This window comes from Pygocentrus nattereri, chromosome 21 (assembly GCF_015220715.1).
Source record: "Pygocentrus nattereri isolate fPygNat1 chromosome 21, fPygNat1.pri, whole genome shotgun sequence".
NCBI lineage: Eukaryota > Metazoa > Chordata > Actinopteri > Characiformes > Serrasalmidae > Pygocentrus > Pygocentrus nattereri.
Window position 1 is genome coordinate 26,855,076 of NC_051231.1, and position 288,358 is coordinate 27,143,433.

At 38.2% G+C, this 288,358-nt stretch overlaps 7 protein-coding genes, 1 long non-coding RNA gene, 1 other non-coding gene and 1 pseudogene across 16 annotated transcripts; 4 read left to right on the plus strand and 6 right to left on the minus strand.

Moving 5' to 3' along the window:
- The first annotated feature begins 8,797 nt into the window (after window positions 1-8,797).
- itih3a.2 (inter-alpha-trypsin inhibitor heavy chain 3a, tandem duplicate 2) lies at window positions 8,798-29,918 on the plus strand. Of its 2 annotated transcripts, XM_017711992.2 has the most exons (21): window positions 8,799-8,995; window positions 13,698-13,721; window positions 13,841-13,995; window positions 14,890-14,994; window positions 15,072-15,234; window positions 15,320-15,430; window positions 16,811-16,939; window positions 17,027-17,143; window positions 17,225-17,393; window positions 18,958-19,083; window positions 19,355-19,536; window positions 19,672-19,857; window positions 19,975-20,114; window positions 21,147-21,307; window positions 22,974-23,000; window positions 23,100-23,168; window positions 23,253-23,366; window positions 24,844-25,045; window positions 25,418-25,590; window positions 26,812-26,923; window positions 28,784-29,918. In XM_017711992.2, exons 1-21 carry the CDS (start codon window positions 8,867-8,869, stop codon window positions 28,920-28,922), a joined length of 2,733 nt encoding a protein of 910 aa, XP_017567481.1. In that variant the 5' UTR covers window positions 8,799-8,866; the 3' UTR covers window positions 28,923-29,918. The 2 variants fall into 2 exon arrangements, with proteins under 2 accessions (XP_017567490.1, XP_017567481.1); XM_017712001.2 differs by lacking the exon at window positions 13,698-13,721 and having other exon boundaries at window positions 8,798-8,995.
- On the minus strand, window positions 18,984-27,730 carry LOC108435882. The gene is made up of 5 exons (XR_001858481.2): window positions 27,693-27,730; window positions 23,435-23,478; window positions 23,237-23,344; window positions 21,435-21,585; window positions 18,984-19,089 (listed from the first exon to the last, which is right to left on the minus strand). It is a non-coding gene; the product is annotated as an uncharacterized LOC108435882 (long non-coding RNA).
- A 4,488-nt stretch (window positions 29,919-34,406) lies between the features above and the next one.
- On the plus strand, window positions 34,407-51,972 carry LOC108435863 (inter-alpha-trypsin inhibitor heavy chain H3-like). The gene is made up of 22 exons (XM_017711981.2): window positions 34,407-34,554; window positions 34,721-34,753; window positions 34,853-34,876; window positions 36,435-36,589; window positions 36,681-36,785; window positions 37,895-38,057; window positions 38,160-38,270; window positions 39,108-39,236; window positions 39,339-39,455; window positions 39,559-39,727; window positions 40,729-40,854; window positions 42,161-42,342; window positions 42,978-43,163; window positions 43,440-43,579; window positions 47,060-47,220; window positions 47,825-47,857; window positions 47,989-48,060; window positions 48,137-48,250; window positions 48,335-48,536; window positions 49,348-49,520; window positions 50,567-50,678; window positions 51,619-51,972. Exons 1-22 carry the CDS (start codon window positions 34,453-34,455, stop codon window positions 51,755-51,757), a joined length of 2,748 nt encoding a protein of 915 aa, XP_017567470.2. The 5' UTR covers window positions 34,407-34,452; the 3' UTR covers window positions 51,758-51,972.
- Window positions 51,973-55,871: 3,899 nt separating this feature from the next.
- Window positions 55,872-73,082, plus strand: LOC108434894 (annotated as a pseudogene).
- A 558-nt stretch (window positions 73,083-73,640) lies between these two features.
- mustn1b (musculoskeletal, embryonic nuclear protein 1b) lies at window positions 73,641-75,373 on the minus strand. The gene is made up of 3 exons (XM_017711969.2): window positions 75,218-75,373; window positions 74,933-75,056; window positions 73,641-74,107 (listed from the first exon to the last, which is right to left on the minus strand). The coding sequence occupies exons 1-3, from the start codon at window positions 75,224-75,226 to the stop codon at window positions 74,001-74,003; spliced, it is 240 nt and encodes a 79-aa protein (XP_017567458.1). The 5' UTR covers window positions 75,227-75,373; the 3' UTR covers window positions 73,641-74,000.
- A 2,275-nt stretch (window positions 75,374-77,648) lies between these two features.
- Window positions 77,649-77,720, plus strand: trnae-cuc. The gene has a single exon. It is a non-coding gene; the product is annotated as a tRNA-Glu (tRNA).
- A 1,128-nt stretch (window positions 77,721-78,848) lies between these two features.
- stimate (STIM activating enhance) lies at window positions 78,849-95,452 on the minus strand. 2 transcript variants are annotated; one of them, XR_005129286.1, is made up of 9 exons: window positions 94,294-95,452; window positions 89,404-89,452; window positions 88,124-88,219; window positions 87,857-87,978; window positions 86,022-86,134; window positions 85,286-85,363; window positions 84,765-84,914; window positions 80,043-82,290; window positions 78,849-79,537 (listed from the first exon to the last, which is right to left on the minus strand). XR_005129286.1 is itself a non-coding variant. In XM_037532306.1 (8 exons), exons 1-8 carry the CDS (start codon window positions 94,487-94,489, stop codon window positions 82,174-82,176), a joined length of 921 nt encoding a protein of 306 aa, XP_037388203.1. In that variant the 5' UTR covers window positions 94,490-95,452; the 3' UTR covers window positions 78,849-82,173. The 2 variants fall into 2 exon arrangements, 1 of the variants encoding a protein (XP_037388203.1); XM_037532306.1 differs by having other exon boundaries at window positions 78,849-82,290.
- Window positions 95,453-95,921: 469 nt separating this feature from the next.
- Window positions 95,922-139,838, minus strand: sfmbt1 (Scm like with four mbt domains 1). 3 transcript variants are annotated; one of them, XM_017711946.2, is made up of 21 exons: window positions 139,687-139,838; window positions 130,359-130,409; window positions 127,475-127,569; window positions 124,105-124,348; window positions 120,141-120,235; window positions 118,880-119,132; window positions 116,312-116,409; window positions 114,902-115,003; window positions 112,606-112,765; window positions 110,447-110,529; window positions 110,116-110,242; window positions 108,717-108,830; window positions 107,732-107,774; window positions 107,585-107,649; window positions 103,971-104,110; window positions 103,665-103,774; window positions 103,208-103,383; window positions 101,603-101,781; window positions 100,819-101,043; window positions 100,388-100,516; window positions 95,922-97,311 (listed from the first exon to the last, which is right to left on the minus strand). In XM_017711946.2, the coding sequence occupies exons 2-21, from the start codon at window positions 130,384-130,386 to the stop codon at window positions 97,171-97,173; spliced, it is 2,607 nt and encodes an 868-aa protein (XP_017567435.1). In that variant the 5' UTR covers window positions 130,387-130,409; window positions 139,687-139,838; the 3' UTR covers window positions 95,922-97,170. The 3 variants fall into 3 exon arrangements, with proteins under 3 accessions (XP_017567435.1, XP_017567427.1, XP_017567430.1); XM_017711938.2 differs by having other exon boundaries at window positions 107,585-107,652; XM_017711941.2 differs by having other exon boundaries at window positions 97,171-97,311; window positions 107,585-107,652; window positions 130,359-130,406; window positions 139,687-139,776.
- Window positions 139,839-143,134: 3,296 nt separating this feature from the next.
- Window positions 143,135-188,752, minus strand: prkcdb (protein kinase C, delta b). 2 transcript variants are annotated; one of them, XM_017711925.2, is made up of 17 exons: window positions 188,612-188,752; window positions 166,612-166,733; window positions 165,372-165,638; window positions 162,588-162,747; window positions 160,864-160,895; window positions 158,547-158,632; window positions 157,149-157,278; window positions 156,182-156,282; window positions 155,831-155,918; window positions 154,993-155,126; window positions 154,558-154,731; window positions 151,160-151,251; window positions 149,887-149,949; window positions 149,304-149,442; window positions 148,564-148,752; window positions 147,787-147,915; window positions 143,135-146,141 (listed from the first exon to the last, which is right to left on the minus strand). In XM_017711925.2, exons 2-17 carry the CDS (start codon window positions 166,718-166,720, stop codon window positions 145,983-145,985), a joined length of 2,052 nt encoding a protein of 683 aa, XP_017567414.1. In that variant the 5' UTR covers window positions 166,721-166,733; window positions 188,612-188,752; the 3' UTR covers window positions 143,135-145,982. The 2 variants fall into 2 exon arrangements, with proteins under 2 accessions (XP_017567414.1, XP_017567404.1); XM_017711915.2 differs by having other exon boundaries at window positions 154,993-155,129.
- Window positions 188,753-203,365: 14,613 nt separating this feature from the next.
- On the minus strand, window positions 203,366-275,155 carry fgd5a (FYVE, RhoGEF and PH domain containing 5a). Of its 3 annotated transcripts, none has more exons than XM_017711894.2 (21): window positions 274,880-275,155; window positions 269,494-272,359; window positions 249,105-249,222; window positions 245,280-245,338; window positions 243,782-243,812; window positions 235,667-235,818; window positions 234,502-234,658; window positions 226,157-226,244; window positions 225,863-225,913; window positions 224,327-224,385; window positions 223,331-223,402; window positions 221,845-221,913; window positions 216,926-217,009; window positions 216,473-216,552; window positions 215,121-215,214; window positions 214,395-214,532; window positions 213,590-213,692; window positions 211,445-211,581; window positions 210,467-210,595; window positions 209,849-210,003; window positions 203,366-208,447 (listed from the first exon to the last, which is right to left on the minus strand). In XM_017711894.2, exons 1-21 carry the CDS (start codon window positions 274,887-274,889, stop codon window positions 208,411-208,413), a joined length of 4,689 nt encoding a protein of 1,562 aa, XP_017567383.1. In that variant the 5' UTR covers window positions 274,890-275,155; the 3' UTR covers window positions 203,366-208,410. The 3 variants fall into 3 exon arrangements, with proteins under 3 accessions (XP_017567383.1, XP_017567392.1, XP_017567373.1); XM_017711903.2 differs by having other exon boundaries at window positions 210,494-210,595; window positions 226,157-226,247; XM_017711884.2 differs by having other exon boundaries at window positions 226,157-226,247.
- Between the last annotated feature and the right edge of the window lie 13,203 nt (window positions 275,156-288,358).

The following is a 288,358-nucleotide window of genomic DNA, read 5'->3' on the forward strand; positions in this document are numbered from 1 at the left end:
TTTACAGCCACAACTATCACTAAGCAGTTACTGCACTTTATCAACATCTTAAGCTGTGCTGCGGCCAAAGCATCTCTTAAGTTGCAGATAAAAAGCAATGTCTTTTTCAAGATAGCGACTGAACAGCACAGCTGAATTTCTTGTATCTTTATGCATTCTTACAAGGTCTGTTTGCTCATATCATCGTGCCATCTAAGGTCTATGTGTTAAGATCAGCATCAAATTGAGCACAGCGCAAACAGGCAGCATTCACAAACAGCACTGAGATGCCACAGCTCCCAAAAACTGACATAACAACTACACCAACAATCAAGGTCTATCTAGGGACAGGTTCTAGCAGAAACTTGAGATTGCTTGCTAAGTTTAATAATGCTTTAGAAATTATTAAATTAATTTGTGTGTACATGTGAGTGTGAGTTAGACAATTTAGCAAGTGACAATTTAGTGGATGTTTTCCTAAAATAGTTAAATAAAAACTTGATTGTTAAATTAATAAGAACATACTTGTATCTCTGTTTATTTATATAGGCAAATATAATGCCCAATTTTTACCCTATGCATTATAGGTTTTATAGAATTATGTGACATATGCATTAACTGAATTATTTAATTCGACACAAAAGAAGCACAAGATGTTACTGCAAAAGTCTTTGGCTACATGAAGAAGTGATATCCAAAGCCATTCATCTTGGAAGTAAGAATTTATATAGTCAAAAAAACACTAACACAGGACAATTCCAAACAAACTAAGAGATTATACATGATGAGCTGATGTGTGTCAGTATGTTAGCTAACTATTTCCAAATCTCTCTTCAAGGAAGCCCAGTATTTACAGTTACCACCCACCATCTACTTCAATTCTTCATTAAATTAAGTCATTTGTGCTCCTGATGGAATTTAACCTTAAATCTATGCAACGGCTGGAAACAAAGTCAGGAACCAAACCTGAGTTCTTCTAACTGTATTCTTCTAATCACCATAATAAATTCTTAAAAATCATTAAAATTTAAGTTAATTTGCATTTATTCTAATGTTACGTAGAGTTTGTACTCATGAAAGTAGACTTACAGCCAAAATAAATAGATTTATACAACATTCTTAGCTGCCTTACACTTTTGCACAGTACTGTACTTTATTTATTCATCTGCTTCTGCAATAATTAAGCTATTTGCGGTTCTAACTTGACAATGCTTTCTTTCTCTCAGAAAATCTGAAAAATATATTGGCAAGGACAAACCAACCTTTTGTTGTCTTCTGATATAACATGCACTTTTTCCTGCACAGCACTAGTTCACTACAACACTGAAATCAGCTTCTCTCTCGTCATGATTATACATATCCACATTTCCATGTAAAAACGGCCACAAACTAAGTACATTAGAATGTTTTCATTTTATTATGTTCAAATTAAATGTAAATTTGAAATCAAACTTGATTTGTGATGAAATGCGCCACTGAATTAAGTACCTAACATAAATGTTAAAAATACTTAGTTTTTTGTTTGCTTGCTTTTTTTTTTTTTTTACTTTTTTAGAAAACATATTCACATATATTACTTTACTATCTTTATACATGTTTTTTTATGTAAAATTTGACATGAAGTTGAAATGGTTAAATAGCAGTGTTTTTTTTCTATGGTAAAATATTTAAAATTTCTCAATGACAAATGAGAATCACCTCTCAGAGTAAAATGGGTCTGTATTTTTTTTAATGGCGAGAAATATAGGATGATATAAAGTTTTTTTTGTGGAAAAAAAAACTCTTTTATTTTTATTCTTTATTTTACTTTAAAGATGATACAATATTGAATTTGGCCACAAACATACAATGTCTAATGACCACATACATTGACTCCCACTAAATTCATTGCAGGATGTGAATGCTAATGTTTTAACTTACTTTGCTAGCTAAGATTATTTATTTGTTTATTTATTTTCTTTATGGTGTATGGAAAGTAATGCAAAACTTAATTTTCAAATATATACATTACATTTTCTTGTTAGCATTATTGTAAGGCATTGTAACAAAAAGTAAAGTACATACCAGAGAGTACCAGACTTTATATGGGTATGAAATCATTAGGCATTTAACAATGTCAAAGAAAGCATGGCAATATTTTATAAACCATTGCTGCCATCTAGTGGAGCACCATTCTAAACGGTGATTATGACTTTGCTGCCATCTAGTGATCAAAATTGTTACCTACACTAGGCTTCTCTGAACCTAACTATGAATTGGGCTTTATGTGTTAAAACAAACTTGTTCTGGGAAACATTGAATTTTGTTCTGGGCCCAACAAATCCTTATTTACAATCACTATACATAAATTATTATTTGCTGAATTAGCTGAATCTAAGGCAATAGTGCTGCTGACTGAGAACTAGTGGGAAGAGCTAAACAACAAATAAAATGGACAAGGACACGGACGCACACACACATCCATGCACACACATTATCTAGCTTATCATATCCATGTCTCCACACTGAGGAGCACATCTGTTATGAGTTATTAGGCTTCAGCAAAGCCCTGTGGGTCCCTCTGACGCCCCGACTCAAATCTAGCTCAACTCCTGAACTTCCGACACGATCCGGGTCAACGCTGCTGCCCCCAGCCCACGGGGAACACATCACAGCTGTTTAATTAGGGCTAAAGAGGCCACGCACACCATAACGATCTCACACATAACTCATGCTAAACACAGACAAGAAAATGACTGACGGCGTTTAACTGATACTCAACTTTAACCAAAATTTTTATTGGGGGGTGGGTGGGTAGAGGCTACTTCTAGTTCAAATGTAGTTAAATATCAAGGCAATACTGTCACTAACAAATCAAAGCTACCCTCACAGTATTTTCTTCTTATAACAGCTTGATATTTAAAGTAACACCAACCTAATTATTTCAAGAAGAAATCCTCTAATTTTTAATTAATTCAGTATTTGTCATACAAAAATAAGAATTTAGAGTAGTCTGATGTGAAACGGTTGATATAGAGAAATGTACCGACTCTGGCTTCTTTACAGTGGTGACCCAGGGGCTGTGATGTCTAAAACAAAAACAGAGTCATTTTATTTACTATCCAAAACCACCAGTGAGCCTATAAGTTTTCTGTGCATTTATATGTAAAGCTGATAATGGTAAAAAAGCAGTAAATCTAAAAAAAATTATTTGGGGACTGTTTTCCCTTACAACACCCTCTACATATTTCTCTACAATGAACAGGCCCAAATTTTACCCTGAAACTATTGTAAAACAATGTCTCAGGCAATATATTTATAACCTTTTCAGCCATTTAACTTCTTGAGAGGGGAATTTAGAGGCATTAAACTCTGAACAATTCTGACTGTGTTTCTCTAAAAGAGAGCATTTCATATCAAACTACTCTGAATGACTTGGCATATTAACCATTTAATTATACAGGAAGTTTGAAAAATAGGTGGAATTGCCCTTTAGCTTGACCTTTGCAAGGGCAATTTCCGTATACTACAGACACTACTCACTCAGAACAAGGTGGAGGTGAGGGTAAGCCACATGAAATGTAAATGGAGTACACAAAAAATTCTGAAAATGAGCCATGTTAGTCATGCATGTTTTTTGTATTTTCATGCACTCCAACAATAGAATAAGAGCTTATTTTATAACCACTTTCACTGGTTTTATGTGCAACTGAGAGTCTCAGCCCAAAGTAGCTAAAGTGGCTAAAAGATGGTATTCATTAACTCCACATGAGTCCAAAATATTTTTGACAGATATTTGAGTATATACACTCACACAAAAGGCAATTTTACACATCCGTACAGAGTCACTGAAGCTCTCTCTCATTTTTTTTTACTAAATTCCCTTTCACACTTACATGAAATATGTTAATTTAATGTAAAAGTACTAACTGGGACACCAACTTAACCATAAAAATAATGCACTGTTACAGTGACACATTAAGTGGTCCAACTCCAATCACTGGAGGTTTGATTCTGCATTGCGGGGTTAAGGAGGTCATTTACACCTTCAGAGGAGCCGAGTTCAAAACCTGGTAAGTTTTATTTTAATTCACCATTGATAGCTGTGTTTTCTCCATTCCCGACAGCGTCCATCAAACACAACATGGCCACCAGGTCACACAAAATAGACATTAAAGGCAGTTCATGTGTTTGTTACTGCAATATTCACCAAGAAATCATGCAACTGTTGAAAACACACAAACAGACATACACACACACACACACACACACACACACACACACGTCCAGTGTGGCGGACTTCTCTGTGTCACATGGCACAAAACAATAAAAATATTTAACCAAGGTGAGAAAATCTGTTTCTGGTCATAGACTATGAAGGACAAAAACTGGTGTTTCTTAATATGACAAATTCAAATTAGCATGCCACTTAAGACTGGAACCATATAACCCATCCATCCATCCATTTTCTAAGCCGCTTCTCCGTCAGGGTCGCGGGGGGTGCTGGAGCCTATCCCAGCAGTTGGAACCATATAACAACGCACTTAAATGCAGTAAGTTAGTTAACCTATATGGGTTAAAACCACAGTTCATAAGCGTATGTCGACAGTAAAAATAACATAGCTAAACATTTAGCAGTAAACAGCAGCAAACTCAGCAGTAAAAGCAGTAAACACTCACAACTGATAACGTTACAACCCAAACCAACAGGCGACGCTAGCAGGCTAGCAAGTTAACTTGGGTTATCTAATATCGAGAAAAGATGGAAGGAAGTTGTCGAATGACTTACCACCCGTATTTTCTTGGTTTCTAGCAGTGATACCAGTCTGCTTCATACACCTAACACAAAGTAAGCGTCAGTTTCCATGTTAGTTTACCTCATTGTTGAGCTAGGACAGTAGGTTAGCTTGACAGTTGCATGGCTGGCCAAATTTAGAAGGACGTAAATTATAAGGATTTATATTTGTTAATGAAAGTATTCAAAGAGGTTAATTAACATGTCTCATGATATTCATGTGTAGGAGTAACAGCGATATGAACTTACTATTTTCCTCATCTGTATTAGTTCAAATGGCCGCTGGATCCGCTAAAGATCCGTTGAGTTTTGAATTGAAAGCGACCGTTGGTTCTGGCTCGCGATGACCCGCTGATGTTCCGTTAATTTTTAAATTTGAAACGAGAGCGTGACTGTGCGCGCGGGCTGCAGCAGAATGTAGTAGCTCCTGAGGTGCCATAATAAGCAGTGATTCAGTCACACGAAATCACCTTAGCCATCGAAAGGATCAAGCCTCATATTGTAGATATTAACTGAAACGGCTAAAACAACAAATGTTATAATTGTTTACTAAGACAAATAGTATGGAAGTACTATTACAAGGGTGACTTGAGTGTCATAGAGTACACCACCTGGGGTCTGGGGCTGTTTGTCAGCATGTGAGCTCCTTAGTTCCAGTGAAGGGTAATGTGAATGCTGCAGCATGCAAAGTCATTTTAGTTAATTATATGCTTCCAATATTGTGACAACAGTTTGAGGAAAGCTGACTAAATGGGCACAAATTCCGACAGACACACTCCAAAATCATGTGGAAAGCCTTCCTAGAAGAGTGGAGGCTGTTACAGCCACAAAGGAGGGGCCAACTCCATATTATTGCCCATATATATATATATTGTGAAGTGCTCCATTTGGTCCCTGAAACATTCAGAAATGTTTTATGAAAGTGTAGTTTGTCGAAATTGTTCTGAAACTAGAAACAGCTCTATAACTGACATGTTTGTGTGGTTTCTGACCCCAGATGGCAAGTATACATATTGGTCCGCTGGTTCAATAAGGTTGGCACCCCACTGTCTGTATGCCGTTGCTGGTCCACCATCGGACCACCCAGATTATTAGGTCTAACTAGTTTTTTTTATCTCTTCAGAGTTTTTAAATGCACATAGCCTTTTATTTTATAACAATTATAAAACAAACATTACTAACAACTGAGAAAAAATCATTAGGCCTCATTTAAAACGATTTAGCTGAAACTGTTGTTGCTGATAGATTAGTTACAGCGGTCTGTGGCTTATGAGGGGAGAACCACTAAGCTATCTGGGACGTTCTCCATAAAAAGAACATAAGCAGCCTCATCCCTAATAACAGCCATGTCTGTATTTTTTCCATTTTTATTCATAAACGGGTGTCATGTACTGTTAATAAATACACATGTGTGTATAAGCTTTCTAGTTAGTTATCCTAGCATCATAGCTCCACTAATGAAGTACTCTTGTACGCCAAAACCATGTCAGTGAAAATAGTGTAAAGTGTCATTTTTCCTCAAACTATCCCATTAATTAGCGAATATATTGCCAAATTATCCCATGAATGCATGGGGAAATGGAGCTACCCTCACATATTGAGGTTTAGATATAGGAGAGATAGTGTAGTTCAGCAGCTCTACAACTAGTCCATTTCTACCATCTATTAATGCAAGATTACATCATGTATGACTTCAGTTCTGTTAAAGAGGGAGGGGTGTGCAAACGCAAACATAAACACACAAATCTCTCCCTCTCACACACACACACACACACACACACACACACACACACCCTGGGTGATGCCAGCCAGGCGTAGATCAAGTCTGAAGGCCAATGCTGTACAAGACAAACATACAGACCTGTTTATTTTCAGCCTCCCCTTCTTGGAAGTGTTCTCTCTACATTCATCCAGGAACTCTACCAGGAAATTAAGCATTTTTGATAAATGAGTGAATTTGAAGCTACCCAACCAAAACCAAAACACTCATTCTGTTGAATGTGGTTCTGTGTGATGTGTATACATACTTGCGAATCAGTGAAAACAGAACAAAACAGCCTCTGTGCTAGAGCAGGTCATAGGTATGTCTAGTCAAAAGGCCCAAATCATGGAAAAAGAAATAAAATAAAATAAAATAAACTTTTTTTTGCAATGAAAGAGTTTGATGTAATATGTAAACAAAAAGTTTCAAAACATACCATTCACCCTTCAGTCCACACACTCCATATATGGAATTTAAGCTAAAAAAAAAAAAAAAACGCTGCCGGTTTTTACAGATCATCTATATGAATTACCTGTTTTCGTGATGTCACAGAAATCCCGGCGCATACCTTCATATATATCCATCCACTTAATTTAATGCAATTGAGCCAGTGCCACATTTACAAGTATCAAACTAAGACTCTGTAACAAAAATAGTCTGTTTAATTATTGTCACGAATCCACAGAGCCCTAGCAAGGATTCGGAATCCTCTGGGAGATCACATGACCACACTTCCTTCGACCTCAGAAACTCAAATGGACTCCATCTCCCAGAATCCTCTGAGAGATCAGCTGACACCTGAAATCTCCACACGCACCTATCAGCGCTCTAGATCACCGGAGTACTAATTATTGTCACCTGTGTAGTTGATCATATGATCTTCCTAGTATAGTTTATAAGCTCAGGCTTTTGCCTTAGACAGTTGCAAGGTATTGTTTCCATTTGTGAACTAATGAGCGTTTTATCTTTTGTGTATTCCTATGTGTGACCTGTACTTTATGTTTCTCCGGCTCTGCCTTTTGCTGTGCCCTCTGGATTGTTTGCCCTAGATTTCTGATTACTGTTTATGACCTTTTGCTTGTTTTTTGACTACGCTTTCTGCCTTCTCCCTTCTCCCTTTTTGCCTGTTTTTGACTCTGATTTTTCTAGTAAAGCCTTCCTTTTGTCTTTTAACCGCAAGCATCTGAATTCTGTTGAAACATTACAATTATAAAGCATAAGGAGAGATGGGAAACCGGTTATGTCAAATTAATTAGGACTAGTGCATAAAATTACACAAATGTCATAAGTGGACAAATTTGAGAAAATGATAATATATGGGTGACTCTTATAGTACGTGAAAGTATGTTACACCCCATGTCAAAGCAGTCATGCTCTCATGGTTGACTATTGCACTCTGCTGAGGCCTGTTTGTCCAGTGGATGGGGAACATATTTTCCCTCATAAGTCTAGAATTATTACTGTTGTTTTACTATACAACACAAATTAACAAAAGTTTTGGAAAAATTGAAATATGGGAGGAGGACCACACCTGAAACCCCTCCTCCGTCCAATCCAATGCCCTATAAATTCCATCCTTACCTTCTGTTTACTGTGATGAAGTTTTTGCAATCCCCATCACCACCTGATCTCCTCCCTGTTTCTCAGTCCTATCAGTCCTACAACAGTTAAAAGTGGAGTCCAACCTTCTAGCTCCAGGCAGCCCCAGACAACTCCACCCCAGGATCTCAGAGTTATTTCCTCTCCCTTAATAGTCCTTTCCTCATACTGCCACTGTATCTTGAAGGCATGGTCCAAACTTACAAACAATCATATGCAAAGGCCCAAACTTTACATTTGACTGTACTCTGTACTTTGTTTAGAATCCACATTTTGCTTTAATGGGTTAGGACAAATTAAAATAAAATTACACCATGTTGTTGCCAATAACTGCATCTTCTAAGGGCTAATTCCATGTTACAGCAGTAAATACATTATGGCTCTTCCATCCGTGTCATATTTATCCCATTTATAGTTTAAGGAGACAGTTCAGTGAGGAAAGAGCAAAGCTGCTAACAATAAATAAAAGCTAATTAGCATTGCACCACTCACATAATAGCTTCAACTCACTGTTAGCCATGTTACCACATTAAAACTATTGCTCGAAGGAATGAGTGGCTTAGGGACCATACTCACTTGAGATACAGGGCCATGAGTACACAAGTTCCACTGGCAACAGTCCTGTAAGAAACACACTGACTCATTCATTGCTTTCTTTCACCCTCCTGCTTTCACTCACCCACACTCACACACACACGCATTTAAGGACTGCAGAAGCAAGCGCTGAAGTCAGACTGATCTCAGGATTCATCATGTCTGGAGTTTGGACTGGGCTGTTGCTTGGTGTGTGTGTCTACGTGTGTGTTACAGCTCAGCGAAATGGACCTCCAGGTTTCCTTTACCATCATCATCATCGGCAGCATGATCAAACAGAGGAGCCGGTAAGACTGCATTGACATGGTGGAATATCTAAATTGTGAAGATTTAACCTCCTTTTTACCAAGACTCAATCTAGTAGGCCTTGCTCAGACGCTTATGAATGCTCCTATGATTTTCGCCAGCCGTGTCATAGAAGAACCATTTTTGGTTCCCAAAAGATGGTTCCTTAAAGAAATATCTTTGTCAATGAGATGTGTGAGAGGAAGCTCTACGTAATGGAAAAGTTCTGCACTTATAAAATGTATCTCCTACAACCATACATTTGGTTTGCAAAAGTTTGTGTGTCTATAGTCAAATGACCCACTTTGTTGAATTTCTGAGTGAAAATAAGTACATATACTTTACAGAGAGCCCTCTTCTGCATATTTATAAAACAGAAAAGGCTTGTGTAAAAGTTAGAGCATGTTTTAAATTTACAATTTACTTTCATTTTTTAGGCCTAATTAAAAACCCTATTTAAATGTTTATCTTTTTCTAATACAGTATTTTGGAGATTTTTGAAAGGCTATGCATTTTTTGTCATTGTTCAATTAAGTTTATTTTTATAGCTTAACCTTTTAAAACCTCTGATTATTTTAGTTAAAGGACTTATATCTTGCAATATTTTTGCATTTTATTATTATTACTTTTATTACTATGGGGTCCACTCATAACATTTGTGAGGTTTTAGGTGATTAAACAGAATTTTTTTGTTACAGGACTCAGAGCTGAAATACTCCTAATAACTTCAGCATCAATGGGAGGGGCTACACTGCTGTAGGCCAAAATGGGTGGACAAATGTGCATTATTTTATGTGACTTCACAAAAGCAGTGTAACTGTTTTTTCATGTATATAGACTGAATGGAGAGTAAATGGCATCCTTTGAAGCTTTCACAATGTTTGCTTGTTACATTAAACTAGAAAATTCAGTTGTCCATGATATGGTAATAAAAGATTTAGTAGTCAAAACACTAACTCTAGCTTATAGCTTATATTTATATTATAACTCTAGCTTATATTTCAATAAACACTGCAGGACAGTGAGTGTCTTGTCTCATGTGGTTGAAGGCATGAGTATGTTGTATTTTGTTGAGATACTGGTGAGTGGAGTGTACCACTTTTTAATTTAGATCTAAAGCAAGACTCACTTTTGTGTCTCTCAAGCCTGAGAGGATTGTGGTTTTCAGGACGGTTCTACTAATCTTGGTCAATCGGCTATTTGAAAAAGTCCCTATGGACCTTATGTTGTGTTATGCCTTTTTCTACTTCACTGTGACATTTTTGCTTTCCTACTGCAAAAGGCACCACATATTCCAACAATAACAGGAATAGCAGTAATACTAGCACTGGAGAACAACAACAACAGATAACACTGAGGAGAGCTTGCAAGAGATCTAAGGATAAGTCAACAAACAGCCACCTAAAAAGAAATGTCAAAGTGGAAAGTTTCAGTACTCCTTGAAACAAGACATAACATAGCAGCATGAGAGCAGGAGGCCACAATCATGGAGGAACATGCAGCCACTGATGCTCTCACTGGACTACAGCATTTGGTCTATTTTCAACAAAATCTGCAGGCAGGATTGGGATATAACAAAATACAAGTATTTGGAATACACATTCGGATCTAAATTCAGTCCAAGTTACATTTTGTAAAGGCAATTTTAATAAAATAGTTACTTTTTACATTTTCAGAAGAATACCTTTAAAACACCCACTAAACTTTAAAATGTATATACCGTATATAGCATATTTAAAGGAAACACCACCAATGTTTGTTACTATTAACTATTTGAGAGTCAATGCATGTCATGTAGCAATGTTAATGCTAGTTAAACAAACTCTAAAAAGGACTTTAACAGTTTCATTACAAACTGAAGTTCCTATTAAAGCTAAGTAGACTGATAAATTAATGTGATGATCAGTTGTTAATCATACTGCTACTGAGCTCTGCTAAAGCCAGAGTAGCTTGATAATGTGATGGAGTCATTAATCTCAGTGTTACTGAGCTCTGCTAAAGCCTGCGTAGACTGATAAATCAATGTGATGATCAGTTATTAATGTCAGTGTTACTGAGCTCTGCTAAAGCCTGAGTAGACTGATAAATCAATGTGATGGTCAGTTATTAATCTCAGTGTTACTGAGCTCTGCTAAAGCCTGCGTAGACTGATAAATCAATGTGATGATCAGTTATTAATGTCAGTGTTACTGAGCTCTGCTAAAGCCTGAGTAGACTGATAAATCAATGTGATGGTCAGTTATTAATGTCAGTGTTACTGAGCTCTGCTAAAGCCTGAGTAGACTGATAAATCAATGTGATGGTCAGTTATTAATGTCAGTGTTACTGAGCTCTGCTAAAGCCTGAGTAGACTGATAAATCAATGTAATGATCAGTTATTAGAGTTCTTGAAAAATCGCTCTATTGTTATCTCTCATACTAATTGTTCTTCTTCCACACTATTCTGCAATTAATACAGCCTGACCCGCTTAATGTACAGACTCCGTTTAAACTGTGTTTCGAGGGTCTCGGCGCTGTGACTTGTGCTATGTAATTTTGGAGTCGATCAGATTGGTACTTTTTAATAAAATTACGTTTAAAAATGAAAAACCTCCCATAAGAATGAATGGCAGAATGTTCAGAACTTCAAATTCTGACATTTATGATGTCACAGCAGGCTACTCAGTCTCACAGACACAGCTGTTACACAGGGAATCTGCTTTAAAATCATTGAACTTTCACCTAGAAACTCCATTTCAGTTTTGAATGGTAGAGAAACTTGTCTATTCTGAAACCTCAAAATATCTCATCATTTTATCAATTAGCTTTAGAGTTATGAGCATTTGTTTGGCACTAGGCTAAGAAAACTGCCCCAATTAATCCCATGTAAACTTCTTAAAATCAGAATCTGCTTATTTCAAGATTTTCTCTGTGTTTAACTCATCATAACTCAGACATTTTCTTCTCAATAAACACAACATTACACCAAAATAATCCTCAAGGGGGCTCATCTCATACCATCTATCCGGTTAAGCGATAGAGTAAGTAAACATTTCCCGAGTTATGACTGTTTGTTCAGAGGGTGCAAATCAGACTCAAACAAGGCTTCTCCACTAAGAGCTGCAATAACAGAGTGACAGTTCATTTGAATGACTCTCCCCCCTCCCCCCTCAAACACATACATCTCTCCCTCTCACACACACACACACACACACACACACACACACACACACACACACACACACACACAGACACATACCTAAGGAGGTGTTGTTCACCTACACGGAAACACACACAAACACACTTGCAGCTCTTTTCAAGTTCAGGAAATGCACATCTAGTTAATCTCAGTTACTCTGCTAAAGAATGAGTAAATGAATAAAACAATGTGATCAGTTGTTAATCTCAGTATTACTGAGTTCTGCTAGAGCCTGAGTAGACTGATAAATCAAACAAACAATCTCAGTAGTGGACATGTTTGAGAGTGATAAGTTTAGTATCTGTGTTGTACTGGACTCCTGCCTAGGGGATTGTGGGAGCAGCAGTGGACTGATGAGATGATGAAGGTGAGAGAAAAAAAGTTTTAAGAATTTTTGGAAATACATTTAAATGATAAGTGAAATTTTCCTGAAATGTATTTCAAGAAACAGAATAAGTACATGAAGAAAACTAACAATGAGTAACAACAAGGAGGAGTGTGAATTAATGTCCAATGTGCCTGTCCAAGATTTTTTGTAAACATGTTCTAAATGCATTCTGATTCTGTTACTTTTTATGTATTGTAATGGCATACATTGCTGAATATATTTAGTACAGTGTATTCAGTATTATGTGCAACCCTGTCTGCAGGACAGTCAGTGTGATTCAAGGCATGAATATGCCAAAAATGTTGCATTTGTTGATACACTGTTGAGTACAGTGCATCATTGTTCATTTAGATATAAAGCAACTTTCACTTTTGTATGCCTTGAACCTGAGGGGACTTTGGTGTTCTACTAAGCTTGGCCAATTTTCACTATGACGTTTTAACTTTACTACATTTTTTTAATCTATTTTGAGCCTTTGTAACCTTTCCAGTTTACCTGTCCAGTAAATATAGGGTATATTTCTAGTCTACACGTCCAGTAAATGTAGGTTATATTTAGCCAAACCAAACAGTTGATTCTGTTAGATGTGGTTATATGCATACATTATCATGAGTCAGTGATTCCCTGAGCATAAGAAAACAGCCTCTGTACTAATTCAACTAATAGTTATTCTTCTCTAGAATTAAATGCTTAAAGCTCCAACAACTCTCAGCTACGCATTTGAGTGTAGCCTAGAGCAAACAATAAAATGTTAATTAAAACAAAACATTCATTTAAATGATGTGCTGAAAATGATATTAGAAAAGTACATTATAGGTCAAAATTTTACTGAAAAAACTATTGTAAAACAATATTTCAGACATCTGACAATATTTGTAACCTTTTCATATTATGATAACTTTCTGTGAGGGAGCTTTTAGAGGTGGATATCTGGTTCCTATAACCACCACTGTGAACAATTCTGACCCAGTAAGTATATCACATCAATCAACCTGAAAACCTTTATGTAGATCTTAACAATGTAGTTATGTAGAAATTTTGAAAAATAAGTAAAATTCCCCTTTTAAAACAAACACAAAGATATTCCTTCCTAAATAACCTGATATTGATACTTTGACTGCTTGATTTTTTTTTACAGAAACAAAACATAAGCAACAGCAAGGTAAGAAAATGTATATAATGCGTATACACTTCTTCACCAGAATATTTAATGCTGCTAAACACATTTGCTACTTGCTACTAAATGACTTAACATTCAGTATTTCCTACTCCCTCTTTCAGATAGAGGTCCAGAGTGTGAAGATAGACTGCAAGGTGGCGTCTCGTTTCGCCCACACTGTCATGACCTCCACAGCTCTGAACAAGGCCAACGTCTCACAGGAAGTGTTCTTTGAAGTAGAATTACCAAAGACGGCCTTCATCACCAACTTCAGCATGTCAGTCATGTTCAGTTTATACTGGCTACCCATACTAAATGACAAATGATTTCCTAATGAATTAAACAATGACTCATAATGAATCACAGTTCATTTTCTTAATTATAGTCATTGTTAGGGACCACCCTGTATTTATTTTCCAGTCAGTCATTTCACACTAAATTAAACAGAAGCCTGAACTAAACACAATATCAATTTTTAAGTATTTAATGTGTCCACTCTTTACCTTTACCTTTAAACTTCTATTCTTTTCAGGAGATTTGCTTTTAGTTTTCAAAGAAAACTGCAGGGATATTTTTCCACACCTCCAAAGTTCAATCCCAGAAGTTGGTTTCTTTTTCTATTTGTCACTACCGAAGTTATTCCAAACACATTGAGGTCTGGGCTCTGGGATGATCAGTACACCATTCTGACAACACCAGGAGTGTTTGATTAGCAAATGTAGATTAGCAAATACTTTCTCAGTAACAGTTTCTTCACAGTTACACATCCTTTCAGCCTCACAGTGTTGAGTTGCATTGTCACAGTAGAGGGATGGACAGAAACGCCTGTGGATTTTTTCAGATCTTTGGCAACAGTTGAGTTACTCTTCTCTCAAAGATAAAAGCTTTTTAAGATAAAAGATAAATGCCTGCTTTTCTCCCTTACTTCCTTTCGACTTTCTCCTTACTTATGCAAGTAGATTATCTTTTATCTAATCTCCCTAAAATATCTCCAGGAAAATAAACAATTTTCACTTAATGGTCCTTTTGATTAGAAAATATACAAATGAAGGGTGGTCACTGACATGCTCACAGGTATACTTAAAGGTGAATTATGGCTGAAGAAAGGCATTTTCAGCCATATTACAAGTATGTCTGTCCTAACGTCCTTGACCATTTTCTCCTATTTTAGGGAAATTGATGGTCAGACATATTTGGGAGAAGTGAAAGAAAAGGAGACAGCTAAGGAACAGTATGAAAAGGCTGTGTCCGCTGGGCAGACTGCTGGCCTGGTCAAGTGAGTGAGCACTAAAGCAGAGGAACAAACTTAGAAATATGGCATATTTCACTGTAAATTGATTTTGATCTTTTCAGGGCCTCAGGCAGAAAGATGGAGAAGTTCTCTGTGTCTGTGAACATTGCCGCCAACAGCAACATTACATTCACACTTACTTATGAGGAGCTCCTTCAGCGTCGCTTTGGCAAATATGAGATCATGATTAGAGTCAAACCCAAACAACTAGTCCAACACTTTGAGGTGCAGTAGGTTATGGCTGTTTCTTCTCTGTTTCATCAATTCTTTATATGCATTGGTTCGTTTCATTTACACATTCTAACTACAGATTGTTGCTGATGTCTATGAGCCACAAGGCATTGCATTCCTGGACACCAATGCCACATTCCTCACCAATGAACTGCTCCCCCTGGTGGAGAAAATGGTCACAAACAAAATGGTAAGGCCCTTACTTTGAATATGAGGCTGTGAATAGTTTAAAGGAACATCCTAGCAAATATGAATAATGTAACCATTACTACATCTGTTGAAAACATGACAACTTGACTAGAACAGTGCCTAGAATATTTTCTGGCTTAATGACTAGGAAAAACCTTTCTGATGTATCTTGAAGGTGGGAGAAATGTTTGAAAAAATGCAATTACTTCGGGGCAGGTAATTAAGTGCAGTCTATTTGAAATGTGTGGCCAGCTGGCTAATCCAGAATGATACAGTAGCAGTTAGGATAACTTTCCTGCTGTCCAGGGATTCCCAGTGATTGTCTAATGAGATGGTTGCATTCCTATTGGTTGTTTCTGTATAATGCAAGCTGGGTTTTTTACTTAAACAATATTGTTGGATGAAAATGCAAAAAGGATACAAAATTGAATCGTTTGTCAAATGAGTTAGTCTGAAGAATGCAATGCTTTGCTACAGAAATTGCATTACATGGCAAATAACATAAAATGCTAGTTTTAGGTTGATTTCCTAGGTCAATATAAGTACACACCCTCTACAGAGAAGCCTACTACATTTTTAACACCCACTGTTTATTTGCTGAATTCAACATACTGGAAAAAGTCAAAGACATAAATTGTGGCCTAATACAATCATTATAGTAAAATATATAATTGTTCAATAATGTGCGATAAATTAAATATAATTTCTATTTTTAATTTTTTCTAATATGTTAAAAAGAAAGTTTTCCACATAACTGTATTTTGTAATACTTGGTGTTTATCTCATAACATGCAGCCAGAGGTGGGTGACTAGTTACATTTACTCATTTGTATTAAAGTAAATTTTCTTGGATTGGTATTTGCTTATACTTATATTTGTGAGGAAAGTGATCTGCAGTTTTACATTAGAATTCTCCACATTTAGTTACTAACTCCTTTTTTGGATTTAACTTCATTGTATTATATTGGTGACAATATCTTTACTGCTTTACAACTGGTCACATCTATGATGTTTGAGGTTTGCTTTTCATTAAGATTGCTTAAAAAAGAGAACAATAGTGCCTAACAATCTTCAGTTCCTATGCTGATAGATGTGGCATGTGCTACGAGGTTCTGATCTAGCTCTATAAGTACTTAAGTACTTGCTTTTTGGAAAAGTACTTTGACTTTGGACTCGAGTTGTTACTTCATCAAAGAAACATGTTGCAACTGAGTAGATAACAAATCACTGGAGTCTGTGGTAATATACTTGATATAGTGCATTAGAGGCATTCAGCATTGACCCTGAGGTCATCTGAGCCACATAGTCAGCAAAATACAACAACGCTGCACAGTATTGGAAATTGTACATATCCATGATCTCACATGATTCTCTTTTTCAGGCCCACCTGTCCTTCTCTCCTACTCTGGATCAGCAGAGGAAATGCCCAGACTGTGACAGTACATTGGTAGATGGAGATTTCATCATCACTTATGACGTCAACCGTGCAAAGGATATCGGTGACATTCAGGTCCATTTTGAAAAGAGCTGCTTTTAAGCACAGATTTACATTAAAGGGAAATTTTTTTAACTTCTTTTCTTTTCTTCTGTGTTTTAGATAGTGAATGGGTACTTTGTACATTTCTTTGCTCCAGCTGATTTGCCACGATTGCCAAAAAACGTAGTGTTTGTGATTGACAGGAGTGGATCCATGCATGGAAAAAAGATGGAACAGGTATTCAGATGTACTGGGGTTAACATCATGATTTGTATTATGAATTGTGGACAACTCGACATTTCGTTTTTCTTTTTGCAGACTCTAGAAGCTCTAGTGACCATTCTAGGTGACTTATATGAAGAAGACCACTTTGGTCTGGTCACATTCGACGACAAAATCGAATTGTGGAGACCATCACTGAGCAAAGCATCCCAGGACAATGTAAAAGAAGCTAAAGAATTTGTCAAAACCATTACAGCAAGGCACAGTAAGTAACCGGATGATAGATATGACCGTTGAACTCTCGTCCAAGACATGTTACTGTATCAAAGGTATATTGTATCGAACCTGAACAAAAGGTTTAAAAGCATTTTGCATCTCTCAGAGATCTAGGTGAAAAAAAAAAACGTAATTATTAAATTAAAAATAAGTCATGAAATTTAAATTTACATTTAGTTATTTATTATTTTTTAAACTTTTACTGATTACAAAGTATTTAATTAAAGCAACACAAAATATAGCATAAAATATTCCTGAATTTATTTTGATGCAGAGAATTATCCCTGAGCCTTTTGTGTAAATATAGTTTATCATCACTGTCGCACAAAAATCTTTCACTCTGTGTTAATATCTCATGATACTTGGAAACAGTAAGAGTCTTTTTATTAGAAACGTGTGTCTTGTAATTTTACTCACTGACCACTTTATTAGAAACACATCTTGTACTTTCACTCACTGGCCACTTCAATAGAAACACCTGTATAATACTTCCACCTACTATTGTTTCATACGTGTGCGCTGTTACACCATAAATCCTGCATTAATAGGTCCAGTATCTTCTAGTGACTGGAATGGCGCCTCCATTCCTTTTGGTTTTATCAGTTTTTGTTATTTTGCTTTTATCTTCTACAGTTAATTTCACAAAGATGCGTTTTTCATGTTTTGTTCCAACCATAATGATGTTTTGTGTTTCAGTTAACTAGCTCATCCTGTAATAACATAATAATAGATATTTGGTTACTCTCATCCTAGTGACCAGTATAAGTGCATACAGCTGCTGTGATGTTCAGTTCATGGCATGATTGATAAACTTCCTCTTACTCTGTTGTGAAATGTAGCATGCTCATTCTCTTAACTATGTAACAGTATGCATGAACTTTCAAGAACTTGCTATCGAAAAGCTAGATAGACAGATTTGCAATGTTTGTATATCTTTGCATGTTGTACAACATAATGGAGGGTCCTTAGACAGCTAACACAGTTAGAGCACATATGAACTGTATATTAGAAACACAGGGAAGTGGGGAAAACTGTAAAATACAGTAATTAGAAATACAGTATTGTAATTGTGGCCACTTTATTAGAAACACCTGTCTTGTACTTGTACAGCAGTCTACTCACTGACCACTTCATAAGATCTGACAAAGAGACCCATAATATAGATGTACAGTTACAGACTGTGAACAATATTTCAGGCACCCTCTACTCCATTCTCAGTCATTTGCTGTCTACAGGACTGCTGTTGTCCAGATATTATTTGTAAAAGGGACCATTCTAAGTGGTCCACCACCCAAAAATATCAGGCCAAGAGCAGCTCTGGGGTAAGAAACTGACCACAGATGAAAAACTAAAAAGCTAACACAGACTCCAACAACTGTTCACTAGCAAGCTGGACCTACAAGGCAGGCGATTCTAGTAAAGTTGCTGCCAGTGAGTACAAAAATGATCCATAAAATAATCCAGTAAAAAAAAGTAAAATCTCACAGCTCAGCCTTAAGGTAAAATATTTTAATCTGTTAAGATACATTAACAAATGTTTTTATTTGTGTTAGTGACGGATATCAATGGAGCCGTTTTGCACGCTGTGGACATGCTAACTGCAGCCAAGAAAAACAGCTCCCTCCCGGACCACAGCGCATCCATGATCATCCTTCTGACAGATGGAGATCCCACGTCGGGTAAGTCTGAGGCAAAAACAAAGGCATTAAGCTCTTCATACGTGTGGTTCCTATCGGTATCACTGTGATCAATTCTGAGTCGATAAGTTGGATGGAGCACCTCACATCAAACCATTCTGAATGTATATACATCTTAGCAAGTTAAATATGCAGAACATGCAGACACCATTTTGCCATCAACTTTATATTGATAAGGTCATTATAGCTAAAATATCAAATCATTGGTCATGTTAATGTTACACACTTCAATAGTGTGCTTAAATTATTTCAGGGGAGCAACATCTACCCCAGATCCAAGAGAATGTCCGAAATGCCATTGGAGGAAACATGAGCCTGTTCTGCTTGGGCTTTGGTTATGATGTAGACTACACATTCCTGGATGTGATGGCCAAGCAGAATGATGGACTGGCTCGCAGGATCTATGAGGCATCAGATGCTGCACTTCAGCTACAGGTACTGTGAGTTTTGTGCATAAAGAAAAAAAACTACAATTGATCAAAATTATAATGCTATGTGTGTGTCAGTTTCAGTAAATGAATTGAAAAGCCACTCCATAGCAAAAGGCTAACTTTTCTGTTTTCCCCAAAGGGTTTCTATGAAGAGGTGGCTAGTCCACTCCTATTAGAAGTGAATCTGCATTATCCAGACAGTCTAGTGAATTCCTTGACAAACAGCCACTTCAGGCAGCTTTTTGATGGCAACGAGATTGTAGTTGCTGGCCAACTGAATGACCTTGCTGTGGACAACCTCCTAATTGAGGTGTCAGCCCAAGGGGTGAGAAACATTCAAATTACATTACAAACAATTGTTCAAGACATGCAGTCATGTTGCATCCTACATAAATCAGCCTCAATAAGATTCTCAGTGAATTTGATTTCCTTTTCAATTTAGCTAGAGGAGCAGTTTCTTGTCCAGGACCAGGTCAGTGTTGAGGAGTGGGACGTCATGTTTCCTGAACAAGAGTACATCTTTGGGGACTTCACTGAACGTCTCTGGGCATATTTGACCATTCAACAGCTCCTAGACAAGCGGTCAGCCTCCCAGCACAAAGAGTACCATATCATATGAAACAGAAAGTTTCAATGTGATTATGACAGTGCTTTCAGGATAGAATGCTACAATTCATTCATTGTCCCTTGCAGCAGAAAGCCTATCTTGTACTTCCACTCACTGGCCAGTTTACCTTATACATCCACTACATAGGTGGACTTCACACCAATAACAAACTCTAGCCCTGTCTGTTGTAATTTGCTAAATGTAAACCTCTACCCTGTTAGATTGCAATGTTAACATGCATAATTCATTTAGATTCTGTGCTCAATTAAGGGTTATGCACAAAAAACTTTTTACTTCTTAAAATTCTTCTTTACTTCTTATAGTTCTTCTTTACATGTTAACTAGATAATTTGGTCAATTTGTTTTCATTTAGCACTAACTGGTAATTTATTGTTGAGTTATTGAAGAATAAAAAAATTTAAGCACATTGTAGAGGCAAAGCTTAGGTTGTACACAAAATTATGATGTGCAGTACATCATACAATACTCTGTTTACAGTTGTTACTGCTTAATGAAGTAGTAATAGTCAGACAGTAGTCATTGGCTTGATAATTTACCAGCTATTGGCTTGATAATTTACCAGCTATGTTGTGCAAAAGACTGATGTATAAGGTATAATACAAGAAGAAATGTTTGATTTCCTCGTTATTGCAAAATAAAGAGGTAATTAGCAGTTACTGTCTTGATAAGGCTTAATAAATGAGTAGCCAGTTTTGTAGCCAATGTTGCCATCATTGCTTAAAGTCTCTGTTATTTTGGTAGTCCACAAGCCAGACTACACACATAGTGTAACCAAGAACCATCTACCTTTACAGGAATCATAACCCTTTATTCTGGCATGGCACATAGAGGGAGGACATTGTACAAATCCATCAGATAAAACTGGCTCTGAAAGACTCAATAGCCAGCACAGGCAGCTGTTCGCTATTTTTGACTATTTAGTATACAGAACAGTTTTTATGTTAAATTTGGAGTAACTGCTAATAACGAATTGCCTCTTCTAACAGGGACAAGTGTAAACCTGAAGAAAGTGAGAACATCACAGCTGAAGCCTTGGACCTCTCTCTGAGGTACAACTTTGTCACCCCACTCACTTCCATGGTGGTCACTAAGCCACAAAATGATGAAAATCCAGAGGATGCGCTCATTGCTGACAAGCTGTCTGAGGGTATGAAAGAAGTGCAGTTATACAATGCAGAACAGACATAGAGTATAAAATATGTCTCTGAGCTTAACACAGAGGTCTCAAACTACTAAGACAACTTCATATGGCCAGTCACATATTTTCAATTTACCTTTCTAATGGGTGTTGTCACAAAGTAGCTTTGCAGAAAATCCGTGTCCAAGCCCCAAGCGCAGGGTGACAGTGGCAAGTAAAAACTCCCTCAGAGCAAGAGGATGAAACCTTGAGAGGAGCCAAGACTCAAAAGGGGAAACCAACCTCCTCTAGTCATCACCAGATAGCAAAACAATAACACAACAAGAGCAAAACAAATAAAGAATAAGATTTGACAAACAATACACAGTAGTGAACATAGAGAAAAGAAAAGAAATAAGCATGTCATTGGAGAAATATTAGGATTAACCAAGGATAACCAACTGAGAAATAGATCTATGAAAACCAGTGGCTGTTGTTAGAAGGCTGGGCAGATTTGCCTCAGCTACTAGACATATAGCTGGTTATTTAACATAAGTTATACAAAGTAAGCTTAATCTGAAGCTGACATTGTTAAAAACAAAAACACTGCACTGCACACTAGAAGAAACAATTCAAACCAAAGCGTATGAACGCTGCATACGGAGCACGGCTATAATTACACTATAACTTAGTTTAGGCCGATAGTTAGTTCAATCTGCCTCTGTGGATTCTTTCATTCAAAGCTGTAGATACAGCGTGTCAGAATGAAATTAATCCACTGAGAACATAGAATTAACTGCTCATTTTGACAACACTTCACTTCACTCATGTTCAGCAAGAATGCTAAAGCTATCACAATAAGAATCCCATATAATTCTACTATTATCAATTTGCTTGATTTAAGTAAGCTCTAAAATATTTATTAAACACTATGAATTTACACTATTATTATTATTATTATTATTATTACTAATAGCAACAGTAAGAGTGGTGGTGGAGACAGAACTAATGTACTAATAAAATTGACTAAGATGCACTTACATGATATGCAGTTGTTTGCAAAAGTTTGGGCTCCCCTGGTCAAATTACTTGTTTTACAAATTACTAGTTTTCTAAGTAAGAATAAGTTAACCCATCCTCTACAGAGAACACACATCTGCACATTGTATTGCACCATTACTGATTATTTGTTGAATTTAACATATTGGAAAAAGAAAAGCATAAAATTTGGACTGTGCAAAGTTTTGACACGTTTTATGTTAAATGTTTTATTTTTTACATTAGTGTTGAAGTAAATAGACAGACATGATACTTACAAATTTGTGGGAAAATGACATTTTTAAGTTTGTTCTCTGTAGAGAATTTGTTAAACCATTTTCATATAGAAAATCAACAAAACATGTCCTTTGACCAGTGATGCTGCGTATTACGTAGTTTCCTCGCATTCTGGTTTCCAATATTAGGTAAAATGTTAGATTAAAAATTTGTAATTAAAATTTACACTTTGGAAAAAAGGGACGCTTTTTTCCCCTGCATTTTATTTAACCCCAATTGTAGAAGACCACCTGGCCCCCAGGTCATTTGAGTTTGAGACCCCTGGTTTAAACCCTTAGCTATAGTGTTTTTGTATGAAGAAAAGGTTGACAAATAGACAAGCTAACAGTGATGCTAGTGTTTCTCCTCGTTTCGTTCACAGATCAACGGCAGGACATAATTCCACAGGGTAACAACTTATTTTATTGATGGATTACTGATGAGGATGTAGTCACAATACTTTTGTTTTTTCTGCACACTGACAAAAGCTACACATCTATCTATCTAGATTTCGACTATGATATAACTGTAATGCCCATTGCATTGAAAGGCAGCGCCCAGGCACTTAGGTACTTAGGTAAGGTCATTTTCAGATTATAACCTATGAAGATTGATTGATTAATTTATATAACAATTTAGTCTCACTTTTTACACTTTGCAGTTGATGGAGATCCACACTTCATCATTGAGATTCCAGAGGTGAATGATGCTCTGTGCTTCAATACTGATGACAAACCAGGCACCATCTTCAATCTAGTGAGAGAGCCACTCACAGGTAAATATGTGTAAACAAAGTAATTCAGAGTGGTTTGATGTGAGATGGTGTACTGTAGAAAAACTTACAGATTCTGATTTCTGAGTGTAACAGGAACCAGCAATCACGTTGTCTGCAACACAAATATAGCCATTTTATTTACTATCCAAAACATCAGTGGACCTGAATGTCTTCTATGTTTTTTTATATCTTGATAAAATAGTGGTAAAAAAAAAAAAAGGCTTGCAAACTGGATTTTTAAAAATACATTTTAGGCCAAAGCATTATCTCAAGGCTATATGAAAACAATGTCTCAGCAACATATTTACCATTTCACACAACAGCTTTCTGTGAGGCAGCTTTTAGAAGAATTAAACGCTTCAGATGTCTAGTTCCTATCACTCTGAAAGGTACAGTGGCCAAGAAGACCCAACAAACTGTGAATTAAAATGAGCTGCAAAATGCACATTCATCAAAATGACAACATAGGTTCTTCATGTTGCAAACACACTGTAAATTCGTAGACAGTCAGCTAACTCAGAAAGTACTTTCATCGAAATGACAAAACCAATATAACGCTGCTAACACCGAAAACACTTTGATCAGCATGACTACATAGGAGCTACATTTTACAAATACAGCGCAAATTAAGAAATCACATGCAACTTCAGAAACGCTGCAAAGCCAGTCACAACACGACGGATGTGAGCCACAACACAAGGGAAATGTTTCTGGAAGTCTCAAGGGTGATGGAATATCCATGATGGAAAATCACAGGAAGAATTGGATAAGACCGTAGACACTCACATCCCAAGTTCATGGTTTACCTGGCTGACTAGTTTGCTATCTGACATGCCGTAGCTGTAATGTGGTAGTTATCTGGTTTTACTAGTTTAACTTATGGTTACACTCTACAGCTAATTTCCATTACGATACAATAATAGCAGCTAATCTGCGCAAATAAAAGTTAACTTACTTTTATCAGTCAGTGTTTGTGCTTTGTAGAATTTAAAAGTCTGAATGGCTCCATCCTCTCTGAGTGTTCTCCAGAAACATATCAGTTGTGTCATGACTAGGTTATTAGCGTTTCTGAAGTTGCATGTGTTTTCTGTATTTGCAGCATGTTTATGAAATGAAGCATGTACAAAGTACTTTCTGAGTTTGCAGAGTGTCTACGAATTTTGAGCACGTTTGTAAGATGCAGCGTTCATGTTGTCATTTCGATTAAAGTGTTTTCTGCATTTTGCAGCTTGTTGTTTATTTGCAGTTTATTGGGTCTTCTTGGCCACCGCAGAATGACCATGCTTACATCTAAACAGTTTAATAGTGTTAAAATTATGAACAATAAGCAGAATTTCCCTTTAAACAAGGGCTCAACACAGGTATAAGATGCAAGACCGTTCTCAGAGTTTATTGAGTTTCTGTAATTAATTCTGTATTCTGAATTCTGAATTCTGTAATTATCTTCTCCAGGCCTAAATGAATTTTAATTTCACAGGTTTTGTAGTAAATGGGCAGACCATAGGAGACAAGAAAGTGGAACCTGGGAGCAAGGGGCACACCTATTTTGGTCGCTTTGGGATCATTCATGAGAAGTTCAACATCAGATTGATGGTGACCACACGAGAGATCCTTGTGTCTGAACAGGGCAAGCATGAAGAACTTCTTTGGTCAAAAACATCTACAGTTAAGCACCTAAAGTGAGTTTCTCTGCTATCCAGTTCCATTTAAGTGGCTACATGTCCATATGATACTATCAAATGGACAAATACGGCTGGGCTTTTGACTAGAGATTCTTAATCAAGTCCCCAGTCATCTCAAACCAGTCTATTTCTTTGTCCTATACCAGCTCCCAATTGGCCTAAGTCAGGTGGTCAGAATTTTAAAGTCCTCAGTTACCATGTTCACATGTAATTGGAGCTGGAAAAGCACAGAAATGAGGACTGTTTAGTAAGGCTGGCTGAGGTAACACTTGGAAAACATGGAACACCTGGACAGCCAACTATAAAAACACAGTGTATGTTTACTGACCTTGTGCAATCTCTGCTTTCATGATTTTGTGCTTTTCCCAGCATGGAGCTACAAGTAGCCAAAGACCACAGTTTAACAGTGACCCTGAGGAACACGGTGAAATGTGTAATCATTCTGCACAAAGTGTGGGAGAAGCACCCCTACCACCAGGACTACTTGGGCTTTTACACAGTGGACAGCCACCTCCTCTCACAGAGTGTCCATGGCTTGATTGGTAAGGCCAGTAAATGTATTAGCTGGAAATATGTTACATGATCCAAAGTATGTGGACACCCTCACACATCCATTGCTAACAGGTGTATAAAATCAAGCACATAGTCTCCATAGACAAAAACAGGCAGTATAATGGGTTGTACTGATGGGTGACTTTAAACATTGCCTTGTCATAGGATCCCTCCTTTGCCACAAGCCAATTTGTGATATTTCTGCCCAGTCAGATCTGCCTGGTCAATTGTAGGTTCTATCATTATGAAATGAAAGTATCTAGAAGCAATAACAGCTCAGCCATGAAACATCAAAGTTTGCTGGAGGAGGAATAATAAACCTTAATAAATAAATAATAAACCTTACCCACTCAAAGAGAGCAAGGCCAATTGTGCTCTCTTGGATTCCCGGCTACGGATGGCTGTAGCATCACCAGGGATCGAAAGTCATGGTTTGACAAAGTTTGTTGTGGAGGAACTTTATTGTCTTGGACAGAGCCCTGCCCTCAACCCCACTGAACACCTTTGGGATGAACTGGAATGTCAAATGCGAGCCAGGCCTTCACACTCCAAAATCTTGTGGAAAGCCCTTTCAGATGAGTAGAGGCAGTTATAGCTACAGTGATGGGGCAACTCCATGTTAATGCTCATGGTTTTTGAAAAGAGATGTCCACAAGCTCATATAGGTGTAACAGTCAGGTGTCCACATACATTATCATTTTAAAGCAAATATATAAACTAACATGATCATTCTAAAATCAAGCAAACTTAAATGTTCGTTTGCCCATTCGTACATTTGCACGCAATTGTGGATGAAACCAAACAAATATACAAAAAAACAAACACACACACACACACACACACCTTCTAAGCCGCTTCTCCTTCTGGCTCGTGGGTGGTAAAAAAACAAACATTTATAAAATAAAAAAAATAATAATTAAAAAAAAAACAACCATAAACATTTAAACGTCCTGCTCTTCAGTTTCCTTTTACTGGCTTCATTGAAATGACTCACCAGTCAGAGAACTTGGCCATAAACCAAGAGGTTATAGGTTGTTTCAACTGTTATTGTGCCTTATGAGTAAAATAACTTAATTTTGCAGATTCTATTAGCAAGTTACATTGAAGAACTGGATAAAAGAAACCAGCAGTAATTAAAAGAGTAACTGTGTTCAGCTTTTCATTCTTCAGTTTTCAGGGCCAATACAAATTAACACTGTTTACCCCTACAGGCCAATTTTTCCATGGAGTGAAATTTGAGGTCAGCGAACCCTTTCAAGGGAAGGACCAAGACAAACCTGATGCAACCATGTTTGTGAAGGGACACAAGCTTACAGTGACCAGGTAAATAAAAGGGCAAAAACACTCAACCAGCAAGACATAGTGTTCTCACCTGAATGTACAAAATCCTTGAAAACTACTAAAATTCACAGCAGATGTCTTGGCAAAAAACTTTCATTTTAAAAAACTGTCATTTTAAAGGATAATTCAGTAAAAAATCTCATTTATAGGCTAGACCGACAAAGACAGTGTTTCGTTCTCATGCAAGAGTTTGCTTCAATAGTTTTTGCGCAGGAGCAGTGAGCCTAATGTATCTAACAAGTAATGAAAGTTTACAACCGCTAAGGCTATTTATTTTAGCAATAGGGCTACAAAGCTAACATTGCTAGCAAACACTAGCAGTCAACAAACACCTAAATCTTTCCTGTAAATACTTAAATAACAAATAATTAAACTGCAGGTTTACACAACTTGAACAAAGTCCTGGATGCAGTAAAATAGGCTTTGTGACTATGTGGTTTCTGACGCTGTATGAACATGTGAACATGTTATTTGTATGGACAAAAGTATGTCACGGGCCCCCCAAGTTCTTCAGGCATGTACCCCAGTAAAATGTTGCCATGTCCCTGTATAATCAAGAAAAAAGTAAAGTCGTAAGCTGTAACATTTCTCTTTTTAACCTTTACTACTCATCAAAACTACACGACACAAACATTTGGCGCATGTCACCCCACTGCTCATTGAGCTCCACTGGTTACCGGTTGCTGCTCGTATCAAATTTAAATCTCTTACGATTGCCTACAAGGTGTTAACAGAGCAGGCTCCTTCCTACCTGCACTCGCTCCTAAAGGCTTACAGCACCGCTCGGCCGCTGCGATCCTCCAATGAACGTCGCTTAGCTTTGCCAAACATTCACACAAAGCAATCGAGACTGTTCTCATACTTGATTCCCCAATGGTGGAACAAGCTACCTTCCGCTGTCAGAGCAGGGGCGTCCCTCGCTATTTTTAAGAAACTTCTGAAGACAGAGCTCTTCAGGGAGCACTCACTCTGATCGCCTCTTGCAAATCTAACCACTACCAACATCATCTCCTTCTTGCCCTCCTTCCCTTCTCTACCCCGCTATTACCCTTTGGCCTCCTTTAAGGCCTGATTATGTTTGTTCTATGTACCTCATTATTTGTAAGTCGCTTTGGATAAAAGCATCTGCTAAATGTAATGTAATGTAATGTAATGTAATTTTGATGGCACAAATTCACTACAGATGCTTATTTCATACAAACACTTGTATGTATACGTCTAACAGCACATCAGTGGAGCAGCCAGAGTAATGCTAATGTTCCTAATAAAGCTGACCCCTTCGTGTGTGTAAAAATATAAAGGACATTGTGCAGTTCACATTTTGCAAGCCTAACTGGCGTGAACTGATGATGCAATACAAAATAACACAGGCATGTATTTTTTTGGCTTCAAATATTTTTTTTTTCACTTTTCATTTTAATAAAAAGCCTAAATAGAAAAGTGTGAAGACTTGCAAGACAAAGGCAAATGTCCAGAGCAAATAAAGAAATTTGGCACAAAAGAGAGTTTTTAATTGTACCTGTTCTGACAACTTCTACTATTCGGTCACAAAGATGCAGCTTTCTGGTTCTAATATAGACTGTTCTGCGCCTTTTACTGACAAGCAGAGAGGTTGGGTGGTGATCCTCTTAATATGGGACTTCCAGCCCACAATGCTGGGCTAAAAGACTAAAGAAACTTATTTTGAACACCAAACATGTCTTGGCTAATCATCTACATTTTGTGTAAAAGGGAAATGGTGTAAATTAAATGAATTGCTTTTATTATTATTATTTTATACGATAATTTCTTTACCTATTTTGTATAAGTTCATTAAGTGTAATGTGCTTTTTGTGTTACCAGGGGCTGGCAGAGAGATTTCAGAAAGGATGTAAAGAATGGAGAAAATGTGCCTTGCTGGTTCATTCATAAAAATGGCACTGGGCTCATTGATGGGAAGCTTAGAGATTACATTGTCTCTGACCTCTTCAAGACATTCTGAGGAAGATCTATAAGTGAAAACACAAACTGTCTGCCTTTTTCTTAACCCTTACTGGTCACAAATATACGAGTAAACCATTTATGTTTGGTTTAAAAAGTACCTGACGGCAGCACAGCAGGATTTCTATTGACAAAAATTAAGACAACGTTGTTAGGGAGGTTTGTACATGCTTCACATTAAACGCAGTTGCCTGTTGTCCAAACATACTGGTTTTATATCTGTTTTTTTGTTGTCAGTGTGAATTACCTTTCAAAAATTCACCTGTTCAAAATCAGCCAGTACAGTTTCCTAGCAGTGACAAAGCTAGGGGGTGGCTGGGGTGGCACTGGCTACCCCTAAAATCTGCCTGGCCACCCTTGGTGCCGCTTTAAAACTTTCTTCTCCCCAAATGGGAGAAAAAAAAAAAAACAGAAGTTGATACACAAGCCTTACCACAGTAATCCATCTGTAACAGTGCATACACCATCAGTAGAGATGTTACATCTATTGTTAATGTGCAACATTATAATATTGTCACACATACCAGGAGAAATTAATCCTGTGCAAATAGAAAAAAGATTATAGTCACACTCATGCGACTGACCTTTGTGTGCATGTCTGTACATTTTCATTCAAATATTTTGCTGAGTTGAAACGCTCATGGAAAAGCTAATTATTCTTGAGTTGTTCTAGCTATATGATGCATGCGATATACTACATTTCCATCAGTCCTCTGCTGAGTGTTGTCATACAACTTGTGACAGAGGTGAAATTCTTGTGTTAATGGTAATTGTAGTCCATCAGGTAATACAAACAGTATCGAACAAATCTAGATGTTTGTAAACAAAGGACCTCGCAATGTACTGCTGGTGTGGGTTTAATCTCACACTAAGATGCAGAAAAATACAACTTAAGTGCTTAAGCACCTCCTTGTGGGAAATCTGAAGTATTGTGGAGAAAGTGAATTATCTGTACATCTCACAAAATGAGCATTAAAATACCTAAAAAAAACTTTTACACACTGCTTCTGTTTTTCAGTCTAAATGCCCACTTATTGAGATTGTTGACGTTTTTACCTCAGTGCTAAAACATTTTGTGCTACAACATTTGCAACTTTTATAGCACCAGTGCTACATGCTCAAAATGTTTTAACCACTGCCCTGTCAAAGTTATGAGAAACACATAATATAAAAGTGTTTACCCAGCCATCCAATATAAATGTTATGATTTGTGGTTGCATAAAAAAGGCAGAACTAGAATACGCCATAATCTTGTTTTTTATTATTCTTGATGTAGACATATATACAATTATTTGGTGTTTCTGGACTTTGACACCCTAAAAGTCGCCTTATTTCTATAGTCCTAAAATCACTACTGTTTCCTGGCATAAACTTTTTTGTGTGTTGCCCTAGGTGGCTTGATGGTACAATTCTTCTTTCGATGTGGAGTTTGCATGTTCTCCCTGTATCTGTGTAGGGTTTCCTCCCACAGTCCAAAGAATTGGAGATGCATGTATATGTGTTTGTCTGTCATGTGATGGACTGGTGACCTGTCCAAGGTTTTTCCTGCCTTCTGCCCAAAGACTGCTGAGATAGGCTCCAGTATCCTCCTGTGACCCAGGAGGATAGGTAGCTCCAGATATTACCATGTCTTGGGATGTCTTAAGACATGTCTAAAGACACATTATGAAGATTAGGACATCTTGAGGCATGTCTTAATGAATGAAGACATGTCTATAGACACAGATCTTAAGATGTCTTGGCCATAATAACATCTCAAGATGTAGATGCATAATATTTATTTTAAAATTTTATTTAAATTTTTTTTAAATAAATCTTTTACTTTTAAATATTTTGAAGGGAATATTAAAATGTAACATTATTTATAGCAAAAACTAGTAAAGATCTTTTTATTGTTTTAATTTTTATTCTATGTAGAATGCATAATAGTATTATTCATTGTCATATATTATTTTATAAACATACAAACATATATACATTAGTACATACTACAGTGATGCATTTCAGAATACTTCATTTCTTAAATACTTCAAGAAATATATTTGTTTGAAATACCAGCCAAATCTAAACTCCTGTCTGACATTCATATAGTTTTATTTATAAAAATTAGATGTGCATTTCCTGAAGGAACTGCAACAGTGCTTGAAAAGAGCTGCAAGTGTGTGTGTGTTTGTGTGTGTTTCTGTGTAGGTGAACAACACCTCCTTAGGTATGTGTCTGTTTGTGTGTGTCTGTGTGGTATGTGTGAGAGGGAGTGATGTATGTGTTTGAGGGGGGAGTGGGGGAGAGCCATTCAAATGAACTGTCACTCTGTTATTATGCAGCTCTTAGTGGAGAAGCCTTGTTTGAGTCTGATTTGCACCCTCTGAACAAACAGTCATAACTCGGGAAATGTTTACTCTATCGCTTAACTGGATAGATGATGTGAGATACGACCCCTTGAGGATTATTTTTGTGTAATGTTGTGTGTATTGAGAAGAAAATGTACGAGTTATGACGAGTTAAACACAGAGAAAATCTTGAAATAAGCAGATTCTGATAGGGGCAGTTTTCTGTGCCTAGTGCCAAACAAATGCTCATAACTCTAAAGCTAATTGATAAAATGATGAGATATTTTGAGGTTTCAGAACGGACAGGTTTCTCTACCATTTAAAACTGAAATGGAGTTTCTAGGTGAAATGTTCAATTATTTTAAAGCAGATTCCCTGTGTGACAGCTGTGTCTGTGAGACTGGGTGGCCTGCTGTGACATCATCGATGTCAGTTAGAATTTGAAGTTCTGAACATTCTGCCATTCATTCTCATGGGAGGTTTTTCATTTTAAACTTAATTATATTAAAAACTACCAATCCGATCGACTCCAAAAATACATAGCACAAGTCACAGCGCCGAGACCTTCGAAACGCAGTTTGAACGGAGTCTGTACGTTAAGCGGTTCGGGCTGTATTAATCACAGAATAGTGTGGAAGAAGAATAAGAAGTATGAGAGATAACTACCCCTCTCTGAACTACACAAACTGATGGACTATGCTCAGTTTCCTTGTTGTCCTTTTCAGTGTGCTAACTTTACTGCACTGTGATTTAATTCTCAGGCAGCCTTTCATTTGTTCCAGCTACCTAAAAGCCTCAACTGACCGAATCTGCTGCACACTAGCATGTAGTATCTCACCTGTCCTACTACTAGTACCTAGAATTAATAAAGCTACATCAGAGGGGAGGGCCTTCTCATTCAAAGCCCCCCAGCTTTGGAATAATCTTCCTGTTAATGTTCGGGACTCAGACACAGCCTCAGTTTGTAAGTCTAGGCTAAAAACTTACGTGCATAGTCAAGCCTTTGGTAATTAGTCTTCCCTATCAGATCTAGACTTGCCGGAGTCTCTGTTGCTCTGTTAATACTTTAATCTGTGATCAGTCACTCATTATAGAACTGACTCTGTGTTTTTCTTTACTTTCTTTGCCGAGTTGAACAGCTGCCCATCCTGTGCATCTTGTGCTGCTGCCTCTTCTGCCTTGATCAGGTGCCCACTGCTCGCCAGCCTTCTGGACTGGCTTGACCGCCATTGAGCTTCTTGCTGTATAACGCTGTGCAATCCTCACCCTCAGATGCTGCTGCCGCTGCATAATCATAAACTAATCAAATTAACCACTGCCCACCTGTTTTTCCCACTTTGTACTATAAAACTTTATACTAATAATGTTTGCTATCCGGTGTCGACCAGAGGAGGATGGGTTCCTCTTCTGAGTCTTGGTTCCTCTCAAGGTTTCTTCCTCTTGCCCTTAGGCAGTTTTTCCTTGCCACTGTCGCCACTGGCTTGCTCATGGGGGTTCGACCCGGATTTTCTCTTTTCTTTTTCTTTCTGTAATACTGATTGTTCTGTAAAGCTGCTTAGTTACAACACCTGTTGTAAAAAGTGCTGTATAAATAAACTTTGTTTGCTTGCTTGCTGTCTATCCTCCAAACCTTATGCACTTCCATGGCTGTACTGCTGGGCTGAGACAGCTGTACAGATGTGAAGCTGGACGGTCACTATGGTTACAGTGCGCTGCTAGCCACTAGCTAGCTAACTACATACGCTAACCTTACCTAGCTAGCTAATGTTGGTGCCTTCGCTCAGCAGATCGACCCAGAACTATATAAAAAGTATACTCCAACTAACTGTTAGTGGTGGAGCTTATCTCATTTTATCACCACTCACCTTTTAAAAGCTTTTTCTGACTCTTGCAGTCGTAACTTCAGTCGCCATTCCACTCGATCCGGTCAGTCAGCCAGATGCAGCTCAAAAATCCTCGTTTTTTGGGAGCTGAAAATGTCACCAGGCAGGCAGAGCTGTCTTAATAAGGAATGTAAAAGAGCATCTTATCTTATCACTAAATAAACACGATAAAGCTGCCTGCATTGGCGACGTGAGGCACTTAGGTTACTGTGAACGGCTCATAATGGTCGCGTTCGGCTTTAAACGAAAGAACGGCGGACAGCGCTCGTGCTTCAAAACTGAACATCCCGTGCTCTAATTGGTCTGAAATCCCCGCCAGTCATTTGTTTGTCCTGCCATAGATCTTTCAAGATTAAAGTCAGAGATATAGATTATAGATAGATTAAAGTCAAAGTATGAAGTTGGACATTTAAACAAAGATCTGTTTATTATGTAATTTTACGTGGTGAACCAGTACAGATCGACATACTGCTACTCATACATTTGTTTATTATTGTTTGTGTTTTCCAAATACCTGGAGATCATTTTGATAGTTATACATAGTATATAAAAGAGTTTGTTCTCTTTCTGTTGGGCCATATTAAAAGTCCTAATGGTCTAACTCTGGGCAGCCCTGATCTACTTAAGGAAATAAATTGAAATATAGATGTTGAAGAGAGTAAAGCAAGTGCTTATTTTACATGAAGTTTTGGTTGTATGTGATCTCTAAAGTACCCAGGTTAGCTGTTGAGCACATTCACTTCCTATTAGTTCAAAGTTGTTTTATCTTGGTTCCTAGCTTGTTGTCTCTGGTTACAGCTGTACATTTGACAATAGATCAGTGTTAATCATGGCATGTTTTCTGCAAATGAGCAAAAGGTTGTGACTGACTGTGATTGTACCTTTTACCGATGGAGATAAATGAAAAGTTATTCTGCCATGAATTTCAATGATATAAGGAAACAAGTTTAAACATATTAAGGTAAGGTAAATGGTTTAAGAATTGATTTTTTTTCGTTACTTATACGTCTTAAGATGTTCTTGAGATGTCTTGACTTAAGAAAATGTCTCAAGACATCTTATAAATACTGTCAAGACATCTTAAGACACAGTGATGGCTGGGTATGTTAGACAGTGTGTGTATGTTGCCCTGTACACTTGGATCAGCTAATGAATGGCTTTGCATAAGCTTTGGGTAGATGTAGGGTTAAAAAACTTACATTGATGCTGCAACCTCTTTTTTATTGGCTGAACAGAATAAACACAGTTTACTGATTTACCGGAATGCTGATTATCTGTAAGCTCCTGCACAGAGTCGGTGCTCTTCTCGAGATTCATCATGAGCACAATGTGGACTGTGCTGCTGCTTTGTGTTTCTGTTTATTTGTGCGTTCCATCAAGGTCTTATGGTGCATTCATAATCTCAAGGGATGTCCAACAGGTAATACAACATAATTCAAACTTCTTTAGGGGCTAAATGAATGACACTCATGTTACTGTGTATTTAGTGCCTACTGCTGATGTAAGTAATGCATGTTGAACAACATCACAACAACAACTTTGTTTTATTTAATTAAATATGGAGCATTACCTATAATCTCTTTTAGGATAGTGATGGCACCGTCCTCAAGCTTTTAAAGGTATGGAGGAAAAACAATATAGTGCACATTGTGCCACACATACTTTTCACACATTCTAAAACACCAAATGAATTAATTTTTTACAATTATCTCCAACAGAAACGAAGTGTGGACAGTGCTCTGGTAAGAAGTGTTTAACTGCTCCTAAAAGCAAGCATTTGTGTAAAGCTTTTTCTTAATTATTCACCTCAGTGGGCTTCAAAAGTATTGGTCAATAGTAAACAAAACCCTGGCTTTCACCCACATTAGCAATCAATATGGTCAAAGTTTAAAAAAACAGAAAGCATAAAAAAATTGGAGTAAAAGGTTAAATGAAATGCTTGTACCATAAATTACACTGTAAAGCAATTGTACAGCAAAGCCTTAATTAGGAATTTCATTAATTGTTAAAAAAATCTGCATAGTTAAATCACTGAGATGTAAACAAAGTCAGAAAGGTTTGATATGAAATGCTTTACAGAAATCTAAATTGTTCACAGTGGTGGTGATAGGAACCAGGCGTCCACCTCTAAAAGCTCCTTTACAGAAAGTTACTAGATGAAATGGTCACAAATATGTTGTCTGATGATTGACACCTTGTTGTAGGATAGTGTTGCAATAAGAGTTTTGGCCTCAAACGTACTTTTTAAAATCCATTAATGGCAGAGAGGTATGTGCAGGGTGTTGTAATGTAAAATAGAACCCACAGAAAACATTTTTTCAGATTTTCCATTACTTTCCCATCATCAACATTACATATAAAAACCCAGAAGACACATGCAGATTCACTGGAGCTTTTGGATATTGAATAAAATGGCTATATTTGTGTTACACACATCACAACCCCTGGTTCCTATCAGCACCACTGTAAAGTAGATACAAGTTAGTAAGTTAATTTCACATCAAACCACACTGGGCGATTTTGTTCGTCTCAATAACTGAATTACGCAGAATCTTTTTTTTTCTTTTTTAATAAGTTTGCTATAGCTAAATCTAACATTAATAGCAATATAGCAAAAATATAACAACACAACAGACATTTTCACAATATGCAGTATCTATAATTATATTTTTCTTTTTTTGCTGGAAAACAAAACAAACAAAAAAAGCAGCAGCAGAGCTACATTTTAAGAATATCAGCGGCGTCGCCTAGCCTAGGCTTCTGGAGATATAGCCCTGAATATTTTTAACCAGCTCTGAATGTGAGAGCCACATGTAGTTGGTCAGTAATTGGTCAGAGTTTTTCAAGTACCAAAGATATCAGTAAAATATTTTGTGATGCAATATAATCTCCCTAGATAACAATAAATACTTAAATACAATAAATAAATACATAAAATAAAAACAATAAAATAATAAAAATAATTTAAAAATGCATAAAATAAAAACAATAAATACAATAAATCATGTTCCCCACCCAAATCCAACAGTACAACTGAGAGCTTATTAAAATGTTTACCTGACAAAATTTTGGCTCTTCCATGACGTTGAATGCTTGTGCTTCAAGAGGCAGAAGCCGTGCCTGTTCTTCATTGTGTCTCGGTTAAACTGACAGACAGCAAGACACTTCACTGTATTTGTTTACTGTGCATAGTCTGCATTGTCTGTTTACATCAGCACCAATTTTAACAAGACAAATTCCTCATGCATACTATAATTCCAAATGATCGCATTAAAAAATGGCTCCATCTCTCTCTTTCAGATAGAGGTCCAGAGTGTGAAGATAGACTGCAAGGTGGCGTCTCGTTTCGCCCACACTGTCATGACCTCCACAGTTCTGAACAAGGCCAACTTCTCACAGGAAGTGTTCTTTGAAGTGGAATTACCAAAGACGGCCTTCATCACCAACTTCAGCATGTCAGCCATCGAACATTTATACTGATATTTCATGTTTATTTATGAATTTGTTAAGTCCGTTTGCATGTTCTCATATGTAACATAATTTCAGGGAGATTGACAGCAAGATGTATGTGGGAGAGGTTAAAGAAAAGGAGAAAGCCAAGAAACAGTATGAGAAGGCTGTGTCCTCTGGACAGACTGCTGGTCTGGTCAAGTGAGTGACAACAGAACACCCCTGGTCAAATAACTTGTTTTGTTGAAAATAAGTTAATACATCCTAAACAAAGCATAAAATGTTCCATAATTTTAGCACAGACCACATTTTATGTTTCTTTTTTCCGTTCATATATTAAATTCAGCACATAAACAGTAACTGTGCATTAAAGAAGTGAATTCTCACTTATTTTCACTTAGAAAAAGAACAAAAAACGGAAGAAGTGCCAAGCCTTTTGCATACTACTATATAAACACACTGAAAAATACCTAGTTGAGTATGAAAGTGTGAATAAAATTCAACAAATGTGAACTTAATATATAATGTATGTTATTAATAAATCATTATATCAACTTGAAAACTCAATAATAGCAAAGAGAAATAAAATAAATGTGCAATCAATTAGACTCGACACAAAAAGTAATAAATATTGAAAGTCATTTCAAATTTTGAGCCAGGTTCAACATTGTAGATATTCAAATTGAAAAAGTAAAAGGCCATTAAAACGACTGAAGAAATAAAATTTAATGTGTAAATAATTTATTCATAACATGTTATTTTACTAGTACGACTTTTATTTGAGATGTAATTTAGTTCTACATCTTAAGAATTCATGACATTTCCCCTTTGAAATTGATGATATCAACATTATTTTTCTAGTATGAATACAATTTTAATATAGTTTTCACAAACATGTATTTCTGACACATTGAAATTCACATTAGTACAGTCTGGAACTGATTTCTTACTAATGCAAAATGAATTGTTATTTGTGCTAAATCAACGTGTACCAATTAGATAATGTGATAATTGGTCAAATGAACACTTTACTAACAAAAACTGAATTTATACTATTTAAAAAACTCCACTATAATGTAAGTTAAATTGGGAAATAAGTTATTTTTGGTGATAACTGAATTCTTACGTGCTTGGGGGTCCTAATCGACTAGGTGTGCTTATACAACTTATAGGTTGAAACAGCCCCCATCATGGCTGTGGTCGGGTCACACATACAAGCTGAAGGCAAAAACACCCATTTCCTCTTGCGTTCTACAGCTTGAGTGACTGTTTTACACTGTCAGTTGTGAAATTAACGTTGGTCTTTTCAGGGCCTCAGGTAGAAAGATGGAGAAGTTCTCTGTGTCTGTGAACATCGCCGCCAACAGCAACGTTACATTCACACTTACTTATGAGGAGCTCCTTCAGCGTCGCTTTGGCAAATATGAGATCGTGATTAGAGTCAAACCCAAACAACTGGTCCAACACTTTGAGGTGCAGTAGGTTACTACCTGCTGAATCTGTTTTTATTTATCTCTCTGTTAGTCTCAGACACTCACAGGAACACACATCTCATTTGCACAATCTCACCTACAGATTGCAGCTGATATTTATGAGCCGCAAGGCATTGCGTTTCTGGACTATTCTGCAGCTTTCCTCACCAATGAACTGCTGCCCCTGGTGGAGAAAACTGTTACTGACAAAAAGGTGAATTATTTTTTATGTAATATTTATTTCTTCAACAATGCTGGCAAATAAGGTGCTTATAAATAATTGCAATCTCTACTGAGTGTAATATTTATAGACCTCACTGATGACATCCTTTCTTAAAAAAATAATGTGTAGCGACAAGTTACTAAGACATTATAATAACATATATATATTATTATATATATTAACGCGTGGCCACAACTTAGTAAGGTGTGAGAACAAGATAATTAAGCCAGGGCCACAACTTAGGAAGGCATGGGAATAACTTGTCTCGTTCCCACACCTTACTTAAGTAACACCTTACTTACCTAAGTTGTGGCCATGACTTAATCGACTTGTTCACAGTCCTTACTAAGTTGTGGCCACATATTAAGATTCTGTTCCCATACCTTAGTAGGTTCTGCCCAAAAACTTTTCATTAAACATGAATCAGTTAGGCTTCAGTTAAACATGAATCAGTAAGAAGAAAATTATTAAGCTGTGGCCACAACAATGTAAGGCAGAGGAATGAGAAAATTCGTTGATGATTGTCATGTCCAGATCTTAGTAAGTTGTGATAATTAAATTGTGACTATAACTTAATAAGCTGTGGTAATTACTAAATCATCTTGTTCACATGCCTCACCAGGTTTTGGCCCTATCTTTATCACCTCAAATTGTGGCCTTATTTTAATTTTCTCATTCCCACACCTTACTAAGTTGTGGTCACAACTTAAGCAGCTTCTTTCTGTGCCTTACTAAGTTGTGACCTCAACTTAATTATCTTGTTCCTACGGCTTACCAAGTTGTGGCTTTACAGTCATTACCCTGAATTTCCCAAATCCTTGTTTTTAGGCCCACTTGTCCTTCTCTCCAACTCTGGATCAGCAGAGGAAATGCCCAGACTGTGACGGTACACTAATAGATGGATATTTCTACATTAACTACGATGTCAACCGTGTACAGGATCTTGGTGACATTCAGGTTCAGTTCAGAATAGTGTCCCTTCAAGCAGATGTTTGTGAACACAATCATTTATCAAGCACAACTCTTCTATTTTCATTAATCACTGTCTCTGTGTTTCAGATAGTGAACGGGTACTTTGTACATTTCTTTGCTCCAGCTGATTTACAGCGATTGCCAAAAAATGTAGTGTTTGTGATTGACAGGAGTGGATCCATGAGAGGAAAAAAGATGGAACAGGTAAGATGTTATAGTGGAAAGTCCCATTGAAAATATCCATTAACATCACTATCACAGTGCCCACTTAGGCTTTGTTTTTTAATTGTTTCCCAAACTCTGACAGACTCGAGAAGCTCTACTGACCATTCTGGATGACTTGTATGTGGAAGACCATTTTGGGCTGATCTCATTTGATGATAAGATTGTGAAATGGAGACCATCACTGAGCAAAGCAACAAAGGAAAATGTGAATGCAGCAAAAGAGTTTGTAAAAGCCATTACAGCAGTGGGCTGTAAGTATCGCTACACAGGGTAAAATGAATGGCATCATTTTTTTTTAAACTTGAGAATAAATGAGCTTTCATTTCGGAAAATCTCATATATCAGTGCATTTGCAAAATAAATGACGTTTGGACCACATTTGGATGCAAAGAGAGTGCTTGTGAGAATCCATTTGAAGACTGACAGCCCAGAGAACACCTCAAACCTGGAACACAGTTCTACAGAGTGCAAAATCATGCACTGTACCCTCAGTTTGAGCTTTGGGGGAAAATGCCTGAAGACACCCTGCCTAAATCCTACCTAAAACCAGTTCTGTAGTTTGTAGATTAGCTATCTAAGACTAGGTGCGCAAGATGGCTCTGATAGCATACGATGGCACTTACATTCTATATGGCCATTAAACCTATATGAGCTTGTTGGACATCTCATTCCAAAATTATGGGCATTAATATGGAGTTGCAGTGCAGATTCGGCCATCAGACTGCCAGACAGTGAAATGTGAAAACACTGTTCTACTGTCTCAGTGTCCAGTGGTAGCGTACTTTACATAGCTGTGCTTGATTATTATTATTATTTTTTTTTTTGCACCTGTTAGCCATAGGGGTGGCCTTAAATAAAGAGGGGGTCCACATGTTGTAGGCCATGTAATCTACGTCTGATAATGTCTAAAACAATATCAATGCAATTTCATGTGAATCAATGTGAATTCATGCAATTGTAGCGTAGTTAGAATGAAATGAATGAAAGATTCATGAAAGATTCCTAATGGTTAGATCTGTTCACAAAATGATTACAATGGCTGTAAGTTACAGAATTAAGTTTCATTCAGCTCTGAGATGATGTACCTGTACAGACCTAGAACAAGAACAGATAGGTGACGTGTTAATGTGTTGTCTTTTAAATAAAGTATCTCTCTGAACACCCAGCATCAAAAACATTTAACAGCTGGAAAGTGACTGAAAAAACAAAAACGCAATCATTTAATCTTTTCTTTTTTCCCTTTTCTCTTTAGGGACCAATATCAATGATGCTGTTTTACATGCTGTTAATATACTAACTGCAGCCAAGAAAAACAAAACTGTCCCAGAAAATAGTGCCTCCATGATCATCCTGCTGACAGATGGAGATCCTACCTATGGTATTTTTTTTTTTTTGCAATGTGTACATGCTTATATACAGCTTTTTGATCAGACATAGATTTTTCGTACAGAAAAAGATCATGTAAATGATTCCTTTCTCATGGGAATGAATGGGGCAAAAGTTTGAGCACTTGACTTTTATTATGATGATACAAGTATAGCAATGCAACCACCTGGGATACCACAGCAACCACTTAGCAACATCTTACCAAACATCTGGAATACTATAGCAACCATTTAGCAACACCTTAGCAAGCACCTGGGATAGCATAGCAACACCTTAGCAAGCACCTGGGATACCATGGCAACTAGCTACCTCCGGGAAATTGCTTAAAATGCATAAATCACTGTACATTTTGTTCAGGAAATGTACGTTTCTACTACTAAAACTGACACCTTAAAAATCATAATGAAGCATGGAAGGTTTTGAGGTGTTTAACATTAATTCATACATTGGCAGGCTTTTATAGAAAACAGGAAAGTTTTGTCATTTTAATAGTTTCCTATGCTATAATAGTTTTATTAGCTTAAACATTTTGAGCCAATTTTTCAAAGGAACAGTAACAACCATAGCTAAAGTGTTACTTAAATTTACAAAGAGTGAATTTAAAGCTCAGTAGACTGTTACTGGTTATGAACACTTGTTCATAATTTACAATTCAAGAGTTGTGGGGAGAATGGGCCTTAAATAGCCTACAATGACCTACAACGACCTGTATTGTGCGTAAAAAAAGTTAAAACTTAACACAGAAAACAGACAAATTACCTGATCAAACATGACAGTAAAAGACAGGCAAGCAGGTCTAGTAAACTGTAAGCAATTAGCTTTCCAGCTTACAGTTGAGGAATACTCCAGTTAAAATGAAAAAACACTGCTACTTCTGTGGTGAACAAACTCACATCCTACAGTGATGCCATTTCAGTTTTTAGAATGAGATTTTCTGGTAAGAAAACACTCTTCTGATGATCTATTGTGAAGGTGAAGAGAATTTTGGAAAAAAGGTGCTTTGTGGTGGATTTTTGGGGGCAAGATGTTTTGAAATATTCTTTTTTGTTAGCTGATGAAAGACAAGAAAGAATACAGCAAGACACATTACTGATAGAGAGCCAAATATTCTTAGCTGTAATGTTTTTAAAACTTTTACAGCCAAATAACTACAACTCAGCTCAAATCAATGTTTAATATGTTGATAAAAGCCACATTAGGTCTTTTATCCACTATACATATAAATACCTGCTCAGATGAACAGTTTCTTTAGAAAGAACAACAAAGATCTTTTAAGAATGTTACATCCTTTTCTTTAGGTGAGAAAAACCTAGACACAATAAAACACAATGTCCAGACTGCCATTGGTGGAAACATGAGCCTCTTCTGTTTGGGCTTTGGCTTTGATGTGGACTATAGTTTTCTGGATGTGATGGCGAAGCAGAACGATGGTCTAGCTCGCAGGATCTATGAGGCATCAGATGCCATTCTTCAGCTGCAGGTACAAACCAGAGACTGCTTTCATTTGCTGTTCCACCAGCAGGACAGTTAAGGAGGTTAACTGGGCCTTAATAATAGCACTTAGATAGCAAATAGATACATAATAATAGCACCTTATAATAGATAGATAATAATAGCACCTTAAATAACGGCACTGCTGCACTTTAATTGCATTGAAATCTTACAAATGTCTAGTTACTTAGGTCTCCAACAAATGATTGCCAACAGTGATCATTAGAACAGAAAGAACTGTAGAAAATGTATAACTGCACCTTTTCAGACTAATATCGTTTTCTTTACATTAAGGTCTATCCTGTTATTTTGACCAAAAACACCAAAATGTCCATTTGTATGTTTAGGGCTTGATTTTGCTTAAGGCTTGAATACAGAATATACTGCGCCAGACTAAGTCATCCACAAGAAGTGTACAAACTCTGTGTTATTACGTTAAAACTGCCTTCTTATGTTGATTATATAGACTATACATTAAAATCGAACTGCTTGCTATTTGAAAACTGCACTCAAATTGAGATTTCTATTTAAAAACAATCATCTTTCTGATTTAGTGAGCACCTGAATTATGTTACAAGCATGATGGCACAATCTTAAGGCTGCAAATGCATTCTTTATTCAAAGGGATTCTATGACGAAGTGGCAAGTCCTCTCCTATCAGAAGTACATTTTAATTATCCAGAAGACAAAGTGAACTCCCTGACTGGCAGTTATTTCAAGCAGCTCTTCAATGGTTCTGAGATTGTGATCGCAGGCCAACTGAACGACATCCAGATGAATGATTTTGCAGTTGAGGTTTCTGCTCAGGGGGTGAGAAACTAACTTCATTCTTAAAAAACAATTCTTAATGGTTTGAAGCTCTGGATGCATGTTTCTAGGAAATCCTTTTTGATTGGAATAGAAGTTCTTCGTGACACGGAGGTTCTTCAAACTTTACAAAGGGTCTTCACATTGATAAGTTGTGAAAGGTGGATTAGACCCTTATTAAGACTATACAGCAGAGAATGCATGGAAATGTAAAATAACACAGTATAAGGCTGGATGCAAGCTGCTTCTAATGGCCTTAATCGCTTTCTTGTTCTCCAGGCAGGGAATGACTTTGTGGTGAAAGGTCAGGCCAGTGCTCAGAAGTGGGATACCATTTTTCCTGATCAAGAGTACATTTTTGGAGACTTCACAGAGCGTCTCTGGGCATATCTTACCATCCAACAGCTCCTGGATAAAAAGTGAGTGTTACAATGGGCTATATTTGAAGCCTACCTACATAAGGTCTTTGAAACATACATATAGGCATTGAATAAGATATTTCTAAAGCAAGACAACATAAGTGTTAACACTTATGCTGTCTTGCTTTAGAAATATCTTACCAAAGTGACAGACAACCAAAGTGACAGACGTTAGTTCCATATATAAGAATATTATGAAGTATCTTTGCCAAGTAATGGAACTTAAAGCAGAGGCCAATTTAAGAACCCTGCATATTAGTATTTGTATGTGAGTTAAAGTGCAAAGATTAAATTTTTTTTAGGGCAACCGTATTGGCTACAGACGTGAACAGCTAACCCTGCTTTTCATGTCTGTAGTACCACAGGCATCCTATATACACTCACCGGCCATTTTAATAAGTACTAGTAAAAGGTTGGACCAGCTTTTGCCTTCAGAGCTGCCTTAATTCTTCATGGTATACTTTCAACAAGGTGTTGGAAACATTCCTCAGAGATTTTGGTTGGTTATTTGAGGTACTGTTGCTTTTCTATCATCTTGAACCAGTCTGCCCATCTCCTCTGACCTCTCACATCAACAAGGCATTTTTGTCCACACAACTGCCGCTCACTGGATATTTTCTCTTTTTCGGACCATTCTCTGTAAACCCTAGAGAGGCTTGTGCATGAAAATCCCAGTAGATCAGCAGTTTCTGAAATACTCACCCAAGCCCGTCTGGCACCAACAACCATGCCATGTTCAAAGTCACTTAAATCACCTTTGTTCTCCAATTCTACTCTTGGTTTGCACTTCAGCAAGTTGTCTTGACCACCTCTACATGCCTAAATGAATTGAGTTGCAGCCATGTGATTGGCCGATTAGCTATTTGTGTTAACAAGCAATTGAACAGATGTACCTAATAAAGTGTCTGGTGAGTGTAGAAACTGTTCAGTTAATATAACATGTAAACTGTAGTAACCACGACCAGTTTTGAGACAACTAACACCTCACCTGTTGAGAAACTCCCAGTAGCTGAGGAGAGCTGCGCTCTAGCCATTCCCCTGTCTGAGGTGGTAAGATCCTTCAGGGCAGTTAACCCATGCAAGTCACCCGATCCCAATGGCATCCACAGCCCGGTACTTAAAGCATGTGCCAATCAGCTGGCTGAGGTTTTCACTGACATCTTTAACCTCTCCTTAAGACTGTCAGTGATTCCCAAGTGCTTTAAGGAAACCACATTTGTTCCAGTCCTGTCACCTGCCTGAATGACTACCGCCCCGTTGCACTGACATCTACAGTTATGAAGTGCTTTGAGCAGCTGGTCAAACAACGTCTGCTCAACACTTCCAGCCACCATGGACCACCCTCACCAATTTGCATACCACTCCAACAGATCCACAGACGACGCCATTGCACTAACGATACACACTGCTCTCACACACCTGGACAGAAAGAACACATATGTAAGAATGCTGTTCATAGATTACAGCTCAGCATTCAACACATCCCTACCGAACTCATTCCTAAGCTCACAGACTTGGGTTTGAACTCTCATCTGTGCAACTGGATACTGGACTTCCTGATGAGCAAAGTTGGGAAAGCTGGGAACAGCTTCTCTTCCACACTGACTCCGAGCACAGGGGCTCAGCCCCCTCCTGTACTCCCTGTATACACGACTGTGTAGCCAAACACACGTCTAACATCATCTTCAAGTTTGCTGATGACACCACCATCCTAGGCCTCATCACTGATGGAGATGAAACGATGAGACGAGGTCAGCGCTCTGTCAGAGTGGTGCCACGACAACAATCTCTGTCTCAACATCAGCCAAACAAAGGAGATGATTGTGGACTACAGGAAACAGCAGAGGGGTGATCAATCTCCCCCATTCATCAATGGAGCCGAAGTGGAGAGAGTCAGCAGTGAGAAGTTTCTCGGCCTACAGCGTCTTTTCTTCCTGCGTAGGCTCAGGAAGTTTGGTCTGCCTCCTCAGATCCTCACCAACTTCTACAGGTGCTCTCCATAGAGTGTATCCTCACAGGCTGCATCATATATATATATATATATATATATATGTATGTGTGTGTGTGTGTGTGTGTGTGTGTTTGTGTGTGTGTGTATGTGTGTGTGTGTGTCACGCCTGCTACCAAGCCACATATGCTTCAGGACTAGAATTCCCAAGATCCATTCCAGGGTCACATGACCCAGGACACAACACCATCGACCTATCAGAGATCCAGATCACCTGAATTCCTCACAGCTGTGTAGTATGGTCATGTGATAGTTTTGGATAGATATAAGCCCAGGCTTTAGTTTAGTTTTTTTTTTCCTGTCTTTATTGTCTTCGTGTATGACTGGATTTTGCCTTGCCTTGCCTTGCCCTATCTTGTGATGTTTGCCTTGGTTATTGTATGGATTATCCTGGATATGACTGGATTGACTCTTCTCGGCCTGTCCCCAAGTACAACTTCACCTTTGTTTTTGAACCGCGAGCATCTGCTTTCTGATCACACGTCACAATATATTACTTATTTTCTGTAGAGTGATTACCTGAGCCTCACCACAAGCCACATTAATGTCTTGACATGTTGTGCAAATGACAAATAAATTTGAAACATGAAACTATCAAGTTATCTGTCCCTTGGCACAAATATTTGAAGGGCTCCTACCTGGCTAACATTTTTTTTCCTGCTCTTTTTATTGAGGAATAAAAGCAAAACAGACATATCCAGTAGTTCCACACATTCAAAAACTTCCTCAATTTCTGGCTAACATTTTTGAGTGGACAGTGAATTTTTATGATCTCGCAGCAGCCTATGCAGCACCACAATGGCATATTAACTGTAGTATTAGGCATGTAACTGCTTGTAAGTGCTTTTTTTTTCCAACTGAGACAAAACACTAGCAAGATTACACACATTTTAATGTGATCACAGGATAAAATAGAACTAACAAAGAATGCAACACTTTCTGGCTTTGGAAAATGGCATCTTCTACTATACTGAAGTTTCAGGTCTTGCTCTTACAGAACCCCCCAGGAACATCTTTTGAATGTCTGGAGCTTCAAATTCAAAATACATTCACAGGAACACTAGCTTGCTGCAAAAAAAAAAAGAAAGCTTGATCGAGGTTAAGGCAGATAGTGAAACATTTGGTAAGAAGTGATTGGAGGGAAGAATTTAAATGTCTGCTTTTGTCTATTTTTATTTTTCAACTTCACTTTAATACAGGTGCTGTCTTTTATACTGTGTGGATATTTTATCATGAATTCACCAACATACATGCTCCAAAATAACTTGTAATCAATGCTTTTTACATTAACTTTAAAAAAAAAGTTAGTGAAAAGATGATCTACCATTTTGGAGATACTTGTTTTTCTTTGGACAGCAATGATATAAGTAGGTGTAATATGGCCTATGAACAACACTCCTAGTATCCTAGTGAGTATGTTCTCATTCATACATTACAAAATCAGACTCACAATGGTTGGCATTTACTCACAGAGACAAGGGTACTCCTGAGGAAAAGGCGAACGCCACAGCTGAAGCACTGGAACTCTCCCTGAAATATAACTTTGTCACCCCGCTGACCTCCATGGTTGTCACTAAGCCTGAAAATGAGGACAAGCCAGAAGATGCATTCATTGCTGACAAGCTAACTGAAGGTATGAATAAAATGTAGGCTGATCTAACTGTTTAAAATTTTATAATAATTAATACTTGCTTTGAACCCTTTTTGTTTCACTAAAGATAATAAAAATCCTACCTTCAAGCTACATCATACAGGGGAATACTGGACAAAAACTTTGCTATAAACATAAAAAAAAACTTCATTAAGGGAATCCTCTGGATTGTCAAAGGCAATTTATAAAAATGGGCACTAAGTAATAGGTAACTAAGGTACTATAGTTATGTTAGGGAGCAGAGCTGGGATGCAATGGACTGCAAGCACTCAGAATATGTATTCAGAATACAGAAGTATCTTGATTTAGTCCATGTTACGAAATTTTTAAATGTATTCAGAATAGAGGTTTTCAGGTTTAGGAAAATATGTTTAGAATACTTATCCACTAAATTAAAAGGAAAAAAACATACAATCTTTAAAACAACCTCATCATTCAAAGATAATTTGGAATGTTAGTATATCATGCCATGTTTTACCTGTGGTATATTTTTATGTAGCAGTTTTCTACTGGCTCTAAAGTAATACAATGCAGCTACATCATTAAGCGCTGTATCACTAACAATCTGTTTTGCACTGATTTACAGATCAGCGTAAATTTACAGGCACTTCAATTCCAAGTAAGAACTGAACCCATTCAACAGACTTTAAAGACTACACTGTTATTCTGAGCTTCAGTTTCATATCTGTTGCATAGCAAATGTGAATTGCAATATAAATAATTTTGTTTTTCTACTTCATCTGATTCTAGGTCAAACTGTTCCTCAGACCGGAACTGTTCCTCAGACTTCCTATAGTTATGCTTCATCACCTGTAAATTTCGGTAAGCATGTTTATTAAACCTTCTACATAATAACCAAACACCCAAACATAAGGTAACTAGACTATTTTGTTGACAGTTGATGGAGATCCACATTTCATCATTGAGTTACCAGATAAAAATGATGCACTGTGCTTCAACATCAATGACAAACCAGGTACCATCTTCAACCTGGTTAAAGACCCTCTGACAGGTGAGCATGTGGTGGTATGCAAAGATATTTAGACTGTAGGAGTCCTTTGTGAGAGTTCTCTAACATCCAACCTTTTCTTAACAGGGACTGTAGTAAATGGACAAACCATTGGAGACAAGAAGGTGGACCCTGCTAACAAAAACAACACCTACTTTGGGTGCTTTGGGATCATTCATGAGAAGTTTGGTATCAGATTAATGGTGTCCACACAGGAGATCTTAGTGTCTGAACATGGCAAACAGACAAAACTCTTCTGGTCTGACAATACCTCTGTCAAAGGCCTCAAGTAAGTATGATACTGGAATTTCGCTGATGGCAGTGTATGCCTATCAAGAAGACTAGCCAGCATGCCCTGGAATCACATTGCTATACAATTTAAAAAAGAACTCCTGCTAAATCTTGTTAAGTAAAATAATTTGGTATAGAACCATGAAAACACACAGAACCATTTGCATCATTTAAGAGTTCTTTGTAGTAGGAAATGGTTCTTCAGATTCATGGAAATTATGCTGTAGAAGCTTCTGTAGATTCTTTTTGAAAAAAAGTTCTTTAAGCTTGTCAAGCTTGTAACAACTGAAGAACCCTTTGTGGTGCTATACAGAACCACTTACAGCGAATTCTCCATCTGTACAAATGACCCATTCACACTACAAAGAACCCTTTAATCATGCAAAGGGATCTTTGACTGTTCCTGATTCTATACTATCTTTACTTAAAAAACCCTCTGAAGAAGCATCTTTGTTAAGAATCTAGAAAACAGTTCAATATCAGTTCAATAAAAGGGAATGTGCAAGATAAATAATACAATGGTATAAATTTAAAAACATCAATATAATTTAAGTTCATTACGCAAGACATCCAGACATTCAGAGCTGCTATTTCCCAACCTGTATAGTCCAAACTCTAACCTTAAATGGGAACCTTAGAGCGTTTCTTTTGCATTCTGATCACTTTGTTTAGGCTGGTAACATGCAGAATAGCTTACTGCTAATTCAACATCACAGTGAAACATCACTTCATGCCATCAGTGTACAAATTCATCATTTAGTGAAGTGTTAACCATGGTTACAATGTTGATTATTTTCCCTTTCCTCCAGCATGGACCTGCAAGTAACCAAAGATCGCAGTCTAACAGTGACCCTGAGGAACTCTGTGAAATTTGTTATTATGCTGCACAAAGTGTGGAAGAAGCACCCCTACCACCAGGACTACCTGGGCTTCTACACCCTGGACAGCCATCTTTTCTCCCAAAGAGTCCATGGCCTGCTTGGTAAGACATTACAATCCTCATTGCTTATCCTTTTTTTCTCACATACAATCATCTGAATGTGATGTAATGTGAACTTAATGGTTAACATTAGCATGGGTTAGTGACTCATATCTGTCATCAGTGTAAATGAGCTTGCTCCATGAATCATGAATTCAGAACAAGCCTTATATAAAACTGTAATGAAACAGTCCACATTACCAGGTTGAAGTGGCACTATTTCATTTTTTTTCGTTAACATGGGATTTTTTTTTTCTGAGCTGGACACCCAAATCAAATGTTTTCAAATCAGACCAGAGCCACTTTGGCTACATTCATATTACAAGCCTCAATTCTTATTTTCTTCCAATCTATTTAAATTGAAGGTCCACATTTGTGTAGGTAAAGGAATCAGATCTGTAATTAATGTGAATGACTGCATAGTGAAGCAACCCTTATGTGCACATCCTAATGAATAATGTGTCATAATTTAACTACATGCATCACAAACAACTAAGGCTATGTTTGACATCTATTAATATAAGGCAACATTCAGGGAGCTGATGGGCAGTTGAACTGTCACTAAAAATTATTAATATTATTATTGTAACACTACAGTATCAGTAATGTTACATAACCCTTTAAATGGCCACAGATTTAAGCTCAGCCAGTTTTCATTGAAGTCCCTGTAGTTTCTGAATAATAATCCTTAGTATTTAATAAGCCTAAAATTTTGTGGTTAAGTAGGGATTTTATCTTTCCTCTCCTAGGTAACAGTACAATATTTATAAACAAATTCATCACATAATTTATTTTTAAGAAACAGTTATTCAGATACATTTCTCATATAAATTCCTCTTATAATAAACATCGCAAGAGCAATGAATTATAGTATCCTTCCAAAAATGTTATTTCAGCGTATAATTGGCTAATATAGGTGCCACTCATGCATTTCTCACCTTAAACAGAGTGGTTTCTCATCTTAAGGATCATTTTATTTGTTTATTTATTTGACAATTCAAGCACATCCGTATGCTCCAGACCTAAATATGTTCTCCTTCCCTCTATAGGACAGTTCTATAATGGTGTACAGTTTGAGGTGAGCGAGCTCTTTGCTGGTAAAGATGTGGACAAACTTGATGCCTTCATGTTGGTGAAGGGACACAGGATTTTAGTCACAAGGTAAACGCAAACCACCAAATACATACATGCATACTTCCAACATTTATATATTATAATAGAATATTATATAATATTAAATAATATAATATAAATATATATAATATATTAAATGTAAATGAAAAATATTTACATATAGGGACAGTGAAGGTGGAGCAGTTTGGAGATAAAGCCAGAGAGGCCAGGTTGAGATGGTTTGGACATGTGTTGAGGAGGAATAGTGGATATATTGGCCAAAGAATGTTGGAGATGGAGCTGCCGGGTAGAAGGAGAAGAGGTAGACCTCAGAGAAGGTTCCTGGATGTAGTGAAGGTGGACATGGAGATGGTTGATGTAAAAGTAGAGGAGGCAATGGATAGGGCAAGATGGAGGCAGATGATCCGCTGTGGCGACCCCTAAAGGGAGCAACCGAAAGAAGAAGAAGAAGATTTGAAGTGTTCTATGTTGTGTATGAATATATAGCAGCAGATTGTTTAATTTCATTGGAAACTTGTTTTTCTCACAACTCACATTGTGAAACATGACAAATCTGGTTTCCAACAGCTCAAAGGTTTTACTGGTAATGAACTGAAAATAGGAGCTTGCATGCTACTCAAGACAGAAGCTGAATGCAAACCATGTTGACTCTTGCATAGCAGGCTCCAATGTTTTAATTCTAAATGTACAGCATCTGTATTATTTGCATATATCTTGTAGTTGTTCTTGCACAACAAAAGATTTTCATGTCATAACAAAACTCCATATCTGAAATGATAACCTTATACTAAAAATGTTACTGCACTTTAATGTAAAGAGGTTTTATTCTTCTATTGGTCTATTCATCACGAAATGTTCACACAGTGTAAAGAAGAAGTATAAATAAAAAAAAAATCTTTTAATCAAAAACAACTATAGTAGACTACTACTTATGCTAACTCTGTACCTCATGACTCTGTGTTAACAGGGGCTGGCAGAAAGACTTCAGAAATGATGTGAAGAACGGAGAAAATGTGCCCTGCTGGTTCATTCATAATAACGGAACTGGGCTCATAGATGGAGACCTCACAGACTACATTGTCTCTGGCCTCTTCAAGACCAACTGAGAGAGTACTCATGTACATTAAAGCATTAATACAAGATATAACCAGTTATGTCCATTTAAGCAACAAAGAAAACACTGGCCTGTCAAAATGCTAATCAAACATGCTTCTCAACTGTCAAGAGTAGTTCTGTGATTGATGCATATTAACAGCAGGCTCCTTCTATCCTCTTTTCGTGCTTTATCCTTGGAATTATCAATAAACCCTTGAAGAGCTGCCATGTTTTTGTTTTGTTTTTTGGCCGTTTTTAATTTTTAGTATTACTTAATATAACTGAAATTCAGGTATTTGGTTAAAATCTAAAGGCAACATCAGAGCTTTGAACAGTCTTCACTGTAAAAGCCACTTCAGAGGAAAAAGCAAGGAAAGACGCATGTTTCTGTATGACCCAGAAAGGACTCCAAAGAATCACCACTACAGCATGACCTGTCTGGTTTATCCACTCCCATCCCGTTCAAATTCGCACTTACCCACACGAACAACAGTCTATCCACAACCAGCCATCAAACTCCCAACAGAAAAGACAGTCCTACCAACTGTGAATACAGGATTAGCCACAGTAGTGGCTGGAGCAGACTAACCACATTTTCAATATGGTAGACTCTAGGGCTCTAGCCAAGGCCATCTTTGTCGAGTCTAAGACAAGTCCCAAGACCACAACTAGCCATTAGCAAGTCATGACCAAGGCCAAATGAAAGAGAGACAGAGTCAAGACTGTGTCCAAATGAAAACAAGACTGAGTGACTGCAAATTTACAATACTTTGCTTTCCACGTAACAAAACAGGATACAAATATAATTTTCTCAAATTCAAATCATAATGAAATACCTCCTGTCTTACTTGTAAATACAAATGTGATACGGTATGAACTGCATTCAACGTCTGCTCTGAAAGAATCCAACCAGTACCCATACTGAATTCTCTGAATGAATGCAATCTGAACTCTGAATGAATTCAGTCAATTCCTGTATCAGGGAATAACATGAAAACGTGGCCAGAAACAACAGCCTGTCTGTTTTTGTCTTAATGGTTTAATTAAGTCAGTTCATTTACTTGGCTGTTCTGAGTAATACTTGTTTGACAGTGCTGGCATCAAAATTATAGCATGATATATTCTGATTCCCTTCTGACAGAAAGTCAAACTAAAGCCTTTTCTTGGGTAAAATGAAATGTTCCGATCAACACTGTCATTCATGATATCAACAACCCTTCTTGTCCTTTTATCTGCTCTGATTATCTGCCCCTTGTTTTGAGAGAATACAATACAGAAAAGTAGAGTTTGAAAATTTCAGAAAACTGAAATTAACCACTTCTGTGCAACACCTTCACGCTGTAAACCAGCCTTCCCACCAAACATCACTAACCAGCTTAACTCTGCTCTCAATATTAAACCTATACTGTTAGCTAACTAGCTAGGTGCAGATGTGCACCTTTGACTACATTTAACAACAGTTAGTTAGCAGAACCGTGCAAGGCTGTCAAATTCAGTAAACACCAGTAAAACATAGCAAACAAAACAAATCCAGTAAAAACATAGACAAGATGTGCATAGGCAAGTGTTATAGGTGTATTGGACGTATAGTGCATAGTCAGATATTCAAGTGTATCATGTATATAGACAGAAATGTGCATGGTGAATTGCAGTACAGTACAGTATTGGTAAAAAAAGATGTAAACAGTGATCTGTATATAAAGTGTACAGAGTACAGAGCATCGCAAACTAACCATTATCATAAATTCTGTACTTAACCCAAGATATATTAACATTAATATAACTGTAAACAGTGTGAGAATTACAGATGAAGCCTTTTTGTTGGTTTCAAGACAAAGGATTAAGAGGATTGCTGAGGAATACTGAGATGCTGTCTCTATGAGTCCATGAAGGAAAATTCCCATTCTGTACTGAACATGACATGGAGCATAACATGACTGAATAACATGACTGAAAATACATCAGTATTTGTAAAGATGCTACCAATACTAAATTAATATTGTTTCTACACATTTACATAATGAGCATTTGGCATTTAAAAACAAATATGCTGATTTGTTGAGTTCTGTCTGCGGCTTTGTGGTCCCCGACTTGAGCTGGCGGTCTGAAGGCTGTCATAACGGTAGCAGTCAGCAGGGTTTTCAGCAGTACTCCGCAGTCTGCTCCATACCAGCCATTATTTACATTACCGTGTGGTAATGGATTATAAGGTTAACATCCCGAATGAGAGCACAGAAACCATTAAGAGTTTCTGTTGGTTCTCAGGGGTTTGTATTGTGTTTTGGCTTTTACTTGATAATGTAAATGAATGATTTAGCAGGTGACCTAGTGACTGATTCGTGACTGATTCGTGTTAAATGAGGGGTGTTGAGTTGGTGGAGTTATACTTTCATATCGATTTCACCCATAAAGAAACACTCAGTCTCCCTGTCTCTCCTGCACCTCATTACCAGCCTGTTATTAGCAGAAAAAAAAAACATTTTCAGTTCTACTTGGAAACTAATGGTCTCTAATGGTAACCATTAGGAGGCAAAAAAAAAAACATTTTTAAAATCCTAATGGTCTTTATTCAGGAGGGGTTACCGTGTTGCTGCCAGCTTGCACAATATCACTCTGGCAAGGTTGACTGTTGCTGACTATCAAGCAACCGTGTGCTTATTATTTTATTATTAAGTTTTAAGGTCGCAATTAAATGTTAATGTAACAGTAAAACTTACTGACATCATAATCTATGATGAACGCGCTCGCACAACGTTTTAGGGCCACTAATAAAAATAAAATTAGGAGACTTTGAGAATAAAATCGTAATATTTTGAGAAGTTTTTATTATTTTAATATTTTTATTTCGATGATAATATATTACGATAATAATGACGACATTAACGTGGCATATTACCAGAAAAGGTCGCAGTATTGTGGCCAAAGGCTTTGCAAAGGGAAGGCCGCACCTCCTCGTGTCAATCGAGGGGCTGTGAGGAGTTGGTGGAGTTATACTTCCATATCGATTTCACCCACAAAGAAATACTCGGTCTCCCTGTCTCTCCTGCACCTCAGCACCAGCCTGTTATAGAAGAAACAGCTGAGCAGGAAACTGTGTTTATCTAGAATAAAGATCCAGACGGACTCGGAGAAACGCAGACAGGGTCGTCTACGTCACAAGAGGGGGCGTTGCTGGGGGCGTGTCTGCACCACAGAAACGCCCTCATATGGTGCTCCTCCCAGAAAATGTGCCTTGCTCATTCATTTATAGAAGTCAGCCTGGTTTGCATTCAGCTTCTGTCTTGCACAGCAAGCAAGCTCCTATTTTTAATAATTACAATACAAAAAAGGCCAGAATTTTCTTGAAAAAGAATGAGTTATTTGTGTGGCTTTGTTTACCCTACGACCCAGAAAGATAAGCAGTTCAGAAACCTTAAAACATATGTTTGAATCCTGGCAATGCTACAGCACCCTAAAAAAGTCACTGATCAGCACGTCATCATTGCTTAGAGGAATACTTAGAATGTAAGAACACTTGGCCTCCTATGTGCATAAAATGTGATCAGTTGTGGTGAGACAGTGAGTAACAATGACAAAGTTCATTTAAATACTCAAGACACATGGTGTGACCAGGTGGGTCTTAGGCTCTGTTCACATTGCAGGGCAAATCAGTTTCATGTGTCCAGTGTTGGGATGTAATGGAATACAAGTATTGGGAATACATATTCAGAATACAGGAATTAAGTTATCTGTATTCAATCCAAGACACACTTTGTAACCTGGTGGCGGTACAGCAAGATTTCAATAGACAAAGACTGAGGGAATGTTTGTTTATACTTGCTAAACATAATGCCCAAGCATTTTATTATTTTATGTCTTATTAGTAAAACTTTCATTTGTATTCAGTATGAATTATGTTGTTCAAAATGAGACGGTGCAGTTCTCTGGACTGAACGGTTACAGTTTCACCTGGGTCAGCTGATGGGCTTGGTAAGGTAAACAGTTGCATAAGGTGGATGTAGATTTAATCAAATTGGGACAGAGTTTTTACTGGCTGAACAGAGTAAACACAGTTTACTGATTCACCAGCATGCTGATTTATTTATGAGCTCCTGTGCAGAGTCAGAGCTGATCTCCAGATTCATCATGACCACAATGAGGACCACATTGTTGCTTTGTATTTCTGTTTACTTGTGTGTTCCATCAGGGTCTTATGGTGCATTAATCATTTCACGAGAGGTAATATTCCATGATTCAAAATTAACAAAATGCATATTATTGTGTGTTTAGTATCTACTGTTGATCCTTTTTTGTCATATGTTAATAGAAAGCACTGTCTGTCATCTCTTTCAGGACACTGATGGCAGCATCAGCAGGCTTTTAAAGGTATTGCCATATGTTTGAGTTTTCAGTGTTACGAAAAGTAAATGATGTATTGCACATTGTGCCACACACTGTTGTAAAACAGCACATATATAAATGAATATTTTATTGTAATTATCTTCCTGCAGAAACGAAGTGTGAACAGCGCTGAGGTAAGAAGAGTTTAATTGCATCTAAAAGCAAGTATTTGTGTGAAACGATTACAAGGCTTACAGTCAAGAAGTCTCTGACCTCCACCCATGTTAGCAATCAGTATGTTCAAATGTCATGAAATGTTCTAATTTTAAACTCATATATGTAAAGCAAATTACTGCAGTGGAAAAACATGCAAATTCTACATTTGTATGGTTTACAATTTTAGCCCCAGAGATCTAGTTAAGACATCTGTGTTGGTTTATGTATCAAAAACAGCCATTATTCATTAAACTTTTTAAATACATTTTTAAAAACTTGTATTTATTTCTTATAACACAAGCTGTTTTTGTTACTGTGCCTTTAAGAGTGATATATGTAAATTATTTCTGTTCAAATTGGCTGCCCTGTATTGTGCCTCATTCTAAAGGCAGTCCATGCTGAAACAACCTCTACAACTTCTACAGAAATAAGTGGAGCTTAACTTCTGTAGGCTGAACTGGCTAATGTATGTAAATACATCAATTTTTGTGACATCACACAATGAATGAATTAAAAACGGACTGGTTTTGCAGCCTAATTTCCTAATATGGATTCCCTCTGGCCCAGGGAGAGAAGGGTATGTGTTGATTAGAATCTTTATCTAATTGTATTTTAGCATGTTTAAGCTGCTAAATTCACTACATGGCCAAAACTTTGTGGACACCCCTACTAATTATTAAGTTTAAATTTCTTTGCCACACTGACACGTAACAAGTGTACAGCGCATAGCCCTGTAATCTAAGTAGGCAAACAGTGGCAGAATGGTCATAGTGGAGACCTCAGTGACACTAAACAAGACACTGCCACAGGATGTCACTATTGCCAAAAGTCAGTTCTTCAATCTACTGCTCTGCTAGGACTGTCCCAGTCTGTGGCATTTTTGTTAAACATCTCAGCCACAAAGTGGTAAACCTCACAGGCCACTAAGTGCTTATGCCTGAGTTCCAAACTGGCTCTGGAAGCAACATCAGCGGGAGGTTCATGAAATTGGTTTCCACGGCCAAGCAGCCACACACAAGCCTAAGATCATTATGCTCACCGCCACTATACCTATAAAGCAGTGGAAATGTGTTCTCTTGTCTGATGAATCACACTTCACTATCTGATAATGGTCTGGAGCTGTTTTTCAGGGTTTGGGTTCAGCTTCTTCATTCCGTCGCTGGGTTATGTTAATGTTACAGTATACAAAGGCATTTTTTGAAATTGTATGCTTCCAACTTTGTGGTTCTCGTCTACCTCCCAAATGCATTTTAGACTGAATGACTACAACTTCCCACAGACATACTCCAAAATCTTGTGGAAAGCCTTCTCAGAGGAATGAAGACTCTGTTATTCCATTTTGTTATGTTGTTAAACACTCAGACGCTTTGTGACTATGTATTATTTATTTATTTACTGTATGGGTTCTTTATAGTTCACTTATATAAGCAACAGCTTTACTAAGATGAATTCCTCATACAAATTTATCCTGCTCAAGATGGTTGCATCTCCATCTTATCCATTTTAACATGGCTCCATCTCTCTCTTTCAGATAGAGGTCCAGAGTGTGAAGATAGACTGCAAGGTGGCGTCTCGTTTCGCCCACACTGTCATGACCTCCACAGCTCTGAACAAGGCCAACGTCTCACAGGAAGTGTTCTTTGAAGTAGAATTACCAAAGACGGCCTTCATCACCAACTTCAGCATGTCAGTCATGTTCAGTTTATTCTGACAATTCAACTGAAAACTAAAAGTATAACCTGCATGGTCAATACATGTTTACAAAGCAAGTCATTAAGTCCATAATTATGTTTCAGCGAGATTGATGGCAAGACGTATGTGGGAGAGGTAAAAGAAAAGGAGAAAGCCAAGAAGCAGTATGAGAAGGCTTTGTCTTCTGGACAGACCGCTGGTCTAGTCAAGTGAGTTACGGAAAGGTTGATATATAATAAAAAAAAGGCCTACATAAGCATTAAATGACATAAAATAATGACAGGCGTAACTTGAGATGAAAAGAAAACAAAATGAACTTGTTATTAGTTTCTGTATGTTAATGCGTGTGAGATGACATTTGTTGCCAAATAAGAAAGACAAATTTTGCTGTCTTGCATGTTGTGAAATTTAAGCTAGCGTTATTGCATGTTTTAAAGTTGGTGCTGATGTATGACACAAATTGAAACCAGTATGCAAAAAAGGTCAGAAATGAGGAGTGTGATCAGGCTAGGGGTGGCAATCTGCAGTCCTGGAGGGCTAGTGAGCAATACAGTTCTGTGAGTTTCCTGCTCTTAACGCACCCACTAAACCTGTCGATAAACTACTGAGTTGAATCAGTAGAAAAGTCAAAAATCTGTGTTGGACACCAGCCCTCCAGGTTCTGGAGTTCACCAACCCTGCCCTAAGAGACCGTGGTTTTAAAAAAAAAAAGGTAAAGACATTGTGTTCCCTTGTAATAATTATGTGTTAAGAGTAGTGGTCTAGCTAACTTACATTTGTTGTACATTTAAGTTGTTTTGATTGTGACGTTTTACGTTTTAGCCATGAGTGTATTATCAGTGCACTTATATATTATATTTTACTGTATTGCACTGTGTATTGTAGTAATACAGTTGTATACTCAGGACTGGCTTTCTCTCTAACCTATTGGTAACTAGCAAAGATACTTTCTCTAGATAGACAAAGCACTTCTTGTAAGTCGCTCTGGATAAGAGCATCTGCTAAACGCTGTAAATGTAAATGTAAATCAGTTGCTTGGTAGCAGACATAACTATCAATTATCAACCTCAGTTGAGTAGCTTAGGATTTCCTAACTTGAGAGAAGATATGATTCTGTAAAATAGTATGTAATTTCTAAATTAGGGTAATTCTTGCATCTGTAATATGAAATTTTGCACAATCTTATAATGAACGTATTAGATCTGACATAAGATTGTAATAGAAAAATAGAAAGGTTAGGAAGACAGGAGGGCAAAAAAACAATCGAACATTTGAGGCTGTGTGTTATCACAAATAACATCACAGCTGTGATAAGTGATAGTGTTGCATTTTGGTCTTTTCAGGGCCTCAGGCAGAAAGATGGAGAAGTTCTCTGTGTCTGTGAACATCGCCGCCAACAGCAACGTCAAATTCACACTTACTTATGAGGAGCTCCTTCAGCGTCGCTTTGGCAAATATGAGATCATGATTAGAGTCAAACCCAAACAACTGGTCCAACACTTTGAGGTGCAGTAGGTTACTACCTGCTGAATCTGTTTTTATTTATCTCTCTGTTAGTCTCAGACACTCACAGGAACACACATCTCATTTGCACAATCTCACCTACAGATTGCTGCTGATATTTATGAGCCGCAAGGCATTGCGTTTCTGGACTATTCTGCAGCTTTCCTCACCAATGAACTGCTGCCCCTGGTGGAGAAAACAGTTACTGACAAAAAGGTGATGTTTTTTATATGTAAAATTTACTTCTAGGGATGGATCATAATTGGTAGATAATCTGATGTCATGTTTATTTTATTCTAGAAGAGCTAATTGTTTAGGTGAAACGGCTACTATCCTAAAATGTTTAATCAGTTTTAAGGACTTTTAATCCTATGCAAATAAAAATGTGCATTGGTATCTGCTTTAACAAATATGTTATATACTGGCTGTCATTGCAGCTGACATTTGAAATTAGATTTGGATTTAAAAGGGTGAATTAACCCTAGTGTCAAAAAGATTGCAAATAATAAGTACTTTCATTAACATACACTGCTAGAATCTTTAAGAATTACTAGCATTTAATTCCAGTGCAGTCTAGCACTTTTTTCTTTCCATGTACAATTTTAAAGTAATAATTTGGTGAAAAATCTAATTAACACAAGTTTCTAGTCCCTTCAAAAGCAGTCCGTCATCCACGAGATATTTGATGTCCGACTTTTGCTTCTTTAGTTTAGACTGGAGCTGCGGGGGTAGCACAGCTAACAAACGCAAAGTACATAGTCACCAAAACCAGTTCAGCAAAATCTACATAAATTTGCTTCAAATTGTGTTTATAAGTTACGTAAACTACTTTTAAAAGAGTATGTAGTAAAAAGGTATGGACAGGCCTTATTTACACATTTAATCTAAAATTACGCACAGCATACTGCTTTTCAGGACCATTACGCCTTCAAACTCTGGGAGGCTGGAGCGCAGAAGTGTTTGGTAAGATGTCTTGAGGTACCACAGTCTAACTACAGCATCATTTAAAGTTTCCAGTTGAAAATTTGAATAAGAAACTTGGTTTCACATTGTGCTAATCGGTGGGTCCAGGAAGTCATTGATGGGACCAGTATCCAACACATGGTCATGATTCATTGTGCAGAATGTGGGGTCCTTAATTTCTAACTTGGAGATTGTACTGTATTGGAAATTGTATTGATTATCTGAGTGCACTAGTTTAGCTTCTCCACTTACATATGTTACCCTACAATCTGTGCGAATTCAATCTTTGATTGCCTTGAGTGGAATGATACCAAATTGTGGTCAGGATAGATGTGATTCGTGTTATCCTAAAGGGTAACTCCATCTTTTAGCTACACTGTGAAATTTGTTTGTATTTATAGTTCATAGTAAGTCATACTGTGTTGTAAATCACATCGACTTGACTGTGCGGCCTGATGCAGTTTAAGTGAGTTGAGAGGTTGAGAGTGGGGTGGGGGGGTGGGGGGGTTATGACTTCTAGTGTCTGTTAGCAACATTAGCCTTGTAGCTCCAGTTCTAAAATAAAGAAGCAAAAAATTGCCAAACATGTCTTGGCTGATTTGGCATAAGTGGAAAATCATGTAAATGATTTGTTTGAAAAAGATCATGTAAATGTTTTGTTTTTCTTTTTTGTGTGTGTGAAACGATTCATTTAAACTGATGAATACTAAGAGGAGACAGTGGTATGATGAGTACATTGTCCTGACTTCCTATGATCCTCCTATTCAGGCCCACCTGTCCTTCTCTCCAACTCTGGATCAGCAGAGGAAATGCCCAGACTGTGATGGTACACTGATAGATGGAGATTTCTTCATTAAATATGATGTCAAACGAGCAGAGGATCTCGGTGACATTCAGGTTCAGTTTTTCATCGTGCCATTTACAAGCAGACAAATGTAATAATTTATCAAAGACAGCACTTCCTTGTTCAGAAATAACTATCTCTCTGTGTTTTAGATTGTGAACGGCTACTTTGTACATTTCTTTGCCCCAGCTGATTTGCCACGACTGCCAAAGAATGTAGCATTTGTGATTGACCACAGTGGATCAATGAGGGGTAAAAAGATGGAACAGGTATGTTCAAGGGGAGTATTGAAAAGTATGACTGAAAAAGACAATTACTAACACTGTGCCCACTTTGGTGTTTGAATTTTGCTAAACTTTTCACAGACCCGAGAGGCACTACTGACCATTCTCAGCGACTTGAATCCAGAAGACCATTTTGGGCTGATCATATTTGACCATAGAATTGAAAAATGGAGGCCATAAGTGAGCAAGGCAACACAGGAAAATGTAAAAGCAGCAAAAGAGTTTGTAAAAAACATAAGAGAATCTGGAGGTATGTATCTGTACAAATGGTCCAGTGAATTACAACCCTGTTTTCAAAAAAAGTTGTTTTGTTGTGCAAAATGTATATTTAAAACAGACATGGATCTGTAGTTAAAATCATCGCATGTTCTCAGGAACACTCCCAAAAAGCATTGTCTGTGAATGCCGTTTGTCACTAAATCCACAAAAGTTCAAACTTTACAATGCAGAAATGGAACCATATATAAAAAAAATCCAGAAACACCACCACCTTCTCTGGGTCTGAGCTTATTTAAGATGGACTGAGGCGAAGTGAAAGTGTCCTGTGATCTTATGAATCAAATTTTTAAGTTCTTTTTTGAAATCATGGATGAGTGTCCTCTGGACTAAAGAGAAGAGCTTGTTGTCAGTGCACAGTTCAAGCCAGTGTCCATGATGGTGTAGAGGTGCATTAGTGCACATGGAATGGGTGACTTGCAAATCTGTGAAGGCACCATTCATTCTAAATGATGTATATACAGGTACAGGAAACAAATGCTGCCATTCAGATAATGTCTTTTTCAGGGTAGGCCTTGGTTATTTCAGCAAGACAATGGCAACCCACATTCTACACATATTACAATAACAAAGTTTTGTTGGTAACATTTTATAGGCTATCTATACTATTTTCAATTAAACATATGTTTTAAATAATTTGCATATTATTGCATTTGTTTGTATGAGGTTGTATTTCTCTAATTACAAATGTCAGTTAAAAAAAAATCTTTGCTGAAAGTTCTTTGCAATTTTAGGTTGTGAAGTGTTATTATTGCAGTCTTTCACAGAGTGATGAACCCCACCTCATCTTTACTTCTAAAAGACTTTTTCCACCTCATCCACTCACTCATCCAAACTTTTTTTGATGTTGTTGGCATCAAATTCAAAATGGGCATATATTTTTCAAAATAATTTTAAAATTTCTCAGTAACATTAATATGTTGTCTTTGTACTATTCTCAATTAAATATAGGGTTTAAATTATTTGTACATCATTGCATTTTGTTTTTATTTACATTTTGCACAGCATACCCACTTTTTTGGAAATGGGGTTGTATACATAACTAATTTGTGTATTGCTGGTAACCGGATGACCATTCGGGGATCTAATAAATTACTAGACTAGTACATGTTAAGCAGGTACCTACATTGGTTAAATAGTTCAGGAAAATAAATTCCCCATAAACAAAATAAACCAGAAAATTACTCATCTTACAGAAAAATAGAAAAAAAAGAAACACTTTCCAGACATTTAAACTCCCTCAGGTTACACCACAGCTGCAAAGATACACCAACATTCTCTCTGGCTTGACCTCTTGCTTTATTTGTTCTACTTCTGTTTTTCTTTCATTTTTTTGTTTAGCAGTTCGAGCTGTTGCAGGTAGCTGTGTAACGTTTTTCACCATTCTTGTAAACCTAGCTCGCTACATTTCAGCTGTGTGTGTGTGTGTGTGTGTGTGTGTGTGTGTGTGTAGAGCTGTATGGTGTGCTCATGCAGTACACATGCAGTACACATGCAGAGCACGCGGGTTAACCACATCTGTGTTTGTGAGGTTTAGTGATTCATTTAGAAAACGTAAGTTGAACCTGCTTGATTATAGATCCACTACTTCTTGTTGTTCAACTACAGGCCAAAACAAATGCCACAAAGTCAGACCCAAAAAAAAAAAAAGAAACCTTCTTAAATATCTTGTTCTTCTGTTTTTTTGTCTGCAGGCGCATACGTTTTTGTTGCTGTTTTTCCCCTCACTCAAGCATCTTAGGCAACATAATGGTACAATAATAATTCAGAAGTTGTTGGGGGCCCCTAGGGGCAACGGCGCCCTAAGTAGCTGCTTATGTCGAGTTAGGACTTGGTGACTTATAAATGTCCTTTAAACAACAAAACATTTGTTTCAACCATTAGGCTTTCACAGTTATGTACTACCATTATTTCATGACTATAATTAGGCATTATATCTGCCTTACATTTGAGTTTGTTTGTTTGTTTGTTTTTTTAATAAAAAATAGGGGGAAAAGATTACCATTTCACTCAGACTTTTCCAATGTCTTTTTTCTCATTAGGGACAAATATCAAAGATGCCCTTCTTCTTGCTGTGGACATGCTAACTGCAGCTAAGGAAAGCAAGACTTTTGCAGATAACAGTGCCTCCATGATCATCTTACTGACAGACGGACAAACCTATACAGGTATTTCTTGCTTGAATGCAAATATAGGAAATAGTACACAAAAACTAAAGGTTCCAGTGAATAAGAGATATTAGACATTGTATTGAGTGGTTGTATTTTTAAGAAAATCTGCCTTTTATATGAAGCATACAGTTTGCAACATGCATATGGTAATTACAGCAAATATTGATCTGAGTGTACATCAATAGTTGCTTGAATTTCTTGAAATGATGTTGAACATGTACCTAAGCCACATCTGTGTGTTCCTTGCTTCAGTGGTGATGCTGCAGTAGGTAATGAGTGGAGAAAGCACAACACACAAAGCTTTGTTTTCCAAGAGTCACATTTCTAGTTACTCATTTTTCAGGAGCTATTTCATAGGAAATTATACATATAATCAATTTACATAAGGAAGGGGGGGGGGGGGTCAAAGGAAAATAGAATTAAACTGGGACTCCTAGCAACTGTCCCCATCATATAAACAGCCCCTAAAGCTTTCATCTTTGAGAGATAGGAGAAAATCAAGCTCCGCTCTTGCTTTAGATCCAAAAACATCCACAGGTGTTTCTGTCCCTCCTTCCACTGTGAGAAGACAACTCAACACTGTAGGTCTGAATAGATGTGTAGCTGTTAAGGAGTCCTCACTGAGAAAAGGAAATGGACAAAAAAAGAAGAATGTTTGCAAATCAAACGAAGAAGCTGCTTGTGTTCTCAGAACAATGGACTAACCTCCATACAGAGTTTGGGATTACTTGGATTTGTCCTGAAAAATTGAAAATGAAAAATTTAGGCCATTTTGACTAGAAATTTAAATAAAGATGGGTGGGGCTCTGAATTTTTCATAGTCCTGTAAGTCTGGTAAACTGAATGCCATACCACTTTAGACCTTTTGTTTGTTCAATGATGCTCACAGTATGGCTCATTTTAGTTCACTGTTAAAAACAACAGTTCCTTTAATCAACATAAAAATGATATCTTTTTGAAAAGTGCTACATTCACAGCTAGGTGAAAACGGTGCATCTGAGTTTCGAAAGAATGTGCAGACTGCCATTTTTGGAAACATGAGCCTCTTCTGCTTGGGCTTTGGCTTTGATGTGGAATATAATTTTCTGGATGTGATGGCCAAGCAGAACGATGGCCTGGCTCGTAGGATCTATGAGGCATCAGATGCTGTTCTTCAGCTGCAGGTAGGAACCTGCTGTATTCAACTGGGCCTTAAACTATAATTCTGCTGTTTTTGACCTGAACCCCTGTTTCATTGCAGTAGTGTTTTGTCTGTGACCCCAAGTGCTTATTTTGATGACTGAGGCTGTATTTCTTAAACCAAAAAAGACACCAAGCTCATTTTTACTAATAGTGAGAAGATGTATTTAGTTAAACGCATGACGCTCATCCTGCTAATATTGTTTATTCAAAGGGATTCTATGATGAAGTGGCAAGTCCTCTCCTATCAGAAGTGCATTTTAATTACCCAGAAAACACAGTGAACTCCCTGACTGGCAGCTACTTCAAACAGTTCTTCAATGGTTCTGAGATTGTGGTCGCAGGCCAACTGAACGACATCGAGATGAATGATTTTGCAGTGGAAGTTTCTGCTCAGGGGGTGAGAGACCTCAAACTTTAAAGGACAATAAGGCGTCGCTCTGTACACAATTTTTTACACAGTAATGTGTATTAAAATGTTCTCTGTAGAGGATGTGCTTAAACATTAGTTTCTGTCCAGTGAAAATAAGAATTTTTCCATCTGAAATGATCTTATGTAATCTGTCTTTTTCACCAGGAACAGAATGACTTTGTGGTGAAAGGTCAGGCCAGTGCTCAGAAGTATGATACCATTTTTCCTGATCAAGAGTACATTTTTGGAGAATTCACAGAGCGTCTATGGGCATATCTGACCATCCAACAGCTCCTGGATAAAAAGTGAGTGTGAAAACTGCTTGAATTTATAAAGGTACATTCATTTATACCAGCCATTTTTCTTCATTAATTGAAAAAAATGCTCAGTTATTACATGAAAAAGTACAGACGTGTGGGGGGAGACATATGCTGTGTGGTCTTTGAAAAATTAAAGCAGGGAAATATATTCTGACAAGTACATTTCCATCCATATATTATGAAATAAGACCCATATTTACTCACAGAGACAAGGGTACACCTGAAGAGAAGGTGAACGCCACAGCTGAAACACTGAAACTCTCGCTGAAGTATAATTTTGTCACCCCGCTGACCTCTATGGTGGTCACTAAGCCTGAAACTGATGAAAAGCCAGAGGACACTATGATTGCTGATAAGTTAATGGAAGGTAAAATTTTTTACATTTATCTAAATTGCGAGAAATATCAAAGTTTATCTAAATGTTTTTTAAGGTTTAATATCCTGTCAGAAATAGCTGTTAAGTACAAGTTACTTATTTGTCAGGAGAGTTTCCAAAACCGATTTCAAAACATCTTTGAAAGATAATGAAAATGGGGCTCCTCATAACCGCAAGACCTGGTGGATCTCCAAAACTGTCCCCATCATATAATCAGAACTTGAAGCTCTTTGAGAAAGACAAGAAAATCAAGCTCCACTCTTGCTTCAGATCTGAAAAAATCCACAGGTGTTTCTGTCCATCCTTCCACTGTGAGAAAACTTAACAATGTGGGTCTGAAAGGATTTGTAGCTGCCATAAAGGCCTTGCTTTGAAAAGAAAATGGACAAAAACATTGCAAATTAAACTTAAGGCTGTTTGTGTTCTCAGAAAATAGATGCCACCCAAGACCTCAACATCACTGAATGTGTTTGGAACAACTTATGTATATCGTTAGAGGCAGAAAATTTAACCAACTTCTAAGACTGAACTGTCAAATTACTTTGAAAAACATAGCAAGTCTCTTGAAAAGAGTGGACGCTGTAATAAAGCCAAAATGTAGACATATTAAATAGTGAAAAATGATATTTAGTTGTAATTGTCCATTAAATTATATACTATATTGCCAAGTCACCCATCCAAATCATTGAATTCAGGTGCTCCAGTCACTTCCATGGCCACAGGTGTATAAAACCAAGCACCTAGGCCTGCAGACTGCTTCTACAAACATTAGTGAAAGAATGGGTCGATCTCAGGAGCTCAGTGAATTCCAGCATGGTACCATGATAGGACGCCACCTGTCCAATAAGTTCAGTTGTGAAATTTCCTCAGTACTAAATAAACCAGTCAACTGTCAGTGGTATTATAACAAAGTGGAAGCGATTGGAAACGACAGCAACTCAGCAACGAAGTGGTAGGCCACGTAAAATGACAGAGGGTCAGCAGATGCTGAGGCACATGGTGCGCAGAGGTCGCCAACTTTCTGCAGAGTCAATCACTACAGACCTCCAAACTTCATGTGGTCTTCAGATTAGTTCAAGAACAGTGTAGAGAGCTTCATGGAATGGGTTTCAATGGCCGAGCAGCTGCATCCAAGCCTTACATCATCAAGCACCATGCAAAGCGTTGAATGAAGTGGTGTGAAGTGGCAATCCGATGGATGAGTCTGGGTTTGGCGGTTGCCAGGAGAATGGTACTTGTCTGAGTAAACCTTGTTGAAAGCCTTCCCAGAAGAGTTGAAGCTGTTGTAGCTGCAAAGGGTGGGCCAACATCACATGAAACCCTATGGATTAAAAATGGGATGTTACTCAAGTTCATACATTTGTGAAGGCAGACGAGTGAATACTTTTAGCAATATAGTGTATGTTTTCTGGGGGTTTTTTTCCTCATCCTGAAAAATTGAAAAATTGTCTTCAATAGTCATTTTGACTGGAAATTAGATCAATTAAGTTTGCTTTCTGACTTTTGCACAGTGCTGTAGTGACTATTTCCCAAAGACAATCTACTGTCTATGAGAGACTTTGTTCAAAACTTTGTCTTGGTACTATGATGTGTCTTTGCATAACACTCTGTCTTGCATTGATTCACAGATCAGCGTACAGACATTTCAACTCCAAGTAAGAACTGAACCCATTCAACAGATTTTAAAGACTACATTGTTATTCTGAGCTTCCGTTTCACATCTGTTGTGTAGCAAATGTGAACTGAAATAGAAATAAGAAAACAACCAGTTTGTTTTTCTACTTCATCTGATTCTAGGTCAAACTGTTCCTCAGACCGCTTATAGTTATGCTTCATCACCTGTAAATTTCGGTAAGCATGTTTATTAAACCTTCTACATAATAACCAAACACCCAAACATAAGGTAACTAGACTATTTTGTTGACAGTTGATGGAGATCCACATTTCATCATTGAGTTACCAGATAAAAATGATGCACTGTGCTTCAACATCAATGACAAACCAGGTACCATCTTCAACCTGGTTAAAGACAGGTGAGCATGTGGTGGTATGCAAATATATTTAGATTGTAGGAGTCCTTTGTGAGAGTTCTCTAACATCCAACCTTTTCTTAACAGGGACTGTAGTAAATGGACAAACCATTGGAGACAAGAAGGTGGACCCTGCTAGCAAAGAGAACACCTACTTTGGGCGCTTTGGGATCATTCATGAGAAGTTTGGTATCAGATTAATGGTGTCCACACAGGAGATCTTGGTGGCAAACAGACAAAACTCTTCTGGTCTGACAATACCTCTGTCAAAGGCCTCAAGTAAGTATGATAAAGGAATTTCGCTGATGGCAGTAGTTCATAATCAGGTAACAAAACGGAAAGCAGATGTTAACAACTATTTGGGATCTGCTTGTGTGTCTATATACTAGCTTTATACACCCACAGCTTGGTTTATAACTTGAGTTTGTTTTTTTGGGGGAGTTAATTACATCTGGGTTTAATTAAATCAGCGGCAATTTAGAACAATTGAAGAAAGGACACTGAAGAACATGGTAGATTAACTTCACATACATTAACAACATAAACGAATGAAAGAATGAATGAATTACAATTCTATTAAGACCAATCTAAGTGTACAGCTTGCCCTATCTTTAAATAGTTATTTACATGTTATAGATTAAACTATGAAATGAAATTATGTTTTATTACATTAATGCTGTAAGAAATGCTCAACAGTTACTAGGAATGTGTAAGACTGGCTTTACACACTAAAGCTTTCATGCAACTAGGTGCAAGTAGTTATGTGTCACATGTAACATATTCCCAAGCAACTTGACAGTTACACAAAGCAATTAAAATAGTCACATTCAATTACTCTACCAGATTGCCAATCTTTTGATAAATGTTATTGTTCTCGCTATAAAGTCATCTGTGGTGTATAATTTGCATATTTGCAGCATTTTCCTCATGTCTGAGCTGGTCAGGGAGGGGGGAGGGTCTCCTTTTCACTTGTCTAACCAAGTAAACCTTGTTTAATATGATCATGTGATGCACTATTAGTGTTTTGATTGGCTACTTCATGAAACTTATTCCACAAAGTTGAGCTGCTCACTACTGTTGTGGCTTAGTTTCAAATTAGCCACAGAATACTTTACATTTTAAGTGCAATTTAGTTTCATGGTTCTTACAAACAAGTGAAGTTGCATGAAAGTTTTACCATGAAAAGCCAACCTAAGAAAACAAAGTGGTCCTGTAACACTAAATGTCGAATTTCTATGCATGCCTAAAAACACTTATTTGCCATTCTTTATTGGTGAAAAATCATTTTCAATTCAAAGTCAACATAACTAATCAATTTAGTCAATTTAATCAACAAAACTGAAGTTCATTTTCTCTTTCCTCCAGCATGGACCTGCAAATTATCAAAGATCGCAGTCTAACAGTGACACTGAAGAACTCGGTGAAGTTTGTTATCATCCTGCACAAAGTGTGGAAGAAGCACCCCTACCACCAGAACTACCTGGGCTTCTACACCCTGGACAGCCATCTCTTCTCCCAAAGAGTCCATGGCCTGCTTGGTAAGACCACCACAGAACTGGAAAATGTAAAGAAACAGATATTTATATTATATGATGAATTTCACACGATACCATTTTCAGATGAGTATAAGAATGAAATTTTAAGCTGGACTTGGGAGGCTGGTAAACCAGAGGTGAGGACTGAAGTCAGCTCACATACTTTCCCTTAATTCACTCGCATCTTGACTGTCTTGAGACTTAAGATTCCTGAAATTTCATGCTAAGTAAGTTGAAAAGGAACAAAACTAATAAACTTAGGAACCGCCAACTAAATGGTATATATATTAATAAACCTTTCATTTCTAATTTTTATTTGTGCACAGTTGTGAGCAGTCATTACTGCAACACTGTTCTCCCATAACTTAGCATAGTTAGCATAGTCAAGTTTCATATGGCATCAAATAAAAAATCTTTCTTTATATAAAAACCTCCAGTCTGATTGAGAGAGTAAGGCTCTACTTTGTAGTTCTACAGTTACAGACTGTTGTCCATCTGTTTCTCTGATACTTTGTTAGCCCCCTTTTACCCTGTTCTTCAGTGGTCAGGACCCCCATGAACCCTCACAGAGCAGGTACTATTTGGGTGGTGGATCATTCTCAGCACTGTCCACCCATTGTCCCTCTGTTAGGCCCACCTACCTTGCTGGTCCTGCAACTCAGAGACTGTAGCTCATATATTTCTACACAGTTTGTGTTGGTCATCCTCTAGTCCTTCATCACTGGTCACAGGACGCTGTTGGCTGGAAATGTTTGGTTGGTGGACTGTTCTTAGTCCAGCAGTGACACTGGGGTGTTTAAAAACTCCAGCAGCATTGCTGTGTCTGATCCACTCAGAGCAGCACAACACACACTAACACACCACTACCACATGAGTGTCACTGAAGTGCTGAAAATGATCTATCACTCAGTTAATACCTGCTCGGGGGTGGTCCTATGGGAGTCCTGACTATTAAAGAGCAGGGTGAATCGGGGCTGGCAAAATATGCAGATAAACAGTCTGTAAGTGCACCTATGTGGTAAATCAAGCTGAAAAAATGGACAATGAGTGTAGAAACAAAGAGGTTGGTCAGTGTATATTTTCTTTTCTTTTATTTTTTAACAATATGTGCAAACTTAGCAAAAAAACAAAGCATGCACAATGCAGCAACATTTGCATGTTCCCTGTCGAGGATGTGTTAACTTATTTTCACTTAGAAAATCAACAGCAGCAAACTTTGGTGAGCTTTGAGCTGCACACAGTCAGCATTATAGGACCCATGAATCATGCCAAGTTAAACTTTTTCCTTTTGTAAAAGTTACTTCAGCGCGCCTTTGGTGATAAAGACTTCTGATACTCTAAGAAATATAAATATGGATTGCATTCATTCATTAATTCATTTATTTGACAGTTCAAGCATGGACTGTTACAGCTTGAAGCTCCAGATGCTTTAGACTTTATGTTCTCCTTCCCTTTATAGGACAGTTCTATAATGGTGTACAGTTTGAGGTGAGCGAGCTCTTTCCTGGGAAGGATGCAGACAAACCCGATGCCTTCATGTTCGTGAAGGGACACAGGCTTGTAGTCACAAGGTGAACGCAAACCACCAAATACACTTATTTACTCATGCTGTTCATGTTGTATTTGAATATATAGTATCCATCAAACATTTGCTTACACTGGAAACAGGGTCTTCTCACAACAGACAATGTCTTGATATATCCATCCATATAAATGCTTAAAAATGCCAGTTTTACAATATAAAGAGAAAGAAAGCAATGTACAAGGAGCCAATTAGCATGCCTGTTCCATAATCTAGACTACTCGTTGACTGTGTAAATTACATTCCACATGCATGTGATTAACGTCAGAGCTGGCTTAGTCTGCAAATATACACACTCCCAGCCAGGACTAAACTGGGAATTAAGTTCAGTCCTGGACTTTTGTCTAGACCAACACACTACAAGCACAGTGACTCCCCTACCACCACCACTATGTGCCAGTATACCCCCCAAAAACATGACCCCTATGAGTGAAAAAACACAGTAGAAAAGTGTGAAATGGTAGAGAAAATCATGTGGACAAAGTAACATGAAAAATTAGCTACTGATGTTAAAGGGAGCTTTATGTAAAAGTTATGCTTTTGATTCACTTACTGTGCATTAAAACACCTTCATGAATAGGTTTTAAATAACAATAATAAGCATCATTGGCTTGCATGACTCTACTGTAGCTCCCAAATTGTTTCCAAAGTGGCTTTTCAAGAATCAGTTTCAAAGGCTCTCATGATGAAACCATCCAAATGGCAGAAGAGCTACATCTTCATCTAGTCTAGCTGAATGAAGTCTAGCTGAATGGCTACCTTTTTTTACAACTTAATTCTAGCCACTTGCACCTGTGCTCTTCTCAAGACAGTGACTTTTGTAGTCTAAGTGGACTTTCAGATGCACTGTCTAATGGGGAAGCTGAATATATGCCTTTTATTTATATGAGAGCTACTTTCCTGCAGAGTTTAGTTTTGCAGTGGTAGTTACATTTCAAAATTTGACTCAAACATGACTGCTTTTCTTAACCAGAGCAAGCATCCTTCTCTTATTACTCACTTTGAACACAGTTTTACAGCATGATTTTGCAGGTAGTTCAGATTTGTGTAATTTCTTCTAAACAATTGTTGCTGAAACATCTATATTCCTATTAACATGTAACATCACGTCAGCTTCACGTTTGGCAGACAAAACTATTCTGTCATCTCAAAACAATGTCTAATAAACATATTTTCACATTTCAGACCTTTATCTGACCTAAAGTTCAGTCTTAAATCCAGTAGCTTCAGAATAACATTTTTTTCCAATAAAAAAAATCACCTTGCAATGGAATTCACATATATTTCTTATCTTTTGTTGCTTGAAAAATGAAAACCCTAGTACCAGCAGCAAATTTTGACTGGTAGTGTATTGCAAACTGGAGCTTACTATGCAAAGCACAGCATGAATGGAAACCATGTTTCTTGCATAACATGTTCAAATGTTTCAATTTCATATAGACTACAGTAGACTATAACTGACAGAAGCTCTATACCTTTTGACTGTGTTAACAGGGGCTGCCAAAAAGACTTCCGAAGAGACGTCAAGAAGGGAGAAAATGTGCCCTGCTGGTTTATTCATAATAACGGCATTGGGCTCATTGATGGAAACCTCAGAGACTACATTGTCTCTGGACTCTTCAAGACCAACTGAGAAAGAACGACTGCAACTCAGAAGACCACAGTTCACATGCATATCGAGGCATTTACTGGCAGTCATAAGAGTATATGATGAATCAGCTACATTATACTGTCAAAATAAAAAATTAAACAAGATTCTCAGCTGTTTAGAGAAGTTCTGTGTGCTATATCATTTGTCTTAAGTGGAAGAATTTTGATCAAAATGAATCAGTGTTTCTGCACTTTTTAAAAATGTAATAGTAAAATAATAAGGAATAAGGAATGTTTATACATGGAACTGATGCAGATGTTGCACAGAAATTAAGTAGCGAATACTTGAAAGTAGCTTTTCATTGATAGAAAGTAAATGCGTACATTATTATTATAGACCCAGCTTAATATTTGAGTTTAAAAACAGGACTTAAATACTACTCATACAGTTCACAGAGAACTCATAGGGGATTATGTTGTGATTTATGAATGATCACTGCTGACAGCTATGATTTACTAACCTTATACTAAATTTACACTAAAACTTTTGTACTTCAATTTGTCAACTTTTTTGGTCCTCCAGAAAAAAAACACAGTTCTAAACTATTACAATTTTCACATTTTAATGTATAAAACATAAGACTAGAAATTGGCACAAAGGACCAGGCAAATACATATGCATTTCTTTTTTAAAAAAAAGTGAACATAGTCAGGAACAGAGAATATACATGTAACATTTTAACAAGTCAGTGTTTTTAAACATTGGTTCATGTTGCAGTTTGATCAAGTGGGCCCCAATAAATATTATTTTTATATCTATCTATTTATCTATAGATATAGATAGATAGATATAAACCTCACTGACCAAAGGCTGGCAGTTGTTCTCTTACAGCACTGGCTCATTTATCTTTTCCTTTAATACATAATTCTTCGTTCTGATGCCTCTTCTTTATTGACATCCTCATTTGCCAAACACGCTTCCTGCTGCAGGTTTGGGTTTCTCCAGTGCTGTCTCTCCTCCGGAACGCACCCCGCTAAACACAGATGGAGCCACTTTTCCCATACGCTCTATAGAGAGATACAGAAAGGCAGAGCTACTGAACACACTCCATCTAAGTTAAGTGATACTTTTTAATCCCACAATCAGGGAAATTCCACCTCCACATTTAACCCGTCCATGAAGTGAAACACCACATACACACTAGTGAACACACACACACTAGTGGGCAGTGAGCACACTTGCCCGGAGCTTTGGGCAGCCCTATCCACGGCACCCAGGGAGTAATTTGGGGTTAGTTGTCTTGCTCAAGGACACCTCAGTCATGGACTGCCGGTGCTGGGGATCACACCGGCAACCTTCTGGTCACAGGGCCAGTTCCCTAACCTCCCTAACCCACGACTGCCCCCAAATCTAATACAATGCAATAATATACTATGAAGGAAGTTTCCCGCAATGCATTAATGAATGAATGAAATTTTAAGTATTGATTCACTTGAAGTGTTTATCATATTTTTGAATTGTAGTCCAAAATATCTGAAAAATATTATGATATAAACTTCAGTTCATATCACCCACGCCTGAAAAGGTGTGGTATAATCAACCACAACTACGTCATCATTTTTTTCTACTGTATATACACAGTACTGTGCAGAACGTCATTCTTGATATTATGTGGTCAACAGAGGTCAGCAGTGCTTGATATCCGAAGGTCAATAGCAGGGCTAGGCAAACAGGACATGCACTTTAAAAACGCTCACCGAAGGTCCAAAGAATGACTTCGGAAGGTTTTCTTAACCAACCAAAAGCAACTGGGAAACTAGTAATGTAAATGTGTTATAAGAAAAAATGGTGAGCCTGTATTTCCATGCAGGTGTAGTATAAACAGCACTCACCACACTCCACCATGACCTCATATGTTTTGCTCTTCACCTCTCCCTTCAGCCCCAGCTTACTGCGAGCTCCTTTCAAGTCCTCCTCCTTAAAGGGAGGCCGCTTCTTTTTCTTCACCTCTCCTGGCTGATGAGAAGGAGACGATGAAAATGAATGAAGGCCTTAATTGCATTTCCTTTAACATCCACTGAAGGGATCTTTTGAGAAGCAAAGGTGATTTTTCAAAAGCAGTGTTACCCCAAAGAACCCTGTTTGGTACTTTTAATTTAAAGAACATGAGCACGTACCTGAGACATGTTGTGTGTTCGTGTGGTCCTGACCAGCAGCAAGCTGACCGTCTTTGTTTTTTCGCCCTTCTCTGTCCTGCTCTTTATATATCTTGCCTTCACTGATATCCTCTCTTGGGTCCTGTATCTCTCTTTCCGTTATCATGGTGTATTATTAGACATGACATCAGTGACTCTTCAGGCTGAAGGGGGTGATCCCTCTCATTGAGCATGCTCACTATGAACAGCTGAACAAATAAAACACAAAACATTCTCCTGCTGCCACCTCACCCGTACTCTCCCCTAATGAAATCTGATGTAACATGCTTTCTTTTTCTATTATAATACATTTGTATATGTTACTACATAAAGTGATGTCAGAGACCACCCTTAATGTCTGATTTACAGTCCAAACATCCATTAAATACAAGTTATTCATTTTTCAGGATTTAGAAAAAAATGAAAACCTATATGTAACAGAAAGTGTCAACAATTAAATATTGTCACTATCCAAAATGGTCACATTACAGGAGAAGGAAAAAGCATTCTTTACTTTCATTGTAAGTTAATGGAGAGATTGTATACCCAGCACGTTTGGAGCACTTCTATTGGCCCAATACTCATGAAATACACTCACACAGTGTAAAGGGCAGCTGTCATGTTCAAATGCTGTAGAAAAGTAAAAATCGAAAAAAAAAAGGACATACATGGTCTTTGGACAGCGTCAATATATTAAGCATTTTTCAGTATTTAGAGTGTTCACTTTTTACTTTTACTTCAACTTCCAAATTTTTCCACACCTCCAAAGTCTTTGAAGTTGGTTTAGCGTTTTCTTCTTCTCATAATCAAGTAATCCCAAACACATTCAGTGATGCTGAGGTCTGCACTCTGCAGTGGTCAGTCCATTGTTCTGAGAACACCAGCAGCTTATTTTTTGTCCATTTTCTTTTTTCACTTATAGCTTCAGACTGACGGTGTTGAGATCTTCTCTCAGTGAAGAGACAGCGAGATCTACAGATTTTTTCCGATCTGAAACAAGAGTAGAGCTTGATTTTCTCCTCTTGCTCAAAGGTGTAAGCTTTTATGTGCTGTTCTTTTGACAGTGAAACTTTTGGTGTTCTACCAGGTTTTGCATGGTTGTTATGAGTCCCATTTTCTTCTTTTACTTTGACCTTCCCCTCTTTTATACAAGTGGATTATTTTATAATGTAATCTCCAAAGAGAATCTCCTGAAAAATTAATAACATACTTAATGGCTGTTTTGACATAAAATCAAATTGGAAGGGTGCTCTTAGACTTTTGCACAGTACTGTACAGTAAGGTAAGAAGAGACTGAGTAGCCAGTTGAAGACCTCAAGCAGGGCCTTCATTAAAACTAACAAGGATTTTCCACTGGACAGACTAAGTTTGGCCCTTTGAAATGATCTAATTGAGCTTTATGATACTTCAAACTAATTAGATGCTACAGCGTTAGAAAAAAAGGTTCTGTGCAGGTACATTTTTCATTAATCAAAGTATAAACAATGTAAATGTGCCCTCAAAGGTACAACAGTGGTTTTTAAGGTCCAATTGTTTACCTTAAATAAGTTTTCCAAGTGAAAAGTTAATAGTTGTCTCTTTTCATAACCTGAAGTTTTTAAACTGAACAATAAAATAAAATCCTGGAAACGAGACATGGTGTGTTGAATCTAAGCAACCTAGAAAATATAATGTCAATGGTATAATTATGGTCCCTGACCAAAGGTACTGAGATGTACCCTTGAGGGTACTGCCCCAGTGAAGGTTTCTTTTTGAGAGATACCAAAAAACACCAGTATCACACAACCTTCATAAAAAGTCTTTAAGAATAGATTCATTTCTGTATCACAACCAATGCCCAATGCATGTCGTCAAAACATATCTTAGTTTAATCTGTTGTTCAGATGAATGCTGGTTGATTTATTATCTTAGACTGATATTTTGTCGACTGAGCAGTTCCTGAAGTACCCCTCACGGCAGGGAGCTGTAAAAAGGGGCAACGACAGGGGCATCTACAGTGATGATAACATTTCCCAAAAGCAGCAGGAGACACATCAGCCTGCGCACAGCAAAACAAAATAACAGGACACTTCTGGGAGCATGACTCAGCCTTTGTGAATGACTGGAGTTCCTCAGTGTGTGTGAGGGGCGTATTTAGGGAGAGCAAGCTAAGAATAGATGCTGAGCCACTGTGCCTTGTGCTCTGATTGACTGTGTCAGTTGAGGAATGCATGAGAGAAGGTAATGACGATGTCTTGGTCCATTTGGTTTCAACCTCAGGTCTGAGGGGGGGGGGGGTGGTATGTATCATTAAAGCTAATTCATTTTAAACTAGTGTGAGGACTGTCTGGTTAGAATATCTCACACTTCTGTATCACAGACAGGGCCAGCCTGTGTAGGGTTACACTGTGATTTTCCCACTTACTGCTACAACTCCCTGGTGGTCTAGTGGTTAGGATTCGGCGCTCTCACCGCCGCGGCCCGGGTTCGATTCCCGGTCAGGGAAACAACTTTTCACAAACTCATAAAAAACTTTAAATTACAGTAAATCACAAGCTCCTGGAAATTAATCATCAGTGACCTGAAGTGGGACAGCAACATCACAACGAAAGCCCAGCAAAGGAGGTACTTCCTTTAGCAGCTGAAGAAGCTCAACCCCAAGAGCTACCACCTCAGTTCTACAAACATTGAGTCAGTCGTCACCACTTCCATCGGTCTTGTGCAGCTCTGCAGAAAAGACCAATGATATTAATCTAGCCACCCTGCTTACCTCACACTTTTATACTCAGGAACAATGCTGCATATAATCACGTTGAGTTACTTGTGACTGTGTAACTGCTGCCAGGCTTCTTGTTTGTCCAAGCATATTTTTACAATCAACTCTGATTCTGATCATCATCCAGCCACCACGAACCTCTGATGTTAGCTCCTCTGACTGAAGGATTGTTCCAAATTCTGATCCTTCCATCCAGCTGATGCAAAAATAATCTGGATTTGTTTGATGAGGCAACTTTTCTCCACTCCTTCAAAGTTTCAGACCTCTGTGCACACTGGAGACAGGCTTTCTTGTTTTTAGCAGACATCATTGGCACCCAGCCTGGTTTTTGATTAGGTAGTATGTCCCAAAATGACATTCTACACTCCAGCTTTGAATTCAGATGGCATTTTCCTGGTTGTAGTGTCAGGTTACTTGCAGATTTCCTGGCATGCTCCTTTGACCCACAAGCTGTTTTTGCTTCTCACACCATTCTTGTTAACCCCTTCAAATGGCTGTGCATTAAAAACCCAGGATGACAGCAATTTGGAAGATGCTAGAACCTGCACACTTAGCGTCAAATCATGCAATGTTTAAAGTCATCCAGCTCACTTGTTTTGTCTGTTTCAGCACTCTACACCAAGGTGCAAACTACATTGAGTTGGCCGCAACCATCAGGATTTTGTCAGCTCCGTTCTGATTGGCTACTCCCACACCTGTGTGAAAGCACTTCTGTGCAGGAGGTTTTAACTGCCTGTTGGGAAATGGTGCACTGTTACTAAGCCTTTTGGATCAAGCTCATGCTGTCCCACATCTGAAAAAAGTAAGAGTTTTCTCTTAAGCATTTGTAGTATTAAAGCAAGAGATCCACACATTTGCTAATGCATACCAATATTTTTTGCAGGTTTATTTTTCTTATATCCCCATTGTGAAAATTGCTTGCCCCTCCTACACATCACATTACAACAACACTCTTCGGTTGGTTATTGTGCTGTATTGGAATGTACTAAACACAATGTGGCATGGAAATATGAAAGTGGCATCTTCCCTTGCCATCCAACCCCTTCTAGACTAGGAGTGGGCAATATTGCAAAAACATAACATTACACCACAAAGACATTTTCATGATACTCAGTAAATATGACAATACTTAGTTTTTCCCTGAGGTTTAATGAGTTGGAACTAAAAAAGACCCAGTAGTGATCCTTAAAAACTACGAATACAGGATTTTTATTGACTGTGCTGCACAAAATCCAACTAAATACATATAATTATATCAGTGTTCTTGAACAACTGACAACATCCACAATTTGCTTGGAAAAACAAAGCAATGTAATGTGCTGTAATTTGCCAGAATATCTGCAGAAATCTGCCACATAGAGAAGAGAGGCCCTCCTCTAAGGCCTTCTGGACTGGATAATCAACTGCATATTCCAGGGTATCTGAGGGGTGTTATTCAGACCAGCAGCTCTCAACTGGTCCTCAGGGAAGTCCAGCCGGTCCACACTTTTCCTCTGTCTTTAGGTGTGGTTGTGAGTAGGGTGGGATCTTCTAGGGGTCCCTGCACACTGGTTAGAGAAGCACTGCCTTAGTTCAATCAGTGAGACACTCATAATTCATGCTATTCTCAGAATCAGTGTTTCTCTGGCCTGGTCCTGTAGGACCATTTTAATGCTTATCCTGTTTTAACACACCCACTATTAAAAGCAGGGCTACGGAGCCCCGCTGGTGACATGCTGTATGAATAAAAATAATGTGTGACCACACCGTATTAATGTGTGGCCATGACTCAGTAAGGCGTGACAATGAGGTAATTAAAGTTGTGGACACGACTTGGTAAGTCATGGGAAAAATCATGCCTTACTAAGTCGTGGCCATGCATTAGGATCTTGTTCCCACTCCTTACTAAGTCGTGGCCATGACATAATTATCTTGTTCCCATGCCTTACTAAGTCATGGCCACTCATTTTTATTTATACAGGATGTCACCAGCAGGGTTCTGTACAGGGCACCTCCAATACCAGGGTTGAGAAACACTGCTCTAAATCACATGCCATGTGCCTGTCAGCTTACACAGAGCTACTGCAGCTGCTAGACGGTAATCCAGATTCCTGGTGGTCTAGTGATTATGATTTGGTGCTCTCACCACCAGAGCCTGAGATTGATTCCCGGTCAGGGAACTGCCTCTTCACAAAATTGCTGAACACACACAGTCACATTTGAAATGCAAAGATGCTTAAAAAAACAGCATGACTAAGCAGCTTTAACAAATAAGCAGAGAATTTATATTTTTACAGTGTTTATTGAAAAAGCATATGTAATGATAATGCAAGTTGTCAGTAATTTCAATCATTTAGTATGTTTAGTACTTAAGCCCCCTCTCCATTTTGTAACTTTGTTCAAATTCCAACAAAGTGACAGTCTTTATCAAAGAAAAGTTTCATTCCATTTGTCACCATAATTTATCAGCAGTGCTGAAAATCATCACAGTAATCTTTTTTGTAAACCAGCAGGCCAGACACAAAACCGTAGTATTAATTTGTCTTTCAGACTTCAGAACGTACTCACACGCACAACACTTGGTCCGTTAGCTTCATTATGAGAGCGGACACCAGAAACAATTGGCGGCAGTAAACAGGTGCACCACACGAGGGCATGCCCGTTTTGTATGCCCCTCTTAGTTTCCCTCAGGGCAAAAAAAAAGCTACAATCTAGGGAGGATGCCTCCATTACATAATGAATTTGCCTTTGAGAAAACATGATGCAGAAGAATTCCCATAAAAATATCTGTGCTTTATCATAGGCAGAGAACTCCCAACAGCTCCAGAACCCTTTCACTAGGATACGAACCATGAAGGATTAAGGAAGAGCTTGCAACAGATGATCAGAAACAAACAAAAAACACTCACTGGATTAGAGAAAATGGTTCCCCATTGCTGCAAGCCTTAAATAAAAACAGAACACATAGGCATAACGAAAAGCTAAAATGCCCTCGGAAGACATTTTACATAAATAATGGAATATCCAATGACCACAGTGCTTAAAGGAATTGTGCAAAAGTTGAAAGAGGAATCCTGTACCCAATTTCCAACTTGGAATGAAGAAAGAAAGAAAAGAAAAAAAAAAACCCACAAAAAATCCCCAAACAAACAAAAAACACCGTAAAACCAGAAGGCCACAAACAAATAAATACACACATGTAAAACACCACAAAAAGACAAAAACACACAGGTACACAAAATATCTTGAGGTGTATGGAATTTCTAATCCAAACATTCAGAATTGGTTTTTGGGACAGGGATTAAGCCTAGTCCTGGTCTTCATTTTTTACTTAGAGGAAAAACCTCATTTCAGAATGTTGTGTCCATAACCAAGCATAATCCCTGCTTGGGAAGCCTGCCCTTAAACTCACAAAATCCCAAAATGAAGCATGCAAAAAGGACTACCTTATGGGAAACAACATTCCCTTCAGGAAGCGGCGCTGGTTGTTCATTACACAATGTTACTTTTATATGTAGCCAGCTAAGTGATATATAGATAGCTACAGAAGGCCAGTTCCTTTGCTATATTTAAGCTGTTACAAAGCACTGCCGTATAATACTGCCAGACAAACCATTTGTTCCTGAGTTTAACACACAGACAGACCCACTCAAACAGACAATAAACCTTTGCCAGAGCCATCTTGGGTCAGCACACTCATATTATTTATATTTCCTATAAATATTGTAAGGATTCTGATATCACCAACTGGACAATGTACTAATGAGAAGAGACAAAAAACAAAAAGTAAAGGTGTGCTTGAAGGCTGGACAGATGCTGAGTGAGAATTTGCTGTTCGGTGCCCAGCAGTTGAAAGGACAAATGTTTTTCAAATCACTGATTTGTTTGAAGAGTCAATTGAAAGATGCCTTGTGACATTGTGAAGAAAAAGAGATTGTGATTGGCTGTCAGATCTGCTTGTTTTTCCCCCAGAAGTTCATGATTAGGATGCTCCCAAAGCGTAACAGGTCCATGATCAGTATTTAAATATATCAGTTCCTACCTGCAGTTCTGTGCTCAGGTGTGACAATATTCCTCCTACATGCTCATCCTAGCACACAAGTTGAATTGCCTGGCTCAATTTTGTCCTCCAAATTCAGCCAGCAGAAGGCAGTAGGGTGAGTAAGTGACATGAATGAAGGAGAATCTAGTGTTTGATCTGACATCAGACAGGGATACCTAGCCGGTGCTTCTTCTTCTTCACAGGTTTGAGACCAGTGAGCCTACGTACATCCTCATCACCGTCTGAATCCTCCATTTCATCATCTGCCGAGAACAGAATCTGAACACATAAGACAAAGTCTACTGTTAGCTTTTCAGTCCTACAAAACTTTAGCTGGTATTTAAACCACTTCAGATCAGATTGTACACTCAATCTTTTGCACTACAGTCTAAATGACCATGGAACTATTACAAGAATGCATAATTACATCAGAATTGATAGATCACTGCTTGATCAAACATGTTTAGATTTGACCAATATTTCAAACTGATACTTGATTAAATGATGCTGGGCTACTGCTAAAATACATCTGTGTTTTACTGCCATGATGTTGCACACTGGCCAAAAGTATGCAGACACCTGACATAACGTTGCAAAAACCAAGGTCATTAATATGAAGTTCCTTTTGCAGCTATAAAAGCGTCCACTCTTTCGGGAAGGCACATGCTTTTGGAGCACGTCTGTGGAAATTTGTGTCCACGTAGTGGAGCTTTTGTGAGGTCAGACAAAGATGTTGGACCAGAAGGCCTGGCTTGCAATCAGCATTCCAAGGCATCCCAATGGTGCTCACTGGAGTTGGGGTCAGAGCTCTGTGAAGGATACTGAGGTTCTTTACTGTCTTTACTGACCTCTTGGCATGGCTTTGCTCACAGCAGCAAAGTTATGCTGGAAAGAACTTTACTCTAACTTTTGCTATAAAGTCAGAAGCATGTAATAGTCTAAAATGTTTTTGTATGCTGGAGTATTAACATTACCCTTCAATGGATCCAAGGGGCCAAAGCCTGAAACAGCCCCAAGACCATTATCCCTCCTCCTACAAACTTTACACTTGGCACAATGCAGTCAGACTACAGAAGTACTGTTCTCCTGGCAACCGCCAAACCCAGACTCCTCCATCAGATCTCCAGAAGGAGAAGTGTGATTCGTCACTCCAGAGAACATATCTCCACTGCTCTAGAGTCCAGTGACGACACTTTACACCACTGCATTGCATGCTTTGCATTGCGCTTAAAAATGTAAGGCTTGGATGCAGATGCTCGGCCATGGAAACCTATTCCATGAAGCTCTCTACACTGTTCTTGAGCTATTCTGAAGGCCACATGAAGTATGGAGGTCTGTAGCAATTGACTCTGCAGAAAGTTGGCGACCTCTGTGCACTATGAGCACTGAGTGAACATGATTCAAAGTTCTTTTGGTCAATACAAACAATTTCCATCTAGCACAGCTAGATAAAAAGTAAATTCATAGAAAGATCAATCTACAAATGCTACAACTCAAACATACTGACACTGTTCAAACAGAAGTCAATATAAAAGAAGACAAATAAAGGCAAGATGCTTGACGCAAACAAGAAGTTGAAACACTTACACCTGCAGTTAACGCAAACAGCCTGTCCAATAATTCATCTTTAGGTAATGACTAGGCCGTAACTGCTAAGTGATCCAAAAGTAAAGAGGGAAGAATGATTTACAGGTACAGTAAGCTTTTCCCAAAGCTAATAACTGCATGTCTAAGAGTCAGAAAGAGGAGGTTCTGTCTAAAGGCTATGGGGCATATCATGCTCCAGCTCCACCTGCTTGGCAAGCCAGTAAAAACACTGACTAAGAGCAAGCACTGCTCTGATCTACAGAAAAGGCCTTGTTATATAACTGTCCACTTAAAACATGAAACATTAAATCAGCTTATGAAGTTTAAATTTTCATCCAAGTAATCCATTTCAGCATTTTCCACAAAAAAGGCTAAATGTTCCTTATTCATTCATGAATTTGTGAATGGGCGGGGCTTAACTGCTAATGGCTGATTAGGTGTACTTAGTTAGTAGTCATAACATTTCAAACAACAAATTCAAAATGAGCTGTTTTGGTAGCTTGCTCTGGTACAGACTACGTAGCAAATGGTATGCTTTGAAACTTTGACAATGTTTACATATTATATTACATATAATGCAAGTTATGTAGTCATATGATTGAGGAACTGTGAGTCACTTCGGTTTAAGAGGTTAAGAGAAACACTGGTTTGTTGTCATAGCAAGTTGCATGAAGCGCTTTTTGGGGGGATCCAAACACTGACCAGTTGCTGAGACTGTTTAAACGTGTAAATGATGAGCAGTGCAGAAGCGAAGAGGAAAGGGCATCTAACAGTCAGTGGAGCTTTAATAAATTTCTTTCTGCTCCGAGTGGACTATTCTTTTGTTTCTTCATGACATAAACACAGGTGGGAGCATGCTAACTACCAACCTGGAGCAGATATAAAAGCATTTGGACTGAACCGAGCAATTAAAACCAAAATCATTACCTCAAAAGAAATTTTAATACAGGCAGTTAAAAACAAAACAAAAAAAGTTGACAGTTTTCTGACATCTGCTCTGCCAAGATAGTGTGACTTCGACAGGAAAGACCATTTCACTGATTTGAAAACAAAAGGAAACCATAAATCACACCGTTTTTGCACAAGGTGAAGGCAGATGATCACGCACTCTTATGAATCACTGTTACTATGCACTATTGGTGATTTGCTAGCGTCTGTAACCTCACCTCTGACTCCGAATCATCATGGGACAGTGCTCGTCTGTAACGTACTTTGCTGCTTCCACGTGAGTCGTCTCCAACCTCTCTCTCCTCCAGTTTAGCTTTTGTCCTGCCCTTCTTCATCAGGAAATTATCTACTACCCAGAACATCAGAGCCTGGCCCCACACACACACACACACACACACACACACACACACACACACACACACACACACACACTTTTCACTGGGCTGAAAAATATCTGACTAAATGGCATAGACTCCCATACAGTTTATGTCTCAGATAAAATCTAAATTCTGTTTATTGGGAAACAATAAAATATAATATATATATTATAAAATATATAAAAAAAATATATAATATATATAAATATATATATAAAATGTATTACAAAGAGTTCGTTAGCACCAAAGATGTCAAAAGACAAGGTATGAACTCAAAGCTTGGTAAGTAGCCATATATTATGTAATGGTAGCTTGTAGGTTTAGCCTTGTGAAGCAACAGCAATTGAACTACTATTACTTACATTAACGAAGAACGGAACAATTAGCATGACGATAGCAAGCTCCAGATGTGGGTTTGTAATAGGGTTCAGCATAGCCAGCTGTAGAAGACATACATACATACATACTACATAAAATGTAGGATCGCAAATGACCAGAACATAAAATAATAGTAATGATAATAGTTATTATTTAAATAGAGTAAACTTTCTCTAACAATACTGTGCATGAGAGAGACCACCCTTCATATATTCAATTTCCTGTATTTCACTTTTTTTGCACTGACTTGCTTCTTCCTCATGCAAGACGCTTATGTTATATCTAAACACCTCAGAACTTATTGGCTGCTTGACTGAAAATTAAATAAATAATACATGGTATCTGATTTCTTGTCTATTCCAGGTCACACTTCCCTATTTAAACCTATTTTAACTTTCCCTATGACTCCTGACCTGCTAAAACACAGTAAAAGGCAGTGATGAAACACTGATGAACTTTTGCAGAAATTCTTTTAGAAATTTTTTTATTTGAGTAAAAGACCAGCACGATATGGACAAAACACCATATACCTAATAAATTACTGCATATTGCAACTGTCATAAAATATTCAGTGTCTGGTAAGAGGCATGTTGAAGCCTTCTACGGTATCAGTATTATGAAGGCTGATGTTGCGATAATGATTAACAAATGTTAGACTGTGCAGCCTTAGAAAGTACACCTGTAAAAACTTCAGTCACTCAGGTGTCATGTGTCACTGACCTTCTTCCACTGCGGGATGAGCAGCACCAGGATGATGACCACCTTCTCAAACATCATAATTAGGATATAGAGTGCACACTGACCTGCCCAGGCAGTGCACTGCACCGGCTCCCCTTCATATACACAAACATGCACAAAAGTAAATAAATTAATGAAATGACCAGTCCTTGATGAAAGGTGGGCATGCTGACAGACAGAGCACCAGTGAAGGACTCCCTGTTCTTTCCAAAACTAACAAATTAGTTCTGCCTATTCCAGTTAACAAAATTTCAAAAGTCAAAAACTAATTTGCTTAAATGTTTACCAAACAAGTGTTTACAGAATGACTGTTTAGGGGCTAACTGTTTAGAAAACAGGTCAACAGCAGGACAGAAAATGTTGAAAATGAGGAGAATATGATTTAATTTGGCCCACCTCCAAAATACATTCCTCCATTTTAGTACAATAACACTGTTCAGAGGAACCGTGGAATGGGTGATATTTGCATAGTACTAGCCAATTACTGCAGGTGCACTGAGGCGAATAACAATTTCCACAGCAAGTCTGATAACAAGGCTTTAAATTTGGCACAGCGCAGCAATTTTTCAACATTATTCAAAACCAACCTCTTCAACAGATTATCTTAAATCAGTCAAAATTATTACTGGAGATTAAACACATGACAGATAACCATTAACACGTTCAATTGGCACAGCAGCAGCTTACTGGTGCCGATGTCTCATTTGTTTAATTAATAACCTGTTTTCCTGAACAAATGAGACTGCGGCAACATAGTGCTGTTGTGCACAAAACAAAAGTGAACGTAACCTAGAAGTGGTTTGTCATTTGCATTGAATTACAGTGTTTGTTCATAGCTCATAGTGAGTCATACTGTGCTCTAAACCACATCAGCATGTCTGTATGACCTTAACGCTTTATGGCCTTAACGCTTTAAAAGAAGTTCTGGAGGGGTATTTTCACAGAAAATATTTAAATATATCCAGCATATTTCAACATAATCTTTATCCGTCATGTCTTTACCATACAGTTATGTGCAAAAATTATGTGCATTTTCCTGCACTTAGTAAATAAAGAGAAAACCAGTTAGGCCTGTTTATTCCTTGCATTAACATGGGTTTCATGACCAGATGGTATCTAGATATACTTTGACCAGACTCCATGTCTTTATGCTACTATGCTGGTATTACTTTCCCTGTGTGAAAAGCACATAAACACTTGAGATAGTTGTTTTAGTTTTGTGAACGTTTTCCCTCATTATGATACAAGTTGACAAGCTTGGCCGGGACTTTTTAATTGGACCAGACTGGCAGGTAATTTGGGAAAACTACAAACTTAGGTAGACTCCATCTTTTATTACCTTGAAAGACAGAGGCACCATAACCTTATGCAGTCCTTTTACAATTATGTTAAATGTGGTCAAGATCCATCTCAGATCACCTCCGAATGTTGTTTGAGTGATTGTAATCTGAGTACGTTGCGTCCTCAGGGCTTTTCATGCGGTCAACTGAAATTTGAACATGACCCAATTACCGAAAATGCATGTTCATGAAAGGTGTCAACAAGCCCATTCACTCAGAACATGTACGATAGAAGCCTACAGGCAGGTGCTTTAATAGCTGCCTGATGGAGTTTATTATAAGGTTGTTTCCTTTAATCTGTGCTCAGTTCACCATGGGAATATTTCACAAGGCTAGATTACTCTACGAACTGCATATCTTTAGCCAGAAAGATGGCTCAAGAGAAACCTCCACTCCTCTTTTCTGCTTCAGCAGGCTTGATTTGTTTTATCTACTGTGTTGGGTGTCTTGCTGAAAAGAAAATAAATGCAGCCTTACCATACTCTCCAAAGCGTAGCGACTCCCACTGCCTCCATTCGACCACAGCGCTAACAGCCCTGATGCCACCATAGATCACCAACATACCCAACGTAGCATCCAACAGGAAGTTTATGAGGTATCTGTGGGCATGAGACAGGAAACCTGATCATCACCATCACAAATGATTCACACGAACAAAAGCACACTTTGAGAAGCCTACAGGATCACAGGCAACACACAATGCAGACATCAACGACAATGACAACAACGACGACGCAGACTCACAGTGAACATGGGTCCTCCTCTGTGAGGTCAGACAGGTAGACATTGGCAAAGTGAATGAACAGCATCCCAATGGCCTGTTTGGAGGTGTCCAGAAACCTGGGGGAGGTGGAGTGGTGGTCAGGGTCAGTGAGAGGGAGGAGACCTTGTTAGCTCTCACCTGGCTGTTAATTACCTTTTATCTGAGCAGCTGCTTGGGCTAAGACGGCTGTTAGATTACATATTAGCCAGGTGCAGTGATGAATAAAACAGGTTCTGTTCAGTTTTAAAGCAACACTCCACTGTTTTTCAACACAAAGAGCTACAGCATGAACTGTACATCTATGCTAGGGCTTGCATAGACTAGTTTACTAGTTGACTAATAAGTACCAGTGTATCAGCAGTTGACTAGCTAAATACAATGGTAGTCAAAACTGCAGTGAAGAGACAGGAGAAGAGAAATTAGTTGTTCCGCTAAAGCCCAAAGTACTTTTACTGCTCAACAAGCGCACGAGAATATATTGTTTACTGGCTTTCTATAGATTTAAACACAAATCACAAATAACTTTTTAAAACAGGACATCATTAAATGTTTCCTTGTTCAGTGACTAGGCTTATATTATGCTCTGAAATGCTTATTATATTAAATTCTCCATGAGACATGAGTCTCTGAGAGTTGTAGTGATTTTAGAATGCAGTTTACATCAAACATTCTGTTTACTTATGTGAGCAGAGCGCCTGAGGCTTAAACTCTGCAATGCAATCTCATACCTCTGGAATCGTCTACAACCTCTAATAGCAAGATACCAAGAAAATACCTTGGAAAATGTCCAGAACACATATTTTTTTTGTTTTTAATGTGATAATGACTACTTTCAGTAGTCAGTCAACTAGCAAAAATTAAAATGCAACCTGCAAATCTATGAGCGAAAAGACCTTCATACCAAACAACCAAATAATCATTGTCAAATAATTTCCTTTAAAATCCAAGTGTATCAGAGTAAACTACCGACCTCTGGGTTCCAGGATGCCTGAAACTGGCTGAATTTCACTTGATAAGCAAAAGTAGTCAATATCAAAGACTCATTTTTTCAAACGTCAACGCTGAACTACTTTCTCTCCATTCCTCTGTGACTGTCACTCTATATAAAAGGAGGCAAGTAAACTCCAAGAAACCCTAAGGGGAGCTATAGAGACTTTCTGCTTCAGTACTGACTGAAACACAGTGCAGTATTACTTTAACACTGCAGGTCATATTGCAGAAAAAGTGCTTTTCAAATGACACAAAATGGTGGATGGTTTACCAGATTCTCCAGGGCCTTCTTTCATGCTTGGGTTCTCTGAAGCGTTTCACTGCAGAGGAGGGACAGAAAGAAAGAAAAGCATTTTAAACGAGGCATGATACAGAGAGCGGATCAATAACAGCTACCAAGAGAGAGCTGTGCTACTACATACTGTCCTCTGACTCTAGTCACTGAGGTGCTAGAAAGAATATTGTTACACAACAATGAAACTCATGTTGGGGAACTACAGAGCCTGTACTACTAGTGCACTTAACCAGATCTGTATAAATACTTACAGAAATTTGAATACAAGGAATATTCTTTGGAAAAATAAATAATCCTCATCTTTTTTAAAATGAAAGGGTTTGATGTACAACTCTATTTCCAAAAAAGTCAGGGCACCATGTGAAATACGAATAAATTTGCACTGTGGCGCTGATTTGCAAATCATGTAAACATTGCATTTAATTGAAAATAGTATAAAGGCAACATTTAAAATGTCAAAACTCATGTTACTGTTTTTTCAAAAACATATGCCCAATATGAATACTAGCAAAACGTTAAAAATAAAGCTGGGATGGGGGCATGTTTACATTTTCTTTTAACTATACTCCAACTTCTTCTTAACTACACTGTAGTATACTCTAAACTAGTTTTTGGGTATGTTTGAGACCAACTGCTGTACTTTTGAAAGTGAAATGTTTTCCCATTCTTTATACAGGATTTCAGCTGTAGTTTATGGCAATTTGTCATTTTTTTTGTTTGATAACGTGCGAAATGTTTTCAACAGGTGACAGGTTTGGACTGCCAGCAGGCCAGTTTAGCACCCGGACTCATTTACTACGCAGCCATGTTGTTATAATACATGCAGAATGTGGTTTGGCATTGTCTTGCTGAAATAAACAAGACCTTCTCTGAAAAACATGCTGTATGGATGGCAGCATATGTTTCTCCAAAACCTGTCGTTCTGCATAATGGTGCTTTCACAGATGCACAACTCCCCCATTCCATGTACACTACAGTACCCCCTAACATCACGGATACTGGCTTGTGAACTGTGTGCTGACAAGTTGGATGGTCCCTCTCCTCTTTAGACCGGAGGATGTGGTGACCATGACTTCACCTCAGTGTGATGGTGTGGTGTTTTTGGATCCTGTTAATATATGGTTTCTTCTTTGCATGGTAGAGTTCTAACTTGCATTTTAGTGATATTATAGACCATATATGATGAAATTCTCAAAATCCTTTGCTATTTTACATTGAGAAACGTTTTTTTTTTTTAATTGATCCACTATTTGCCCGCAGTCTTTCACAGAGAGGTGAAACCCCTCCCCATCTTTACCCAGTTGTGTTACTGACCAGCTGCCAAATAAGCTAATCAGTTGTTTTTTTATTTATTTATTATATATGTTTTTTTTTTTTAATGAGCTGCTGGGATAAAATTCAAAAAGGGGCATATTGTCTTTGTACCATTTTAATTAAGTATAGGGTTTAAATCATTTTGCATTCTGTTTGGGTTTTTTTTGTTTGTTTTTTTGTTTTTACATTTTGCACAGTGTCCCAACTTTTTTTGGAAATTAGGTTGTACCATGTAAACAGTTTCACTCACTCTTTAAAATACATAAACGTGATAAAAAAAAAAATCCTTATTTTTCTGATGTCACAAAAACCTAACACATTCACATATAGAGCAGTCATAAGTGTTTCAGCCTGGACTACTTTTTGAACAAGACACAACAGAGTAGAACTACCTAAGGAAATTCTAAGGAGTGTTTCAGCTCTTCAGAATGAGTCACAATACAGGGCAGCCGAGCAGAGCAGAGCTTATTTATCTTACATCCATCTTAAAAGGTAAAGGCACAATAACAAGACCTTTAAAGACAAGAAATGTTAGAAAATGGTCAAGCAAAAAACAAAAAAACTTTTTTTTGTACATATAATATTTGCGTGGTTTTAAGTAGACAGTAGAAAGGGGAAAAAAAACAGTTCTAGAGAAAATGCAGGATACGAGCTCTTTAAGTACACTTTATGAGCGTTGTAACATGCACTAAAGTATATTGTAATCACAATATCCAACAAACAAGTGATACGAATTTCATCCTGGCCTACAGCGGAGGGATTTCCATTGCTTAATTAATTTTTATCTAAACTATGGCAACTAGAACTAGCCTATTGGCCATGAGTGACCGCAACCCCCATAAATAAAGCTCTCACTGTTTCTGACAATAGTTGTTTGTATGTGTACTGCTGATGTTGGTGGTAACTGGCTCACATTCAACAACTGGCTGTGCTTCCATTTATATACCAAAATCTCCTTAAAACACAGGCTCAGAGGAAGATGAAGAAGATATACCTTCTAATTTATTTTTTAAAGTGGTGGTAACACAACTGAGGGGTCACACTGTCTACAATGCAAAAATAGCCATTTTATTAATAAAGTGGTACATGTAGGGAAAAATGTTTACGTTTACTATTTTGCCTCACAACACCCGCATGTACCTTCATGCCATTAATGCATTAAAAAAAAAAAAAAGGCCACTATTTTAATCCAAAATGATGATGGCAAGTTTCTCTAGAATGGATTATTTCACATCAAATTACTCTGATTGACAATTCCCCTTTAAAGGACATTAATACATATCCAATGTAAAGTACATCATAACTAGTGTTGATTCATGGCTCATATAGCCCATGTGCATTTTCTCTTTTGCTACAAAATTATTCAGAGCTTAAGTATTTAGTCCCCATTCTTGGCAATCATTAAGTCAGTTCATGTTTAATTCTTTTGGAGTTCTTATCACGTGGGACTCTGTTAGTTTAGCCATTGAGCACTCCTGATAACTGGGTTCAAAAGTGCTGGGGGCTGGATAGGAAGACAAAAAAGAGACAGATTTAAGGGGTAATCTTCCTTTCCAAATTGCGCTGATCAGCTTAAGAGCACCAGAACCATTTTACCCTCCTATATGCATCTTAGCTGCTCAACCAACTACAAAGAGTAGTCCAATTGTCCAGCCTTGCATGAGATTCTGCTGAACTAGTCTTTCCTGTGCTACCAAGGCATGTACCAGGTGCGAATTACGCAAGCTCACACATGCCTAAATCAACACAAAGTCCGCCACATTAGCTCTACAGACTGTGACAGGCCTTGGCAATGTCATAGTACACTTCCAAGGTCCTGAGTAAGGAATTAACTGTGGGCATTCAAAACTTCAGGTGCTCTCTAATTAAATCAAAGGATCAGGTTTATATTAAAGTCTACCTCAGGTACTGTCCAATTCAAACAATGCATCAGGCTCATATTACAGTTTAGCCCAGATCCTCTTATGCCCCAGAATGAAGTACACCTTGCCTTTTGCTTTATGCACTCTTTTAGAGCCAAAGAGGAACGGCTCCATCTGGCCAGGTAGTTTCTGGAATGGTTTTAAAGAGCTGTTAGGCCTACTACAGCAATGTTACCACCTGCATGATGAAAAGAAAGAGCAATTTTGGAGGCCTATTTACCATGTCTCTGTTAGACAGTAAAATAATTTCGATCCTGCCCGGATTCATTTTGTGACAGTAAGAGTGAACAGGGTTTATCTGTGCTGGTTAAGGTTGTACAAATATACAAACAAATAATAAGCATATTTAAAGTAGAACGCAGACACAAAATGCCTCAATCCTTAGCTGTTCGTCGTCCTCATGAAGTCTTTGACAGCAAAGTCAAACAGTAATGTATTCATCTAGACAATGTTATGTATCAGTAGGTGACATGTATGCTAGCATGAAGAAGAAGAAGAATATGATCTTATTTTTCATTGAATTTAGTTTTCATAGAATCTTTTTATTGATATAACCCAGCCCTGACTGGGCCCTTAAGACACAACTCTTGAAGTCTCTGAAAGGGTCATTTTTAAAGGTTTTCAAATTTCCTATATAAACCACTGAGATTTAAACAAAGTCATCCAGAGTGGTCTGATGTGAAATAATAGACTATATAGAAACTTACTGACTCAGAAATCTTTACAGTGCTAGTGATGCAACTAGGGATCACAATGTCTACAACATAAATATAGCCATTTTATTTACTATACAAAATGAAAACTGAACCTACATGTGTGAGTTTTTATATGCAATATGTACATGCTTGTTTTACGTGAGTATAAATGGTAATTAATAAAAATGTTTTTAAAATATAAAATATAATGAAATGTCTCTGACATCGGGCAAGGTACCTGTAACAATCTGAAGTAATTACTTTTTGTAAGGGAGCTTTTAGACACTTCAAAAAACGGCTCTTTAGAAAATGCAATGGCTCCATTCAGAACCTTAAATTCTATATACAGCCATTTCATGCTTGAATGGTTCTTTATGTGGTACAATGGTTCTTCAGAATGATGGAGAATGAGCTGAAAATGTTTCTTTACAGATCCTTCCAGAAAATGGCTCTATATAGCACCAAAAGGGTCATGGGTCACAATGCCAAGCCTCTAACAACAGTTTTTTTGTCACTATATAGAACCATTTTCATAAAGGTTCAACACAGAACCATATACAACACATTCTCAATCATTCTGAAGTATGAAATTGTTCTGTACAGTTCTAACAACTACATTTAAAGAACCTTTGAAGAACTATCTTTTTTAAGTGTGCAGAGCTTCTCTAGGATGGAGCATTTCTCATCAAACCTCTCAGAATTGCTTTGTTTGCATCTTCATTATTTAATTATGCAAAAAAAGAGAAAAGAAATCAGTGGAATTCTGCTTTTAGGCCACACCGGTAGAGAAAAGCCAGCACTTGATTGAAAGACATGGGCCTGAGGTGACATGTAAAGAAGCTGCCTATATGATTATAAAGCTTTAATGTGCAAGAATAAGAGCATGTTGGTGTGATGAAGAAAAAAAAAGGAGAACTAAGAGTCAGTTTACTTACACATAAGTGTGCTAAAGGCCACCACTCCGAGAAGGCCTTGCAAGAAGATGCCGAAGGAGTCCATCAGGTCGCCGTTGGCGCAACCCTTGTCAGTGTCCGAAGGTGAGGAGTTGGAGGGGGCCAAAGCGGACAGAAGCGGACCCGGTGCTGCCCTGTCACCGGCTCTGGACAGCGCACTCACCCCGGCACTAGCCATGCTGGTACAACCCAACGGGGTATTTTACAACTTAAGGTGCAAAGTAGGTGTCAGTTCTTTCCCCCAAAATAGTACAAGCCCTGTAGGATCACTAATAACGGTAAGCACTGAATCGATACGCGGATGCTTCACTTATCGGAAAGAGCAGCTAGCTAATGGATTTTCCCTCCTCTTGTGTTCCCATCCTCCTCAAGACCTCGACAGCTGGGGGATATATTGCAGTGGATACTGTACTAATACATTTTTGAACGTGTCATGTCATAATTAATTTGTTAGCTACCTAACATCAGTTAGAAAGTCATGGCTGGACATCCTAACGTTATTTAAGCAGCTTGTATGTTAGTTAGGTTAGCTAGCTAGCATTTAGCTAATTCAAGGCAAGTTGTTAGCTTGCTATGCTACCTACCGTTAAATGTAAAGTACAGTTTACGCCGCTGGTCATAACTCTACTAACATGTAGGTTACGGTAAGTATATACATGGTTTTAACGGTGCTGAAAAGCGCAATAGTTTTTGATAAGTGGGTCTGGTTATAAGACGCTCGTGATGTTCACAACGCCGAAGTCGCAGCTGGTCTAGCAAAACAAACAGCTCATATACATCACAGTACACTTCTCAGTCCTGGGTAATTTACAGTTATAACATAGTTAGCGACCTAAAGCAGCGTTTCTAGACTGGCTAGCTGGTAAAAACAGCTGTTTTGTCAGAGCAACGCATGTACTTCTCTTTAAAATGCCACTACGACGAAGACGAAGCTCCTCTGGCTGGACTGCGTTTGTGTGAGCCCACCCGGAGACTCAGCGGATCCAGCTCAGTCCAGTCTTTTCCATTCAGATTTCAACGGATTTTTTCCCCCCTTTTAGACCACCTTCGGTTTCCTATAACGAAGACGTGTACATCATATTTGCCCCCAGACTCCCTTATCTTCAGCAACTTCTTTTACCTCTCGCTGCGTATGGAGTCTGTGACGTATTTGTAAAGCGTACAGCATGCTGGGACTTGTAGTACAAATACGCAAGAGTGTAGTTCGTCAGACAGCACCGTACTACGGAGGCGCTAAGGGACTGTGGTTAGAAATAAGATGACATTGCATTCTCTTGCAAATATTTTTTATTCCCTCGCAATTATTTTGCATTCTGTCACAAACATTTTGTGTTCCCTTGCAAATGCACTTGAATTTATAAGGGGACACAAAATGTTTGCAAGAGAATGCAAAAAAAAAATTGTAAGGAAGTGCAAAACTCTTGCAAAAGAGCACAAAAAGTTTGCAAAGGAATGCAAAACTATTGTAATGTCATTGTAATTTTTCTTCTGAAATGACATATAACGGGCTCCATATCACACTGTTTTACTGTTGTTTGTAAATATGAATTTTTCTCCTTGAATAAGAAACACAATATCCCCCTAAATAATTAAAGCAATACACAAAGAAATTCAAACACTTTAATCTTTATTTTATTTACAATCCTGAATGAGACAAGGCATTAGATTTAGTTTATTTTCTTTTAAATAACAGTTCACAAACATATACATTTAAAAGGTAAAATTAACATTAATTCAAATGTTCTTTGACCCAATTGGCAAAATATGGGAGCAAACAAAAACTACACATGGCATGAGGACATATAATATGCTTACAAAAACAACTTTCACCATTTCAGCACAAATGCTTCTAGAAAGAACAAGGGGAATGGATGCTAAATCAAAATAAGGTTTCTTGCCATCCTCTTGAAAGCACTCTACATACAGTTAAATATGAGTAACCCAATGCAAGTTTAAACCAATCATAGACTTACATATTTTATTAATATAGGTTTGGACAGACCCTGGATTCTGGACTATCAATACTTCCATGACTACAATAACCTGGAACCTTCATGTGCTTGAATCCTAACCACAACAACAATCACGAGAACATCATTAGCCGCTATATTACATTAAATTGATTTACTGTTTGTATTTTTTTTTTTCAGCAACACATCTCTGTTTGAACAAGTGATCATCCAAAAGAAAGAGCAGTGCTATTGGCATCTATACAAAATCCCACTCCAATACCAAACGTCAGACAAAACATGCCTGAAAAATAATGTTCTTGTTTACTTACAGTGTAATTCTCAAACTTTGTAGAAAACCAAACAAGAACTGGGACATTTAGCCCCACTAAAAGGAATATCTGATATTTACAATATGTACAGACAAACTCTACTATGTACACTTTTGCATACCCCTTACAGTACATGGGCAATTGGTCTTTGTGCTTAAGATTCTTGCATTGTCATCCGCTCTACTATTATTAAAGGTTTCAAGAAATGAGGAGCTTGGTAAGTCATACAGAAATAGATGGGATTACTTTCTATGATGGAATTTAACCCAAATATTGAACCAAGAAGATATGCCAAGGAAGAACCTCCAGCAAACTCATATATAGCACATATAGGCAAGTTCCATCAAATCAGAGAATATGATGAAAAACACAATGAGTTCTCCTGTTGAAGACAAAAAATCACCTTCAGTAGCAGATTTCTATCACACAAACTAGCCAAACTCAAAGGAAAAAGGAAGGCTTTGATGCCTTGCATCCAGCATCTTGACAACCTTGTAAAGAACACACACAATGAAAAATAAATTCCCCCCTGCCAAAATACCCTCCCTCCCCTCCTGCCCACAGGAGTAACATCACTCTCAGCTGGCAAACTGCTGGTAAAAAGCTAGTTTGACCCGTTCAATATGGTGGCACAGTTTAATGGCGGGACCTAGTTTCAGGTCCATGCACTCCTGCACAGTAGGCAGATTCAGTAAGAGCAGAGCCTGACCATCAATTTCCTGAAGAGAAACCAAGAAAAAGAACATGAACACAGCTGAAAGACAGGCAGCACACACACACGCACACACACACACGCACACACACACACACACACACACACACACACACACACACACACACACACACAGCTTATTATGTATGAACAAGCTATAGCGACACAGTCCTGCATGTCGATGACTTTAGTCAAACACTGTATATTGAAGGGCTGCAACTACTGAATATTTTTATTTTTTAAAATATTCTATGGAATATTATAGGAATGAATATTTGTATGATATTATAGGAATGAATATTTGAATGATACAAATAAGAAAAGCATTAAAAATCTGTATAATTTTACTTACAGAATGGGAAAAATATATGTATTATTGTTATTATTAAGAATAATTTATAGTAAACATTAAAATAACCTATTAACTATGATTTTACACATTTTTCTTTCCCAAAGGAAGTAGTATTAAGTGCTGATCCTGCCCAATCTGGCTGTTTGAACACTTCAGCGTTATATCGGCTTAAAAAATAAAAACAAAAACTTTTTTGGTCAGCTTTACCAGTGAATGGGGAAGTGGCCATATTTCATAAGTTTTTAAGCCACTTCGTACTGGAGCCCTCGCAAAACTTTGCTGTCTGGACAGTTTGTTAGCATTCACACTCGTTTTTTTTCTGGGAAATATGTACATCTGAGATCAAGCCAGCTAGCAATCTGGAGCAGTAGGAAGCTTATCTGCACTTGGAGTTAAAACCCATTGGTGCCTTAAATCAGGAAGAGAGCTGGCAACTGTGTGCTAATGGTGACAAGCTAGCATATAACTTGATAAACAAATGTTTCTTTCCCCACAGAAGTGCACCATTTCATAAAAAATGGTAAAAGTCTTGGTTATTTGATAGTTTTCTAACATTTTATTTTATTGAAATTTACAGAATGCTGCAGCCCTTGTATATTCATATGGTATTTTATAAGGCTGCACAATGTACCATACTCTAATTGTTATTGTAACATCTGCATAATACATAATAGAACCAGAGGTTTTATGGTGTACTGTGACATCATGACCAATCACAGAAGTGCTTGGATGAAACAAGGCAATCATCCAGTAACAATACATAACACAGGTCAAAAATAATGGGGGAATCCTTAATCACATTACATCAAGTGCTCAACAATTGGTTTGCAATAAATTGAATATTGCAAAAACAATATGCAATATGGTATTTTGCCTACTGTATAGTCCTAACCAGAATATTAAATGAATACCCTAATTCCCTCTATAAACATTTCCACTGCTAAACTGATTATTAGTCCCATTTGGGAATAGTACAGTGGGTTGCAAAAGTATTCAGCCCCCTTGAACTTTTCAACCTTTTGCCACATTTCAGGCTTCAAACATAAAGATATGAAATTGTAATTTTTTGTGAAGAATCAACAACAAGTGGGACACAATTGTGAAGTGGAACGAAATTTATTGGATATTTTAAACTTTTTTTAGAAATAAAAAACTGAAAAGTGGGGCGTGCAATATTATTCGGCCCCTTTACTTTCAGTGCAGCAAACTCACTCCAGAAGTTCAGTGAGGATCTCTGAATGATCCAATGTTGACCTAAATGACTGATGATGATAAATAGAATCCACCTGTGTGTAATCAAGTCTCCGTATAAATGCACCTGCTCTGTGATAGTCTCAGAGTTCTGTTTAAAGCGCAGAGAGCATCATGAAGACCAAGGAACACACCAGGCAGGTCCGAGATACTGTTGTGGAGAGGTTTAAAGCCGGATTTGGATAGAAAAAGATTTCCCAAGCTTTAAACATCTCAAGGAGCACTGTGCAAGCGATCATATTGAAATGGAAGGAGCATCAGACCACTGCAAATCTACCAAGACCCGGCCGTCCCTCTAAACTTTCAGCTCAAACAAGGAGAAGACTGATCATAGATGCAGCCAAGAGGCCCATGATCACTCTGGATGAACTGCAGAGATCTACAGCTGAGGTGGGAGACTTTGTCCATAGGACAACGATCAGTGGTACACTGCACAAATCTGGGCTTTATGGAAGAGTGGCAAGAAAAAGCCATTTCTCAAAGATATCCATAAAAAGTCTCATTTAATGTTTGCCACAAGCCACCTGGGAGACACACCAAACATGTGGAAGAAGGTGCTCTGGTCAGATGAAACCAAAATCGAACTTATGTTTGGCGTAAAAGCAATACAGCTCATCACCCTGAACACACCATCCCCACTGTCAAACATGGTGGTGGCAGCATCATGGTTTGGGCCTGCTTTTCTTCAGCAGGGACAGGGAAGATGGTTAATATTGATGGGAAGATGGATGGAGCCAAATACAGGACCATTCTGGAAGAAAACCTGTTGGAGTCTGCAAAAGACCTGAGACTGGGACGGAGATTTATCTTCCAACAAGACAATGATCCAAAACATAAAGCAACATCTACAATGGAATGGTTCACAAATAAACGTATCCAGGTGTTAGAATGGCCAAGTCAAAGTCCAGACCTGAATCCAATCGAGAATCTGTGGAAAGAGCTGAAAACTGCTGTTCACAAACGCTCTCCATCCAACTTCACTGAGCTCGAGCTGTTTTGCAAGGAAGAATGGGCAAAAAATTTCAGTCTCTCGATGTGCAAGACTGACAGAGACGTACCCCAAGCCACTTGCAGCTGTAATCACAGCAAAAGGTGGCGCTACAAAGTATTAAAGCAAGGGGGCTGAATAATATTGCACGCCCCACTTTTCAGTTTTTTATTTCTAAAAAAAGTTTAAAATATCCAACAAATTTCGTTCCACTTCACGATTGTGTCCCACTTGTTGTTGACTCTTCACAAAAAATGTCAATTTCATATCTTTATGTTTGAAGCCTGAAATGTGGCAAAAGGTTGAAAAGTTCAAGGGGGCTGAATACTTTTGCAACCCACTGTATATCTTGGTAAATTTATAAATATCACAATATTTATTGCCCAAACATAAAAGATCATAATGTCACTTGTTCAGCCCTAGTAGTGCTATTACTACTTTAAAGTGCATATGTATGCAAGTTCCAAAAAAAAATAAATAAATAAATATCACCTGGTCCATAAAGATGCGTGCTAGCGGAGCACAGTCAGTGGTCCTGATGAAACGCACCACATCTGTAACACTCCATTCTAATGGACTGCTGTCCAAGCACAACTTCTGAGGAGCCTCGCCAAATGGGCTCTGCACAAGACAAAACATAAATAAGCCTTAGACTCAGCCAACAACCCTCTCCACGGGCCTTCACAGACTCTCAGTCCCTCTGTGTTAACTGTAAATACTGCCAATGACCTCATACAAAGAGTATTTGTTGTTATAACACTGCTAATTATCTGTTAAACATGTAGTCACGACTGGTTTCTTACAATACAGATAAACAGCCAAAATGACAACCATAAAATAAAGACAGGTTCCTCACATGGGGCACCAATTTGTAACATAATCCACCATACACCATATCACAGAGCCTGCACAGATGTGATTACCTTAGGTGAAGGAGGTCTGTTCTCATCGTCTGAATACGAGGGGGAGCGAGCTTTGCGGCGTCTGCGGTTGGGCCGAGGAGTTTCGGGAGGGGAAGGTGAAGGGGTCGGAGGCTGGGACTTCTTTTCTGAGTATTCAGAGTCATCCATTAATTCGTCCTGCAGCTCAGAGCCAGTGTCCTCACTCAGCGAGTCATCTTCATCTAAGTCTTCCTCATCGCCGCTTCCCTGAAGAAAAGCCAAGAGAGACAAAAACATTACCACATTTTGGAATTTCGTAATTCAATACAGTGTCAGTCAGCTGTGGGCTTCTACGTATGTCTGTGTCCACTGTTGTCTATCACAGTATATTCTATTTTGTAAATCAGTGTGTGAAAAGTGCAATATAGAACGTATAGAACATTCACAGCTGTATACCAAAGTTTAGGTGCCCCTGGTCAAATTACTTTTTGTTGATCTTCCAAGTAAAAATAAGTACATATCCTATATATAGAACGTATTTATACACGTTAAATGTACAATTACTGTTTTCTTGCTGAATTTGTAGAAAAGTTTTTTTTAAATGTGCACCCTATGGAGGATGTGTTAGCTTATTTTTACTTATAAAATCAACAATGCATGTAATTTGTAATGTAGTGTTTTTAAAATTCTGCATACAACTGTTAAAATTGCAGATTACTATCAATACATTGCTGTGCCTTATTTACTTTACCACGTAGACTGTATGTTGAGCTGGAATTTTTCAAAGTTATATTGCATTCTGTTTTTGACAAAAGCACATAGTTACCTGAGGAGATCCAGCGGGCGTGTTGTCAACTGAGGCCGAAGAGCGTCTCTTTTTATGAACAAACAGCTGCTTCCTCCTCTTTCTCCTTCTCCCTCGTTTCTTCACGCCACCCTCCAGATTGGAATGACCCCCCGGGGGTCGTCCCACACGGCGACTCTTTTTCTTCCCATAGTAATATGCTACAGGGAACACATAAGGTCAACAGACATCCATCAGCACAAGTAGAACAAGTGCACAACCGGAAAGAGTAACTTGTGGCCCAAATATGAAAGAAAAAGAGCAGTTGAAGAGGAATCCCAGAGATTTGCAAAATTTTCTGCACAATCAAAAGAGGTAAAAAAAAAAACCTTATTCAGTGAGGTTTGATGTGAAATGCTCCATTCTAGAGAAACTTTCACATTGGTGGCGACAGGAACCAGATGTCAGTTTATTGATGAGGTTATCATATGAAATGGTAATGAATACACTGCGTGATATCCAAGACATCATTTTCAATAGTTGTTAGAACGTTTTGGCCTAAAACATACTTTTAAAGTCCATAAAGGTACAGGCAGTATGTGGTATCTTACCAAATACTTATCAAAATGATTATAATATATGTGGGGGTGTTGCATCACTGCTACCTTGAAGAAAAGCAAAACAGACATAAACAGTCTCCAAAGAAACCACATTTCTTTTCTTTTTATTTACCATTATTATACCATTATCAACATTACACAAAAACGTTGAAGACATATGTACGTTCACCAGTCACTTTTGGACAGTAAACAAAGTGGCTATATTTGCATTGTTGACATTGGTTCCTATCACCTCCTCTGTAAAGAAATAACTTCATAGAATTCCCTGCAGTTTAGATCTTAATAATTGAGTTAAGACAGAAATGTAGAAAATCTGTGGAATTCCCTTATAAGCAACAGTTGAAAATAAGCAATTCCAGACCCAAAAAATGTCTTGTGTACTCCATTTTCTGTAAGAAAATCAAGGTGTAATTCCAACCAAAGTAAAAAAAAAGCAATTGCTACTGTGTAAATATGTCTCCTCACCTTCCACAGTAATCTTGAGAGCAATATTTTCTGGTTTATATAGGAAACCCCCTTCCTGTAATGTATTCTGAAGGTGAGAAGAACTACAGGCACTTTGGGACAGATGGATGGGGGTGGCCAGTTGAAATGTTTTATTTTTTGTAAAACTATGTCAGACAGAGAACATTACTACTACAAACCTTAAAATAATTTGTCTTATTAGCATTTTTTCTATTAGCATTAACATATTATATGTTAACTACCCATTACGCCAGTGGATTTCTCACTGTGGGGGGAATTCCCAATAGATGTATGAAGGTTATTATTTATAATTATTTGAGTAATGCGTGTAGGGTACTGTAGTGAAAGAACAGTGATGGATAAATAATAACATGACATAAAAGCCAGAACTGAGGTTGAGCTATGAAATGCTGTGTTACAGTGTATTACACAACACAACAAATACTATATTAAATACCTCCTTTAGGCTGGAATGCTCTTTAAGTTAATCTGATTGTTTTGTTTTAAAATATTTTTTCAGGTAATCTGTTATCATGAAAAGCTGTTTCTGGACAACACTCACTGTATTTAGTTTTGGTGAGAACTGAGCAGTTCTCCGAGCAGCGCTCCAAAACCATGCGTGGTCCGAACAGGTTAGGGCAGCACTCCAGCTTAATGCATGTCTTTCTACAGAACTCAGCCACGCGGTCTGCAGTGCGAACAATCTCTACGGTTGCCCTGTAGCTCTTTCCTTTGTACCTACATTATTGTGCAAATCAGACAATCACGTTAGATTATCAAAATATAAAACACAATTTAAAAAATATTTGCTACAAAAACTCCACTGTGACAATGTTTTAGTGATTTAATATTACTACTGTCATCCTTTACTTAGGCTCACTGACAATAAGTATATGGTTCATACATAACAAACGTTCTGGCAAAATAAAACTATGCAAAATCATGACCAAAAACCTGACTAAGCATGAAACTATTTTTTCCATCTGTTTCCTGCAAAAATACAAAGTCAGCATCCTCACTTGGCTTTGAGTGTCTCTCCGTGGCCCTGCCAGCGGCCCTCTTGGTCCAGCTGCAGCTCACGGAGCACACGACTGGGCTTGTAGGCAGAGTTTATAAGGAGGGTCAGGACCTGACAGGGCAAATATACAAGCTTTAGAAACAGACAGCTCATTTTATGTTTAGTTTGAATGTCTAAAGTACATTGCCTAAGCCCTTGAGTTTATCAGGAAAAGTTAATCGGATAGAGTAAAATGTAATACAATAAAGCAGTGGTACATGCTCTAAAATGGGCAGAAGAACAAAAAGGAAATAAGATGACTGCATACCTCCTTTAGAACAAGGACACAGTTCCCTGGACCCACACACTGTGGGAGCTCAGCAATGCGGCCCTTGTTGAGGTACGGCCCAGAGAAACATCTGTGGTTGAAGTAGATCTTTGGGCAGCAGTACTTCCCATTGGCCTGACCTGTCCAGTACAACACAGTCTTAAAATGCACAGCCATAAAAAGTCTTGTCTAGGTACCAACTTGTAAGCCAACTTCAAACTGACCAATCCATGTTCCGCTCACAAATGGAGTAGGGCTGAACAATTTGTGGAAGATAACTAATTGTGATTTTTCTGACTAATGTTGCAACTTGTGATTGCAATTATTTTTTATAAATTAAGGTTCAGGCCCCATGGTGAGAGGCGGCGGGCAGGTGTGGGCTTTCTCATAGCCCCTCGACTCGGTGCCTGTATGTTGGGGTTTCCTCCGGTGGACGAGAGGGTAGCTTCCCTACGCCTTCGGGTTGGGGAACGGGTCCTGACTGCTGTCTGTGCTTATGCACCGAACAGCAGTTCAGAGTACCCAGCCTTCTTAGACTCCTTGGGAAGGACGCTTGAAAGTGCTCCTCCTGGAGACTCGATTGTCCTACTGGGGGACTTTAACGCTCACATGGGCAATGACAGTGAGACCTGGAGGGGTGTGATTGGGAGGAATGGCCTCTCTGATCTGAACCCGAGTGGTGTTCAGTTTTTGGACTTCTGTGCAAACCAGTTTGTCCATCACAAACACCATGTTTGAACACAAGGATGTCCATAAGTGCACATGGCACCAGGACACCCTAGGCCGCAGTTCAATGATTGACTTTGTAGTCGTGTAATCGGACTTGCGGCCATGTGTTTTGGAGTTGCTCAAGGCTCTGGATGTTGTGGGGCTGTCTTGGCTGACACACCTTTTCAACACTGCGTGGACATCGGGGGCGGTGCCACTGGATTGGCAGACTGGGGTGGTGGTGCCTCTTTTTAAAAAAGGGGACCGAGAGGGTGTGTTCCAACTACAGGGGAATCACACTCCTCAGCCTCCCTGCTAAGGTCTATGCAGGGGTACTGGAGAAGAGAGTCCGGCTTATAGTCGAACCTCGGATCCAGAAGGAGCAGTGCGGGTTCCGCCCTGGTTGTGGAACACTGGACCAACTCTTTACCCTCTCCAGGATTCTGGAGGGCTCATGGGAGTTTGCCCAATCAGTCCACATGTGCTTTGTGGATCTGGAGAAGGCATTCGACTGTGTTCCCCGGGGTATTCTGTGGGAGGTGCTTCGGGAGTACGGGGTACATGGCTCTTTGCTACGAGCCATTCAGGCCCTGTACAAACAAAGCTGGAGTTTGGTTCGCATAGTTGGACTCCGTCAGGGCTGCCCTTTGTCACTGTTTCTATTAATATTTTTTATGGATAGAATTTCTAGGTGCAGTCAGGGGATGGAGGGTGTCCAGTTTGGTGACCTCAGGGTCACATTGCTGCTGTTTGCAGATGATGTGGTCCTATTGGGGACATCAGGCCGCGAACTTCAGCTTTCACTGGATCGGTTTGCAGCCGAGTGTGAAGCGGCCGGGATGAGAATCAGTAGCTCTAAATCCGAGACCATGGTTCTCAGGCAGAAAAGGGCCGAGAGCCCACTCTGAGTCGGGGATGGGCTCTTGCCTCATCAAGTGGAGGAGTTCAAGTATCTCGGTGTCTTGTTCACGAGTGATGGTACAAGGGAGATGGAGATTGACAGGCGGATTGGTGCTGGGTCAGCAGTGATGCGGGCTCTTTACCGGTCTGTGTGGTAAAGAAAGAGCTGAGCCATAAGGCAAGGCTCTCGATTTACCGGTCGATCTACGTTGACACCCTCACCTATGGTCATGAGCTTTGGGTAATGACCGAAAGAATAAGATCGCGAATACAAGTGGCCGAAATGAGTTTCCTCCGCAGGATGTCTGGACTCTCCCTTAGAGATAGGGTGAGAAGTTCGGTCATCTGGGAGGGACTCGGAGTAGAGCTGCTGCTTCTTCACGTCGAGAGGAGCCAGCTGAGGTGGTTCGGGCATCTGGTTAGGATGCCTCCCGGACGCCTCCCTCGGGAGGTGTCACAGGCAAGTCCACCTGGGAGGAGACCCCGGGGAAGACCCAGGACACGCTGGCGTGACTATATCGCCCAGCTGGCCTGGGAGCGCCTCGGAATTCCCCTTGGAGAGCTAGTGGAAGTGGCTGGGGAAAGGGAGGTCTGGGCCTCATTGCTTAGGATGCTGCCCCCGCGACCCGAACCCCGGAGAAGCGGAAGATAATGGATGGATGGATGGTTCAGGCCTTTTTTTTTTTTTTGGCAAGAAGACCAGAATATCCACATTTTCTGGCTTGAAGCTTGACTAGTGTTAGAGTGCAGGTAAGTTGTGGGTCTGATGTCACAACACATTTCTGGTTTGGTTGCTTCTGTCCAACTTATCTACAAGCAGTCCACAAGCTCTGTGTTTTTAGAATGCATTTCCCCAGTTAAAGCTTAAGAAAATGTTTCTGATAGTACAGGCTATGATTTAAAAAACTGCAGCTCTTGCAAAAATCTTAAAATTGCGATTTCCATATAAAAAATAATCTTTCAGCCCTAAAATGGAGTTTTAAAACGCCTCCTTCTATTAATCCAACATCCTATAATTCTCTTTTCTACCTTCTGTTTCCTGTGGTGATTTTTTTTTTTTTTAACAATCGCCACCAAAACCTCATCTCCTTCCTTTTCCTTAGTCCTATGCCAAGCCTAGCTCCAAGCCAAGGCCGCCCAAAACTCCAGTCCAAATTCTCAGCTCTCTTCCCTCTCTCAATGAGGCTCCCTTCATACTACCATCATGGTGAAGACATGGTCCAAACTTGCAAAATTAGTTTTTGCATCATATCTGTTGCTAGGCTGGATACGTTTAACAAATTTTGATAAAACTATAATTTATCTAATGAGGAACTGTACTGCACCACTTAGTTTTCCTCAAAATGTAGAGTGCATTATTCACTTCAAAAGATGCTTTAAATTTTGTACATGTGAATACTCTTATGTCTAATATTAGCAGAATATCAAATTTGCATTGTTTCCAACATGTCTAGTTTCTATTAGCAGCAACAATAATGTAGCAACTCAAAATAAATAAATATCGCCACATTTTCTCGTTAGGTTGAATGGGAAATTTCTGTAAAGCAACATCACAACTACGCTACGGGTAGACACTGACCTGTTTTAGATCCTCAAGGATGTCAATTGTAATAACTGTTCATTGTAAATACAATATATGATCATCAGGTTTCTTTAATTCTGGCCATAAGTTCTTCACATTATGGTTCACTGGCTTGGTAGCCTGAGTTTTGACTGCAAATTTTATATTTGTCTACCCCTCTCCCACAATGGTTACAAAAAATAATGACAAAAAAACAGTTGTGGACATAGCTAGGTGAACTGCACCACTTTGTGTTCAAGTACACAGACTAAACAAGGGCATATCCTTGAGAAATGTTTCTGCAAATGGTTGAATGTGTATGCGTAAAAGAACGTGAGTGAGCAAAAAACTGCATTTGCACAGTGTGATTCCAAACAAAGGATGAGCATGTTTCTGTGACAGCATGCGAGTGGGTGTATTTGGCCACTGAAGTATAAGCACTCACTCATCTCTGTCTGGCTGCTGAAAGGCTGTTTGAGGGCATCGGGGGAGGAGTCTTTCGATGGAGCTCTGCTATGAGTGTAGGAAAGAAAGGGATTACTTCTCAATTAACAAAATTACACTATTTGTCATGCTGCACTTCTTTACTTACTGCCTTTCAGGTTGAACCACAGCAATTTTCTTCTGCTTTTCAACTGCAATACGGAAACACAGAAACAATCAACAGAATAGCAGGGCAGAACACTGATAAAACTGGCCAAGCATGTGATGTGGACGTTGACCAGAACAGACAACTTTACATTGCACACAAAGTAGGAATGAAAATGATTAGTCAATTAACTATTAAAAGACACATGAACAATAATTGTTCAACAATGCTACTGGTTAAAAATGTTCATTTAATTTAATTCATTTAATTTAATTTCCAACCATCACTATTTGACTAGGCAAGTTTATCAATCAAACTTAGGAACGTTCTTGGTTCTACATAGGAGGGCACAATAGGCAGTTGAGTAGTGTTATGCAAAATTATAGACAAGGATGTGGAGCACGATAATGACTTTCGAGATTTATATTAATTTTAATTTGGACGAGTAATAAGTAGTAAATTTAACTTTAGTGCATTACTATATTATACAGGACTTAACCCATTATTGTACATTCCAGTCATTTTGTCAACATTTTAGTTTTTGGTCATGAATATAATCATGAATATATTACAGTTGTTTACACAAAAGTGGCATCTTATGATGCCACATATCAGGACTGCGTCAATATAACAGTCAATATAACGAAACATTTTTATATAACTTGGCTCATTCATACAGAATTCAGTTGATGTAAGTGCTTATAAGTTTTTGTCCAACAAGTACTTATAATGGCTTTGAATGTGGCTGAGCCAATCAGATTTAAGAAACTGAACCCTTTTGCTTTTGAACTTTTTAAAATGTGTTTACTTACTTGAGTTTAGGCTTGTTGCTTAATTTACTGCCAAAGTAAGTGCTGAGGAAATACTGAAAATATCCAGTTCTAACCTGCTAACATGTGGCAGGGGTACACATCGGTGTTCTAAGCTACAAGTTTATGTTGAAGAGAAATAAACAAACAAGCACATTTATACATATATGGACACTGACCTTTGGGCTTGCAGGGGTACTGTAGAGGGTAGCCATTAGTTTCACACCAGCTAACAGGGAAGACATCCATTGAGTCCATATGACCAATGATCTCTGGAACAGGCTGCTTCAGCCCTGGAGACAACATCATAGAGATAAGAATTTAAAGTGAATCCCCCTCAAATTTTATGATTCAATATTATTCAATTCCATAATTCCATTGTAGTTTACGATTTCACATTCAACAAGTGTTTTTTTACTGTCTTTTACACAATAATGAGCAGAGTTACCATCTAACACACAGAGTTATTTAAAAGAAAGGTGTGGGGGGCAGCTGATACCTTTATATGTAAGTTTATAACTAATCTAGGGCAGCAATGATATGCATTCAAGCCTGTACTGTTTGAAGATATTTCAGATCAGGGCTCATGACTTAGCAATTTTGGGATAAAGAGGGAGAAAAACTACAGAATTTCATTCCTGATTATAACTGATTGGCCCTCTTTGAGAAATTTTCACAGTCAGAAATGACTTTCCAGGTCAGGAGCATGAATGGAAGCAATTCTGGTAGTGTGGGCCAGTGGGTAATGGGCCAGTCTTTAGCCTTCTGATATTTTCGAACACTTGATTTTTACAACTGAAAACATTCACTAGACCTGTAGTCTAAGATGGTCAAGTGAAGTGAACAAGTGATGCACACCAAGGGAGCTAGCAAAGAGAAAAAAAGGTGAACTGATGGGTATATGAAATGATGAAGTAGCTTGCAAATGTACAACTGTCTGTATAACTTATTATTATAGTATATAATTGTATCCACAATCTCAAGGCTCTCATGCACATCAGCTTACTAGCTTGTACTAAAACACTTCTCCAGTTCAAATGATATTTGTGTTCCAATGACATTTTCATCAATAGTTAGCATGAATTATAGAAAAACTGAAGATATCTTTGGAGTAATAGAAGAACCACTTTTGGTTGCCTAAAGAACATTTTAGTGCATGGTCTTTTCAGGAACCTTTTTTGTAAATGAAAAATGAGAAGGTAAAGAACGTTTTTAAAGTTTAAAGAATCTCCACATAATGTAAAGGTTATACAGCGGTTAAAGTTTTTGTCTTAGAACTGTACACCAAAGCCAAATACCACTTAGGCACCTTTATTTTTTAAGAGTGCATTAACTAATATAGTCTTATGCCAACATTTGGGTGCTCCTGGTCAGACAACACATTTTGTTAAGTGAAAATAAGTGCACATAGTTTACAGAAATTTTAACGCACTATTAAATATTTATTTGCTGAAAACTGCAGAAAAAGAAAGACTTTATGCACTAAAATTTGAGGCGTTCAAACTTTTGCATACAGTCAAAAGCTACAAAGCTACAGATAAAACCATTCTACATCATGAAAAATGAATTTTCTCACACCTTCCAATTGAATCCAGATATGCTGTCCCTTGACCTTGGTCACTGTTGCCACGTGAATGTTTTCAGGGCAAAGAGGGTTAACAGCCTCTAGCATCATCGATTCCTTAAAGCACTGATCAGATGGGTCCTAAAAAAATGGAAAAGAAAGACTCATGTAATGTAATAATTATTCTGCTACAAACAGATGCAACAATATAATTGTAATGGTTCATTCAAAATAAATGAATACATGTTAGCAAGCAAATTTCTCACTGTATATCTTATAATGTGAAGGCTGTGAGTCATTTCACAGCTGAATTGTTCTGACTGTGTGGAACAGAATGACACTCACAGAGGGAAAGCAGTGCTGAGGTGCTGCTTCTGCCTCACACTGTTTCAGATAGTCAGCCCAGTCAAAGTCCTGTCCTTGGTATCCTGCACACACATACAATAGAGATATGTCACACATGTTACAGGCAGTGATTACAGAAGTCTCTCAAAATATAAAAAACATTATTTGCTATTCAAATACTTGAAGCTTAAACAAATAATCTTAATATGAGTCATCCTCCACACTTTCACAGAACGCTACACTCAGAACAAACCAAGTCTGCATGAACCTTTACAATGATTTTCCAGTGTTGTTGGTTAGTATGTGGTTTTTCCATGATTAACTCCACGACATATGCCATTGTATTAAAGATTAAACATAATCATTGGTTCCAGTGAAGTTAAATGCTGTAAAAAATTTGATGAAAAAATTTACCACTACAATACATTCACCTCTATCTAGCACATCTATAGGAGCTCGGACACTATGTTAGCAATCTAACACTCATGCACATGAACATTCTTTGAGTGTTCTAGTTTAAACACAAACATTTAAAGCTTATAAAAACATCTCATAGTACTTAGCTCGTATTCTCAGTCAGTGACACATCTACCATTGTTTTTTCAAAATATGCCAAAACTGCAACAGCAAAAAAGGCTTTGAACACTTATTGAAAAATAATCCTAAATAAAAATAAATAGTTTTAGGTATTTTTTAAACTCTCTATTTGCGTGAAACAGTGTAACTGTGGAGCCATAGATTGTTGCTGGGGAAAGGGGGTCAGAATGGACACTATGTTGCAATGCATGCTGAGGACTGTAGTGCATCTCAGGGTAAAACAGGGTGGTAAGAATAGTAAATGAAAATAATTTTGAGGGCCAAATCGAACTGTGTCACAGGCCTGATTTGGCCTGCGGACCTTGTGTTTCACACATGGAATCTAGGATTCCAGAAGGCCCACAGTGAAGTTTTCTTCTCACTAAATAGGAAAACATGATTGGTTGATTCTTCTGTCATTTCCTAAATATGCTGGTGATTAATTAGATATGTAAGGCCTTCAGTCCAACTCCTAAGACCTAGCTTCACTGTACGGTCACAAGTGGACAATTTTCCATTAAGTGTTTCAAGATTTTAACCCTTTTGCTTTAGAATGAAAAATAAGTAGTGTAATAGGAGAATTTGTAAAATGCAATTGCCTGAAAAAGTTTAAATACTCCTAGTAAAATTATACTTTCATCATCGTGAACACAAACTCTTCAGAGAACAAACGTAAACATAATTTTTTTTGCAAATGAGTTTAACATTTGACAACATTTGAGTTTGACAAAAAAAACCCATAACATATAAAATGTGCCACAACTTTTGCAAAGGCCACAATTTTCCCAATTCGTTGAATTTAGTAAATAAACAGTAATTGTGTGTCAGAATTTGCAGAAGTGTGTTCTCTGTGGATGATGAGTAGTTATTTTCACATGGGAAAACAAACAAACTTGCAGAGTTTAAATACAGCAATCATGTTGATTCTGTTAAAGAAAAATATACTGAAAATTACAGATAATTTTAGCTCCCATAAATCATTAGGCCTTCTCTGAGGGCCTAGAAGATCCTGAGGTTTCCCCACTGATTGGTTCTGATTCAATGATGTTTTAACTGTAACTCCCTAAATAATTCAACAAAATCTAAGAGGCATTCTGGCAAACACACCCTGAAATGCCTCCTCTTAGTTTGTTTAATTATTCTTCATGCATAGCTTATTGAAATAAGTGTGGATATTTTGTCAAAAGTTCACCTTTTTTACTTTTTCAATCCATACCACATGACAATTATAACTATTTGAATTTGATTGTTATTATTGTGCATGCTTTCTTGTAGAAGATACAACCATTATATATAAAAAAAATCATGCCTTACTTTTTGGCATATTCAAACAAATGGAAAAAAGACTTGTTAAAATTGAAAATAAATTGAATATACATCTAATTCATTTCCTATGTAATTCCTTATGTAATTATTTAATAAACTATAAATAACTTATGACAAATGTGTACAACAATAATAACTGCTGACATCTAAGGGTTAAAGGACCTGAAAGTTAACTACTGGTGAAAAAATAACCAAAAAGCGGAATATTCTAAGTCATTCCCACTGAATCGATGACACTGTATGGTGGAAGGTCAGACCTGGTGGAGGGTTAAGTTTGACCCCATTCTTCAGGCTCCACTGGGCAGGGAAAATTCCAGGACTGTCCCTGTGGCACAGAAACGGCCGACAACATCCCTCTCTCTGCCCTTCCTCTCTCATATCATCCATCTGCACCAGGAAGAACTGATCACCAAACACCTGTTTTATACATACACACACGGATTTAAACAATGTCAGGACACCATATATAATTATCTCCCATATTATATATGTAAGTACATATAGCACTGTGTACAAAAGTCAGAGACTTTGTTTAGGAAACATTAAAATGGAATATAACACAGAAGTCTCCAAATATAACAAAGACTATTTATATACAATTTATGTTTACTCTGGTTCACCTTACTGCCTCTTTAACTCTTCCATCCTTCCAATAATAAAACCAACCAGCTGAGTCCTCTCAACACAAGGTGTTTTCAATGATCATGAACCCTGTAATCTTTTGGAAAGACAGCAACTCTCACACAAGCAACTACTCAAAAACTCACCTGAGCTGCCTTGCACACTTCTTTATTGCTATATTCTATATTTCTAATTAGATTATATCCAAATTATCCACTTGCACAAGGAAGGATAAAGTAAAAGAAAAAGTGCGAAAAGGAATTTTCAAAACTCCCAAAAAATGATACAGAGAAAATGGTACTCCTAACAACCACGCAACACGTAGTGGATAACCCAAACTGTCCCCATCAGATAAACAAAACTTAAAACTTTCATTTTTGAGAGAGAGAGAGGAAAGTCAAGCTCTACTCATTTCAGACCTGAAAAAATCCACAGGTGTTTCTGTCTATCGTTCCACTGTGAGAAGACAACTCAATGCTATGAAAAGGTCTGAAAGGCTGTACAGCTGTCAAGAAATCGTTAAAAAGAAAAAGGAAATACATTCCTGCAGATTTCTTTGAAAAACTGAAAGCAAGTCTCTCAAAATGAATGGAAAATATATTAAATGAAATGTGGACAAAGGATATACTGAAAACAATGATATTATAAATAATGAATGTAGATTTTCATACAACATAATGTGCAGCTGGCAGCCTCAAATTATGTTAACAATGTGGTGATAAAGTTTGACAAAATGCAAGAACCTGTATGTAATGGTACAAGTACAAGTAGGTACAAGTACATAAATATGTCTCATTTGAATATACGTACCTAAAATGTAAATGCTCAATAACTAAAATTAAGATGTTTTACTCTTTCAGTTTTAACAATGAACAGACATTTTGGCTTTTACAAACTCGGAACCATTTTGCAGGCCCTGCAGGTTAGCAAGGTCAATTCCTTGCACATATTCAGACGTTTTGTGCAAAAACATAATGTGCAAAAACAAACACACTCATAAATATATAAATGAGTACCTGGTTTAAGTGCCAGAGTGAAGATGCATATCTGAGAAGTTTTTTCATGACTACTGACAATAAGGTCGGTGAATGCTGAATAACTTGTCATTGGTTCATCAAATAAAAGCACTGTCGTTGTTAAGCAAACTGTTCTGTGCAAGCACCATATTTCAAGGACCTTGTATCCAACACTACTCTGAGCCCTACTGAAAAAAATCTCTGATGAACTACACTCAAATCAGTATTAAAAGGAAACTTTCACAAACACCACAAAAAGAAGGAACTGAATCTCTAGGTCTAGCTGTGGAGATATATTTCCTGTAAATTGGCATGTCAGGTCATGCATAATTCAAGACAAATGAAGACCTTGTAAGACTGAGGACATGATTATTCACAATTTGGGCACAATGACATAGTAAAGCAGAAACATCTTAATAAAAGCATGTTTATGAGAGTTATATGCCACAGCCTGCTGTGTTACAGCCTGAGGCTTTTTCCAAGAGCTGATAAGTCAGTGTGTGATTTGAAGCTGTAAGAAGAGAGCAACATTTCTGGCTGAATGGAGAGCAGCCTGCACTGGTTGTAGAATAGGTTTTGCTGTTTTATCTTTATTTACACAAATGAAACCCACTGAAACCTCAGTCCTGCATCCAGTGGTGCTCTACTGCACTGTAAATACATAACAAAATATACAATAAGTGCAAAAATGCTACAATCAAACAGTAAAATGATATGTTTATCAATTATTTGATGTTTCAGTGCATATTAATCAGATGAAATGGGAGATCTTCATTTTGAACACGTCTGAGTGACAGTCCACTGTTACTTTTGGCACAGAGGTGAGGCTGCAGTAGGTCAGACCATGTTACCTTGGCAACAGTAGCATGGCTGATAGTTAGCAGTGGAGATAAGTGTGCAGGTGAGGGTGGGTTACCTTAGTCACAGTGGCAGGGCTGATGGTGAAAGGTGCAGCAGGATCTACAGCCTCTAGCTTCATCCCCTCAGCGAAGCAGTGCGGAGTGATGGCTGGCCGATCCTGAATGTGCATGCAATCACAGAGTCTATCAGCACAACCCTAGTGCCGGCCATCCAAAACATCATAAAAAAGACTTGCATACAAGTTAAAAAATTAAGTTAATTTTTTTTTTTATACACAATTGATCTTGAGGACTGTTTTTGAATTGTATGTATGAGGGCTCAACAGCAGCACTTGCTCTGGTAGCCCTGCTGACTTATGCACAGCTCTGGATTTTCTGGAGTCGACACAGACTCTTGACTCCTGCCACTGTTTTCTTGAGGCACTTCATTGTAGCCGAAAACACCAGAGTCACCGATAAAGGGATATAGCAAACATTAAACTACCCTAAATGTTTAGTTTTCAGCATCACTGCAACGAAGATATTTAGCCACATTACAAGTGACTCTTTTCTTGTTCTTTTCATGTTCTAAACATGTTTGTTAGCCTATGTAGTTAGTCTCGTGACAAAAAGCTACTGGTTGACTAATTGCTGATTATTGTTTAAACTATTCATATGAACTTTAAGCTATCTCGAGTCAGGCCATGGATGCTCATTAACTTGGGCTAATAATATGTGAATGTTAACATTAACATTACATTAGGTACATTACATAACATCACATTACTGTTATATCTGTTATTATTATGATGATGATGATGATGATTATTATTACATTTTGTGCTTACAACATCATAATTCTTCAGAGCTACAATTACATATCGTCTAGCCTTCTGACAAAATAAACCTGTGAAATCACAACCGTTAGAATAAAAAAAAAAAATCTAATTACAAGCCAAAGCATTTAAGTATGGGTGTGTGCATATAAGCCCTTGCCCCTCCTCAGTCACTTTTACTGCGTTAAGCTACACTCGGATGCCACATTTCCGTCTGTGATTTCTTTCTATGAAAGAAAATACACGGGAGATCCACTGAAGAGACCAAGGGAGGTATTACTAGTAGTAGCAGTAGTCTTAAATTTTGATATACTGTTGCAACCAATTTTTTTAACGTTGTATAAAAAAGTTACACCTTTAATAGCTTGCTCACCCTCCTAAATGTCACATTGGTTTTGGCTGTTGTGAGAAAATGGCTAGACCTCCTCTCTTTACCTGTCTAGTCAGTAAATGATGCACATTCCCACCTAGAGCACCGAAGCTAAATTTGTCCAACGTTCAGATGACTGCTGCTAATATCAGACTGCGGAAAAGAATATTCAGTATCTATAAACTTTTAATTTCAATAGTTATCATTTTATTGCCCAGGTCTATAAAAACATTTAACTAAAGCATAAAGAAGCAATGCACAGATTTCTGAAATGTCTTCACCTTATAGAACTCTTCACTGATGCTGGAGTCCCGTGGCTGGTTGGAAATGGCCTGTCTCACTTCCTCCCACTGTTCCTCGGTACGCAACGGAAGCAGTGCTACACAAACACAAACAGAATCACTCAGCTTACGTCAGCATCTCTGTCGACCTAAACAAACGCATGACCATGTTTAACTACAACAAGCTAGAGGACTCTGCTCTATGCTCAGCTAAGCCCAATTCCCCACCCCCATCCTATTGATTACCTTAGCTGTGTGCCACCAAATGCAAAAAGACAGCCCTACCAGACCTCTACAACAAGGACAAAAATAAAGGAGAACTAATTAGATTCTTAGCAGCACATGAAATACTACACTCATGACCATGTTCTAACAGCATCAACCCTTTAAGACCTTCACTGACACTTACGCCTTTGTATCGTTTTGAGTTTTGCCTTTTTTAACCGTAAGGTTTTCTATATTACTTGATTCAGCATAATGTCAACTAATAAAACCCAATTTATTCAATATTCTACACACTTACTTCATTACTTAACCTACATAAGAACAGCATAATGTAATGTTTTTTGAAAAAAGAAAAAAAGCCACATTTTTGAAAGAAACTGCATAACATCCTTCCCTAAAATATGTTATTTGAAGTATTTGTTTGTTTTTTTTAGCATTTTGTTTTCAGCTTATACCCTTTTTTTCTGGACAGTGTATTGTGTGTTTTTAAGGAACACTGCTTATATATGAAAATTCTCTTGGCAGTTTTTGCTAAGCACTGTGCAAACCCCACACGAGAAAGGCTTTGGTTTTTTGTAATTTTTTGAATTTACAAAGTCTGTCTCACCTGCATCATGATGGCAAAATCACTCATGTCTTCTGAATGATACACGACCTGAAGAGTCATGCTATGCGTCATTCATTGCTGAAACAGCAATTCTAGAGCCTTGTTTGACACATTACATATAGGTTCTTGTATGTTTTCTTCAAACAGGTCTATGCCTTTGTTTTTCTGTTTTTGAGTTGCCTTCCACCCGATAACCGCTGGGATAGGCTCCAGCACCCCCCGGGACCCAGAAGGAGAAGTGGTTTAGAAGATGTGTGTGCGTGTTTGAGTTATGTTTCTTGTTTTTCTTTTTCATCTCTCTCAAAGCTGTTTAAGACACTCCCACCATAACTACTCCCACCATGACTACATGACTATAACTCACTGGGGCAACCTAACCAAAACCAACCTGCACATCCATTCTTCAGCAGTGAGCATGGATGTGCTGACTCTGACTTCCAAAACCGCAAATCATGCACTCTGACTAGCTGTAACAAAGCCAGTCAGAATGCAGAATGTTAACTATAGACTGACTTGCTGCTTCATTAAGTACACTTCCTTGTTTCTACAATCACTGTCCAGTTTATCAGCTCTGCTTGCCATACAGGTGCACTTTGTAGTTCTACAATTACAGACTGCAGTACATCTGTTTCTCTGCATACTTCGTTAACCCCCTTTTATGCTGTTCTTCAATCAGGAGGACCACAGGACCACCACAGGTATTATTTGGGTGATGGATCATCCTCAGAACTGCAGTGATACTGACATGGCTGGATATTTTTGGTGTTTAAAAACTCCAGCAGCACTGGTGTGTCCACAGCATCTGTACCAGCACAAAGCACACTAACTCACCACCACCACGTCAGTGTCACTGCCGTGCTGAGAATGATCCATCACCCAAATAATACCTGCTCTGTGGTGGTCCTGTGGGAGTCCTGCCCATTGCAGAACAAAGTAAAAGGGCTTAACAAAGTATCCAGAGAAACCAATGGACTACAGTCTGTAATTGTAGAAGAGTGTAGACACAAGGAGGTGTTCTTAATGAATGGCTGGTCTGTGTACATTTGTCTGTGTGACATTTCACAAATAAAGACGGTGGTCTGAAACTGATCTGTATACAAAAACTGAACAAGCATCATGCCAAGTGCAGGGCAAGGGTAGGGATGTTTTTTTCTGTAAATTTATGCTGTAGTGTAGGAAGTAAACAACCCACAATGACAAACTTGGGCGTGCATTTTATTTATCTAGTTTCAAATTGGAAAAAACATCTCTCTACCTTGCACTACTGAGGAGCATGGGGTTTCATAGAGGCAAGTGATTCATGGCCCATGATGCAATGTGCTGAAGACAGCAAAATGTAGTCAAAGAGAATGCTAAAGCCATGTAAGTAACCAAGGTACTTGCAAAATAACTACATATTACAAAACCAAAGGAATAAGTCATTTCAATACAACACAACATAAGTTTCTAACATTATTAAATTCTGATATCCAAAGATTTAGCCTTTATTACACCTTCCTCTTATATTCTGATGAATAAACAAACATTGTTCTGCAAACTCTGCATAGGAAAAACTGGAAACCCTGTTAAAAAAGCTTCCATCTTGGGTTGTGACATGAAGTGGGGTTTGGTTTACAAAAGGCTGAGAATCTTGCACTTGATTCTAGAATCGTCAAGCATTCAAGAAGTGCAGAACACACTGAAACTAATGCTAAGCTAATCCTAGCTTAGCTAAGACAATAATGGAGCTAGCTCACCTGACGGGGGTCTGAGGGTCCTGCTATGGTCTTTGGCCCAGCCAGGCAAGTGGAGCAGTGGGTTTAGGTAGAACACCCAGATGACTGAAGGGTTGTCGGGGAGCTCCTCAGTGCCGGAGTACCGGAGACGGAGTCTTCCCCCAACGTTATCTTCAATAACCGCAGCCCAGGCCACTTCTGCATCCTCCTTATCCACCAGCTCCACACTAAGTCCTGGACTAAGCAGGTCTACAGGATTACAGCCACGCTGGGCCTACGTCCATGCAAATAGGAAACAAGCAAACATGCATACACATTAGGTCCACACTTGTTGGAGGTGATGTGGCAAAACATCACTTTTTACACTTTTACTTTAAGTTTCCTCTTCCTCCAAATGTAGTCAATTAGTCAAGACAGGCATACAAAGTCTACCTCCTTAGGTTTGCACTAGAGCTATTATGCTAATGTAACTAAGAAGTACTAGACCTTGAATATCGAGTTGTCATTCTGTAGTTCGTGTCATGCCCTTACTAGTAACTCTGCGTCAAAACTGTTTTCTTTTTGTGAAAAATGAAGAGTTTTCAAAAATAAAATAAATTAAAAAAATTTAAAACATTAAAAAAAATCGCTGCTATTGCGCCCAGAGGTAAACCAAAATTTTCTGAAGTCATTTCATCCTTTGAACATTTTACCCCAGATGTCTGGATCCTTTGAATAATTAGGCTGTTTAGCAGTCAAAATACAAATAATCCCACAACCACGCTACAACCAAGCACGAAATAATGAAATGACATCACATGTAAGTCTACTGATAAATTTCAACACTATTATATAACAACACCAGCTACATAACTTATAGGCTAGGCTACTACTGCTAAATTTAACTAGCACATTTGACAAAGCTTAATGGTTTGTTTATGCGTATTTTGGTGAGGTTGGTGATCTTAAATGTCGGTTCAGTGCGCAAAAAGTATTAGCATTTACAGGGTAATATTCATATTTTGGCTCAGCAAATCATCTGTCGCATTTTGTCTGTAATTTTTTCCTCTTTCATAAATAACATCATACTGTTACATCCAACATGACTTTGATTGGCTGTATTTGCATTGGTACAAGGACATCTGTGGACATGTATTATAATATATTATAAGTATATTAAAGAAAGCTCCTCCACCCTTAACAACAGTGTTAAGGCTTCCTACACTTACATAATAAGATCAGAAAATCACGTTAGTAAAATTCTTATCGTTTTCTCACCCAGACATAACAAAATGTATCTCACCCCCTCTAGAAGACTGGCTGGTGCGCTGCAGGACTCTGACAAAGACAGAGCTTTCTCCAGTAAGGCCTCCCAGTCCTGATGCTTCTCCCGCACACCTGAACGCAGAGCCAGAGTCAGACCATTTCACAGAATTAGTAAAGGTAGCAGCAAAAAAAAACACCATAAAACAATGAATTCAGTATTCACACCTATTTACAAGGTATTTACAAGGAATGCGTTATTGTCTACTCAAACCAAAGGCATTAATTGAGATAGTAATAATTTTAATATATACAAAATCATCATGTATAGGTGTGCACATACAGACGAGTACCTTCTTTAGAGAGGTCACCGTCCCAAACTCTAACCCCAAACTCTTTTGGTGAAAATATTCCTTACAATTTTTTCCAGTAAGACCTTTTTGATTTCTTTTAAAGTGAAGTTGAAAGATTTCGATTTATCATGAGTTCGATTTTTTCAATAAAAAACTTTTTAAAAATTTAGCTAAAATTGTCAACTGAAACAGTCACTACTGAAGTATTCGGTAATGTTTCAGAGGCACTGTTATTGTATCAATTGCAAAATGGAACATTCAATCATTTACTTTTACAACCATAATTAAGGTATAGTGTCACTCAAAGCAAAAGGATTTCAGTCTGAAGCCCATTTCCGAAACTGACTTGGAACAGTTTTGGTCAAATGATCTGTATATTAAATTGGTTCTATATAGAACCTTGATGAAAAGCATTCTACATAACAACCAAAAGTGCTCTTCTATTACAAGCTTGACATTGTTACAATAGAAGAACCCTTTTGGGTACTATATAGAACCCTTTTCAGAACGTTTCTATATAGAATTTCTTCAGCACATTCTTCATCAATCTGAAGAACCCTCTCACGATGCAAAGAACAATTTAATCATGTAAAGGGTTCTGTTTCTATACAGAACCATTTTTTTTACAAACCCTTGAAGAACCATCTTATATATTTTATTACGATTATAGATAGATATTTTATTATAATTTGATGGCCAATCATTTATGTGCACACAGTTTTGTCGTTTTATTTTTGCCAAGGTTCTGTACTTTCTTGACACTGAAGGCAATGGAAGGAAACTGGACATGCAAACCCAGACCTATCAACACAACATATAAATCATATGTAAATGTAATTACTAACGTAATAACCTTAGACCTCTACATGTTAAAGCTGATTAGCTCAAACTGCTAGCATTTAGTATTGACCGCTCTTTAAACTGCTGTATTGGACCGATCTTTAAACTGCCATATTGGACCGATCTTTAAACTGCCTCGCCGTTAAATCTTTAAGCTGCTGCTTCTGTCCTCCTATGTCTGTTCCTCCAGGTCTGAGTAGATGAAAGCAAGAATGGTGCTAATCCATTTATGCTGTCCTTGCCTACACAGTGCATTGAAGGAGATATTACTACAAAGAAGTTTCTGTTACTTTGCTTATGTAAAGAAATAATCCACACAGAAATGCTAACATGTCTAATAAAGAATGAAAGACTCCAGCCACCAACACGCAAGACTATTACAAGATGCTAACTGCTCCCTCATTATCTTTAAATACCAAAACTATTTTAGGTCGGGAACAAGGCATATAATATCTGTTTAAAAGAAACATTCTGTATCTAATTTTGAGCTGTAAGCTAAAATAGAGCACGTACAACCCACAAAACAGTCCATCCCCTCCCCCACTTCCTTAATGCAGCCAACAAATCAAGTGTGAACAATCACTTACAGGATTTAGCACAATGCTCCTAGCAATAAGAGCAGTTGAACTACATTCACAGTGTAAGCCACAGTTCAATGACGCACAGGTTCAGCTGAGGCATCATTTTAAAGAATAAGTTCGGTATGAGTTCAGTCTTACAGGGTAAGTTCAGTCTGTACCGCTACTTGGCAAATGACTGGTACTTTGAATATTTAAGAAGGGAGAATTCAGAACTGGCTGATGATACTTTAAGTGATGACACAGCAAAACAGATGCAAAAATGCAAAAGCATAAAGATGTGGAGTGAAATACTGAGATGGCATCAGCGAGCAAGTGTTTCATACATAGGCCTTTTTGAGATGTAGCACCAACTGTGGTGTTTTGAGGTTTTGATAAGACAAAGTCAGGAACTCTAGAAATTACATCAACAGAATTTTTTAACCTTTCATGTTCAGCTTTCAGTGTGAGGAAACATATTCATGGTAAGCTGCTTGCTAAATGGTCAGTCTGTAAAAAACACAAGAATCACAATCTCCACAGCAATAAATACTGACTGGGTGGTATTACTCTGTCCTGCTAAGCAAGTTTTTACCTCTATGTAAGTGACCTTTCATCATTTCATGGAAGGTACAGAATTGTGGCATCCAAATTCAATAAAGGAGGCCCACAGCACTGCACAGCTAAATGATTTTCCAACACTAATATACCCAGTCTAACTCAAATTATTAGCCAACGATACTTTTTTTTGCTTCACAAAGGACTGGGGTATACATGTAGGACACACCAAGTAGACAGGAACAAAACAATGCGTAAACAAACTTTAATTTAAAATGTAAAAAATGACTGCAGATATTTATAGTGGTATGTAAAACACCCCCTTTAAAACAATGTGTGAAAATAAGTTAAATAGGCAAATTTAAATGTGTCAAATTTTGCAAATATGCAAATTTTAGTGCAAAAATGACCACATTTTTTCCTAATATATTAAATTCTGCAAATAAACAGTAACCGCACAATAATATGTGGAGAAGTGTGTTCTCTGCAGAGGACATGTTAACCTATTTTCACAAACAAAACATGTAAACTGACCAGGGGCACCAAAACCTTTGCATACAACTGTACTTATGAAAAGAATTTTTATAGCCTTGTTTATAATATTTGCAGTGCTGTAGGCAGATAATTAGCTGAGATAAATCAGGCGCACTGTTGGAGGAAAATGACTAAAGAATGCAAAGCTATGACCAGAACTGAATATGCACGCCTCTGGGAGAGAGTTACAATGAGACATAGGAAAACAATGACCCCTGTTTAAAAGGTCAGTGGCCAAGGTAAAAGACAATCACCCACTAGAACGACTGAATGAGTGAAGAGACCTGGGGCTGAGATGCACCCAGCCAGCAGGTGTGGGACACAGGCCAGCATTTCACTACAGATCGAAACTTCATTTGAGTAATGTACAGAAACAATGTGCAGAGAATTAACAAATGCTGAGTATAATTATATATATAATTTTGTGGTGATGCCCAGAAATACAAAAGAGAATTTCCAGTGCACTCTTAAAAACTCACAATGCACCAGAACAGGTAGTGCACATAAATCATAGCCAGGGCTGTTAGGTAAACTTTTTGAGCAGGTAGTACTGGTGCTAGAAAAGAGGCACACTGAAATACTGTAGCACTGAGAAAATGTTAATAATACTAATAAGAGGAAGAAACTGTTGTTAGCTTTAGTGTACATCACTGAGAGAGGAAACCCACACCAGCAGAATCTCCCAAATGTACCGACAATTGTATACAAAAGTTAGAAAAGCCCTGGTCAAGTTTGGGTGATTTGCTAAGTTAATGCATCCTTTACAAAGAAGTTAAATATGATATTTTAACATGTCTGTGGAAAAAAAAAACATGAAATATAAATTTAGTTTGAACTTTTTTCTTATGTTCTTTTAATTGAACAAATTTCAAATCGGGAACTGAAATATAGCTTTTTATCTAAAAGATATGAATGTTAATTAATGAGTTACTCATTATACTCATTTTTACTTTAATCAGTTGCTCAAAAAAATTATGTAGGCTAAAAATACAAACCTGTCTTTAGCCTGATCTTTTTTATATTCATACAGGACTCATTTTTTCTAGCATATGTAACAATATGTTAACTGTGAGACCCTGAAATGGAATGGGACTACAACATATGGCATAGTGAATAATAACCATTTCGAACACAGTCACAGTTCCCATCCCCTTCATCTCACCCTCTGGTGGCCTCATTGGACGACCCTGTTGCCGGCTCCAGCCAATGGGGTGCAGGTCTGCCGTCATGATATCACACCAAAAATCAGCACGCCGGTCATCCTGATATCCCTCGTATCGCAGCAGCAGCAGCTGCCCACATGTGGTGATGATGGTGGCGACCCAGTAGGCACCGTCACCCTCACTGCGCACAGGCACCTCCAGCTTCATACCTGGAGACAGACCCGTCTGCAGCCCCTGATCCATCTGACGGCAAACAGACACAAACTTACAGTTAATTTCACAGGGTAAGACGGTGGAACTAGAATCCGCGTTTTGCCTTTTAATTTCAAATCAGTGCAGGTATTTGCACAGATCAGACTGGATTTGGGGGAAGACTCACAAGTGTACTAAAATAAAGAGCTTTTTTACCTTCAGACAATAAAATAGGATTATTATTCTTATTTTTGTTTTGGAACTAGCTTTATTTCTTTCTTACCTTCTCAGTGAAATTAGCCTGTTTTTCATTATAATTTCTGCATAATTCTGTTGTTGAGATATAAACAAAGTCCTTCAGAGTGGCTTGATGGGAAGTGGTTTACTGTAGAAGAACTGACTGACTGATTTCCTTATAGTGGTGGTGAAAGGAATCAGGAGTCACACAACTCAAACAAAGTCATTTCATTTACTTTCCAAAAACATCAGTGAACCTACAGGTGTGAGGCTTATAATAGCATGCACATATCTCTCCTCCATGAATATACTCTAAAAATATACTTTCGGCCAAAAGTTTCTCAAAAAATACTTCTCAGGCATCAGGCAACACACCTGGAATCTTTTGGTATAATTTATAACTGTCTGTGTGTGCTTTTCGAGGAGTTAAAGGCTTCAGACGTCTGGTTCCTATCACCAACACTGTGAACAATTCTCATTTGGTAAGTCCATGTGAATTAGGTTGATTACATATCTTAATTATGTAATTATGCAGAAATTATGAAAAACAATGGAGGAATTCTCCTTTAACAACAATTCTAAGAACTCTACGCATCATTCTGGGAAAAAAAAATATGTTCTTAATTTGGCAAAAGCCTTACATTTGTTTTAGATTGAGATTTGACAACTAAAGCCTACTGACTGTTTAGACACTGTAATCAATGCCAAATCTGCTGGTGTTTAGAAGCAGGCAGTTTAGCTAGCTAGCTAATAAAGTTATATAGTTACTGTAAGCTTATTTCACACATTACTATTTCACTCTTACTCCTATTTTATTTGATCATTCGGCTGTTTTTCCTCCATTTCCTTTCCATGTTGAGAGAATTAAACCGAAATAGCTTAGCAACTAAGGCCGCTTTATCACGCAGCTACAGCTGACTTCGACAGACTGTACTCTGCTGTATTTCTGTTAGCCCTCATAGCTTTCTGAAGAAAATACTTCAGACATTTTAAAGAGAATATATGAGAACTTACTAAGAACCTCTGACTGAAATGAAAAATTAAACCATCACTACATCTGTTGTAAACATGCCTACTCGCCTCTTACAGCAGTCCTGGTCCCCAGAGTGCGATTTCTGGTTTCAGAAAAAAAAACCTTCTGATGCATCTTGAAGGTGGAATTAAATTTTAAAAGACTATAAACGCTTGGGGGGGGGGGGGGGGGGGGGGGTACTTGGGGTGGGCTGTTTGAATTTTTTTTCATTAGCTGGCTGAATGATTCCTTTAAAAAGCATTTATTAGCCTCTAGATATGTGACTTGGAGTGAGGATTTGATGAGCTCCGTAGGGATTCTCAATGGTTGTGTGATCAATTAGCGTAATGCATGCCAAGTATTGTAAGAGAACATGGACGGAGAAAACATGAAAATGATCCGAAGTTTACTTGAATTCTGTCAAACTGATGAAGCTGAGGGGCACAATTCTGCGCTACACAATACAACTAATTAGCTAATGCTAATGTTTTCTCAGAAGCTGCTGCAGCAGGTGGATTAGCTAGCTGGCTAATACAGTTGTATCTATGTTCACTGACTAATGTTGGCTTCATTTATGCATTACTATTCTACTGTCACTTTAATATTTAGTTCTTTTTCCTTGTTTTCATACTGTCTTCAGGCGCTAAGTGAATTAAACTGAAACAATCTAGCAGCCGAGGCTTTTTCAACATGTGCAGCTGCCTTTTACACACTCTTAAAAAGATGGTTCTTCAAGGGTTGTTTAAAAAAGAAAACTGTTCCATACAGTAACCACGAACACTCAAAGAATGCTTTGCATGATTAATGGGCTCTTTGCAACATTAAATGGTTGAAAGTGTTGAAAGAAAGTGTTGCAGAAACCATTAGAAACCAAAAAGGGCTCCTCTATGGTTACAAGCCAAAGAACCCTTTTTTGGTACTATATAGAACCCTTTTTGCTAAGAGTGCAGGCTATAATCTGCTGTAAATCCCTTAAGATTATAATTACGACTTTCTAAAAGGGGTACATGAGAGCTTTAAGGAAAACTCTGAGCAAAATGAAAAATTCAACCATCACTATCTGTTGTAAACATGCCTAATAACTTTTTACAGTGGTGCTATTGTGGTCTCTAGAGCAAGATTTCAATGTTTAAAGACTAGAAAAACTCGCTTCTGATGATGCATGTTGGAGGTGGAATTGCACTGTAGAAAACTGGGGTGGATATTTGGGGGCAGGCTGTTTGAATTTTTGTTATTTGAATAATTCCTTTAACAAATTACTTTTAGCCACTAGATCAGTGGCTTGGAGTCACAACTTGACGGATGGATTCCCAGTGGTTGTGTGATCTATTTGCAGAAAGCTATGTATGCTTGGTTATGTAGTGAGAAAACATAGATGGATTGTGATTTAGTCAAACTGATGAAACTGAGCGGTGTGCTACAAAATACCACATAACATGACAAATAGTATGTTAAATGCTAGTTTTAAGCCAGAATGAACCTTTAAGTGTTTTTTTCCAACATTCTTCAACATTTTTCCCTAAGCTTTCATGAATCCAGCCCCATACATCAAGACTTTTACTCTGAGACTGATAAGGGGCTGGTGTGCTTATGCAAATCTCATTTGTCAACAGCAATGAAATTATTTGCATGACTATGCAGCTATGTGCTAGATCATAGTGGGAATGAAACCTGAATTCTGTGTGGATACACAGCTGATGCTGAACAGTTGCCCTAAAAATAGCAGACATTAGATCTCTTTTACAGTAATTAGGCCTACTGTTTTAATGCATTACAGAGGTGTGTGCATTTTCCAAATTACAGAGATGGGCTGCATGCCTCAAATCAGGCTAATGTCTGGCTAATGTCAGTGCAGTTTCAGCAGGATCTGAAAGAGCAGCGTAAAGCAGAGGTGGTGTAGCGCTATTAACAGGGTGCTATTTACTCACGTGTTTGAAGGCATGGTGGGGCACAGACAGAGCTCCTGTCTCCTCCAGATAATCATCCCAGTTAAACTCAGACACATCCTGACCAGAGTCCGCATCTGAAACGACACGGTTCACTGTACATACAGCCTTAACCAAATAGACTTGGTAGAAGTTTCACTGTTACATCATCAGCTTTACCTTTAAAGGGTTCAAATTGTACATTTTTGTTGGATTTTATTTTTTTCCGTTGAGGTCCACTTTTACCACTTCTGTGGTTTAATGTACCAAAAATGGTTATAATTAATTTTTACAATACCATTTCCCAACCTCTCTTTATCCCTTAGATTTAAACAGGATGTTTTTATTACAGTGCCTTTAAGACTAATTTAAGATAAACAAACTGTGTTCTGATTGGCTGCCCTGTATTTTGCCTCATTCAAAAAGAAATCAGAGCTGAAACACTCCTTAAACTTCCATATGAATGAGTGGGGCTAAACTCCTGTGGGTTGAACAAGTGGATGTATGTAAATGAGTTGGTTCTTGTGACATCGAAGCAACAGTGAAATTCATAATAGGATGTTTTAGCAGCTTAATCTTCGTATTTGAATTGCATAAATGTAAACGATACATTTTAAAATCTGAAGTGTTTACACATTACTTCAAACTCACTTATTTAAAAAAAGCAAGGGCCACTTCAATCTCAAATGTAAGCATATCTATACAACTACATGCCACTATATAACTACAGCGTCATTAAATGTAACTACATGTTGCACTGAATTGTATCGCAATGTATCGTTTCACATTGTGACTACCATGTTAGCTTGTGGCTAGTGTGTTAACTTGAGGCTAACGTAGGTTTTGGCTAAAGCATTAGACTGGGACACTACAGAGCACACCTTTGTTTCAAATATTGTATTTTTAAAATGTTGAATGCTCTGACAAACTGAAAAGTAATTCACATTTTCGCCAATTCCTTTTCTTGCTGTATAAGAACTTACACAGTTGTGTGTCTTCAGCAAACTGTTTAAAATAAATACACTTTGTGCAAATGATAATGCAGTTACTTTTACATTTTGAGGAACCTAAAAAAAATAGAAACACATAAAAGAGTAATTGTGGCATTTGCAAAAGTTTGGACACCCTAGTGTACTTTGTAGTACTTTGTAACACTCCCTTTAGGATCACAGCTTGCCACAGCTTGGGGCAGTTGTGGGCTGGAGGTTAAGGAACTGGCCCTGTGACCAGAAGGTTGCCGGTTCGATCCCCAGGCCGACAGTCCATGACTGAGTTGTCCTTGAGCAAGACATGTAAACCCAAATTGCTCCCCGGGCACCGTGGATAGGGCTGCCCACCGCTCCAGGTAACTTAAATGCATTTGTTGCATTTGGATCACAGCTTACAAATGCTCAAGTCAGGGGACTGTGAGGGTCTTTTCAATAGTGTTAGCTTGCGTTTCCTGAAGTAGTTTGTGATTGATTTTGAGATGTTTTGGCTTTTTGCCCTGTTATAGAAGCCAGCTCTTTTCAGCTTTCTTCACTGACTGTCTCACATCATCTTCAATAATTTATTTATATTTAGCCGAACCTGTTCTTCCACCTACCCATGCAGTGTTTCACACCAAAGCATAACAGATTTATCCTCATTCTTAACAGTTGGCAAGGTGTTCTTTTCATCACATGCTGCTCCTTGTTTATCCAAACATGATCTTTGCTGACTGTGGCCAAAGAGTTCCATTTTTACTTTTTTTTTTTTCACTTAGTTCATAGCACTTGTTTCCTTGGTTCTAGCTTGCCTAGATGCTTTGTATAATTCAGGCACTGACTTATGCACAGCACCACTACTCCTGTCTCAGCTAAACCATCCTAAAAGTCCTTTGCTGTCATTTGGGGGGTTTGCTTTGACTTAGAACTTGAAATAGTTCCCCTTAACTGCAACTCATCAATGACTCCTTGGACAATGGAAATTATGAATGAAGAGTCAAGAGAATTTATCAAGCTCAGCTGACAATTCTTAAATGATGATTTCTGTTTCTGGACCTGTCTAATGAGTCATAATGAGTCAATTAAGGCCTAACAGGTTTAATAAGTCATAACAGCTTACGCCTGGAAGGGTTTTCAAATGTTTGTACAAGCTACAATAATTATTTTTATATTTTTCATGTTAACTGAAGTAGCTGAGTGTTAATATTTGCAGAAAAATGTTACTTTTGATAAAAAAAAACTAATTTAAAATCAGCAAAGCACAACAGGTACCCAACTTTTGTAGACAACTGCATTGAATCTGACTCCAAGGTAGTGGATTAAATCATATTATGAATTATGAGTGCCACGACACCCTAAGTAACTACATAAATATAGCTATATTCTGGACTGTTACTGCCATATAAAAAAAAATTATTTAAAGATGCCAGCTACCATTTCAATTATGTAAATATTACATGAATGAATATTTCATGATGACTTTCATGACTACAAACTGTCCAGTTAGTTATTTGGAATAAAATCTCTTGAAATTAACAAGCATTAAAGTGACGGAATGTTTTGTTACAGCAACAATATAAAATGTTTGTGTCAGCAACAATATACAAATATACTGGATTTAACTAAATAATGCAACTACTATTATTATTAGCCCAATCCTTTCACATTGCTTTAACTCGGCATTAAAGACTAAGGTCCACAAAACGGCCCTTTTAAAGGGACTTAATTCCACTGCACTCAATTCGGTTCAATTACAGCTTTCACACCAAAATGACTCATTACTCAATGGAAAGCACATATACACATGGCTGTACTCTGAAGTCTGATGCTTGGCATTGTTGGAATTTGCATGAGACGTGCATAATTAACATAGCAGAAAAAAATAAGCATTTCATTTGTAAGCTGTAAGTTTCTCTCCTTACCAGACTCCAGCGCTTCTACAGCGCTCATCTTGGCACCCGATCTCACAGCTTCTGTAGGAGAAATGAAAAGAAAGTGAAATGAAAATGAAAACAAACAAAAAATATTACAAGAGGCAAACTGCTTTAAAGACCAAGCTGTGAAAATGTTTAGCAGCTCAAGTCACAAAATGTGATGAAGGCATGGTGAGAGATAGAAAGAGAGAGAGAGAGAGAAAGAGAAACAGATCATGAGAGAGAAAGGAAAACAAGAGATAAGCAGGCGTTGTAAAAGCCACATTTTACATGCCGAGTGTCTGCGTGGGAGGGGGAATCTAGAGTGTGTCTTTTAGAGTGTGTTTTTTTAGAGAGAAATGCTGCCACTTTCAAACAGGTCCTCCCATGATGCCCAGCAGCAAGATAGCAACTGTTTCAGTTTGTGTACTTGTTTGTTTTTTTTTTTCCTTTCAGTTTTCTATAAATCCATACTTGGGCCCAGTTGATGAAAACTTCATGGATAATACGCTACTCAAAGAGGAAAAAATTCTATTAACAGTAACATCAGTTGAAATAACTGTACAATTCAACTTTACACTGCAATCATTTTCATTTAAAAATTTTTGCTGAGTGATATGATTGTCAGTTTTCAACACCCATGTTCTTTTATCTCAACTAAACAGCAGAAACTCACAGTCTTAAATAAAATATATATATTGTAGCACTGGGAGTGAAGTTACTGTTAGTTTCTACATTTTCATTCATTTTCTTCATACAAAAAGAGTAAGCTATAAAATGTTAAATGCTAAAGAAGAGATCTGGATGCATTAAATATGTTTAAGTACACCATAATAGTGATATAATATACTTACAATTTAAAAAAAGAAAATAAAAGTTCAATCATTACACAGAACTTAATAGTTATATTATTAAATATACTATATACAATCTGAGAGGTGGGAAAAGTAAGAGCAACTTTCTGGTGGGCCAAATAAAAGTCCTCCTAGCCCAACTTTAGCCTATGGGCCACAATCTTTGCCACTTTGTGTTGTATCTATGGCAGATTCTGAAATCCAAATAGTCATTTGTTATCTTTCATTTCTTGCCAATTTGGATAAAACTGTACTTGAGATTTTAAAAAATGAAGAAAAAAGAGACTCAGCTCTTGTATGAGCCCAGATTACACAGAACAGTAAGCTAAAAATTTACAGGTCAGCCCTGTGGGCATCAGCTGACTAGTTGAAGACAGTGCCTGACATACAGCAGAGGTAAAAAAAAAAAAAAAAACCTGCAGCAAAGCCAAAAGTACTGTATTAGTACAGAATCACTGCAACAAATAAAAACAATTCCACTCCAAGTGGCATAAGACTGAACATAAGCTCATAAGCCAGACTGAATAGGTTTTGAGAAGCAACCAATTACAACCTGTTTAGCGTGATACACCCATAACAAAACAAACAGACAGAGAGGAGCAGCAGTCGACAAACAAATGACAAACTTATTGTTTTTAACTTACGTTTAAAAAAAGAACAGGAACAGCATGTTTCCTGGTTCAGTGACTAGGCCTGTATCTCACTTCAAAAGGCTTATTTATAGAGATACTAGCATTTAGCTTGAGGAACCGTCAAGTTTCCTATAGGACTGATAATGTCAGTACACAAAAGTATGGATAGCCAGAGCCAGTTTAAATTCTTTGCGAGAGGTTCTGAGAGCTGTGGTGATTTTAGCGGGCGGTTTAACATCAGACAGTCAGTGTGCTACTGTGAGCGCAGCACCTGAGACTGAAATTTACAATAAGAAACCCTTCTGCAATGCATATCCCACATCTGCCATCCAAGCTCCTATGAGCAAGTTACTAACATAATATTTACACCAACATCTGGAACACAGTTTTGTGATACACTGTTAGAAATAAAGGTTCTCTGCAGGTACATTTTTCATTTGTCAAGGTGCAAACAATGTAAATGTTCCCTCAGATGTACAACAGTGCTTTTAAGGTCCAGTTGAATGACACCATATCTAAGGCTTAAATATAAAGGACCTTCTCAATAACCACACATGTAGAAATCAGGTGTGATGAGTTCAATTTGTGTATTCATATACGAAAACCACATGCAAAAACAACAACAAAAAAAAAAACCTAATTCTTTAAAAATATATATAATTCGTCATTGTAATATTACATTTTTTTTCTGTTTTATTAACATTATTTAAGAATGCTAGCTGCCACTTACAATATGATTTTTTATGAAGAATGGAACAATAGAACTGTCCCAAAATAACTTCATATAATATAACCTCTTTACAAGTCAACATTCCTCAGATAGAAGGTTTTCATGCGACAGCAGCAAATTGTTAGACAAGTTACTTATAAATGTCTGCAAGGACACAGACGTCACCAGCGCAGCTTTCAAAACGCATGGAAATAGGAATCTATTTTCCCCACAGTTGATATATCAGGCATGAGTTGTACTTGTTGGACAACCCCTATTGATGTGCTAAAGCAAACTGAGAATTCCTCTGTATATGAATGATCTGGTTGTGGTTTTTTTCTTGTGTTTTTGGGTGCAAAACAATAATCTGACACCTTCATAAAGTGAGTCATTCTATACTGCAATACTGCAGCTGAATACTCTAGAAGTAAAAGGTGAATATAGGAAGCAAACATGATATTAAATGAAAAAGGTGGAATTCCCTTTGAACATGGAGTTTGGCCTATAATACGTCTGCAGTATATCTTGCCTCAGGATACAAGAAAAAGCAGGATGCCACCCTATGCCATTTTTCCTGATACCATTTTACACAATTTGCAAGGTAAAGCCTCCTCAGATATCAAAAACTGTGAAAATTGTTGATGACTTCTTGAGACCTAACCACAGCAACCTTGACGTAAAAGAACGAAACACTTTCTGAAAGCATCCTGCTCAGGGCTAATCAGGAAATCTGCCTACTTGTGTGAAAAAGATTTAATCTAATGATGCTACATCACTCAAACGACAAATGAGCCTAAAGCTGGGCGGCAATGATGAGCAAGGCAACCAAAAGTTATAGAAACAACCCCTTTTAAAGCTGATTAGCACTCCAAAACTAAAAAGCTAAAAAGGCTTGAGCTAAAAGCTGGGAAAAAAACTTTTAAAAGTAAGTCCATGCGATAAATAAATAAACAAAAAATAATAAAAACAAAACAACAACAACAAAACAATTTAAGCTTACTTTTCTAGAAAAAAAAAAGTTAGTTTAGGCTACAAGCTAAGAATAAACAGCTAAAGCAAAGTCAGCACCACAATTCTGAGACTTGATATAAATCATTTAAAGCTTAACTTGGAGGAAAAAAAAGTTTAAAAGCTTGAAGAAAAATGAGTAAAACAAAGTCACATTAACTCTAGGGCTCCATTCAGCCGGAGCTGTCAAGCTGTCTTTGTGAAACTTGACATCTCTATTAAAGGGCGAGACGAGAGTCCGACAGGCTCTCTCTGAAGGCCGTTAGCTGACCGCGACCCACCCGCTCCGACAGGATCAACTCCACGACCCCAGTAGCACCACCTCCGCCCCCCGGCCGCTGAGAGATAGGGCCCCCGGAGCATGGCCCAGCCACAGACGCATTGTGCTGGGAGTGGGGGGTGGTGGGCAGGAATTGTGTCACAGTGGTCTCCAATGGTGTTGAGAAAGAAAAGAGCAGCTAAGGCCAGCTACAAAGACCTGCCTACTCTTTTTCCAGTAACCACCAAAAGTTTAGAGAATGTTCCATAACTACTTGTTGCAGCACTACTAGTTCCTGAAGGTTTTCTAAATTAAGCCAAAGGGGGAACATTAGGGAACATTCTGGAACTATTAGTTCCAGCACTGAGAACGTTCTGGAATAAATGGTTGTAGCAAAGAAAAACAACAACAACAACAACAACAACAACAACAAAAGAAAAACTGCTATTGTGGACTTCAAAAAGAAACTGCAGGCAAAGACAAAGAGAGGTCTATCAGTGAAAAGTAAATGCCGGCATGACATTGTCCCTCAATATGAATTTTACTATACCATGAATAACATGACAAGCCTGACAACAATTAACCACAAAAAAACCAAAAAAAAAAAAAAAAAAAAAACAACACATTTGTACTATCACACTGTGTCAGCTCAAGATGGAAAGACTAACTAGAGAACCAAGCTTGAAAAAAAAAGCTTTTAAAAAGTTATTTAATAACAAAGTGTGTCCAAAGTGTAGGTTATATGAAAAAGGGAGAATTTCTGTATTTTTAAAACTTCTATATAACTCAATGGTTGAGAGGTAAACAGTCAACCAGAGTGTTTTGATGTGCATTGTATTTTAGTGAATTTTATATCCAAAATGACCAGTGAACCAATATATTGTCACTCTCCAAAGAAAAACAAGTACGTCTAAACAGTAACTTTACAGAAAAGGGCAAAAACACTTAAAACTTTACATTTAAAAACTTTTAATGTAAGTTAATGTAAGAGATTTTATTTCAAGCTATTTTGGAGTATTTCTATTGGTCCATTCGTCACGTACTTTTCACACAATGTGCAGGGCAGTCACTGAGATCAAACTATGTAAAAAAAAAAAACTAAAACGCAAAAAAAGGAGATACTTCCTTTTTTGAACAGTTTTTTTATATGCAATTTTAATAATGGTAAAATTTTCTTTGGCGAAAAAAAAAGAATTAAGGTAAAACTTTAGCTCAAAACTGTCTGACTTTTTGTCAGCTGGCTTTTTAAAAGTATTAAGTGCTTCAGATTCTGTTACTATCACCACCACTGCGGCTGTACGTTTCTTTAGAACTGAGCATTTCACACCAAACCACTCTGAATGACTTTGTTCCCCACACATTAATGATTTAATGCAGCAGAAATCTTGAAATTTCCCCATTAAGAATGAACCTGGCATTTTCTAATGGGGATTTTTCAAATTTTCTGCATAATTCAGCCGTTAAAGGTAAACAGAGTCACTCAGGGTGGTTTGATATGAAATGGTTCACTGTAGAGAAACTCACCAACTCAGATTTTTTTAGAGTGGTAATGATACAAACCAGGGGTCACAACGTCTACAACGTAATTACAGCCATTTCATTTACTATCCAAAACCAGTGAATGTACCATTCTTCCGGGTTTTTATATACATGACATCTGGTTCCTATCACCACCACTGTGAACAATTCTGACTCGGTTTCTCTACGACAGAGCATTTCACATCAAACCACTGTGAATGACGCTGTTAACATTTGAACCATTTAAGTATGCAGAACTTCCCTTTTACTGTAAAGGGCTTATGTAATAACTAATTTATCATATCATATCATCAGCTTTTTATTTAAAAAGTGGAAAATGACATTACACAAATTTGAATGCAAACTGCCCGACCTCAGATGAAAGACTGAGAGGATTCTAGGACTGATGCTGTTTCTGCTGTGTATCCTGGGCACATTCCACTGCACTAACTGCCATACCATCACCACACTCAACAAGGGATGGCAGGAAAGCCAAATACTTCCTGCAACTGATAAAAGTCCTCACACATGCTCAGTCAGAGAACACATATGTAGTATCTGAATAGCTGTGGTGAGGGTTACCCCATCCTGTGAATTCTAACCCCTGTGTTATCGCTGGCCACTCGCCAAAAAAGACACAGCAAGTGACGCAATACCCGCCATTGTGTACAAGGCTACTGGATTCAGGGAATCCTGACCTGACTGATAGGAGCACTGTGGTCCTTCTCATTGCCATTCTGTGAAGGTTTATCTGGTGGTGCATCATTTGTTTACTTTCAACAACAAACGATGCACTTACAGTCCTCTAGAGAGACAGAGACATGCTATAGAGATTTCTGAAATATGCATCGTTGAGTATTTTGCCATTCATATTTAAAAAGTCTCAGAAGTCTTTCTAGGTTGTACAGTTTAGAGTTTGAACAGCGAGTATTTCCAAAAGCATCGTTGGAGTTAGCATCTTTTTAGGCATATTTCTTGAGCCTCAGAAAGCTTTCCACGTGGCAAATATCTTTGATTTTCATAGAAAAGGTGTAAATTTTATTCATGTACTGGTGCAACTATGTCACAAAAGCGTACCAACAAGATTTAATTTAGCTTAGAAAGCATGTATCAAATAGAACTGAAATTACTTTTGGTGTTCCACAGGGATCTAGCTTAGGACAGTTACTTCTTTGCTCAATACTTTAACTTTTTCCTCCTCCTCTGCAAAGTCTCCAAGAAACATGGATTTTTAACAAAACAGAGTTATGGGTTATTAAAAAAAATAAAAGATGATGGAATACTTGCGATAAGCTAGGGTTTCATTCCTCCTCTAAAGACAACGGCTTCTGATATTTATTTCCAGGATCAAAAACATCAAAAACAAGGCTGTGATTTGGTGGGTAATATGCCAGTAATGCAATATCTCAATACTCAAATTTTCATGACACACAATATGTCAGAATACTTATTTTTTCTCATACACAATCAACCAGGCCCAACTATTCTGTCCTTATTATCAACACACAGTTGGGAAGTGCTTTCTAAGTACTAACCACAACATGCTCTGAAAAGCATTACTGTGACATACCATGACACATTTTCATGTAATTTATCACGACAGAGATATTATCATAATCCCTGACCTCGAGTAACTTGTCTTCAGAAACATAGCTAAAGTCAAGCCTTAGGCCTTCAGGTCTGAGGATGATGCAGAAAAACTTGGAAAAACTTGGATGTATCTGTTACTAGCAGAGTAGATGTTTCTATTGCACATTGTATTATCTTTTAAAGTTATCTTTCGGTCTTCTGAAGCACCTTGAGCTGCTGCCATGTGAGTGTTAGAGAAATAAAGCTTATTATCAATTTATTATTATTACATCCACAGAATACCACCTAACCTCACTCCTAAAATTGTGTTAGCTGATATATTGTCAATATCATGATACAGACACACCAGGATATTGATTTTCCAGTCTTGGTAATATTGGTACACAGATAATGAACATTATATCAAAAATAGCATTTTATTCCACCAAACAGCAAAGTTCCTGTTGCCAAGCAGCTTGTTTTTTGTCTTGGTTCTGACTACTAACTGTCATGTGTGTCATTTGCTGAGTTTACATTGTTTTGAAAGAACAGACTTTAAGGCATTAAGACTAAATTAAAACGTTCATTTCAGTAAATGTGATGTGTCTGGTTGACATTTACAATACAGTGTAATTTTATAAAAAGAGGAAAACACAATAAAACTACCCCAAAACAAGCCACGTCAGGTTATTTTAACACCAAGCAGCAGTACCTATTAAGTTCATGCTGTTTCTCAATCGTATCATTTAATGATGCGTTTGAAAAACAGCACGATACTGAATTTAATCAATACTGCACAGACATAGGTCCAACTTCAACGTAACACCATAACAGGTGTGCTAGAGGAGGGCAGTTGAGTCAGGGAGCTATGGCTGAAGATAGCAGAGTCCTGCTCTCTATCTCTCTGTGCATTCTGTGTTGATAACCTCAGACTTTAGTGAGAAATTATGACATCTAGACATCTGGGGAAGACATGGGCAGCCTGATAGACAACCAAGAGACAAAGGTGTAATTCCAGTATGACACACCCAAGGCAGGCGCACATAACCTGGGGATTTCACTCATTACACATGGTTTCCGTTACACCATGAAAAATATGTCCAATGAACGAACCTTCAGAACTAAACCAAATGCAATGAACTGACTTCTTGAAAATGACTTGACTTTACCTACATGCACACAAACATACACGTGTATAATATATATATATATATATATATATATATATATATATATATATATATATATATATATGGGCAATATAACAGTATATACTGTTATCATGATAAATTATTTGACCATACAATACACCAACTTCATGTTACATCATGAAGAGAGCAAAATTAGCCACATTTCATCGGATCTAGTGCAATACAGTATGCCAAACACTAAAATCATTATATTCACAGGACTTTATAGATTTTTTTTAAAAAAATGTAGCACTGCTGGTTACTTTTTCTTTGTTCCAACTGATGAGCTGTCTTAAAAAAATTGTGTATTGGTTGATACTCAGGGTTTCAATACTGGCATAAAACAACAACAAACAAACAAAAAAAAAACAAAGCAAAAACAAAGAGGGCATCTCTAATGCCCATCAGTAATATATAATATCTATCTACCCTATCTATATATCTATCTATCTATCTATCTATCTATCTATCTATCTATCTATCATATATATATATATACATACATACATACATACATACATTTACACACATATACACATATATATATATATATACACACACACACACATTATATATACATATATATGTATATATATATACACACATATATACACATACATATATATATATATATATATATATATATATATATATATATACACACACACACGTATGTATACACGCATACAAGCTTAGAATTCTTTTTAACGAGGATTTCTCTTAAACAACCCACATTTCATTTTAAACCCCTCTCACAGCACCAACAATATGACCAATATCAGTGTGTAATATCAGTGTATTAATGAACGCTATTGGCACTGACGCAAAACTTGTCAAGCTCCTGGAAACGGAGTGCAGCCAAACCGCACAACAATGGCTCTACAGCTTCACAGCACAGGCAACTTCAACATCTTCCAGCACGACCAGAAAATAAAACTAAAACCACCGCCGCCACTTTCTGGTCCATTCCGCTTTCGATACGAGCAACCAGGGCAACTTCCATCTGAAGGTGAACCAAACGCAGTGGTCAAACAAGAACAGAGGAACCGCAGGCATCACGGTCTTATGCAACCACGGCGAAAACAGCCAGCTTCTTTCGGTATTAGCGAAAGAATAAATAACATTCGTGCACAAACACGGCTTTCGAGACCACTCGCCTTCATTTGCGATGGGTTTTTATAAAGAAAAACTCGAGGCACTCGCGGCCAAACGCAGTGTCAGGCTAACGCTGGATAACTGGCAGTAGCATTTTAAGACATTTAAGACAACTTTCATTCCTAAAGGCACACCAGTCGCTCGTGTAACGGAGGTTAGAAAGTGAACGGAGCGTTTTCAAACAGATATTCCGCACTAGGAGGTGTTTTTTGGGCTAATGGGAGTCGAGCGGGCTGATTGGGCACATGCTAAAAACGCCCGTAACCAAGTCAAGTTACTGAAACGTCACAGCTTAAGCAATAGAGCTCAAGTCATCTCTATATTTTTTTATTTTTTAGAGACGGGAAAAAAGACGAAGACGCCACCGATTCGCTTCTCGACGCACCGGTGCGATGCAGAAGCCTTTAAAATGTGCAAATATAAAGTCTGGAATCGTTTCTTACCGCTGAGGAGTTTTTTCCAAGTCGGTTTTAGATGCCGTATCTTTTTTTCCGCCTTAGTCGTTCACGACCTCATTCCAATATGGCACAAAGTGCTACTGCGCATGCGCCGCCGCCTAGCCTCCCCATCCACGTTGTGCTTGGCTTTCTTAAACGAATAAAACAACGATCGAGAGGAGCGTTTGCGCTCTTAACTTCGGATAAGCTTACGGTGTGGGGCAGTGGTCGTGTTTTGCGTAGGCTTTGGGTTTAAATGAGCCACAAAGAGCGGCCAATAGAGGGGCGCAACATTGCACTGCACACGCCTGCCATGAGCTGCTCAGGTTCGCAGTTGTGTGCAATTGCGCTTCAAGTTGCTCCACGAACAGCTGACATAGCTCTGTACTGCGTGCACTTCGTGAAAAAACACGTTCGTTTGTCGTCCCCCTGTACTTTGCAGGCTTTTCTGCCTCTGAAAGGCCGTTTGTTTTATAGGTTGGGCTGTAAATGAAATGTCAAGTCAAATGCAGCCGCTGCTATACTGAGCTGCTTAATTCACTGTAAATATGGCGGAATGTCTCTTATCAAAATATATATTTTTACAGTAGTTTTTACAGCAAGTATGCATTGTGCTGTTATAGAAGGCAATTTCACTTGAGACCTTTTTCACTTATCAGTTCTTATAACATCAACAACAGAGGATGATTTAAATTTAAGTCATGAGACTAGTTTTTGCGCATGAGTAAGCTTAAAGCAATAAAGACAAATATATATATATATATATATATATATATATATATATATATATATATATATATATAATATATATATATATATATATATATATACACACACACACACATATATATATATACACACTTGTATACATATTTTTTCTGTGTGTATGTGTACATATAAATACATGTATATACATAAAATTGTATATATATATATAAGTATTTTTTTTTTTATTGGACTCTGGCTTTTGTTCTTTATTTTAGATAGGCTGCCTGGCCCGGCTTTACAGGTCAACCGAAGAAGGGCGAAAAACAGTAATCCTGCAATGTCGTGTCACGACCACACGATGGCGGTACAGTCAACAACTTCCCTCCGTCATGCGCTACACTGACTTGGTTAGTAAAATAACATGTCGGTTTTGAGCGGTTATTACACCCAGTTTCCAGAATATTCTCCGAAATTCAGCCACGAAATTTGATGTACAGCGCCGTTCAGAGCGGTCTGATATGAAGCGGTGCGAGCTTTTTACTGTAATGTTCTTACAGCGGTGCTGGTAGGAACCAGGAGTCGTGATGTCTACGGCACAAATGTAGCCATTTTATGTACTCATCACAATAAGCAGGGAACCGACAAGAGTTTTTATGAGTAAATATGTTATATATAGTATATGTTAATAATGATAAATGGTGGAAAAGCTGAAGCTTATCCCAAAACTGTGTCCATGAAGCAGCTTGTTCATAACCATTTGGAGTAATAACTTTGAGTGAGGGAGCTTTCAGAGCCACTAAACACCTCAGACGTCTGGTTCCTATCACCGCCACTGTGAATGACTGTTTACATCTTACTGATTTCATTATGTGAATTAGCCTACGGCTTGCAGTTACCCTCTGGAAATCTGTAGATAACACTCCTAAAATGGTTGTGGAGTTAAATATTTTTTAGGCTAATAACTAGATCTCCATAAAATATAAGGCTTTAAATTGATCATTGTTTATTTATGGTTCAGCACTATTAACCACAATAAAATTGTAAAAGTGTTTTTTTTTTTAAATTACACAAGAAAATAAGATCTCACTGATGAAAAACCAGCATGAATTCCAGCATTAATGCATCTAAGCTAGTCTAAACTGGTTTAGGCTAGTCTAGTGCTGGTTTAGATGATCACCCAACGTGTTCATACTGGTTGACCAGCATATCGGCATCCAAAATACAACACAATGCTGGTGACCAGTTAGCTGGTCTATGCTGATTTTTCTAGCAGGGGTATCAGTTTTTAAAAGTTACTGTCTGATAATATCTATTAAGTTACACATATATTATTCAGGACAATGACTGAACAGGCAAACAGTCCGGCGCAGTGTATGATGGACATGGCAGCGGCAGATCACAGGCTGAAATTTGATTCATAATAATACGTGATTGAAATTTGATGAATAATAACAGATAACTGTATTTGAAGTGTTTTGTGCAGACGTGCCCAACCCTGCTCCTGGAGAATGTCACAGCCCAGTGTTTAGTTCTACCCTTTGTTCAACACACCTGGTGCTGCTAATCGAGGTCTTTGGGAGTATCTGTACTGAATTATGGTTGGACTAGGGTTAGAACTGTTTGCACTGACAGATTAAGGCTGGAACTTAGATCAGTTCTGATATTCCTCTAGACTCTTGAGACTGAGACATGAGATTTTTGACATGAGATTTCACTGCGTCTTATACATTGCTGAATCAACTTAGAACTGATGTTCTCAAAGGAAAACTGACTGTGCTGTAGCCTAATGCTCCATGCTGGTTTATGCTGGTCTTGTGCTGGTTTAGCTGGTCAGCATTCCAGCATCCAAAACACCACATAAGCTGGTTTTGCTTGTTAGGGCCCTGGTGTCAAAATCAACCACTGAAAGGCCATATTGAAAAATCTCAACAAATCTGTGGGCCAGCTGAGTTTTTATCTTATTTTTACTTAACATTTTGCTGGTATATTTTATTCAAAACATGCTAAAACTACTACGAAAAAAACAGACACTGAATACTTGAACAATTCAAAAGTAATTTAAAATGAAAACTATAAAACAAAAGACTACATTAGCTGCAGAGCTGTTAAACCTCTTCATATGTCCCCAGTGTACAGAGGGTTTTCTAAAACTGCCCGTTTGCTTGAACTAGATGCCTGGCTTTTTTTTGTGGTTGGGGAGGAGGAGGGAGGATATATTATGTTGCAGTGCATGCTGGGAACTGTAGTGTTTGACACATGGCTTTAAGTGATCGTTTTATAGCAAAATGTCATGCACAAACGTGGCCTGTATTTATGTATGTAAATTGGCCATTATGTTCAGTAGTAGCCTAGTACACCATGACTTTTGAATCACTCTTCTTTGAATCACTCCATTTTAATGAACATTATTCTGCATAAAATTATTTTATACTGTGCATATACTGTATGGAATGCAAGTGGTTGCAATTGTTTCAGCTTTTTACACTAGAAACACAGTCTAGTGACCAACTAGAACCATTTTTAATAATAAATACTGCACTGTTAAGTCATTCTGCATACATTTGTATTATATAGGCCACACTGAGTTCTGTATACTGTACAGGTTACATTATTCAGAACATGCAGATGCGTTCTAATTCACTATACACAGATGCAAATACCGTGGTACCTTTTTCTGTTGTTTATTTGTTAACTGTGCAGGTCCCTCTGAAGGTTTTTATCTGTTTTCATTTGGAAGGGAGAGAGGGTTGGTCATCATAAAAATATGATTTATTTGCCAATAAAGACCAAACACAGCACATTTACATACTGAAGACAGAGGTCTGAAAGTACGAAAATACCTCATTCATTTCCGACAGTTTCTGAGATAAAGATGCCTTTTATTGTATTGAGTTAAAGTAAAAAAAAATCCTTAACATCCCAATAACAGCTCAGAACAATATACATACATTTTTTTATATACAAGATATTATTTCTTTTTAAAAATACCTACACATTTAATAACATTACATATACTATATCTCGATAATTAACTTCTGCTGACATTAAACCTCCACCCACTATTTATTCTGTAGCAGAACTTAGTACCATAACGTATACACCTATCTAGGAACAAATTAACTCAGGCTAGCTTTAGCACTTCGAAGGCAAGTTTTTGTTTCTTGCTTGTAGAGGTTATATTTTATTTGTAGATCTGAGACCAGGGGTGCACTATGAAACTGCATTCACTGGTTAGCAAGGAACACTCCAGTAGCTTAATTCCTATCTGCCACTTCCGAAGCATCTGCTTATTGAATTCTATTATAACTGCGCTTTGAGTCAGTGTCCTTTTCAAAACACAAGGACACGTGTTGAAATTATCACCTGTGATAACTGACACCACGGCACAAGAGCAGAAGACAGAAATCAGGTTTAAAAATGGTGAAGTATTCCTTTAAGGTTGTTGGAGCATAACCCAGCGCAACTTTGTTCAATTCAGATCTTACTAGCCGACAAATGCAACCCCTTCTCCTGACCATCAGTCCATTTAACGGCAAACTAGGTCTAAGATCAGTGCAAAGAGAAACTTCTACAGGCAACAGAACAGTAAAAGCAACACACTGACAGCCGACGGGCAAGCAAACCACAGAAAGTTATGAAATAACTAAAAACCAAAGCAGCACTGTATGATTCTCAGTCTGTTGTCATAGGAGAAAGTCTTTTTCTGATGGTCACATGACTCAGCTATGCAGGTAGTACAGGGCTGGCCAAATTGGGTTTCTTAGACAAGTATCATTATCTGTAAGGCCACAGTATTCCTTTTAAACAACCAGCAGATAAGATTTACTGCAGCCACAGCACTGATAGCGCTGATGTAAAGTGACTGTTCCTTTTCCTGCTGTTTTGTATGTGGTCAGAAGGGTCGGTTTAAAAGGGAATTTCCACTTTCTCAAAACTGGGTGCATAGTTGAAATTGCTGAGATGTAAACAAAGAATGGTTTCATGAGAGATGCTGTTCTAGAGAAACATACCCAGGCATTCAAAGGCCCTGTAAGCTACCCCACAGAAAGCATTACATTAAAAGATTACTTTATCTGATGCATGAGACATTATTTCACACTAGTTTTGATATAAGATTTGTGTAAAACTTTCCTTTTTTAAAAATACATTTATGATGGACAGATAACATGTAGGGGAAAACATATTTTTTTGATTTACCACTATTGACATCATCATATATATGGATCATAATAAAATGGCTATATTAGCACTGTAGACATTGTGACCCCTGGTTTCCATCACCACCACTGTAAAGAAATCTGGGTCAGTAAGGTTCTCTACTATGCACCTTTTCACATCAAATCACTCTGATCAACTTTTCCTCAGTTGAATTATGCAGAAATTTTGAAAAAGTGTTAGAATTCCCCTTTAAGCCTAATATGTGCATTTGCATGTCTGTCCTATAATCCAACAAATACAGTACATAAATATAGTTAATTTGATTCTACGTTTTGATCATGAAGAAAAAAAAAAACGCATAGCTGTAGTACTCAACTTGGTCACTAGGGGGGATTGTCTGCAGGCATTTGTTTGGACCCAGCACACTGCCAGCCACTCTCAATAATGAGCACACAACATTATCAATAGTAGCCCAGTAAGTGCAATTAGATGTTGTAGTGTTTTGCTGCATCAAAATATGTGTAGACAATATACAGATCTATCTGACCAAGCTGAGTTAGTAGGCCAATGTTACTCACATTCAGTCCTAGAGGTCCATAGCACTGCTCCCAACTACACCTTAGTTAAACCAAATGTTAATTACAAAGCCTTTGAGGAATTTAGGTAAAGGAAAAGTCTAAAGAGTGCTATGGCCTCCTAGGGCTGGACTGAGCACTTGAGGTTTAGACCCTGTGGAAGGGTACACTTAAAGAAATATTCTAGCATTTTGTTTTTAACCTAATCTCTATTTTCTACATCTGTAGCATTTGATCACCACACTACCTAATCTACAAGAAACCTATTGTGTTATAAACACGTTTTGAGCCAAGTCAGTGAACAGGCAAAAGTTATATTAAAATTAAAGTTACACACAATAGTTTAAGCACAACTCATTAGCATGTTTTGTTGATTTTCTAAGTTAAAAATAAATTAACACGACCTCCAAAAGCACTCCCTTATGGCACTTGCACAATTTCTATGTATTTGCTGAGTTCAACATACTGGAAAATATAAAATCTCAAATATAAAATATGCCATGAATTTCGCAGAGGAAACATTTTATGTTTATTGTTTTCCTCTCAATATGGTAAATTCAGCAAATAAACAGAGGTTGTGCATCAAACTGCAGAAATGTGTTCTCTGTAGAGGATATGTTAATTTTCTATATAAAAATAAGGAGTGTCCACACTTTTGCATCTTCTGGGTCAAGGAAAAGAATGTCGCTTGTATTGTGCTAAATGCTACAGATGTGGCTGATAGATATTAGTTTGTACAATGCTGGAGTATCCCTTGAAAACTGCTTTTAATGGTTTCAACCCCCATTGCATTTCTGCACATGATTGGTTGAAATGGTGAGGAGGTGGAGGCTTGGTCACAGTGCTGGATGGATGGGCCCTTCATTTCTCCAGAATGGTCTCCATCGTTGGGTTGATGAAGGAGAAGCCGGCGAAGGCCATCTGGTCCATTGAGTCAATCAGGTTCTTGTCAGCTTGCGAGAGGCGGGGCTTCTCACTTAGGAACTCGCGGTCAAAGTTGCTGCAGTCGTTGGGGGCTTTCTGTGATTGGTGGAGAGGATGCGTCAGTTACGAGTATTCATTCACTTCATTTAAGGATGTTTAGTAAATCACTTAAGACTACATGTGTGCGCAGTAGTTCAGAGAAAACCTTTACATAATTTTCTTGAGCTATGCGGCTAATGCAGCTAACAAGTAATGGAAACTAGTGCTGCTGGTGCTAGAGGAGAAACTCGTTCACCCAACAAAAACGTTCACGTGGGTTTATGAGAGTGGTAAACAGAACACTGAGGTGTTAAATGCATGTTGTAGTTTATTAGCATCTATCGGTTTTTGGCTACTTTACTGGTCATATGAAGCATAAGAAACATTTAATTCAGTTCATTCACTTGAACAGTGGCATTTATTATTATTTGTACAGTTTATCTGATTGCTTTTCTGTATTCGAATGTTCACTTCTGACATCACAAACTGGCCAGTTTGCACTGCACTGAAACTTTTTGATGCACTCCACTATCGAGCTCTGATAAAACAGACCATTTGAAAGCTGTGCTGAATCCTGCGAATTAGCCTTGTGTAAACTGCATAAATCATCATTGATCGTCATGAACCGCAAAGAGTTGTTATAAAGGAGTATTCCGGCCTAAGACTAATATTTAAGTTGTTATTTACCATGTTATGTAATATTCTGCAGCACAGCTTTGCATCCCTCAGGAACATTGGTTTGAAAGAATTCACAATTTTGTATCAATTTCATTCATTTGTCCTCTCACTACAAAGCCCAGCATGCATCTCATACAGCCATTGAAGACTTGTTATATGGATCTCCTGACTGCATAGCAGTATAGAAATACAGAGGCTAATAATTACAGATGTGATATTTTGCTTCTTAGCAGAAATATTAGCTATGTGACTTCCTTGTGCATTAACAAGCCAGTGGCCAGTGAGGGGGATAAAAAAAAACATTCAAAGAAACAAGTATGTGCTCCAAAAGTGCTTTTCAAAGTGGGTTTTCAAAGTCTTTAAACCAGAACATTCCTCTGCTACTAAAGACTACTTCGACACAGCTGTAGGATACGAGTAGGCATGTTTACATCACATGCAGCTATATTTACATTTTTCATTTTGGATAGAGTGTCCTTTAAGTAATCTGAAATATATTTTCTTATTTGAAATATATTTGTTTCACATACTGTATTACTGCCATCTATAAAAAAGGAGAGAAAATTCAGTCCTCACATTGGCTGATGCTGCTGTTTATAGCTACACAATGTCCTTTTGTCCTTTTATGTCAATAGCCAAATAAGCAAGACTATTTGAGATTGCACAACAACATCATGTCTTGGGTGATCGACGACACCGCTTGAGCTAAGATGGAAAGAGTGTTAAATAAGATTTTTGGCTAAACCACCACTTTAAACTTGAGTGACAACATCCACACAGTAAGTATGCTGCTAGACTTCATTGCAGCTCTTGAAATGAATCAATCATTCATAATCTCACTACTGTCTGGCTTAATTGTAGGTTTCAAATCTCGAGTTCAGGACATTCCTCACCAGTGACTCGTTAAATATCAAATTATTAATCTCAGTCATGAACTAAATCACCAGCATTTGTCTAACACTTTGTACGTAGTGTCAATGAATGAGCTTCACTCTGGACTGGGCAATAAATCTAAGGGTCGTACCACTTTAGGCTTGAAGGGTGGAGCCACCTCTCGCTTCTCTAGTGCAGACCAGTTGATTGTCTTGAAGAAGGGGTGTGCTCGGATATTTCCCACAACGCCAAGCCGGCGAGTCGGCTCCCTCTCAAACATCTACAGAGTGAAGAGACAGTTTTAACTGGACATCCAAAATTAAACAATGCATGCAAAAAACCACTGGTCTAGAACATATTGAACAAAATGATATAGGAGCCACAATGTGTGTGTGTGTGTGTGTGTGTGTGTGTATATATATATATATTATTTATTTATTTTTAAATGCTACTTCATGATGTTATATTTTTCTATACCCAGAAGTGATTTATAGTAAAGTAATATATCATGAAATATACCTCTCGTTCACAATATACCATTATGTCACATTATATCACAACATGCTTGCTGAGTATAACCTGGATATCATCAGTACTTGGGTCCCAATTCACCGTTTTTGTAACAGAAAAAAATTTTTTAAGTAATTAATTGGGCTAGAAAATGAAAATGTAAAAATGTCCATTTTTGGTACATAAAACCATCCCTAAGGGAAAAGAGTGCAAAAAATGTAAGATACGGGCTCTCTGAAGCACACAAACAAACTGCATGTTTCAATACAAAGAGTGCATTATTAGCCTTGTTTAATGTGTGAATGTATGAAATATTGAGTAAAACTACCATTTTCTTTTAATGTTTAATTTTTTATCGTTTCAACTCATCAAAACTCACAAAAACTAAATATCATGCATCAAGAAAATGCTGTAGTACCTTCTCCAGAAGGTCCTTGGACTCCTTGGTGATCCAGCGTGGGTAGTGAGGGACGTCCATCCTGATCGACTCGAACAGCTCATCCTCATCATCACCTTGGAACGGTGACTGACCGATCAACATCTCATACACCAGCACTCCAAATGACCACCAGTCCACTGAGAATGTGTACCTCTGCCCCAGTAAGATCTGATGACACACACCGGTCAGATATAGTTTTCAAAGTTAACATCAGGGATGGGAAATCGTGCTATGAGAGACAAACAATGCATATTCTAATGGATTTGTAATAGAGCCCAAACAAATTGAGACACTTCATTCAGGCTATTTTACGCTTTTTTTGTTATTGTGCTCTTTTTATTCCATTGTCACTGAGGTGACATAAAAGACATCATTATTATTATTACTTGCAGCAGCAAGACATGTTTACAAGTTAATGAGTAGTTTAAACATCTGCAGTGTGGAACTATTTTTAAAAGTAGAAGATTAAAACATCCCTACAGTCACTAAAACCAACAGTGAGTGTTTCAAGTGAAGTACAAATATATATATATATATAAAAAATACAAAAGTAGAGCATTCAGTACACCACCCAAATATATATATATAAATAAATCAAAATAAATCCTCCCCACAACCAAAAACTGATATGGACTTCCTCAGTAAATATGAATAGTTTACAATTTATGAATTCTGAAACCAGAATTTAGAATCATAAACCTTTTTACACACATACACACCTCTGGTGCAATATAATCAGGTGTTCCACAGAAAGTAGTTGCTCGGTTCTCTCCGACCATGTTCTCCTTACACATGCCAAAGTCTGCTATCTTAATGTGGCCATCTTTGTCCAACATCACATTATCCAGCTTCAAGTCTCTATAGAAACACAGAGAAATGCTATTAAGCATACAAAAAAGTCATAACATTACTGTATGATTAAATAACTACACCTGGACCTCAATAACGATTTCTGAATAATCTATTTTTGGATACCTTGTTTTCAGGTTGCAGACAGATGCTGGGTGTGGCTTAAAGGAGATGTGAATGTGAGGTGGTAGAAGTGGAAATTTACTAGAATATACTGGAACTAAATGACATGGAACTTTTCTACTACAGTAATTTAGTCAGTACCTTAAAAGTACTGGATTTTAATGTCCAGCCCTACGAATAATGCAGTGTAACAATCATCTCAAAAACTGCTGTAGGAGTAATTCTTGGGAAACCATGCATGAAACTTTTCCGGCTAAGGGCACAAGACTGACGGGAACCAACACACAGTCATTTACCAGCATACAGAAGTCTGATCACAACAAATCTCACCTGTAAATGATGCCTTTGGAATGAAGGAACTGCAGGCCACAGATAATTTCAGCTGCATAGAACCTGAAGAACAACACAGCAGCGGTCAGCCTTGGGCTAGATCAGATTTTTAACATTACTGTAGAAATATACAGGACATATAAAAATCATAGCCTATGCTTTAAATCATTATCTGTAGCTTTCCAGGAGGAAAACAATTCCAATATAGTGCATCACATATCACTTATTAGGTTGACATATTATAATATAAACTTAATTTAACATTGAAAACTGGTTAAATCTTACCAGGGACTTCCATTAGACTTACTGTTCTTAAGGGACATGAACTGGCTTTATTTATAAAGAGAATTTGAGCTTTGAATTGCTGAAAATATGAAGCCAAATCTTACTTATGGTTTCAGAACACATTTTTAAAAAATAAAATGAAGTGGCAAAATCTAGGACTGGTTTAAACCGTGTTTAAGAAATGCAGCATTCAATAATCTACTTAGTCACTATTTAGTGAAAGACCAGTACTTCACCTCTCTATTCATCAAACAAATCTAACAAATAAGGGCTATTTTGATACCCAGAAGCTTCTATGATTGGCAAAATCTAGCAAGATCTAGGAAGCATTTAAAAAAATCTGTTTTCGATAACTTTTAATGTACCTTACTATCCAATACTGGCATAACCACATCATTGGCAGATTTCACATGATGTCATGAGCCGTCATGCCAGATTTCTTTCAATGGTATTAGCAAAAATTGACACCCAGTCAAATTATACATTTTGAGAACGAGAACACAGAAAACACACATCTGTACATTTCACTGCACAATTTCTGTTTATCTGCTAAATACACCAAAACATATAATATTTGACCTGTGCAATAGTTAAGGTATATTGTATATTTTATTATATATTTAGCTCATATTATTCTTCAATATGTTAGAACTAATAAACAGAAATTGTGCACTAAAAAAATCCAATAATTAAGTGTGTTCTCCATGTTCTGAGGAGCAAAACATCCAAACTCTGTAGAGGAACAAAAAGACCAAGGGTGCCCAAACCTTTGCATAGGTAATAACTACGACAGATGTCAGAACATCTGATGTCATGGTGCTGTTATATTGCAAATCATAATTTCTCATGACAACTTCTAACATCTTCCATGACATGTCTGAGTCATAGCTATGTCAGTACTATGTAGCATAGTTGAAGTAAGGTGTTCACTTATGAGGCTGAGTATATATAGTAAGGGAACAATGTTGAAAGGTTGTGTAACACTCACGTGGCTCTGTAGAGATCAAAACGGCCCTTATCCTGAATGTGGAACATCAGATCACCTCCGTTGAGATACTCCATTACAAAAAACAAGTGCTCCTGCACGAAAAAAAGAAAGAACATTTTCTAAGTGAAAATAAGGGAAGACATCCTCTATAGAGACCAGACTTAAATACGGTTATGGTTAACATGTTGGAAAACAATGAAACATAAAATCTAAAGCAGGTCATAACTTTTACATAGGCCACATTTTATATTTTTCCCAAATATTAAATTTAGCAAATTAAGTAATTGTTTATTAAAATGTGTGTTCTCTGTAAAAGATGCATTAACTTATTTTCACAAAAAAAAAAAAAAAAAAAAAAAATTCTAAATTACTTAAAAATCTAAATTACTTCATTTGACCAGGGGCACCCAAACGTTTGCATACAAACTGTATTTATTTGATATGCCCACAGCAACAAGGTATAAGCGTATGTGTAACTCCTTCAGTCCTGTGGGATGAAAAGAAATGCAACAATAAAACTCTTCCATGAGCAAACCTTTGACTAGAGCCTCTCAAAGAGTTCAAAGTACATTATGGGAAAAAGATAAACTGACTGCAGAAAAAGGAGGCAGACTGAAGAACAAACTTGACTTAAACATCAGAATGTTACTTTGCATCTCTCTTATTTTCCCCTTCCTTTTTCCATGGCAGACGATTCATCACTTCTGAAAATTATATCCTTCCAAACATGACGGTCCACGCTGTCACGCAGCATAAAGACTAATGACAAACATCACAGACTGTATACAGATAGAAGACATTTTTTTCCTTGTCAAACGAGGCAGACTGGTTGTTCTTCTTCTATTCCCATTTTTTATGTCATGACAGACCTTCATGAGTCATGTAACCTTACTGAACTCAAACGCTGACATTTATAGTCAGGAAGCGCAATAAACATGGCAGAGAAATTGCGTTTCTGCTGTTGCAACAGTCTTATAAACTATGGGTCAAAGCCTTTGAGCTCAAAAGTGACTCAGCTATGATTCTTTGGGAAAAAATTGAATGCACCATGAAACCATGATTCAGTTCAATTATTATGGCACAAGTGTACACACAAATGTAACTATAGGAACTATTTACACAGCACTGGAATTTAGACCACGTTTGAAAATAGCCTGAGAATTTAACTTTTTTCCAATTTACACAATTTTCAACTCTCAGCAGGTGTACACAATCTGTCATGACATGTTTGGTGTCCACATTTTGCTTCTTTAGCTTAGCACAAGAGCTACAAGGCTAGCAAATACACTGTTTAGAAGGCTACATGACACCTACATAAGTGCCTCATGACATACATAAACATTTATAAATGCTTATTCCAAAAGGCGTGAGCTGTCATAAAGACCGCTTTTGTCATCTTTGATGTCAACTTGAAATAACAACTAAGTCAAAAGACATAGATTTTTGGTGGCATAAGGTTCTGAGGTGAAATGACAGCTTGTTATGACAACTGGCTTTGTAGCTCTTTCTTTTTTGGGGGGTTGTGAAACAGCTTGACAAAATGAGGCAGTTGGCAAAACAAAACAAAAGTGAGGTCATCCTGATATTACAGATTGAGATGTGGCCCTGGATTAACAGTGGAGGTGCTTAAACTGAACTCAACCAATCACAAATTTCATACTATGTCATCACCACACACGACCGGGTCGTTCTTTATTTTCTATTTTTAACTGCAGCTAAGTGAAGCTCCAGCTCGTCTGTACCTCCTGGTGAAGAGAAGCAATTTCTTTTAGAAGCTCCTCGTTTTACATCATCCATGCGTAATAATGTAGTCCTGGTTTTACATTTACATAAACATTAACTAACCAAACTAAAGCCACCTACAGTAAATGTCTGACCGCTAATGCTAATGCTAGGTAGTTAAGCTATCTGGCTAGCCTAATGGTTAATGCCCTTTTTTCACTGTTAAATTTCAGCTTAGAACAAGTTCTTCCAGCATTTTTTCATACACTTAAAGTAACAAAGTTATGGAACTGGAGCTTTTATCTTGTTTGCAGCTGCCTAGCTAGCTAACAGTTAGCACACTTAGACCTTTACAGTTCAAGGAAAATCATACCTAATATTTCCTTGGGGACATGTTATGTGGTCCCGGGAACATCATCCAGTTTTGATTCTTTGGGCATAATACAGCTGTGTTGGCCCAGGGATTTGATCATTTTATGTTAGCCCAGGAGCAGTATATCGAAGAATAAAGGTTTTCCAAAGACATACGGCTGTAATTTTAGATATTCATGCATATGATTGATGAACAGTGTTTTCATGCCTTTTTTGCAGTAAAGACAATTGAAGGGTACAATGCTACAAACTGGCACTGAAGTCCCTACAGAAGATGTGGCTCCAGAGGGCCTTTGAAAAGCAAAATGTCAAAGGAAACACAATAACTATATATTAATATTTGGTTTTTGATTTATTGCTGCCATTAGATGCTAACAATAACACTTTTCATACTAGTTTACAAATGTTTTTTTTTATTGGTTAGCATGTCAAACAGCACCTTAGAAACTGTTAAATGAAATTCACTTAATGTAAGGATAAGGTTTACTTAAGAAAATATACATAAGTGTCATTACATTGTCATAGTACTTGAATAAGGATGCATAAAAATGTTATAAACTGTAAAATAGATCTCACTTTACTTACATTACAGTGTCATCATGCTTGAATAAAGATTCATAAAACTGATTTTACTTAACACCCACATTATGTGGTCCTTCAGCAGATTCTCTTAATCAGCACAAAATGTGGAAACAGTGGAAGCAAAAGCAAAGTTATATATAGTTTTCTTCATTTCTACATTTCTTTCGATCTATATGCACTGGGTCACCCTATTGTCACCAAAAATCTGTCACTGGACATAGATGTTATATCAAGTTGACATCAAAGTTGACGAAAGCAGTCTTTATGATAGCTCAAGCCTTATTTATATATGAATAAGTATTTATAAATGTTAATGTATGTTTGTGTCAGCTGTCATGAAGTACTTATGTAGGTGTCATGTCACATTCTAAACAGCGCCCTACAGTAAAGAGTTACCGTTTATGCTATAAACCAGATCACGTCTGCGAATCTTAATGAAGACCTGGAGGCATTTTTGTAAGCAAGTTGAGTTTTTTCTGTATTTACAGAAAAGATTTGAGTGACCACTGACTTCCAATGTTTGTTAGCAACATTAGTGTGGTAGATCCAGTGCTAAACTGAGAAAAAAAGAAAATTTGGACACCAAACATGTTATAGGTGATTACAGCTGGTTCAGTGTAAAATTGTGCAAATTATATTTTTCTCTGAACCTCTCAATTTAAAGATTAAATGGAGGCTTTAAAGTCTTGAAAAACAGTTTTGGGCAGGACTGACTGTCTCACCTTGGTCTGGAAGGTACAGTAGAGGTGTGTGAGGAAGGGGTTATCCCAGGCTAACGCTAGGACCCTCTTTTCCACCATGGTGCACTCCACGTCATCATCCATCAGTACCACGTCCTTCTTCAGAGCCTTCACTGCAAAGTACTCGCCACGACCCCTGAGCTCAGCCAGCAGCACCTAACAGAGGGAGACATGCCAATGTATCAACATTATGGACAATACTAACTATGCCACGTCTGCACATCCCTAGATGGAACACCCTATTCACCCAATGGAAATCTTCTGAAACTTTATCTGTCCCCTCATATAGCTCTAACAAACTGCACTACTTTTTAAATGGAAAAAAAATCAAGCAAATGTAATGAATCAAATGAATAAAAAAAGATTCATTACATTTGCTTCGACCAAACTAGCGTTTTTAGACACCCACAGACTCACTTTGCCAAAGCTGCCTTTGCCCAGCACTTTGTGGAACACAAAGCTGTCAAAGGTGACGCGTGTTTGGTGTGTGATGGAGGCGGAGGGCGCTGTTGGAGTGGTACCATCCCACAGTTTCCCATATTGACTGCTATCTGCTAACAAAAACACATTCAGAACATCAAATCATCACCAGAGCTATGAATACTTACAGCAGTACAATTAAACTGTAACATAATTTTCAATATCTTAAGTAGTCACTGCTGTTAAAAAAAATTGTCAAAAATGTTTTATTGCAAGTACTCTAACATATTGTTGACAAGAAACTGTAGAGCTCATATTGATTCCTAGCAGAAGGTCTTTCCATCAGTATGTTGGTCTTCATCTCTTTTTAGTGCATAAAAACAAGTCATAGTTGAATATTGCTAATTTCTTTCCATTTGTTTTGGTGCATCTGTTTTGGGAGGTGTTATTTAACCAATCTTGGTACATGCATCTAAAGAAGCAAGTGACAAAAAAAACCCAAAGTGAAACTAACCTTGTACTGCACTGCTTGCCTGTATAAAAGACTACATGGCTTTGAATTGGAGGCATTTTAAGCATATGCTGCGGCAAATTACATGAGCAGATTTCCTAAAGGGGCTTTAGTGCACCTTTAATAAATCTTTTACATTCATTTTTTTTTTTTACCAAGTTTACTGTCTGCTGTAGGTAATTCCACTATGTATTAATGCATTCAGTACTTCTCAATGGCTTAGTTTCACTGGCTTGATAAAGTGCCCCAAGGCTCCCATGGTCACTGCCATGCACTGCAAAACAGGGCAGCATAAAAAAATGCACTGCAGTATTGAAGGCTTACCACTAGGGTCTGCTGGAGTATTTTTGGCTATATCCTGATAGATGCCAATGTCTGACAGAGTGGGATCAGGCCTCTTGGTGGAAGATTTCTAAACAGAACACAAAACATTAACAAAACAAGTTCAATTAGCTACAGTACGTTGTATATATTATTATGCAACCTGGCATCTGAGAAAGGCACTAAATAAATGAAACTGACTGTTGTCATTTCACGGAGCCATGCAACATCCTGAAACTGCAAGTCAGTCCTTATTGGCTGTCAATCAAACACAGTCTAATGCAGAAACTGAAAGTGAGAACTCTTCCAGTAGATGATTGACAGATTACATTACACGTTGTGCTGGTCACTCACCAGACTAACTTGAGTCAGAGCCTCAGCTAGGAGCTTCTGGTTTATTCCGCAGAGGTTGGCTACTTTAGTCTGGCATTTATGGTGGACGTTCATCGCACAGTCTGAACAGTGAAAAGACAAAGAATTAAGCATAACTTTTGCACAGGCCACATTTTATGATTTAACACCCCCCTCCGCCAATGTTAAATTCTGCAAATATTCAGTAACTGAATGATAAAAACGAGCAGAATTTAGAGGATGTCTTAACTTATTCTCACGTAGAAAATCAATAGGACATAATTTGTAATTTGACCAGGAGTACTTTTGCAAACGATTGTAACAGTTTTGCAAAGTAAAAAAAAATGAAAAACAAAGAAGCCCTGAGCATCATTTCAAATGAATAGTTTTCTTTTTCCCCCAACCAAAAAGTAGTTTCAGTGTGATTTCTTGCTCAATGTTAAAATATAAGTTGTTAAGGCCTTTGTTTAAAAAAATAATAAAAATAAATAAAGGTTTTAATATGATCTCTTCCAGTGAATTTTGGGTTCAGACAAGTCTTCAGACAGGTGGATCTGATCTATTCATCAGAGGTCCATAAAAGACTGCTTTTCAATCAAACTGCTAGGGCTGACATCAATTTGGTATAAAAAATATTGAATTAGAAATTAATGCAAAATAAAAGCATCAGCTTAGCATTTCTTTTACAGAAAACATGTTACACAGGTATCAGTATTAGGCGATACTCAAGGTTTCAATATTGCAATCAGAAAGAAAGTCTGCAATTTCTAGTTACAATAAAATTCCAAAATTGATGTAGTTGATTTACGGCTATCAGATCAATGCATTCAGAAGGAGGTAAAAATGAGGGGCACTCCTAGAGAAAAGAGAACATGAAAAAAAGATGGTAGAGAAAAATAAATGGGGTAGTCACTCTAACGCTAAAGCTAAAGGAGCTACCTGATGGTGAAAAAGACTATATCTCTCTCACCTTCACATTTGAGGCCTTGCTTGACCATTCCCCACAGCAGACTTCCACAGTGGTCACAGAAGGTGGGGCTCATGTAGTTGTGTGTCTTGAAGCGATGTGGCATGTCGATCTTGAAGCGTTCTTTCTGGAACTGCACCAACACAAAAGAGCCATAGCTTAGCCGCCATCGTGGACTCACTGGTCTACATGCACGGACACAACCTCTCCCTTTCCGCATGCTGCCAAGTCTGACGAACAGAAGCGCCTTTCTACACTGTCCCAATCTACTGGAAACTTCTAAAACAGTCCTATGGACTCAAGTTTATAGCTAAGGTGGTCCCCATTGTCTTTTAAATACATTGTATGCGTTTCCATCCCTACTACTAATCAAATGTTAGTCAATATTTGTAGTACAGCAAAACAGTACTGGCCTCACTGCTACTACATGACTGACAAGGTCTAAACTACTGAGCCACATGGACTTTAAGGGCTAACAGGCTGCTATTGATCAGCAGAAGACTGCTGTGAGTGGCTGGTCTGGATCTTTGGAACATTGGATTACCTTTTCAAACCTACAGTGTTAAAATGCTGATGTAATGAACCAGATAAAAAAAAAAAAAAAGGATGACACCATCAGATTATGTATTTTTGGGACAGCGACCATATGTAAATTAATTGCCTGACTGACTGGCTCTTGGTACACCTCAAGCAAAAGCAGTCCATGCTGAAACACACCTTATAACTTCAGTGGGCAGGGCTAAACTGCTGTAGGCTTAATAAGTTGGAATTCATTACAAAAGCAACAAATTCAACATGGGCTGTTTTTACTGCTTAATTCCCATGTACATACTGTAAGGACTGGGATGTGAATGGCATGTCCTGAAACTTGAACAGCACATTATATAAAACATATTCTTACAAAAAAGGAGAAAATTTCTCACTTTCACAATATTCACTCTCTAAAGGAAAACATGCTGTCTAATTGGTCCTATAATTTGCTGATTTCTTTCCATTGGTTTTGAAGACCATATCTTCACATGAACTGGTATGGTGGAAAATGTAACAGTGCACCTTTAATAAATCACTTTCATAAAATCATTATATATTTATGGCATTCCCACCTAATCATACTAGCTACTGGTGGTAATTTTACTAGGTAATCGATGCAACTGCAAAACTGTCTGTCCATACAATGTATACATACATAACCTATAAATATATCTTAGTTTTAATGTTGCTACTGATTAATCCATAGCAGTTGCTGAAAAATAATCCTTAAGATAACCAATAACCAAATGATACGTTTATGGAGTTAAAACCTAACAAATGACACTGTCACTGGAATGGTATCATGCATTGTAGAGCTGATGCAGGTTAACAGATTAATAATTTACTCAGCAGATATAAAAAAGCCCTCACCACAGTATCTCGGCTGTTGGTCGCAGTTCCTGTGCATCTCCCAATGATCTTATCAATGCACTTTTTGTGAATGGCCGCATTGCATTCTAGAAAAGAAAGAGAGGACAGAGGTTATGTGAGGCAGGCAAACTCTCAGAAGCTGATGTAATTAAGCCGTAGTTTAATGGAAAATTAAATTTGCACAATTTCTCCTTATCCCAAATGTGGATAATCAATGCAGACATGTTTGGTGTTCTTAATTATGCTTCTTTAATTTTGCGCTGGAGCTATGAGGCTAACAAGTAATGAAAGCTTACATCAAAATCACATTTGACACAAGACACAAAATAATAAATAAAGAAATTAACAATTCTATTCCTGGACCAAAACATGTCACCAAATCCAAACATTTTCATAGGTAAGTATTTGTAATGCCATTTAAACTAATTCTTTTTATTCAGTCAAACCATTTTTATATGAAGAACAGGTTTGAATAGCCCAGAAGACCCTCAACAGAGGGACAACTGTTTGGGTAAAATACATGTTCAATTTGGGTAAATAAATAATTAAATAAATAAAAACCAAGCCTACAGTGTCCAGGAATCTTACAAGGCTGACATGCACGTTACATGCATGTGATGTAGTGTCAAAGCACATAAGCAAGACTATTTCAGATTAGTTGACAACCAGTCGCAGTTTGAGGTAAGTATGTGATTAAAAGTGCAGTTCGACAATGCTAACCGGTGGGTATAAACTTCCCTTTCCAGTTAGCTACATTAGCCACCAAGCTTCATTAGAAAACCAATGTTGCAAGATTGGTGAATTTCTTCACATAATGTGGCCAAGAGCCTCCTTTAACAGGAAAAGGCCTTTCAACTGACATAGCAACCAACCACAGATGGCTGTTTTGGATGACTTCTGACATATGAGCACAACACAAGACCAACAAATCCCTGAGAAACACATTTGCATAGGCGAACACGTAAGGATATCTCACATAAAATCTAATAAATGCTTCTCTTGAATAACATTTACAGATTTGATGCCTTGAAATTAACAAATTATGTACCTCCCTCTCATGCTCTCTGGACTGAAGCTGTTTTAAACTGCATTAGGTTAGAAAAAAATCAATCACACACTTAGAGGGTCTACTAGGAAGTTTCAGGCAATGTGGACCCCTTTCTTTTCTTATGTAAATCAATGGAATCTCCCTGCCATTCCAGAATGAATCACGCATTCAGGTTAGGTGGTGGCTTATCAGTCTTAAAGCATTTGTGTTTTAGCCATAATGTGAGAGACTGGATATGGTGGAATTAGAAGTTGGGATATTATCTGGCACTTTGTATATTGGAGAGACTTAGTTTAGCTGATTATATATATATATATTCTTTTTTATTATTCCTTTTTTTATTATTTATTTATTCAGTCTTTTGCTAAGATTTTTTATTATTTTTTTTTCTCCCTTTTACCATTTGGTTCTGTTTTGACATGTTCTTCTATGCAACTTATAAGAAAAATTCTATCATGAATGGCAAATGTTCTAAAAACTCAATAAAACAAAGTTAAAAAAAAAGAAATTAACAAATTATTTTTGAAATGCTAAGTCACAGAGCAACTAAATGCTTGCAAAACTTTGTTTCCCATCAGGCAGATGAAGTATGTTGCACAGAATTTCGTCCACACAGATGTGTAGGTAGCCAATCAGGATGGAACTGACAAAATCTCAGTAGTTGTGGCTATGCAGTAGACATGAGGCTGAGACTTGGATTAAACTAAAGAAACAAACTTTGGACACCAAACATGTCTTGGCTGATAAAGTTAAATTTGAGTTAAAATGGAAAAAGTAAGTAATTTTGCCAAAGTATTGAATTAAGCTCTCCTTCCAGCACACTCTTCAGAGAAACTAATCTTTGAAATGAATCTGATTGCCTGCAAGCATGATTAAACAAAATGTTATGTAGTCTAGGACAAGTCTTAATATTTGACTAGAAAATTGACAGTGAATTCATAAGTGTTGTCGATGCTGAGCAGTAAATAGTACAGCTGTAATAAAATTAATAAGAGCTACATTCTGATACAGCATTTAAGTCTTGTATAGGACTGTATCTGATGTGGATTCAGCTCAAGCCTTATTTCTCTCTTTAGCACTAAATCAAGGCAGTATAAAGGTATAAAATATGGGTCTACAAAACTGACCTATAAAAATGCTAGCTTTGCTAAAGCATCATTTATTAAACATAGCAAGATCCACTTCAATATTCTGATCAAATTGGCCCTCTAACTGCCAGTGTTTCTTGTTTTTCCTGAACACAGCAATGTGTATGTGGAGCACACTCACGTCTGCATTTGTAGCCTTGCTTGTTAAGCCCCCTGTAATAAGAGAAAGAACATGTTAGATACTTCAGGGCTTTATCATTAGAGGTGAAACAACAAATACAGAAACAGCAGGCCAGAAATATTGAAAACAAAGGCCCGGAGTACAGGAAGGGGCAAGCCAAGCAAATTTTGCTGAGCTTGCAGAAATATCTGAGGAATCCCTAAGAACTGCTAGATGAATTACTGTGTCAAGCCAAGGCAGTTTAGATGGCCAACTGAGATATGGGAGTGGGATGTGGGTGTTTAGTAGCAGTGGAGAACAGGAAGGTGATTTTACTGTTTATACAGTAAACTGCAGTTACGTGCCAAACAAAACCCATCTGTTACTTCCATTATCAATTATGTAATTGGTGCAATTAGTGCAATGATTTACAGTGATTGTCATTCCAGCTTTTCACAGAACCCTAATGATTTCTGTGGAAGAAAAACACATATTTGTAATGTCATTTAGTTTTAACAACTTTTTAACAATATAACTTGATATAATACATTGTGCTTGTACTTAAACTCTGCCAGTATTATAATAAGCATTTAATATGGAAACGACAAAGTGGATGAGGACTTATTAAAACCAGTATTAAAATGGATAGAGACTGCGAGTATAAATCGTAGCCTGAAAACCAAAAAGCTTCAGTCAGTTGTAATAAGTGGAAAACAGCAGCTGCTCTATGCCAGGGCTCTTTACTGAACTGCTGCAATGCAAAATACACGCTAATATGTGTTTTACAAGTATCACACGTTTGGGTTTAATCTAAAATGGCCAAAACTGTTCATGTGATTCACCATTAGCTTAGTGCTAACATAATATTAGAAACCCATAGGGACACCAGCAGAAATTAGCATCATCATCGACAGTTTCTATACCCTCATATTTTGACAATGTTCTGAAATGAAGGCCTAGTCATAGTTCAGCACTAGAGTACAGAGGTACAAAGCATCATGGCAGCTCATTTTTCATCACGATTATTTGGTACAATTTGGATTATTTTTATAAAGATACTAATTACAAATGTAAGTAGTGGAACTATGTACATAGCAGTGGAATAAAGACAATAGCAGCAACTCATCAGGCTATATTTTTTAGGGACTTCCAAAGTACTATTATTATTATTAAAGTTCTATAAGTATTAATGCATCTTCCAGTGGTCTACCTATACATTAATTCTAATACTAAAACTGATTTTAAGGAGCTAAAAATTTTATAACCAATAAAATCGGCTGATATCATTTTAGATTTCAATTGTATTCTCCAACAATTATAATCAACCAGTGGTTTAGTGGCAGATATAATTGTTAGTTCTCTACCATAAAATCTTAAACTTTTAATTCTTGTTAAACTTTAAAAAATGAACAGTAGAAACTTATATATTTTATATATTATAGCACTACTGGCAGAGCTAACTGTAGTGCTGATTTCAGTTAATTATCTCTTATTTTTCATTAGTTATATTCATATAAAAGTCAAATTTAATATTGTCAAATATTTAAGCAGTGTGTTTCTCAAACTGGTCTACACATTATCAGAAGTGTCTAAGGTCGGGACTCCAGAGGTCAGGAGTTGCCAAAACAAACAAACAAACAAAAAAAGTTAATAATACGTTATGGTATTGGCAATATTTTTTTAGACCATCAGCAAAGAAATGTATTAGTCAGGCTCCAACATCCACCATCTATCCATCCACTCACCAGACGAACTCTCTGCAGACGGAGCAGAAGGTGGGCTGTTTGAAGAAGGTGGCAGTGAATTCATGGTTTTTAATGAAGTGAACTTTGGCCTGTTTGATGGCTCCTCTCCTTCTGTTCAGCGTTAAAATCCCATCCTCTTCCTTTACTGACTGTTTGCTTTCTGAAATACAATCAGAACTATATTTAGAACTTTATTCAGGATCCTAAAATATTTACCCTACAATTTTCAGTGACATATAATAGCAAACAGCAATTTCTTAGACTGTTATGTGGAAGTGGGCAATATGATGATATATGTTATTGTGGTAAATCATCTTACGCTTTTCTGAGTATTTCATGCAGTTTCAATGTGTGTTTTTATAAATAATTTGAAAAAGGAAAGCTGTTAAATCATTATTTTTAAAGTGGTTATTTAAACCCATTTCACATTCATGGAGTGGTACATACAAGGCAATGTAAGGCAAAATATTACCCAATAACAATGTACTTTTTCCATGATTTAGTACTATTTTGCCATTATCAATATTACTTATGAAACTTAGAAAACACGACTTGGACCCCTGGGTTACATTCATCACCACTGTGAAGATGTCAGTGTCGGTAAGTTTCTCTACAGTAAACCATTTCACATCAAACCACTCTGAATGACTTACATCTCAACAACTGAACAAGAATTTTAGGAAAAACATCCCTTTAATAAAATCTTCTGAAGGTATTCTCTCTTAATTAATGGAAACATAACAGTAAAAAATAAATAAATAAATAAATAAACTGGCTGAAAACTTCAAATGTTTGACAGGCTGTCCTGGGCACTTCATGCGCCAAACATTTTTCGGTGTTCTCTGCTCTAATTCACCTCAATCAGCTAATCAAGTAATTATTAAACCCTTTGGAAGAACGGCTCCTTTGAAAGACTCTGCTGTCATTGGGGGGGGGGGGTCCAGTAAAGTGCTGAGTGAAGTAACATCAGTGCTCCTGCCTCTGTTTAGCGCCTCCAATGTAGTTGTCAGAAGGCAGCATACACTCTGACCCAGGATCTCCTATAATCCTTTGCCAAATGTAGTTTTCTGAAGTTGACTGTGGGTTTCTATGTCGCGGGATCCACCTTTTAGGGTGGAACCAGACGACTGAGACTGAACTTCTGACTCACTGGAAAGCTAGAGTAAACAAAACAAACGACACAGGCACAGCTGACAAACAAGTGTGTGAGAGGTCAAAGAGGGACAGAACAAAGAAGGAGAACAACAAACAAAACACAAAACGTGAGAGAGAGCGAGAGAGAGAAAGAGAGATAAAGATGAGTGACAAAAGAGGGAAAAACTAATGAAAGTGTGAAAAAGACATAAAAGGAAAAGAGAGAACTAGAAAGAAAAAAGAAAAATAAAGAAAGGCAGAAAAAACAGTAACTAATGATAGAAATACAGAAGGAAATTAAAGAGAAGACAGACAAAAATCAGACAGAGAAAAAGAAAAAATAAAGACAGAATGACAGAAAACTACAGAGAAAGAGAGAGATACAAAGAAGACAGAACAAGAGAGAGAAAGCCAAAGAGAGAAATAGGTGACAGAAATAAAAGAGAGAAAAAAAAGTAAAGAGAGCAAAAGAGAAAGAGAGAAAAAGGAAAAAGAGAGGCTGAGAAACAGAGACAGAGCAGGCGGAGACGTAGGAAACATTACATTCATTCTGTAGGGCTCATTACTACGAGCCGGTGTTTGTGTGTGTGTTTTGGGTGGGATTGGCTGTCGGCGGTCTCATCTCGCTCACACTCTAAGACAGAGCTGAGGCCTGTTCAGACATGAACTCTATAAATAGGCCCGACTGTGCCTCTTTTCAGGAAACTCATGAAAGGGGCGGAACGGAGACACTTCAACCATTACGCTCCAAAAACACTTCGCCAGCTACTGCAACAAAGACAGCCCACGTCACAGCCTTCCGCACATTCCCACAACACAAACTACAAAATAAACGCCTTTTTTCCCTTTGTTTTCCTTTGTAGATACTCATTTTGTCTTGAGCTAACATTTATCAGCATGTATAAGCATATTTAAATGTAGAAAACATTATACAACAATTATAAACAGAAAACAATTATATCCTATTATGAATTGTAAGAATGTATTAAAGGTGCACTAGGTATGGTTTTTGCTTTCAATCATCAGTTTTATGTGCTTGGGTCTGTGCTGCATTTTATTAGATTATCACGTCAAATGATCTTACAGCATCAGTAGATCATTTTAATTACTATTTGCCAATGCAGTATCATAATTTTACTTGATAAGAGAACTCTATATACAGAAAAATGTCCAGAAATACATTAAATAATCTCACTGTCATATGATTGTTGATGATGATATGATGAATTTTTACAGAATTTCTAAATGTCAGGTGCCATGTCTAACCCAAATCAACTGAGTTTCAAGAGTCTGTGAAAAGTTTGTTCACCATTTGAACATGTCTATATTAATATAGTTTATAATGGACCAAAAAAGTTATTTGGGGTTGTTTTTGACCAATTGATGATGTTCAATCTGTTTCTTATCTGCTCAATGACTGATTTTTAAAATTCTCATGCTTCAGAAGGCCACATTTACTTAGCTTTACCAAACTCTGGCAGCTGAGACAGCTGTATTAGCACTTTTCCACCACTAGGGAGCACAGCAAACCATACGCTTCACCACAATGGTGAGAAAATGCCACTCACTGTCACTGTTCATGTGTAAGCCATTTGTGAGAGGACTGCAAGTTATTGTACTTGTGAGTAGGTGTTTGTAAAATATGCCCACCTGTGTCAGCATCCTCCACAAAAAACTGTACCGACATCATCACCTTCCCAGAAGGCTGCAGGTCTACCCAGAATTCAGCGCGGCCATTCCCCTTTTTGCAGCGCTCAGCGATGACTGACACGCCAACGGTGGCTTCAGAGAGGGTCTCCTCGGCCGTCTTCATCAGGAGAACCTGAATCACACGGCCCTCGTAGATATGAGCGTCAAAGCTGGACTTCCATGCTGGGTACATAGTGGGCTTCCTCTGGACAAGGGTCTTTCCTCGCTCTGGAGAAAGAGAGCAAAAGAAATAAGTGTTTAATTCTCCATCAATGCTTTACAATCAGTGTCCATTTATAAACTGCTGCCCATTTTATTTATGGCATTGAACAAATCAATCAGGCAATATATTTGCAGCATTCAAAATGTGCTTCCTTAGTGTTTACAGTAGAGCTACAAGGCTAATGTAGCTTTGAAATCTTATGGAAGTTAATACCTACTAGTTACCACTATCCAAACAATAAATAGTTTAAATAATCACATGTTTTAAACTGTGCATATATGTTAAAGGTAAAATCAAATCTACATCAGGTTAATGTTGCTAATAAACACTAGAAGTATAATCACCCCAAACCTTTTCCATCAATACATCCCCACAATGTCTCTCCACTCACTCAGAGCACATCCAGCTCTTCAGTAAGGTCATGCAGATTTGTCAGTGTGGTCTTTGGTAATGTGGTCACATTTGTGTGTTGGAGTGGCACAGTGTACTATACATTCTTATGTGCACAGATGATGACACAATTATATTGTATGATGTATTTGTTTTGCTGTATGTTTAAGCTAAACTATCTGTGGCTTTCCACCTGCTGTGTATAAATAAAAGAGTCATGTTACCCACACCTTCTTCTATGCTGACACCAATATGAAGTATAATCATTTTGTATTTAAGACCTAAACATTGAGCCAGACCTTCTTTTTGAGTCTCTGCATGTGTCGTGGTCCACAAAACTAGGAATCCGACCCAGCGTATCTGACTTTTAAATTGTGCACAAAAAAAACTACATACAGAATCAACAAAGCATGACCCAAGGTGTTCAATCTTTTCCATACAACTGTATAAGAGGCCAACTAATGCCACTCATCAGGAATCGATTAGGATAATTCTCATGTGTGCTCAGTCTATTACCTCAGCGGAAGGTAGAAGGCCCAGGGTGTGCGTGTGTATGCATGTGTGTGTGTGCTGGACAAACACGCTAACCTGTGCTGAGAGACTCCTTCATCTTGATTGCGCAGAACGGCTGCTCAGCCAGAGGAGGGAGGCTTCCCAAATTAAAATCATTAAAGGCGATCCGCAGGAACGGAGCCATGGTGAGGTCTCACCTGGTGTACACACAAACAGAAAGAAAAAACACACACACACACATTAGATGTTGAAACAGCTGTTTACAGACTTGGCCCAATGAACAGTAAGCTACAGGAAATGTTGCTAGAGATAATTTCTTGTGCTGCAGACAGAGAAAAGAGCAACTTCCACATTACCAGCCTACACAGGAACAGCAGAAACGAAAACAAAGGAGCCCTTATGCTCCACATTAGAGCCTTCTGCATTATCTTGATTAATCTCAATTAAAATGTACCTTTCTGATAAATTGGTAATAAGTATTGCCTATTTAAATTCTATCGTGTCTCTAAATACAGAGGTGATGCATTTTTTCCACAGTGTATTTACACATTCTTGAAGGCAGCCGAGTTTATCCTTTTCCAATAACAGATTTTGGCATGTTTGGAATCTCTGAAAGGCTTTGCATGGATTTTTATTGTTTAGATTTCTGGTCAATTTCCATTGTTTGGCATCAATGCTTCAAAACACAGTAGGGGAAGAAGCCCCCACCAGGGCAACTCCCATAATATTACTGCAATACAAATAACATCATTATGTCATTTAGGTAATCACAATAACTGTAATTATAATATGTAATATTATATAAAATAATTATGTAATCTAATTAATGAACAACTATGCCATAGCTTATACAAATGACATGGAATTATTAAGACAAATATACTAAAAATGATATTTCTTGGATGTGTAAAGCCCACTCCCAAGAATATAAAGCATTAAAAAATGAAAACCCTTAAAAAGATTTATAATACATTTTGGAACAAAACTTTTCAAATGGTTTATAAATGACATTCTGTAAAAACTAAATGAGAGTTCAATCATCATGAAGGGCAATAAAAAGACTTGAACATGAGTTCGTCATCAAACTTCACCAGTCGTCATTTTTTCCTTCCACTTCCTTTACTGGAAAGTCAGATTTCATGTAACATCACTGCACTCTGGCCTAAAGTTATTTCAACACCTTTGCTCTGTCACAGCTTACAATGTCCTAAAAATGGAAAGGAAAAAGTTAAAAATAAAAACCTGCACATCATAAACCTGATTTTCTTAGATACCACGTACGTCATTTTCCAAACTCAGTGATTGAATTCCTGATGGAATTACAGTGCATACACAAAAGCCCTCGCTGCTTTCACAGTGGGAGTTTGTGATAACTGGCCAACTTTTAGCCTTTACTCAATTTCACAACCTAATTACAGAGATTACTGTTCAGACACACACACACACACACACACACACACACACACACACACACACACACACTTATGGATCTTGTGACTTCACAAGAAAGAAGTCCCTGTACAGCTGCAAAGATGAGGAAGTAGTTTTAAAGTCATGGAAGGCATTTGAAACAGTAGTGCACATGGCCAGACTTCTGTCTGAGCAACTGCATCTGTATTCAGAACAGAACGGTCATGATTCCTTGATTAACTGATTTAAAAATACATGATAGTTTGATATTTACTCTCTGAAATAGCTGGCAGTTTGCAGTTTGTCACACCCTGTACAATGTATCGTCCGATCACACCCGCTAGCATTACTGAAAACTAGTAGCTTAACATTCCTGCTGTTGTAGATATGCATTGTCTTTTTGGTTTTTAATAGCTGATGCAGTCATTATTTAACATTTTTTAAAGTCAGCGTTCGTCACAGAACATGCTCTGTGCGTGGAATGCGGCAGCACGGCTTTATTAAGCACGACAGCAGGTAGGAACAACGTTTCCGAACGCTTCTATAGACTGTTTTAAAGCCAGGCAACACATAATGGCTGATTCATCACACAGTATTAGAAAACATGTTAAAAGAAAACTGCTTAATTGATTTAGTTGAACATATAAAGCCACAGACTGTGTGTTTTTTGGACACCTAAATCATCCAACTTGACCGACAAATCACGATAGGTGAAAGTATCTGCGATTGGCAATACTAGCAGTTTGCACTGTCTTTTCAAAGACTTTTCCAGGGGCATCACTTGTGATGTATGGCCACAGGTGGCTTTTTTCTAGGGGGATTGAGGGCATGTCATGCCAGGAAATAGTACAAAAAATGTAAAAATTAAACAAAAAGGCCCTAAAATATAGCAACAGGAAAACCTGGTTTTAAAAAAAATGATTGTCAAATTGGTACAAAGTAAATCTGTCTCTTTGTAGTTTGTATTAAACACAGATTGCACATGATGTGCTATCCATCCACTTACAATCACTCAAGGGAATTGAAGTCAAGCAATGCAATCTTCTCTCTCTCCCTTAGATGGGGTGGAGTGGGGCTAAAGCTGACCTAGCAACACCCCAGTCTTTTTCCATTTAGGTATTGTGGAGTCACTGAAAGGCTATGCAGGGTCTGCCATTGTTCAGTTTGCATGTCAAGTCCATTTTTATTGTTTGGCCTTTTTTACTTCGTTCAAATAATCAAAATAATCAGCAGATAACTTGGTTTAGTAATAAAATTGTTAAGGACCGTCCCCCTCTTACAATACCACTGCTATTCCTAAGTCAGTTTTTCTGAGTTAAGCAGGACTCTAAGCAGCATCCATGCTAGAAAAATCTCTGGATCAGTGTGCATTTCTCCAGACACAGAGAGGAGGGGCGCGCGATTGCGGTGGGCTTCAGGATGTTGCTATGGTGAGGATTACCAGGAACTTTAGCTGCAGATTCCAACCAGCTGAATGGCCCCCAAGTAGCTCAAGCAATTAATGCTCAGAGCCTTGAAGTCAAAAAACAGGCCTTAAACAAAATGCCTTTGGGCATTTTATGTGTGTGGACCAGGGGTGTAAATTTAACCTGCTGGAAAGAAGTAATTTCAACCTCCCCCCCAAAACCCATAGGTAAAATGAGAAAAACAAATTAATGAAAGAAAATGTATTAAGTGATTCACATCACGAGAATAACAATGAAGCTCTCATACAGAACCAATACAATAACACCTTTAGAAGGCAGTATCAAGAACTGTATGTTAGGTCTCAACAGTTTGGGGAACATACTGTGGTGTTAGCGTAGAACAAGGCATGGGAAACATTATGCTTTGAAGCCAAATGCTCTTTTATTGAACAGGCAGCACTGCTACCCAGTGCTAGCTGATATGATCAAGAAGCAGACAGGTAGTAGACCCTAACCCTGCACCAACTACGCCACAGCCCAACACAGAATAGGTAACAATACATGTGCACAACATTAAGCTAACAACAGTGTATTTACAATAAAATCCTCCTCTATTGCGAGTGCAGTGCCTCCCAAGAGCCACATGGCCACGCTTTTCACGCTCCCAAAGCAGCATGAGCCAGTAGCTAGATGCTCCAATTTCTACTAATCGGTCGAATATTGCTATTACAATTTAAGTTGCAGCGATTTTCTTTACGTTATGTGTTGGGGGTGTACCGCACCCTTTCAGATAGCTCCATTGCATGTTTATTGCTGTGGAAGCTGTTTAGCTACATTATTTACATTTCCAGGTGAGGATAAAATCACCCAGCATTAGCACATAGCCACTAAGTACACCAGAATGTAAATTAGAATGCTACGTTGAATATATAAATTCATATTTCTTTTAGAATAAGCACTGTGCCGAGTTTGCTAAGGTAACGTTAACTAGTTGGGTAGCTAGCATTAATATTCCTTGCACATGTGTTGGCACTGTCCCATCTCCCTTCACCCAAATGATTTACTTTACTTTGAACCTTCAGACGGACACAAAACAGAGCACAACCAAACTGGTTTTTGTTCTTTACATGATGGAAGTCATAAAAGACCCACATACAACCCAGATGTTTCTCAAAGCAATAACGCAGAGCAAACCTCAATACCCAAATCTGAGTCTAGCAAGACTTTCTTAGCAGTATCAGAATGAGTAATACATTAGTTAGGAAGAAGGGAAGCCAAGTGTATTGTTCTGTAAATGGGGGTGGAAGGAGCAGGGTGTGCGTGGGTGTGTGTAAGGGGGGGTTGGTTTCTCTCCACCAGTGGGACACTGATTAAAAGCAGAAATGAAATGGGGACAGGTGGAGTGGGACTGAGAATGATGCACACTAGGGCTTCATTGTGTGTGTCCTTTGTTAATCATTACTGTGATACTGGCCTTTGCAGTGCAGATATTGCTGAAGGCTGCAGTATCAGTCTTCAATCACAATGCTCTTTTTACTGTACGCTGTGAGCTTCCTGACCAATAACAGTTCCAGATGATTACAAAGCTTTTAAAGAATTAAGGTATTCCAAGTAATCAAAGTTAATATAATAGAGGCCAATCATTATCCATGTTGCATTACTGTGTCACTGTTTTCATGTCATAAATATATGATACGATGTATACTATTTTTCCTATGAGTCCTCTTTTTGAGCAAGTGTTGAAAAAAAAAAAAAAAAAAAAACATTAAAAAATTACGCTGATAGTTTTTCCAATCTTCTTTACCTTTTTGTCCAGCAATTTTGTGATGGGCCCCAACACTGAAGTAGATGGGGGGAAAAAACACAGCGATAGGAATATATTAATAGGGCAGCTCTGAAAAAGTTGGTTGTAGTATGATATATTTAATGTGGTCACAAAAATATAATTAATCTAGTAAAAAAGAACAGAGATGTGAATGACACACAAGTCTTGCTGTCCGGAAGTTTGTAGCCACTTAGCTTACTCTGATACCTTCTTCTCTGAAGCCTGAGGCCATCGGAAACAGCTGAGACATGATTTCACTGTTTTTCCCCCCGAGACTCTAAGTCATTTATTCTGTCATCTGTGGTATAAGCACATACACAAAATGTACACAATAACATAGGCACTTTTTCAGATATAATCATGAAATATGCCTGCAGCACTGACCATGTTTAACCAGGACAGCTGACTGTCGTGTTAAAATCTTCTCTATGTTAGTTAAGCTAAATGTGGCATTAATAAGACATCAGATCACCCAGAAGGTGAAATAAATCAGTAACTGAACAATGTTTTATTAAATTGAGGTTTTACCATCACTTGTGCTGTTACTGTGGTAACACACAGACACCAACTCACACAGAAAGTACACAAAGTCATCCTGTGAATGTGGGCCTACGGTTTGTGAAGGAGGTTCTGAAAGTAAGCAAAACCTACTTGCCAAGTTATACTGGCATTCTTCATATACTTCATTACACAAATACAATAACTGCTCTACAATAGGGCAAACTCAGGCAGAGATTAATATAAAAACAGGCCATGCAGTGTGTTGAATATTAGCTAATGAAACATCCCTCCCCTTAAACATAAACTGTTGCCCACACATATTCGCAGCTGCATATGACTGAAAAAAGAACAAGAAGAAAAAAGAAAAAACAGACCCGCTAGTTAGTTTCCCTGGAGAGAGCGGAAAAAATGAGCACACACAGCAAGGGAGGGGACAGTGGGGAGGGGGAGAGAGGGGGGGAGAGAGGGGGGGAGAGAGAGAGAGAGAGAGAGAGAGAGAGAGAGAGAGAGAGAGAGAGAGAGAGAGACAGAGAGACAGAGAGAGAGAGAGAGACAGAGAGAGACAGAGAGAGAGAGAGAGACAGAGAGAGAGAGAGAGAGAGAGAGAGAGAGAGAGAGAGAGAGAGAGAGAGAGAGAGAGAGAGAGAGAGAGAGAGAGAGAGAGACACAGAGAGAGAGAGAGACACAGAGAGAGAGAGAGAGAGAGAGAGAGAGAGAAAAGAGTGCACTGAGCAGGAATTTGTAGGAGTTACAGTAAAAGCTCTTGCTATAAACACCAAAACGCAAAATTCAGGTGAAATCATTATTATTTATTAGTTTGGTTTTATAATAGCTTTTCCATGAGGGATCATCTCATGCTACTCTAACTGAATGCAATATTAATGAAATGAATGGGGCTGGAGAGAATTTTCATGAACAAATGAAAAAAATGCTGTAGCTCTATAGAAGCTGCAGGCCACTGTAAAGCAGTCAAGAAAGAAATTTGGTTTTCCACTTTCGTTATACAAAATTAACTTTGAGCAACATTTCATATACAACTTTGGAGGCAGGTGTAGGTTCACTAGTCATTTTGAGAAGAAAATAAAATGACTACATGCGTAGACCCCTGTTCCTTTCACCACCACTGTAAATAAATCGGTAAATTCATCTACAACATGTGTCAGGCTGTAGTCCTCACGGGCCACAGCACTGGAGACTTCAGCATGCTGCCTCATTAAACTCACCTTATTCAGCTCATCATCAAATAAGCAAGACCTTCATGAACTCAACAACTCTAACAGCCACAGCACTTTAGCCCAGAAGGTCCCAAATTGACATGCCTGATCTACAGCAAACCATTACACATCAAACCACAAAGAATGACTTTGTTTACATCTTAACAACTTAATTATTGCAAATTATATTTTGTATAAGAACATTAAAAGCTAAAGAGAAGCTTCCACAGCGCAACAGTATTCATATAATACATCTGTCGAGATCATGAAACAGTAGCTGCCATGCAAATCACTGCAATTAAAGATGAAATTGTTTTTTTGTTCATTGGATGTAACTATTAAATATATAGCAGCTCCCAACTGATGACAGACACAGTTCAAATAAACAAACATTACTCACTGCTGCTCTCTGAAGGTAATCGGTATCAGTCACAAAATGTTTTTTTCAGTCCAGCCCGAGTGTGTTACCAGCACAACACACAAACTACAGGAACATAAAACTGTGTCATTATAACCAGGGTCAGTCAGGCTGTGCCACACAGCTGGCAGATCAGCAAATAATGTACTCAGAAAGTTCCCTTACTTTCACAGTTATGACTAAATCCATGGCTCAAGGTTGTTTGCCATGCTGCTTTATAGCACCACATTTTCCATCCAGATGAAGGTTTGCGAGACATTAATGCAAACAATGAGAAACGGTCTCTTAACTTTTATTATAACATAATAATTTCATAAAACTTTATCAAAATGTTAGAAACACTAACAAACTTTCTTGGGTGCTCCTTTTTAACAAAGGTATTAAAGAAACCGCCCTCAGTGGATATAGCGTGTGATGAGTAGCTGTGCCCTGTGGGATAGAAGCACACAAACCAGATTGTGTGTGTGTGTGTGTGTGTGTGTGTGTGTGTGTGTGTGTGTGTGTGTGTGTGTGTATGTATTTGTAAGACCATTTGCTAATCACTAACACGCAACTCCCACATAGCAACAATGAACAAACAGCACGAGTAAGATTCCTGCTTTTGAAATCTCTCTCAACATTCTTGTTTTCACTGTTTCTCTTCTTATAGCGATACTAAAATCTCGAGCCAATATCGATATCGATCCAGTGTTTTTTAAAGAAAGAATACTCTCTAAAATGAATGGTTTTTAAGTTGAAGCATTTTACTTAAGGTGGCAGTACCCTGCTAGAATAATGAGCAAAGACCAGCATATGTGTTTGTGTTTTGGATGCTGGTATGCTGGTCATGCAGCATGACCATGCTGGGTGACCACCTAAACCAACACTAGACCAGCACCAAACCAAAATCAACCAGCTGTTTCTAAGCTGTTTTTTTACAGAAACTGTCCTACTCTGCAGACACAGCCAACATAGCATGAATAGCCAACAAAATCACAATTTACTCATTTGCCTTTCACAGAAATGACTTGCAGTGAAAAAGTGTGCAATATTATCTATATTAATGAATGAAATTGTAATACTAGTATGATATCCAGATATGGCACAATACCAGAAATCGAGACTAGCTCACATGTTGACTCATCCTTAAATGACTCGCGACTTATTTCATTAATTAAATGAATAAGACCTATTGTGATGTCCTGCTGTGTGCTTTACACAGTAAAACTAATGGGGTGTTCTGTATCATTATAGCAAAGGGAAACAATAAAATAATACCCTTGTCTCTACAACATTTAACACTTAATATAATTCAGCAAGCTGTTTAAAATGAAATTAATCATGTATCTCTGTGTCATGCATCTCTTTCAAAACATGCTGACTATTGCATTCGAAGTATTATAACAGCATATCACTTATTGGAACAAAACCTCAAAATGGTAACTTTAAAGGAGATGGAAAAAATACACTTCCCTTTAATGCAAGTCAATGGAACCTGTAATTTCCAAGGAATTTTGGGCCCCATGTTTTGGTCCATTTATCATGAAATTTACACACATTGTAAATGACAACATTCCAAATACGTCATAAACCAAAAAACAAAAAAAATGGAGACATGAGGATTTGTTTGAAATCATGAATAAAAAGGCAAAGCATAAAATAACCTTTTTCTGCTTTTTTTTGGCTGTACGTGTCCAGAATTTCAGATTTGGTTTCTGTCAACAATTTTCAGTGTGCTTCATCAGTAATCAGCATCGGTGTCAGACAGGAAAAAGGCAGTACTGGTGCATCCTTAGCCGATATACAAACACCTTGCCTCGCCACAGTCTCTGCTTGTTCTGTTATTGTGCTGACTGGTGTGTTTGTTCAGCAGTAATTGCTTTTTCTGAGAGATGGCCGTGCAATAGAGACCTCTTTGTGTGTGCGTGTTTGAGACCTCCTACACTCTTCTCAACCTCAGGTCAGGTTACACACACACACACACACACACACACACACACACACACACACACACACAGTTGAAGAAGCACAAGTTGCACCTGAACACAAGGCTAAAGCAGTACATTCAGTGAGTAACAGCTAAAAGAAGCCTAGTTTGGAAAAGATCACTTCGCCCTTGACATGATTTGCTGGAGGTGATATGATATTCATTTTCCCTCGTGAATGGAGAGTTGAGTCTAGTCAGCTCTCTCTCTCTCTCTCTCTCTCTCTCTCTCTCTCTCTCTCTCTCTCTCTCTCAGTTCCACTTCATCCCTCACCCCCTAGACACAGAGGTGGTTTAGGATTTCTAGGCCAATAAACTCTAATAAGCTGCTCAGTCAAATGTACCACACATCTGTAAGAGGTCTCAAAGGTGAACGGCAAGAGTTCACGTTGTCCCCAAAAGCATGTGTGGATTGTTAAGGCTTTGAGCAGGTGTCAATAAAAGATTTGCAGTCACAAACAGCCTCAGCACCCTCCAGGCAGAAGCAGAGCTTGGTGGCCCAACTCTTGTCTAAACACATGACATGACATGTCAAACAACAGAGTTTCTTTATTCAATGCAACAACAGTGCATGTACGAATGGAGAGGTACTAGTCCTAGGTACTCTTACTAATGGGGAACCTGAGGTTTGATGGCCTAAATCACACAGCTGGGTTCCTCAAACCTAGCCCAGAAAAGTCAAAGTACTGGGATTGCTTACCCTTAAACTACTGGTCAGCAAAAAAAAAAAAAAAAAAAAAAACCACACACACAACACATTTACATTTTCCACTTACCCCCAGATGTAGATGATGAGGTAAGACACACTTGGTGTCCATATTTTGCTTCAGTAACACTAATGTTACTGACAATCACTAGAAGCCGATTAACATCCTAATCTTTTCAACGTTTCTCCTGACTCATATTTAGACCTTCATTAAGGTTCTGCAGATTGTTTTATTAAAGTATATACAAGTTTCACCATGTAGTTGAATGCTAGAGCCAGACATTTAAGACAAATTAAATTCCCAAACCTGAGCTGAAAACTGCTGTATGTACTGCAAACTGCTGGAATGACCAAGTGGAATGACATGTAGAGCTGGCCACTTCGGCAAAAATGCAATATCATGACACTTCAAGAAGTTTCGTGATGTATTCGTGATATATTTATATAGGTTTTTTTTCTGACATAAAGTAGTGCCACATTTAAAAAGTCAAAAAAGTAAAAAAACAGCAAAAAAAAAAAAAAAAAAAAAATTACAACTACTTTTGTCTATATAAATCAAATAAAATAGCACCAATTATACTCTCTTTTAATGCAACATGCAGCTGGGAAGTGTTTTGAAGTTCTGATATGCTCAGAAAAGCTATCTGTGACATAATGTCATGTTATTTATAAAAATAACAATGAATTTAGTTTTTTAGGTAAATGACTTGTCAACAGTTCAAAAGTTTAAAAAAAAAAAAAAAAGCCACAACACTATTTTGTCAGAATTTAAATTTGCTGACTAATCACCGCAGGCCTCCACAGTATTACACATTTCTGGTTTCTCTGGAGGTGTTGTGCAATCCACTAATGAATTATATCAGTCTGAAGGAGGGGAAAGATCATGGGCTGAATTTGAGGAACACAATGGTTCATATGCTGTATGTGGGTGCATACAGCACTGGCTACCACGTGAGAGGTGATATAACCAACTCTTAGAGACTTGTAAGTAGGCCTTAGCAACTTAAGGCTTAAACGTTTGATAAAAATTAATGTCCACAATTTCTTTGTACCCACATGTAGTCAATTAGCCATGTTTGGCTTCTGAAATTCTTTTTAGTTTCATGGCCTCGGGCTGATATCAGCAGAAAATGCAGGATTTGAGATCAGAGTGGGAAAAAGAAGAATGAATCTATTCCAACCCTGTAACAGATCTACCCTAAAATACTGCACGCTCACATTAAGTGATGTGATGTTAAGTTCTTCTTATGGGGTAGTAGCAGGTTTGAGTAGGTTCAGCATGATAGTATACTCTTAGATACTCATCTTAAGCAAAGTGCTTCAATCACAAATAGCTCATTTTAAAGTTTCGTAATTAAAGAAAAAACAAACATCGGAATAACTCAGAACAATAAAGTGGCTAACAGAAGGCTATAGTGTGTAAAATAAGTTTATACCTTACACTTTGGCATTGTGCTTTAACCGCTTGGTTAAATCACACATCTGCCACAAACTGCATAGGGCTGTGAAAGGGGAATTTTTCAAAATGATTAAGATGAAAACAAAGTCATTCAGAGCCGTTTGATGTGAAATTCTCCATTTCTGTGGAAACTTGTTGACTCAGAATTGTTCACTGTTCACTGTGATGGTGGTGGTGAATCCAACATCTTAAGTGTTTAATGCCTCTAAAGGTTCCCTTACAGAGAATTATTACAGGAAACGGTTATGAATATGCTGACGGAGACATTAATACAATAGTCTTGAGATAGTTTGGGCCCAAAAGCCATTTTTGGTGGAGAGGTATACGCACTGTGTTGTGAGGTCCAACAGTACAAGGCAAAAAGGAAAACCTATTTTCTCAGATCTACTTCAACATCATCAACACTACATCTAAAAACTCAAAGACACTCATAGGGACACTCGTAAATTTGGATAGCAAATAAAATGGATATTTCACACTGTAGTTGTTGGTTCGTATCACCACCGTTGTAAAGAGGTAATTAAGCTTACACAATTTCACATCAAACCACCATATATGACTTATGTTTACACGCACTCAACAATCCGATCATAATTGGATTTCTGCAGTTATCTGATTATCCACTTTCATGTTAACAGCATACTCCAATCTAGAAATACGATGAAGAAATCTTATAAAGAGAACTGGATTTTAGCTCAGTAATCATATTTCTCAATGCAAACCCTTCTGGAGCAACACTGAACCCACCTACATGCTTGATGAAATGAAGGATTTAAATATTCTTTATCTTCTTGATGATGTGTGTTTATATTTTCAGGTAAAGTGGCGCAATATATTTTATCACGAAGTTTGAGCTTCACTTCTTCTGTGAATTTATTGGCTGGTTGCAAAGCAGAAATCTGATTACTGCCTGGCTCATGTTGACCCATTACCTGATTACTCAAGTTCATGTAAATGTACTGATCGAATTACAGACAAAAATCTGATTTTCTGCAGTTATTGGCTTATTAAGTGTATGTAAATACACTCAATGACAGAATGCAGCATTTTCATAAAAATAATCAAAAATACTGACAAGATTTTATTTTTAAGCTATGTAAAAATCTGGGCACAAGCCTTACCTTGGATGCTCTATGTAAGCAGTAAGGTGAAAAGGTGTGAAAAGTCTGATTTTGTGCCAAACTAATCTCCATCACAACCTTCAGAATCAAGAAAAATGGCATAAATGTGATGTCACACGTTTTAAGATGATGAAAGGATGAAGAGATATTAAATGGAACATTTCAGCTGAGTGACAGCGTGCAGTGGTCTGAAACGTGTGAAGTACACAGTCATCTGCCCAGTTTAGCAGACTGAGGCGTTGATCTGGTACGAAAGTGCTCAGATGAGGCGGACCAACCTGTTTATCTGGACAGAAACATGTTGTGGTTGTTAGTGAGGCAGCTGTCACAGCATACTTCTCTGTTTACTCACACACACGTCAGAGGCCCACGGTTATAACTGGCGCATTTAATTGTTTGTTCATTCCTTCTGGTCTTATTCATCAACCTGGATATGCTTTTGATACATGTAAACTCCAGTGAATGGAACGACCCCAGAAATGCCACACTGGTGTCAGGCAAGACTTCATGGCCAAAGCCATGAAAACACTAATAATAACAATAACTTCAGATTTTGAACAATGAACTTGATGTGTTGCTATAGCAATACATTTAGACATACATTCACAATATCCAACAAACCACAAACCAACAAATAGTTTTGTAACCAATTAATCTATATGTCAGATGTTCCAAACCTTTTGTAACTCATGGTCCGCACAACTGACCACAAAAGCCTCCATGACCCACAAGATTTTACCAAGATTGTACAGAATAAACACTAACAAATAACCACATATTTTCTAACATAACTAATAAGTTAGGAGATGTTGTTTGGTAGCTACCAAGCACTAAATGAAATGCTGAAGAAACTATAGTTTGAAAAGAGGTCTGGCTTAGGTCAATAGGCTTAGAGGCGCATCTGATTACCCTGAACATGGCTTTACACCCCATACATGATTTATTCAGTAAATGTATTCAATCATGTGTAAAACTGATCATATCCTGCACACAAATGCAATTTTTCAAATGGCAAAAAACATTTTATTTGCATTCTTTTTGTGCTCACGAACATTTGCCAGCTACATGATGTTTACCTTCTGCTTTCTAATTGATGGTGTTAGCATTTCCAAAAGAAAAGAAAAAAAACTGTGGTTACAAAAATGGACCCCCAGCAGTACCACTAGAGCCAACTAATGAACTAATTGAACCATCTGCAGTTTCTGCTCACTTTCCCTCCACCACAGCGCTATCAATTGAAGTTCCATCTTGTTTTATGGTGCAAGGAAGCAATAGAAGCGTATAGAATAGAATAATAGAAGCCTCCTGTAGTACATTTCACTGTGTGAATGTGTCGTGTATCAGAGGAACATCATAGAGTATTCTAGAGCACTAGATGTGCTCTATATGACGTGCCTTAACTCTAATTTACAACAAGAGTAGATTGTGTACATTCAAATTAGAAAGGATCACTAACGCTCCTCTCACAGAGTTTCGTATAGAAGTTGGCTCCTCATCAGCCACACCTGATCCTCCTTGTCAACGTCTCAGAACACTTTGTTTAGCTGGTTGAGGTGTGTTCAAGTTCCAGGAAAGCAGATTACCAGTAGGACCTTCCCTGCCAAAAAGTGAACCAGTTAAAAATATGGTGCATTAAAGAAGTTTCAGCAGATTTGGTTGCCTTAAGTGCCACTTTACATATTTTCAGTATTGCTAATGCAGCTAAAGCCTCTTTCATATGCACAAGTTCTCTGTCTCACACACTCACACACAGGTTTGCAGAGCAAAGTAGCAGGCAAGACAAAGACTGCTCCTACTGTAAACATCAGTTCCACACCATTACCAGGTTAAAATAACAAATGTGTTGAGAGAGAAGAAGGGAAAAAGGAAGGGTTAAGAAAAAACAAAAAATAAAATGAGAGAAGATAGAAATCAAGAAAAAAAAAGAGAGAGAGAGAGAAAGAAAAAGAGACGGGGGGTTGAGAAACAGACAGGAATTCAGAAATAAAGTACCGACAAACGAAGAAATGAAGTATATAAAGAGGATGATGAAAGAAAGAAATGAGGAGGCAATATCGCACATCAGCAAGAAAGTATGAAAGAAAGAATGAAGGACAGAAAACAAGAAAATGAATGAGCAAGAGATATCCGAAAAAAGAAAAAGAAAGACAGACAAACACAAACAAATGAAAAGAACAGACATAGCAAAGGTGTCAGCAAGAAAGAAAGGATGGATAAAGGAATAAAGGACAGAAAGAAAGAATGAAGGACAGAAAACAAGAAAATGAATGAGCAAGAGATATCCGAAAAAAGAAAGAAAGAAAGACAGACAAACACAAACAAATGAAAAGAACAGACATAGCAAAGGTGTCAGCAAGAAAGAAAGGATGGATAAAGGAATAAAGGACAGAAAGAAAGAATGAATGAATGAAGAACAGACAGATGAATGTCAGTAGAGGGGCAGGTTCAAGGTCAGTGGAAAGGCAGGTGCCATGTGACTGTCATTTCAGAGCCATTGATTTCCCTCTCTCTCTCTCTCTCTGAAACAAGAGCCCCTCTCTCTCCCTCTCTCCCTCTCCCACTCCGAAAGGCAGCTGTAGGTCAGTGTGGAAAAGCCGATTTCCCTGTAAAACAGGCTCATTGTGTGTGCCAGAGGGTCTGTTTGCAGATATGTTCCCACATGCGTGCACATGAGTGACACATGTGTGTGAGAACAGTACCAGGACTTGGTCAGACCTGCTGAGCCGCTCTCTCACACTCTCTCTCTCTCTCTCCAAGATCCAGTATCGGGGACAAGAATGCAGAGAACACAGGAGACCAGACCTTTAACAACATCTCTATCTGCTGCACCTGTAGCTTAAGACTGATGAGCACAGACAGTAATTAAGACACATTTTCCAGTATTGAGAAAAACACTAATAACAGAAGCCTCAGGGCAGGTGGCATTTTACATGAAGAAACACTTGAAAGGTTTAATTAAGTCACATAAATTCTCAACTACAACAACTGCCCTCTAACAGTACAGGTAGATGTTAGGATGAGAGAGCAGTTTTGACCTTGTATAACATTACAACATTATATGCTATGCATGATTGCATATAAGGGGTTTTATCCAAATGGTGAACATTGCATTCTGCTTTAGCATCCTCAGTAGCGACGAAGCAATCATCAGATTTTAGCATTTCAGTACCATGTAGCATTTTCATTCCTTTCTTTGAAGTGCTTTTTTTCTGGATTTTTTGCAGCCACAGTTCCTTAATCTTGCTAGTTTCAAACTAAAAGCAGCTAGTAGCAACATACATAGCGGGCTGTATGGCCGAAACTTTTTATCATGGTTTCGGTATACATCACAGTATATAGTTTTTCAAATAAAACCATTTTAGATTCTTAAATAAACCTATTTTTGTTAACATGTGCTTACTATTCTGGAATATCCCTTCACTTTTTAACGAGAACATTTTTAACAACCAAAGTAAATATTTTTAAAACAAAACTGAACAATATGAGGATAAACCTACATCAGTACTGCTTTCTAATAGTAGCCCAGTGGGCCAGCAAAAATGGTGCTAAATCTTTAAATAAATAAATAAATAAATAAATAAGTAAATAAGAAGTGTCAGGGTGGAATTTTGCATTCCACCTTAAATGGAGCGGCATGCATTCTGGCCACTGCACAGGTGCCGGAATGTAACTTTTAAGATGGAACCGAAAATTTGAATTAGAAGCCAACTTCAGCTTTTCTCAAAACATTTGTCTCATAATCATGTCCTATACCATCATACCTCCAACCATCAGACTATGCTGGAATGTGGAAAACATTAGTTATTTAAGCTTCAGTTCCAGAGTCCAGTCAGAAAGCTTCTCCAGTGGTACAACAGGAAGAGTTAACCTCTAAAGAACAGCCATTCTCTGTCCACTGACTGCATCAGATGCAGATAACGAGGCAGCAGGGGGTTATCGAGGGTCTGCTTGTGTTTTCTTTATCATTTAAAACGTGACAAACATTCTTAGCTGAGCCACTCGGCTAAACAAGCTAACGTTAGTGGTTTGCACGGCGTCTACGTTGTGTTACCTATTATTATTTGTGGCATACTAGTAGTTATGAAAATTTTACCAGAACCAGTTCCCTTCACATCACTATGCCTCTAATGTATTACAACCAATGGAAAACTAGTCAAATCTCTGAAAAAACCTGATTATACAGATGCACATCTTTACAAACCTGGCTGAAAAATTCAAAGGATGATACATATTTATCAACTGCCTATTGCCTACTATTATATCAATGCTGCTGGAACAAAAACTCGTATCTCCTTTTTGACGTTTTAAGTTTTTGACATTTACATTTACATTATATGTACATTTCATGATGAATGGACCAAAAGAAATGACCCAAAAATTCTGGTTCCATTGACTTACATTAAAAGTAAAGTAGGTTTTTTCCTTCTCCTGTAAAGTTACCACTTTGGAGATACAATGTTTAGTTCCGACATCAGCAATAAGCAAGTTTTGAGTTAACGGCTTCTCTGTTTGGTACAGGGAAATGTTTTGAAACGCATGTTTGTGGTAATCAGTCCGAAGCTACATAGATGTGTGTAAAAACACTGGAGTTTCCCTTTAACAGACCTCTTCTCTTCCTTTAATGTGTCTCTGTGTGAGATATATAGAGGGGTAAGTGTGTGCTGAGAGTATGTATAGCATAACATTAAAAGTAACTCAAAACTGTGTATGCGTTGGCAAGCCTTCCTAAAGGTGAAACTGCTTGTGCTCCTGTCTCTCAATGCATTAGCCCGGTGTCCATTTCTGCCTTGTTCACAATCTACAAAGACTTCATTAACCGTGCCAGCCTGGCCACAGCAAACACAGCACCTCCTGTCTGCCTGCCACCAACAGAGAGCAGCACAGCATGTGTGCGCAGGTGCAAGCATATGTGAAAGGAAACTGAATGTGTTGGCAATGATGATAAATATATTTGTATAATATCTGTATGCATCACTATTCACAAGTCAAAGATGTCCCTTCAGTTATTTAATTTCCAGTTAAAATGGCCATTACGTACAAGTCATTAATCTTTTAGTGTTGGAAAAAGAGACACCACATTCACATGAGCGACTACCCAAACTCACCTCAGCTGCCTTGGAAATTTTGTTCTCATGTGCATCTAAAATGGCTAAAGGAGATATTTCTGAGGAGAATCGGAGTTTTGACAGGCTGTTTTGACAGGCTGTCTTGACTGTAAATGAAAGAAATAAAGGGTGGTCTTTTGCTCTGCAGAGTGCTGTGTATGTGTGTATGACACAAGAAAAGCCTAAGCAAATGCCTGTGATGATAAATGTGCTTCTCGTATGATGTTAGCAAATTAGCAGGTAAAAAAAAGCGTGTGCATATGTTTAAGGAAATTACACGGAGCCGTGATTAAGGGCAGGCTGTTTAGGATAGTGATGTGTATGTGTATACACAGTCGTGTATGTAAAAATGGCAAGTCAGCATAAACAAGAGTGATAAATGTGTGTTTGTCAAATGGTACTAGCAAGTAAAAACGTGTGTCTTTGAGAGAGATGTTCAATAACAGGACAGAAAATCATGAGTAATGCAAAACATTTCCATTTCTAACAGTGCTGGTGAGTAAGCGCTTGCGTGCGTGTGTGTGTGTGTGTGTGTGTGTGTTTCAGGGTTAACAGAGGCTAGATGACAGCAGGTGTGAAGCTGCTCTCTCTGTGCGCTGCCAGCAGGCATTATTCAAAACCGAGGCATGCTGTCGATGAATAATGTTGATCTATACTACAGTTCTAAAGTTTGGAGTCACCTGACAGAACCATTTTTGTTATGTTATATTAAATAGACAACAGTTATATGCAAACGTTGGAAGACCACTAGTCAAATGACATGTTTTTCTGATTTTCTAAGTGAAAATAAGTTAACACAATCTCTACTGGGATGCAAAGTTTAGTGCACAATTTCTACTTAATTGTTTACCATATTAAAAAAGTAAATAAATAAAAATAGAAAATGTGCCATAACTTTTGCCACATTTCCCCCAATATAGAAAATTTGGCAGAAGATGTGTTCACTTTTTTCTTTCACTTTCAAAATCAACAAAACATCATTTAACTAGGCTGCTCAAACTTTTGCATATAGCTGTAAATAGAGATGCATTCCAAAATACTGTACACCCATTTGTAACAACAGGTTTGAAAAAAAAAATATCATTTTATATACACTCTAAAAACACATTTCTATTTCTCTAAAAAAAAAAGGTGAAACTAATCATGTTACAGAACTGACAATACAAGTTAAGTCATATTCAAAGGTCTGGGTGCATATGATATCGACAGATACTTGCTTTAAAAAAAAATACTGGTGTTAGACAGATGTTTACATTTGGCCAATATTTCTGACCAATACTTAATATAATACTGATTGCACTCTGTAAGCACAAAACGTTAAAGTGGCGCTGGGCTACAACTCTAATATTGCTAATCCAGGTATATTTAGTCCCAAGTTCTACATTTTGTAAACGTTTAAATATTGGCACTGGCAGATATGCATATAGACAATATCAGATATCGGCATCAGCCCACAGCTCCCACATCAGCAAATCCCTGGCATTTGTAGATGTTTTTGTTCAATATGTCAAGCATCTAGCAAAAAGTCATTAAATGTGAATTATACTGCAAGTACCTGTTTACAACAAGTCTTTGTCTAGTTATCTGCAAGTTCACTGCTTTTTAAATGCAATACAGCTTTCTTGATGTCTTTGATATTTTAGAATCATCCCAAGCTTCTGGACACTTCTAAAATTCCTTAGTTTTTTTATTACAGCTTTATAATATTTATTTGAAACGCATTATGTGCAACAGTACCGGCACTTTAGAATCGTTTTAAATATTTACCTGCTAGCAAATTGTTTTCTAACTGAAAACTTGAATGTGCATGCGCACCTCCTAACCACTCAATGGAAAAATAAAGGAACTGAGGATGTAAGGAACTAAAGGATCTGCTACAGTGTGTGAAAATGATCACTAAATGGTGAACTACTCAAAGTTGGAGGCAGATGCACAAACCACTGAATGTGTGGTGGGGGGAGGGGGGGATGCGGCCAATTGTGTGTATCATAACAGAAGTTTTGTGGTCAGTATGGAAACGTTGCAAGGCAGAGTCCCCATGCAGCTCTTTAAAGCAGGCAAAAAGCTTCAGCCTGCTTCATTTGATCGAATGCCACGTCAACGTGCCACTATACTGAGAAATGTGTGGAACTGGTCTGTCAGTCAGTCAATGCCAAAACCATCCAGCAGACGGAGAAAAAAACAACAGCTTACAAATGTTACTAATGTTCTCTGAACACAGCTTAATGTGTCATACACTAGAGCACTGGCACAGACACAGAGAGAGAGAGAGAGAGAGAGAGAGAGAGAGAGAGAGAGAGAGAGAGAGAGAGAGAGAGAGAGAGAGAGAAGCATGTGTATAGTGGGAGAGAGAGATAATCAGAAAAAGGAGAGAAAATAGAGAGAGAAGTAAGAGGACACAGAAAGAAAGAGAGGGAGAGATAGGGAAAGAGGACTGAAAGAGAGAGGAGAGAGAGACAGAAAAGAAAGAGTAATAAATGAGAGTCAGAAAAGGAGAGGAAATAAAGAGAAGTGCAATGAGACAGAGAGCGAGAGATTGAGAGAGAAATGAAATAGAGAACAAGAGAGAGCACAGAAAAAAGAACAAAAAGAGAGGAGAGAGAGAAAAGGAAAGAGTAAGAGAGAAAAACAGAAAAAAGAGCAAAAAGGAGACAGAACAGAGAAAGAGAGCATGAAAGGGGAGAGAGAGAGTAATGAGAGAAATGCAGAAAAAGAAGACAGAGAACGAGAACAAAGAGGGGGATAGAGAGTCAGACAAATGAGCAAGACAGCCAGAGAGCGAGAGATGCACATACTGTACACATAAACACCCTGAGTTTGTTGATTGTTGCTGTAGATGACACAGTAAATCACAACTGAAAGTATTTCACTCACAATTCCTCTGCTGAGTTTTTCTGAATGTCAAAAAATGCCAACATAAGAAAATGATGCAACATCTCTCCTTCTTCTACTGAACGCCGAATGAAGGAAGCTACATCATGTGTGATGTGTTGCTCAGAACGTTAGCTGAGGAGGAGTTTTAACCAGCCCAAGATTATGCGGTAACGTTTTACAGATGCATATGAAGATGTTCTTTATCTCAAAAGGAGTAGATGTGATCTAGTGGGCTTACACAAGTCAGGCTGTTCTGGTTCCTGCACTTCAGTTATGATTCAGGTCATTTAGGGTGATTTCTTGGTTGTGGATTAGGCCTGGTCTTGGACTTAATCATAATGCCACTGATAAATCCTTCTCAGTGTTGATTTAGGATTAACCCAGTAATGTTCATCAACTCACCCAGGCATGATAAGGATATCTGATGCAGAACCTGTTCTGATTCATTTACATAATGAACTTTCATATATTTATTCACAATCATGTTTTACAGGGCTGTTAAATATCAGCAGCACTCTGACCTATGATGATTTATATGATCTCTCACTGTGTGAGTTGCGCTCACTGAATACATGGACCACGGTTTTACAAAATCAGATATGGACATTAATGAGTTAATCTTCATCTGTTTTTTTCTTGAGAATTGTTAAGATGTAAACAGTCATTCACACTGGCCTGAGAAACTTACCAAATCAGACGAGTCAGTAACGTTCACAGTGGTGGTTATGAATACGCTGCTAGGTGCCTGAGACATTGCTCAATGACAGTTGTAAGAGAGGGTTTTGGCCTAGAACCTGAAACTTTAAAGACATTTCCTTGGCAGAGAGGTGTATGTAGGGTGTTCTAAGGCAAAGCAGTCCTTAAAGAAAACTTGGCTTTGCCAGACTGACCACTGTTATATCATCATCTACATTGCTTATACATTACATATACATACATACACACACACACACACATATATATATATATATATATATATATATATATATAAAAACACGAAGCTGGTAACCATAGAAGACCATTTTCGGTGCTATGTAGAGCCATTCACACATTCTCCATCAATCGGAAGAACCACTTTTAAGCATGAAACGGTTCTATATACAGCTCATGGTCAACGGAGCACTTAACATCAGCCCTGATGTGATCGCTGAATGACTTCTGCATATATATATATATACAGCTTTAAGTTTAAAAAAAACCGGCCGATTTCTCCTTTAACGTCTTCAAACTCCACACACGTCTCGTCAGCCACAAAACAGCATCTACTAGAACGAGTTGGGTTGCTTTTCTCGCGCCTGCTGTCCAGTGTTTTCTGTAACGCATGGAATTGAATCATACAACCGGTAAAAACACAGAAACACGATGGGAAAAAAAACAACTTCAGGACGCATAAACTCTCCGTCGACCACGCTGAATGGTCCCATGAGGTTATCTCGCTTACATAACGCCAACACAACCGAGAAAAGTTCCTTCCTTCACGACTCCCTCACTGTAAAACACGAAGCTGGAGTTAGCTGCTTAGTCGAATTCCCCGTTCCACCTTAAATGGCGCAGCGGTTCCATTCAGAATGTAACGGCAGCACCGTTTAAGGTGGAACGGGGAATTCAAATAAAAAGCTGGCTAAAAGGAAACCTACTTCAGCCTCGTCTGTAAAATCAAGCGCTGTTTTTTCCCCTTTCTCTTCTTCTGTTGTCAAACCTCAACTCTACAACCTGAACTGACACCACTGCCGCTTCCTGTCCAACACTTCTTTTTGCTGGTTTCTCTCTCGAGCTGCACCACAACAATGTTGGCTCACGACATGAAGAAAGAGGCTGGAGTTACTGGAGCTACTTTTTACGTCCAGGACAGCCATTATAGCTGGAAACTGGCAACATCTAACCAACGACTTCAACCACCAACCGCTACAACTGGCCTTTTGTGAGACGCGACTAAAGCTACACCTCACTGTTCTGTAGCCTCCCCACACACACACACACACACACACACACACACACACACACACGTCTGTCAGGATGGCAGAAGAAACGTACATGTGCTACACACACTAACGAAGACTTCTCCACACATACCGTGTGAAAAGCTCCGGGAGTTGGTCGACTCGGCGGTGAGCTCCTCTCTGGGCTGCGCGGTGCGTGCTGAGCGGAGAGCGGCGCTCGGACTGTTTGAGGAAGTGTGTGCGCCTGTGTGTGAGTTTACATCGGGCGGCATTGCAGTGGCGGAGCTGCCGGTGACGTGAGCACAGGTAGAGAGATGGAGGAGGAGCAGGGAGGTTTTCTTAAAAACATCGACTGAACTACCTCGCTGAACTCAACACACCGCATGTTTTTATCTTTTTCATAGTTATATAGTGTTTAATACTTTAAATAAATGATAAAATATATAGGCTAAAAGCTACGTATAAATACACTTTAATCCACGGATCGAAAAATATATTTTTTAATTATTTTATTTTGGTAACATCTTAAAATATGTTTTTTTTGAAGATTTTGTGCCCTTTAATCTATATTTTTTTTAAATAGCGAAATATGTGGGCTAAAAGTTTTATTTATTTATTTTTAATGTTGGAATAAAATCCAAAAGATTAATAACTAGACAAAAATAATGATTTCTCATGTAGACCACACGTGTAAAAGTAAAAAAAAAACTTTTTAAATTCATAACATTTTGTAGTATATATTTGTTAAAATATTAACATATTTTGTTTTAATATGTTAAAATAGTATATTAAAATAGTCTTTGCATGATAACAACATAGATATAGTCTTATATAGTCATAGTCTTTTGTTTTAATTACTCAAATATGTGGACTGAGAAGCTATGTACACATAACCATTAGTCCGCATATCAAAAATTTGTATGCATATTTTAAAATATATATATTTTTTGCTTTTAGATTTGTTATTACATTTGGTAAAAATAAAAACATATACATTAAAATGTTATAAAAAAGTGAGTTACATGCGTAAGTTATGTGTTACTTTTGGTAAACTGCCTCTTCCAGTTCTTTAAGTGAATATGTGTCTAAAAATAAAGATCCCTGTTATCTTTCTTAATGTTAATGATTTTTCCACCTTAAAACGTCAAGGTCAGTTCATTCTCTAACAGGCCAAATGACTAATGTAACACTGACTTTTAATAATGTCGCCATATGTCCTTCCTGTTTCAGCCTTGGACGCAATGAACTGATAATTAGCATAGCAGCCATGGTTGAAGTAAAGAAACTTCAGAAAAAGGAACTCGAACCAGAGGCAGTCATTTTACAGGAAACAACTGTGTCTGTGCACTTGGGGTAGGGTGGGGCGGCTGGAGGAGGGGAGAGTTACAGAAAGCCTTCTACTGTTTGCTTGAGAACAGGTAAGGCAGCTGTCACGCAAAAGAAACACACACTCAGGAGATCCCACACTGAAACTGGAGCATGGGGAACTCCTCCTTGCTGTGACCTCACAGGGCCAAACTGTTCTCTCTCTCTCTCTCTCTCTCTCTCTCTCTCTTTCTCTCTCTCTGTCTCTATCTCTCTCTCTCCCTCTCTCTCTCTTTTTCTCTCTCTCTCACACGCACATACCTTTCAAAGTCACATGATGCTTACTCACTGATACACCCTTTGCTCTCTGTCCAGGCAGTGGGTATATAAAGTCTCTCAATTCTCGGTTTCTATTTTTAACGTCGTCTCCTGCCGCTGACCTACTGTCGACAATCAATTTTAACAGCAAATCCACCTAAACGGACCCCAATCTGGCCACAACCCAGAGGCCCTGCTATAGTGACCTGAAAACCTGTATGAGTGCGTAGTTGTGCTTTCAAGTCATTTAACTGTTTCACTTCTGTTCCAATTTGTTGAAATGCTTCTTTCTTTGTTGTTCCTCTCTTCTCCTTTTCTGTCCCTCCTTCCTCTCTTTCCTTTGCTTCCACTTCTGCTTCACTCTCTCTTATCGCCTTGCCTCTGTCTCTCCTTTTCTCCCTCTCGTATTTTTACCTCCCTTCCTTCCTTCTGTCATCTCAGAGCTTTCACAGTTTTCACAACCTCTTCCTCTTCTTGTAAATTTCACTCAGTATGTGCTCAAAGGTTCTTTCCACAGTACATACATTAAGACTGGGTTTGTCCATGGTCCATATGTGTTCAGTCAGCTGTTTAATTCTAATGGTTTCTTAATGATGTAGTCTTCATATCTTGCTGCTTTTATTGATGCAGTGGCATTACATGTTGCAGTGCTTTTCAAAATCATGGCAGGGGGTCAGCCAACTTTACTGGGTCTTGACCCTGCCATTACCAAAGTTGTATCGGGAATTTCTCCTTCATAAAGCGTAGACCCTTGCTATATGAGGATTATTCAAGAAGGACGTAGTTGCTGTTCTAAATGCAGTGGCATATTGAAATAACTTGATACATAGCTTTCATTGGAAGAAAATGTTGACGTGAAACTTCTTGGTTTTGTGCAGGTGTTCCTATAATATTGATAGCATATAGCAGACATAGTGTGATATACACCCATGAGCCAAAACAGAATGATGAACTGCCTAAAATGCTGTTGGTCCTCTAAGTACCATCCAAACAGCATCGATCCACCAAAGCATGGAGTTTACAAGACCTCTGAAGTTGCCCTGTAGTAATTTGGCACCAAGACATTAACAGTAGTTCCTTTAAGTTCTGTAAATTGCAATGTGGAGCTGCCATGATCAGCTTCCCACAAGCTCAGTCAGATTGAGATCTGGGGAATTTGGTGGTCATGGCAATTCACTGAACTCTTCATAATGTTCCTCAAACCATTCTGAAACAATGTGTGCAATGCGGCAGGGCACATTATCCTGCTGAAAGAGGCCACTGCCATTAGGGAATGCCTTTGCCATGTATTACGTTTAGGTGGTGGGTGGTTTCCCAGCAGAATGTTGCAGAACATCTGTGCTATCTCCACTGGATTGTCACCTTCCCACAGTTCATCCTGGTGCCATTGTTTCCCCAGATAAACAGCACACACATACCCGGCCATCCAAGTGATGTGAAAGAAGGTGGGACTCATCTGACCTGGCAACCTTCTTCTGTTGCTCCAAGGTCCACCTTCAACGCTTGTGTGTCCATTGTAGGTGCTTTCGGCAGTGGACAGAGGTTACCATGGCCACTATGACTAGGCAGTGGTTATGCCGCCCCTTAAACGGCAGGGTGCAATGGACCATGTGGGACACGTTCCTCTTGTAATCATCATTGAAGATTTCTGTGCCACAGTAACCTTCTGTGGCTTTGGACCAGATGGTATAGTCCTCAAGTCCGCTGATGAGCTTTGAGCCTTGACACTAGGTACTCACTGCTGACCAGGAACCTCATAGGCCTCTGTTATTTCAGAGATCCTTTGATCCAGTTGTCTGGCCACAACAATTTGACCCTTGCCAAAGTCACTCAGGTCTTCACGTCTGCCATTTCTCCTGCATGTAGAACTGACTGCGTGCTTACCGTGTGATCTATAGTGGACTTTCCCATGCACTGCTTCATCTGTCAGTGGCCATAAAGTTTCATCAGTGTACATTTTTAAAAATATTAAAAAATAATAAAACTAATAAAATATATTTTAATTATTTCCATGTATTATTTTATTACACACACACACACACACACACACACACACACACACACACATATATATATGTGGCAAAAATATTTTTATTGTTTGTTTGTTTGTTTTCCAAGTTAAATTCAGCACATAAACAGTAATGGTGCCTTAAAATGTGCAGAAGTGTTCTCTCTGTAGAGGATGTGTTACCTTATTTCACATGGGTGCCCAGTACAACTTTTGTATACAACTGTATGTTTGTTATATATACTTATGTACGTATGTTATAAGTGTCAGAAACCACATAAGCAATCACTTTGTGGCAAGTGTGGCCATGTAGTTTATATGGTGCTAATAGGTGAGGTATAAACTTCCATTGTTTAACTACATTGACCGTGGAGTGTGTGTGCACTTCCTCTGCTCCGCTGGTCTGAGCAGTAGCGATACTGATGGCCTTGGTTGGCCTGGCAGCTCTCTTTGACTAATGACCTTTCACTGTGATCAATTCATTATGCATGTAGTTGGAGTGTGTCTGTGTGTGTGTGTGTGTGTGTGTGTGTGTGTGTTCACATATAGACAGTGTTCTTGTGGTGTGTGTGTGTGTGTATGTATGCAGAGTGGAGTAGCAGCAGACCGGGGCAGGGCAGACAGCAGTTTCCCCCAGCGTGCCCACGCCGGCCGCAGTGGTGCCAGGCTAAACGACAGGAACCCGCTGGGGTGGAAAAACAAACAACGCCCAAAAAAGGAGAAAAAAGGTCCTTTTAGCTTGTCATCAATTACTCTCTCTCTCTCTCTGTTTCACTCTCACTCACTCTATCTTTGTCTCCCTTTCTTAGGCACAAGCATTTTTCCTTTCTAGACATTCATCAGTTTGACATCAGCTAACTTTGTTGGAACAAAACCTTGTATCTCCAAAATGCTAACTTTACAGGAGAAGGAAAAAACAAACTTCACTTTCAATGTAAGTCAATGGAACCAGACGTTTTTTTCAAGTCATTTTGGGCCATTTTTTTGGTCCATACATGATGAAATTTACACACAATGTAAAGGACAACAGGCATTTTCAAATTATGCCAAAAAACTGAAAACTGGAGATAAGAGGTTTTGTTCTGACAGCAGCAATATATATATATATATACCTTTGTCAATATTGCTGTCAACAGCACAGACTGAAGATGGCTTTGTACTTCACATAGATACATATAGCTCATTTTAAAGCCAAGTATTTTGTAAAGGAAAAATATCAGATAAATATTGAATCAATGTTGGCTGATACTCAACCTTTCATTATCAAAATCAGAAAAACACAAAAATAGCATCATGTCTTATTGAGATCAGATTCATTCCTTGACATACTGATATCTCCTTCACATTTTCTGCTGAAATCGGCCTTTTGAGTAGCCAGGCATGATCTCATAACAAGAATGTCTGGGGACAACCATGCAAAATGTATATGGGTGGGAATGTAGACTTATCAATGTGAATTTTCTAAACCAGTCTGACACATCATGAATGCAGAGCTCAAAAAAAGGCGGGGGTGGGGGGGTGGGGCGCTCTTGTTAGCCCGTAGGCAGAACGTAAGTAAGCAAGGCTGGAAAGTCCTCCAGAACAAACCCAAATTTAGCATGTAGATTTGTGTCATGTGCGGAGAGCAGTATATATAATCTTTATCTATTGAAAAGGGAGAAAATGTTAGCCAGCAGCAGCGTTTTGCTTGCCAGCTTGTTTTGCTTGTGTCATCAATTGTATTCCAGACACTAAATGAGCACAGACTAGAGGAAATGGGTTTCGTTTTAGAGGGTGGGCTCTCTTGTTAGCTTGTTACTGTCTTATCTAAGATGCTTGAGTGAGGAGGTAAAAGGCAACTGACTAATCATATTCAAAAAGAACATGCACGTTTGGAGCTGAAAAACAGAAAAAGAAAAAGATGAAGAGAAAGGGCTTTGGGGTGTTAGTGTTTTGTCTTGTAGTTGGACAACATAAAGTGTTCAATCTGGGATCTGTCAAACATGTGAGAAAAGTTTAAAAAAGTAGGTGAAAGTAAGCAAATCTGTAGATGAGGTTGCTATAGAAAGAAGATTGGAATCTGTGTAACTACATAAAATATGTTACATTTTACCCTGTCTTAGGCTGTGCTTCACTCTCCTCCAATGTTTTTTTATGGCATTAGTTACATATTAGTCAAACCTTCCCAATTACTGCTAATAAAACATTCATTCGCTTATGTTATAATAGAAACTAGCTCAGATTTTTTTTGACATAAGGAAAAAAAAGTGTGTACATTGTGTTCTCTGGAGCCTTAGCAAAGATAAGGACAGTGACTTCACAGATAGAGGGATATCAGTCTGGAGTCATGGAGAAAGACAGAAGACCTGTTTTTCAGCCATTCGGTGAACCGATGAGGAGGCAGTAGAATGAGACATTTCCAAAAGTTTGTAAACAAAAGCTAACTTACCTGAATGGTAAAGCAAAGGAACCAAGACGCAGTTTGTGAAAGGCATGAGGAACCCATATCTTGTGCAGTAAAGCCTGATGATAATCGGACAAACAATTTGAATGTACGTACATGGACGAAGAAATTGTGGAAAAAATGATGGAGCTGGGGCTTTTCTTTCCGTGTTGAAGAAATGGGTCATAGTTGGTAGCTGATCTAAGATTCGTTTATTTGATGTTGTGGTCATTAGAAAAGACTCTAATGTCTAGAACCAATCTTGGATTAGCTTACTTTCTTGCTTAATGAATATAAGCCATTGTGTTTACTTAAACTAGTATATATGCTCACATACCTACCAGTTAACACTGAATAACCTTCATAAATGAGTGTAGATTAATAATATGGTTGTGGTTGGAGGTGTTTGTATCTCAGCTTAGATAAAAATGGTGGCCTGCTAGTCAAATCTGCCCTGCAAAACTCTTTCATGTGGCCTGGCAGGCATCTTCTGTATGGTTTAAGTTCAAAGTGGGTCACATTTGTTTTTGTGCAGACATTGGCTGAAAATCAATGTAAAATATACAGTACTATTCAAGAATTAGAGGCTGCCCTTCCAGTCAAACTGAGCATAAATTGAAGAAATCAAGCTCCACTCTTGCTTCAGATATAGAAAAAATCTACAGGTGTTTCTGTCCATCTTTTCACTGTAAGAAGACAACTCAGTGCTATGGGCCTGAAAGGATGTGTAACTGTTAAGAAGCCTCCCTGAGAACAGAAGAAAATTCGCAAATCTAACAAAGTTTCTGGTCCTCGGAACAATGGACTGGCCACCCCAGAGTCCAGACCTCAACATCACTGAATGCGCTTGGGGTGACTTGGATTGTTAGAAGCAGAAAACTAAACTTTAAGACGAAGCTATGGTAAGAGTAAAGGGTGGACACACTAAATGCTAAAAAAATGTATTCAGTTGTCAAGTCTTCTGTGTACTTTCCTTTTAAATATATGTTTTCTGTTTTTTTCTGACACTGAAAAAGGAATAACTTAATATCTGCTTTGACTGGGAATCAATACAATAAAGGGGTGGCCTCTCACTTTTGCACAGTACTGTATCAATAGTAAGTCTTCCATCCATGTTGCAGAGATTGATCTCTCTGTTGGGAAGCTGCTTAATTAATCTACGGATGTCAGCGCTTACATATCTGATTAAAAGTGACCTCTGTCTCATCTCTCACCTGTAGCTGTGGTTAAACATAAATCTGGTTCCCATTCAGTCTAAGGCTCTGTGGTCTCTGCTCAAAGCGAAAATGTATCTGTCATTAGTTCACAGTAAAAGGACTGTGGGAGATCTTATTGAAGGTAGAGAGGGGATTCCTTAATATATTTAAAGGATTTAAAACTCATACAGAATAAAGTGTCTATCCATTACCCCCAAAATATGAAATATTACATGGGTGGTGAGAGAAATGATGATATGTGACCACTACATACTGTGCTGTAAGGAGCTGAAGAGCCATCCAAGGCTGAAGGACGTCTGTTCAAGTGATATCATAATTGACCTTTTTTACCTTGTTAGTTTATCTCCCTGGCACAATTTATCATATCCAGGAGCATAACAAAAGTGTGGTCGGGATGGCCAGTGCCACTCTAGCATGCTAAAGCTTTGCCTGTCCAATTAACCCCTCTGTCCACCGCAGTTACACAAAGTGAGACAGTCAGCCATCATAATTAAAGTAGTCACCAATGCTGTGCTACCTCCCCTGTGTGACCAGTAATGTGCACAGTGCAAATCTCTCATCAGGGCAGTGACCAGTCATCTGTCTGGTCATGCTGTGCTCAATAATGATTGCTGTGCACTGTGATTTTTGCTAGAAAAAACAGCCCAGACCAGCATTCCTATACACCTGCAAAACCAGCATGTTGTATTTTGGATGCTGGTATGCTGCTCAACCAGTATGACCATGCTGGGTGACCAGCTAAAGCAGCATTAGGCCTGTGCTTTTTTTTTCAGCAGGGATAAGCTAATCTGCTGAGCAAACCTGCGAGAACACTATTCAAGACCATAACACTGACCATAACATCATTTCACTTAATGAAGCAGCAAACATTTATTTTATCCATTAGAAAAACACAGTGAACATCTACATCGATTTGGCACCACACTTTTGTTTTACTGTCTTGCTCTGTGTGGTTCCACTATGGATCACATACCTTGCTGTCATACTAGCTTTTCATTAGACCCAGTAGTACCTTCTGTGACCTAAAACATTAATACTGATGCACTGAAAAAAAGTGATGCATTTAATTTGCTTGATTCAGATATCTACATTCCTCACAGATGAATAAAATACATAAACTCAGATTTATCCTTTAGATTACTTTCACCATTAATTGTGTTCAGTAAATTTAATGCAATTTTAGCACTAATATACACCCGGAGGAACATCATTAACCACCGTTTTATTTTTTATTAAGCCGCCCTGATCAAATTCACTGGGTCTGACTTTGTCAGCCCATTGTGAAAGTTCTGGCTACACCCCTGATCATGTCATACCATTTAAAAGATTAAATTATTCATAATCCTACATTAAAATGTACTGACTCGAAAACATTTTCTGATTTTAATTATGTCCCCATGTACCAGTGGGCGGGGAAAAGTAATATTAACCAAAGATATCATGTTTCACCTCCCCTCCAGCCACCCAGATCTATCATGGCTGAAAAACACTCAGACACCCTCACTGATACCATTTTTCATTCAAAAATACATCACGGTATGGAAGAAAAATCTGCTGTGATTTCTGATTCATGCTGACTTTAAAGATGCAATGTGAAAAATCTTGCAACCAACTGAAAACTCCTCCCCCGCCCCTCCATTCCAAGCATGTAGTAGAAGCTGTTTTTGGTTGTTTGCCAATGAGGATTTACCCTTCCTTTCTTGTGCTAAGTAATAAGTATGATCCTCCATTTGTCAAAATATGGGTTCTCAAACTTCTCACAACAAAAAGGGGTTAGCCAGCACTGGCAGCAGCAACTGGTGCTATAGTGCAACCAAATCTTTGTCTTTGGTTTACAGTGTTGGCAAGCTGAGGTAAAAAGTTTATGGTTAGCAGTGCTAAAAAGCGAAGGTAATTTCAATGAAAAAAAACCACACTGTTGTCCCCGTTACTCCAACTGCAGTCACCTAGCCAAGACAGGGTTGGTGTCTAAAGCTTACTTCTTTAGTTTTGTGCTGGAGCTGTAAGACTAAAAAGCTAACAAATAAAGGAAGCAAATGATTAGAAATAGGCATTATGCAAAGTTTTGCAGATTTTTAATCTCCAATAGACTTGCTTGGGTTCTCAAACTTCTCACAACTAAAAGGGCTTAGGCAGCACTGACAGCAGCAACTGGCGCTATAGCGCCACCACGTCTTTGGACATTTTGTCTATGGTTTATAATGTTGACAAGCTGAGATAGGAGGTTTAGCAGTGCTAAAAGGCTAAGGTAATTTAAATTCATGCTAACTAGCTTGCTACCTACCTATCTGTAGTTAATTATTGTAGTGATAAGAAATAAATTCACCTTAACATGTCAACATTGTTACTGGTAGGCAAGATCAGGCTGCAACTGATTGAAATAGAATATAAATTTGATTAACATTGGGTTATATAACCTTATACATAAACATTCATGAGTCAAAGTAGCTAGTAGCTACTTGCTTTCACTAACTGTTCGCATGTGACTAGTGCTGGCCCAGGAAAGGAAGATAGAGTAGCTAAGTGTAGCTAAGTACAAAAGATAAAGCTCACATTTTTATTTAAAAAAAAAAAACTCACAACCAAATATCTTGTTGAAAAGTCCATTTTCTAATGCTAACAGTGTTGACAAGCTGAGATAAATACAAATGAATACAATACAGCTGTGCAGAGAGAGCATTTTCCCTCACCTGATACTCTGAATTCAGCTGACGAAAACGTTGCTAATTACATGATGAGGTATGTGGAGGCAGAACTGATCTTTAGGCTGCAGTTACTACCTCCCCAAGTACAGCTAAATAGGGGTTTAGACCATAAGATGATGATAAACCCTTGGACATGTGCTAATTAATTCTCTTAATGTGTCATGCTTAGGTTCCGTTTTGATGAACAGTGTCTCCAGAACAGGACATAGAGCAATTTGAGTTTTAGACGAACTATTCTTCTTTATTTTTGAGCACTACCCAGATAGCAAGCACAAAATATTACTCCAGTAAAATGAAAAGTTCCTCCCTTTAGACCTCCACTTGAGTAAAAGTACAAAAGTATTTGCCTTCAAATGTACTGAAGTATCAAAAGTAAAAGTACTAAAAGATTAATTATGGCTCTAATGTCCTGTTATCATTTTTGTAACAAGACTCTTGCATCATTAACTCATTTTAGGTGAAAATACTCCAGTGTCACTTTTGGCAAACCAGTCTTTTGTAGACTCTCATTAATTAATGACGCTGATGTCTATTAAAATGATCATAAACACAAAACACTGAAGGTAAACAGTTTCCATCAGGGAGAACCGACTGGCAGTTTAAGTTGAACAAGTTTAAGTTTAATAAAAACTTGCTTTAAAGAGGTTCACAAATGAGTTTTCCTTTACTATATTGATCTGTAGGTCTCTGTTCATAAACATAAACTAGCCAAAACTCTTCTTCTTCTTCTTTCGGCTGCTCCCTTTAGGGGTCGCCACAGCGGATCATCTGCCTCCATCTTGCCCTATCTACTGTCTCCTCTACTTTTACACTAACCATCTCCATGTCCACCTTCACTCCATCCATAAACCTTCTCTGAGGTCTACCTCTTCTCCTTCTACCTGGCAGCTCCATCTCCAACATTCTTTGACCAATATATCCACTATTCCTCCTCAACACATGTCCAAACCATCTCAACCTGGCCTCTCTGGCTTTATCTCCAAATTGCTCCACCTTCACTGTCCCTCTGATTTGCTCATTTCTAATTTTGTCCATCCTTGTCACTCCCAACGAAAATCTCAGCATCTTCATCTGTGCCACCTCCAGCTCAGCCTCCTGTCTTTTAGACAGAGCCACAGTCTCCAAACCATACATCATAGCAGGACGCACTACTGTCTTGTAAACCTTCCCTTTCACTCTTGCTGCTATCCTTCTGTCACACATCAGCCCTGACTCCCGTCTCCACCCACTCCATCCTGCCTGCACCCTCTTCTTCACCTCTTTTCTACACTGTTCATTGCTCTGGATGGTTGACCCAAGATATTTGAAGTCATCCACCTTTACGACCTCTAATCCTTGCATCTTCATCTTTCCACCTGCCTCCCTCTCATTCACACACATGTATTCCGTCTTGTCTCTACTGACCTTCATTCCTCTCCTCTCCAGTGCAAACCTCCACCTCTCCAGATTCTCTTCCACCTGCTCTCTACTCTCACCACAAATTACAGTGTCATCTGCAAACATCATGGTCCATGGCGCCTCCTGCCTGACCTCATCTGTCAACCTGTCCATCACCATTGCAAACAAGAAGGGGCTCAAAGCTGATCCCTGATGTAACCCAACCTTCACCTTGAAACCATTTGTCACTCTAACTGCACACCTCACCCCTGTCTCACTATCCTCATACATGTCCTGCACCACCCTAACATACTTTTCAGCTACACCTGACTTCCTCATACAGTACCACAGTTCCCCTCTTGGCACCCTATCATATGCCTTCTCTAGATCCACAAAGACACAATGTAGCTCCTGCTGACCTTCTCTGTACTTCTCTACCAACACTCCCAATGCAAAAATTGCATCTGTGGTACTCTTTCTGGGCATGAAACCAAACTGCTGCTCACTGATCTGAACCTCTCGCCTTAGCCTTGCTTCAACAACTCTTTCCCATACCTTCATGGTGTAGCTCATCGACTTTATACCTCTGTTGATGAGCCACACCATGAAGGTATGGGAAAGAGTTGCCAAAACTCAAAACAGAATTAGCCAAAACTAATTCACTATAAAATTAAATCGTGTTTGTATAAACTCAGAAAAAAGACGAGTGACAGTCACGACTGCATATGTGGACATATTTCTATATTGTGGTGACACAAAGTTAGGTTAGGTTAGTTCATCATTTATGTTGAATAGACACTCAAAATTTTACGCTGCTGCACTGATGTTGAACCATGTGCTGCACTGGGTCAGTATGACCAACAGGTCAAAACAAGCTCAAAACAAAGTGACCGCTGTGCCCTGATTGGTGCTCTTGCTTGAGGCTTCTTTTGTTTTGACATGTTACGTTTTTATACACACAGAAATCAAAGGGAACAACAACATTTCGCAAAATGTAGTGGAGGAAAAAGAAAGACATTTGCCTTTGAAATGTAGTGGAGTGAAAGTAAAAAGTCACCCAAAATGGAAAAACTTCAGTAAAGTACAGATGCAAGAAAAAACTACTTAAGTACAGTAACAAATTACATTTACTTAGTTACTGTCCATCATTGGTGACCACTCTTGGTCTGACATTTATGTCTATTTTTTGGTTAAGAACACAAAGAAGACAAATATTACTTTCTCTCTTTCTGCCTTTCTGTTCTTTTATCAATCTCATTACTGGGTCAGGCGAAACTCCAGGGAGAAAAGCAAGTGGAGCAGCCCAATTTTTCTGTTCTCAGCTTTTCTATTCTCTCTCCATCTCTCTGGTTTTCTTAATCCGAACCCTCATCTCTGTTTCATTCTCTCTAATCCCTCTTTTAGTGGAAGCTGAATTAATTTAAAGGGCAAAGTATAAAAAGAACTGGACTAACCTAATGATTCTTGATGATAGTTTGGCAAAAAATACACTGTTTTCCAAATTACTCCACCTGCAGTCAACTAGCCAAGACATGTTTGGTGTCTAAAGCGTACTTCTTCAGTTTTGTGCTGGAGCTACAAGGCTAAAATAGCTAACAAATAAAGAAAGCAAATCATTAGCAATAAGTATTGTGCAAACTGTGTGGCCCAAACCACACAGAGTTGTAATCTCAAATAGACTTGCTTATGTGTTTTTTGACACTGTACTGGCATACTGTCTAAAAAATGAAGAAATGCATCAAGTTGACTCTTTTTTCCTAAAGCTGCTCCTCCCTTCCATAGCCCTTTTTGGTCAAATGCATACTGACTGCATGAGCTCAGACAAAGCAAATAAACTTTTCTGCTAAAGGCTTTAAAAGGCCTTGTGTGTGGCTTTTACTAATTCTACCTCCATGCTTCAAGTCCTCGAACCCAACCCTTATCTGCTACACTGGTAAAATGCCATTAGCATTTATTTTGACTCATTTCAGTGTAAGTAGACTTTTTCTTCAGGCCTCCTAGTGTCCATTCCGGTCATTGACTTGTATATTTTTAACTAATATAATCAAATAAGATATTTTTTCTGATTCAAAAAGATGCTGTTGGCTCTGCATGTAATGCTTTGACACTATGATGAGTTGCAAGTGAGCAGTGAGGGGTAAAAGGTGAGAACCCCACAAAGCATCCTTTGCCTTTGTTACAGCTCCCTTTTCAGGAGACTCACTTTCAGTTTTTCAAACAAAGCTGCAGGGATAGAGTTCCACACCTCCGAAGTTCAGTCTTTGGATATTGATCACATTTTATTCTTTTCTGTTCTTTCTGCTTCTTGACAGCTACACATTCTTTCAGACCCATAGCACTGAGTTGTCTTCTCACAGGATGGATAGAAACAACTGTGGAGTTTTTCAGATCTGAAGCAAGAGTGGAGCTTGATTTTCTCCTTTCTCTCAAAGATGTAAGCTCTGGTTTATCTGATGTTGATAGTTTTGGTGGTCTACCAGATCTTGCACAGCTATTTAGAATCTCATTTTCTTGGTATTAGTCATTGGTCAGGTTTTAGCCATTTTTTCCCACTTATTTTGTAATTACTGTTCTCCCTTGATTACACAAGTGGATTATCATATATGTATTATCTTTAGAAATCATGAATAATGAATAACTTGCACTTTTTGGTTGGAAATTAAATCAATGAAGGATGGCCTCTTACAGAAAAAAATCTAAAACATGTAAGTGTAGGGAAATGCACTGAAATGAAAGCAAATAGGGATTAGGCTGAACAACTGTGCAGTACAAGTATGCATGAGTACCATAGCTGATCCCAGATCAGCCCAAAAGCCTAAACAACCAGAGCCCAAAGCCTCATGCAAAGCCCTTACAATGGGGATCTCAACACCATTAATATTTCAAAGGATGAAAAGAAATAGGCTGAAATGTTTTGCGCCTTTTTTTCTCATTCGCATCAATTATTCACGCTTTTGTACCGCTTTGCTTAACTCTGGCCAGGCCCGTGGCTGAAGCGCTTTGATAAAGCTCATTATGTTAACCCAGTTATATCGCCTTACTCGACTGCAGTTTGAGCTCCAGCACAAAAAGATGTTGGAGATAACACTGCTCTCTTGCATTAGATTAAAAGTAGCCAGTCTGCTAAGACTTCAAGCTTGCTGTGTTCAGTTAAAGAGAGGTTAGCAGGTTGTATGTCCATTACTGACCTCAGAGCTCTATCAATTATTTAGAAGCTGTTTTTCCACATTGGCCTTAGTGAGGTAAAAAAAAGCAGGACTGAGCGATAAAACTCAGGACATGTTAATGTGACATTGGCTTGATTCACATTCAATTATTGATCAACAGTAAAAAGACTTTGGTAGTTACCATAACAGCGTCTGTATATAATGCGGTTCTTTCAGGAATGTATGCACTGCCCCATAGTGGCTGCTCAAGACCAGTAACAGCCGGCCAAAAAAGTACTGTGTGGACAGCATGAGGTCTATTGAGACTTTTCTTGCCATTTCTAGATGAAATACAACAAGGTGAAATATACCAAGCAAATAAGACTGACTCTTTTATCTTCCCTTTATTTATTTGAACAATAATATCCTACGTATAATTCCACATAGCTGGTTCACCTTAATATGTAACGTACAAAAAGATGTCATTGTTGAACCAGATTTGAAAAACGAACATTATAAAAAAAAAAAGATTAAACTGGCATAACTTTTTTTCTCTCTATATCAGTGCAAACAAAACAAAAGGTCGTGTATGTTTTTGAATTATGTACATTTACATTTACATTGTTCAAGATTCCTGTCATATAGGCGATATATATATGACAATGCAATAACAATATAGGACTCTAACCTTACAGGTAGAAGGATTAGAGACTGTGCTTCAGTAGGTCAATTAAAAAAGGCAGAACATGTTCAGTATTGGCACTTTTTTTTTTGCATTGTGTACAATGAACAATGAAACCTGAACTGCACATTCAGAGACGGAAGAGAAAATTAACAACGGCAAAAAGAGAAGTTTCCAGAACAGCCTTTTTAAAGAGCATCCCATTCTTTAAAGTCTACAGTGAAAAAGGCTCAGTTGACGTAGACTCTACCACAGCCACTGACAGGCAGTTTACAGTGTTCCCTTTTTGTTCCCAGTGTTTATGAATATGTACAGCAGAGTTCACCTTAATACATTCACTATCATGTCATAATGAGCTCCTGTTTTTGATGAGGGCATGCAAGTTAGAATAGGTTTCTATCAGCTCCAGTCCAGAAGAACGTCAGCACTGCACAGTTTAGAGCTCAGCAGAAATGTAAAAAAAGTCCTAACAGTGGTAATGAAAATAAAACTAGAAAGGGGAAGTTTAAGCTTCCTTAACAAAGCCAGCTAATAATGCTTCAGAGGTTATGGCAGCTGCAGAACACAGTTCATTTCTTTATAACTTATTTAGACTTATATTGTAGTTCCAGGTAGTTGTTATGGTGTGGTTTCTTGGTAGCTGTTCTTAGGTTGCTATGCTATCCCAGGTGGTTGCTAAGTTGTTGCTAGCTCAATACAATATTCAAGTACAAGTAGAAGTTCTGTTTATATTTCTACACATATGTAGTATATATAAAAAGTAAATTATAGGTTTTATGTCATTTTATTATTTTATGCTCTATTATTAGTGGCTCAAAGGCTACAGCTAGCTTCTATAACGGTGTGACAATTGAAACAAATCAAACAATAGGTTGGTTTGCGTCAAACGAAAGTGCGTGGTTTGTGTCAGTTTGAAGTTTTACCTTGTGAAAATCTCCAAATTGAAACGCTTTTGTAAAGTAGATATTTAAAAATAAATACAGTTATAAAGCAGTAAAGTAATTAAGTATTTTAATGAAGGTTCAACTGAGAAAACGTATGCAGTGCTGGCTTCAGGACTGTGAAACACTGACCTGTATAAAGACTAGAAGCATTTTCTTATAAATATAACCTTGTGGTTTAAGTTTTCCATGTATTTGACTTTTTCAGATTGCTATAGTTGGTTGCAATGCAGTGCCTATAAGTAACAATGTTGCAGTCCATGTAGTTACATTCAGAAGTTCAAGGGGAATACCACTGATTTTACAAAATTTCTGCATAATTTAACCACTAAGATGTAAACAAAGTCATTCAGAGAGGTATGACGTGAATTGCGCAGGTCACAGTGGTGGTGATAGGAACCAAACATCAGAGGACTTTAGTCTATCTTATCTAAAGTTACACAATATGGTTATGTTTTTTTAAAGCCATTCATCGCAGAGAAGTACATGCAGGGCATTGTAAGGCAAAATAGTACCTAAATACTTCACTACTGTTTTACCATTATTAAAATTACATGGAAAACTCAGAAGATATGTGGCTCACTGTTGGCTTTGGATAGTAAATAAAAAATATATTTGCATCGTAGACATTGTGACCTCTCATTCCTGTCACCACCATTGTGAAGAAATCAAAGTGTGCACCTTTCTGTACAAAGGGCACATTTGAAACCTAGGCTTGCCTAAATTATAGCATGTGTTTACATCCTCTATTTAAACCATGCATAGTCTAGTCTTTTACAACTAGGCCAATCTTTGACCACAAGGTGTAACTGATATAAGAGGGAAGGGTAAAATAAATTTGAATTATGTTAAAATTGTAAGCTGAAATACTAATTGCATGGCATAAACAGACTTTGTAAAGAAAAGGTAATGCGCATTTTCAAATAGTCTACATAAACGTTCAGACTGGCAAGACAAATTAAATGCAGATGCTATTAGAAAATAAAAAATTGGCCTATGTAAAACTGGCCCCCATGTTGGGTATACAAACACTATGTGGTGAAAAGACCTGTGCAAATTTATATACTGAACGCACTTCAATTTCTGGACTGAAATCAAGCCTCAAAATTCTTGTAAATACTTCTGTTGACAAAAAAAAAACATTACAGAAAAGACTCAACATCAGTGTCAGCATCAATAAGTGCAGTTCAGATTGGCCTACAAAGAGAAACGTGAAGTAAAATAGAAATCATGATGCTGGGTAGAAGATTATGGCACAGTTACAGCAACCTCTTAACATGCCACTGCATATCAAATTATATTACACCCAGAATTACTCTGAAATCTCATGATGAAATGTACAGCTAACTTCACTTACAATATACAGTCTTGTATCAAAGGTACATATGTTAAAAATGTAAATATGTGTCACACAATATATTTATCAAAATTCTGAGAGCTGATATTTGACCTGATCTATCAGACAGTTTAATTTAAAGTGGCCTTTTGTGGTTTAAATTCAACATGTAAAATGTGTAATTGAAAAATAAAATGTATTATGTGGCAACACATTGTTTTAATACATTTTGTATTAAAGGGCCCATACCATTGAAAACTGAACTTCATTGTTGTTGTTTTTTTTAAATAAAACATTTTCATAAAATGATGTACTCTGTAAACATTCCCTCCCTGCTCCCTACAATCCATATATGGAAATAGATTCCTGTTCTGAATACATTGTTTTTGTGATGTCACAAAAAACAACTAATTTACATATATATATATATAAATATAAATATATACATATAAATTACCTGCTTGCTCAGCCTATGGCAATTTAGCTCATTCTTGCTGAAGGTGTTTCAGTCTAGACTACTTTTTGAATGAGGCACAATACAGGGCAGCCAATCAGAACAGAGCTCATTTACATGTCTTGGTCTTAAAGGCACAATAACAAAAACAAGTGGTTTAATTCCAAGTGATAAAGGGAGGTCATGTAAAAATTAATTTGGCTATTTTTGGTATATCAATCCACATAAGTTATAAGCAGGCTAGGGAACATAAGCATAAAAAGGGAAAAAAAGTAGAGTATGGGCCCTTTAAAACATAAAGCTTGGTGTTTAGCTTTTGTAATGTAATAAACTGATGATAAAATGAAACAATATGTCAATTATGATATGTGAATTGTGTTCTGTCCAAATGCAACATATCTAGGTAGCTAGAACATGTTTGTGTGAAAATCTGAACACTGCCTGTGTTAAATAAGGTAGCACACTTTTTAGTGTTAAAAGTAACACAAAATAAGTTGTCCTCAACTGAACATATTAAGTATTACAAATAACACATAAGAAATAAAGTGTTTTTCTACCACCTTAACAACCTGAAAGTGCTGCTTTCAGATAGTGTTCAGCTGATACAGTAATACAGCTATCTTGGCCCTTAAAGGGGAATTTCACTAATTCAAAATTTCAGAATAATTTCATTTCTAAGATGTATACAATGTCCTTGAGGGTGGTTTGATATGAAATGCTCTGATCTAGAGAAACAGTCAGAATTCATCACAGTGGCTCTTTAAAAGTTTAAAAGTTTAATGGCTCTTAAAAGTTCATCATATTATGAAAATGTTCCCTGATGCCTACATATATCAAGCTCCAGTCCTTGCAGGCCAACACTGCAGACTTCAGCATGCTGCCTCATTAAACAAACCTCATTCAGCTCATCAGCTAAATATCAAGGTCTTCATGAACTGTATTTGGAGTGGTAATCGCTGCAGTGTTTGGCCCGGAAGGTCCCCAGTTTGACATGCCTGCCTTAATCGTTGTTTTACAATAGTTTTGAGATAAGGTTTTGGCCTAAAATGTACCCATTCATTGACATATAGGCCATCGCAAAGAAAAATAATCTCCAGACAAAGCTTATCATTTCCTTTTTTCCCCCACTATTTTCCCATTATTAACATCACATATAAAAAACTAAAAAGAAGATGTGTAGGTTTAGTGGAAGTAGTTACTGGTTCCTATCACTACCACTGTAAAGACGTCTGAGTCTCTAAGCTTCTCTAATCAGCCATTTCAAATCAAACCAGTCTGAATGACTTTGTTTACATTTCAATGATTAAATTATGTATAAAATTGTGAAAAATCAGTGCACTGTGACCTTTTGCACTTTAAAGCAAGTGAAAGCATATTAAAGGTATACAGTATGTAAAATGTGTATCATTATGTGATTCTTGTGGAAATATTATAAAGCCTTTGTTTTACTTAGTTGAAGTCATTTTAACAAAGCAATGTTGTCTTGCTGTCTTTGATCATGTAATACAAATACAACGTCTAGAAATGGTCTGAATGTTTTATACATGTTATTACCTACATTTAAGATGCTTTCACTTGCCAAGATATCCTTTTTGCGTGTGCATTTTATGTGAAAATCTTATTCCTGCAACAGTCTGATACTTCAGCAACAGCTTGTGAATGCCATCCTAAACGGTAATATTTACATTTGGCGTGTTTCACTTTTTCTGTACAGAACTCAAGCTAACCAAACAAGGCTTGTGATTCCTTTAGGAATGCAGTGACATCAGAAACTGGAGCACAGCCCAAGGGACTTTGATGTTTCCTCCTCAGAGTCTCATACACAGACGGAGTACTCCATTAAAAGGTCTGTGGTCAAAAACTTAACCAGGGGAATCCACAGTATAATGGCACGAGATCCTTCAATCAGGGCCAACGGAGTGAAACAGATCCACTCTTGCTACGATGAACCTTCTGGATTTCAGCTGGGCAGATTAAAGAGACCACGGCTAGAGTCACACTATCACCTGCTTGAACGAATACTATAATACTGTAGCTTCCTCCATTGCATTCACCCATCTGTAAAACAAGGATATAAGACCAGAAAAGAGCCTCGATTAGCTTCTATTTTCGCATTGAATTACAATTCAATTTAAACTTGTGTAGATGCTTAGTCTGAGCATGCCTACGTATATGTGCATGTATGTATATGGTGTAAACATAACGTCACTATAAGACATTTTATGATACACAGTACAATGCTAATCAACATCTGTAGTTTTTCTGAGGTTTATTAAGCTGGAACACACAAAAAAACATCAGTAGTGCCACAAATAATACCAAAAATGTTAAATATAGTGTTTTTTATTGACCCCTTTCATACTGGGCTACATTATATCAAATTAACTAGGCCTGACTATGCTGTGTTTGTAATGAAATATCCAGCTGATCAGTGTTCTTTAAAGACTGACAATATCCAGAATGTGCTCAGAAAAGCATAATGTGATGTAATTTGTTACAATAATAATCCACTAGGTGGCACTATGAGCACCCTGCTTGCTTTTTTCTATGATTTGCAAACCACAGTGCATTTTATTTCAGTACTGTGGGATATTTTTGAGTAAAACAGAGAATCAAGGAGGGTATCTGAGATAATATTGGTTAATGTTATTTTTCCCATAACCCAAAATCAGAAGATGTTATACAGGCGACTAAAATAAACTTACAAAACAGCTGAAATAACTGTTACACAGCATACTTGCTATACAAACAACAGACTAGCCAACCAATTCAGTTGTTTTGCCTTTGTTTGTTTTTCTTTTAAACAGACCTTTACTTCATTTAGTGCTTTAGTTGTGTTCTTCAGACTGAAGGGTCTTTTAGAATGAAAAGGGTTCCCGGTTATCAAAATTTGTCTGGCCTACTTGTGAGCCACATCCTTGGGTTTGTTCTGACCCACTATATGGCTGGATCCTTGGCCTAGATCTGGCCCACATGCTGTAAAGTGAGTAGAACTAATGGATGTGGCTGAAATCTGGCCCAACTACATTGTTGGTCCAAAACAATTAGGCCAGAATTGGCCCACAAATATAGACAAGGCAAAAGCTGTCCAGCATCTAGTCCTATTCTGGCTCACATGCCTAACAATTGCCCAGTAGTCAACCAACAATCACGTAGAAAAGCAGAGTTGGCTCAAAACTAGAAGCTATTTGCTGTTATTTGAGGCTGTTTTTAATAGTGATCTTATTTTGTACAATGCAATGGTTGCACACTGAATCTGTACTAAAGACTCGGGACTTTGCTCAGACTCCCACACCAGAGACTTGAGACTCTCATTAACAAAAATGTTAACATCCCTGGACCAGGGACGTTTTCTAACAAGGTGAAAAAGATCAATTTCAGGTTAACTTTAACTGCGGCACATTACAACTAGTTGGAAACTACGCTGAATTCATGGATATAATAAAGAGAGAAAGAGACCTGCGTGCGGTGTGCTGATCGTCCGCTCTGAATGTGTAGTAGAGCGTTTTCTTATGGTAGAGCTGGAAGACACTGTCCATGTCCTCACCCTCAGAATGCTCAGACAGCTTAACTGTAAAACCCTGCAGAGGAAGAGTCTCACTCGCCACCTTATCCTACACAGAGAGAGAGAAAGAGCGTGATAAAAAAATAAAAAGTGATCGAGATTAATAACATGATAAAATATTATACAAATGCAGCGACAACAAATATAAATACATCAACATGAACACTGACGAATGGTACATCAATCCAAAAGTCCTCTGCCAGCTCTACTTTTCAAATGTAGTTACACAATTCCAAATTTTACTTAATTACATTTCATTTATTTTCTGTACATGCATATCTGCAATTTCCCTCTGGGATCAATAAAGTATTCTGATAACATTTTTCCACTTGTTCAATGTCACAAAATTTTTATGAATGACAAGTATTTAGTTCAGTGGTGAACAAGACCTTCATAAAAGGTGAACAGTGTGATTGTTCTGAGTGGCCTGGTAATGAAACAGAAGTGCATGTGGACATTGTGTGTTTGTGTGGTGGGTGGGTGTTGGTGTAGGAGACTCTGGGCCCCCTCACCTCTCGGGCTGTAAAGGTGTAGAGCACCTTGTCTTTGAGCAGGAACCACAGCCTTTTCCACTTCCGCTTACTCTTCTTCCGCCTCTGCAGACTCCCACTCATAGTGGAGCCTTCAGCGCCCACGGACACCTACAAACAATTACGCCACAGAGAGGACACGCATAATATAGTGTGAGGAAAGACTTTGGGCCAGTTTCAGGCATATTCTGCCCATATGTTATATACAAAACTGGAATGCTAGCAGTTTATGGGCCGTCTGCATGGGAAAATACAAACTGCAAGTGTAAATGCAGAAGAATGACAGCAACATAGGACCTTTTGTTGGGCCAATTTACATATACAAAATTGGGTTGTGAAGTGACAGCTTGGCTTGAAAAAAAAAAAAAGTCACTGCAAATAACCTGCTGGCAAAATTCAGTTCTGAAAATGAATAAAGTAAACCGATAGCTTCGAAAGAAAGGTCCACCAGAGTGATTCCTACCCATTCCAGAGCGTGAAATGCACAATAAGAGTAATCTTTATTTACTTTTATTATTTTATTGTAATATCTTTAGTTGAAGACCCCTTCACACTTAGGTTAACAGTTAGCTAACATGCAAAAGCTAAGGTGCGCTATGACACAACATGCCAGCCTGTGACCGCCGAATGCTTACTGTACGCAATTTTTCAGCTTGTACACTGTGAAAGTACTTCATCTTAGACATAAAAAGACACAGAGGGGGAGAGAGGCTACTGTCTTTCACCATATAGTACACTATTTTATGAGTCTGTCATTTTGTAGCAATGTCTAAAAACAGACTGGAGAATATTTGCTGCAATCTTACATGCCCACGATGCATTTCAACAAGTAGACCACCAACAATGTACCCTAGTAGACATGGAATAGTGCACTCTGTGAATGCGAAAGATGTGACAATGTGGCTCTTGCAGAGTGATTAGAGAAGCATCTCTGACACATTAGCAGAGGTGATGAGGTACCTGAGCGAGAGGTGAAGTGCTCTTCCTGCTCTTCCACAGGCTGGGGGTCTGCAAGCTTTGGAAGACAGCGGACAGAGGCCGACTAGTTCTGTTTGTGTGTGGACTCGCACTGCCACACGCGATGGGGACATTTCCACCTGCATTAACAAGACAGATCTATTATGCAACAGATCTATTTTATTTTAATTGTGTGTAGAAACTAACTGCTGCCAGCAAAAACTGAAGCAATCATCAGGGTCCAAGCATCACATGCCAGTAGAACACTAATGATGGGCAAAGTTTTTAGAGTGGCCTCTATTTTACAGTAATTGCAGGGTCTCAGTCTCATACACAATGACCTTTTGACCTGGAAATAGTAAGCAACAGTTTTTTTAACAAATAAGTAAAAATACCAAGAAAACAGTACAATAGTAGGATATGAATTGTATAGTTGTGGAACTCATTAAACTAAATAGTCTCACAGAGATTGCCTGTGTATTTCAGGGTAAAAGTGCACCAGAACGTCATTTTAAAATTACAAAAAAGGAATGATGCCACAGGACCCTGCTACTGGGCATTGGTGCCCTGCTACCAGGCATGTTTTTAATGTAAAAAAAAGCAAGAGCATCTTCTAAAAGCCATTTACATACACACACACACACACACACACACACATATATATATATATATATTTATACATACATACACAGTATCTCACAAAAGTGAGTGCACCCCTCACATTTCTGCAGATATTTTATTATGTCTTTTCATGGGACAACATTATAGAAATGTAACTTGGATATAACTTAAAATAGTCAGTATGCAGCTTGTATAGCAGTGTAGATTTACTGTCCTCTGAAAATAATTCAACACACAGCCATTCATGTCTAAATAGCTGGCAACACCAGTGAATACACCATGTGGCACGCTTTCCAAAGGGAGGAGATCATGCTCTGCTTCAGAATGTCACAGTACATTCGGGCTTTCTTGTGCATCAGCTTCAGAAGAGGCTTCCTTCTGGGACGACGGCCATGTAGGTTGATGCATTGTGCAGCATATGATCTCAGCACTGACAGGCTGACCTCCTATTTCTTCAACCTCTGCAGCAAAGCTGGCAGCACTCATGCGTCTATTTTTTGAAGCCAACCTCTGGATCTGACGCTGAACATGTGAACTCAACTTGACATTAAAGGCTGTGTGTTGAGTTATTTTCAGAGGACAGTAAATCTATACTGCTATACAAGCTGTACACTGACTACTTTAAGTTATATCCAAGTTTAATTTCTATAATGTTGTCCTATTATGAAAAGTTATAACAAAATGTGAAAGAAATGTGAGGGGTGTACTCACCTTTGTGAGATACTGTACACACACACACACAGACACATACACACACACACACATATATATGTATATATATATATATATATATATATATATATATATATATATATAGTTTATTTATTTGAGTCACTGTTGCCTTTCTATCATCTTGAACAAGTCTGTCCATTCTCCTCTGACCTCTCACATCAACAAGGCATTTTTGTCCACACAACTGCCGCTCACTGGATACTTTCTCTTTTTCTGACCATTCTCTGTAAACCATAGAGATGGTTGTGTGTTAAAATCCCAGTAGATCAGCAGTTTCTGAAATACGAAGACCAGCCCGTCTGGCACCAACAACCACGTTCAAAGTCACTTAAATCACCTTTCTTCCCCATTCTGATGCTCGGTCTGCACTTCAGCAAGTTGTCTTGACCACCTCTACATGCCTAAACGCATTGAGTTGTGGCCATGTGATTTGTATATATGTATATATGTGTGTATATACACACATATATACATATATACATATCGCTGCTGTCGGAAGAAAACGTATCTCCATTGCATCTTCAGTTTTTGGAGTAATTTGAAAATGCCATACCTGTTGCCCATTTTAATGAGCAATAGCCCAAAATGACTTGAAAAATGTCTGGTTCCATTGACTTACATTAAAAGCAAAGTAGGTTTTTTCCTTCTCTTGTAAAGGTATAATTTTGGAGATATGAGGTTTTGTGCTGACAACAGTGATATACAGTTATTGAATGGTAATTGGTAACACTGGCCTTCCTTGAGGAAAGCTTTAGAAATGGTTCAACTAACACTAAATAGCACTTGAGCACTTGCCTCGTTTCTTCAGCTCAGTGTAGCAACGGTCACACACTTTTGCCACTCTGTCCTTCAGATACTTCAGTGGGTACCGGTTTCTGGAGCAGGCACGGCACACCACCTGCAGGCAGGAGAGAGGAGTGCAGCTGAGAAATCTGCTTACTTAGCTAATTGCAGCCTACATGATTCATCAGGCAAAGTAAAGTAATCATAAAGCATCTACTAAACAGATGTATCTTTATTATATAATTATTATATAATTGCTTTAACATACATTGATAGGCCCTCTCAAGAACAGTGACAAAATCATTTTTTCTCAAACGTTTTTGTGAATTATCTTATGTGGTTTCTGTCATTGTCTGACATACTGATTTATATTGAAATGGACAGACATATTTTAGACACCAATTTTAGGCTTTAGCTGCTACGATTGTCTATTTGAGCAAACATATCTATTTGAAAAAAAGACAAAAGATGTCTTGGTTGACAGTTTAGGCTTCTGGGACAATTGTGCACATCTGAATTTTCACAGAAATCATTTATGATTTCATATACAGTGGTGTGCAAAAGTCCTAGGTTCATGAACATATTGTTTAAAACTTATCTTGGCAATAAGTTTGTTTTTACTTGCATTTATCATTAGAATCATCATCATTAGTACAAATTTTCCACTGTATTTTGAATAAACATTATGATATCTTGTGGACTAGATTTTTCCTGTTGCATGGATTTATTAACACCACCAACATCACACTTAATTTAATGTAATGAAGCATGTCATGAGGATGCTGAAGACTGTGAGCAGGCCAGGTGGGTTGTGTACCTTTCCGCAGGCGTTACAGTGGTGTCTGCGCAGCGTCAGGCTGAAGTCTGAGGCACAGTTCATGCACATCATGGCATGGGAGATGGGCACCAGCACTGGAGCCGCTTCGCCCAGAGACATCCACAGCTTCTCCCTCGCCTGAGAGCAACATGGGAGTTAGACCAGACCAGTAAAACTTGTGACAGCCAGTGTCTATAGAACCCTGTTATATGGCAACTGGACGTGTGCTGCTATTCAAAAGTTTGGAATCATGTCATTTTTTATACCATATTAGATTTATATTATGCTATATTATGATTTAACCCAAGAAGAAATACTTTTTAGATTACTAATTTCGTGAGTCACTAATGTGAGTTCCCAAAAATGTACACTCATAAAAAAGCTGTTTTCTCAAGGGTTCTTTATAGCACCATTTCTCTCAAAGCCCTTTTTGAAAAGGGTTCTATATAGCACCAAAAAGGGTTCTGCTATAGCTATGATGTCAAACTAAGACCAGCCCGTCTGGCACCAACAACCATGCCACGTTCAAAGTCACTTAAATCACCTTTCTTCCCCATTCTGATGCTCGGTCTGCACTTCAGCAAGTTGTCTTGACCACCTCTACATGCCTAAACGCATTGAGTTGTGGCCATGTGATTGGCTGATTAGCTATGTGTTAACAAGCAATATATATATACTGTACAACAAAGCTTACTGTACAACACAGTAGTTAAAGATGATAATTACCTCACTGGAGGAGCTGAATGTGTTGAGGCCGGCTGCATGGTCAGCTATAGCTCTGCTCAGAGTGTGGAACCAGTCCTCTCTCTCTGCCAGAGAACTAGAGAGAGAGAAATGTGGTATCCTTTATGTAGTCTTATGTGGTAATGTAAATTGTTTAAAACTATTTATCTTGTCAGTACACTACATTAAATACTTTAACATTACAGTAAATACAGAATAAACATGAATAGAGTAAAACATAACATTTTGGTGAGAAGAAGAAGAAGGTTTGGTTCCTGACTTCTAGCTGCACTCCAGCTATTGCAAGAATTGATTAAATTCCAACAGAAACTCAGTTGATATAATCACATCAAGGATTGATTACCTAAACAGTATTGGATGGTCAGTGTGAGTACTGGGCTCCCTCTACAGGAGTATTGAAATTGGTTAAGCTAACACACTCAAAAATAAAATTTATTTATCCTATACGAACCAATAACGGCGACTTTTTTTAAGAAGAATGTTGTCAACAAAACACTCTATCTCTAATATAGCAACTCTAAGGGGGCAGTCATGGGTTGGAGGTTAGGGAACCAGCCTTGAGACTGGAAGATCGCCGGTTTGAACCCCTGAGCTGACAATAAGTGACTGAGATATCCTTGAGCAAGGCACCTTAACCCCCAACTGCTCCCCAGGTGCAGCAGATAGTGAGTTTCACTGCACTGATGGGTTAGTCCCCATTTCGGAATCAATAAGTGTCATCTAATCTTACAATGAGAAAATTTTAATGTATATTAAAAGGCCTAAACTGTACATTTTCCTTTTATTCCACTTACACTATTTGTGAGGTTTAAGTCCCAAAAGCAGTCATAATTCATTTATACATGAGGATTTTCAACTATATTTAATTGTTGGAATCAAAGTCACCAATTTTGTTACTGTGCCTTTAAGATTGATATATTAAATGATGTCTGTTCTGATTGGCTGTCCTGTATTGTGACTGATTCAAAAAGCAGTCTGGGCTGAAACACTCCTTATAACTTCATGAATCTGTGAATGGGCGGGGCTAAACCTCTGTAGGATGAATAAGGGAAGAAATGTATGTATGTCTGCTGGTTTTGGTGACATCAAGTTCCATATATGGACTGCATGGATTTAAGAATGACCATTTTCAAACTTTTACTGTGTTTACATTCTCTTTTATTTAAAAAAAAAAGTGAGGAAAATTCAGTTTTCCATTTTGGATCATTTCTATTGGTCCATTCGCCTGGAAACAGTCACACAATGTCAACGGCAGCTGGTGATTTCAAATGGTGTGAAAGTGGCAATATATTTGATCACTCAAACGCAGACTCAAGCTGAAGATGACTCCTCACCTGGCTGAGAGGGTGATGGTCACATCATTGACCTCTATCCTGAGTGTGTTGAGCACATTGTCTATGACTGGCTTACTGACCTGTAGATAACACAGAAACATAGAATTAGTTCTCTGTTAAATGTATTATATTGCTGCTGTTGGAAGAAAACCTTGTATCTCCAAAACGGTAACTTTACAGGAGAAGGAAAAAACACACATTGCATTCAGTGTAAGTCAATGGAACCAGAGCTTTTTCTAAGTAATTTTTGGCCATTTATTTTGGTCCACCCTTCATGAAATTTACACATAGTATAAAGGCCAGCATGCATTTTCAAATTATGTCAAAAAAATATAAATCAACAAAAATGGAGATACAAGGTTTTGTTCTGACAGCAGCAATATGTAGTGATGTGTAAACTAGTCAAATGTAGATAACAGCACAGAGACCTGAAGGCAAATCATTGAGTTTTACCTTCATGCCACTGAGAGAGAGAGTATTCTTCAGCCTATACTTCCCGTCCTGCTGAGGGTAGGTGTACAGCATCACATCGTTCATCTGCAACACACAAACATAGGTGTAAAAAGCATCAACAGTATATGACTCCAAGTTACATCACCGTTCAGTAGTTTGGTATCAGTAATATCAGTACTTACAATAATATAAATGATCTGAATTTTTCAGATGAAAAATTATCTTATAAAAATATCATCAGACTTGGTAAATAGTATATTGCTCATCATTTTACCACTTGTTGTTCCACAAATGAAACTTCTATAAGCACCCTTAAATTACACTATACATTACATTATTACATGTGCTAATATTCAAACAGGAATACCTTATCACAATAATCATAGCTGGTATTTTATATTCAATAACCACTTATTTAAAAATAACATAAATGGAAATAGTGTAAGCTAGATACTAGAAGGTATTTCAAGATTTTTGATTCAATATTTCAAACATATTTTGTAACGTTTCTTTTCAACATGACAGCTGTCAGTTTCAGTGTTCACCACAAGAAGGCAGTATAAGCTTTAAGTCACTCTCAGAGCAGTTGCTTTATTCAAGCTCATTTCAACACACATTCTGTAACATATCTAAGTGTTTGGGTTTTGATCCTTCAGAGAGCAGTTCACACGCTATACACAATAGGGGTTTCTCTAAAAGAAAAAAAAACCCTACAGTTTATCTTATTTGCTAGTCCTGACAATGATGTTGTAATTCTGGGAACACAGTCACTTGCATATGTACACGCCCATCCACGCACACACACATACTTCAAACCATTCATTGTGTTTTGCTTTACAAATTTAGCATCAAACAAAAGCGATGACATCATGGGACACACACACTCACACACACACATGCACACTGTACAGTGCCCCAAACATCCGTAGCTCATAGGCAGCATCCAGGAATTCAGCATGGAGGATTCACAGAAAAGCCGGCTGGGTGGAGGCTCTCAGAACAGCAATAACAACAAAAAAAAAAAAACAAATTGCAAGATGCAGAAGAACCACTAAGCACATGGGAAAACATTCAGGCTTTGGGATAGGTGCTATAACGCTCCTAGCTATGCTAAGTACTTTAGGCCCTTTTTAGAGATGGCGTTATTTCATACATGCGGTTTGAGGCAAATGTGCAATGATTTGCATGCAATCTGCACAATGCTAACCTGTTAGCTATTAGATTCCATTGCTACATTAGCCTACATTAGCTCTAGTACAAAGCTAAAGAAGCAAACTTGGCTTGGCTTATCATTTGAGGTAAGAAGAAATTAGTTTAACTACCTTTAAACTATGCTTGTCGGGAATTTGGCTACTTCTTGATCATTTCTGCCTAATTAAACAGCTCAGACGTAAACAAAGTCATTCAGAGAGGTTTGCTGCAATGCTCCATTCTAGAGAAACTTACTGAGTCAGAATTGTTCACAGTGGTGGGGATAGGAACCAGGTGGCTGAAGAGTTTAATGTCTTTTAAAGCTATATCCTACAATGTTATTACACGAAATGGTTATGAATATGCCGCGTTATGTCTGAGATGTTGTTTTACCATAGTTTTGAGACAAGGTTTTGGCGTAGAACGTATTTTTCTCAGTTTATTCATGGTGGTGAGGCACATGCAGGGGACTGATAGGCAACACAATCCCCAAAATGAAACTGAATTCTTCAGATTTGCTACAATTTTCCAAATCAACATTACATATAAAAACTCAAAAGACGTTTGTAGGTTCGCTGGTCTGTTTGGATCATTAATAAAATGGTTATATTTGTGACATCACAATCCCTGGTTCTGTTCACCGCCACTGTAAAGAAATCCAAGTCATTACTTTCCTTACTGTAAGCTATTCATTCACACCTCAACAGCTGTATTATGCAAAAATGAAAGAAGAGAAAAACATTGGAATTCCCCTTTAAGCAGCAGAACGAGAGGAAGTGTGCTATCGTGAATAACATCATGGTTGTGATTTAGTTGCAGGCGTAGGCCAAAGGCAAGTACTGTTCCTTACTGTGATGTTATTTGTGAAAACACACAACTTTGTGTGCTTTACTGCTTTTACAACAGTTTTGCCCAATAAAGATCCAAGTAAAGTAATAGCTGAATAGCTTGCTTAGGGGCAAGGACAGGTTGGGAATTTAATGTTAACCTGCTGCCTTTTTCCTTCAGAATCTGACCAAGCAGGCTCACATATTATCTTATAGAGTTAACTACTATATCCAATTTCTGTTTTTATATAGAGTTAAATAGAAACTTTGCTGCAATGTGAAGCAGAATGATATGGTTTTTGCTTCTCAACCAATCAGACTGTGCCATTGGAAGTAACTCCTGTATATATTTTACCACAACAAAGTGCGACAAATGAAAACTGATCCAGAAACAGCATCCTTTAGCCCTCAACAAGACTGCATTGGAACAAAAGCATAGAAAATATACACAGTATGTTTTTACATTTTAGTGCATCTTGTTGCATTGTTGCTTTCTGAAAGCCTCTGTTGACTGAATCAAGCACAGGAGTGAAACATATTTTAAAAGCACCAACCGTATTTGACTCATGGATAAACGTGTGTGATTTGTTCTTGTGTTTGTGATGATGCTAAATGGCTGGAGCTGCAGAGAAGCCCTCTGGTCTTGGTCACAGAGTGAGTGATGGTTCTATGTGTTGCCTTTGACTTGCTTTCACTTATTTACTCCATAAATAAGACCCAGAAACCCATGTTTAGCCGCAGACCTTCTGACACCAGCCAGCGTTACGCACTCAACCATCAGTCATATACACTCATACTGAAGCATCCATCAGGAAGGAGTTCAATACTGCAATCACAGAGGAGAGAGCAAGGGGAATAGAGAGCGAAAGTGAGAAAGAGAGAGAACTACTAATATAAAGCTCCAGTATCTATATTGTACAAGGAATTTTCTTATAGTTGCCAGTTTATTTGATACGTCCTTCTACCTACACTCATTGGCCATTGTCCTTAGGACCACTGCTGACCAGATATTTCGGTACAATGTGGGACGAGGTGGTATAGGTCGAGGTCATAACACGCCAAATGTTTTCACTGGAAGACAGATCTGGACTGCAGACAGGCCAGTCTAGCACCCACACTTTCTGATTATACAGCCATGCTGTTGTAACATGTGTAGAATAGACTTCTCTGAAAAAAGATGTCATTTAGAAGCCATCATGTTGACCTAAAATGGGTATATACCTATCAGTATTAATGGTCCCTTCACAGATGTGCATGTTACCTGTATTAAGCAGACCCTGGCTTTTGAACTTTACACTGGTAACAATCTGGATCTTCTTCTTCTTTGGTCAGGAAAACACAATGTCCATTATTTCCATAAACAATCTGAAAGGCCTACTTAGACCACAGCGCATGTTTCCACTGTGCATTAGTCCATTTCAGATGAGCTCAAGCCCAGAGAAGTCAGTGATGTTTCTGCATGTTGTTGACAAATGGCTTCTGCTATACACAGTGCAGGTGTAACGTACAGCAAACCTTCAGTTTTTTTGACTGGCTGTGAAATACTGGATAGGTGGTCAATCTAAAGATATTTTGGTGTTGGACCAACCTCAGTGCATCAATAACACTAACCTAGTGGTAGCATATGAGTAGGCGTATAGCAATTAATATCTGGTCAGTGGCAGGCCTATGATAATCTTTTTCGATTGATTGATGGGGCTGATAAATTTGCAGCATGTCACGATTGACCCCTCCCAATCCGGTCCAGGTGCTTTTTGTTTACTTTTGATCTTCCATGTGTGTTTGTTTTGGTTGTTAGTCCAGCCCCTTGTTTCGTGACTCCACCTCTGATTGTCTCTACCTGTGTTTCCACCTGTCCCTTGTTTACCCTCATGTATTTAAGCCCTGTATTTTCCCCTGCCTGGTCGCTGGTCTTTGTTCTGGTTGTACTGTTTGTATGTTTGATGTCAGAACTGTTGGATGTATTGTATGCTCGTGGTGTTTGGTGTTTGATTCCGTGTTCATTTTGTCATGTCTGTCCCTCCTGCTCTCCATGTTGGATGATTGACCCTGGACCAGCTTGACTATGACCCTGGATTTGCCCTTAATAAACGTTGCTTACCTCAGCACATGCGTCTGCCTCCTTGCTCCACATCACACAGCAACAAGCTACAGTCAGTTTAGGTAAAACCTACAAAGTTCACTTATATGGTAGATGATTCTGATAAAATGGCCAGTGAGTGTACATGCTTATTGCTGCTGTTGGAACAAAACATTGTATCTCCATTTTGGTGTTTTTCAGTTTTTGACATCATTTCCTGTTGCCCTTTATACTGTGTGTAAATTTCATGATGATTGGACTAAAAGAAATCACCCAAAAAGATTTGGAAAAAAAACTCTGGTTCCATTGACTTACATTAAATGTAAAGTATGTTTTTTTCCTTCTGCTGAAAAGTTATTATTTTGAAGATACAAGATTTTGTTCCGACAATAGCATTATGCATCTAGCCTAAAGTTGAAGGAAAGGCTTAGTGAGCTCTATCTCATGTGTCTCCATGTGTCTGAATGTAACTGGTTGTTGTTGAGGTGTTCTGCTGAGTGTCTGCACTGGCACTGCAAGCCCTACACAGGAAACCATCGTCCACTGACCCACACAAAACATCCTGCAAGGAAACGAAGCCCCGAAAACAAGAAGAGCAGACAGAGAGAGAGAGAGAGAGAGAGAGAGAGAGATATGGGCCATATGCAAGTAGTGCTGAAGCTCTATAGTTTTTTTCCCCTACTGTAGCACTATTGGCATACATACAAAGATGCAAATGGGTTTTGGCAGCCAGACTGTCCAAACAAAATAATGTCATTGACATATTGCAACATATTGAGAGCTGCTGTCTGCTATAAGAGTAGTAAGTCAATGAGAATTACCAAGAACAGGTGTCGAGGCTGTCTGCTTTTATGGGAGACCTTCATCAGAGTGCCCTCTTTCACAAAAACCTGAAACACACACACACACACACACACACACACACAGCAAAAATGATTCTACCAAAAAGTGGCTCTATGACAAGAGCGGAAATCTGAGTCCTCATGTTTCTATATATAACCATTGCCTGTATTGAAGTACCCCTGAAAAAACTTTTTATAATATGCATTAACAGAACACTGTTAGAAGAAAATGGTTCCTTATAGCCTTAAGAAAGGTTCTACATAGCACTAAAAGAACACTTTTTGGTTCTATATAATACCATTTTGAGCTATTTAAAGAACCATATACAACATTTTGTCCATAATAAGGAAGAGCTATTTGACCATTGACTCCTGCAAAGAACCTGTAAGCATTCAACTAAGCATTCACTGTTGTATGTATAACTATTGCCTTTAGTAAAGAACCCTCAAAGAACCAAATTTTAAGAGCCATATGAGTGCTTTGGTACTATGTAGAACTCATATGGCCTCACCTTTAAAAAATTGTTTACCTGAGGGTGCTTATTAGTGCTTTATAGAATCTTTTTAAAATGCTCTTTAAAGAACCATGTACAACCGTTTTTCCACTATGAAGAACAACCATTTAATGATGCAGCAAAAGCAGTTATGCATTGAAATGGTTCTTTGCGTGTTCACATTTCTATATATGACCACTGCTTAAAGTGAAGAGCCGTTTTAAAGGACGTAGTGATGTCATTCTTACATCTATTACATTAACTTCATACACAGCAAACCTTCTTGTTAAGGTGTACATTAGTGTGGTTAAATCAAGTTTACCTGTTAAAGGTTATTAGAGAAGCAAACAAATTAAAATAAATAAATAACTTTCCCCCACAGTTATTTGAGAGTGAATCCTATAGTAACTTGGTGGGTTCCAAACGTGACCCACACTGATGTAAATTTGCTTTGACAGAAAAATACAGTGTATTCAGACCATTGGGCTGGTAGCCTAATCTCTTTTGGAACTGCACTGTCATGCAAGGCTTAACATATGAAGAATGATTTGACCTACTCTAGGCAGTAAACCACTCACCGAAATTCCACTTTATTTAACCCCTTAAATGTCCAGGGCTCACCAGCAGGCACCAAAGGTTTATTACATGCTTCTATAACCTAAGAATAGCTCAGTTACTTTGCAGTGACGTCCTTGTAGTTACTGAATAATTAACCTGGGATTTTGAATGAACATGAATCTATACAGTGATTCTATACAGTGTTTTTTCAATAAACACTGCAAATTTAATCTTTTTTATAATTGTCTTGTGGAGGTAAGGCTACAACTCAGCTGTATAGCAATTGTTGGTCCAGTAATGAAGATGTTAACATTTTTGGCCACTGATTTTTTATCATTGACAGACAGGCTACAAAATGAATTATGGACATGGTCAGTAACCACATCAATAGCTTGTAGATATGAAACACTCACTCGTCCTGGCTGGAGCAGAGCCCTCTTCCCCTTCACACTGGACTCGATGTGGACCAGACGCAGCAGATTCTCCTGAGAAACAAGATAGTGAGGATGAGAGGAAGCGAGAGAAAGGCACATGAAGAGATAGAGAAAGAATGAGAGAATGAGAAACAGCGGCAGAGAGAGGGAGATAGAGAAAGTGTATGAAAGACGTGGAAAAAGAAACAGGAAGAGAGCAAGAGACAAGAACAAATGGAAAGAGAGAAAGACATGAAAAGAGAGAGAGAGAGAGAGAGAGAGAAAGGAGATGGAAACAGACAGAGAGAGAGAAACGAAAGCAAGAAAGATGGAAAAAGAAACAGGAAGAGAGTAAGAGACAGGAACAAATGGAAAGAGAAAGAAAAGAGAGAAAGAGAGAGAGAAATGGAAGGAGAGAGAAAGACAGTAAAATGAGAGGGAGTCAGAGAAAAAGAAAAGTACATAGAGAAAGAGAAAAAATAAAAAAGGAGAGAGGAAAAAGAGAGATGGAAGGAAAGAGGGAGAGAGAGAGAGAGAGAAAGAGAGAGAAAGAGAAAGAAAGAAAAAGATGGAAGAAAGATTGACAGAAATTATTGGAAGGACAGACAAAGAGAAAGAGAGAGAGAGAGGGAGAGAGAGAGAGAGAGAGAGAGAGAGAGAGAGGGAGAGAGAGAGAATATGTGAATGCTTTTGTTTGTCTGTGAATGGGGGAGGAAGACGGAAAAGGAAGATCTGTTGGGAAATGAACAGGAGTGGGAGAGACGGAGAGATAGAGGGATCCTCTGTGTCTGTGTGTCTGTGTTTAGGAGAGCTTCACTGATTCAGTCTCGACTTCATTACACTGCAGTCTTTGTTTAGGAATGGAACACCTGGAACGTTTTGATGACATCATCTCTCCTCGCCCTTGAACGCAGCATCACGCGGAGAATATCTTGGCAGAGATGTTCTCTACACACACACACACACACACACACACACACACACACACACACTTACCCCTTCTTTGAGGCTGTCATTGGCCTGGTCTGCAATCTCTGACACAATCACCAGAGCGGCTGTACAGAAAACAGCAGTCAACAAAATCAATCACGGTAAAAATTTTAGTTATTAGATATGTATCCAGACTATCTGATTTTAAAAAATATTTTAAAAAATGTTAAAAATTTGTCTGTGGGCAGGCCATGTCACTTTTTTTTACACAATTAGAGCAGAGTCAATCACTACAGACCTCCGAACTTCATGTGGCCATCAGATTAGCTCAAGAACAGCGTAGAGAGCTTCATGGAATGGGTTTTCGTGGCCGAGCAGCTGCATGCAAACCTTGCATCACCAAGCGCAATGCAAAGTGTTGAATTCAGTCGTGTAAAGGGCCACCACTGGACTCTAGAGCACCAGTGTCGTGTTCTCTGGAGTGACGAATCACGCTTCTCCATCTGGTAATCTGATGAACGAGTCTGGGTTTGGCAGTTGCCAGGAGAACAGTACTTGTCTGACTGCATTGTACCAAGTGTAAAGTTTGGTGGAGGGGGGATTATGGTGTGGGGTTGTTTTTCAGGAGCTGGGCTCGGCCCCTTAGTTCCAGTAAAAGGAACTCTTAATGCTTCAGCAGACGAAGAGATTTTGGACAATTTCATGCTTCCAACTTTGTGGGAATAGTTTGGGGACGGCCCCTTCCTGTTCCAACATGACTGTGCACCAGTGCACAAAGCAAGGTCCATAAAGCCATGGATGAGCGAGTTTGGGACTGCAAGCCAGGCCTTCTCGTCCAACATCAGTGTCTGACCTCACAAATGCACTTTTGGAAAAATGGTCAAAAATTCCCATAAACTCACTCCTAAATCTGTGGAAAGCCTTCCAAGAAAAGTTGACACTGTCATAGCTGCAAAGGGTGGGCCATCATTCTATTAAACCATATGGATTAAGAATTGGATGTCATAAAAGTTCATATATCTGTGAAGGCAGACAAGCAAATACTTTTGGCAGTATGGTGTATGTTTACGTGGCTATGAACTAAATATGAACTGGGTGTGTTTTCACTCGTTGGGTTGAGATGAATGCATGAAAAATTCAAACTTTTTACTGGCTACGTTATACCACCTTTAGAGAACAGCAGACAGTAAAGTTTATTTACTTGATGTTTATTAATAATACCCTTAGAGGGCAGCATTGAGTAATGTCTCATTATTTGATATTAGCAACACCTTTAGACGGCAGCGATGAGTAATGTTTGTCTGAGCTTGAGCTATGTCTGTCCTCAGGTGGGAACTACTAAGTATCGACATCTAGGAAGCAATATAGCTACTTGGCCAACTTGCCCATTGTAGGTTTGTAATTTAATAGCTACATACAAGGAGCAAAAGAGACTATTCAATTGTTAATCACAATTATTTATATGGCATTTACTCACATATTTGCTCACAAAATGTACATAAATATAATTAAATCTGAGGATTTGGATGTAATATTTTAAAAGCTCCATGTCTGAAAACATAAGGAATGAGTTAGTATGAACTTTGTGGAGGCGAACAATACCTTGAGTGTCTTCATACTCTTTGGAGTCAGGGGAGAGGTTGTTTAAGTAATCTGGAAACAATGAAAAGTAGATGCAACAACCATCAACACACTGTAAAAAACAGCTCAGTCTGGAACAAATGGAAAACATGCAAAAAAATCTCTTTTTCATTCCTCTCAGACATAGTGTCATACATTGAGACAGACAGACAGACAGACACACACACACACACACACACACACACACACACACACACACACATACACACATACACACACACACACACACACACACACACTGTCATACTAGGTTACCTGTGAGCAGCATGCGATACTGGAGCACACGCACAATGACCTGCAGCATCTGGTGTTTCACAGGAACCTGCACACCTTCGGCATTCTGCTGCTGTAACACATACATGCAGCCTTTTGTGAAAAACATAAATACACAAACAAAGTACATTTACACACATTCACATTAAGATTAAATGTTTGCTTTTATACTCTAGCAGAATATTGGATCATACACACACACACACACACACACACGCATATATATATATATATATATATATATATATGCAAATTTTTGAACACACTCAATCCAATTTCAAGTTTTGTTGCTTTCCTAAAAGAAAATAAACTCTACATGAAACAAACTCAAATATACATAATTTTTTTTGTAAATGTTAGTGCACAATCATTCTTGGTAAGTGCAGGCTTGAAACACCTGCACATGTGTATACACTTTCCATACACTGTGCCCTCTATGTTCCATTCCAAGCCGTGGGAGGAAAGAAAACATGGCTTGTGACTTTAAAGGTAAAATAACCTCCAAAGAGGATACAGGTTTGCTCATAAAAACAGGATGTATAGTAAGTAGGATATATCTGAGCTTCCCTCAGCTGCTGTGTGGCTTCAGGAATTTCCCAATCCTGGGATGCACAAACAACTCACACAGACAATCATCTCCACTACTCCACTTTCCCTTACTGTTATCCAAGCATGGGGTTCACCTTGGCTGACGCGCCGAAGTTGCTTTGTTTGCTATACACAAACTTTCCTGTTTTGTTGCTTTTCTGTTGAATGCCTTCTGTGCTGCAGACTGGGGTTCAATCCCCCATCAGGCCAAGCACTCTATACTATACCAATAAGAGTCCTTGGGCAAGACTCCTAACACTATCTTCACAAACCTGTGTAAAACGATCAAATTGTAAGTTGCTCTGGATGAGAGTATCTGCCAAATGTTGTAAAAGTAATGTTTTGTAGCTTGTATGATTGATGCCTGAAATGATTAAATAGTTCACTATATCAATAAAGGCCCAATAAATATAAATCTTTTTGCATTGAGAGATGGGGAACTGTCAAAATGTGGTCTCCACAGCTTTTTAAAATGTCATCACTAAGCAGTTAAAAAACTGTGACACTGGTTCACTCTCTCACTTGTTCATGACATAAACACTCCAATCAGAAACCAAAAACTGGCTTTGGATGCAAATCACAGTAAAAAGTTGAAGAAAAACATTTATACTGTATGTAATGTATGTATATATATGTCATTATATGTCCAATGTGCATTTCATACACTTAATTAGGCCAAATATGCAATACATGCATTTCTTTCTTCCTCACAGATGTGCAGACAAAGTCAGTCTGATTATATGGGTCTCTCTCCTATCATCCCTTCATCAAGGAGGCCTCACCTGACCTTCAGCCTACAATACAATACCTGATCATAGATCACACACCTACCAAAGGAAAAGAAATCGTTTCAAGGACGTTCACTGACCTTTCCTTACATCTCTGCCGTGGGCAGATGCGGAACTGGAATAAATCTCATTCCTTTCCTCAATTATTCATTATTCACAGAGAAAAAAAGGAGAGAACAAGTGAATCGGTCAGGCAAAAGGCGAAGAAATCAATCAAGGCCTAATTGACTTTGACAAGGCTTTGTTCAGAAGCGCTCAGAGGCGCTAAGGGCATCTCTGGAGGTCAGATAAGATGAGTTTGGGGGTTCACTGCTTGAAGCCCCTTCTGTATTAGGACAGAGTATGTTATTTACTTGCTTTGGCTACTGTTAAAAGTGATTAAATTATAAGGTTGTTTAAAAGTAGCTTACATTATACTTTATTTAAGACTTAAGACTGTTTTTGCTGTTGATTTTCTTAAGAAATTTGAGAGTTGAACACTGGCAATCATTAGTCAGTAATATGCTGTTTAAACTTTGCAAATTAAAATTATTGTCCACTTTACATGGCCAGGGCCCACCGGTGGACTCAAATTTTTATTACACACTTCTATAACCTAAGAATAGCTCAGCCTGTTTGCACTAAAAACCCTGTAGTTACTGAATAATAAGCCTTAGTATGTAATAAGCCTGGGATTTTAAGGGGTCAAAAAGGGGTTCACAGATGCAAGCACCTTGGACAGCATCGTTTCTGGAGCAGCTCTCACATTCTGAGGCTTTCAGCAGCCCCCCTTCTTCCTTTTGCCACTTTGTTCCTTATAATTTCTTAAAAAAGCGTCACTCCATTCTTTCTTTATCTTTAGCATTCCATTCAAGAAAATTAACCATGTAAAATTGTATTCTGGCGAACCAGTTTAGATTCTTTTCTGTTCAGTGCCATAAATAAGTACCGATAACACGACATGCAAACATCTACGCTGACATTAGTTTGTCATGGATGTTTAAGTCACATTTCAAATGAACATGAACTCATTTTCTCCCCTCTTGCTGTCCAATCCACTGCATCTTGAGTTGTTGACTTTGTTTTTAATGCAGCTGACATAATAGATCTGCCAGTCTTTTGGGGTTAGCCATATCCTAACATGGACACCTGAGTGATTGCTGGACTTCTGTTTGTTCTTGTACTGCCTCATTTGGTCAGCTGCATCAGACGAGGCCACAGTTGGGGCCTTATGTGCAAAATTGTAACGACAGTTATTATCAAGTTACTTTCACAGTAATTTACTATAATTTACACAGTAACTTGCTTATAATTTTCACAAACATGACCAAGACCGTTAACATTTTGTCAAATTCTCATTTAAGAAAAGGCTAAAAAATTGAATTGTCAGAATAAAAGCACTTTTTTGTTTAAATGTTTGTGCCTTTTTAACATTCATATCCCACAATGCTGTGCAGTATAGCTCAATGTCTGAGCTATAATTTGCTGAGCTATTACAGAAAAGATCATGAGTTGGTTTCATAAAAAAATATGTATTTCACAGTATTTTACTGTGAAAAATGAACTTTTTCTTAAATATTGAGAAGTCCTGGCAGTGTTTAACAGTACACTGGTTCATATATATATATATATGGAATACAGTCTTTATTTTATAAGTAAGTGGCAGCTGGCTGTTCAGGCCAGGCAGATTAATGGCTATAGAATAACATGACCACTATATTAAATCTCTCTGGACTGATAAAGCACCCTGTCCTGAGAGGTAGGGTTAAGATTGCAATCCAAATGACATTTGTGCTGAAGAAGTGGCTTCTCCACCCAGCTAGCCTGTGTGCATTTGTGTGTGTGTCTGTGTGTGTGTGTGTGTGTGTGTGTGTGTCTGTGTGTGTGTGTGTGTGTGTAAGGGCTGATATTTAGCACTCTTGAGCTGTGCTGGACAGGAGCCAGCGATGGACAGAGCCGGTGGTTGAGGCCAGTGTGCAGATAGCCCACACAAATCACTGCAGGCTAGACTGAGGCAGCGTCTGCACCCAGTGCTGATTTAATTCAGGCCTGTTAAAGGAGGTTGCTTCACTAATTGGCTTTTGTGCGCCTCATTGCCCAGATGCCAAATCGGTGTGTGTGAGACACTCCTCATGTCTTTATCTCACCCCGTCCACCTGCACAGTTTAAGAGCCCACTACTGCCATAATGAACAACTACGCTAATGTCTACACATACAGACAAACCTCAGTTCAGTACAGTGCAGTAGTCAGCGATTCACTTTCAAAATGGCCATTAAGTACAAGTTATTCATTTTTGCAGCATCAGGAAAATTATACAGAAGTAAATATAATATTGTTTTTACTATCGTGGGACCCAGGAAGACTAGCAACCACTTTGTGGAAGCTAATGGGCATCAAAATAAAGAATAAAGAATAAAAAATTCAGTGTGTCCACCTTTGTTTTTACCTATGCCATGAACACTAACACCCCCCCACACCGTCAGAGATGCTGGCTTTTGAACTTTGCGCTGATAACAATCCAGACAGTTCTTTTCCTCTTTGGCCCGGAGGACACGGCGTCCTTGATTTCGAAAAACAATTTGAAATGTCGACTCGTCAGACCACAGGACACTTCTCCACTTTGCGTCAGTCCATCTCAGATGAGAATGGGCCCAGAGAAGCCGGCGGCGTTTCTGGGTGTTGTTGATATATGGCTTTCACTTTGCATGGTGGAGTTTTAACTTGCACTTGTAGATGGAGCGACGAACTGTGTTCACTGATAATGGTTTTCTGAAGTGTTCCTGAGCCCATGTGGGAATATCCGTTACAGAATGATGTTGGTTTTTAATGCAGTGCCGCCTGAGGGATCGAAGGTCACGGGCATTCAATGTTGGTTTTCTGCCTTGCCGCTTACTTGCAGAGATTTCTCCAGATTCTCTGAAGTTTTGATGATATTATGGACTGTAGATGATGAAATCCCTAAATTCCTGCAATTGCATGTTGAGAAACATTGTTCTTAAATTGTAGGACTATTTGCTCATGCAGTTGTTCACAAAGTGGTGAACCTCGCCCCATCCTTGCTTGTGAACGACTGAGCCTTCTGGGATGCTCCCTTTATACCCAATCATGACACTCACTTGTTTCCAATTAACCTGTTCACCTGTGGAATATTCCCAACAGGTGTTTTTTGAGTATTCCTCAACTTTCCCAGTCTTTCATTGCCCCTGTCCCTACTTCTTTGGAACGTGTTGCAGGCATCAAATTCAAAATGTGTGAATATTTGCAAAAACAATAAAGTATATTATGCCTAATCTCCAAAGAAATTTCTCCTGGTGAACAAATAACTTGTAATTAATGACTATTTTATATTTGATATCACTGTATCACTCTCTATCCCACTTTTCTTTGCTTGTCTCTTACTGGCTCTCTCTAAATCTTTTGACTGCTTTATCTGTTTTCTCTCATTGCTTCTGTACACACACACACACACACACACACACACACACACACACACATGCACATTGTAACAGCATTGTAGCTGAATCTGGTTTAATCTTATCAGGCCACACTTGTGATCTTAGAATCCACTATTCATTCATCATCTCTGTCAACACAAACACACACACACCAAATGAGATGAGCGCTCCCAGTTCTCTGCTACAGACTACTGCAGAATGCAATACACAAAGACACTTTGTGTGGTGTCGCCATAAAGGTTAGAACTGTGTTAGCACACATATCTAAAACACATCTGATCAAATAACAATATGAGGAATAAAAATAAAATTTCTAAGCATGTACAAACTAGCAGGAAGATGATGTTCATTAGCACTGCATAATTATTTAACATTCTTTCTCAGTCATACGCTTACATTGCTTTCAGCAGTCGAGGTGTTTTCATCAATTACATGAAAACTTAAATAAAACCTTTAGAGGGCAGCAGTGAGTAATGTCTGTTTGTTTGATGTTTGTTAGTAACACCTTTAGAGGGCAGCAGTGAGTAATGTTTGTTTATTTGAGCTCCAGCTGTCTCTGATGTCAGTTAGGAGATACTAGGTATTGACAGTAGAAGTGCTAATAGCTAATCAGCCAATTTCGCCAGTGGCAAACCATAAAGGAAAAAGAGTATTTAACTGTTAATCACAATAATTTATATGGCACTTAATTGTCTGTTAAGTTTATGACTGTGATGGGCGTAATTCCAATGCTAAATGCTAAAACTCATAACATCTACCAATCTGCATATTCCCATGCCTTAGAGCTGCACCTGGTGCAGATGTGGCAATGTGTCTGCATTTCCTGATTGGGCCTTTATAGAGTTCATTGCGCTAGTTTGTGTGGATTATTCAGAGTAACCGAAAGAGCCATGCAAGCTCACGGCTTGATCAATGAAGGCCACAACTGCGTCCACACTCAGACAGCAGGCACAGGGGAGAATAAGCACTGATTGGGAGAGTGAGAGAATCAATGGAGGAGCAGTTAAGGGTAATTGACAGCAGCTTAAGAGAGCTATACAGATGGAGTCTTCTTGTGCTGTTCATGTAAACAGCGCTGACCTTTTGCGGCTACTGCAACTAATCCTTTGATGTCTCTATTCTGAGAAAGTGCTGTATATGTATATATGTGTTTGTGCAGGCCAGAGGTAAGGTACTTCAACTCAGTTTAATTCAGTGTATATATTGGCAGTCAAATTCTTTGACTTATCAAGGAATCGAATAGGTACATTAAAAATGACTGTTAAGCCAAATATCAGCTATTTTGCAGCTATAAATAATTAATAACCACATTAAATTGAGCTATTTTCATCTTTTATTTCACAGTTTCACCCTATTTCAACATTAATGCTGTTGAATTCATTGGTAAATAATATTGATTCAACATAGACTCATCAGGTTTTACACAGAGAAAGACTCAATGCTGCATAATTGTACCACAAACAGACCTCTCACTGGGAATATAGTACAACCTATCAATCAGGGTGAACATCATCACATTTATTACCAATCCAATGTGATCACTGACACACTAGAGTACGTGGTAAGCATGGTCACTCCAGGTTTGGTTAAAAAATTGAAAGCTGGTTATTAAGCCAAATAACACTAAATTCAAAACTTCAAAAATCACCTCTTTGTTTAATTAAATATAAAATTAAATGTGCTTTTAATGCCACTTCAAACAATTCATGACCAACTTTAAAAAACTATGCAACCAAACATAATGAAATGCCATTATGTTTTAACAGGGCTGCAAGAGCCACAGTCTTGCTTGTATTTTTTAATAATTAGAGCTGCACTATGTATGTTTTGGGGATTTGGAGACCTCTTTGGTGGAAATGTGTAATTGCATGCAATGTGCGAAAGAATTGAATTCAAGTGAATTCAAAGAGTACTCAGTGAATTCCACAGCATTTTCATCATATCTTCATCAGAATAATGCTGACTTTAGCGCGTGAGGCCTACACATCAAGCGGGACCTTTGTGTTAAGTCTGTGCATGTGATATTAATACGTAAAGATGTATGATGTCATCTGAAAAACTTTACAAAATCCCTGTAATTTACTTAAAAATTACAACCCCCCGCATGTTTAGCATGTATTTTTCACTCCTCACTCAATAATGCTACTTCTTTCAATTTACCAAAAATATTTACAATGCAGTGTTATGTTTATTGTACTTTGGTATTGCAAAAACATGAATGCATTGTCAAGGATGCACTGTTAATGTTTAACCATATCATCTGCTCAAAACAGTGGCTGATTTCAACATTCATCTCTCTCTCTCGCTCACTCTCTTTCTCTCACTTCTATAGATTAAGTAAGCCTTTAAGAACTGCTGACTACAGATGCTCATGAATATTGATGAGCAGGGGACAGTTGGCCTCTTGTCATTGGCGATTCTAATCGCTATTTAGACGCATGGTCATTCAGTTCACCCAACATTCAAGATATGTTCAGGGGCCGCATGTGAATTTGCCTCATGTGCTGAGAGTGAGTTGCTTTTTTAGTTTTGCCATTTAAGCCTTAGAAATGAAATTGTTATTATTGTTAAGCCAAACATTTAACCTAAATTTGATTCACTTCCACTGCATAACTATTTAGTGTAATTATATTGTAATTATATCCTAATTACATAATTAAATATTTTTGCATGGTTACATAATGGATCACATTTACATCTGATTTCTATTCTGTAATGACAGCTTCAGGTGTGCTCTTCTGGCGAAAATGTAAAGGATGTTTATTCTTTCTACGTAGAAAGACTGTATAAACAATAGTTATACTTCAGATTCACATTGTCACAGTGAAATATCTCATCATCTTCCTACAAATGCAAATGTATGAATTGAAGGAGAGTTTAGAATTATTATGTATTATGTATTTGACAGATATACTTCTTTCAATGAACTATAAGTAAGGCACAATTGACCATTATAAATAAATAAAAACATATTGTAATTTTATATTAATTTATATGATTAATTTAACATTTCTAGCTCGTTAAAGCAAGCAGAGCAATTCTGTGGGAATTGCAGATTCTAGACTTTCCATTCATACAACGTGTTTATAAGCAGAACAAAAGATACTTTATTATATATATTTTTTATTTTACCGTGATGCTTGATTTTACATTTTTGTCAGATGTTTGCCATTACTTGACCTCAAAACAAATGAAACAGAAATGCAGACTTGAATCTGCTAAAGAGAATATAGGTTGGATGTAAACATAATTCATTTGGTTACTAAGTAATTACTATGTAATTATACTCTTTGATTTCAATAGTATAGTAAAGTCACAGTAATAAACCTTGATTTCTAAGTTTAAACAAAACGGAAGAAGATATGTTTCAAAAGAGGGACCCAGACAGTTGAAGACCCTTCTACTATAAATCTTAAAACAAAGTATTTGAATTGGTATGATTGACATATTGTGCCCTTTAAGCTGATAGAAGTAAAGAAGCAAAGCCACAAACAGGTTCTTAGACCTTTTCCCACCTCAAAGCGTTTGACGATGTCGGCAAAGGCTTGGCTCCGCCTACAGCTCTCTTCCAGGAGTGCCATGTTGCGGTCATACTCATTGATGTAGGTTGTGAAGACCCCAAACTCCTCCCGGGATGTCAGAAAGACCCCTACCACCCTCGGGCTGTCCTCCCTGAAGATGAATGAGAAGCATTAGATGGGTCCTTCAAAGTCACTGAGAGCATCCAAGGACACTGGTTTTAATGATGGTGCCATCGTGCCAAAGCACACATAAGGACTAATTTTCTGGAACGGTGCAACACACATCAGTGAAAACAAAGCTAATGATGGTCAATACTCTCTATACTGACATAATTTTCAGCTATGGTTATTTGGTAATATGAAAGTGCATCAACATGTCAGCTTATCCATATTATGGTTTTGTAAGATGTAAGCAGGTAAGAGTGCTGTTGGACATCTGGAGGTGTATGTGTGCATGATGTGCATATGTTTTTATTTACATTTACATTTACAGCATTTAGCAGACGCTCTTATCCAGAATGACTTACAAAAAGTGCTTTGTCAATCTAGAGAAAGTATCTTTGCTAGTTACCAATAGCTTAGAGTTTTTATCAGTGCACACCACCATTCAGAAGTTTTGAATCACTGTTCAAAACTCTGAAAACCCTGTTTTCAATGAGAGAAAGAGTAATTTGTTGCAGACAAATGTAAATCTACAACTTCATAGCTTTCCAATTATTTGTAGGAAGCTGTAATTGAGTTGTAGACGGCATAATAATTCAGAAAGTTGGGTGCAATAGGAATGAAGTTTAATAACATGAATCCCCAGAATACCTCCAAAAACCTTTAAAAAGTTTATAATGGAAAAACTAGTTCCAAAACTGTTGAATAAAACAAATGTTGATGTCCAGTTTGTGATATTTTAGTATGCATTGTGATATCATTAGGGCTGTCAAACAATTAACAACAAATAATGAATTATCATTAATCAGTTTATTTTGTGTAGTGCAAGCTTGCAAGTAGCTGGGATTCAGTGAAGCGATAGATGGTTCAAGGGTTATTAACATGTTTACTTTGGCAGCACTACTTATTGACATAATAATTAAATAATTAATATAACAAGCAATTCCAAATGATTGAATGCTTGTGTATACATGTGCACTGGTGAAAGTGTTCTCACCACTGTTTGATCTTGGTGTCCAGCTCAGTGAAGATGTGCAAGTGGAGCTGATAGGCCTGAGGCAGAGTGCTGAGGATCTCCCCCAGTCTGCCCTCCTCCAGCACGGGCTCACCATCATCACCTACAGCTTCTTCCACTGCTTCCCGGAAGTCCTGAAAGAGAGAGAAGGAGAGAAATGTTAGTTAAATACTTACACGATTCTATGGTTGGAGTGATTAAAAGAAAAATTCTGCGAAAAATCAAATGTACAACATTTTTTATCCTTTGCACCCAAATGCTACACAAATCAATCAGACATGTCAGACAAGACATGTTTGGGGTCCAATGTTTCCAATGTAGGTCATGTAGCTACAACAGTTCACTGGTTTCTGTTGCTAACAAGTAAGATTAGCACTGTGCTAACTGCATACCTAAAGCTGTTAAGTAATCTCAAATAGACCTGCCTATGCAGTTTCTGACTGTATGACATACTTCAAGGTTGAAGATAGGTTGAAGATAGCTGCTACTAGGTTGAAGATAGGTTCAAGGTTAAAGATAGCTGCTACTAATTGTTCTAAGCTATGAGCCATGATTTTGCCCCATGGTCCAGATGTGGACTCAGCAAAGTATTTTAGCAGCCCAAACTGAGTACTTAAAAAAAAACAAGGAAAGTGAAAAAATGGTTGTAGAGATTCTATTTTTTAAACATATTGCTGTCTTATCCAATCAGATGTGCTTATGTGAATTCCTCTTCAGAACAGAGGCAGGTCAGGTTGCTATATATCAGGTCAGAAAGCAAATAATTTCAAAAATTTTTTAAAGATTTTTCATTTCAATTGCTATTTCTGGTTCGAGAAGTGAAGCAACTCAAAGCTCAACATGATACAACATATTTCAGAGTGAGTATTGATTACCTTACAGTGCAAGAGTGTGAAATCATTTAGTAAACTCTTTATTCATGTTTATTTAAATTGAATTTAAGTTTAAGTTATTACTTTATTTTACCTTATGAAAAGACTGGAACTTTTACTTCTGAGGACAAAAAAATGACATCATAGTAATATATTATAAATGATAGCATTATTATTATGCAGTATATTGCTGTAGTTGGAACAAAACCTTCAATCTCCAAAACTATAACATTACAGCAGAAGGGAAAAACCTACGTTATTTTCAATATAAGTGAATGGAACCAGATGTCTTTCCAAGCTGTTTTGGGCCACTCCTTTTGGGACAATCTTTATGAAATTTACACACAATGTAAAGGACAGCAGTCATTTTCAAATTAGGTCAAAAACTGAAAAATGACCAAAATGGAGATACAAGGTTTTCTCAGACAGAAGCAATATATGGATTGTTTTAACCAAATTGGTACAGTTTGTTTATCCAGACTTTTGTAAGAAAAAGATTGCAAATTGAATTTGCTTACTTCTGTAATATACCTGTGATTTATGTAAAAAAAAACAAAAACTAACATTTCAAACAAACTAATCTGATTAGAAATCTTCATAAAATATCTGATAATCTGCCACACTCATAGCAAAGAGCAGAAGCTATCATCTTACCATATTTCTGATTTATCCCCTTTTACCTCACTTGCTATACTCAGGTAAAGACATTATATACCTTCAGAATGGCCTGAAGGACTATGAATTGCCTCCAAATGTCTGTATATATAAGACTATGTGATGCCATCATAAATAATACAAGGCATTGATGTATCTGCCAAGACTGCTGCCTGTAGCTCATCAATTTCAGTTTTAAGGTAGTAGTGACATACATTCACACACACACATACACTGAGGGTGATAATCCCCTGAAATTCCACAGGAGCTTCATGCATTAATCAATGGATATTGATCGTTCCTGAGTCACCATTTGTCAGTGCTCTCGTAATTCACTCTGTGCCACTTTATGGGTCTCCTCATGGCTATAAAAACATTGTCCTCAACCATGGCTCAATGGCTGGAATCAGACCAGACAGCACAGAGGAGCAGGCACATATGGTTACTTTGTTGATGAGTCTAATTACAATTTTATTGCTCCATGGTATAGCGATTCTGGTCGTATTAAAGGGCTCATATAATCAAAAACTCAATTTTTGCCTTTCTTGAAATAAGAGTGATGTATTATGTTAACCCTTCATGCCACAGTCTACACAGTCTGTACATGAAAACCAGATCTTAAAAACAGCCTGTTTTGGATTTACGGCTGTTAAAAAGTTATAAGAAGCATTTCAGCATGTTCAGACAAGGGCTAATACAGGGCAGCTGATCAGAACAGAGAACATTTGCATTTATCAACCTTAAAATGCTGGTGCAAAATAAGGAGGGAGAAAGGGTGCATGTCTGTCCACCTTTTTGATGACCTATTTTTAAAAGTGACTTTCCATAAAATCTCCTGCACCAATTATATCGCATTGTCACTTTAAGCTAAAAGAGAGTGGCCCACGAAACACACCAAATATTGTGAAATTAACTATGAAATCTAAATAAAACTTGACTTAAAACACAGCCAAACACAGACAGCTGTTTAGTTTAGTTTTTTTTGCGATCAATTTTTTATTATGTTTAACAAAAGCAGTAACCAGTACCGCAAAAACACATAACACAAATCTCAAATATACACATACACCAGAGATAGTTGTTTAGTTTAGTTATAATCACCAATGCTGTGTTATCATTGGTCGTGTGTAATCATTTTTTCGCAGTGGAACTGAGAGTCATATTTAGGCTTGAGAACTGTGCAGTACTATGCTCTGTTGTATTGCTATTCTCCTTAGTTGAGGCTTACATGACATGAACAACATGAATCTTTTCAAATTGTTTTATATTAGAATTGCTGTATGGCTTGTTCATACTGGTCCCCCTCACCTGTCAGACCAAATTTGCCCCCCTGCTTAAAGGCACAGTAACAGCCTGTTTAGTTCTAAAGGAGGAAGAGTGGTTGGAGAATGGTCATGTAAAATGAAAACTGTTTTTGGTACTCTAAAACTAAGACCACATGAAAATCTATAATATGTCACGTATGCTGTTCTCTGAAGGACGTGAAGCCAGATTTACATTTATATATCTGCCACATCTGCAACACACAGCTGATTACCACAGACAGAAAATCTGACACGCCTCCCCGTACTTACAAAACAGTTTGAAACTCGTTAATTTGAAGCATACTTAAAATAGAAGTACTCATTATAGCATCAAAAAGGGTTTGTCTATTATCAAGCTTTTAATAATAGAAGAACCCTTTTTGGTGCTACATCTACTGCACATTCTCCACCAACTTGCAGAACCCTTTCACAATGCAAAGAACTTTTAATCATGCAAAGGATTCTTTGAGTGTTTATGGTTCCACATAGAACCGTTTTCTTTACTAAAAAATCCTTGAAGAGCCATCTTTTTTAAGTGTGTTGGAGCCAGTGGGCAGTTGCGAAATTCTAACTGTTAGGTTAGGTTAAAACATGCATTTTTCATAACATCAAAGAATTAAATTCTAAATTTAAATAAAGTAAATAAAATGTTAAAGGTGTATAATTTATTGTTTTAGAAATGGTACTAGTTTTCCAGAGTGAAGAATTTGTAGGTAGGGTTTATACAGGGTCCTGCCTGATTGCTATGGTTGCCACAAGAACTTTGGGAAAGTGAAAGCTTTTTAAACTGTCTTGTCAACCAAAAAAAAAACTGCTGTTATAAATAAAAATGGACACCAGACAAGTTTTTAACCCCTTTGGCCAAGGAAAAGGAGCCAAACCTAAGCTAAGGTTTTGGCTTGTTGTATTCCTCATCTGGCAAGGCACTTCTCTAGTTCGAGTAATCCATTCTATTCACTGTAATGCAAAACAGTTACTATAGCTACACAGCTGCAATAATATAGCTGACTTCTTAGCAGCGACCTCAACAAGGCTTCTTCTGCATTCATCAACTGACAACAACAACCAAAAATTTCACACTGCCCACAGTTTTTAAGGCTCCTCCCACCTTCAAGATTAATTGAAGGGCTTTTAATCTAAAATCTGAAAATATCACTCTAGAGACTTCTGCAGCACTGCTGTAAGATGTGATCACAAATGGTTTCAATATATGATGCCTACAATGAGCAACGAGTATGTTTACATGCACTTAATAATCTGAAAACTGCAGAAAATCAGATTTTGTTAGTAATGTGAACAACATGTTTACATGCACATGAGTAATCATATAATGGGGAAACCCTGGGTCTATATGAACCAGGCAGTAATCCAATTTCTGCTTTGCAACCAGCCAATAAACTCACAGAAGAATACGTGACTTAAACGCAATGTAAAACTCAAAATTCATGCCACGGCACTGAGCCACAATACCTGGAAATATGAACATATATCATTGAGAAGATGAAGAATATTTAATTATTTTTTTATCATTTCATTTTGACAAGCATGTAATTGGTTTCATTGTTGCTCCAAAACTGTTCTGCTACCATCTCTCGGCAATGCTGCTGGTTTATTTTCGGTACCACCGTCTGTTTTCACACATGTGCAGACTGACAAATACGAAAGAAATCTGAGTAAGAGTTTACATGCCCTGAGAAATCTGAATACTGAGCTAAATCCAGCCTCTTCTTCATCAGAGTTCTAGACCATACTGCATTCTAAGAAATCAACTTATGCTGTTTACATAACCTTTTGAATCAGTAAATTGCAGAAATCTCATTTTGATTGGATTATTGAGTGCATATAAACACACTCAATCATAATGAAATGTATCATGACAAAAATGTCAAATCTTCAAAACACCCCGACTCTATCTATGCCTACAAATAGTGTCACATATAAGCCCAATGACCCACACAAAATCACACCACAGCATGTAACCCTTACTGCACAAATCCATATGCAACAGGGTCATGGAAACATTGTCAAAGTCACAGGTGACAGCAGAAAAACAACTGATTTAATGCTGGCACTAAAGAGTGATAATCAAGGTGACTCCGTTCGCTCCTCTCAGTCATCCTTCCTCATTACTATTCAACATTATACCCACACAGTGATTAATGACATCTATATCTTACCACATTAACGTTAATTGTATTAGGTTGCATAAATATTAATAGCGTATCAATATTAAACTAAACTTTATCAAAATACAAACATGCCCCGCAGCGCTTGCAATGAATTGGCCTACAATCATTTCACTTGATTCTCCTTTTGTGCCTCTGACGTAGCCTAATGCAAATTTAAGAGATTATGCATGTAAATGGGGGCGTCTAATTATGGTACTGGACCAATACAAAGCAGTACAATATGCATATGAGTTACGGGAGGCATACGTACCATTAGCATTCTTCAGTAGTGGAATGATCAGCAATTGTATTGACTGGCTTTTTTTATTCAAATGAGGCAATTATGCTGCTGAATATAAAGTAAAGTAATTTACATGAGGGGAAGCTGCTCAGCGCTCTCTGGCCTCTGATGAATTATGCTATATTACATTATTCCTTCATCTCTGTCCCCTCTGTAATGCTTGTGAATGCAGACAGAATTCATTATTAAAAACAACACACAAAAGTTGACCCAAGGTCAGTGCATGTAATTTTGACACTGCAGGATATAGGGCTTCAGTAGGCTCTAGAACAAATCTCACACACACACACACACACACACACACAAACACACACACACACACACACACACACACACACAGATGCAGACATATTTATACGTAAAGTTCTGTGCTGAAGTCAGAGACCACCTTTACTTTATTTCCAGTCAAGACAGCTTAAGTACAAATTGTTTTCAGCATATTTAATAGAAAATGACACCGAAGCCTCAACCTCTAAATATAATGACCATTTTCGAGTGTGACCACTGAACACTTCATTTACACTTCATTACTTTTTGAGAGACTTGATTTCATTTTTTTTCTAAGAAATCTGCAGAGATATTTTTCCCTACCTCCAAAGTTTAGTCTTAGAAGTTGGTAGGATTTTCTTTACAATCAAAGTAAAACTACATATTTAGACCCAGTTTTGGCCTTTGAATACAATTCTTCTTACGGTTCTGACAGGTATGCGTACTTTCAGATACAAGAAATGTGCAAGGCAGTTGAGTTGTGTTTGGGTAGTTGCTCTCTTTTAAGGAGAATACAATATCTTTTATTCCAATATATTTTTGGGAACAGCTTTTGTTGTTATTATGTAACCTGTTATGTAATTAAAAAGTGGACAAAATAAATACTGAAAATTATTAATTTGCACTTTATGGAAATTATGAAAATCTTATGTAAAACCTTTAAGTGTGCATTTGCTCATTAAAACACCAAATGTCACTAGAATAAACATCAATACAGCACAAAAGTAACAAGAGTCTATGGTTTTCAAGAAAGTAGTACATTTCTTGTGATGCACTTTAAAGAACAAAGTTTGGTTCCAGATTTCTCCTTGACTACATCTGTTAAAATCCATCAGATTTAACTTGTTTTGATAAGCCAGGTACTGAATGATAACTGCCAATATTGCTGAGCTTCCTCCAATACACATCTTTTTTGTGAATTGTGGGGACATTACATGGACTTCCACCTTAACTATAAATACTTCAAGCCAAACCGTAATCTATACTCTGACCCTAGCCCTAAAACTGGTCTCCACTTTAAAATTTAATGATTGACATTGTGGGGACCAGCTTGTGGTCCCCACAAGGAAAAGAGGTCCCCACATTGTGATGGTATAAATAGGTTTTGCTCCCCACAATTTGTCATAAACCTAGTATGCGCACACACACACACACACACACACACACACACACACACACACACACACACACACACACACACACACACACATACACACACACACACACACACACACACACACAGCTCCAGGGAGCCAGACTGGAGAGATATTTGGTCTGTCAGAAGTTGCTAGCTAATGAAAACAAATGAAAGCTGCTATTAGATCCCAAAGCACCAGCAAGCCAGATCAACAAAGGACTGCTGAGCCAGAAACACACACATCCACACAGAACTACATCCTCCTTATTAGGCTCCACAGAGAGATTCTACCTGTCTCTGTGTCCAGTATGCATATGCACCAGTGACATTAATATACATGTGTAATTGTATTTGTGTCAGTGTGTTTGTGTGTGTGTGTGTGTGTGTGTGTGTGTGTGTGTAGAGCATGTGAACCCTTCTTACGTGTCTACACACACGCAGGGGGATAACCCAAACAAAGGCCCAGCATGTAGATAGTGCGTCACAGTAGTAACGACTTTTTCAGGATGATGTTGTTAAGGCAAGGAAGTCTCAGTTACTGCAACAACACTGATAAACCTGCCTTATACTGATCCAGTGTGTGTGTGTGTGTGTGTGTGTCTAATTGTCAAGAGACAAATAAGAACCTTTAACATCTTTACTAACTCTACAGCCAGTATTAGGGTTGGGCAATTTTACATTATTTTACTGTTCTCATGATAATTTACTTCATGATACAGCCTTCTGAATGCATTATCAGCACGTCTAGCACACTGAATAGCTGCATGATTTAATAAAATAACAGCAAAAACGTAAGAAATAGAGACCAGCGGTGATCAGAGTTGTATGATCCCAATGTGATGTTGATATAAAACTCGACATGACTGGCTTTCTCCAAACCTGACATCATTAGTGCTAAAATTATGTGGGATGTTTTGCACAACACAATCATTTTATATGCAAACAATAACAATAAACATCTTGAATCCCATTTTGTATTAATCTATGCTCTAATAACTTTGATACTTGCTCCCTTTAAAGTAACATATTAAAACTGCTTTAATTCATAATGCCTTATTATACTGCCTAAATCATGTCTACAGCATGAATTATCTAGCAAATCTCACTTCATACAGACCATTATCATCACTTTAGCTGAAAACTCCACTCAGAAATGCCAGTCAATAAAGCACATCCTCAGCCAGAACCGATTGAGCTGAGCTCAGAAACGCAAAGAACAGGATTTAGACAGCCTAGTTGTACCCTTCACTGTCAATACCATAAACATCTGAGCTAAAGGACATTCAGAGACTCATATAAACAAGAAGCCCCTTGGAGTAATGAGATATTCATTACTAAGCACAAAGACTATATCATAATATACATTATATTGCCCAAAGTTTTATATTAATACCTCTTGAAGTAGTTTCAGTGTCTTCAGATGCCTGTAAGACCAAAGCAGAGAGAGAAAACAAGGTGCAAATTATTTAAAACATGTTTAAATTCATTGTTTTTGTGATGTCGCAAAGAGCAACACATTGACATATTATGTGCCCATTCAGCCTAGAGCTGCTTAGCCCAATCATGCTGAAGTTATAAACACTGTTTCCACCCAGACTGCTTTTTGAATGAGGCTCAATACAGGGCATCCAATCAGAACAGAGCTCATTAAAATATATCAATGATAAAGGCACAGTAGTAAAAACACACTGTTAGGGATAAAGAGAAGCAAGAAAATGGTCATGTAAACATGAATTATAACAAAAGTGGGAAACATTAAGCACAAAAATGTATTACTTGAAATTAAGCTTAATATTTATTTGAATCAAGTCATGTCAAAGCCACAGTGCTCTGGTAAACAGCAAAGCTACAGAAAATGACTAAACAGCTACTACAGCGATCCTGAGAGATGTGACATGGATGAACAACAGCATGGCACTAATAAAAAAGTCAATATTTATAGCAAAAATATTGAACCACTTCTTTAACAACTCATTGATGCGTTGCTGAAATCCAATATGCTTGCAGAGACAATGTTATAATAAGCTGTCAGTTTGTGTCATAGAGGGGCCGGGCTATGAATATGTAAACAGAGTGAAGAAAAGGATGGGGGCCTGGACGAGGAAGTCAATAGTCACCAAAATCTTTTCTGGACCTGCTTCCCCAAACCATCCCTCAACCAGCTCAAACCACATCCAGATTTTCATTAAGGTCGCACAGATCTGTCAATGTGATTTAGAGGACAGTGTGATGTACCGTGAGCTACAAATATGACCCAGTCTTTACTGCAAGGCTAGATGCTGTGTTACAGCTATTGTGCCATATTCTGCTTTGCATGTGACTCACCTTCATGTGCAAACATGCCATCCAGGCACGTGGACACTAGATTAATATATATTATATCTTAAGTTAGAAAGTTCAAGATAAAACAATTAGTTTTAGAATTAGCACTTGATGCGGAAGCAGAATTCAGCACAACAACCTTGTTGCCTACTACACTGTGACGCCTTGTTCATTTGTTCAAGTCACAAACTGCATCAACAAATTTTTGCGTCCTTAAGTTTTGGGTGACTATTGACTTCTATTGTATGTTAGCTACAGTAGAGCTTAAAGTTTATAAAGTTTAAAAACTAAAGAAGCAAAATCTCAACACCAAATATGTTATAGCTGATCGACCACATCTAGGGTGAGTTAACAATTGTGTCAGTTTGATTTTTGATCAAACCTTTCTTTTAAGGCTACACTGACCCTAACATTAAACTCAGCAACTACTGAAAATCTTTCTGTTTCATAACACAAGCGTTAGCTGGTTTCTTGATCATTTTAGGGGGTCACAAATGTGTGATCCATTGAATTATTTGGACGTCAATTGCTCCTACACTCTTGGTCAAAGTGATCAAATACACACTTACTCTCGTTCTGAATCCAGCAGCTCTTTGGCTACATAGTACGCTCTGGATCTGCCATCAATCTGCGAATGATGAGAAAGAGAGAGAGAGAGAGAGAGAGAGAGAGAGAGAGAGAAAGTAGAGACTTCAGTGTTTAAAGAGTTTCACCATGCTAAACACTGCTAAACAACACAATATGAGCCTGAACAGCCTGAGAGACAGAGCGATAGAGATGGAAAGAGTGAGAGATAAAGACAGAGAGAGAGAGAGAGAGAGAGAGAGAGAGAAAGAAACACACTGATCTGGATTTCTCCCCACCCGATCCTGTCAGAGGAAGACTGATTATTTCATTAAAGCACAACATAAACGTGAAAGCTTTCCCAAACTATGCCGCTTTGCCGGCGGATACATTATGGATGAGGGGTCGCGTTTACGACAAAGCACAAAGCCACCATTGATTTGCAAGCTAATCACAGGCGGCCAAATGCACGTGCCACTGTTGAATGGCTATATTTAGGAGGTCAAGGCAGTTTGTTTTAGCGGCTGGGACAACACAGGCTGATGCAGCTCCTTCACTTTAACTCCTTAGAAGTCATTAAAGCATGATCTAGATTATCACTATATAAGTAGTACATATTAGTAACAAGCATTCATCACTTCTCCACCGTTTTGAGTGGACAAATTCTGCAGATGTGATTCCAAACTTTCTATTGACGCTCTTAAGCAGAATTTAGGTACTTTACTAAGACTTGAAATTGTCTTGAACAGTCTTATGTAGTTTTATGCAATGGAAAACCATTCAAAACGTCAGAGCAGCAGAGCAAACCTGTCAACTTAGAATGTAAATTGAATGTAAATGTATTGCACATTTAATTAATTATATATCATTATGTAATTACATTGGAATAGTATACCAAAACAAACAATCATGTTTGGCTTCTACATGTTAAATCTAATAGCTCCTGGGTCCCTAGTATCACACATGCTTATTTGCATAAATAAACATTCAAACTTTAGATTTTCATTTCAATTATTACCAAAGGTGAATGGTAACTACCTTCATGTACTCAGTTATATACACATTAGTACAATTTTGATTTTGAATTTGTACCTTTTGAGTATTTACAAATTATTTGAATACTCATTTCAACCAAGGCACTGGGGCAAATTGGGATGGGGGGTGTGGGGGGGGGGGGTCGTGTCCCATACACAATTTGAATATGTGAGATAATTTGGAAGTTATGGGACTGTTGTAAAATGTCCATAGGTGAATTGTGAACTGTCAGATTTATAGTCCTTCTTATTTCTTATATTATTTATATCAGAGAAGAACAGAGCCTTGCAAATTTGAGTTCCCATGTTAGTTTATGCTTGATGAACTAAGGAGTTCCACTGCCGTTCTCTAGTGAAATTAGTGGCTGATATGTTTTTACTTAAGCTTGGCTCCTTTTACTTCTGCTTTGGTCATTTTAGTGAAGTATATACATATAGCTGTTATAGATGTTTCATGAATGTCGGCTAAAAGTGTTACATAATACCTCCCACACACAAAAGCTTCTACATTTGTAAAATAAAGCATAAGCACCGGGCTCCCTGTTGTTATTTGAAGCTTTACTATCAGGCTGATATAAGCTCTTGGGTTGGGCTCAAGTATTCTCAGCCCTTGACTTTCTTTTCTTTTTAAAGACGAAGAAAACAAGGAAGCGTGCGTCACTAGGCCAGGGCCGGGCTGATAGCGCAGGGGCAGAGGGAACGGGTGGGGTGCTGCTGTCTCCGCGCCTGGAAAATGGCCGACAGGAGAAATATGAATCTGAACCTGACAGAAAAGTGCACACACAGGGAATTCCACTTAGAGAGGGAGGCTCCTTGTTTTTGTCTGAGCTGGCACACAAGAATTTGATTATAAGTTCAGATTGGAGGACCAGGGTGAAGCCCTTATAACACAGAGACACCCCACATTACTCAACAACCACACTTTTTAATGGCAGTGGATGGTATCAGCAGATTAACCCTTAGAAATCCAGAGTTATATGTGTTTAACTGAACATGTTTATTTATTTACATTTATTTACATTATTTACATTTACTTCTATGCACATTACAATTGATTAGATAGTTATCACATATAGAGTTACCAGCTTTGGTGAGGTGACTGGAGTGAGATTTTCAGGTGGTTAGAGTGAGACTGGAGTGAGATGTTCAGGTGGCTGGAGTGACACTGCAGTGAGAGTTTTAAGGGTTGGAGTGAGATGACAGTGAATATTTAGGTGGTTAGAGTGAGACCAGAGTGATGTTTTTCGGGTGATTGGGTTGAGGTTGGAGTAAGAATTTTCACATGGTTGGAGTGAAACTGGAGTGAGATTTTCAGCGTGGGACTAGAATGAGTTTTTTCAGGTGGCTGGAGTAAGATTGGAGTAAGATTTTCAGATGGAGTGAGTTTTTTCAGGTTGTTGAAGTGAGACTGGAGTGAGATTTTGGAGTGAGATGAGAGTGAATATTTTCAGGTGGTTAGAGTGAGACCAGAGTAATGTTTTTTTAGGTGATTGGGGTGAGGTTGGCATAAGAATTTTCAGGTGGTTGGAGTGAAACTGGAGTGAGATTTTCAGAGTGGGACTAGGATGAGTTTTTTTCAGGTGGCTGAAGTAAGATTGGAGTAAGATTTTCAGATGGAGTGAGATTTTTCAGTGGTTGAAGTGATACTGGAGTGAGATTTTTAAGCAGTTGGAGTGAAACTGGAGTGAGATTTTCAAGTGGTTGGAGTGAGACTGGAGTAAGAATTTTTAGGTAGTGAGGTTTATCAGGTGGTTGGAATGAGATTGGAGTAAGAATTTTCAGGTGGTTGGAGTGAGACTGGAGTGAGATTTTGTAGTGAGATGAGAGAGAATATTTTCAAGTGGTTGGAGTGAGACAAGAGTGATATTTTTCAGGTGATTGGAGTGAGGTTGGAATAAGAATTTTCAGGTGGTTGGATTGAAACTGGAGTGAGATTTATGGAGTGGGACTAGAATGAGTTTTTTTCAGGTGGCTGTGGTAAGATTGGCATGGGATTTTCAGATGGAGTGAGTTTTTTCAGGTTGTTGGAGTGAGGCTGGAGTGAGATTTTTTCAGTGGTTGGAGTGATACTGGACTGAGATTTTTAAAGCAGTTGGAGTGAGACTGGAGTGAGATTTTCAAGTGGTTGGAGTGAGACTGGAGTGAGATTTTGGAGTGAGATAAGGGTGTTTTTTAGGTAGTTGGAGTGAAACTGGAGTGAGATTTTCAGGTGGTTGCACTGAGACTGGAGTGAGATTTTTCAGGTCGTTGGAATGAGATTGGAGTAAGAATTTTGAGGTAGTTGGAGTGAAACTGGAGTGAGATTCTTCAGGTGGTTGGAATGAGATTGGAGTAAGAATTTTTAGGTGGTTGGAGAGGTTCTGTTTGTTTTGATGTCAAGAAATGACAAGAACTAAAAGCTTTTTCTTTCTGCTAAATGGAACTGTACATGCCACAATAACTTTCCATCAAATTCAAATTACCATAACCCCTCTTACACCTCTCCTATATACACATGGACTGACGGTATGAGTGCAGGAGAACATTCTGAAGACTACAGCTACACACAGTTATAGCACACAAACAAATGTTTGGGCTTTCATCATGGTGCTTATTTAGGCTGGTTTTGGAGTGCCTTAGCTTTACAGTAGCATAAGGTGCATCCAAAGTGAAAAGACCTAATGGCCTAATGGCTTTTATGCACATATGCAAACTACATAGCAGCCATACATTTCGATTTCTTGCTAACCTCAGAAGTGGTTTAATCTAAAGAAAGAACCTGGCTGATTAGAGATTTTCCCTTCTGATATCACAGACCTGTTTATCGTAGCTGTGATCACCACAGCCCTCCTCTTCCTCAGATGTGCGCCCATGGTCTTCTTCAGCAGAGAGAGATGCAGGAGCAGGACACATTGGGAACGGCTCTGTGTAGGCACTGAGAGAGAGATGCACATTTAGATCAACTGTAAAAATATGACAAGTACTGTAAAATGTTACAGTTAAAAACAAGCCCTTCATGTACTGTGTTTTGACACTCCTTTGATAATTACAGAAATAACATATAAATTCACATATGATTTGATTTCACAAACATTTGAGTTTATTTTAATAGTTTACTGTTGAATTACAGTTGATTTCTAAGAATTTAAATAACTGTAAAATCTTTACTATTATCTGGCACCCCAGCTTCCTGACTGTCTTTTTTTCAGTCTGAGAGGTAACACACACTTATATGGTGTTTGTTGATGAAGAGTATTGGTAGGTCAAGGTGTAAGTGTAAAAAAACTGGACTCAATGTCATTGCTGGACTGAGAATAGTCCAAAAACCAAAACTATACAGCGTCCTGTGGGCAGCGCACCATGACCACTGATAAAGGGCTAGAGGATGGCCAGTACAAACTACAGCAACAAATGAGCTACTGCCTCTAACTTTACACAGTGAGAGTGGACACAGTGTTTAAAAACTTCAGCAGCACTGCTGTGTCTCATCCACTCATACCGGTGCAACACCACCAACACATCAGTGTCACTGCAGTGCTGAGAATGATCCACTACCCAAATAATGCCTGCTCTGTGGTGGTCCTGTGGGTGTCTTGACCATTAAAGAACAGGATTAAAGGGGGCTAACAAAGTATGCAGAGAAACTTATGGACTAGTCTGTCATTGTAGAACTACAAACTGCTCCTAAACGGTAAGTTGAGCTAATAAAATGGACAATAAGTATAGATACAAGCGGGTGGTCTTAATGTCATGGCTGATCAGTGTATCATGTAAATAAAATTATTTTAACCCTTTTTGTTGACCAAAACAAGTTATAGATCGGTCAAATTGATCAGCTATATCAGTAAAATCACTAATTTAATTCAACCCAGTGACCCCCTGTAATTAGGCAGTGAATCAATACACCTACATTCTTTTGGCTGAAGGAGAGACTTGCAAGTGTTCTATAATTCTAAACCAACCTAGCAACAGTTGCCATGAAAGAACACATTTGTGGGTGGAGCCTGGATAGGTTAATAACACACATGCCCCAAATTCTGGGCTAGAGTCTTGGGCTCAAGGCTCAATTTCAACCAACTGAAATGTGTAATTCCAGTCAGTTGCCATCATATCACACGTACACTCCGCTGCCTCACCTCTCTCTGACAATGTTAAAAGACTACTAGATAGAGACAAAACTGTTACAACCCCAGCTGCTCGCTAAGCTAATCGACCAAATAGCGTCTCACTCCAACTGCTTAGAGACCAGACCACCATCCGGCAACCTTATTACGGACCTGGGTACCCTCTCTGTCCCTCTACAATGAAAACACACCCAAGCACAGGGGCTCCGAAGAGGACGTTTTATATTAGGCAGCTCTACAAGGTCCAACTGAGGGGAAGAGTATTCCCTCTGTTCATTTGGACAAGCCCTGTTGTGAATAATTTCCTCTCTTCAGCCCTTCGGCTGCTTACAGTAGTAACACGCATGGCTGAGGCCAGATTGTGAAGACATTGGCGTCTGGGGATGAAAGTGAACTCTACAGTCATGTGGTTGGCACTTGGCACCACAGAAGCGAGACATATGCAGCCCCAAGGAGTCCATATGCAGGGAATTTACAAAGAGGCAATTCAATGACATGCATGAAATGTATTGTTGCTGTCATACTGACACCTTGTGCCTCTAAAATGGAGAAGAAAAGAAGGTTATAAGTTAATGTATGCTGGTCAGGGGAGTTTCGTCTCATATGATAACCCTACTGGTCACCAGAAGTGAAAAAGAAGAAATAGCCATACTGAAATATATTAATGTAGTAATGACTATTTTTCATTTTTTCTACTAACTACATTTTCATTTTGATATATATATTTATATATGAAGCTGGATGGAGGGTTTACAAATCATATGTACAAAAGCTTGAAGCTGATGTCTAAGCTGCACTGCCTTAAGCCACTCAGCACTGCAGAACAATACTGCTCTTTATACAATCAGTAGGTATTTCTGTTGCTAAACAGAAGTAACACACTGCTTTATAATGACTGCACACCACATGAAAAATAATCAAAACTCCTACAGCATTAATAAACTTACCAGGCTAGTAATGGGAAAATATTATAGCCATTATAACTTCTTTTATTGCTCAACCACAGGCAAAAGTTATGCATCTCTGGTCAAGTTACATACTTTGTTCTTTAAAATAAGTTATTTGCTTTTACTGTTTACTTAAAATTTCCGTGGTCAGTTATTTTAAAGCAGTGTTATAGTGTGGGTCTTAACCAACTGATTGGTGAAGAGCATTTTTTCCAGCCAGTATTGTTCTGAAGTACTGATCAGCTAAGGGCAGTGCGCTTACTTTGATGAAAATTGGAATCCAATGGATTAAAGATAAATGAATAAAAAATAAAGATAAAATGAAGATAAATAATCAAAAATCTTTATTAAGCCCAGCTCAACACAATAAAAAGTGCACAGAAAAAAAATGTTTTTGAATTTTTATCATTCAAATATATCAGACCTTTTCGCGTCAGCTTGATCTGCAGTGTTCAGTAAGTAAAAAGGTGCATATTTGTTGTTAATTGCATCAGATTGTTTAAACAGTATTATAATTGCTAACAGAACTAAGAGAAATATGAGAACATTTTGGACAACACAGCACAGTAAGAGGAGAGAGGTCATCTGCTGCAGTAAAATCCTTTTCATGGGAGGCTTTACACTAGTTGTTGGAACACTGCTGTAAGGATTTACTTGCATTCAGCCTTCAAGAGCATTAGCGAGGTCAGGTACTGATGCTAGATGATTAGTTCTGGATCACTGATACCACTCCAAAACATTCCAGTGCTCCCCAGCAAAATGCTGGAGGCATTATACCCCTCTAGCCATCACTGGAATTGTATATGGTGACCTTAGGTTCAGTTATGGCCACTCCAGAGCATCCCATTCTATTGGCAAAGGTTTTCTATGGAGATCAAGCATGTTGCATCCTTGTGAGCCAGCAATGGGTTCACCCTAAAGAATCTGAATTCACTCATTTTCAAATGCAACTGATGCGCATATTGGAGTCATGTACATTCAAAGCCCATTAAAGGTTGTAGCCAATGCAGTATTAGTGTTCAAAACTCTTATAGTTGAGCATATTGTCAAAAATATCTGTTCTGTTAACAACACACCAAATCCAGTGTATCTGAGTGCAAATCAATGTGCTTCACTACCAAAAGGATGACGTGTGAGCTGTGTTTCTGAAGATAAATCATGATGACCATGATTTCTTCTGATAAACATGTCTAGTTTAACAAATGCAAAAAGACGCATGCAAAGTGTTTCCTTCAATTCATGCTCATTATTCATAGTGAAAATAATCTGTTTGAAACCTAACATTCAATGCTATGAATTTGAAATCATGTGACTTTCACACACACACACACACACACACACACACACACACACACACACACACACACACACACAGACAGAGGAAGCATATGAGAACACTTTGTGCACAAACATGTACATGAACAGACCGTACACACCCTCATACTCACTCACTGAAACATGTACTGTACACAGATCCATCATACATGAGGAAATTCTCTTCTTGTGTCAGAAGGCTGTTAATGATTTTACCACACCTCTGAGGTCAGTGAGCAGGTCAGAAAGAGAGTGCATGTTTGTTTTCATGTATTTTCAAGACAAAAAAGTCCTGAAAAAAAATTAAAACAGGGCTAAAAAGATGTTATATATGTAAGTATCTACATTTAACAATAATACATATGGGATGTGTTATATATGTAAATATCTACATATAACAATAATATATATGGGATGTGTTATATATGTAAATATCTACATATAACAATAATACATATGGGATGTGTTATATATGTAAGTATCTACATATAATAGTAATATGTATGGGACATGTTATTATTACATAACAACACTTACAGTACATATACAGTATCTTATAAAAGTGAGAACACCCCTTACATTTCTGCAAGTATTTTATTATATATTTTCATGGGACAACACTATAGAAATGAAACTTGGTGTGGCACGCGCCCATCCCCTGGGCCCTGACGATGAAGGTCGCGAGAGCCAGCAAGAAGACAGGGCCCAAACACCCAGTGGTGACGAACCTCGGCGAGGATGTCAGGGAAAGAGCCACAAGTGTGGAGAGGGCGGAGCCTAAAGCCCGGGGTATCCTGAGTGACGCGAGTGATGGTGGGAGGAGGAGGTTGACAAGGTTACAAGGTTCCAGGTATGAATGAGGAGCAGGGCTGTTAAATCTGATGTTTTGGGTGCAATATGCCCCTTCCCGGCCACTGTATATTCGACATGGAACTTCGTGGCAATGAACTTTCTGAGGATGTGAGAAATAGAATTGTTGCTCTCCACAAAGATGGCCTATAAGAAGGTTGCTAACACCCTGAAACTGAGCTATAGCATGGTGGCCAAGGTCATTTTCCACGACAGATTCCAATCTGAACAGGCCTCACCATTGTTAATCAAAGAAGTTGAGTCCATGTGCTCAGCATCATATCCAGAGGTTGGCTTAAAAAATAGACACATGAGTGCTGCCAGCTTTGCTGCAGAGGTTGAAGAAGTGGGAGGGGGGTCGGCCTATCAGTGCTCAGACCTTATGCCACACATTCGGTCTGCATAGCCATCGTCCCAGAAGGAAGCATCTTCTGTAGCCCGCAAACAGTTTCCTGAAGACAAGCAGTCCAAGAACATGGAATATTGGAACCATGTCCTCAGGTCTGATGAGACCAAGATCAAATTGTTTGGCTCAGATGGTGTCCAGCATGTGTGGTGGCGCCCTGGTGAGGAGTACCAAGACAATTGTCTCTTGCCTACGGTCAAGCATGGTGCTGGCACTGGGAAACTGCGGTTCATTGAGGGAAACATGAATTCCAACATGTACTGTGACATTCTGAAGCAGAGCATGATCCCCTCCCTTCGGAAACAGTTTTTCCAACACAATAACGACCCCAAAACTGCCTTGCTGAAGGTAAAGGTGATGGACTGGCCAAGTATGTCTCCAGACCTAAACCCAATTGAGCACATGTGGGGCATCCTCAAGCAGAAGGATTAGGAGCACACAGTGTCTAACATCCACCAGCTCTGTGATGTCATCATGGAGGAGTGGAAGAGGATTCCAGTATCAACCTGTGCAGCTCTGGTGAATTCCATGCCCAAGAGGGTGAAGGCAGTGCTAGATATTAATGGTGGTCACACAAAATATTGACAAGTTGAGCACAATTTTGTCGTGAGGTGTACTCACTTGTGCTGGCAGCTATTTAGACATTAATGGCTGTGTGTTGAGTTATTTTCAGAGGACAGTAAATTTGTACTGCTATACAAGCTGCACACTGCCTTCTTTAAGTTATATACAAGTTTCATTTCTATAGTGTTGTCCCATGAAAAGATATAATAAAATATCTGCAGAAATGTGAGGGGTGTATTCACTTTTGTGGGATACTGTATACAATACATATGGGACATACGCAGTCCTCTACATCCTGACACTGTATGAAAACAAGTCTGTGTTTATATTTGAGACTCATCTCCTGTCTAGTGTGGAGGTCATAGAGGTGTCCAGCTGTTCCTCAGTCTCATCCTTCACAAGGTCACTGTGCTCTCCCATGAGCTGCGCACACCACATGCACTCACTGCTGAAGTGTACAGCACTAATTACTCATTTGCAGATGAATGAGAAATATTAAGAAGTTCATTTAGATGCCTCATAACTAAATCACATTAGCACAAGGATTAGGATTTAAATGCTCAGCTTCTCTCCAGAAAGAAGGAGGAAAGGGAACTCTCTCTTTTTCCCTTGTTCCAGGTCTGTCTCTCCAACTCTGTCTCTCTCCTCTCTCCGTGTGCCAGTTCAACCTCTTATTTTTCTCATTTTCTTCTTTCTCATTTTTGTTTTTCTCCCTTGGCTTCATTTCACTCTCTCCCTTATCTCACTCCCTCTCACTTTGCATTTCTATCACTTTCTTTCTTTTTTTCTCTCTCCTTGCTCCAATTATCTCTCTCCCTGCTTCAGTTCACTCTATCTCACTCCTCACTTTGTATTTCTTTGTTTGTTTGTTTGTTTGTTTGTTTGTTTGTTTCTTTCTTTCTTTCTTTCTTTCTTTCTTTCTTTCTTTCTTTCTTTCTTTCTTTCTTTCACTCTCTGTCCTCCAATTCTCTCTCTCCATTCTTGCTACAGTTCTTTCTCTCTCTTGTTCCACATCACTCTCTCACACACATTCTCCTTCTGTCTGTATCTATCGTTGCTCCAGTTCACTCGTTTTTCTTTTCAGTCTCTCTTTCTTGTGCTCTTACTGTCTCACTTTCTCTTACTCTCTTACTTCATTGTCTCTCTCTCTCCATCTCCTAGCTCTAGTTCTTCCTCCAGTTCTCCATCCTAGCTCCAGCCCCCCCCTCCCTTTAACAGTAAACTGGGCATGGCAAATAAGGCCAACTCTAAAAGATCCTAAATCAAAACATTCAATATTTCTTCATTGCCATTTCCTGTCAAACATCTCTAAACACCAACACAAATCACTCTCTTTTAATATACATTAAACACCCTCATTCTACATAATCTCTCTTCATCTCCTCTGCTCTTAACATCATCATTAAGAAAGGCAATTATGGAGCAAAGTGCTTCTTCTCTAAGCACCATGCTTTAAAACACCCAGGAGCTAAATTTACAGCTCAAAATTACTGCCACAACACAATGGTTTCCAGCACTCCACCCTATATGCACTCTTTCCCTCTGTCTGCTGCCTTTGTAGAGCTCCATAATATGTAGTTCAATTGATTTAAACTTTGAGTGTTAAAATATACATTAGAAACAGGCCGCGGTTTTCACTGTGCAACGGTGCAATTACAGGAGATAACTGTCACTGGAATAGCTTCATTACCAGACTTCATTTAACATAAGACAGGAAATTTGAATGTGGGTGGGGCTGGAGGAGATTGGTGAGGAGGGCTCTAAAGGGCTTTTAGGCTTGGAAAAATAGGTACAGTATGTCACTATGTATGTCAGATTTACATAATTTGGACATGCCTTGTCTTTTCTTGAAATATTTGATTTTCTCTGTTTCTATTTTAATTAAATAAGAAAATATGGCTGTAATTACTTTGTTAACTTTAAACAGTTTGATTGGTTGGGCCACATTGGAAGCCTTTGTAAAGTACTTGATATTAAGGGTGGGCAATATGGCAAAATTATTACGCTATGATGCTTCCAGACATTTTTACAATACACAATATGCATCACGTATTTTGTTTCTCTGAGATTTAATGAGTTGGAAAAGCCAAAATAGAACCTGTAGTACCACATATAAAATATAGTAATAATACTACTAATACTAAATAAGTAATAAACCTACAACTACAATGATTTTTATTTAATGTTTTGCAAACTGTGCTGCACCAAATCCAGTTAAACATTCCTAATTATGCTAATTTTATAATGAAACATGTAGTTAATCAGTTCTATTTAAATGCTGACGATATCCACAATATCTCAGAAAAAGATATTGTGACATCATTTATCACAGTATTGATAAAATATCCTTATATTGCCCACCCCTACTAAATATATGCTCCACACATATCCATTGAATTTTATATTAATGTGGCAAGTTATGAATCCCTTTTTACAGGCCTCCTAGTGGGATCAAATTGACTTGTCTGATATTTTTAATAACATAATTGAATTAAAAATATTAACATTCAAGGCTGAACAAGGGACCTCCACAATAAGCTAAAATTTACAACTACTGTGAAAAGGTGTTAAAGCCCAAATAAATGTTACATTGCATGGCAACATAGTTGGGTAGTAATGGAATATATAGCAGAGTTACATAATCAGGATGCAACAATAATGTAACTGCATTCTATACACTATAAAAAATAGTGTGAGTACAAGCAGGATTACTTTCAAACATTCTAGCACACCAAGCATGAATATTTTTGATATTGTTTGATTATTGACATGAACTCACTCCACCAATCTCTGTTGTCTCTGTGGTTGGTATAGAAACAACAAAGCTGACTGTACAGTTGTGTTTCAGCAACTTGTAAGAAACGTCAAAAGAATTAGTTGTGCTTCGTCATGTATGGTGTACATTTCTAGCATTTCCAAAAGAAGCTTAAGTACTCCATATTCAAAGTTTCAGCTCACAAACCGAAGGATGAACCTCATCATGCTCTTTTGTGCTGTGAAAATAAATACACACTTCTTATGAGGATATGATTGTTACCTGAAGACATTGTGTCATTTGCTTTTTTGTTTGTTTGTTTTGTTTTCATTGTATAAACAACACAGGAAAGTTTTTTTTTTCTTTTTAAAATTGTATCCATGCGCATAGATTGGGCAGACAAGCATGTCACCTATAATGTATCATTTAGTTTCATAAAACTGCACTTTCCGTTTTGCCTTGTGTTAAATGAGTCTTCTCATCCACAAAACTTTTCCCCATTCCCAAAAAAGAGCATGCATGTCTTCATTAAGGTCATGCAGATTTGCTTTAGGACAGAGTATGACTTTGTGGACTATAAAAATATTGTTGCCTAAATTGTTCCGCAGTGGTCAGTCACACGGTGAGGTTTTGTTCATTTTTATCGTTCAAAGTGAGTCATACTATGCCCTAAACCACATAGACAAGTCTTAACCTTTATGAAGACCTGGATGTGGGTTGACAGGTTTTGTGTATTTATGAAAAGGATTTGGATAACTATTGATATATGTTTGCCTTGTAGCTCCAGCGCTAAAGAAGCAAAATGTGAACACCAAACATATCTTAGTAGATTGACCTGAGCAGGAGGTTTAGCACTACACCTGAGGTAAGCAGGAGGTTTAGCGTTACACCTGAGGTTAGTAGAAAGCTGTGTAAATTAGTTTTTTTTTGTGAATGTTAAAGACATCTTGTGGAAATTTGTAATAAATTTGATTCATTATTTAATTATATGACTTTAAGAAAACAAGTGATCTAAAAAGTGATGGAAAGTAGTGAAGTTATATTACTTTGATATAGTAATCCCTTGGAATATGTTACGGATTACAATTTTAACAGGTAGATGGGTAGTGTAGTCTGACAGGGTAGTGTAGTCTGACAGTGTAATGTAGTCTGACAGGGCAGAGCAGTCTGACAGTGTAGTGTAGTCTGACAGGGCAGTCTGACAGGGTAGAGCAGTCTGACAGTGTAGTGTAGTCTGACAGGGTAGTGTAGTCTGACAGGGTAGTGTAGTCTGACAGGGCAGTCTGACAGGGTAGTGTAGTCTGACAGGGCAGTCTGACAGGGTAGTGTAGTCTGACAGGGCAGTCTGACAGGGTAGTGTAGTCTGACAGTGTAATGTAGTCTGACAGGGTAGAGCAGTCTGACAGTGTAGTGTAGTCTGACAGGGTAGTGTAGTCTGACAGGGTAGTCTGACAGGGTAGTGTAGTCTGACAGTGTAGTGTAGTCTGACAGGGTAGTCTGACAGGGTAGTGTAGTCTGACAGTGTAGTGTAGTCTGAGAGGGTAGTCTGACAGGGTAGAGCAGTCTGACAGTGTAGTGTAGTCTGACAGGGTAGTGTAGTCTGACAGGGTAGTCTGACAGGGTAGTGTAGTCTGACAGTGTAGTGTAGTCTGACAGGGTAGGGTAGTCTGACAGGGTAGTCTGACAGGGTAGAGCAGTCTGACAGTGTAGTGTAGTCTGACAGGGTAGTGTAGTCTGACAGGGCAGTCTGACAGGGTAGTGTAGTCTGACAGGGCAGTCTGACAGGGTAGTGTAGTCTGACAGGGCAGTCTGACAGGGTAGTGTAGTCTGACAGTGTAATGTAGTCTGACAGGGTAGAGCAGTCTGACAGTGTAGTGTAGTCTGACAGGGTAGTGTAGTCTGACAGGGTAGTCTGACAGGGTAGTGTAGTCTGACAGTGTAGTGTAGTCTGACAGGGTAGTCTGACAGGGTAGTGTAGTCTGACAGTGTAGTGTAGTCTGACAGGGTAGTGTAGTCTGACAGGGTAGTCTGACAGGGTAGTCTGACAGGGTAGTGTAGTCTGACAGTGTAGTGTAGTCTGACAGGGTAGTGTAGTCTGACAGGGTAGTCTGACAGGGTAGTGTAGTCTGACAGTGTAGTGTAGTCAGACAGGGTAGTGTAGTCTGACAGGGTAGTCTGACAGGGTAGTCTGACAGGGTAGTGTAGTCTGACAGTGTAGTGTAGTCTGACAGGGTAGTGTAGTCTGACAGGGTAGTCTGACAGGGTAGTGTAGTCTGGCAGTGTAATGTAGTCTGACAGGGCAGAGCAGTCTGACAGTGTAGTGTAGTCTGACAGGGTAGTGTAGTCTGAGAGGGTAGTCTGACAGGGTAGTGTAGTCTGGCAGGGTAGTGTAGTCAGACAGGGTAGTGTAGTCTGACAGGGTAGTCTGACAGGGTAGTGTAGTCAGACAGGGTAGTGTAGTCTGACAGGGAAGAAATATTAAATGAGGGAGTGGAAGAGTGGCATATGTTGTATTCTGTTTGAGAATGGTTGAGAATGTCAATGTGTCAGTTAGACTGAACATCATTCTCTGTTTTTTATGACATGGAGGGTCCATGAAGTGCAAGTGTGACATGAGCCACTCCCTTCCCTCATAATACAGTGTTTAGTTTCTCAGATGACTTAACACTGAATAAGAAACTTCCATTATTGACTTTGGTGCCAACTTTGGCACCTTCGTGCCCTGGACTCTGAACAGATGAGACACATCAGTTTTAAAACAGCTTTTAAAATGGGGAGAAAAATACAAAGTTCTCGGCTTTTATTCTTTATTAAAAACAAATTTTCCCTTTTTTTTAAACAAGCTGTGTTGTCGTGTCACTATATAGACTAGATAAAGTCAATCAAATTAAAATTCTATGGGTGCATGTTACATTTTTTTCTGACATCTCTGATATCTCTATATCTAGCCTCTGTTCTGATGAGCTAATAAATTTACATAAATCACATGCTGCAAGAAGACCACTGCAGAAGCCATTCTAGTTTAGGAAAATTGAGTCATTGAAATATATTAATCAACTTTGTTACAGATTTGTTACAGTTCAGTCTGCCGAAAGACTGTGTCAGGTCTGGACCACTAGTTGATGACCTCTACACCACACCAATTAACCCAATTCCTTGGTAAAGATGTCTAACACTACATTCACCTGCCTCTGTAATATGATTCATTTCTAAGCCACACTAGATAAGATAAGGCATCTGCATTATTCTGTAAACACATAGAGTTAGAAGCTCATAAAGTGCCCAATTTCAGATTTAGAACTTTCAACAGAATTTCCTCACTTGTTTTAATGCGTTATGAATAAGAAATCATTCATACTAATAACACCTCACTTTTAACAATAACTGTTCAGGATCAGTGTGGTTGTAGATTGCTGGCACATTTAAGACCCCACCAATATTATTCCAATTTCCACTGTCTCTAACGCAATGTAATAAAAGCTTTAAACACTGGGAGAGCTGGGAACCATGACAACAACAACATCTTTGCAGTGGGCAGGTTTTTCCTGACCTTACCACGCCTTGCCTTGTTGTGGAGGGCCGCAAGGGAGTCTGGGGGTTTGGTATTGCCTGCTCCACCCCATCCCGCTGACCCTGTCTCCACACGCCCCTGTGCTGCATTTCCTGTAAACACAGCTTTCCTCTCCTGGGACGGCCTGGCAATGACCTCAGAAGGTTGGGCACCCTGCCTGACCTGGACCGGACCAGACCGGACCAGGCCGGACCATAACTACACCCTAATGGATGAGCAATTAATAGGGGATACGACCCAAAAAACATACAATGTCCAGACTTTGTCGCCTCACTCTGTATACTTTTCTGAGTACAGCTCCTATTGTTTGATATGTACAGAGCTTCTAATGTTGTTTCTCTGCATATTTTTGTGCAAAATCAGCATTGTTTTCGTTACAGCTGTTGGGATGCTTGCAGCAATGAACTCAAAATACGAAGGCTGTAGGTTTCCACAGACTGCACAGCCAAACTCCTGTCAATCAGCAACTTTTAGGCCACACACCAAATCAAATCTAAACAAATTTCTCCTTCCACAGTGTAGTGCATTAGCATGGTTGCTGTCCAAAGTTTGCTTCTTTAATTTTGCACTGCACTCTGCACAAAAATAAAGGTGCCAAAAAAGGGTTGCTTGAGAACATGTCGTAGAAGCACCACTTTTGGTTCCCATCCATTCAATGGATAGTTTTTAAGAGATCCAATCTTGTAAATGACATGTGTGCAAACAACCTTTTTCAAAGTGTAAAGATCTTTACATAATGTAAAGTTTCTAAAAACAATCCTAGAATCCTTATATTAGGATAGAATCCTTATATTTTGACCTTCAAATGGTTCTTCACACTCTTTTATACTGTATTTTCAAACATCGTTCTTTAGCAACATTACTCAAAGAACTCTTTGCAGCACCTTTTTGATGGTTATTAAAACAATTTACACAGTTTTCTACTGAATAAAGATCTGGATGTGGATGTTGAGAGAAGTTCTAGGGATGTATTAACGAAAATTATTTGGGTGTCTATTGACTTCTTGTGTTTGTTAACAATGTTAACCTCATAGCTCCAGCACTAAACTAAAGACGCAAATATGAACACCAAAACACATCTTGACTGATTGACTTCATCTGGGTAGTGTGGAAAATTGTGTGTTAGTTTTTCTTTTTTGCCAAACAAATCCTTTTAGACTGTGGAGCTGCAAGGCTGATCTAGCTAACAAGCAATGGAAGCATAACATTGTGCTAACTGCATGCTTAAATCATCACACACTAGCCTCAATTTGTGCTGATTTGTTAAGAAAAGTGCATCAGAACACTGTATGACATTCTGTTATCAATAAAAATGGACCAAAGTGAAAACTCAGGCTTCTAAGTGGTCTTGTAGATAGCAGTAGATCATACAATGTTAGAAACCACATAAGGACTACTCGAGATTTGAGTTCGAAGAAGTGTGCGATGATTTAGAAATGTAGTTTGCATGATGCTAATCAGTATACATGAGCCTCCATTACGTCTTAGCTTCATTAGCCTTGTAGCTCTAGTGTAAATCTAATAAAGAAGCAAATATCAGACCGCAAATCTTGACTGATTTGGACTGAGGAGAAAAACATGCTCATAAAATTTCAATAGATGATTGCTATCACATATAAAATAATTCACCAGAAACCAACTACTGTATATAATATGTTAAATAAGTGCTCATATCATGACTACATTTGTAGATTTACATGCATATACAATGTCACTTATCGTCCAACTCATGCAATGCTAATGTGTGTGTTTTGGTTCTGGACCTGATCAAAGTTGATGAATGTTAATGGGTGGACTCCATTGTGAATGCTCTGCAGGCTGTGAGCTTTAGTAGGTCAATGTTAAAAGCTGTTAAACAAATTGACTTATTCATATCACTGTGGCTTTTGCTGCTATTGAGTAAATGGCGCTTCGGAGTAAAAGAAATGGATTGTCCACTTTAGAGGACACTCTCAGCCAAGGGGCCTCCACATCTTTTCAGTGTCTTTATGTCTTCCCTCTGTCCCTCTTCACTTTATTTATCTCTCCCCATCTTCCCTTGGTTTTCCTCTCTCTTACTCTTTCCCTCCTTATTTATACAGATAGCCTAATCACTGCACTGAGGCTGACCAAGCTCAATAAGACTTACGGTAGACACTCACTAAACAAGCACATCTGAAAGAATCTGCTGTTGAATAAACTCTCTAAGATCATAAGAATTGGCAAAATAATAAAAAGAGATAAAATAAATAAAGCAGTAGTTTTCCTCTTGCATCAGAGAGAAACATGGCACAACAATAATTTCAAAGTAGACCATATTTTTATTTCCATCTTTGTGAATTTTTTTCAAATAAAGAATAAAGGTGCCTAATTGGTTTTTGAATTATCTTGAACCAGGTTTTACTGAGGGAGCTCTTATATATATATATATATATATATATATATATATATATATATATATATATATATATATATATATATATATATATATATATAAAATTCTGATTTTCTTCCAAGCTATTTTTTTAAATCTAATTTGTCCATATGACTATTTATTTTCATTGCAACAACTTAACTTGATCTAAAGGAGTTAACTGTTTATGTTTTATTTAAGACAATAATTATGGACAGTACATGATAATTTAAAAACATGACTAGGACATGACAAGGCCAGTGGTGAGTAGCATCCTAATATCCAAGATACTGTTTCAGCTTAGCAGCTGTTATTGTTGATATTTTAGATATTTACCCATTTAATACTGATTGAGCGGTGAGCGGAAAGTTGACCCTTTTGTTCTGGTTAATTCTAAATAAGCTTATTCTCCAGTTGTCTCTTGAACACAGCTTCTTCCAATGTTGCCAGTTGTGCTCATGAAAAGTGCAGAAAAAAAGCATTTTGCCAAAGCTAAAGCAAATAGCCAGACTGTGTGGTTAATGCTATTTACACTTGGTGTAACTAGACATTGCCTTTTTGTTTTGTCTTGTTTTTATCTTTGCCTTACATCAAGGGTTTACAAAGGTTTTGTTAAACATAAAAAGAACAAAGAACAAAAACACTCAAATTCTGCATGTCGCCAACAACAGCACTTTTGACTGACTGTTTCAATTAATCTGGGCCTTTATATCCAGCTTCAGCATTTTCATTACAGACATTAAAATCAATGTTTAGATTGCAGCATTAATAATCTTTAATGCTTTGATTAAACACCAGGAATACACACATATACAAGTTTTACTGTATCCTATACTTATTTTTCTGAAATATACATGATATAATTACTGTAAAAAACAGACATAAAAATGGAACAAAATCTGTCTTTGTTTTAAACCATCAATGAACTGGTATTAAGAAGAATTTTTTAAAATAAAAAAATGAGTCTAACACCCCCATTAAAAACATTTTTGACAGCAAAACATCAAACGCTTGTCAAAACAATCACTACTGCAATTAAAATACTGAACAACCTCTTTCCTGATGTGATCTAGTCTGTCAAAAACACCCAGTTGCCAGTTACGTTTGCCTTAGATAAGTTTATTTTTAAATTCCTAGTTAACGTGCAAAGAATGCCTGTCATCAGCAGGCTAGCCAGCAATTGTAAGGTTCTTTAGGGAACCAAAACTGGTCCTTCACTCCAAAGAACTCTGGCACCTTCATTTCTAAGAATGTAGCACATGATGTTTCATAGCCTCTTAATCACTGGAGCAATTTTTAGCCAACCCTTAGGGCCACCAATACTGCCCCAATTCCCTTCTGATTAGCCAGGGTGTGAAAACTGTCAATCACTCTGCTGTCACTGAGCCTCCGCCAGCAGCAGTGGCAATATCAACCTCTCACCGAGTGCTAAAAAAAAAAAAAAAAACACACCGCCAACAAAAACAGGTCAGGCACCTCCACTGTCCGGAGATCTTCCAAAGACAAAGAGCAGCTAACAGTACTGCCCTTTCAGAGCTTAGAAATTGTGGACACACAAGATAGAAATCAATAATGTCACCAGAAGAAAAGACCCCCAGTCTCTGAGGGATCACTGTCTGCAGAGCAATTGAGGATGATCAAACGCATGGCACATAAACAGTGAGGTGTGGAGGTTTCCATTAAGATACTGATAAGTATTTACACTATTCTAACTGCACAAAAGGAGTCAACAATGGCTAGAATCACCAAAAAGGAGCAAACAGCAGATATGGTCAACATAATATGTTATTGCTATTGTGATTAAATATGTCATGACGCACTTTTATCCGAGCATTGTGAGTATGATTCCAGAGTTTTAGAACTTTCTATAAGTAGGTATATTAAAAAATGTATACTGTGGTATGGTTACAATTTTTGGTGGTCTTGATATATATATATATATATAATTGGACAAAGACAAAATTCAACATATCAATATTTCTTGCATCCCATGGGGGATTAGTGTTAGAAAGCAATATTGACAATGGTTTTATTTACACACACACACGCACGCACGCACGCACACACACACACACACACACACACACACACACACACACACACACACACACACACACACACATATATATATATATATATATATATATATATATATATATATATATATATATATATATATATATATATATATATATATAAAATATTGAATTATGTCTTTGTCCAATTATCCAGTCTACCTTAAATGGCATGGCAGTTAATTCAGGATTCAGGCAGCTGTTCTGGCATCTAATCGCAATTGATGCACGTTTTAAGGTAGACCTGGAAATTTGAATAAGAAGCCGACTTCAACTTTGCCAAATTTGTGGAACTTGTACGTGCATTCCATACACTCCTTGAAAACACTGCAGCTCACTGAATCAGGCAGCTTCTTTCAGATGGTACAAGAGCAAACAGAAGTCCACTGCAGTCCATGTTAGGCTAAGGCTAACCACAAATAATGGCCATTCCTTTATGTCTGTTGCCTCAAAAACAAACTTGACTACTTCGGATGCAACAGGCTAGACAGCAGGAGGTGATCAAGAGACTGCTGCTCTCCGTTTTCACCTAAAACATGAGGGAAATGTCCCTGGCTCAGCTGTTCAGCTAAAAGGGCTAACATTTGGGTGGTTTGCTCTGTTGGTGTGTTTCTGTATCTGTGCTTATTGGTGGCATACCAGTTTAACAGTTGTAGCAAAGCTCATACCTGAGAAAGAATTTCATGCAGTATACCAACCACTGCTAACTGCTATCATAAATTAGATTTGCACCAATTATGAAGAGCCTGTAAACAACAACAATCAGGGTAAACACAAACATGATAGTTCTTCAAGAGATCTTTAGTAAAGAAAATGGTTCTGTATAGAACATTCAGATTGACGGAGAATGTGCTGTAGATGGTTCTTTATATTTCAGGGTTGCTACAACAGAAGAAACCTTTTTGGCACTATATAGAACCATCTACAACACACTGTCCATCAATCTGAAGAACCGCCTCCTTGATGTAAAGAACCCTTAAATAATGCAAAGGGTTCTTTAAATGTTCATGGCTCTATATGGAACCATTTTATTTACTAAAGAAACCTTGATGAACCATTTTTAAAGTAACTGTTAGTAACTGCATACTAACAACTGGATTGGAAATTAAACCATTATAACCTTATCTTTATTTAATTGTTTAGCAATTGTTTTGATTTTTCCACCAGTTCCTCTAAAGGTCAATTTAAAACGTTTTAGTTATTTTCTGATTTGGTGCCGCAGAGGATGTTACTGTGCCCGTGTGCAAGTGTATGTGTTAAGTATGGGAGTAATGAGCATGCAGAGATTGAACATTCCTCTGCAAATTGTACTTATCATATGCTAAGTGTTATCCCAAACCTGTGATGCTACCTTTTCTGACACAGCCCTAAACAGACCAGACAGAAATAGCAATATAAATGACCACTGCAAATTTCTCTGATGCTCCTCTGGCAAAAATCAATTAAAATGGTGCCCAGAGCTCACTTGAAATGGTCAGCGTCTGTAGCGCCCTCGAAGCTCATTGAGCCGAGGTGTATAATGATGACTCCAGGGCCACTGCGATGAGGAGGAGAAAGAACAAGCGAGGGTAATTTGGTCAGAGAAGGGTCATCAGATTGGCCCTCTCCACACCTGTGTGAATCTTCTTTCTCCCCAGGACCAAATGAGTAATGCAGACTCTGGGGAGTTTGAATCAAAACACTAAGGGCTTACATTGGAAATGTGCTTGAATAGGCATATGAATGGAAATTTGTGGAATTGTAAAATAAAGTTTATAAAGTGACTTCTTCTTTTACAACATATTAAAGGGACACTCCAGCCAACATAAAAAATATGCTCATTGCTATGTCTGGTGTGCTTCGTCTGTTATACACAGCACTACTGCAATAGTCTCTAGAAAGAGATTTTTCAGGTTAAAAACTAGGAAAGATTCTATTTTAATGATATATTTTAAAGTTGGAAACTTTTAAAACCACAACCATTTTATAGAAGACTTTTGGGGGGGGGTGCTCTGTTTTAAAATGTTTTTTTTTTCATCATTGGTTGGTGAAAAGCAGCTAACAATAATAGTTAGACAACAACCTAAAAGCTAATGTTGGCAGTGCAGTTACCTGGCTGTATTGATATCTTACCTCTGTTTGGCTTATTTTCTGGGGTACAAAGCTTGCCTTTGGCAACCACTCCAAGCTAAATAAAGATATAACTGCAGATTTCTTCATGATTTTGTTTGGTAGTTGAGGCAAAAGTTAGGCTAATGCTAGCTTGCATGTATTTATGCAAATACATACAGGGGCAGTCGTAGGCTAGGGAACTGGCCCTGTGACTGGAAGGTTGCTGGTTCAATTCCCACTGCCAACAGTCCATGTCTGAGGTGTCCTTGAGCAAGACACCTAACCCCACACCCAAGTGTGTTCACTGCCCCCTAGTGTGCGTGCATTCACTAGTGTGTATGTGATGTTTCACTTCACAGAGAATTTCCCCAGTTGTGGGATTAAAAAAGCATCGCTTAACTTATTAGCTTTTAGCTCACAAAGTACACACTGATACACTATAGAATACCGCATAATGTGATAAATATCAGCTCTAGTTTTAGGCCACAACACCCTATACTATATTGAAATGATAACATGTTTCAGTGGAACACCATAAGAGGTGTAATATAGTCACACAACAAGATATTTAGACACAAAATCACAGATTCTTAGTCACTGCAAACATGAATGACTGAACGACCATCCACTGTCACATCACTACACCTCCACTGAGGAATGCATAACAAGATGAACTAAGTGATATTCCCGAAAACATAGAAAACACTCACTACTAAGCTTTCTCTACTTCAAAGCTTTTTCATTGCCTCCCACTTCATCTTTCAAGGAGAAGAGTGTGATAAAGGTGAAAAATCACTCTAGCTCCTAATCCAGTTTCCACCCTTGCCAAACAATTTGTAATACGGCTACTACTTGGCATCATCTTGTGAGCGCACACACACAGAGGTTACCATGCCAGACATAGCACCAAATCCACCAAATGAGAAAATGAGATAACCTTTGCTGTGAGCACAGTCCATCTTTTTGAACCTGACGAGTTTCTACCCCACAGGCTGCTCTTCTAACATACCACACAGAGGCTACAGATGGGGAGCCTGGGTAGCCAGGTGCTGGTTGCCTGTTTGAATCTGTCTTTTCGCTGTCTTGAGTGCAGATAGGGTTATTAATCAAAACTGGCAATCCCTCAGTGCACATTATAGGTAATATATTTGTACATCTTCCTGTGCATCTGTTTATGAGAACAAGCTTTAGTCTGATTAGACAAAAACACTGCAGTGTGGTTAAGAATTCATTTAGCCAATTTAGTTTTTTCAGAACTGATTTAATCAGATTTTTTTCATCCTTATATACAAATATTATACAGTAATGGACATTTTTACTGAAGCACTGTGGGGTTTGAGCAAACATAATGATGTACATTAAGCTTAAAACAAGTCAAATTGATTTATGTTCTTGGCCCATATGGTAATACTAAGCAGTTCTACAGACTAGCGCAAGCGTGTGCAATAGCCAGCAATATGATTTACTACTGGTTGATAACAGATTTCTTACCTAAATAATGGGTGTAGATTTTGTTCTGTACAGAAATGGGCTTGTGCTAAAAGCATTAGCATAATCTAAATCTCTGTCTAAGAGGCTAGTCTACAAGAGGCAAATGTCTTTGTATTTTGCTAGCAGCTTTTCCTCAGAGTACTTTCAGACATAAAGGTGAAGGCAGAGCTATCAGACTGGCCAAACATTGATCCCATTTCCTGTTAACATTGTTTTGGCCAAGACTTCCTCCAAATTTCTGTGATGGTACAGCCATTGTGTTCAGAGGAAGAGCTTTCAACATTCCCAACATGAGAACTCTCCTCTGACTTACAGTATGGTAAACAGCCACTGACACTTATATACACATCTCATCAATACAGGGATGCACAGCGCTGTTTTATGCCATTATAAAGGGTACAATGTAATTCAATTGATTGTTCCTTTCTTACAGACCTAAATTATTGACAAATCTGTTAGCCTTTAAGATAAAAATATGGCTTATGATATTACCCACAGGAAACCATTAACAGGGATATACTTTTTTCATTTTGCCCTGGGGAAGCCTTACCTTTGCATTACTGCCAGTATTTCATCATATTAATGTGGTAATGCAAATTTACCAGATGAAATAAAAAAGCATCATACCTCTCAGCCTCCTGGTCTTGTGTGTTGGTCTTGTTCTCTATTCCTGCAAAGCTGTTCATGTCCACGTAACCGTCATTCTCATTAGCAGCTGTTGTCCGATTGTGGTCATCGAAGAATTCTGTGATGGTGACTGACCGAGTGGGTCTTCCTGGAGGAATCTGAATATTCTCATAGTCTGAACTCATAGCTGGGATATTTTCATAGTCTGATGTATCGGCACTTGGAAAGGAGATGGATCGAGGCTTGGTGAGTGGGAGAGGCATAAAGGGAGGGCGAGAGCGGTCTTCAAAAGACTCAACTCTGGAGATGCCTCTATTGCCATAAGCCTTAGGGAGACCGTTCCTCTTTTGCCTGTCTTTGTAAACCACAAAGGTAGCGGGAAAGTCTGAGGTACGCTGTGATTTTACAATCCTAGACTGAAGCTGAGGAGAGCTGTTGGTACTTCTCCGGTCGAGCTCTATAACCCGAACTGGCCCATGATGGCTGGATTCCGATGATGATCTGGAGGAACGGACACTGCCATCTCCATGTGCTTTGCTATCAGTTTTTCTTTTAAACTTCAGGGCTAGAAAACGCTTGAAAGATGTCTTCTTCTTTTTTGGCTTGTCACTGGAATCATGTTGAATAAGGAGAGATGGGGAGCTTTTAGTGACAGGTCTCTTAGTGATGTAAGCCAGCTCAAAGGGTGGTGGTATGTCAACTAGAGATGTAGGTGTAGACACACCACTGGAAGACTGGTGGCTTCTTTGAGAAAAGCTTCCAGAAGAGGTAATGACACAAGGCAGTGAGAGAGTGTCATCTTTCCTTTTCACTTTGTTTTCCACCTGAGGTGAGTCACCTCCCAAATATGCAGACAGGCTATCCACATCTCGACCCTCCACAGAATACGATCGCGGATAGAAAAGAAAACGTCTCGACTTCATCGAAGGAATCATTCGATTGACCTCCGAGTTATCTGAAGGATTTAGTAGATCTCCATTTTGGTCCAAGGTCACGGTGTAGTAGTCGTGAGACTGGGATTCATTGCCTGTCTCCTCGGGAACAGTCTCAGGGACATATCCGGGTACTTTCCCAGAGAGCGAACGTGAGCGGGTCACAATGGTTTTCCTGTCCAGAGAGATAAAGTTCTCCCCTTCTGAGTCGAAGCCTGCCTCTTCATAAATGTGCTCGTCACTGTCTGAGTCTGAGTCCTCAAAGAAAGGCACTATATGGCAGTCAAGGTCTTCTATATCCTCTTCAAATGCCTCTGTGGTATGGGCAAATACCACACGGTTCGTTAGCTCAGGTGTCATGCCCAGGTCTAGGTCAGCTGGCACCGTGATGTTGCAAAGTCTAAGGCGTGGTTGGCAGCTATTTCTTTGGCTCACATAGCCTTGGCTGCGCCTGGCTGAGCGCTCCTTTGCACTTTTCCCTTTAGTTTTTCGCTCCATGTCCACAGGCTCGTCTTCATCCCCTATCTCCACATAATCCTCAGATGACACACATTCTAGCTGCTGATCATCTCTATCCTGGCACAGAGAGTCGTCTATGTCCGCATACTCGTCCACTTTCGTATCCTGCTGCTCTGAGGGTTCAGAGGTTGATGGAATGCTTTCCCCTAACTGCGCCTGTTGCTCCTCTAGTTCTGCCACATCATCTGATGAGATGTAAAAAGGCTCTTGGCTGGAAGTGATTGCCGTCTCTGTCTCAGTAACCTTTACTTTCTTATCACTGCATTCCTCATCTGTGCAGTCTGCCTCAGGGTCTGAGGTGCTCATGAGATCAGCAGGCACCACCTCTATGACCGAATAAGGCTCATATGCATCCTCTACTTCCTCTGAGAATCTGAACCGCCCTGAAGGGTCTTTTGTGGCGCGTTCCGGCTGCCATGAATCGGTGTCATCTAGTGATCCGATAACATCATAAGGGTATTCCTCGCACAGGGAGGGCTGGCTGCCATTCATAGGTTGTGAGGAAAATCCAGCCTCTGTATTAGTTGTGTCCTCAGTTGCCTCACTAAGTGCACACTCTACACTTGGATTTGTGACCTCTTCGCATGGCTCATTGTCACACTCTGGTGGGGGCTCAATGAGAAAGGACTCTCTTTCATTAAAATAAGGCTCTTCTATATCATCAAAAGGATCTGATGTCACATCTTCAGCATTATCTATCTCAGCATATGTGCCCTGGTTTAATGTTGATTCCTCAATTTCTTCGTAAGGACTGGGTGTATTGTTATTGACCTCTGATTCATCTTCTGTTTGATCTTCTGTAAGAGTCTCTTTCTCAGAATATTCAGCAGGGTCATCTGCTGTATCATCAAGATCACCTGTGCCCTGCGGTGGCTCCACATCACTGGTGTCTTTGATGTAGTCTACAGAATCTGAAACGGTAGTTACAATAAATCCTTGGACGTCATTCAAGCCTGCATTATTTGCTTCAGTGATATTCTCTCTCTCCTCCTCCTCTGACTCTGCTATCTCATCTGTTTCTTCTACCCTCATGTCTAAGTCTCCTTTCACATCTTTATCAGAAATACCATCACTGGTGTTGGGGTTTGCCTCCACTTGTTCCTCTGCAACATTAAATGACTCCTCGGCAAGCTCCTCCACAGAGTTCTCTATGGGCGTGTCAGCTTCATCCTGCGTAGCCTCTGATTCGCTGTCCTGCTCCAGTTCCAGCCTATCAGAAGACACTATGTCTCCATTGCTAACAATGCTTTGGTTGTGTTCATCCTCTTGTTCTGTAGATAGTCTTGGTTTGGGGGCGACGGGAGGTTTTGGACCTCGGGAAGACAGACAAGGTCTTGACATGAGGGTTGAGCGCACTGTAATGGTCAGACGGCTTTGTATCTTGGGTCGAGGACTCGGTCGTTGCTTATGATAATCTGCAAAACAGATTAACAGAGGAACGGATCAGGTTATGCATTTCCCCTACAAGTGAAATGTAAGGCTGAATTTGGCATACATGACTGTCCAATATTTTTCAGAATAGGAAGCATAGTCTGAAAATAGTCTTAAAACATAGCAATGAAAGTAATGGACTAATTAACTGACAAAAAAATCACCATTTGATTGAAGGACTTAATATACAAAATAAAGCATCTACACTAAATTTACAAGCAAAGAGCTCTTTGACCCCAATGATGAAAACTGAATAGAATCCTTAAATGAGGTTAATGTGAATTTGAGGCCCATTTGGTGCAACACACCCTTTTCTCTTAACAAAACTCATACACCCTTTGTCCCTTCCTGTTATTTAGTACCTGCCTTGACGCACGTCCTACTAAACTCCCTGTGCACTTGATGATCTCCCTACTAAGATATTGTTTTCCACCATCTCTAATTAACTATTCTAGCAGACTCTCCTGGAGGATCTGTGGACAGGAAGTGCATAGGGTAAGGACATTAACAAAGTGCCCTCTCTTGTCTATGAACTCTTTCGTTTTTGCAGGCGCACAGGTTTGCGCGATGCAAATGCACTTCCTTCTTGTCACTCTTCCCATAATTCATACATCATAGAGACGCACTCTTCAGACTGACTGTATTTTTTTTCTGAAAAGGTCTTTTCAGTATGTCAAAGAACAATAAAAAAGAGAAACAACAACGGGGGCCGTCTGAGTTCCTTTGGCAAAAAAACAGGATATGAATTATTCAAAGAATTCAATTAAAACAGAACAGAATGGGGGAGATTGCAGGCTGGACCTTTTGACTGTGCCAAGCCAACAGGACATGACACATCATCCAGTAGATAATACTGTAGTAGGCGCATCAGCTGTGCGGCTGGGAGAGGAAAGAAGAAAAGAAGAGAGGGGAAGGGATGAGGGGGGGAGGAAGAGCGTAGAGGGGAGGTGCAAGGAAAAGCGAAGACAGGGGATTACTCTTTATCTTAGAATAACAGCAGAGGTGAAATCGAGAGTGATGGACTGCTGGACTATTCAGAATATATATAGAAGAAAGTGCTCAACTACAATCAAGGTGCTAAAAGGGTCTTTGGGGAGATGATGCAGAATAACTACTTTTGGTTCCCTAAATAACCTTTCAGTAGTTATATAAAGAACTGTTTTTGGTTTTGGTGTGTGCAAGTGCAACTAAAGTTTAAAGAGCCTTCAGGTATAGAAGGTTCTCTATCTGTTATTTTTCTACACTCTACACTCTTAAAAAGTGTCACAAAGGGTTCTTTAAGTGATGCCATAGAAGAACCATGTTTAAAAATGTACCAATGTAGAACCATAATGTTGGGTTCTTCACACCCATGCATCTCATTTTCAAAAATGTATCTCTAAACAACCATCCATTGAAAGGTTCTTCTGAAAAACAAATGAGATTCTCACATGACATTTTGAAAAGAATGCTTTTAAGAGTTTGGATCCATGTATACAGGCTAAAAGTAACATACCAACATTTATTTTTGAGAATGTTGGGGAAATACCAACTAAATGACATTCACTGCTGTCCTGAGTCTGATATAGAACCAAAAACGAAAAATACTGTGTCTTGTCACAACAGTAGAACCCTTTTGTGCAACCGTTTGAAAGGATTATTCAAAGAACCGTATACAGCAGCTTGTCCATCATAGAGGATAACAATTTTACCATGCAAAGAACCATTTATGCACGCCACTGTTCTAAATATGAACACTATCTTTACTACAGACTCCTTGATGAGCCACACAGGACCCTTAAAAAGATGGTTCTTCAAGGTTTTTTTTTCTTTTAGCAAAGGCAATGGTTTATTTAGAACCATGAGTTCTATATTGATCCATTTCGTGCTTCTTTGCATGGTGAAATGATTTCTTCAGTTCTTCAGATTGATGGAGAATGTGTTGTACATGGTTCTATATAGAATGTTTTTAAAAATGGGTCTAAAGTCAAGCTTGTAACAACAGAAGAACCATATACACTATTAAATAGATAATACATTAGTAAAGACAATAGTTCTATATAGAACCATGAACACTCAAACATTTGCTTGCTCATCTTAAAACTGTAATTCAGATTGATGGCAAATGTGCTGTGTATGGTTCTATACAGCACCAAAAAGGGTTCAATTATTGTTACAATGGGAAGCTTATAACATCAGAAGAACCCTTTTTGGCTATATATAGAATAATATACAACACATTTCACTTTGCAAAAAAACAAACAAAACATTTGAGTATGAAATGGTTCTGTGTAGAAGTCATGGTTCTAAATAGAACTATTGACTTTACCTAGAACCCTTGAAACACCTCCTTTTTAAAACTTTTTCATTGATTCGAAAATCACCCACTTGAAAGATACAAAGTGCTGGAGAAGCGCCTCACGGTCCCACTCAGAGAACAAGCCTAGTAAATAAGTGATTCTGACAGAGCGGCTGAAGTTGAATCAGCAGGACGGCAGGTTTCTCGGTAGAAATAAGTTTCTCACCCGTGTCCATTTTCGGACGTCATCCGCCGTAACGTACAAAAAACGTCCACACCATCGTTCCTTCAGCAGCTCTACCGGTACATCCACTGTATCCACGCGTTCGGCGCCGTTATTCCGCGGATGGTGCCACCGTAAATGAACGCACCGAGAAAGACCGCATTACTCAGATGTGTCCGTCCCGGGTTGTGTTCAGCGCTGGCCGGCTTTAACACCTCCTCTCAGCTCCTTTCATCAGCAGCGGACAGACGCGGACTGAGCGCAGTGTGAGAGCCCGGCTCGCTCTGAGGAGGGAGGTGTGTTTTTTCCTCAGGAGGTAGAGCCAGCTCTCCAGGCAGACCTCCAGCACGGATCTGGCTGACCAATAACACTTGAAGCTGAACGACAAACAGTGATAAACACGAAGTAAAATCAACACGAAATGAAATAACACGCCGTGGTTGTAAACACATGAAGATACTGTTTCAGAGCGTTCAGCTCACTTGCACTGATTCAAGCGTGCCCATCAATCATGTTTCCACGAGTAGAAGTGAATAATATGTCACATATTTGTGTACATTTCTCTCTCTCTACATACACACATATATGAATACAATAAAACATGTATGTATTCATATATTCATATATAAGGCATACAAAACTCATATATGCTAGATTTCTGTGTTATATATTCAAGCACATATCAGACATATATTTATGAACCATATTTTATACATACTGTACGTGTATTCACCCACCTATCTATAAGTCACATATTATGCATATATATCAAATATTTGATCCTGATATATATGTACACAGCATGTTTGTACATATATTTTCAAATACATGCCTGATCTTTTATAACATGTGTACATAAAGGTCTACATGTCAGATCTCCATTTGGGTAAAAGCAATTATGTATATTTAGCACAATGACTGGTGGCATCTAATGGTGGTGAACTGTTTTACATTCTGTATAGTTCATTCCACGAGGTAAAGAAAATCAGAGCAGTTTGATGTGAAATTGTGTAGAGGAACTTACTGACTCGGCTCGCGGTGTCTACAGAAGTAAACATTTTGTTCACGATTTAAAATGACCAGTGAACTTGCTGTGTTATTATATGTAATGTTGATAATGGTAGAAAAGAAAGTTTTCTCTGGGGACTATTTTGCTGCACAATGCACCTCCCCACCAAAAAACAAAACCACCATAAAACAATGTCTCAGGCATCAGGCAATATATAGGTAACCATTAAGTGTAATATCTTTCTGTGAAGCCGCTTTTAGATGCATTAAATGCTTTGGATGTCTGGCTCCTATCACCACGACTGTGAGCAATTCTGATTCCATACATTTCTCTAGAATGGAGAAACCATTTTGAATGACTTGCTTACATCTTGATGAGTTGGTGTGCACATTGATCTTTAACCCGTTCGATATTAAAACGAGTGGTTATTTTGATGTTTACACTGTGCTGACTGAGCAGACAATGATTGATTTAGTGATTAGAGAGCACTATATAAAAATAAAGGTTCCTAAATGCTTATTGGCATGGAAGCATAGAAGCGTTACACTTTGTGGAGCTTCTTAAAACTTTATAAAAAGTTTCTTAACGCTTGCACATGTTGTTGTTCTTTCGGGAACCAAAAGTAATTTTTCTTTGGTATCGCTGTAAGGAACCATTTTTGGCACCTGTATTTTTAAGAATGTAGAAAACATTGTAGAAAAGTTTCTACAAAGAGTTGTTGTGAGACACCAAAAGCTGCAGAGAAGGGCTTCCCAACTGGTCCTCTGTTGGCTGATTGGAGGAAAGCAGCTCTTTAAAAGCCTCTCTTCATAACAGGAAACTGCTCTCCCTGTTTCCTGCACAACAGGCAGAACTTCCTTAGCAACTCTTGAACAAAGGTGTTGATGTTAACCCTTCAGCTTCTCATTGTGTTTGAGAAGTAGATTTGGGGTTGCACTGGGCTCAGTGACTTTTTAAAGTGTCTCTTCATTGAATTTTAATACAAGTAATGTTGATTTACATCCAGCATCCAGGCCAAACTTATAGAATGAGTGGAATGGTGGTGGGTATTGATGCAGAAATAGCTGCAAATCCCTTTTTATTGCATCTAAATCCATTGTATGATACCTGTCTTGCTAATTACACTCATTACATCTCACAAATGTCATTAAACTTCTTTTCTGACAGATTTCCACCTTGCAAACTTGTCTGCATTATTCAGATTTTGCTATGACTCGTCTTTTTCTAGGACCACCAGCTGTGCTTCTGCAGGGCTGATGAAGGGCAGATTGTAGACCTGAACGCCAGGAGAGAAGAGCTGTCAGTTAGGCGAGTCTTCACTTTGGCAGCTCGCATTACAGGTTCAAATTCAAACATTAGGGGGTAAACTCCATGGGACTTTAGACATCTCAGTCTATGTGTCTCTTTCTTTCTCTGGCCCTGAACTGGTGGCTGTCTTGTCTGTCTATCTATTTATCCGTCTCTTTCTTTCTGACCTTCATGACTGTAAAAAGGTCAGGTAGATCTCCTGAACAATGGGACTACAATATTGCTGAATGGAGAAGATAGAGACTAAATCTTGCAGAAACGGCAGAGCTTCTGAACAGCTTATCAATGCTGTCTTATCAAAATCTCATTTTCTTCTTTTTTTCCCACCAGCTGAAAACATCAGCTGCCCTTTATATTGTTCAATGAATGGACCAACAGAAATACTCCAAAATTACATGAACCTTTTTTTTTACATGAGTGTACATTAAAGTGTGTTTAAAAATTTTTTTCTCCATAAAGTTTCTTATGGTTAAGGTTTCTTTTGATTGTGATCATATGCACCTAAAGGGAGTAATACATTAAAATTGTTATGCATGCAGTTTATCCATTACCGCCCACTATAGGCAAATGTGAGGTGCTCTTAATGTTTGTGATCCCTAATTAAACTCTCTTTTCATCAGTACTGCAGTTTTGCAATTTTTCATCAGCACTGAAAATTTCAGAAGAGATATATACATATGCCATTAGCTCCACTTACCACACAGATACACTTTGTAGTTCTACAGTTACAGACTGTAGTCTTCAGCACCCTGTTCTTCAGCAATGAGGTCCCCCACAGAGCTGGTGTCTTAGTGTATGTGGCACTGGTACATGTGGATCAGACACGGCAATGGTGCTGGACTGAGAATGATCCACCAACCAAATAATACCTGCTCTGTGGTGGTCCTGTGGGGGTCCTGACCATTGAAGAACAGGGTGAAATGGGGCTAACAAACGAGAAACAGATGGACTACAGTCTGTAGTTGTAGATCTACAAAGAGCACCTATATAGTATGTGAAGCTGATAAAATGCAAAGTGTAGAAACAAGTGCACTTGATGAAGTGGCCAGTTGGTGTTCGCGTGTGTTTGCGTGTGGTGTTCTCTCTCTCTCTCTCTCTCTCTCTCTCTCTCTCTCTCTCTCTCTCTATACATACATATATCATTGAGGAGAAATCTGGAACCAAACATCTGTTCTTCTAACTAGCTTATGTTAGTCCAACAAACTGCTGTTCAGCTGCAGAAATCCTGAAATGTTGTCAATAATTCCTGAACCTCTGTGATGATCTTGTAGGTTTTACAGCATTGAAACTAAATAATTTTCCTTTAAAAGATGCACAATAATACTTAACATGCAATCAATATAGGGCAGCAGAAACAAATATCAATATTTCTCCAAAAATGTTTACGCTCTAGGCTAGTTAGGGTCGGATTGTGTCAGTAGACCATTTTCAGCTGCTGGGCCACTTCTTTCTTCATGTAACAGGGAAGTGAGGCTAAAGATAACGCACAGCTGGCATTTAGCCCTGCCATTTGTGTCTTTTAGTGGAAAGTATTCAGAGGCACTGAATTTGACCTTTTTTACTTTTTTATTGTACAAATATGTTTTTGTTTCTGCAGCGAGCATCGAAAACAAGGCCTCTGTTTGTGAACATTGTAACGAAAGGGCTAAAGCCTCTGGCTGGAAGAATAGCTGCGAGTGTAAATAAGCTTCCAGATGTGATAGGAGTATGACGAAAACATGTTTTTTGGACTGAACACACAAATATCCTTGACCATTACAGGTTTTGTTGAGAACTGTAATACCCCACTCCCAACCCACCACCCCCACCCAGGTTCCAATATGTGTGTATATGAGAGAGAGGGAAGGACTCAGGAAAAACATGTCAGAGACCAGCTACACACACACAGCACTGACCCAAACAGGAAACTGATTGGGAAAAAGGGGTCAGCAACTTGTTCCCAGACCCCCGAAGTGAATCGCTGCCCAATGTTTCGTAAGACCTGCCTTAAAAAGACCACCGGGATTGTTTTTATCCTGAAAGTAGGAAAGATCAGATGGTGCTTGTTTTTCAGTCAATGCGTGCCATTGCCGCCAGATGGTTGGGTCAAGTCAGAGACAATGAGAATTTCAATAGGGCCTCATTTAGATGGGGTAACCTGAAGTGTAACACTGACCAATCACAGTAGACAGTAGATTGAAGCACATTGGCTTCAATCTACTGTCCCTTGCCTATACTGGCAGCTACAGGCCTAGTGTATTCCATAGTGCTGCTATAGACTAAAGTACTGTGCAAAGGTCAGAGACTACTCTTCCTTTATTCGATTTCCAGTTGACATGAGCATTAAGTACAAGCTGATAATGTTTCAGCATGTGGAAAAAGCAGAAAACAAACACTCTCAAAAAGATGGCTCTTCAAAGGATCTTTAGAAAAGATAATGGTTCCATATAAAAAATGAACACTTTAAGAACCATTTGCATGCAATCTAATTGGTTCTTTAGATTGATGGAGAATGTGTAGTTTATGGTACTATATAGATGCAAACTATCCTTTCATCATGCAAAGTGTCCTTTGAGTGTTCAGGGCTGGATACAAAACCATTTACTTCACTAAAACACCCTTAAAGAACCGACTTTTTAAGAGTGTAGATGGTTCTATGCAGAAACTTTGTGACGATGGTTCTATATAGCAAAAATTGTGATTGTTTTTGCTAATAGAAGAACCCAAAAAGGGTTCTTCTGTTGTAAAAATGCCAGGCTTGTCACAATACCAGGACCTTTTTTTGTTGATACCTTTTCAACAAGGTTCTATATAGAACCAAATACAACACATTCTCCATCAATCTGATGAACTCTTTTGCAATGCAAAGAACCCTTTAATCATGCAAAGGGTTCTTTGAGTGTTGAAGGTTCTATAGAGATGAGTGTTCAGGTTTCTATATAGAACCATTTACTAAATAACCCTTGAAGAACCATCTTTTTTAAGTGTTTGAATGTTCTATATAGAAGCTTTTTGACAATGGTTCTATATAGCAAAAAATGCATTCTTCTATTGTTACAATGTCAAGTTTGTAACAATAGCAGAACCTTTTTGGGTGATACATAGAACCCTGTTTAACAAGGTTCTATATAGAACCATATATGGCAAATTCTCCCTCAGTCTGAAGAACCCTTTTGTAATGCAAAGAACCCTTTAATCATGCAAATGTTTCATGGTTCTCTGAATGTTAAAGAACCCTTGAGGAAGCATCTTATTTAAGTGAGTACAGACCACATTAAAAATTGATTTTTGGAATTTAATCCTGGAAATAAACAACAGAAAGTTTTAGAAACTGGAAATTTTATCTACAGGACATGAAGTATGATCTCTGACTTTTGCACAGAACTGTATATTACAACCAAACATATTAAATGCATTCAACTATAACTGGCCCTTTGTCAGTAAGTCATAAATGTAAATGTATCTTTTGACCAATAGTATAAATGTCCTGAGCCTGATGAGGCCCAGCAAACAACACTGGGCTTGGGATAATGTTTGTTGTCTAATGAGTGATTTTTTATGTAGTAGATGTTTTAATCACCAGACACTTGATTTCACTCACTCAGATTAGAGTCTTCATCCTCTAAAGTTGCCTCAGTGTAGCGTCAGAGAGCCAGAATCTCATTAAGCTAATGCTAGCCTCTGATATAAATTAAAAGTAGCTGAAGCTAAGCATACACAAAAATGCAGGTTTACCTGCTTAGATTTGAGTCTTTATCTTCTAAACTTGTGTTAGTGAAGCTTCAGCGCCGGACCACTCTTCACGTTTGATCCCAGAGACATTGCCATAGGATGAGACAATGGAGGGAGGAGCAACATGTTTTTTCTCACCCTCTCAGCTCAAGTGATCATGCTACACTTACAATATTTTGGCAGCAAAGGCTCATGCTGTTTCCCACTGCTCTTGTCAGTACTTGGGGCATATTTTTTGGTATATAGGATTGTCTTAAGTTCAGACTCATTTGTACTACATAGCACCCCACAAACTGCTTTTTGGATGTTCTAGTAAAACCTGTGGTTTCAACATTTCCTAAAATATTGGTCTATATAGCCATAATAAGCCATCCCAGAGGAGTTAACCACTTAAAAACACATTTTGGAGTTCAGGGAGTTCTAAAAGTGCTAGACAACATGCATCCTTCCTGAGAGAAAGACAGCATGGGAGAGAATCCAGTGTCAGCACAAACACTTCTAAACACTTCTCCAGGCACAAACACAGGAACACCATTCACACCTTCTACTGCACCCCCTCCCCCAGCCACCAACCGCAGCACAGCAGTAAACAGGTGAAGGAGTCAGCACTTCATCAAAAAAGGCAAATAAAGAGTCTATTCCCAGCAGAGCACTGGGACCCAATCAATAAATTACTGTTGGCTTGCATCAATGTAGTGTCCATCGCCTATACTGCAGCAATAGGCCGATTCTCCAGTGGTGCTAGTCTGGTACTTAAAGGAATACTCCAGTGTTTTTTTAACCTAATTTCTATCCCCTGCACCTGTAGCATGCAGTTTATTATCACAGATAATCATTCTGATCCATTGCCCTATACTTAGTAAAACAACAAATACAAATTGACTTGAAAACCAATTATAATAGACACCAGTGGGCTGGAGCTGGTGCACCTTCTCATTGGCTTGTATTATGTGTGTTTGAGTCAGCTGTTCTCTTCTAAGTGCAGGAAATTATTGTTCATGGTAATCGATTATATGCTACGGATACACCTAATAGAGATTGTGTTGGAAAATGTTGGAGTAATCCTTTAAACTCCTAAGGAACAGTAATGGCATTAATAGAAGCCCAGTCTCCAAATGTGGTGACATACATCACATGCATATTTGTGTATTTCTGTATGAGTATTCCTTTTATTGCAGGCAAATGTAGAAATGCAGCAACCTTAAGGAGTCCTTTATAGCTTCTTGCTCTGTTGTTGCTATATTGCAAGATTAATGGAAGCAACAAACAGAATTAAATGCACTGAACCACATTGTTAAACCACAATAGTAACAAGGGCACAAATGACTGTAGTAATTTCCATAGCAGGTTTAATTAGTAGCCTACGGGAAGGCATTTTAACAGCCGTGATTCAGTGTTTTGACACATGCTAAGCAGCAAGGCAGCTGTTGCTAACAAGTTTTTTGGTTATAACAGTATATTCTCTGCTCAGAAAGGCACAATTCTCAGCGCAGTGCTCTTACAATAGCAATTTATTGGCTCTGAGTAAAGCTCTCAAGGAGCAGCATAAAAAAGGACTCGTGCTGTTGGCCTTTAAAACCGCAGCACAATAGAACAGTCAAGCGCTAGCCACTAGCCGCTAGCCCTATAGATTTATGCGTGCTGCAGTGTTCATGTCCCTTTTGAGAAATGGTGTACAGCATGCTACCTCGCTGCCCTTTTCTGTGGCAATTCATTTTCAGATCCCGCACCACTGCAGTTTTGTTTAGCATTATAATTAAACACAAACTCCTGAGACTAGCTACCTCATTAGGCTACTAGCGCTATGTGTTTCCAGGTTGTAGTACAAGTTATTATTTTGACCTGGGATCTGCTGACAGGTCTGAAGCTGAGGTAAATTAGGGCTGAAAAATATGGATAAAATACCATGTTGTGATCATTTTGCCACACATTGTAGTTGCGGTATGGCATGCAGTATATTAAAAGCATATTAAGCCTTGAAATTACTTGTTTGTTTTTTTTTCATTCTTCCAAATAACTAACATCTGAGAGAGAGAGTGGTCAAACATTTTGTAATTCGTTAGAAGAATCATTTGTATATTGTAAAGGGCAACAGTGCAATTAGCATTGATTCATGGGGTTATTTTGCTACAGACTCTTATCTTTTATTCTGGACAGGGGGACTAGGTCCAACCCGGGGGGCTATGTGTGTGTGTGCAGAAGAGACAGAATCATATATACATATGTATATATTTTATATACATATGGCATATTTAAGTGAGATTTTTTATTATTTTTGATTATTTTCACTTCAAAAAATAAACAAAACATGTTATTTGCCTGGGTTTGTTCATGTTAAAAATGAAGAAAAATTCCTGCGGCAAATGATATATTGTGCAGAATGTGAGCCATTCTGAGAAAAAAAACATCAAACTGATCTCATTTCAGTGTGAAAGGGGGATTTCTAGTAATAGCTGGAGTAAGCTGCTAATCTATTTCTCTGGAATAAGTAGCTGCTCTTTCTGCAAGCCCCGAGGGAAACAATAGCTCTGTGAAAAAAAAGTGCCTGGTCTGGTCTAACTTTTTTCCTGTGACTGTTTTCACATCTTTCAACCAAATGAAACTGAGAGGATGTAGATACCGAGTTTATAAATATCTCTTTTTTTCTAGACACTAACGTTCTCTTGTTTCACGAAAGGGTTAGAATTGAGTGTGGATAGGTCACAGCAGGCAAGCTTTTCATCATAAAAATGCCAACTGAAAACCAGGGAATTGGTTTCCAGGCACATGCATAAAACAGCAACAGTCCTGTTGATATCTGCACACAAGCCATAGTCAAGAGACACAGCAGTTTCTGGGCTCTCTCCTAGGGCTTGTTTATGAACATATGGGGGCTTTAATCCCTCTTTGGCCTGCAGTCATGTTATTTTGCATGCATGAGTGAAAAAGAATGAATGCTTAATTCATTTTGATCAGGAAGAAAAAGTTTGGAATTATTATACAGTATACATGTGGTATGCATGGTAAAATTAACACAAATTATTAAAAAAGGTATACAACTGGGATCCTCTTGTGGCTCAGGGGTCCCAGGAAAGTGCTCATTTCCCTTGTATACCTAAATAGTTTATTGAGAAAGGAAAATTTGGAAATCAAATAAAGAAGCTTCTGGTGTTCTCAGAAGAAAAGATTGAGTCCAGACCTCAACATCATAGAATTGTTTTTAATAGAATATTAATTAGAAATAAGAAAATGCAACCAACTTCTAAGACTGAACTTTGGAGGTGAGGAAAAACATCCCTGCAGATTTCTTTGAAAACCTGAAAGCAAGTGTCGTGAAAAGAATAGAAGACGTGAAGTTCTTCAGTGAACCAAAAGTGATTATTTTAGGAACCCTTTCTGGGAGCTTTATTCTTGAAAATGTAGCATGATGTACACAGGGTTCATTTCAAAAACTGGAGCAGCTTGTCCTGAATGTGTGCCAAGTTTGAGGCTCAGCTGTCTTCTCCTCCTCACTGCTGAGATCAGACCCTTTAGCCCAGGTTAGATGCAGTCAGTGTGACTAAAAACCACAGATGGCTGCTGTTTTTGATGCTTCCCCAGATTCACCTGACCTTTATTCAAAGATTACTATACAAATTTCCATATTTCCCCCTAGGACAAGCATAAGTAGACCAAAGATTGCTTCCTCACTCTCTTAACCTTGTGAACCACTACCTTATTCAGTCATTAACCTAAATTAATATGTAAGTTACGTACTTAAGAATGAAAAATGTGGGTTTACATACAATTCTGTAGTGAGTAATGCAACTGAGGATAGGATAGATTTTTAACTTCTGTGTGCTTTAACATTTAGCAGCCGCACTCTGTGAGTTTGCAGGGTCTACTGCTCTGTAATTGAACATTTGTTGCTCCTAGATGCTTCCATTTCACAATAATAGCACTTCCAGTTGGCTAGGACAGATCTAACCAGGCAGAAATTTCACAGACTGACTTGTGGCAAAGGTGCCATCCTAAGATAGTGCCACTGAGCTCCTCAGTGACCTCCTGCCACTGACATAGAATCCTCCCAATGCCACCCCAAACAGAATTTGCACCAATTCTCCATTGTAAAGCTAAAGAAGCTAACCTTAGACTACAAACATACCTTGAATGATCACCCACATTTGAGAGAAAGGGAAAACTGCCAAAATCTGATTTTTTCCAGAGCTGTTCCTTTAAGGTAACTGTGCGTGTGTCCTTCGGGGATTCCCCCCAGGAGAGAGAGGCACCGGCAGCATGTCATTAAGGATCTGCTCTTGCGTTCATCTGCGCAGCATGAAGTGGGGACAGGCAGTGCTGAGGTCACCTGAAAACCATATGTGCTTCATTCACATGCATGCACGCGCTAAGTCAGGGATGAATAGGCAATGACACATCATCCTTTATGTCCACACTGTGATCACATCAGCAAAAACTGCTGGACTCAATTTCCATTTTTTGTTCAAGGCACACTCCATTAGCACCACTGCTAAAAAACGCTGCATTGACGTAGCAAAGTCCATTCCCCTCCACCGTTGCCAGTAACATCACTTATAAATATTTACATGCAGCATAAAGACTCCTGCAATGTTGCCTTGACATCATCTTCCTGTTCTGCTTTATGATTGGCTGTTCCATACCCATACATCAGGGCCTGCCAATCACCTGTTTCCTTCTTCATGATGGATATGTTTGGCTGAAGCTCTGCTGCCGAGGTAACATGGGGTTAAATTTGGATGACATTTGGATGAGAGTAGTTCAGTAGGTTAGAGCCCCTCCCTGGTCTAAGTCATTGGTAAGGGTCTAATAACTGCTGCTATTATGTCCTTCTGGAAGGCATTTGGTCCCTCGGTGGCTCCTGTGGTGATGCAATATGGCCACCTCCCCCTGCCTCACCATTCATCTCTGCATGGTGGCCTTAAAACAAAGCAGCAAAAACCGTTGCTTAACGAAAGTAAGATTCCACTGACTTCAAAATTTTGGCATAAATCAGTGACTGAGATGTAAACAAAGTCGTTCAAAGTGGTTAGATATGAAATGGTGTGTTCTGGAGTAATTCCCTGTCTTGGATTTCTTTACAGTTGTGATGATAGGAACCAGGAGTTCCAATATGTACAATAGCCATTTTATTTACTGTCAATTATTGTCAATTTATATTATTGTCACTAAAACAAACAGTGAAGCTATACATGTCTTTTGAGTTGTTTATATATGTTGATGAAAAAATAGACGAGAGAGACTATTTTGCCTCACATGCCCTTTGTGTACCTGCCATGAATTTGTTTAAAAGTACATTTTAAGCCAAATGCTCTCAAAACTCTCAAAACTACTGTAAAACAGACTACTCAAGCCTTTTCACATCATAGTTTTCTGCGATGCAGATTTTAACTGAATTAAACCCTTTGGACATCTTGTTCCCATTATCACCACTGTGAAAAATTCTGTAAGTTGCTCTAGAATGACTCAACAGACCACTTTGAATGACTTTACGTTTGGAGTTTACATTTGATTAGGTGGACTTTCTCTTTAAAGGAGAAAAAGTTCTACCCTTTCAGCAAATGTTGTCATTTTATCTTTATGCTCTACACATTGATCATTTAAATGAAAATGAACAAAAGCACCCCAGATGAGTGACCACAGACTTTGTAATCTGAATCAAGAGTTTGTGGATAAGATGCATGGATAATAGGTGGATTGGTTACAGATGCATGTTTTTGTGAGTGCTCAGAGTCTTCCTGACCAAGTAAGTGAGCTTTTTAAAGAAGTAGTGCTTAGACAGGCTACCATGTCTTTGAAGGGACATGGTACTCTGATAAGCAGAGTAGGCCAAGGTACTAGGCAAGGATATTCTTGAAACCGCAATCAACATTTCAGGTATTATTGTTAAACAACATTAAAAAAATACAAAAGAGAGAAATATTTATGATTATTGGATACTTTACAGATTATTGAATCTAATTTCCCGTATGTGCAGATGGTATTTTGGCAACATGATCCTTTTCTTCTCACTTTATTTATTTCCTTTTCTTCATTTAGCTAGTAGCATTTCATTTCTTTAGACATGAGCCAGAAAAAATTTTTTGGGTATGCTAGTGAAAAAGTGGGAAGGCCAACTTGGTGGATAGAATTTCCAAAAGCGCTAATGTTCTGGGGGTGCAATCATAACCTAACCTATTCCAACACTTCCACCCTATTGTGATACAAAACTATATCACTCAACCAGAAGCTGGATTCACATAAACACAACAAACTCTGCAATGCTCTTTACTATAAAGCTTGCATCCCCTCACCACAAGCATGCTAATGAAAATGACATAACTAAGTTAAAATTGGACAACTGGGATGTACAAAGATGACAAAAGCAACACAACAAACTTAAAAAAACCTAAAACAAATCATCCAAGGCTAAAGCATACTGGCACAGCAGGCAGACCCTGAAATAATAAAATAGCTGAGATAAAATCAAACAGCTGAGATATGCAAAGGTGAGGAAAAAAGGCTGGCATGAGAAATGTTTACCATCCATGTATTACCTTTGATGACTCATTGCAGGCATTGATTTAACATTTGCTTCAACATTTCTTAGCCTATGGTATGAAAGCTTGCCTTTAAATGTTAGTTACATCTTTCATCTGCATCTGGAATTTAAACTTCAAACTCTAGCAACCTAATAATGGCCCGAAGGCTTGAGGCAGTAGTGGAAAGCAACAGTCACTGAGCAGTACATAATACAGTGATAGCACTCACAGAAAAATCTATTTTATTACCATAACAAAATCTGCTTTTGATTAATTATATATTTTTCACATTTGAATGGGTAAGCCAATGGTTAATCAGGGTACGCCCATGCCCACCAAGCTCTACTTGTGGCTATGACCCTGACATTCGCTAACTAATAATAACTGCTAGCTTTATATTAATGCAAGCTTCATATCATTTACACGCACATGCTAGCTATGTTAGTTAATTAATGAAAAACACAAATATTTTACTTGTTTAGCTTCATGAGAAAGTTGCAGGGTTTTGCTAAGAGATGCATTAATTGCAGAAAGCCATTGTGCAGTCACTTTATTATGGGCTTAAAATCATTACCACCACTATAGCCTCTCAGAGAAAAAGAACAAACAATATGCTAATACACTGTTGTTGTAGAAAAACCCCATGTCAACACCAGCAAAGCTTTATCCGCTAACAAAGCCAGTGTGAATGGACTTGTCTGTTGCTCACTTTGGCTGGGAGCCCCTTGCATTCACCTGCTCTCTAGCTTCATTGTCAACTGTACAAGCCTAAGAACTAGTATATTAGAACAGTGGCTTGTATCACCTCTCTGTCTTGCTGCTAGAGTAGCAGTTATAGTAAAAGGCCCCACAACTCCCTTAGAGTCTTCACCCCCCACCCACTACTCTTATTAAAGAGCAAAGCCTGGACATAAAGAGACATCAAGAGGGAACCTGTCT

Coding starts and splice junctions, on each gene's coding strand:
- itih3a.2 (XM_017711992.2), top strand. CDS start 8,867: ATGTCTGGAGTTTGGACTGGGCTGTTGCTTGGTGTGTGTGTCTACGTG. Junction 20,115..21,146: donor CAACAGCTCCTAGACAAGCG/GTCAGCCTCCCA, acceptor CTCTTCTAACAG/GGACAAGTGTAAACCTGAAG. Junction 21,308..22,973: donor TGCTGACAAGCTGTCTGAGG/GTATGAAAGAAG, acceptor TTTCGTTCACAG/ATCAACGGCAGGACATAATT.
- LOC108435863 (XM_017711981.2), top strand. CDS start 34,453: ATGAGCACAATGTGGACTGTGCTGCTGCTTTGTGTTTCTGTTTATTTG. Junction 43,164..43,439: donor TTGAGGTTTCTGCTCAGGGG/GTGAGAAACTAA, acceptor CTTGTTCTCCAG/GCAGGGAATGACTTTGTGGT. Junction 48,537..49,347: donor ACCTCTGTCAAAGGCCTCAA/GTAAGTATGATA, acceptor CCTTTCCTCCAG/CATGGACCTGCAAGTAACCA.
- mustn1b (XM_017711969.2), bottom strand. Junction 74,108..74,932: donor TGAGGTCATGGTGGAGTGTG/GTGAGTGCTGTT, acceptor ATCTCTCTATAG/AGCGTATGGGAAAAGTGGCT.
- stimate (XM_037532306.1), bottom strand. CDS start 94,489: ATGGCTAGTGCCGGGGTGAGTGCGCTGTCCAGAGCCGGTGACAGGGCA. Junction 88,220..89,403: donor AGAAGGCCCTGGAGAATCTG/GTAAACCATCCA, acceptor CACCTCCCCCAG/GTTTCTGGACACCTCCAAAC. Junction 86,135..87,856: donor GCTACGCTTTGGAGAGTATG/GTAAGGCTGCAT, acceptor GTGTATATGAAG/GGGAGCCGGTGCAGTGCACT.
- sfmbt1 (XM_017711938.2), bottom strand. CDS start 130,386: ATGAGCGCTGTAGAAGCGCTGGAGTCTG. Junction 127,570..130,358: donor TGTAGAAGCGCTGGAGTCTG/GTAAGGAGAGAA, acceptor GTGTCGTTTCAG/ATGCGGACTCTGGTCAGGAT. Junction 115,004..116,311: donor TCAGTGAAGAGTTCTATAAG/GTGAAGACATTT, acceptor ATGCACATTCAG/GATCGGCCAGCCATCACTCC.
- prkcdb (XM_017711915.2), bottom strand. CDS start 166,720: ATGGCTCCGTTCCTGCGGATCGCCTTTAATGATTTTAATTTGGGAAGC. Junction 160,896..162,587: donor GTCTGCAGAGAGTTCGTCTG/GTGAGTGGATGG, acceptor CTCTTATTACAG/GGGGCTTAACAAGCAAGGCT. Junction 149,443..149,886: donor TCCAAAGGCATCATTTACAG/GTGAGATTTGTT, acceptor GTGTTTCTATAG/AGACTTGAAGCTGGATAATG.
- fgd5a (XM_017711884.2), bottom strand. Junction 226,248..234,501: donor ACATCGTCAAACGCTTTGAG/GTGGGAAAAGGT, acceptor TATGTGTTACAG/CAGCAGAATGCCGAAGGTGT. Junction 210,596..211,444: donor GCACTTCACCTCTCGCTCAG/GTACCTCATCAC, acceptor AATTGTTTGTAG/GTGTCCGTGGGCGCTGAAGG.